Source organism: Schistocerca cancellata, chromosome 6 (genome assembly GCF_023864275.1).
Source record: "Schistocerca cancellata isolate TAMUIC-IGC-003103 chromosome 6, iqSchCanc2.1, whole genome shotgun sequence".
Classification (NCBI taxonomy): domain Eukaryota; kingdom Metazoa; phylum Arthropoda; class Insecta; order Orthoptera; family Acrididae; genus Schistocerca; species Schistocerca cancellata.
This window is the reverse complement of record NC_064631.1, coordinates 596,035,091-596,323,448: the sequence shown is the minus strand read 5'-3', so window position 1 is coordinate 596,323,448 and position 288,358 is coordinate 596,035,091. Positions and strand designations below refer to the sequence as shown.

The following is a 288,358-nucleotide window of genomic DNA, read 5'->3' as shown; positions in this document are numbered from 1 at the left end:
TAATTTGAAAACTGAACAAGAACAAGACCCATTGTGGAGAGAGGGGAGGAGGGGTCAGGAAGCAAATACTAGATGGACAGGAATCCAGTGACTATTTCTGAAGAATGCTCTTCTGTGTAACCACAGCGGTATGTCTAGGGAAGCTAGAATTTGTCTCCCATCAACCTTAGTTATTCTGGTCTTTCGGTACTTCCATGGCTCTCCAGTAGGAGGGCATTTAGGTCTTTATGAAACCTTAGAGAAGGCCAAGGAGCAGCTGATATGGCCAACACTTTATAAAGACATTAGAGGTTTATTCAAAGAATGCCGAGATTGTAGAAAGGGAAAACCAAGTAGCTCCCTGGCGAGGGGATTGTTGCAGTCAGAATGAGAAGAGATTCTTTGGACAAACTATTTTTTGATTTTGTGGGCCTGCTCCCCTGGGTGAAAAAGGGCAATTCATATATTCTTGTAGTGGTGGATGCCTTCTCTAGGTTCGTTTGATTGATACCTAGCCGGGGTGTGACCGCTCTTACGACCATCTCTCATCTTACTAATATATTTAGAAGGTTCGGGCCACTGTGGGCATTGGTTACAGATAACGCTCCTGGCTTTCTAGCAAGGTCATTTAGACAATTCTGTCTTGGGAATGGGATAAAGCGTGTTACCACCACACATTGTTATTCTCAGGCTTCCTTTGCCGAAAGGATTAACAGCACCTTGAAGTAAGCATTGATTATTTATCACCATAAATCGCCAAAGAAGTGGGACATCACCTTGCCCTGGTTAAACTTAGCGTTTAACCCTGCACAGCATGAAGTATCCCAGTCCACCCCAGCTAGCCTAATGCTCACATATCCCATGAATTCCCTGCTCTCTAATTTATGGGAGATAAATGATCTTTTACCTCCATCTATCACTCCGGACGTTCTTAGGTAGGAGTGGGAGCAAGCTCAGGCAAATATAAGAAAGGCTCACGATCATCAGGCTTGTCGCTATAATAGAAACAAGTGCCCCTTTCAAGGGAAGATAGGGGGGATCTTGTCTACATCAGGGACATTCCAGGGAGGACTTCCCGGGATAAACACTTACGGAAGCTTGCCCCGCGTTTCCTAGCTCCATATTCCATCATCAAAATTTTGAGCACAGTCAATCTTTTGGTCAGGAACATGGGAAAGGGGAAGCGCATAAGGGTCCATCTCAGTCAGATTGAACATTCTAGCAGAGTGAGGGGTTCTTAGCCCCAGGGGAGGCTTGTTCAGGTTTGATAGGGGTAGGTTGAGCCATGGCACCATTGAGTTAGTTGACTGTTTTGTCTGGTGCCACAGGCTCAGGTGTAGTATTGACTATCCCTCTTGCAGCTCCATTGCCAATATCTATGAGGAAGAGTTGGTATCTGTGGGTTGTACGCTTGGAAGGTCTTTGCTTGCCGAGATATATATGGGTTCGCTGGCCCAGGAGGAGCCACGAAGTTTGGGGATTGGCAGTAGTGTCGCAAAAGAGTTGGTCATGAGGTCCAAGGAGCTGAAGCCATGAACTGTGCAAGGAGGCCCTGCAAAGAGCGAAGGTACTGGAGTACTTCACCAGGGGGTCAGCGTTGACTACAAGTAGCAGGCCGACATCCTACTGGTTGGTTGGCAACATTCATATTGGATGACCGCTCGTGCCCTGGCTGCCCTCTTCTACCTGGCTTTCATTGGCACCACTCAGTAACAACTGTGGTACACAGTGGATCCAAGGAACTGCTTGTTGATAAAGGGGAGTAACATTCTGTAATCCTCATAGTGATTTGCCCTCCTTATTATTTTTGGAGTTTTATCTGACTTTCAGAGTTTCACTTGATTGGTTCTTTGGTTGTAAATGTAGGTCATAGTATTGTTACTAAGACACTAGTCGTCATTTAAAAATTGGTCCCGCAATTATATTGTCTTTACTTATTATTTTATGGTTTGTACCCGACCCTCAGTTTTTTACTTGGTCAGCTCTTTGGTCATAAATATAGGCCGTAGTATTGTACTAAGACACTAGTTGTCATTTGAAAATTTGTCACTTGATCATATTGCCTTTCCTTTCTGGTTTATACCCAATCATTAATGTTTTAATGAATCAGCTCCTGGTCATAAATACAGCCGGAAGAGCTGTACTAAGGCACAGGTTGCTGTTAAACAAATAGGGGCTTGTGGTTAGATTTAGATGTTAACCAGTTCAAATCTTTGATTGTAATTGCATTAGTTATAATCTAAACAACCTGTTGTACTAAGCTGTGCATTTCTGTCTCTTTTAATAAGTGTTCGTAACTGACAATCAGTTTAACTTTGAAAATATTAACAGCCAACAATCATCAGGGCTTTAATCTAAATAAGACTGTCAAAAGGGATGGGTTGGGATCCAGTCGCACCTTGGTTGTCAATTGAAATTAAGAGGTTGGTTGCTTTGTATTAAGCCTTATCTTTGTCATGTTGTTTCCTAGTCTGTTTAATCTTTAAGCACAGGTGCGCATATTATCCCTGAACCTCTTGACATACAGCTTTCAAATTAAAAATTGCATCATCTGTTTTGAGTAATTGAATCACTCTTGTCATCAATGGTGGATACATAGTTTTCATGTGTTGCAGATGGGCATTTAATAAGAGAGACTGTGTCCGGTGCGCTAATAAACACCGCTGTTTCACTCGATAACGGCCAGGCTGCAGGTCCAGCTGTCTTGTAATTATTGTCATATTGTTTGCTGTTTTGATGCTCTTGCAAAAGCTTAATCAGTTTTCAAATTTGCTCATTTTGTAAAAAAAACAGAATTTTTCGTTATATGTTGTTAAAAAATCAGGTCATGTGAAATGAAAGTTATATACGTGGGTCCTCCCTTCCACATTTTCCTTAATTCCAGAAAGTCCCATATCTCAACACTCACTAAAAGAAACAATTCATCCCACATACTGTAAATTAATGTAAAATACGATAATGCGTCCCATGCAGGAAAAGTGCGAAAGGTTTTATGTTATTCATGCTATACATACAGTATTGTGTGCTTTATTACTCATGAGATTCTTGTTTACTTGGAAGCTACCTATAGTCATTTGTTTCTGCCAATGGTTCAACACTTGCTGAAAATGTTACATGGCATTATCATCAAATAAATTTGTAGTGCATGTAACCACTGTTTAATTGCATGATGACTTGTGATGTATGATGCAACTGATTCCTATGCTTTCAGCACACCAGAAGACTGCTGCTGTGCTGTTACTGTCTCCTCCTCTTCCTCCTCCTCCTCCTCTGAAGAACTACTCTACACAGCTTCCTGCTATGAAACAAATTGCAACTTCATATGCTCTTTGGTGGTCATTTCTTGGCTGCAATCTTGCACAAGCTCATTGATATCATTGTTACCCACTTCTAGTTCCATGCTTTTGGCCAAAGACACAATCTTGTTGAGTGCAGGCTCCACAGGTACTGACTCAAATGCCTCAGAGTCACATTCTACAACATACTCCAGCCAAAGCTTCATCCAAGCAAAAGTGAGAGTTCTCTTGGTAACCCCTCTCCACGCCTTTTTGGTCATCTTGATGCAGGCAATGATGTTGAAGTGATATTTCCAAAACTCTCTGAGAGTGAAATTGCCAACTCAAAGCAATACTAGAAGAGTGCTTTAGTGCAGAGGTTCTTAAAGTTAGAAATAATTTGCTGGTTCATAGGCTGGAGTAATGGAGTGGTGTTGGGAGGCAGCAATTGGATCTTGATGAACTGAAATTCTTCAAGGAGGTGGTCTTGTAGGCCTGGAGAAGGGGTAGGAGCATTGTCCATAACAAAGAAAAGAAGACATGAAGTGGCAGATTCATCTCACACAAATATTTTTTCACCAAGGGACCAAATACTTCAATGATCCAGTCACAAAAAAGATCACTTGTCACCCAAATCTTGTTGTTGGATCTCCACATCACATTTAACCTCCTCTTCTAGACTTCACACTTCTTGAAGGCTCATGGAGTTTCTGAATGACAGAAAAGCAGCAGTTTAATTTTCAAATCACCTCTTGCATTGGCTCAGAATAGCAGTATGAGATGGTTTTCCATTGGCTTGTGACCAGGCAATGCATTCTCATTTGCTGTTATAAAGATACGCTTTGGCATCTTTTTCCAGAATAGGCAAGTCTCATCACAATTAAAAACCTGTTGCGGCAGATAACCCTCAGAATCTACGAGCATCTTGAAGCTGCTGATGAAGTTCTCTGCTGCCTTTGTGTTGGAGTTGCTGCTTCGCCGTGTCTCACAACACTGTGGATGCTGGTTCTTCTGTTTAACTTCTCTAACCTCCATTGGCTTTCCTTATATACTTCTTCACCTGCTGATGATCCTGGTGTCTTCTTAATGAGGTGGCGAAAATCATTCTCACTTTCTCACAATTGAATTCTCATTGCCTTGAATTGCTTCTCATTTATCCACATAAGAAGCAACCTGTCAACATAGTCCAGAATACAAAACCACTGTTTAGATACTCTTGCCATGCCCTTTGTAACATCTGTCTTCTTTATCTTGTCCTTTTGGTTGAGGATAGTGCAAATTGTTGATGAGACCAACTGTATGCTGCTGCCAACAATGAAAGGTGTTCATATTGTTGAACATTTCCCCTTCCATGCACGAACAACTGGTGACATCACACTATATCATCGTCACTCATTATGCGAAACATCACTTGTTAAGTGAGTCATGTTTTCACAATTTGTGTTGCTCATTATGTGAATTGTGTGTTACGGAAAGTGCTTGTTAAGCAAGGTTCCACTGTATTTCTAATAGTGTGGTCAGAAAGTGCAGTATTGCATGTCTTGTGTTTCATCTAGGTTCAGCAACTTTCTGTTTGCAGAGAACAAGTAATTCATTATCAAAAAATTATTATTTGCATTTACAGATATTTAAGTTTCATCATTAGGCTTAACAAAGATATTTACTTAATTAGCGAAGAGAACTGATTCTGCTTTTTTCATGTATATTGACATCATTTACACACATAAAAAGAACAAGATGAAACCAGTATTGATTCCTGTGGTACATCTGTAATGATTATTCCGTATGCTGAAGCAGCTGTTTGATAGTATACAATCCCTGGGTTTCTTAATGTGACGCTCTGTATACTTTTAGCTAGATAGAATGAAAATCAGTTACCAGCAAGAACTCTGGTACCATACTACATGACCTTCTACTGGAGAAAACTGTCAGGCCTGGGTTCCTCTTCCAACTATTAATTATCCTGGACCCTTTAAAGAGGGATTTAATGACACCTTGTATAGTATGTACTCCCTACTTTCATTAATGAAACAGTCTTTTGGCCCTGTCCTACTCTGACACCTCCTCCCTCATAGTGAGTGAGATGGTGCAGTGGTTAGCACATAGGACTCACATTCAGGAGGATGAAAATTCAAATTCTGTCTGGCAATCCAGATTTAGGTTTTCCATGATTTCCCTAAACTTCATAAGGCAAATGCTGGGATGGTTCCTTTGTAAAGGGCATAGCCAGTTTCCTTCCCCATCCTTCACCAACCTGTTCTTCTGATTCATATATAATGACCTCATTGCTGACAGGACATTAAATTCTACTCTTCTTTATTCCTTCTCCTATCCCATCTTTGTTTTCTTGTCATCATTTGAGCCTTGTCATCCTGGGCTCTAAGTGAGCTGTTTCTCCTTTTTAGCCTATTCCTCTTCCATGTCTGGGGAAGAAACTAATAGTTCCAAGAGCTAGGAGCCAAGAGCTAGGAACAGTGTTTTCATTTGTAAATGTGTTGCCTCTTGTAAGTCCTGGGCAGCCATTCTGTAAACACAATGAGACACATTCCTAAGTGAAAACCATGTGTAAGTCAGTTTCTTAGTATATAACAATCAGTTCCCATTTCTGGTACCTACAAACCATTTTTAATTGTTTGACATTGCAGATTACAAGACTTCATGTTGGCTTGGTGACTGCACATTCAAGTGGCAGACTATAAATCCAGAGGTCAAAAGTTAAATTTGTAGTTGATTCTACTTTTTTTGTTTTTGCTGTGAATGTGACTTCCATTTTACCAACCATTGGCACTATGATGGAAAATGGAAGTCAATGATTCTGGGAAAACAGGTTGACATTAAATAACAATATAACTGAACACAAAATCTTTTCCCTTAGAAATACTAATAATAGACAAAGTGAACTAAAGCACTCTGTAAAGTGTTAGGCATTTGGCTCAGCAGTAAATTGCTCTGGAATACCCACACAACTCAACCCAACAATGAAAACCAGTTACCAGCAAGAACTCTGATGCCATAGTACATGACCTTCTCTTGCAGAAAACTATTGGACATTGGGTCCTCTTCCAACTATTAATCACCTTTGCTCTGCAGCAAGTTGGGAAGATTTTTATATCTCCTAAGGAAACTGAGGTACTGTGTGAGTAAACAGTTCATGCTTATGGCATACTAAGTGTTTTTAAAGAAGTCTCTGGGAATAGAAGCCGCTAAACATACCTTTGGTTTAAGTAATGTAACTTCTTGCAGATGAACTTTATTCAGCACAAAATATGTGCAGTCCTCAGTCTATACATACTCAGAATACTTATGCAGACCAAAAATAATGTCCACATGTATGAAATTATATCAGATGTGTACTTGCAACCAAAAACAGTAACTTACAGGACTGTCCTTCGACTTTTAAAGAAAATCACATTTTGGCAAAAAATATTGTTCAGCAGTACACTATATGAAATGTCGGTATTGCAAGAAATAAATTTTAAATGGTAGTGGAGTTATGGTTGAAAGCAAATTACTTTATAGATAATGAAAAAGGATGATATTTTATTATAAATGTGACTATGAACACACCAAATCACAATTTATGACATTATAGTGGTGCCACCCGAAGTCGCCAGGGAAACTAAGTAGCTGTCATAGTATTACTGACAACTGCCATGGCACCACTACTCAGATGGCACTTGTCACCTGAAGCACTCTTTGATGAGGACATGCCTTCCATAATTCTGAACCAAGTGAGTGATAGATCTTTAGAAGTGCAGACTTCTTAGAATGAAGCCCCGCAAATGTACATAGATGCACTGGTAGACAAACTCTCACTTGTCAGTGAAGTTACTCCTCAATGCTAGTGCGTCTGTGTCCTTGCTAAACCAAACCACTTACTTAAGTTTAGGGCTGCTCCCTTACAGGGAGCTGAGACAAATCTTTGGGCATATTGATGTGGTCATGTGTCCTTGCTAGGAAAACTTTCAGTTTTACTCACTTACAACAAAGTCACTCCTCCAGTAAATTTTCTTGTGGTAGCTGACCCCAAAGTGGACAATGGTTTTTGGGTAGACTCACTTCATGCCTTTCAGTTTATGGTTTATGGAAAAGTAAACACCATCCCATCCAAAGGACCTTGTGACACCCTAAGGATTCTCTGTGATAGATATGCTAAAATATTCTCACCTGGGTTAGGTAAGGCAATTGATTTTGACACTCACGTCAGTCTTAAGGTGACAGCTACCCCACATTTCTTTATAACTTCCCCAGTGTCCCTGGCTCTACAGGACCCTTTCAAAATGGAACTGCACAGATTCACCCATGAAGATATGTTAACACCTATTCCTCATAGTCAATAAGCCACTCAACTGTACATAAGTCCAACAGCACTATGAGGCTTCATGGTGACTTTAAAGTGATGATAAACACACCAGCAGAAATGGAAGCTTACCTCCTACTGACCCTGGATGAACACTTTACAAAATTAGGTCATGGTGCCTCACTCAGTAAAATTGACTTTGCAGATGTATATTTTTAAATTTCCTTTGACATAGCATCACAAGATTATTCAGTGCTTAATTAGGGATAAACCCTCTAACTGTATAATTGGCTACCTTTCAGATTCTCCTCAGCCCTGCTATATTCCAGTGTTTTATGGGTCAGTTACCATAAAGTATTCCAAACTGTGCCACATACCTTGATGAAGGCTGTACTTGTCTAATTTTCAGTATTCTGTCTGCCATCAGGCAACAACAGTTCAGACTAATGCAGATGCACTGTCCCCATGGGGCTCGAACAAGCTTCTGACCAACATAAATTGGTGTGCTTCCAGATTAATTCAGATCTGGATTCAACCATTTCAGTTTTCCTCTTAACATCACATGATGTAATGACTGCCACCTGCAAAAGACCAGTGTTACGCTGCCTCACTCACTTTGTTCAAGAGTCGCCAGACACATCTCCCAACTTGATTTTTGCCCCTACTGGCCATGGTGAAATCAACTGCACTTAAACCAAGAAGCTCAGGGCCACTGACTGACTAGGACCACTGGTGAATCCCACTCCCTCCCTCCTTTCGGCCATGAATGCTGTGTCTCCTGCATAATGCCCATTGGACTAAGTCAAAGATAAAAAGTTGGATGTGATAACGTGTGTTCTGGTCCAATATCGATTCCAACATCACAGACCTTGTCTACGCATGTTTCACCTCTCAGGCTCATCAAGCTACACCCTCCCAGAAGTTCTCTCCCTGGCCTGATGCTCCAGAGCTGTGAGAGCATAACCACATAGATTTCACTGTGCTGCTTTTCGGCTCCATTTGCCTTGCTGTGATTGACTCTTTTTCTCACTTCCCTCTTGTGTTTCACAGGTTTCAGGTCACTTCTGCCCCTACTATTGCAGCTTTGGAAAAACTCTTTGCCTGAGAAGGCTGGTGATGCACTTTTGGGTTCAAATAAAGGGACAGTATTCATATTCCATTACATGAAACAGTTTTGTGTCCATAATAGGATTCAACATCTTTATATCTTTCGTCTGGCCTACAAAAATCATGTAGAACACTTTGCCCTTACTTTCAAGAGCCAGTTGCACAAGGATATGCCCTAAAATGCACATAACACAATCTGTAGTTTTCTGGCAACTTGCAGGTCCAGCCTGATTCATAGCCACAGTTGAGCAGAGTAACTTCATGACTGTCCTTACCACATCCTCTTGAACACTTCTGGCACATTACATAACAGAGACCTCTTACTTCCAGGTGGGCACCCTGGTGTGAGCTAGCAAGTTTGGACACCACTCAAATGGATTTGTGTGACAATCTCCACCGGACGTAGATCCGTAATGTATACTGTGATCTCCATCCACAGGCTTCTGCAGTGCCATCTAAATCAACTTCCTCTCCACCATCCTGCTCAGTAGATGCTTTCTTCTTGACCACCAGTGGACCTGATGTTCCCTTGGCTCATGCATCTGCCATTTAGCCTTGTTCCACATCAGCCTTCCACTATGATGACCATGGACACCAGCCTGCCACCCTTCTTGAAGGTGGCTCTGCTGGACCATGCACCAATTGCATATTTCCCCCCTGGCAGTCACTGCTTCAAGGGAGGAACAGCTGGTGAAACTTTGCTGTCGACCACCGTCGTGCCACTACCCATATGATGGTTCCCTTTTGATGAGGCCATATCTACCAGAATATTACATATAAGCTGGTCAGCCTGAAGCAGTAGTAAAACTGTCACAGTTTTACAGTATTGAGCAGCGGAAGTGCACGCTAGTCAGACTTTTGGTTTAGATCTTGCTATGTATTTGGTTTATGGGCATTTGCTCTTTGGACTCTGGTTGTAATCAACTGGACTGTGACATCATATGAACTGGACTTTAACTGAACTGCTTTCACTTAAAGATAGCCTGCACTGCCCTACAGACCAGTCTGCAACATCTCTCAATTTGCTAAATAAACAAGGGCAAGTCTCTGTTAGTTTTGAATGTGGACTGCCTTTACAAAAGACACACAACTCAATCTGTAGTCAGTGTAATTTATGTAATAAAGTTAACTAAATAATGAGTATGAGATAATTTTTCACTGTATAGTAATGTATGTAATCTACATGTATAATTATGTATGTGCTGACAATGGCTTATACAACATCACAGTTGATTATAGGCAAATAAATCATTTTGAATCTGAAACTCCAGAAAGTTGAGTGAATCAAAGCAAACATTAACACAAAGAGTTATCTGTCAAAATCAGCCACTGTATGCTGCATCAACTATTAACGATCACTAAGCCATGATACTACTTTCTGGCTAACACTGACATTACATGAATGTAATAAAATCATCAGGAAAGCTGCTACCTTAAATATCTCAAATATCAAGTTGGACTCTGAACCATGGTTCAGATTCCAGTATAAACTGTACATCGACATCATAATTAGCTGGGTGACCAGCATCACAGATTGTAAGGGTATAGCACCTGCGTAGGACCATCCCTGTCACAATCATGTGTTGTTCAAAACAGCCATTGGATCACTGTCAGTTTCACTAAGACTGAGAACTATGCACTTTAACATGAAGCATATATATATATATATATATATATATATATATATATATATATGATTGGTTATAATAGAAGGAAACATTCCACGAAGGAAAAATATATCTAAAAACAAAGATGATGTGACTTACCAAATGAAAGTGCTGGCAGGTCGACAGACACACAAACGAACACAAACATACACACAAAATTCAAGCTTTCGCAACAGACTGTTGCCTCATCAGGAAAGAGGGAAGGAGAGGGAAAGACGAAAGGATGTGGGTTTTAAGGGAGAGGGTAAGGAGTCATTCCAGTCCCGGGAGCGGAAAGACTTACCTTCGGGGGGAAAAAGGACGGGTACTCACTCGCACACACACACATATCCATCCACACATAGGTGTCTTTATATGTGTGGATGGATATGTGTGTGTGTGCGAGTGAGTACCCGTCCTTTTTCCCCCCGAAGGTAAGTCTTTCCGCTCCCGGGACTGGAATGACTCCTTACCCTCTCCCTTAAAACCCACATCCTTTCGTCTTTCCCTCTCCTTCCCTCTTTCCTGATGAGGCAACAGTCTGTTGCGAAAGCTTGAATTTTGTGTGTATGTTTGTGTTCGTTTGTGTGTCTGTCGACCTGCCAGCACTTTCATTTGGTAAGTCACATCATCTTTGTTTTTATATATATATATATATATATATATATATATATATATATATATATATATATATATATTTTAAAAAAAAGACACAGCTTGAGTCTCTTCTTATGTATAGGCAGTGGAAGGACTTGACATCTACACCATAATAATATTTTACTTTCCTTAGAATAATTTTCTGGTTTACATAATAAAAAATTCACAGAAAATGTCACCACTATGTAAATGAATGGTTAATAGAGAATGTTTTAGAGGAAAAGAAACTGAGAGAATTTACTAAAGTCTTCCTATAAACATTTTTCAACATTATCTGAACAATATTATTTTAAACAAATAGAAAATATAGAAAAGTACGTAAAATAGGTAAGTAGTTCAGTTTTTATTTGCTTATCTTTATTTTCATAAATGAGTGTTATTTGTGCTTGTATCAGTTTTCAAGATATATTACTTGTCTCACTGACTGTTTTCTAGGATAACTGAAAGGAAGTCTTTTCAAGGCAGCTCAAGCCTTTAATGCTCTACTAACAGTACCCTTGGAGGCAGAATATTACTACACTTAAGTGATTTTTGTAATTTTTTAGTGAGCAAACATTTCAGACTGACAATTATATTGGCATGGGTAAATTTAATGTACATACATTCAATAACTTTTTGTCCCTATGATGGCATTAAGTGCCATGAAATGATGACTGAATATAGTGGCAATGATTTTTAATTCTGTAAAGGGAGATAATAGTGTTCCATAAAAATGAAATCACAATTACAGACTGTACAATGTGAAATTTCAGGATGTAACTGGATTCAAACAGCACTGAGGTTTTGGCTACTGATCTGCAATTTCTGGAGTCACTTTCAGCCTTAGATTGGACCAGGAGAGATACTGCAGCAGAAGTACAACAAACACTATCACAAAAGAAAACCATGGGAAAACAAACTGGAAAATTCAACTGACATTTCCAGCAATAATGTGCAGAATATAAATAAACAGAGCACACCGTTATCAATGTAGTGGAAAAACATACATCATGCCACATCAGTCTTGAAGCCCCAACCAAAAGTAACACAGTGAAAGTATACATAAATTTCATCTTCAGACACAAATATAACATCATTTTAAATTGTGTACCATGACACTTTGTGCCCTTTGTATCCTCAAAATATAATAACTTGTGACGTCTGTGAAGCAATGCTGGGTACAACTTGAAAGGTGTTTACACTACACAGCCGCAGAAAATTAACCATGATGCAATGTACTTTGCAAAATGGATACAGAATTACATTTGTAGACACCTCTATCATCACATGGATTAGTTTCTGGCTTAAGGTGATAAAAGAGGTAACTGGTTTTAAATGTTCTAGACATTTCTTGCAGAATGTAAATACTTTTGGATTAAAGGAGACTAGTCACCAAAAAGCACAGAAGCATTAGTTGTCAATACACACACACACACACACACACACACACACACACACACACACATAAAGAAAGAAAAAGGATAAAAAAAGAAAGAAAAAGGATAAAAACTGCACGCCTGTGCCCTTACATGCCAGTTGGATGAACAGTGCTTGTGCTGTGTTATGGCAAATGGACTAGGTTGTGGTAGGGGTACTGTCGAGGGTGGCTAAGAGGGAGAAAGAGCCATGAGATGGAAAGAGAGATTGGAGGTGCATGGCCAGTAGCTCAGAGGGAGGCAGCCAGACTGACAGCTGGGAATGTGGTCAGGTACATAGGCAAGGCATGTGGTGTACAGTTGTTGGAGCCGGTGGGCAGCAGCACATGCTGAAAGTGACATGGGGATGTGAACTGGGAGTGGCTGACAGAACAGAGGGAGGGTAAACTGTTGGGTGAAGGTGTGGGGACAATGGGTCACCAGAGATTGGAGCCAGGATAACTGCAGGAGCAGAAGATGTATTGCAAGGATAACTCCCATCTGTATAGTTCAAAGAAGCTGGTCATGGTGTTTAGCTGTATGTTGCTCCACCAGATAGCCAATTTCGTTCTTGGATACAGTTTGGTCAGGTCCATCCATTGCGGTTGATAACTCATACCAATATAAAAATGTGTGCAATATTTGCAGTAGAATTTGTGTCCAATACCACTATACTGTTGGCAAGAAGAAAGCTGACCACTCGGTGGCACAACATACAGCTAAGCACATCATCCTCAATTTCAATGGCTGCTTCATGACCCAGGCCACTTGGATCCTTCCCTCCACCACCAGCTTCTCTGAACTATGGAGATGGGAATTATTCTTATCCACTCCTGTAATCATCCTGACCTCAGTCTCCAATAAATCACTGTCCCCAAACTGTCCACCCCACAGCTTACCTTTTCTTCGTCCTTTCACCCCCTCCCAATTCACATCCCCATGCCACCTTCAGCATGCGCTGCTCCCCAGTGGCTCCAACAACTGTGCTTCACATGCCTTGCCTATGTACCTGACAAATGTGCAGCAAAAGCCTAATTCATGTACCTCCACCTCCCTCTCCTGTGTTCTTATTTATCAAACTGGCTGCCTCCCTCTGAACTGCTAGCCACCCACCCCCTATTGCTCTCCATGCCTCCCACCTCTCTCTCCGCCTACCCATTTCACCTGACACTACCCTTACCACAGCCTAGTCCACCCACTGAAATGAAGTACTGGCAATGTTCGTCCAGCCAGCATCATGTAGGGGCAGAGATGTGTGTGTGTGTGTGTGTGTGTGTGTGTGTGTGTGTGTGTGAGAGAGTGAGAGAGAGAGAGAGAGAGAGAGAGAGAGAGAGAGAGAGAGAGTTTTTTTTCTCTATAGCCAGTTTTTTTGTTCTGCTTTTGGTGACTGGTGCCCTTTAATAGGAAAGCAGAACTAGAATTAAGATATTGGATGCACACTCGATAAAAACTGAAGCTACCAACTCAGTATAGTTTGAGAAATATCTTTAATCAAGTTGGACTGAGTTGCAGGATGAATATGCCTATTTGGCAACTTAGCATTTTGAATGTCACAGCTGGTAGTCTTGCTATGTAAGATTTTAAGGCAGTTGGTAAGATTTAAAAGTGGACTATCAATGTTCAGCTGAAAGCTCATGCAAATTTGACCAGCTGATATTGATGTGGCTGGAAACTCAAGAGTGTTTTATTCATTCATTTTACTGTGAGACCAAGTGTTAATATGGAGAATGTTTTATTAATTTGAACAGTTAATCTGAGAAAATAAATTTCATTCACTTTAAACTTGGTGCACCAAGTAAACAAACTGCTCTGAATAAAGATTTTCTTGTCAAGTTCTTGAGTGCGTAAAAATAAATGATCAATAAATTGAGTCTGATAAATGTTCTGTCAAAGTGTTGTTTATTCATTATCTGATTTCTTGTTTGCTTGTTGATACATTGTTTTTATTTCTGCAATAAAAGTGATTATCATTACATGCAAAATTAGCATGGATATTTACATGTGGGTATTATTTTCACCTACATAATTGATGATCTTAGTATAAGAGTAGTTTCATGGTAGTCAAGTGTTTTGCGCATCCTGAAAAATATGATTTTAATATGGGGGAAGTACATAAATTGTTACACACTGTCAGTAGTGAGATCCAGTACTGCCAGCAAAAGACTAAAGTTTTGGAGCTCTTTGCACATGTACAGCTATCAATGAAGACAACGTGATCAGTAAATCTGACCTCAAACCAAATGTAATAGTCTCTGTCAGTACCTTCCCTATGCTGGGAAGCGATATAAAACAAAACATAAAAAGGTTGCTGGTTCTGGTGTTCTCATCCATGTCAATCTGCACATGAGTTAAAAGACTTCCTGTCTAACTGCTTTAGTGGCTCTCCAATGCCACTATTATGCATCAACATCATGGGCCCTCTATGAACTTCAGATGGTTACAAGTACTGATTCACAGCAGTTGACAGATGTATGAGTTTGTTGCAAGCTATACCAGTCACATACATATCAACTGAGATGACTGCAAAAACATTCATTGCAAATTGGTTAGTGTACTCTGGTTGTCGTCTCCATATTACAACTGACCAAAGGTGGAAATTCAAGTCCTTTCCTTTTAATGAATTGTCTAAGCTGTGTGGTTTCCTATGCCGCCACACTACAAGTCATCATCTTACCAGCAATGAAATCATTGAAAGGTGGTGTAGAACTTTAAAGCCGCAGGGAAATTGATGAAAGAACTTTCTCAGGTACTTTTAGGACTGGGGCTGGCTTATAAATCTGTTGAAAGATTCTGGCAGACTACCTCTCACCTGCACAACTGCAATGCCAGGCAGAACAGCCACTATTGGTACTGCAAATTCGGGAAAATTGAGGTTACCTATATCAGTATTAGCCACAATGATGTACTCCAGTGGCTGTGTATGGCCTTTCTTGGTATAATGTGAATAATTATATACTTGGCTAAAGATAAGCACTGTATTCATCCTTAGGAGGTGTTATAAAATGGTTAATTTCCTCCAACAAGCTTCTTTCATATATATAAGTGACCACGTTAATCAGTGGGACTATAACCCTTATGAATATTTCTTTGTTTTCTTACCAATAGAAAATGAGTTCCCATTTAGTATGCCTAACCGAGAAGGGACAGCTTCTGAAACTTCATGTAAATCACTGCCATAGTGCAAGAATTTGTTTACCTGTTCAACCAAAACAAAGACATGTCACACCACAGAATTCGATCAGCAGCAGATACTATTTGGATGTGCTGCTGCACAATATTTAAGTACAGGATGTACATATAGTTCAGGAACACATTCAATTATTTATTTCACAAGAACCAAACAGTGTACAGATATCATACATATGTCATTTTGAAGACAAACACTGAAAGTTTTTTTTTCCTCCATGTATATCATGTACCACAAGGAGTTAATTCTTAAAATGTAATAATCTCTATGATGTTAATAAAGGAGAAGAATGCTCCTGGATTGTTCTTCTCTTCCTCTTCTTCACTTGTTTCCGGTGTTAACAAGCAGACACCTTGCTGCACGAAAGTAATGTAACCTTTTATGCTGTTATCCTTGTTAATATAGTACGTTAAAGTACGTTCAAGTTATTTCAGTGTACAGTCATGTTCCTTGCAAGACGTTTACAGCTCCACAATAATAGCGGCTGCTGCTTCAACAGAAGCTATTATGTGTCACTCTAAAAAGTGAAATCATAGTGGAAGTGCAGAGATCACCCGCTTTAACATTTAACAAACATTTTTTCACAGCAATGAGCCACAGCAGAGAGCAACATTAATTTTAATATTTTACTTTTCTGCTTACGCCGAGAGCCAGGATTCGACTACCACAGCCTGAATATGATGGTAACAGGAGTATTCTTCGATTGTTGTGAGGGTCAACAATAAATTTTTGAGTCCATGCTCTTTAAATAACAAATATGCCAAGGCTAATCATTATATTTTCATTCTCATGTAATATTCTAGGAAGTAAAAATTAGTTAACAATTTTTTTATCTGGATCACACAATTAAATTTACATGTGTTTTTAAAGTCACCAAATAAATAAAATAAATACACTACTCCCCTTGAATAGCCACTTCACCCGCCACAGTGTTGTTTGTTAATTTGTCGATAAGTCAGTGCTAGTCGCAGACATGGCGATTTCAGGTACAGAGCAAGATTTCTGTGTGTTGGAGTTTGGCAAAAACAAGTGTGCTACATCTGTTAAATGGATGTTTAGAACCAAGTATGGTAATAAGCCACCAACAAGGAAGGCCATTTACCACTGGCACAACAAATTTGTTATGAAGGGTTGCTTGTGCCTGGCAAAGAGAAGTGGATGTTCCAGTGTGAGTGAAGATCTGATGTACGTACTGCCTCTACCACATGACATAGCAGAGCTCCGGGAGAGAATACAGGAAGTGACTGCCACAGTCGACGATGCCATGCTGGGATGGGTATGGCAAGAATTCGATAACTGTATTGATGTCTACCAGGTCACTCATGGCTCGCATATCAAATGTTTGTAAAAAAAAAAAAAAAAAAAAAAAAAATTCAGAGTTTCTCTTCAAAATGCAATATGTATGACATTTGTACAATGTTTAGTTCTTGTGCAATAAATAATTGAAAGTGTTCCCGGACTTTATGTACACCCTTATATCACTTCAGACTGTTTTTCTACCAAAATTTGATTTAAATCTTTCAGTTAGAATGGAGGATCTCCTAGTCTTCAAAGTTATTTTGTTTACTTATATACTGAAACCATATTGAATCCTAAACTGTTATTGAGAAATCAGATTCTAAGATCTGAGGCAAAGTTCGTGGAACCATAGTGTTCTGATATTACACCCTTGGTTTACCACCAAAGTCAAATTTCAACTGAATGAGTTAACTGAAGTTATTTACAAGAAATGAAGTTGTTTGTAACTCTGACAGGTCACATGTATGTGAGCATCCTGTCTGATCATCTGCATCCATTCATATCCATTGTGTATTCCAGTGGACTTGGACAATTCAAGCAGGACAATGCAACACCCCACAGGTCCAGAACTGCTACAGAGTGGCTCTAAGAACGCTCTTCTGAGTTTAAACACTTATGCTGGCCGCCATTCTCCCCAGACAAGAACATTATTGAGCATATCTGGTATGCCTTGCAATGTGCTGTTCAGAAGAGATCTCCCCCCCCCCCCCCCCCCCTGTACCCTAATGGATTTATGGACAGATGGACAGCCGTGCAGGATTCATGGTCTCAATTCCCTCCAGCACTACTTCAGACATTAGTCAAGTCCATGCCACATCGTGTTGCAGCACTTCTGCGTGCTCCTGAGGGCCCCACACGATATTAGGCACGTGTACCAGTTTCTTTCATTCTTCAGTGTATCACTTACAGGACTTTTCAATGTTATTCATGATCACTGCACTACTCAACAAACATAGTCAAAACAGATTTAAATTAACATGCTTTTTGCTTATAACATGTTGTTGTAACATATAGTGCTCATACAATGTTGAAGACCCCTTGAGTTAACTAACTGTGCATAAGTCCAATTCAAACATCTATTTCATACAAATGCACAAAGAACATTTGACAGTGATGGCACAATGTTGTCACAGTCATGAATTATTGGTGCTATTTTTCTCTAGTGACCCTCTAATGGTTGTTATGTTGATAGAAACTGTTGGATCACTTTGCCAGCATCTTCCCCATGTGACATGAAACCAACAGAAAAAACAACATTTTAGTATACACATAACAATCAAAATAAGTAATTAATTTTTTTCCTGCCTGATGTTGCTCAAGTGCAAACTAAGTACTGTGCAGCTCACTAATATAAATAAAGTTTCATGGAACTCAGCCAATTGCCTTGTCACGGTGGTAACACAGGTTCCCATCAGATCACCAAAGTTAAACGCTGTCAGGCTTGCCTAGCACTTGGGTGGGTGACTGTCCTAGTCTGCTGAGTGCTGCTGGCAACCGGTGTGCACCCAGCCCTGTGAGGCCACTGCTTGCCTCCGCATGCATTTTTCATGACCTGGTTGTTTCAAGTTTCTTTGAAATATTTGGGCCCTGTTCCTCTTGAAAACAGATGTACAACTTGTTTGCTAGTCTGCCTGTCACTGATAAAGCCATATTAATTGTGTAGCTATGGGTAGAGCTCCGTAAGACTGCAACACACTAGCTGTAGTTTTCTCTGCTCTGTGAGACAGTGTTGAAAATGAAGATGTTTCATACTGGAATGACTCTGGTCACTGCTCCGAACATATCCTTTCTCCCCACCATGCTCTGTCATAAACATGTTCACTTCCCCCACAAACTGTTGTGCCCTCTGGCGTATACTATTATAGTCCTTTATGTCCTTAAGTGTGACAAATGTAGTAATATGCCTGGCTGAAATGCCATGTTCAGCCCTAAAATTTTCGATAAAAGAAGTTGAATCTTTGAAATGTCCAAGTCTAGTGCCCACATTTGCAGATACCAATAGTGAACTATAGATCCAAATGACATTGCTCTATCAAATTGTGATGTTAAATGCTCTTTTGTAGTTTGTAATTGCGACAGTCTGTTTCCTTTGAAATGAGCTCCTGCTTACCTTCTGATGGATGCATAATTTAGAATAAAGCTGCAATTTGATTTACTTTTAATGAACTTAAACACCAAAAACTTTTTGCTCTGCTAGGTGACACACTGGCACAAATCCTGACATGTGTTTCCTCTCCACTGATGAAAGCACACTCCCCTTGAGTTGTACAAGGAAAGTCCTAAAGGGCTTCCCAAGATGTCAACACTGCCCAACAATAGTCAAAACAGGGCTGGAGATACCCATAATAAATTCCATTAACAAGCCAAGATGGAATTTCAAGCAAGCTAACTTGGATCATTATATATGGGAAGTTGTCAGCAACCTACGCTGGATAGCCTCAAAGGCAGAAAACTACAAAAGATTCGTGGGAGTCATAACTGGTGCAGCCAAATATAATAAGCTTCAAGCGCTCAGGAAACAATACATCCCTTGCTGGGACAACACAATAGAAAACTTCTATGCAGAATACCAACAAACTGAAAACCCTGATACTGGTAAAATAATACTAGAACAGCTAAATGAAGCAAGAAAGCAGTAATGGATGGACCTGACATCTAGTTTAAATTTCGCTCATTCAAGCAGAAAGGCATGGGGATTATTAAGAAAACTTGGCCCTGCAAACAATGTCTGCAATCAGCAGCCGAAGATAACACCATCGGAACTGGCACTACACATAAAATCAAGAGCTGAGAAGGTCCCTGCTGACACAACCATGAAAGAAAAAGTAAAGAATGAATGGAATGAAGTCAATAGACACCTCCATGGTAACACCACACTATCAGATCACTTTTCTGAAAGAGATATAAATGAGACCATCAAAACATTGAAAATGAGAAAAGCCGCAGGACTGGATGGCGTACTCCCTGAATTTATCAAACACATAGGGGAACATGGAAGAACTTGGCTGAAGAGGTTTTACAATGATATACTCAAGACCAGAAGGGTGCCTCAACAGTTAAAGATCACACACACATTAGCAATCCTCAAATCTGGAAAGCCAGTACATGACCCCTCAAGTTACTGGCCAATTGCACTGCTGAGTGTGTGCTTCAAACTACTGGAACAACTCATCCATAACAGAATACAAGGAATAATAAACAATATAACCCAAACATATCAGACTGAGTTCAGAAGCAAGTGGAGCTGCTGTGAGCCTTGACATCCAACATTGAGGCTGGATTCCAAAAGAAACTAAAGACATCAGTGGTCTTTGTTGATCTGTGAGCGGCATTTGACACTGTGTGGCTAGATGGGCTCCTGCTGAAGCTAAAAAAGCATGTCCAAAGTAAGAAACTGACAACACTTCCATTTACCTCTACTTTTCAATCTGTACACCAGTGACATGCCAAACACTGCTACCCTGACGACCTTGCCATAGCCGTACAAACCAGCACACTTGAAGAAGGAGCAGCTATGTTATCTAGAGACTTAGAAACTCTCAACACATACTACAAAGCATGGAGACTCCACCCAAATACAGCAAAGACAGGAGTCTGCACATTCCATCTAAACAACAGAATTGCAAACCAGCAGTTGAATGGGAGCTTCTGCCAACAAAAGGTTAGACTTAATTTCCAGCCTAAACACCTTGGTGTCACACTATATTGGTCCCTGATGTATAAAAAACACTTGGAAAATACAAGCCAAAAAATAAAGACCTGAAACAACATCATAAAGAAACTAGCTGGCATAACATGGGGTGATGACACTTCGACTCTTATGTACTACAGTACTTATGCTGCTGTATCCAGTTGCTGAATACTGTGCTCCAGTGTGGCAACATAATGCCCACACAAGGAAGATGGACTTACACCTGAATGAGTCAATGAGGATTATTACAGGCACATTAAAATCCACCCCAATCTCCTGGCTGCACACCGTCAGCAACATCCCCCCACCTGAATTACGACGCCAACAAGCAATCAATTGAAAATGAAGGAAACTACACCACCCCGACTACCCACAAGACCTTGTGATGGTACGCCTTCTTTATTTCTTCATTTGTTGTTCTCGGTGTCGACGTACTGCGTTGTGATAGTGGCTGAAAAATGGGGTGTGGAAGTACAACACTGTCTACTTTAAATAATGTATCCGACAAGTGCATTTCACAGTAGTTTACTTTAATTGTTCATAACCCCCTCCCCCTCCAAACAACATACAGTTATACATGGCCAGTGCACTATTGTTTTAACTTTCCATAAGCCTCATTAATAGACTGCAGGCTAACCTCCACATACGGCTACAATAGTTTACTATTGAACATCTACAAGCACTAAAAACCTAACCAAAAAGTTCACAGTTCTTGAAGAACAGAAAGGTACATATGGAGCAGACACTGTCATTGTTTTAACACACAGCCTAATTGTGTAACACTTATTTTACAGTTAAATTGAAGCATTGTTGTTGTTCTAACCAACACAGGTTTCTCGTCTGAAACTTGGCCATGGACTGACTGCTCATGACCAAAAATTGGGCCCTTATATATCATCACAGTAATAGGTACTGAAACTACACATTGTTCGACGTTAAATTTACAGAAATTACAATTAAAACTTAACTCATTAAATTAACTGAATACATCGAAAAAAATGGTTCTTTTTTTAACAGTTTCTTCTGCTACGAGGGTTAAGCCAAATTATTTGTTTAAATCATGAAATTAACACATATCGTTATGCAAACAATACTTTTGACAAAACTGTTAATTACTTTGGAATTAATTGTTTTCGAATAGAGCCAAATAGATACTTTAAGATTACTAGTATTTCATCTTCCAAATGTTTACAATTACTACATAATTTATATTTGTTTATAACTCAACAATATAATTTAGGTTACAAAACAATTATTGATTTTGCCCTATAATGAAAGTATTAACTAGGAATAATCAAAATAAGACAGGAAATCAATTACATACATAGAACAAAGCATAAAATTAGATTTGGTGTTATATCCTTTAAAACTGAGGGCCAGCCTTTCTCTTTTATGAAAATGCAGATTATGTTCATGTACATTAATGGTAATTAGTTAAAACTGAAAAAACAAATTTAAGAGGCAGATTGTTAAACAAGAGGGGAAGTAAAATTATTCCAGCTTGCTTCGTCATAACCTCCCAATTCACACAGTCTTAAACAACACTCCCCCAGACCGCCTAAAATCTCGCAATCCACTGTGGCATAATGGAAGGAATGATAAGAAGTTCGACATTAAAGAGAAGTGGCGAAAGAGGTGGAAAGCTGCAACAATAGCACATCAAGGTGTCCAAGACCGAACTGCCAGCCTATCAGGATTTCATCTGCAGAGAAGCGAGTGGACGAGGCTGAACAGAATAAGAACTGGCCACGCCAGGTGCAATGCTATGATGCACAAGTGGGGACTCTGAGATTCTCCAGCCTGTGATTGTGGGGCCCAAGAACAAACTGTTCAACATATTGGTAGAGACTGTCCTAAGAGGAAGTATCCTGGACCATATAGTGACTTTATCAATGCTACTCCCTCTGCTGTTAGTTGGCTTCAATCATTAGATATTGCACTACAATTAAATGTATCTGTCTTTTCTTAAATTTGCAATTATATCAGTTAAAGTAGTCATAATATTAAGTTAGCAATTTTCACAATTAAAAAATGTGTATAAAATTTGTGCCAAAAAGTAAAACTAAACTATACGTAAATACTTAACTAGATATACACGTAAACAGTTCATTAGTTTGCCATAGGAATTGAAGTCACAATTGTAACAGTCTTCCGTCTTCATAAATGTTCTCTAGTACACTGTAAGCAATATCTTCTGATACACTGGCCTCAACTGTTTGGGTGGAGATAGTTCCTACTTACTTTGTCTGGACTGTTCCTGTTACTTTGGAGATGAATGTCATGTACTGCCTAAACAGCCCCTTTCAGGTTTAGGTTCTTCCTGTCCTTAAAGATAAGTATATCTATCCAGCATAATGTCATGTATTTCTGTCTCATCCTGATTATATTTTTGACTTACTATTTTATATATCAGCATTATTTTATATATCCTCAACACCAATTTCAGATCTATATTCATCACACCACGACTTTGTCCCTAATATTTGAACCACATTCTTAGGATTAATTCCCTCCATGATAGCACTGTACACAGTTTGTAAACTGTAAACAGTAAACCACATGCAAACACTCCAAGAAACACATTCGTACTGCAGTGATGCCATTCATGCAACTCGAACACTTGTTAGTAGAACTACAGCATGTCATCATCTGATGGTGTTTGCAGAGAAGTGTGGAGTTTTTCATGGAAATGACAGAGACCACTATTGTTTTTTTATAATTGAGTGTTAGTCTAAGCATGGTTTCATGTGGTTACAAGTTTTCGAGATCAAAGCTGTCCCTTGTGAGTGTGTTTAACATTAGTTATCCTTCCAGATCCACTGGATAACCACCAGTCACTGTACTTTAGGAATACTTGTGACTTTACGTAACTGAAATTATTATAATGCTACATAAATAATGTCTATGGCATAAGTTTAAGAATAATCACTTTTCCAAACTTCAGCACTGTTGTACTATTGTTTAGTTATTTTTACATTTCCCTAGTTATCATGGATACTAGTTTTTCCCCTTTACTACCTGGAAGGACATTAGCACCAAAGATATATACTTTGTCTTACAATTACAACGCTATCACAAGTTATCTTATGGTATAGGTTTTGGTTTTTTCTTTCATAATTCAACAACAAAACCAAAGCACCCAGTATAAGTCTTTGGGGTCATTATTAGTAATCTAATTTCTAAAAACTTACTCACCTGTTTACTGTTCTATATATTAAGTAAGTATATCTTATTGTTAGTATCAACTAGAACTTTACCTCGCTATTCAGATTCGTAGTATATTAGTTATACTTATGTTCTATGATTGGCTCTTTCCCTTTATTATAGTTTTAACAGTAAGGTTAGTAATTATGACCTATTGTCCTCAGTGTAGTCTTTTGATGCTGCTAGCATTAGCTGGCCTACTTTCCTATAGGATACTGATTGTATTTTTACCATATGAGTGGGCTACTACCATTTCTTACATTATTAAAACATTGCTGTTGCCTTTACTGGAGTTATCATCTCACTCTTTTTGCCATAAAGTTTGCATTTATTTTTTCCTTTTAATATACGCTATGCATTACAAGAAATTCCTAGTCTTGGGATGAAGTTTTCTTAACTTACTTACTTTAACAATATGTCCTGGAGGGATGGGTGACTGTTTACAATGTATGTCTGCCTTCTACCTCATCACTAAATACAATATCAGTAGCTGATATATGTTTCAATATTTATTTTCCCCATTTAAATCAAGGATTTAAAGATGCATCCTATAACTGGAAACATTCTGGCTTCATTGGGATCACTTATACCTAATATTTTAGTGAAAGTGTTGGTATGTTGATAGAGACAATAACAAACACAAACACAAATTTCATGCTTTCGCAACCCATGGTTGCTTCATCAGGAAAGAGGGAAGGAGAGGGAAAGACAAAAGGATGTGGGTTTTAAGGGAGAGGGTAAGGAGTCATTCCAATCCTGGGAGTGTAAAGACTCACCTTAGGGGGAAAAAGGGACAGGTATACACTTGCACACACACACACACACACACACACACACACACACACACACACACACACACACACAAGCAGACACATGTAAAGGCAAAGAGTTTGGGCAGAGATGTCAGTCGAGGCAGAAGTACAGAGGCAAAGATGTTGTTGAATGAAAGGTGAGGTATGAGCGGCGGCAACTTGAAATTAGCAGAGGTTGAGGCCTGGTGGGTAACAGGAAGAGAGGATATATTGAAGGGGAAGTTCCCATCTCTGGACTTCTGATAGGTTGGTGTCAGTGGGAAGTATCCAGATAACCCGGACGGTGTAACATTGTGCCAAGATGTGATCCTCATTACCAACAAACACTGTCTGCCTGTGTCCGTTCATGCGAATGGACAGTTTGTCGCTGGTCATTCCCACATAGAAAGCTTCACAGTGTAGGCAGGTCAGTTGGTAAATCACGTGGGTGCCTTCACACGTGGCTCTGCCTTTGATCGTGTACACCTTCCGGGTTACAGGACTGGAGTAGGTGGTGGTGGGAGGGTGCATGGGACAGGTTTTACACCGGGGGGCGGTTACAAGGGTAGGAGCCAGAGGTTAGGGAAGGTGGTTTGGGGATTTCATAGGGATGAACTAAGAGGTTACGAAGGTTAGGTGGACGGCGGAAAGACACTCTTGGTGGAGTGGGGAGGATTTCATGAAGGATGGATCTCATTTCAGGGCAGGATTTGAGGAAGTCGTATCCCAGCTGGAGAGCCACATTCAGAGTCTGATCCAGTCCCGGAAAGTATCCTGTCACAAGTGGGGCACTTTTGGGGTTCTTCTGTGGGAGGTTCTGGGTTTGAGGGGATGAGGAAGTGGCTCTGGTTATTTGCTTCTGTACCAGGTCGGGAGTGTAGTTGCGGGATGTGAAAGCTGTTTTCAGGTTGTTGGTGTAATGGTTCAGGGATTCAGGACTGGAGCAGATTCATTTGCCACGAAGACCTAGGCTGTAGGGAAGGGACCATTTGATATGGAATGGGTGGCAGCTGTCATAATGGAGGTACTGTTGCTTGTTGGTGGGTTTGATGTGTATGGATGTGTGAAGCTGGCCATTGGACAGATGGAGGTCAATGTTGAGGAAAGTGGCATGGGATTTGGAGTAGGACCAGGTGCATCTGATGGAACCAAAGGAGTTGAGGTTGGAGAGGATATTCTGCAGTTCTTCTACACTGTGAGTCCAGATCATGAAGATGTCATCAATAAATCTGTATCAAACTCTGGGTTGGCAGGCCTGGGTAACCAAGAAGGCTTCCTCTACGCGAGCCATAAATAGGTTGGCGTACGAGGGGGACATCCTGGTACCCATGACTGTTCCCTTTAATTGTTGGTATGTCTGGCCTTCGAAAGTGAAGAAGTTGTGAGTTAGGATCAAGCTGGCTACGGTAATGAGGAAAGAGGTTTTAGGTAGGGTGGCAGGTGATCGGCGTGAAACGAAGTGCTCCATCACAGCGAGGCCCTGGACATGCGGGATATTTGTGTATAAGGTGCGAAACACCATGTTTCATTATCCGTCCAAGACTCACTTCCCATGTGCTCCGTCAAGCAGTCCCCCGTGACACATCGGTCTGGGCTCATCTCATCCGTACATGCTCGTCTCTGTCGACGACATTACCAGAAACCACGCACAAGTGCCTTGTCGAGCTCGAACACGTTACTCGTCTACGCAAGGAAAACTTCGAGCTCTCCCTTCGGCTCCACGAAACACAGCTCCAGCTTTCCGATGCAGCAAAGGAATTACAGACACTACAGCAAGGGCAAAGCAAGGTCAGTAAGTGCGCCGAATCTGCTTGCAATCCCAGCAATCGAGCTTCCGTGTGTTTACCTCCCACTACCCCTCGCAACTGTGCTATCAAGACTGCCATAACATGTACTGACAGTTCTGCAGGGCCACGCCCTCCTAACACGGCAGCGTTTGACACTCGGCCGGACACAAGTGCGCATGTGCAATGAGCATCACGTGTTCCCGAACTGATGGCTCCTACGCCACCCCTCGTGGACAGCACCTCAAACTATGCAACTTTGGCTCCTGTGCGCTGCTGTGTCACCGCCACTGACAACACAAACAGCGCACTTGCGCCAAGCGTTTCGCCCACGAACATGCTGCCACAGGCCACGCCCTCGGACAATGGATTTACTAATGGCTCCCGAGCTCTACCAGGCTCACCCGACCATGGTACCATTGCTTCGGGTCGGCGGCCACCTTGTCACGTTGACTCCTGGGACACTTCACCACCTCGGCTCCCGTCGGATCCGCCGAGTGGCTCCGAACACAGGACCATGCCTCACCTGCCCCGCCTGCCACACATTGTAAACAAACTGCCTCCCATGCCACCGGCAACATTTCTGTCAGCACCAACGGCACGGTTCACAAGCTTCACCTCACACCAGGTCCCCCGATCTCCAGTAAACCACGTTGACTTTGTCCCGAGTGCCTCTCCGACCTTAAAAATCAGATTTCTGAACTACTAAGCTCCACGCCCATACACATGACACCCAAGAAAGACGGGTCCTGGCGCATGTGCGGAGACTACCATTGTCTAAACGCACGAACAATTATGGATACCCACCCCATACCTAACATTGCAGGCTTTACCAGTTCCCTCGCAGGTGCGACCACGTTCTCTGGCATTGATTGCGAACGGGTCTACCACCAGATCCTCATGGTACCTGAAGACATCGAGAAGATAGCAATCACCACCCCGAACAGGTTATTTCAGTTTCGATTCATGCCCTTTGGTCTGAAAAATGCAACCTAGACCTGGCAACGCTTCATCAAGGAAGTGCTATTCGAATTAAAATTCTGCTTTGTATATCTTGATGACATTCTTGTGTTCAGCTCCTCCGTCGAGGACAACATTCGGTATGTACAAACTGTTATGAACACTCTTGCAGCAGCAGGCATCGAGACCAACCCAGACAGATACATCAACCCACTGTCATTTTTCTTGGTTTTCGGGTCTCTACTGATGGCATTTCACCGCCACCTGAGAAAGTACAAACAATACTAAACCTACCCAAACCCTCATCATTCAAAGAGCTCTGGCACTTTCTGGGGATGGTTAATTATTATCGCTGACATCTACTTCGGGCTGTAGAGATCCAGGCTCCACGGATGGACGCCTTGGCAGGCACCAAAACTTCTCGATCTCGGCCCGTTCCATGGACCCCTGCTATGACTGACTCTTTCACTGCCCTCAAAAATCTTCTTGCCGAGGCCTGCACCATCGCGCATCCTCATCCCAATGCGCGGCTTTTCATCACCACAGACACGAGTGATACTGCCATCGGCGCTGTCCTTAGCCAGACAATCGATGGCCAAACTTCGCCTCAGCAGTTCTTCTCGCACAAGCTCACCAATGCACAACTGAAATATTCCGCGTCTGACAGGGAGTTGCTCACTACGAAGCAATCAAGCATTTTAAGACTGACGTTGAGGGACACCCTTTCTATGTTTTAATGGACCACAAACCCCTGGCTGTGGCCATTACAAACCCACCAGCTGACCCGCCTCCTCACCGCTTCAGATACATGGACTTCATATCTCAGTTCACCACCAATGTCAGACACATAAAGGGTGCTGACAATATAGTTGCTGATTTCCTTTCATGAGCTGATGCCGTCCATTCGCTGTTAGACCTCTCTGAACTGCCTAACCTCCAACTCGCCGATGAGGAGACACAAAACCTGATTTCAGACTCTACCTCTTCACTACACTTCGTCTGCACCAACTTCCCTGGCATTTCTGGTGAAATCTGGTGCGACGACAGTACAGGCACGTTACGCCCCCTCATCCCAACCATGATGCTCCGTCGAGCTGTCTTCAACGTATTGCATAATTTAGCCCACCCCGGTGTTCATGCGTCCACCCGCCTCGTAGCAGAGTACTTTGTGTGGAGAAATGTCAACAAGGACTGCCAGAAATGGGCACGGTCCTGCATCGCGTGCCAACACTGCAAAGTACACAAGCACACTTCACCCCCCCCCCCCGCCCCCCTTGGCGCCTTTTCGATCCCTCTTGGGCGTTTCCAGCATATTCATACTGACATTGTCGCCCCCCCCCCCCCCCTCTAATGGCTTTCGTTACGTTCTCTCGTCTATCAACCGAACAACTCGCTGGGTCGAGGCTGTCCCCCTCCCCAAAATTATGGCAGAAACTGTTGCTCGAGCTTTTGTCGAGTCATGGGTATCGCGTTTCGGATGTCCAGCTATCATCACGACTGACCAGGGCAGACAATTTGAGTCGGCCCTGTTGAACGAGATTTGTAACATTTGCAGCATCCAGTGCATCCATACCACAGCATATCACCCGCAAAGTAATGCACTAGTTGAGCGCTGGCACCACACTTTCAAGGCGGCTCTTCGATACCACGACTCTCTATGGATGGAGGCACTTCCCCTTGTGCTACTCGGCATTCTTGCGATCTATAAGGAAGACCTCAAAGGCGCAATAGCTGAGTTTGTATATGGCCAGAACATTGTTCTCCCTGGCGAACTCATGAGCCCTTCTGCTTCTCTCCCTCAGTCTGACTTACCTTCCTTCATGGACCGCGTCAGACGCCACTTCATCAACCTCCACATCCCTCCGCCCGCCAGCCATTCCCGCCCTAAGGTTCATGTCCCGAAATCTCTGGACAATTGTGAGTACGACATGCTCTGAGATGATACTGTCCGTGCTCCCCTCCAACCTCCATATACCGGCCCGTACCGAGTTCTCCGGCACTCAACCAACACCTATGACATCCAGTTGAAAGATTCAGCTGTCACAGTCTTTCTCAACAGACTTAAGCCTTTTCATGTTGAGCCTTCTTCTACCCCCCTTCAGGACATGACCATGCCACTCACTGTCGTGGCTCACGACAGTCCGACCACTCCCTCCACACTGGACTTACACACTCAATTGAGTGACTTCCAGCTCCAATCGTCGAGCTCTCCACTGACCTCGCCCCCTACTCCGGTCTCACGCACTCCATTGAGTGATCACATGCTCCCCACGTTGAACTTACCTACGATCATGCTCTCGCCGCATGGCCCTTCACCAGTCCCTTCGACCTCTGCCCCGTCGGCTGCCTCGCCCTGTTGAGGTTTCTCACACCCCCTCATCTTGAACGTGCCCTCGCTCAAGGTGTTTATGCCTGTCCCCCCAGACATAATCCATGACATCTCAATAATACTACATGATTATACACTGTTTGTCGTGTGTTTCCCTTCATCCAGTGCTCATGACACAACCTCCGCCATTCCCTGCCACCTTGTGAAATGTGTTCCCCTCTCGCCGACGTCGACCTGGAAAGGCTTCCATGACATCTCAATAATACTATGTGATTATACACTGTTTGTCGTGTGTTTCCCTTCATCCAGTGCTCATGACACAACCTCCGCCATTCCCTGCCACCTTGTGAAATGTGTTCCCCTCTCGCCGACGTCGACCTGGAAAGGCTTCGTGTGTTCGCCATGCCCACTGGAGACATCATCGTCGTCGCTCCATTCCACCCACAAAAACATCTACCCGTTGTAAAAATCTATTCATTAGCTTTAATATTCTGATTATTTTGGCCCATTTGTCAGTGTTTAATAGTTCAATTCCTCATAAACTTAAATTTTTGACTGACAAAACTTTTACATGGCATCTTAATAATCAGTTTCTTATCAAGTCATACTCCTCCGACTCAGAATTACCAGGAACAGAAATTTAAACAATAACCTTTTGTTGATTGTAAGAGAAAGATAAACAATATATACACAAATTACTATTTGTGCACTGTGGAATATTGTGCACCATTGTAAACGCTTTTAGAGTGTAGCTATCACTACATATGTAAATCAGTTTCACTCACTCCATTATGTAAAATTACTAGTTACACCCACAAAGAACTGCTACATATATAAACTACATGAAAAATTGCACCATCTGTATGTCCGGATGCGTGGTGGGCTTAGATTAAAGGGAAGTAAACCAAAAATAATAAACCTATTGAAACATAAAAATAACTTAACTGTGAAATAAAAACAAGTCAATGATCAAAATAAAGGCAGTATGTTCAAAAGCACCGTCTTTCTTTGCACATCTGTGACAGTAAAATCTGCTGTGGCTATCATTTAGTATCACGTTGCTCGTCTCTGTAATTTGTAATCTGCTTGGATTCTCTTTGGCATGCAGTCCACAATGCTCTACAGACACTGCCGCTCAAGCATGTCCAACTCTTCAACGGTCATCCTCCTGAGCTCGTCAGGTGCATGAGGAAGTCTCACACACAATAGTATTGCAATTTTCAACTGGTTCCAAGTATGCTCAAGCTGATTCATGTCAGCAGAAGCCTTATGGTTAATTCCTGCTTCCTGGAAAGAAGTGTTCTTGAAGTAGGGTGGAATGCTCGTAAATTATCATGTTGAAAGATGAACTCATCACCAAAATATCAACAGTGGAGCTGGAAAAAAATGTTGGAGAATCCTGTCTAAATAGTGTACAGTCCACAAATTAGTCTTGATAATTACGAAAGGTGTCTGGTCCCAGAAATGATAGACCAAATTTCCTACTGAATGCAATCCCTGAGACATGCATTGGTATCAGGCTTTGTCCACAAGCTTCTATGATGCTTATCAGATGTCAGACGAATCCTGTACTTGCTTGCTAAGAATACCCTATGCTACTGATGGAGACACTATTCCAGGTGTTCTCTTGCACATCTTCTTCACACACCATGATACTTGTTTTTTAACTGTTGTCTGCAATGGACAATTAGAGGCCAAACTGATTGCGTGAAGAAGGCCTCATACCACCTGGTATGGCACAGCAGTTCTCATTGCCTCCAAAAAGATGATGCACAGTTTTGTTACTTTCTCCTTGGTGAATCTACAAACCATAATTTGCAAGTAGTGATTATTATAGTGTAGTTTTGCATACTGTAAACTGTAGTAAAGACATCAATTAATTTTATTTTCTAATTATGAGTGCCCTAATGAAAACTAAGTAAAATAAGGGAAAGACAACCACTTACATCTACATCTACATCTACATCTATACTCCGCGAGCCACCTTACGGTGTGTGGCGGAGGGTACTTATTGTACCACTATCTGATCCCCCCTTCCCTGTTCCATTCACGAATTGTGCATGGGAAGAACGACTGCTTGTAAGTCTCCGTATTTGCTCTAATTTCTCGGATCTTTTCGTTGTGATCATTATGCGAGATATATGTGGGCGGTAGTAATATGTTGCCCATCTCTTCCCGGAATGTGCTCTCTCGTAATTTCGATAATAAACCTCTCCGTATTGCGTAACGCCTTTCTTGAAGTGTCCACCACTGGAGCTCGTTCAGCATCTCCGTAACGCTCTCGCGCTGACTAAATGTCCCCATGACGAATCGCGCTGCTTTTCGCTGGATCATGTCTATCTCTTCTATTAATCCAACCTGGTAAGGGTCCCATACTGATGAGCAATACTCAAGAATCGGAAGAACAAGCGTTTTGTAAGCTACTTCTTTCATTGATGAGTCACATTTTCTTAGAATTCTTCCTATGAATCTCAACCTGGCGCCTGCTTTTCCCACTATTTGTTTTATGTGATCATTCCACTTCAGATCGCTCCGGATAGTAACTCCTAAGTATTTTACGGTCGTTACCGCTTCCAATGATTTACCACCTATGGCATAATCGTACTGGAATGGATTTCTGCCCCTATGTATGCGCATTATATTACATTTATCTACGTTTAGGGAAAGCTGCCAGCTGTCGCACCATGCATTAATCCTCTGCAGGTCTTCCTGGAGTACGTACGAGTCTTCTGATGTTGCTACTTTCTTGTAGACAACCGTGTCATCTGCAAATAGCCTCACGGAGCTACCGATGTTGTCAACTAAGTCATTTATGTATATTGTAAACAATAAAGGTCCTATCACGCTTCCTTGCAGTACTCCCGAAATTACCTCTACATCTGCAGATTTTGAACCGTTAAGAATGACATGTTGTGTTCTTTCTTCTAGGAAATCCTGAATCCAATCACAAACCTGGTCCGATATTCCGTAAGCTCGTATTTTTTTCACTAAACGTAAGTGCGGAACCGTATCAAATGCCTTCCTGAAGTCCAGGAATACGGCATCAATCTGCTCGCCAGTGTCTACGGCACTGTGAATTTCTTGGGCAAATAGGGCGAGCTGAGTTTCACATGATCTCTGTTTGCGGAATCCATGTTGGTTATGATGAAGGAGATTTGTATTATCTAAGAACGTCATAATACGAGAACACAAAACATGTTCCATTATTCTACAACAGATTGACGTAAGCGAAATAGGCCTATAATTATTCGCATCTGATTTATGACCCTTCTTGAAAATGGGAACGACCTGCGCTTTCTTCCAGTCGCTAGGTACTTTACGTTCTTCCAGCGATCTACGATAAATTGCTGATAGAAAGGGGGCAAGTTCTTTAGCATAATCACTGTAGAATCTTAAGGGTATCTCGTCTGGTCCGGATGCTTTTCCGCTACTAAGTGATAGCAGTTGTTTTTCAATTCCGATATCGTTTATTTCAATATTTTCCATTTTGGCGTCCGTGCGACGGCTGAAGTCAGGGACCGTGTTACGATTTTCCGCAGTGAAACAGTTTCGGAACACTGAATTCAGTATTTCTGCCTTTCTTCGGTCGTCCTCTGTTTCGGTGCCATCGTGGTCAACGAGTGACTGAATAGGGGATTTAGATCCGCTTACCGATTTTACATATGACCAAAACTTTTTAGGGTTCTTGTTTAGATTGTTTGCCAATGTTTTATGTTCGAATTCGTTGAATGCTTCTCTCATTGCTCTCTTTACGCTCTTTTTCGCTTCGTTCAGCTTTTCCTTATCAGCTATGATTCGACTACTCTTAAACCTATGATGAAGCTTTCTTTGTTTCCGTAGTACCTTTCGTACATGATTGTTATACCACGGTGGATCTTTCCCCTCGCTTTGGACCTTAGTCGGTACGAACTTATCTAAGGCGTACTGGACGATGTTTCTGAATTTTTTCCATTTTTGTTCCACATCCTCTTCCTCAGAAATGAACGTTTGATGGTGGTCACTCAGATATTCTGCGATTTGTGCCCTATCACTCTTGTTAAGCAAATATATTTTCCTTCCTTTCTTGGCATTTCTTATTACACTTGTAGTCATTGATGCAACCACTGACTTATGATCACTGATACCCTCTTCTACATTCACGGAGTCGAAAAGTTCCGGTCTATTTGTTGCTATGAGGTCTAAAACGTTAGCTTCACGAGTTGGTTCTCTAACTATCTGCTCGAAGTAATTCTCGGACAAGGCAGTCAGGATAATGTTACAAGAGTCTCTGTCCCTGGCTCCAGTTCTGATTGTGTGACTATCCCATTCTATACCTGGTAGATTGAAGTCTCCCCCTATTACAATAGTATGATCACGAAACTTCTTCATGACGTTCTGCAGGTTCTCTCTGAGGCGCTCAACTACTACGGTTGCTGATGCAGGTGGTCTATAGAAGCATCCGACTATCATATCTGACCCACCTTTGATACTTAGCTTAACCCAGATTATTTCACATTCGCATTCGCTAATAACTTCACTGGATATTATTGAATTCTTTACTGCTATAAATACTCCTCCACCATTGGCGTTTATCCTATCCTTGCGGTATATATTCCATTCTGTGTCTAGGATTTCGTTACTGTTCACTTCCGGTTTTAACCAACTTTCCGTTCCTAATACTATATGCGCACTATTTCCTTCAATAAGAGATACTAATTCAGGAACCTTGCCCTGGATACTCGTGCAGTTTACCAATATTACGTTAACTTTTCCTGTTTTTGGTCACTGAGGACGGACGTTCTTTATCAACGATGATAATGTCCTCTCTGGTAAGCCGTCAGGTATTTTATCGTTTCGCCCAAGGGGGGGTCCCTCTAACCTAAAAAACCCCCGTGTGCACGCCACACGTACTCTGCTACCCTAGTAGCTGCTTCCGGTGTGTAGTGCACGCCTGACCTGTCTAGGGGGGCCCTACAGTTCTCCACCCAATAACGGAGGTAGATGAATTTGCAACCATTATAGTCGCAGAGTCGTCTGAGCCTCTGGTTTAGACCCTCCACACGGCTCCAAACCAGAGGACCGCGATCGACTCTGGGCACTATGCTGCAGATATTAAGCTCAGCTTGCACTCCGCGTGCGATGCTGGTTGTCTTCACCAAATCAGCCAGCCGCCGGAAGGAACCAAGGATGGCCTCAGAACCCAAGCGGCAGGCGTCATTCGTTCCGACATGTGCTACTATCTGCAGCCAGTCACACCCAGTGCGTTCAATAGCTGCCGGAAGGGCCTCCTCCACATTACGGACGAGACACCCCGGCAAGCACACCGAGTGCACACTGGCATTCTTCCCCGACCTACCCGCTATTTTCCTGAGGGGCTCCATAACCCGCCTAACGTTGGAGCTCCCTATAACTAATAGGCCCGCCCTCTGTGACTGTCGGGACCTTGCCGGAGAATCGGCCACTGGCCCAACAGGCGAGGCATCCTGTGGTGGCTCGGAAACGATGTCATCACCACTAGGAAGCACCCCGTACCTGTTGGAAAGGGGTAAGGCAGCTGCCACGCGGCCAGATCCCACCTTCGCCTTTCGGCCAGGCACGCGCGAGCCCACCACTGTCCGCCATTCACCCTGGAGTGATGGCTGACCGGTAAGATGCTCACTGCCGGAAGACCAGCGACATCAGGGGTTCCATGTGACTCCAAGGCCACCGAAGTAGGCATAGGTCTCACCACAGTTGCCCCAACGCCACTACGAGCCGACGCCTGCGCCTCGAGCTCGATGAGCCTAACAGACAAAGCCTCCACCTGCCCCCGAAGAGTGGCCAATTCTCCTTGCGTCCGCTCACAACAACCACAGTCCCTACACATGACTATGTTTACCCTACTCTATACGATGACAAATTCCCAAGATAATCTTCTGATGAGCTACTCTGATAATCAAGAAACACTCACTGAAATACGAGACGCGAAAACTACGCTAGGTTTTCCCAGAAAAACTATTTAAAAGCTAAGCGCAGCAAATAAGTACAAAAACGCTTTATACAAACAGTACTCGCTGCTGCTGGTGCTCTCGCTCTGGCTGTCACAAGACAACTGCTGATTCAAGTGACTAGTGGCTAACGGCCGCGAAACAAACAAAAGACGGTTTTAGGGCGCTTTCCGTTCCAAACGATCAAGAAAACACCAAGAAATCCAACACGAAAACCATGCAAAGCCCCATCAAGAACTGCCAGTCACCATGCAGAGCAGACAAACACAAACAGAATCCCCTCCCCAGTGGAAGGTCGCAAACAAAATGCAAAACAAACGCTTCACACAAACAGCACTCGCTGCCGCCGGCGCCCTCGCTCTGGCTGTCACAAGACAACTGCTGATTCAAGTGACTAGTGGCTAACGGCCGCGAAACAAACCTACAGAGGACTGGTGTGTGGTGCATAGAAACATATAACAGGTAACAGTTAATATCAGCATTCAAGCTCTTGAACTTTTTCTAGTAAGAGAAAACTCTGTACCCTTACAGGAAAAAGGGAAAGATCTTAAAGCTAGTGTTACCTATTACCTGTGATATGCTTCTGTGTGCCACGCAGCAATCCTCTATAAATAAATGGTTGCCTTTCCCTTGTTTTGTCTATTTTCCATCCAGGAATTTTTATTCTTTTTATACTAATGAAAACTAATTACATTACTGTTAACAGAACAACTAAAATAAATAAGCTGAACAATAAATTCAAGACAAATTAAGTCTAAATATAAATGTCTTAAAAATAGGACAAAAATCAGCAAAAAAAGTTATTTTTGGGGGTAGAAAAAGCATAGCAGATGGAAAGGATCCACAATGATATGCCACAGTCGTCACTTGGTGTTGTCGACTGCAGACAACCATTACAAGGCAAATTTTCAACATTTTGTGTTTCATGTTAGTAGCTCAATGTTCCAGTGACATTGTTCCGGTGTATGCCAATTGAACTTGCCTTTTCCTTTTCTGGTAATCCACCATGCCAAAGTATGAAAATGTGCATGTGGTCCAAGAGTGAAATAACCCAGTCTACATCCACATCTAAATCTATGTCTACATCTACATCTGTAATCCGCAAGCCACCTTACCTGTTACCATTGCAAATGGTTCACAGGAAGAACAGTTGCCAGTAAGCTTCTGTGTTGGCTCGAATCTCTCTAATTTTACCTGTTCAGGCATAACAAGAAATTGAACAGTGCAAATTAGACACATAGCCCTGGTCACAACTGGAAGTAAAGCACCAAGAATGAAGATTTGCTTTTATCTCCATTACATAGGTCCTGTGGTCAAAAGAGTAGTGAGACAGAGCTTTCCATTCAAAACACACAAAGCATTTAAGTCATGAGAGTGGCGCAATCTTTTTATGAAGTTCATATTTCCAGACTTTGCCTTTTTGTTCAAATAATTGAGCAGAGTAGAAATTACGCAATGGATTTTTCTCCTAATTTTCATAGCCAGACAGAATGGGAAATGGACAGGTGGGGTATCAAATTGACCAGCATGAGGTCAGTTTTAGGGAAAAGATTTAACTGGTTGAACATAATCAGGGTAATTAAGAGAAACTTGACAAATGATCTGAATGAAAGTTGAAATATTTTGCAAAGAACTGTGGCTAGCTATGTAAATGAAGTGTCAAAAAATATCAAATCACAACACAAATGGAAACTTATTTGTTTTCTCTTGATCTGTATACTGTTGATAACAACAGAATACTGACCAATAGGTAAATATATTGTATTTCAGTATTTCTGGACAATACTTGGAGGGAAAAAAGGACCAAATGTTTTGTCTGATAGAGTAAGAAATAAAATAGATAACAGAAACATTTGACATGCCTTTGAATGATGCTCAAAATCATGTACGGCAAGTGATGTGCTAATTGAAAAATTGAAGTTTAACATTTAATAGAATCTTAGAAATTTAAAGAGTGCTAGAGAATATTTGTATGATATAATTTCAGTCAGTGAAGTCCTAATCTACATCTATACTCTGCAAACCACCGAGAAGTCCATAACAGAGGGTACGTCCCATTGGACCAGTTATTAGGGTTTCTTCCTGTTCCATTGATGTATGTAGTGCAGGAAGGGTGATTGTTTGAATACATCTGTGCGTGCACTAATTTTTCTAATCTTATCTTCATGAACCCTTTGTGAGCAATACATAGGGGATTGTAGTAATTCCTAGGGCAATCATTTAAAGCTGGTTCTCGAACCTTTGTTAATAGACTTTTTCAGGGTAGTTTATGTCTATCTCCAAGAGTCGTCCAGTTCAGTTCCTTCAGTATCTTCGTGACACTCTCACTAAAGATTAAACAAACCTGCGACCATTTGTGCCTCCCTTCTCTGTATATGTACAATATCCTCTATTCGTCCTATCTGGTATGGGTTCCACAAACTTGAGCAATATTCTAGAACCAGTTGCACAAGTGAATTGTAAGCAATCTCCTTTGCAGACTGACTACACTTCTCCAGTATTCTACCAATAACCTAAGTCTAGCACCTGTTTTACCCATGACTGAACTCATGAGGTCATTCCCTTTCATGTCCCTACAAAGTGTTTCACTCGGATATTTGTACGAGTCGGCCAATTCCAAAACTGACTTGTTGATATTGTAGTCATACGATACTATGTTTTTTGGTTTAGTAAAGTGCAAAATTTCACATTTCTGAACATTTAAAGCAAGTCGCCAATCTTTGCACCACTTTGAAATCTTATCAAGATCTCTCTGAATATTAATGCAGCTTCTTTCAGGCAGTACTTCACTGTAGATAACAGCATCATCTGCAAAATGTCTGAAGTTACCATTAATATTGTCTGCAAGGTCATTAATATACAGGTACAACATGAACAGCTAGGATCCCAACACACTTCATTGGGACACACTCGGTTTTACTTCTACATCTGACTATGACTATCCACCTATGACAATGTGTTGTGTCCTCCCTACCAAAAAGTCCTCAATCCATTTACAAATTTCAGTTGATGCCCCACATGATCATACTTTTGACAGTCAGCACAGGTGTGGTGCTGAGTCAAATGCTTTTCGTAAATCAAGAAATGCTGCATCTATCTGATTGCCTTGATCCAAAGCTTTCAGTATCTCATGTGAGAAAAGTGCAGGTTGAGTTTCACATAACCGATGTTTTTGAAATCCATGCTGGTTGGCATTGAGGTCATTCTGTTCATGATATCTCAATATGTTTGAGCTCAGAATATGTTCTAAGATTCTACAACAAATTGATGTCAAGGATATTGGACTGTAGTTTTGTGGATGAATTCTACTACCCTTCTTGTAGACAGGTAGTGCCCTGAGCCTTTTTTCTGGGCAAGGTTTTTTGTTTGGGGGTTTCTACAGTAGATTACATAGTTAGAAGGGGGGATAACTCAGACGTGAATTTAGTATACAGTCTTGACAGGGATTCCAATGGACCCTGGAGAATTTTAACGATTTCAACTGTTTGTCAACAACGACGACACTAATACTCATTTCATTCACCTTATTCATTGGTACGAGGATTAAACTGGGGCAATTCTCCTGGGTTTTCCTTTGTAAAGAACATTTGAAAACAGAGCTAAGCATTTCAGCTTTTGCTTTGCTACCCCCAATTTCAACTCCTGCCTCATTCGCAAGGGACTGGAAACTAGCTTTGGTGCCACTAACAGCCTTTATACACAACTAGAATTTCACTGCATTCTGTGAAAGACCACTTGGCAATATTCTGCTATGGTAATCATTGAAGGCCTCACTCACGCTTTGCTCTCTTGACAGCAAAACGTGTTTCATTCAGCATTTCTCTACCTATTGCACTACACTTTGTTTTACGCCCATTATGCAGTAATCTCTGTTTCTTTAGAAGTTTCTTTACAATGACTGTACATCACGACATTCCCTCCCATTTTGAACACTTCTAATGAATATGTATCTATTCAGTGCATGATCAACTATTCTTTTAAATTTGAGCCAGAGTTCTTCTACATGCTCCTGCTCTGTGCTGAAAGTTTCAGGTTTTCAGTGAGATATGGCACTACTGATTTATTATTTAGTTTACTGAACATATATACCTTCCTGCTAATTTTAGTTAACCTTTGCACTTTGGTAATCATTGTCGCCACAACTGCATCATGGTCACTGATACCAGTTTCGACGTGGACATCCTCAAAGAGGTCAGGCCTATTTGTTGCCATTAGATCTAATACATTTCCGTCATGAGTGGGGTTCCTAATTATCTGGTCTAGTTACTGAGTCTTGCCCTAACAATCTCACATGCAGCTTCAGTTTCTACCTCTGTGGATTTGAGTTTCTTGTCTACTGTGACAAATATATCACCTACATTTTCCACTTGTCTATCCTTTCGATATAAACTTAAAAATTTCCCCAAAAATCTCACTGCTTTCAATTTCAGGTTTCAACCAGCTTTCTGAACCTAGTATTATGGGAGCTTCACTGCTTTTCATGAGCGCTTCAAACTCTGCCACTTTGTTGTGAATGTTCCAGCAGTTTATCATTAGGATTTTAATACTCTCACCTGTGAGAGGCATTTCTTTGGATTTTATTCTGATGCTTGTATAGTTCTGAGTTACCAACAGCTATCATCATCTGGACTGGATGGAGAGTTGCCTAATCTAAAAAGCCCTCGCGTGCACCCATGTACAGTCAGCTACCTGAGTAGCAGCCTCTTCTGTATAGTGCCCACCTTCCTTTTTAGGTAGACCCTACAGTTCTGAACCCTATGGCACAAGTCCAGGAAGTCACAGTCTAGCTCGTCACAGAACTGTCGAAGTCTCTGGTTCAGTACTTTCACGTAACTCAGAACCAATGGGCCATGATCAGTTCTGGGGACACTGTTGCAAATTGTGAGCTTTGTTGAAACTCCATGCGCAAGGCTGGTCTTCTCAACCTTCTCTGCCAGTCGCTGGAATGACCTCAGGGTCCACATGTCAGGCATCATCATTTGTTCCAACCTGCATTACAATCTACAATTGGTTACACCCAGTTCACTCAATGGCTGCTGGAATAGCCTCTTCACCATGTTGAATGAGCCCCCCAGGCATACACACCGAGTGCACCTGGTATCCTTTCCCGCCCTTTGCTGTCCATTTCCCTTAGGCGTACCATCATGTGCTGTACGTTTGAACTGCTGACGACTAATAGATCCCTACCCTCTGGCATTTGCCTCCTCCTGACTGGAAAAACAGATTTCCGCAGAACAGGTGAAGTGAGTCCCACTGGTTCAGTTTCAGTGAAAGACATCAATTCAAACTTGTTGGTTATCAAGATCGGTACAACAACCGGAGCTCTCCCTGGTCCCCATCCACCCTGTACCAAATGCCTACAATTACCATTGGCATGCCACTTGGAGTCAAGTGAATGAGTAATGACAGATCCTGTACTTCCTGCAGTGGAGACAGGATCCATGGGAGAGGATAGTAGTCAAGGTACCCCTGCTACAGGTATCACAGGTACAAGACTCTCGGGATCTCTTCCAACACCCGATTTGCAGTCCCTGTCAACTGGTTGACAGTAGTCATGACAATTTCCAGCTGCTGACAAACATCAACTAACTCAGTTGAGCTGCATTCTGGCCTGGTGCAATGTATTATAAGGCAGTGAACAAATAACTTTAAATTTATCTCACTGATTATTTTTTAATCGCTTGAGCTAAAAAGTTGCTAATTCCCTATAAGAATTGAAGCAAGTAAGCAAAATAAGATATAACTAACATAAGAGCATCTCAACTGCAGTACATAATTTTGAGTATCTTTGAATGGTACAAATGTTCCTCTAATTTATTTTATTTCTTAGTTTTGTATAAATCATTTAATAAACTATTTGACTATCTTTCTTCAAAAGTTTTTTAATACAAATTATTGTAAGCGATGTCAAAGATTGTGTAGTTAAAGTGATGAACTTGCTGTGTTATTTTATTATTTAGACCTATGTTTGGTCTTTGGAGCTTCTTCCAAATAAAAGTCTTGGTTTTTGTCATTTTCTCAGATTTTTAACAATTCAGTCATTTCATTTTTTAGAACACAGGTTCCATATTGTAAATCATTTTCAGATAAATAGATGTAAAAAAGTTTTCAGATCCTATAAAAACTTGTTGCTGAAATGTTACATACTGGTCTTTCTTATTTGTTACAATGCACAGTGTCAAGCCACAGTTTATACCTTCAGAGAAATTATTGCAGTCTGAAGTCTTTGTACATAAAATTCAATATCAATGAATTAATTCCAAAAAACACAAAAGAAGAAAACAGTAGAAGAGGAGTGCTAACTTGAGTACATAATGTATGTGAAGACAGTCATTTGTATTGGTTTCAAACTCAGTACCTTACACTTTTCTACAAGCCCAACATATCTCCCAGATAAAATTATTTGGATACAAGAGAAAAGTAGCAAACACATGAAGAGATCTAGACCAATGAGGCTTACTTAACAAAACAGAGAGAAAGGCTGCAGTCATTGTGCTAGTGAACATTCCCTTTACTGCATGTGGAATAGTTACAGGCTCGTATGTGTTTCTAACCTTGTTAATAAAGTTACATATTTTGCTAGAACCAGTACATGATTTGTGACTGTACATTCTGGTATACTGTGGCAGTATCTCTTATGAAAAAAAAACCATTAATTTTTGGAAGCAGTACTATAGAACTTTATTTTTTTAGATACAAATGTTGTATTCACACTTTTAAAATGCTTAGAAAAGTGTTGAAATAATGTTTTACCAAGTCTAAATTTCAAAAACACTGCATGCCAATGTCACAGTACTGGAACATCTTTTTTTACAGATCAAGCACAGGTTAAAATTATGTACTTATCCCCTTTTAGCAAAAAATGCAACAGTTGGTCACAGAGTCCGAAAGTTTAAAATAAATTTCATCAAACATAGAAGCGTAAATCTTTTGCAGTAAACTTTTAATGTGAAGTCCCATCACAAAACCTGGGGTAAATGTATTTAAGCACACAATATGAGATGTTAAACGTAACCTGCAACTGAAGGACATACACCAAGTATTACAAATAATTGCTTTATCAGCAACATATCCATAGACATGCACAGGTATATGAGATGGTACCCAAAAACCCTGATTTTTTTAAAGCTATATAATTTCAAATTGTTTACAAAACAACCTTATCCCCTTCAAAATATTCTCCATTTCAACTTATACATTTTTCCACCAATACTTCAAAAATTTTTTTGTAGTCATCTTTAGAAATAGCCGACAGCTCCTCCCTCTTTTTTGTTCCCTGACTTCTTCAGTGTAGTCAAACTGGTGTCCTCTCATGCCACTTTTCATGCATAGAAATAATGAAAAGTTGCAAAAAGCCAGGTCAGGTGAGTAAGGTGTGTGGGGCAGTGGAACCATGCGCCATTTTAGCCAAAAACTGTCTTACAGAGATGGCTGTATGTGCAGGTGCATTGTCATGTAAGATTGGGTCTTTTTAGACGAACACTGTTGTGCAACCTTCTTAAGACTTCCAAATAAAAGGTTTGATTGACAGGGTGACCTGGGTGAACAAACTCTGGATGTGATGTTTGAAACTTTCCCGGTGTACTGATTGTTCCATATGGAACAAACTCTGAATGAACTACAGCCCCGGCATCCAAAAATCAAATCAGCATTCTTTTGGGTGGGGATGACATTGACATCTTTGTTTCCGGGTTGTAACCATAGCACCATGACTCATCTCTAGTAATGACCTTTGACAGAAAATCTGGATCAGTTTCAAGCTGTTGTTTCAAAGCATCATTTCTTTTGATTGTGTCAGAACCCGAGGAACAAACATGGCAGCAACACTTTTCATTCCCAAATCTTCCATTAAAATTCACTGAACCGGGCTCCAAGATAACCCACTAATCACTGACAGTTGATCAATTGTCTGTCAATGGTCAGTCAGCACAAGCTCTCAAGTGAGCACAAGCTCAATTTTTTTCAATATTTTCTTTGATTCGGGCAGTTGATGGAGGTGTGTCATCAATGTGGTACATGTGGATAATCAGAGGTCCTGTACGCTGCCCACTTTTCTCTCATACACAATTAGACAAAAGTGTATGTGGACGAACTAATGGGTACATAAAGAAGCTGCAAATACATATGAAACTGGGCAAAGGAGATTTTTTAATTCATAGTAATGCATGTTTTCACTGATTCATTCACTACGTTGTATAGATCCCATCAAGAAATATAACCTTCAGGCATATGGAAGGACAAGGTATACATTAACAAACATCAAGCAAATCATAGAGATTTAATCTGTACTAACAATAAACTATCATTACACTGCTGAATTCTATTTGTTTTCATGCTGGCTAAACTTAATAAAATAAATTAGAAAGTGAGCTGCTCTTTGAAAAAGTCTGATGCTTCATCAATTATACTGATTGCCTGGTTATCATTTCCTACTGGTGGCTTAAAATTTACTTGATTACATTGGTATTTTCAAAGAAAATAGTTACCTACATCTGTGGGCACAGAGCTCTGTTTACAATATGTTAGTAATTGACATGCAGGTTTACAATGAACACTGCTACTTGCTATGAGGACAATGGAATTTTTATGTCTTAAATCTACAGAATCAGATAAAACATAGAAATAGCAGCTAACAAAGTATGTTTTTAATTTTCTTTTGCAGTGGTATGGATTACCAATTTCTTATTTTGTGTTGGATGTAAGTTTGTTGAATGCCTTTGCACCAGAGTATGTAACTCCACTTTGAATCTAAGACAAATAGGCAAAGTCTACTTCAAGAATATTTCTGTGTCTTCTGTTGTGATTGTGAAGAGCATAATCAGCTGAAACTAATTTTTGCTATCAGAAAAAAAGGAAAAAATGTACTGGAAAATGAATTAAGATACCAAGATCCTTAAAGTGGCCACTGTGAGATGGTGTGGTCAGCTACTTTACGCAATCTTATTACTGCTAACATCTGTCAAATCAATACTTTATTTACTCCAGGTGCACTGGCTCAGCAGAAAACTCCATAGACAACATGGACTAAAAACATGCTAACTAAGTCCCGAAGATCAACACAATGGCAGACACCTTCCAGGACAAAATAGGCAGAACCAAGCTTCCTGATCAGTTCACTTTATAATGAGACTTTAACCAGGGAACCATGGAGTATTTTATTTGGCAATACACCCACAAATCAATCTTACATTATGATATATCATCTACTCCTGATATATTTTGTAACTTTGGCAAGGAACACTTTTTTGATAAATATTCATATCTGGGAACCTACATTTTTGTGTTATGTTATTTACGTTCTTTTATTTTAAAATCTTCCACAAACTAACTGATTATTCAAACTTAAGGAAATGTAATTATATCTCAATATATTCATTGAAGTGAGTCATACTTTCTGAAGTGTTGATATAACTGTATCTTGGTTTATGTTTATTTTGCTGCGAGCAGTAGTGGAAAGACAATGCTGTGCTGTGGAAGAGGGTACTTGAAATGTAAGCTGTCTTCGTTATACCCAAGTGGGATATATTGTTACTACATCAAGGAATGTGGGAAAGTTAACCTCTTGGCGAAATAATATCCCTGATTAAATTACAGAACAAAGAGCTACAACAAAAAACAACAGCAGCAGTAGCATCATCATCATCAGAAACTGCAGTTTTAAACAAAACCATGAATATTGCTATAATTATGCACATTCTGTAATGAAAGTGTTAACAAAAATTAATCAAGGTTCCTTATCCTGCAGCTGACCTAAACAACTCTGTCAGGTAAATTTTCTCTGACAGAACTGTATATGAACTTTATTTCATATTAGTTAACAATATTTGATTATGGGCAGGATGGGGTCTCATTATAACGTCAATTTGTCATCCAGCTGGATCCCAAGGAACCCCTCACACACTGCTTCACCCACTGCAGACCACCAATGTTCACCTCTGCTACCAGCAAGTCACCTTTACCTCCCTGAAATGTCGTGATGTAAGTTACTGTGAGACTAATGACCATGAACGAATTCTATGCCTGTTCAGTCATCATTTGAACTGCTCATAGCAAGGCTGAGTCTGCACCTCTGATCAGCATGATTGTGCAGGGTGAATATGCCCCAGGACAACCAGGAATTCCGGGAAATTTTTCATTCGGGGGAAAACCGTGAAAAACCTGGGAACTTTTAGAATTCCGGGAATTTTCCATTGTTTTAGTTTTCAGTTCAATTTTTGTAGTTTTGAGTGGTAAGAACTGATACTCTAACAAAGAAGTTTGCTTTAGTCCGCTACTGCAGAATAATACTGCAGCAATAAAACAAACGAGGGGGGGAAAAAAATTAAAGCTTAAACTGCAAAGGAAATGTGCCATTTACAACAACAAAACACAGTGCACACAGAAGCGTCTACAGACAGCAAAATGTGACAAAGGCTTTAGGACGAGGACTACGCTGTACTTCACAATAACCCTGGGTTCGATGTGGGGCGGCGGTGGGGTGGGTGGACTGTTGTGGGGTTGTGAACCACTGAGGGCTAACGCGGCACGAAGCCCCTCTGTCGTTTCTAGGTCCCCAGATTAAATACACAATACACAATGAGGTATTTCATAACAACAAACTGTTTCTGATGAGTGTGACATCACAAAGGTTTACATTATGTTCATTTGAGCAGGTACCAGTGGGCAGAGGTCTGCGAAGTTGAGTCGTGTATGGGCAGTACCTTCTCCCACTTCTGGCTATTTGAAGTGCGGCTGTTAGCTGTATCAGCAGTGGCAACAAGCACCCAGATGCCACCTGGAAAAATTTTTCTGGTGTGCCCAAGCTGCAACTCAGTGGGGAGGGAGTAGTCTCCATGTGACCCGTGTTTAGATTTAGTGGTTTTGCTGTTTCCTCTTCGTTTACAGCTGTCACATCAAATGAAAACAAAACGGATTTCTATTGCAGGGAGCTATCAAGTGAAATTAAAATACATTCACATAATTATGGACAGCTAAAATGTGTTATTAGTTTGTTTTCTGATTTCATTTTATTTCCAGGTTTTTGGCAGTCACATATTAATTGCCTCGCACAACAATGAAGCCATTTTTGTCAGTTTGATAAAGAAATTTGGCTTTTATTAATCTTTTCCACAGAGGCAGTCAATTTATTTAAAACACTATTGGCTAGTGTCAACGGTTTTCTGAATTTCAAGTACACATTTTCATCTTCTGGTACGCATGACATGATGCCACAATAAAGAACCAAACATGAGATAATACAGTACTGGTACTCCAAGCAAATTTGCATCCCGAGAACCACACTGAAAAGCTTAATATCAGGTTGGGCCCTTCTTCTTTGTGAATCTGGACGTAAAGAATGTGCACATTATGCTGAGTTATGCATTTTGGTATTATTTACGAAATTTTGATGCTCTTAGAGTATCCTCTGATGCCATGTTTCATTTATGATGTAATGTAAGATTTTTTTAATACTATATAAGTACAAACATACAGGATTCCTACCTCATCGTAACTGCGCACTCACACGAACGCTGTTTTGTGGCCCTCTGTGACAACTGCTGAAATGAATTCTAGCAGATGGTGGGAAATTATTGCCAATAATGGCTTGAAAAGCGTTACTTTCACAATACATTTCATCTTACGCAATGTGAATTATGTTACGTGCGTGAATGTGCTTTGAATTTGTTAAAACACAGAGCATTTGATTCCTATTTGAAGCAACACTCTGACGGCCAGCCACTTTGAAGAATTTCGAACCCAGAAGACCAGACATTTATGCCATTACTTAAAATCTTACTGGCACATTTGTCTGATGTATCTTAAAGTGAAACACACCCACAAAAAGACCAATATTGTGTGTCAAAGCTTAGCTTTTCTTGCAGCTATGCTATGTATATTAATTTAAACCACTAACTTTTCTGATTTGTGTGTTTGTGCTACTGATGTGACCTATGATTGGCTTACAAAAGTGCATCACAATCTCAATTCCAATGCTTCGGAAACTAAAATGCTGTGTTTGGTCGAATTCAAACATATGATTGTGTATCATGAAACTATACACTGTATCATAACACAAAAATATGTAGCATACACGTTGTTGTACATCAAAAATCTTTCCAAAACGCATTTTTTTCTGGGGTTCATTTTCTATAGTCCCAGGAAGTTCTAGACCAGAGTATAAAATGTTAACCATTCAAAGGACTGATATGTTTTATGGTTTCGAGGTAAATATACTGTCACTTAATGTGGACAAAGTGTATTTTCACCTAGGAAAAAGTGTATTTTTAACAAAGGTTTTTCTTCTTTTTTTTTCTGCTTGTCCACGTATACATCCTTCTGTGTTATCAACATACAATCCTTTAAAATCATTGGAAGATCATTTATGTAGTTTAAGAACAGTGTAGGACCTCATATGTTACATTCCCCCTTTCTGAGGCTAATTTAATACCTGTGATGCAGTCTACCAGTGTGATCCTCTGTTTTCTATTAAAAGGTTAAAGTTATATCCATGAAAGACGGCTGCTGTTATTGCCATAACACTTAAGTTTACCATGCACAATTGTGTCATCCACACAAAGGATTTGACCAGGTCCCAAAATCTACCAATAGGCTAGTTCATCAAACAGTCTGGGTATACTGCCACTTCACAGTGTTCAATAGGCACAATATTTCGATGCTGAAACATGTCTGTCACCACTGTCAAGTGCACTGCCCAGCTGACCTCCTGGGTGAACATGGCCGACTTATATCCCCCCCCCCCCTCCTTGAGTAATTCTGTAGGTGGTCTACACCTGAGGTCATACATTAGTGACCAAGGACGCGACTGCACCAGTGTGTGGCCGATAACATCTGGCAGGGTATCCCATCTGCAGTAGCACGAGTGTAGTTACTCTGTGTGCCCTGGTTGCCAGAACATTGTGTTTGCAGAGTATCTTCTTAAATAGACATAGAGCTGGTTTCCAAGCCTTGCTGAGATATGGCCACAGCCCCAGTTGACGAGATTGTGCCTGGTACTTATTTCAATGGCCCCTCTAACAGTGTTGCCCCAGTATGTCGAGGTTTGTGTTAAAATCCTGGTACATTCATGTTCCATTGCTTAAGTCTTGACAACAGCACCCTGCGACCACTAAATTGTTAGGAGATACCCTTCAAGTGTACCGCCGGTGTCCTCGGCAGTAATATAGTACTGTTTGTCCAATGTAAGTCCTGTCACATTTGCGTAGAATCTGGTATAAACTGGCCATATGTGATTGCTGAAATATTGTGCGCATTGGACATTATGAACAAGCAGCACATATGTGGACTGCTTGATCAACAAATAAGGTAGAAAAAATTGTAGAAGCACATCATACCTTTATGGGGGGGGGGGGGGGGGTATTTTTTCGCAGCAAGAAGAAATTCAAAAAGCTGCACCATTGAAGGTGCCATTTGCTGAATGCTCTTACATTTTGAAGAGGTATGAAGCTAAGCAAATTGTGCCAAACTTCATTCAGGTGATGCAACACATTGATTCAGCAGCAGCCAGGAAAATTGTGAAATAACCTTGCCTTGGTATGTGAGAAGATACACTTCACCTGTCATACCATTGGAGAACAACTCTCAGGAACTACTTTTAAAACTGGACAATCATTTTAATTCCTGGACATGGGACTGGATTGATGATGTTACCTGGGAGCCAATTCTGCACAAGGGAACGATATAAGACATCAAATATCAAAATTTTCACGACAGCTATCACTAGAAGCCGCTGGCAATGCTGTCATCAACGTAACTGACATGCAGCTGAGAGGTGAAATGATTTCAGTTCTGGTGAGGGGACTTAATTTTTCTCTCATCCCAATTTCACACCATCGTGGATGCAGTTGACTGGGTCACAGCATGACTACTGCCTGAAGCAGCTCAAGAAGTGCATCGTGAAACTTCTTGTGTTCTAATAAGAACTATACCTACCAAGTCAACCATTAGCAACACAGAGAGTGTAGACATTTAGGATCTGACAGATTGCCCTGAGATTGTTGTATTACCTACTAACAAAGGCAATGCCACTATTGTTCTCTCCTTCAAGAAGTACACTGAAAATACGCAAAGATGATGTACAGGATGATCAATGCTGACCACACCAAGAAGATAGAGAAGAAGACCAGGGCACTTATCAAGGCCTCAGATTTAGCTGAGGGGGTTTCTGTCATCACAATTCAGCAACTTCAAAGTCTGCCAGACTGCATGGACCTGGATGACAACCACTAGGTGGAGCTCCTAATATTTGTGAGCTCTGCTGTTGCCACCTCAGTGCTAGGCACGCGCCACACCCCCATGCCAGCCTATTGGCATGCACAGCTAGCAGTGCAGGGGCCCAGACCTCAGTCGTGCTCCGAGTGCACTCTTCCTAGCACGCAGCGTTGCTTGGTTCCAGATACTGCTATGTCTAGGCTCTCAATTTTGGTTTTCACCCCAGACTTGTCAATCTGTAGTGTTTTCTTGTTGTTTATGAATTGCTGTTATTGCCTTTTGTGGTTTTTGGCAACTCACCGTCGATGTCCTTGGCTAGTTTCTACAGGTTGTTGGATTCTGGTTACTATAGGGTTCATCAAAAAATTGTTACTACAAGAACCTGTACCACCAAGACTTAACAGACTCCCTATGGTACACAAAGATAGTGTCCCATTATGTACCAATGTCAGCAACATCAGGTGTCATACATGTTTATTGGCAAAATACCTGAAAGGCATCCTAAGCTCTTATGGGGGTAGAGGCCTGCAACACACCCACAATTCTGTGGATTTTGTGAAACCCGTCAACAACTTATGGCTGAAGGACTCAGATATCCTGGCGAGCGTTGAGGTCATTTCAGTTTTCATCACGGTGCCTTTACAAGAGTCACCTGAACTCACTGATCAGAAATTTGATGGGATGACCACCAACCTTCCCCAACCTTCCGTGGCATGTCCTGACCTCAACGTATTTTCTATTTAATGGAAAAAACTAGGAAAACAAATGGAGATCCAATGTACAGTCCACTCATGTGGTTGTGGTCAAGAATATGTGTATGGAGCAATTTGAGGAAGAAGCAGTGAAGTCATCCGAACAGAAACACACTTACTTTTTGCATTATATAGATGACACATTCATGATTCTTGCTCCATGGAAGGGACAAACTCCATAATTTCCTCACACATCTGAACTCCATTAATCCCAAACATCAAATTCACTACAGAGACCGAGGCAGAAGAAAACTACCATTCCTTGATGTCAGGGTCAAGGACTACAGTGCTTATAGGAAGAAAACACACACTGGCCTGTACTAGCACACAGATCGCTGCCATCATCCTGCCCAGAGTAATGGGGTACTAAAAACACAGTACACACACCTCACATGCAGAGAATCTTCCCCGGGTAATGGAATCCCTCAGAACTGTGTTCTGAAAGAAATGGTTGGTCAGAATGGCAGATTAGGTGTGCTCTGTGTCTTTCCAATAAAGTACAATATTTGGAGGCAGACAAAGTCATGGACAGAGAGACAGCTTATGCCTTTTTACAATACACTGGCGTGCTCTCGGGAAAAATCAGGCACACATGTGCTTGTGAAAAAGCATCACATCTTTTGCCCACCCAATAAAATATGGGCATTATTGGGAAACATGAAATATGATCACAATTTACACAAGGCTGCTATATGCCAGATTCCATCCAATGTTGCAAGACCTCTATTGGACAATGTGCATCATCAATAATCACTGCCAAGACCACCAGACACACATCTGACTGATGTACCAAGGCAGCAGTTGTAGATCACTGTTTGTCCGAGGTTCACACAATGGAATACGAACGTACCAGAACTTTACCACAGACTTCCAGATACTGGGGTAGTATTATTAGAGACCTTCCCCATGAACCATGGACCTTGCCGTTGGTGGGGAGGCTTGCGTGCCTCAGCGATACAGATGGCCATACCGTAGGTGCAACCACAACTGAGGGGTATCTGTTGAGAGGCCAGACAAACGTGTGATTCCTGAAGAGGGGCAGCAACCTTTTCAGTAGTTTCAAGGGCAACAGTCTGGATGATTGACTGACCTGGCCTTGCAACATTAACCAAAACGGCCTTGCTGTGCTGGTACTGCGAACGGCTGAAAGCAAGGGGAAACTACGGCCGTAATTTTTCCCGAGGGCATGCAGCTTTACTGTATGGATAAATACAGTATGGATAAATGATGATGGCTTCCTCTTGGGTAAAATATTCCGGAGGTAAAATCGTCCCCCATTCGGGTCTCCGGGCGGGGCCTACTCAAGAAGACGTCGTTATCAGGAAAAAGAAAACTGGCATTCTACGGATCGGAGTGTGGAATGTCAGATCCCTTAACCGGGCAGGTAGATTAGAAAATTTAAAAAGGGAAATGGATAGGTTAAAGTTAGATATAGTGGGAATTAGCGAAGTTCGGTGGCAGGAGGAACAAGACTTTTGGTCAGGTGAATACAGGGTTATAAATACAAAATCAAATAGAGGTAATACAGGAGTAGGTTTAATAATGAACAAAAAAATAGGAATGTGGGTAAGCTACTACACACAGCATAGTGAACGCATTATTGTGGCCAAGATAGACACGAAGGCCACGCCTACTACAGTAGTACAAGTTTATATGCCAACTAGCTCTGCAGATGATGAAGAAATTGAAGAAATGTATGATGAGATAAAAGAAATTATTCAGGTTGTGAAGGGAGACGAAAATTTAATAGTCACGGGTGACTGGAATTCGAGACTAGGAAAAGGGAGAGAAGGAAATATAGTAGGTGAATATGAATTGGGGCTAAGAAATAAAAGAGGAAGTCGCCTGGTAGAGTTTTGCACAGAGCATAACTTAATCATAGCTAACACTTGGTTCAAGAATCATGAAAGAAGGTTATATACATGGAAGAATCCTGGAGATACTAGAAGGTATCAGATAGATTATATAATGGTAAGACAGAGATTTAGGAACCAGGTTTTAAATTGTAAGACATTTCCAGGGGCAGATGTGGACTCTGACCACAATCTATTGGTTATGAACTGTAGATTAAAATTGAAGAAACTGCAAAAAGGTGGGAATTTAAGGAGGTGGGACCTGGATAAACTGACTAAACCAGAGGTTGTACAGAGTTTCAGGGAGAGCATAAGGGAACAATTGACAGGAATGGGGGAAAGAAATACTGTAGAAGAAGAATGGGTAGCTCTGAGGGATGAAGTAGTGAAGGCAGCAGAGGATCAAGTAGGTAAAAAGACGAGGGCTAGTAGAAATCCTTGGGTAACAGAAGAAATATTGAATTTAATTGATGAAAGGAGAGAATACAAAAATGCAGTAAATGAAGCAGGCAAAAAGGAATACAGACGTCTCAAAAATGAGATAGACAGGAAGTGCAAAATGGCTAAGCAGGGATGGCTAGAGGACAAATGTAAGGATGTAGAGGCTTATCTCACTAGGGGTAAGATAGATACTGCCTACAGGAAAATTAAAGAGACCTTTGGAGAAAGGAAAACCACTTGTATGAATATCAAGAGCTCAGATGGAAACACAGTTCTAAGCAAAGAAGGGAAAGCAGAAAGGTGGAAGGAGTATATAGAGGGTCTATACAAGGGCGATGTCATTTAGAACAGTATTATGGAAATGGAAGAGGACTAGATGAAGATGAAATGGGAGATACAATACTGCGTGAAGAGTTTGACAGAGCACTGAAAGACCTGAGTCGAAACAAGGCCCCGGGAGTAGACAACATTCCATTAGAACTACTGAAGGCCTTGGGAGAACCAGTCCTGACAAAACTCTACCATCTGGTGAGCAAGATGTATGACACAGGTGAAATACCCTCAGACTTCAAGAAGAATATAATAATTCCAATCCCAAATAAAGCAAGTGTTGGCAGAAGTGAAAATTACCAAACTATCAGTTTAATAAGTCACAGCTGCAAAATACTAACGCGAATTCTTTACAGACGAATGGAAAAACTGGTTGAAGCCGACCTCGGGGAAGATCAGTTTGGATTCTGTAGAAATGTTGGAACACGTGAGGCAATACTGACCTTACGACTTATCTTAGAAGAAAGATTAAGGAAAGGCAAACCTATGTTTCTAGCATTTGTAGACTTAGAGAAAGCTTTTGACAATGTTGACTGGAATACTCTCTTTCAAATTCTAAAAGTGGCAGGGGTAAAATACAGGGAGCGAAAGGCTATTTACAATTTGTACAAAAAACCAGATGGCAGTTATAAGAGTCGAGGGAGATGAAAGGGAGGCAGTGGTTGGGAAGGGAGTGAGACAGGGTTGTAGCCTCTCCCCGATGTTATTCAATCTGTATATTGAGCAAGCATTAAAGGAAACAAAAGAAAAATTCGCGCTAGGTATTAAAATCCATGGAGAAGAAATAAAAACTTTGAGGTTCGCCGATGACATTGTAATTCTATCAGAGACAGCAAAGGACTTGGAAGAGCAGTTGGACGGAATGGACAGAGTCTTGAAAGGTGGATATAAGATGAACGTCAACAAAAGCAAAACGAGGATAATGGAATGTGGTCTAATTAAGTCGGGTGATGCTGAGGGAATTAGATTAGGAAATGAGACACTTAAAGTAGTAAAGGAGTTTTGCTATTTGGGGAGCAAAATAACTGATGATGGTCGAAGTAGAGAGGATATAAAATGTAGACTGGCAATGGCAAGGAAAGCATTTCTGAAGAAGAGAAATTTATTAACATTGAGTATACATTTGTGTGTCAGGAAGTCGTTTCTGAAAGTATTTGTATGGAGTGTAGCCATGTATGGAAGTGAAACATGGACGATAAATAGTTTGGACAAGAAGAGAATAGAAGCTTTCGAAACATGGTGCTACGAAGAATGCTGAAGATTAGATGGGTAGATCACATAACTAATGATGAAGTATTGAATAGAATTGGGGAGAAGAGGAGTATGTGGCACAACTTGACAAAAAGAAGGGACCAGTTAGTAGGACATTTTCTGAGGCATCAAGGGATCACAAATTTAGCATTGGAGGGCAGTGTGGAGGGTAAAAATCGTAGAGGGAGACCAAGAGATGAATACACTAAGCAGATTCAGAAGGATGTGGGTTGCAGTAAGTACTGGGAGATGAAGAAGCTTGCACAGGGTAGGGTAGCATGGAGAGCTGCATCAAACCAGTCTCAGGACTGAAGACCACAACAACAACACCATTATTAGAGAGGCCATCAAAATAAGAAAGCAGGGAAAACCTCCCATTGACAGCACAGTTATTAAAGATGGAGCACAAGCTTGAATTATGAAAGGATATCCTGGCATTTCCCTGGAGTGATTTATGGAAATCAATGAAAACCAAAATTTGAATGTTGGATGGGGATTTGAACTGTTGTCCTCTCAAATGTGAGTTCAGTGTGTTAACTATTGCACCACCACTCTATTGGGGCCAACAAAGTATGCACCAGGGACAATTTCATCAACTGGGACTGTGGCTTTGGAACCAGCACTGGGGTCTAATTAAGTAGACACTGAGCAAATGCAACATTCTGACAACAAGGGCAGATGGAGTAAACTACACCCATGCAACCGCAAACCAGGATGCCCTGGCGGACATCGCTGGCTACAGATACTGGCATAATTGCCTCCTCATTCACCAATGTGCATTCTCACATGAGGACTGGATACAGAATGGCTCATGGGGGCAGGGGATGTAAGTTGGCCATGCACATCCCAAAGGACAATTCGTTAGTAAAACTTATACTACCGACATGTCTAGACACTGAAATACTGTGTCTGTTGGACACTGTGAACCAGCTGTATACCGATGGGACATTTGAACAACAAATGATGAAGTAATTGTTCCTTGTTTAACTCTCCCAGGGCTTCATTCATCCAGTCTTGGATTTTCATCTGTGTGGATGATACTTTTTAGATGCTAAACTGAGAAGCAGTTAAGAAGTTCTGCTCAGTTCAATTAGTCAGTGTTCTATCATATGACACTTTCTCAACAATGTCTGAAAAGACTGTATGAGTCTCTAATTAGATGTAGTTTGCTTATCTTCAGTTTTACAGAATCTGCATGGAAATATTCCCTAAGTTATTTATTGATCACAAAGGTGGGTTAGGGGTGATTCCATCAAGAGAGATCAAGATTTTAATATTAAACCAGAACCACCATTATAGCCAGCAGAATCACTTGTCACTAATTTGACAGATTTTGCAATGTTCTGTTGTATTTTTTAAAGCAATGCCCCTTGGTGGTGCACGCTGTCACACAAGTAAATCTAATGCATCTCTATTTGGTTGTTTATTACTGGATGCAATGTTTGCTGACACAGTGAGGTAGTAATCACTGACTCTGGTGACCAATAATTTGAATGTGTCACCATTTCTATCACTCTTTTTCTGGAGGCTTCAATTTCATTTTGAATGCTATTTTTTTGTTTCTCATTTAATAATTTTCTAATTTGTTTTTGCCTTATCCTGTTACTATTTTATGTATAGTGCATGTATTTTGCATTTTTACTAACCATTTGGTGAATTTTGGAATACTGGTGGCAAAGGAATTTCAACTCGTGCTTACAGTCTGCCCTCTGAATTAGGCTAGCACTCTCTTCCCAGCATGATACTTTAATCCCAAGAGTTATCCACCCATTATCCTTGTTTGTGTTTCGTTTTACTCCTGTTTGTTTTATCAGAAAACAAAACTTTAAGTTCTGTAGGAACGTTTTAAAGAGAGTCTACTCAGTCTGCTTTATAAAATTCTTAACAAAATGTGTACCTAAATACCATGATCAGGTGGTTAACAAGCTCATAGCTGTAGTAGAAACTAATTTAAAAAACTGATTAAAAATGAGCACCTTCTGCTCTGTTCGTGTGCAAGGGGGTACATAAAAGTGGACTGTGCCAAGGTGGCTTAGTGGCTAATGCACCTGTCTACAAAGCAGGAGACCCGGGTTCCATTCCCAGCCTTGGTACAAATTTTCACTCACTGCTTCAATCTGTATGAGACAAGTACGGTCTCTGACTGTGTGTCATTTCATCTGCATAAAAACTTATACGGCACTTTCCAGTAATTACAGCAGAAGCAGCTAAGTTCGAGGACTACTGATCACATTATGAATCGAAGTCTAAATTTTGACTATCAGCTGGCATGGGCAGTCCACCCGCCAATGTTACAGATATGTGGCCCCTACTGACGGCATTTCAACTTTGGGTTATGCTTCTTACTGGTCTTATGAGTGTTTATGTAGCACTGGTGAGTCTCAAAGCCTTATTCAGGGGGTTACAATGTCTTCCTCACATACCTCCTGGTATGCAGTCCATAAAACCTCTTTTTTTGCACGTTTAAGTGTTCAAAAGACCACCTATCTGTCTTCATGCAGATCCATGTGTGGCATGCCCTAAGCCTGGGCTGCTATAAGTTTTATAATGGGGGATTTGGTATGTCACACCATTAATTCATTATATATTCTGTTCCATTTAACAGTAGTTTGTGCTCTTCTATTTGGGGACCTTTATCCTTTTACGTAGAACTTCCTATGTGATAGGCTTTCTGGCAGACCTTGGACTGAAGAGGATATTCTCTGCACGGCATGTACTGAGGATCCACTATTTTAACATATTTTATCCTTAGTTGTGCATCCTTTGTGGATTCTCATTTTAATGTACACTTGGGTTTTTTTTCCCCTAAGAATTTCTGTTGGTTCTGTTAAGCTTTGGTTACCTTAACCATGTGAATAAGTATTACTATTAATTTAAAATTTTGCAAATGTACCTGAAGGTGGGACACATGTCCTGAAACCAGGTAGTGCTTTCCTTTTTTGAAACAAATAATTTTTACAACTGCAGCACATTTTATAATTGACAATGAATAAAAGGTGTGGATGCCCCGTTAAGAGAAACATATGTAAATTGCTTTAGTGGTTCTTTCATAATCACTTATTAAAAAAAAAAAAAACTTCACTTGTTTTATCCCCTTAGTGATTGAATTTTTAGTGATGAAACACATTTTTTTAAAATTTGTAACTGAGAAACCAAACACCACTTTTTGTAGTTCTAGCTTCAAAATTACCTTAATAGTGACATCTTTTCAAAAACCCTTTAATCCCCTATTTCACTTCCTTAGGAGTATAATTTTGATCAATCCTTATTTTAAAAACAATACTCACAGTATAAGATACAAAACATCTCCAAATTTCAAGTTTCTATCCATCACGGTTTGGGCTGGGCGATAATGAGTCAGCGAATCATCCCTTAGGGGTTGAAATTTCGACAGCAGTGAAATACATGTTTTAATTTCGAACTGAGAAGCGAAATACCAATTTTCAAAGATTTAACTTTAACAATGCTTTTACAATGAAATATTCATCCCCTAAGGTGCTTTCCAAAAACACAAAGACAAATTTTTATTTCTAACTGAGAAGTAAAATACTAGTTCTCATAGATCTAGCTTTAAAAATACTTTAGTATTTCTTTAATAATAAATTTTTTTAAAAGAATTCACCTACTATTTCACCACACCCCAAAGGGGTAACATTTCCAAAAATGCTGAAACACACATTTCTTTATTTCTGGCTGATAAATCAAACAGGAATTTTCAAAGGTCTTTCTTCAAAATTGCCTTAATAGTGACATACTTAAAAAAAATCAATCCTTCATTCCCTATTTCACCTCCTTAGGGGAGGCATTTCAAAAAAATCCCTTCTTAAGCAATGCCTACAATATAAGAACAACACCCTCTCCAAATTTCAAGTTTCTATCCTTAGAAGTTTGGGATGGGCAAAGATGAGTCAGTCAGTCAGTCAGTCAGTCAGACAAGACATTGCCTTTTATATATACAGAATTACAGTACTGATGGTGGTCACTAAGTGTCAGATTTCAAATCTAAAGGTCCAGGGTTCAATACCTGATCACTCCAACATTTTTTCCTATGAATTCTCACTCCTTTCATCTCTAGCAAATAATTTGGTCATATGGCAAATATCAAGCAAGTTAGGACTCAATGTTGAACTGTAGTTTCCTCTTTTCTGGGTAAGAACAATTAATAAATCTTGTCAATAAATTCCAAGATAATGTTGTACGCTTTGTAATCTTTAATACTATCAGGAAATAAATGAGTATTCTTTGCAAGCTATTTGAGAACAACAAGTAATACCACCAAGTAAAACATTCAGGACCACTTTTCCTCACATGAAAACACTGCAAACAGAAATTTGTTATTACAGTTTATTATAAAATATGTACATAATCACATTTTTATGTGAGGCCCCTATTAACATAGGTTCCAAAGTTCTAGTTTTCAAGAAATGAAACATATTCTGTTAATTTGTACAGCTGATCTTCACTAGAACTAATATAGTTGAGCTCTTCCTTTGGTCGACAAGGATTGACCAAACGAGCAGATTCGTCCACCTGCCAGCCCTGTTCCAATGCTGCCTGTGCAGCCTGTTCAGCTGTCATCCCAACAAAGGCTGCCAGGTCGTCCAAACTGATAGAGGAGTATGCATGAGACACCAAGTGCACAGCCCTTTTACGAACATTATCTGTGAAAAAATGTTTAATGACAAATTTTGGTCACTTTTCAAATGAAAGAACATGTGAGTCGAAAAGAATAGATGTGAAAAACCACTGCCAACAACTGGCAATTAGAATGAAGACACACAAAACTCACCATGTAAAGCACGCATTATCTGAGATACATTCTCTGACCATTCTGAATTCAGAGCAGCATATACTCCTGGGAAATCTCGTTGCCACATTTTCTGCCCAACTTTCCATATCAGTGCCAGTTCTGCATTACTACCTTTTATGGGCTGTGGAATCCTCTTCCACAAATATTTTGCATTGCATCTGTAACATGAAATCAGCAGTGAAATATTGTAATGTCATTATAATTTTGTGTGTGTGTGTGTGTGTGTGTGTGTGTGTGTGTGTGTGTGTGTAGGGGTGGGGTGTGTCGACGAGGAGTTAAGAACAGTTTAACAACACACAAGCCCAGCACAGAAGCAGAAAATATAGATCTGTTACTCTAATTGTAGTACATACATTTTCAAACTTAGAACTGTTAACATCGAGAGACAGTTGTTCATTAATTGAGAACAAACACTACATACAAAAAAATCTCTATTCTGACCTTGATTTGTGCACAGTTTTGATGAAGCATGCAGTCTCTTTTTAATCATAAGAGGGATTACAAATCTACTCACATGTGCTACAGACTGTATTCAGTAATGTACTTAAATTTCTTCCTAACAGTTCATAATGTTGCAAGAAGAAGGTACTATAATAAGAACTGGTTGGGACAAGTGAAGATGAGCAACAGCTTTTACAGGATAATTAAACTGGATGGATAAAAAATCTAATCACCAAGTGGTAGCAGAAGAGACAGATAAAAGAAGTTTGTAATTAAGCAAGCTTTTGGAGTCAGTGGATCCTTCTTCAGGCAAAAGGGTTAAATGGGAGGAAGAGGGGTGAAGGAAAAGGACTGAAGAGATCTAGGAAAAGGAGAAGGTTTTGGGAAATCACCCAAAACTGTGGGTCAGGGAATACTTACCGCACAGGATGAGAAGGAAAGACTGATTATTGGGGACTGCATCGGAAAAGATTTGAAAAACCTGAGAGCTTAAAGGTGGAAGACAGGGTAATATGCAGGCCAGAGATTACTGCTTAAACATCATGCATGAGTTAACAAGAGTGAAAAGCTAAGTGAATTGTATGTAACAGAATTGGGAGGGGGACAGAGAAAAAAAAGGGGTAAGACAATGAAACGCATAGAAAACTAAAACAGAGTGAAGAAAAGACTAATTATTGTGAAGAAATGATGAGAGAGAAGAATGTTGTTGTCGTCGTTGTTGTTGTTGTGGTCTTCAGTCCTGAGAATGGTTTGATGCAGCTCTCCATACTACTCTACCCTGTGCAAGCTGCTTCATCTCCCAGTACTTACTGCAACCTACATCCTTCTGAATCTGCTTAGTGTATTCATCTCTTGGTCTCCCTCTATGATTTTTACCCTCCACGCTGCCCTCCAATGCTAAATTTGTGATCCCTTGATGCCTTAGAACATGTCCTACCAACCGGTCCCTTCGTTTTGACAAGTTGTGCCACATACTCCTCTTCTCCCCAATTCTATTCAACACTTCATCATTAGTTATGTGATCTACCCATCTAATCTTCAGCATTCTTCTGTAGCACCACATTTCGAAAGCTTCTATTCTCTTCTCGTCCAAACTATTTATTGTCCACGTTTCACTTCCATACATGGCTACACTCCATACAAATACTTTCAGAAATCGCTGATAACCACGCAGTTGAGCGCCCCACAAACCAAAACTTTCAGAAACGACTTCCTGACACTTAAATCTATAATCGATGTTAACAAATTTCTCTTCTTCAGAAATGCATTCCTTGCCATTGCCAGTCTACATTTTATATCCTCTCTACTTCGACCATCAGCAGTTATTTTGCTCCCCAAATAGCAAAACTCCTTTACTATTTTAAGTGTCTCATTTCCTAATCTAATTCACTCAGCATCACCCAATTTAATTCGACTAAATTCCATTATCCTCATTTTGCTTTTGTTGATGTTCATCTTATATCCACCTTTCAAGACACTGTCCATTCCGTTCAGGTGCTCTTCCAGGTCCTTTGCTGTCTCCGACAGAATTACAATGTCATCGGCGAACCTCAAAGCTTTTATTTCTTCTCCATGGATTTTAATACCTACCGCGAATTTTTCTTTTGTTTCCTTTACTGCTTGCTCAATATACAGATTGAATAACATTGGGAAGAGGCTACAACCCTGTCTCACTCCCTTCCCCACCGCTGCTTCCCTTTCATGCCCCTCGATTCTTACAACTGCCATCTGGTTCCTGTACAAATTGTAAATAGCCTTTCGCTCCCTGTATTTTACCCCTGCCACCTTTAGAATTTGAAAGAGAGTATTCCAGTAAACATTGTCAAAAGCTCTCTCTAAGTCTACAAATGCTAGAAACATAGGTTTGCCTTTCCTTAATCCATTTTCTAAGATAAGTCGTAGGGTCAGTATTGCCTCACGTGTTCCAACATTTCTACAGAATCCAAACTTATCTTCCCCGAGGTCGGCTTCTACCAGTTTTTCCATTCGTCTGTAAAGAATTCGCTTTAGCATTTTGCAGCTGTGATTTATTAAACTGATAGTTCGGTAATTATAACATCTGTCAACACCTGCTTTCTTTGGGATTGGAATTATTATATTCTTCTTGAAGTCTGAGGGTATTTCGCCTGTCTCATAGATCTTGCTCACCAGATGGTAGAGTTTTGTCAGGACTGGCTCTCCCAAGGCCGTCAGTAGTTCTAATGGAATGTTGTCTTCTCCCGGGGCCTTGTTTCACCTTAGGTCTTTCAGTGCTCTGTCAAACTCTTCACGCAGTATTGTATCTCCCATTTCATCTTCATCTAGTCCTCTTCCATTTCCATAATACTGTTCTTAATGACATCGCCCTTGTATAGGCCCTCCATATACTCCTTCCATCTTTCTGCTTTCCCTTCTTTGCTTAGAACTGTGTTTCCATCTGAGCTCTTGATATTCATACAAATGGTTCTCTTTTCTCCAAAGGTCTCTAATTTTCCTGTAGGCAGTATCTATCTTACCCCTAGTGAGATAAGTCTCTACATCCTTACATTTGTCCTCTAGCCATCCCTGTTTAGCCATTTTGCACTTCCTGTTGATCTCATTTTTGAGGCATTTGTATTCCTTTTTGCCTGCTTCATTTACTGCATTTTTATATTCTCTCTTTTCATCAATTAAATTCAATATTTCTTCTGTTACCCAAGGATTTCTACCAGCCCTCGTCTTTTTACCTACTTGATCCTCTGCTGCCTTCACTACTTCATCCCTCAGAGCTACCCATTCTTCTTCTACTGTATTTCTTTCCCCCATTCCTGTCAATTGTTCCCTTATGCTCTCCCTGAAACTCTGTACAACCTCTGGTTTAGTCAGTTTATCCAGGTCCCATCTCCTTAAATTCCCACCTTTTTGCAGTTTCTTCAGTTTTAATCTACAGTTCATAACCAATAGATTGTGGTCAGAGTCCACATCTGCCCCTGGAAATGTCTTACAATTTAAAACCTGGTTCCTAAATCTCTGTCTTACCATTATATAATCTATCTGATACCTTCTAGTATCTCCAGGGTTCTTCCATGTATACAACCTTCTTTCATGATTCTTGAACCAAGTGTTAGCTATGATTAAGTTGTGCTCTGTGCAAAATTCTACCAGGCGGCCTACTCTTTCATTTCTTAGCCCCAATTCATATTCACCTACTATATTTCCTTCTCTCCCTTTTCCTAGTCTCGAGTTCCAGTCACCCATGACTATTAAATTTTCGTATCCCTTCACAACCTGAATAATTTCTTTTATCTCATCATACATTTCATCAATTTCTTCATCATCTGCAGAGCTAGTTGGCATATAAACTTGTACTACTGTAGTAGGCATGGGCTTCGTGTATCTTGGCCACAATAATGCATTCACTATGCTGTTCGTAGTAGCTTACCCGCATTCTTATTTTTTTGTTCATTATTAAACCTACTCCTGCATTATCCCTATTTGATTTTGTATTTATAACCCTGTACTCATCTGACCAAAAGTCTTGTTCCTCCTGCCACCGAACTTCACTAATTCCCACTATATCTAACTTTACCCTATCCATTTCCCTTTTTAAATTTTCTAATCTACCTGCCCGATTAAGGGATCTGACATTCCACGCACCAATCCGTAGAATGCCAGTTTTCTTTTTCCTGATAATGACGTCCTCTTGAGTAGTCCCCGCCTGGAGATCCGAATGGAGGACTATTTTACCTCCGGAATATTTTACCCAAGAGGACGCCATCATCGTTTAACCATACAGTAAAGCTGCATGCCCTCGGGAAAAATTACGGCTGTTGTTTCCCCTTGCTTTCAGCCGTTCGCAGTACCAGCACAGCAAGGCCGTTTTGGTTAGTGTTACAAGGCCAGGTCAGTCAATCATCCGGACTGTTGTCCCTGCAACTACTGAAAAGGCTGCTGCCCCTCTTCAGGAACCACACGTTTGTCTGGCCTATCAACAGATACCCCTCCGTTGTGGTTGCACCTACGGTAAGGCCATCTGTATTGCTGAGGCATGCAAGCCCCATGAATCATGGACCTTGCCGTTGAGACAGAAGAAATTAATGTAAATTAGGGTCAGGTGGGTGGTGAGAACCAATAACATGTTGTAGTGCTATTTCCCACCTGTGGAGTTCTGAGAAACTAGTGTCTGGGGGAAGAATCCAGATGGCGCATGTGGCGAACAGGCACCAAGGTCACAATTGTCATGTTGTAGAGCATGCTCTGCAACAGAATATTGCGTGTTGCCAGTATACACCCTCTGCTTATGCCCGTTTTCATAATTACCACCAAATTATCAATTAGGACGAATGGACATAGGCAGAGGGTGTATACTGGCAACACCAATACTCTGTTGCAGAGCATGCTCTACAACATGACACTCGTGACCTGTTTCACCATGACAATCGTGACCTGTTATACCGCAAGCACCATCTGGATTCTTCCCCCAGAGACCAGTTTCTCAGAACTCTGCATGTAGAACTAGCACTACAACATGTCCTTGGTTCATATTTCCCAACTGGCCTTAATTTATGTTAATTTCTACTGTCTCAGCATTTCTTCACAGTAACTAATCTTTTCTTCACTCCATTTTAGTATTCTACATCTTTCATTGTCTTACCTATCTATTTTTCACCACCTCCTCCCACTTCTGTTACGTACAATGCACTTCTCACTCTCATGAACTTGTGCACAATGTTTTAGTAGTAATCTCACATAGTTTTTGTTCTAAACGATGATACCTATCTACTGTGGTGTTACATACCACTCTGAAAGAGTGATGTGCACCCCTACATATACCATGCTGACAAATGATACAAGTAAGGAAAAGGGGGGAGAATTAAGATAAAGCAAATTATTTTATAGGAAAGCCCAACTTCTGTGCAGATTTATTATTTATTTTCATACGAAAATTTTCAACCCAAGGGATTACACTTCTCCAAGATGGGACAGTGATCGAATTGAGGAAGTATTGAGCAGCGTATACACTTTGTGGAACACTATCTCACACTGGAGTAGTGTAATGTTCCAGGAACAAAAGAAACAAACAAAACAATGACTGTATTCTTTGCAGAATCAAATGAATTAATTTGTTATTCTGATCAGTCATTCTGAACTGTCAAGTCTCACTTTATTTCTGATTTTGTTGAACTTGTTCTCAACTTTGAGATGAAGATTAAAGTACAGGACTATTAAAAAGATTAATATATTTTTAAAGGAACACCGGTTACCTCTGTAAACAGAAAAATACTGGTCTACCAAGGGTACCACATGCAACCATGGAGGGGGTAAGGCAAAGTATTGTATGCAGGCCAAAAATATCAAATCTCAAGGAATACCAAAAACATCAAATATCCAAGAATTTAATCTTCCTACAAGATGGGGCACCTCTTCATAGAAGCACTGATGTTTGTCACTACCTAAATGACAAACTACCACATCACTATCGCTGGACTGGGCAGAGCAGTGAACATGATGTGGCTCTGTTCTCTTGCCCCCCCTCCCCCCTCCCCCAACTGCCTGACCTAATACCTCGTGACTTTTTCCTTTGAGGGCATATTAAGGACTATATTTATGTACCCCACTGCCCTGAACATTAGAACAGCTCAGTGAACACATCAGTGCTTCTGTAATGACCACTGACAAGATGTTACTACAAAAGCTGTGGAATGAACTTGACTACTCTTTGCACGTTGTTGTACGACCAGAGGAGCTTTGTGATTGTATGGTTCCCTGGTGCAACAGTCATATTTGTACCTGTTATACTCTGCAAAATACAGAACTGTGAAAACAAACGAATCATTTACAGTAACCATTTATTTGTTATAGGAAAATTACTGTATTTGTTCTGAACAATACACTACACGTATTTATGAAAAGTGTCAACACATTTATTCAAGAAAAGCACTACTTGTTCTATGACATTGTCTTCCACCATATACTGCATAATCAAGTGAAGAAGACAAACTGTTCCATCCACTGTCTACAAAGCAACTGAAGACAAGCACAATAATACTTAGTGTTCATTGCTCAAGAGAAATTGAAACTTCGAAATACAACAAGAACAATATATTCTAATGATCATGTCAGGATGCAAATCAAAATATCATCGGAAGAAGTCAGAAATTGAGACAGTGCTAAGAATAAGCAGGAACTGAAATTGTTTAAGAAGAATAATACGTTCTGAGCAAGGACTTACTGGAAAATAGTGCATTCAGAATAGGTATGACGCTATCTTTTTAGGCAAATACTTTATATCAACAAAAAGTTGTGATTTAAGAATACGTTAAGGATGAAGTTTTCTCAAAGAGACTTCTCTGTCTCTTTTTTAAAAAAGAGAAGTCATCCTATACTCTGGTGCTCTTGACAATTAAATAGCTGAGAAGAATACATGATAAGTAGTTTTAAACACACACACACACACACACACACACACACACACACACAAACACACACAGAGAGAGAGAGAGAGAGAGAGAGAGAGAGAGAGGGGGGGGGGGAGGAGACAATGGGTTTCCAGAATTCCTTTTTACTATGTTCAGTTAAGATAGTGCATCTGCTTAAAAATCTTGGTCCACCATGGCACCAGCCGGTAACAGAGTGGGCTTGTGAAAATGTGGATACCAGTTCCATGACAGAGTGACCAAAGATGACAGCAGAGGAATACAACTGCCAGCTGGCTCTTTAAAGAGTTGTCATAGTTGGCGACAAGGAAGTGATAGGTTCACTGGAAAGTAGTCACCGACACAACGATCATCATGCAATGACCATTGTAGCAAAGCTACAAAATTAAGGGAAGAGACTGTAAGGTTGACAGCTGAAAAGGTGCTGTAGGCAGCTCTAACATGCTGTTAGGGGGACACAGTGAGAGGGGACAGGTCAAGACTGGAAGGAAGTGGGTCAATCTGTAGGCCCTTACCAGACGAAGCAGCACTTCCCCAATGGGAGTAGTGTGCATCGAAATCCCCAAGTAGTACAAAAAGGTGAGAGGGGGCAACTGTTGGATTAAGGTAGTCATCTCAAGACAATGAATAGTCCTGCTTAGATATGACTCAATGTTACAAATGGCAATCACTGGGGTCATCTGCATTCACCCTGCTGTTGTTACCAATGTGATATGGGAGGAATCCACTCGCTGATGATATCTTTGCAAACCAGCTTACAGACCTCTCCAGATGCTCTTTCAGGGCCAATATGGTTCTCACTCAAAGAGCTGGAGAATGGTCATCACTGAACTGTGTTTCTTGGAGAGCAACATATATTGCAGAACGAGAGGAAATTAGTAGTTGTTCTTGCAGATGACTGCAGTCCTCTGCCGAGAGTAGTAGTTTTTCTCTTTCACAAGTTTTGGTGGTCCAGAATCTTGTGAGGGCTTGCTTGTTGTGGGTGTAGGAACAAATGAAGAGACAGCAGTCATGGTCCTAAGGGCCATGGCTCCTTTAGCCATTGACTGGTTTTGGGTTGCTGATCTGTGGAGGTCTGGGGAGACCATTCACAACAGGGAGCCCTGTCACCTGTAGATGCCTGAATAGAGTGTTGCTTCTCCAACTGCGTTGGAGTAGAGCTCCTGAAGATGGTGTCGCAGGAACCATAAGAAGAGACGGCTTATTACACTTATGATACAAGTTTGTTTGCCCAACTACCAGAGGTCAACATTATGGGAGTAAATACTCCAGGCACTGTAGTGGCATTAGTTGATATCACAGACACTGGATACAAACCATCATATTTTTTCCAAGCTTCAAAATGTAAGAAGTGATTATGGCCTTCAGTTTTGGATTTTGCTTTCCTTGATTAGGGCAGCCTTTGGGGTCGGAGAGGGTAGCCGCCCACACAACTGACACAGGCAAGTGATAGTGCACATGGTGGATTTTTGTGACATGGCTGGCAACAGTCTCCACAGACTGTGTTGTGCATACATCAGGAAGACATACAGCTGGAGTGCTGGCATTTAAAGTGTCATCAAGAGTGGGAAATACAGCTCCACATCACAGCAGTAAAAAATTATTTTTTACCTTCTCTAGAAGCAAATCCCTCTCAAAAGTGAGGAAGAATGCACTGGTGTAACGTACACATGCACTGGTGTACACATACGAAGTGGATCCCTTGCCTCTCCAACTATTACTGTAGTTCTGCATTCACCTGCTGTGTTAGGTCCCAGTGAAAAATTAATCCCTTTATCATGTTTAGGTTCTTATGGGGTCCTATGGTAACAGTTACATCACCAATGTGTTAAAAAGACAGTAGCTCTTGGGACATGGAAGATTTTGCCATATTAATTATGATGGAACCACTGCATAATTTACTAAGGGAAGAGAGAGCGCCCAATATGTTTTCAGTGTTCTCCTCAAAGAACACTGGCTTAGTAGAGAGAAAGGACTCTCCATCTTTTCGCACACAAACCAGGAATTGAGGCAAGTAAGTTCCTGCTAGTTGCCAGGATTTATTTTCCTCTGATGATGTGGCCAAGTAGAGAAAGTTCCTAGAACAATATGCACTGAATTGTAGTTTGTCTGAAGAGACTGCTGGAGCCTCACAGGCATTGGCTGATAATTTTGACACTAAATATCTCCTATGACAATGCATACTTTGTATGAAGGTTCTCCTCACTGGTGCCAGCCAACCAGAGCAAAGGCCACGTGGCATGATGGCCAGTGTTCCAAGTCCTGGTGCCTGGTGCCCCAAAATAGATGGGCATCTACTCCTCAGCCTGTGCAGAGAGGTGACAGCTCGGGTATCAATAGTGCGATTGTTATTTGGTCAGGGGACTACCACCATACAGGTATCACATGACACCGCATATGGACTGGCTACCACACTGGGTATTGAGTGACTTCTCCACATGTCCCACAGATCCCTTAAAGGCATTTTGAAAAGATGGAGGTCAAAGCCAGATGTGGGAACCAGACATAAATTACATGAAATATATGGCATAAAATAAAGCGAACAAAGTGGGAAACATCACACTCAACATCTTAAGAGCGAGCTACTTCATCAGCAGGTAATCTGTCCTAGATAATAAGTCTGACAAAAGGTATAGTCAGACGGCAAAATTGCAGCACAGAAAAGGAAGAAGTGCTGCAATGGCTTGGGGTTCAATGCCCACCATGCACGAACTCATAAGTGTGTCCCAGGATGAGAGGGATCCCACCTATAGTAAGGTCAAGAGCAGAAAAAAAGACATCTCATTCTGCAGTCCAAGTGACACACCTATCCTGCCCTGTGATATGAGGAAGGATCCGAGTTCCAAAAGTTAATTATGCAATAATATGTATTTGTCTATTAACTAAGGTGGAAAAACTGCAGATATTTAGCAAATCAACAATTAAAAAAGGGACAGAAAATTGTATTAAAAACTTAAAATAGTCCTGTAGATCTTTTTCTCTTCTAGCAAAACTGTTTTTAGTTTCACAAATAGATGCAATAAACCATAACCATTATTTAGTGGAAAATTGACTGGGGTTTTGACTATTTAAGATCTTTCAAGGCAATTATCCATATTTTCTTAAAATGCAACATAGACCAGTTCTACATCTCAAATACAACTATTCAGAAAAAAATAAAATTTTTAAAAAATTTTGCCTGGTGGTCTCAACTGCAGAGTACTTTCTGTAATTGAACAGCAGTAAAACTAAAGGTAATAAGGCCACAGTAAAACAAGATTTATTGTTACATATTTTATGCTGTGGTTGCTGTTTTGTTTATTCCCAGATAATCAAAGTAGCACAAAATATTTAAGATTTTTGTGGCCACTTGATGATGTATTGCCTGTTAGCTTTTGTCTTAGCATCATTGGTTGACATTTGTTTAAAGATTTTTCTGAGGCTTCTTCAGCATGAGTGGTTGGCATTGTCCAAGAATCACCCTCCGGTACACTACCAGCAATGGAAGGCTAATCTTCGAAATGGCAGTCATTCCAGCTGGCAAAATATCAGAAAAATCATTAAACGAGCATTGGCCAAATATCCCAAGACAAAAGCCAACAGGCAATGTGTCAATTAAGATAATGTCAATAGCCGAGGGTACAACTACTGAAAGTATAACCGAGAATTATGTAAAATTTACAAATTCCTTAGGAACTGGTGCTACAAAAATGCATGATCAGTAAAACTGTCAGTGAAAAGAGACGAGTCTGAATATTAATCCAATTATCCAGCTAGTTAAGAAATTGTTATTCTGTAAGTTCTGTCTGGCATAAATGTATGAATGTGGTTTGGAAATTTCTTGTAATAAAAGTCCAGCACCATAACAGGCTGAAATGGACTAACAGTCTACCAGGCTCTTCTGGTGCACGCTGCAGTTGACAACTTGTTTCTGTCAGTTGTAGCGAATCAGGTGACAATATACAATAGCCAATGATGATAGTTGAATCCAACAATTTCTTTCAGTGGAATATACAAATTTATTTGTGTTTGACGAGAAGACTGGGAAGGAAACTATATGTGCTTACGGACTGACCAGTAAAGTAGCCCAAGGCCTAGGTTGGGTTAGGCTGGAATGTGACAATTTGGTTGAAATCTGGCGAAGCCAACTAATCTCAACACGAAAATACAACTGATGTCAGTCCATGTCCATGTCCATGTCCTCCATCAGTCCTACCTGTTAAGGACCCCATACTGTGCAGCAATACTCCAGAAGAGGACGGACAAGCATAGTACAGGCAGTGTCTTTAATACATATATTGCATCTTTTTTTAAGTGTTTTGCCAAGAAAACACAGTCTTTGGTTCACCTTCCTCACAGTATTTTCTACATCTATACTTTGCAAGCCAACTTGTGGTGCATGACAGAGGGTAGTTTGACTGTGTATCATTGTCACTTCCATCTGTGAATGGTTCATAGAATGAACTTTAGCCAGTAAGCTTCTGTGTGGGCTCTGATCTCTCTAATTTATCTTCAAGATATTTCTGTGAGATATACATATGAGGGAGGTATGTATTTGTTGACTCTTCCAGGAAAGTACATTCTCAGAATTTTAACAATAAATTATGTCATGATGTACAAACCTATTTTGCAACGTCTGTAGCTGGAGTCAGTTGATTGTCTTCAGAACACTCTTGTGCTTCCTAAATGGACTTGTCATAAAACATGCTGCTTTTCTTTGGATATTTGCTATTTTTTCTATCAGTACAATCCAGTACAGATCCCATACTAATGAGCAATATTCAAGCATTTGTCAAACCAGGGTCTTGTGAGCTACATCCACTGTTGACACGGACTACAGTTCCTGAGGATTCTTCTGATGAAGCTCAGCTTGGCATTTGCTTTTCCGTGACCTGTTTTATGTGGTTGTTCCACTTTTAAATTACTGTGTATGCACACTCCTAGATATTTTATCGAAATAACTGCTGCTAATGATTGTTCTCTAATAGAGTGATCATACAATAATGGGTCTTTCTGTCTATACATTTTGTAAACAACCATACAACACACAAAAATCCAACGCCATACGCGAGATCACACATCAAAACAAAATTGTATCATTCTAGATTTCCACTGGAGACGCCTTAAAGTAAAAGGTGAAACACACCTGTAACAAATAAAATACATAGCAGCAAGAAAAAAAAAAAATAGCTTTCATTCGCAAAACTAATATTTCTGTGCTTGCTCCAGATGATGGCCATGCAAACAGACTTACTTTCTGTCAATACATAACATTTATTTCTGTTAAGAGTCAATTGCCACTCCCTGCATAAGGGCTGATCCTCTGCAGGTCTTCCTGAATTTTGCTACAATTTTCTAGCACTGCAACTTCTCTGTATACAACATCACCATCTGCAAAAAGTCTCATAGAAAGTTCAATGTTGTCTGCTATGTCCTTTACATACATTTTGAAAAAAAGGACCCGTAACACTCCTACGGGGGTATGCCCAAAGTTATTTTTATGTCTGAAGACTTTTCTCCATTGAAAATAACATACTAGAAACTCTATAATCCAATCACACAACTCGTCTGATATTTCATATGTCCACATTTTGTTCATTAGATGGTAGCATAGAATTGTATCAAATGCCTTACAGAAGTAGAGGAACACTGCTACTACCTGGGTGCCGCTATCTGCTGCCTTCTAGGTCTTGTGGATAAACGGAGTGAGCTGGTTTTCACACGACCATTATTTTCTGATCCCATGTTGTTTCCTACAGATGATATTTCAGGTCTCCAGAAACGTCTTAATATACAAGCCTAACAAGTGTTCCAATGCAGTAAATGAAGTAGGCAAAAAAGGAATACAAACGTCTCAAAAATGAGATCAACAGGAAGTGCAAAATGGCTAAGCAGGGTTGGCTAGAGGACAAACGTAAGGATGTAGACGCTTATCTCACTAGGGGTAAGATAGATACTGCCTACAGGAAAATTAAAGAGACCTTTGGAGAAAAAAGAACGACTTGCATGAATATCAAGAGCTTAGATCAAAACACAATTCTAAGCAAAGAAAGGAAAGCAGAAAGGTGGAAGGAGTATATAGAGGGTCTATACAAGGGTGATGTTCTTGAGGACAATATTACGGAAATGGAAGAGGAGGTAGAAGAAGATGAAATGGGAGATATGACACTGCGTGAAGAGTTTGACAGAGCACTGAAAGACCTGAGTCGAAACAAGGCCGCGGGAGTAGACAACATTCCATTAGAACTACTGATAGCCTTGGGAGAGCTAGCCCTGACAAAACTCTACCATCTGGTGAGCAAGATGTATAAGACAGGCGAAATACCCTCAGGCTTCAAGATGAATATAATAATTCCAATCCCAAAGAAAGCAGGTGTTGACAGATGTGAAAATTACTGAACTATCAGTTTAATAAGCCACAGCTGCAAAATACTAACACGAATTCATTATAGACAAATGGAAAAACTGGTAGAAGCCGACCTCGGGGAAGATCAGTTTGGATTCCGTAGAAATGTTGGAACACGTGAGGCAGCACTGACCCTACGACTTATCTTACAGAATAGATTAAGGAAAGGCAAACCTACATTTCTAGCATTTGTAGACTTAGAGAAAGCTTTTGACAATGTTGAGTGGAATACTCTCTTTCAAATTCTAAAGGTGGCAGGGGTAAAATACAGAGAGCGAAAGGCTATTTACAATTTGTACAGAAACCAGATGGCAGTTATAAGAGTCGAGGGGCATGAAAGGGGAGCAGTGGTCGGGAAGGTAGTGAGACAGGGTTGTAGCTTATCCCCGATGTTATTAAATCTGTATATTGAGCAAGCAGTAAAATCCATGGAGAAGAAATAAAAACTTTGAGGTTCGCCGATGACATTGTAATTCTATCAGAGACAGCAAAGGACTTGGAAGAGCAGTTGAACGGAATGGACAGTGTCTTGAAAGGAGGATATAAGATGAACATCAACAAAAACAAAATGAGGATAATGGAATGTAGTCAAATTAAATTGGGTGATGCTGCGGGAATTAGATTAGGAAATGAGACGCTTAATGTAGTAAACGAGTTTTGCTATTTGGGGAGCAAAATAACTGATGATGGTCGAAGTACTACATTTATACTCCGCAAGCCACCCAACGGTGTGTGGCGGAGGGCACTTTACAGCCACTGTCATCATCTCCCTTTCCTGTTCCAGTCGCATATGGTTCGTGGGAAGAACGACTGTCTGAAAGCCTCTGTGCGCGCTCTAATCTCTCTAATTTTACATTCGTGATCTCCTCGGGAGGTATAAGTAGGGGGAAGCAATATATTCGATACCTCATCCAGAAACGCACCCTCTCGAAACCTGGCGAGCAAGCTACACCGCGATGCAGAGCGCCTCTCTTGCAGAGTCTGCCACTTGAGTTTGTCAAACATATAAAATGTAGGCTGACAATGGCAAGGAAAGCGTTTCTGAAGAAGAGAAATTTGTTAACATTGATTACAGATTTAAGTGTCAGGAAGTTGTTTCTGAAAGTATTTGTATGGAGTGTAGCCATGTATGGAAGTGAAACGTGGACGATCAATAGGTTAGACAAGAAGAGAATAGAAGCTTTCGAAATCTGGTGCTACAGAAGAATGCTGAAGATTAGATGGGTAGATCACATAATTAATGAGGAGGTATTGAATAGAATTGGGGAGAAGAGAAATTTGTGGCACAACTTGACTAGAAGAAGGCATCAAGGGATCACCAATTTAGTATTGGAGGGCAGCGTGGAGGGTAAAAATCATAGAGGGAGACCAAGAGATGAATATACTAAACAGATTCAGAAGGATGTAGGTTGCAGTAGGTGCTGGGAGATGAAGAAGCTTGCACAGGATAGAGTAGCATGGAGAGCTGCATCAAGCCAGTCTCTGGACAACAACAACAACAACAACAACAACAACAAGTGTTCCAATACTCCACAAAAGACCAATGTCAGAGATCTAGGGCTATAGTTTTGTGCCTCTGTTCAAAGACCATTCTTGAAAACTGAAATGCCCTGTGCTTCTTCCAGCCATCCTCCAACCACTCCTCCATAGACCTCCAGTACACTGCTGCTAGAAGAGGGCAAATTCTTTCTCACCTTCTCTATAGAATCATACTAATCAAAAAAGGGGTCCAATATTCAGGAACACACATTTTCAACAAATTGCCAGCAACCATTAAAAACTTGATTTCAGATAAAGCACAGTTTAAACCGAGTTTGAAATACTTTTGATGGGCAACTCCCTATATTCCATATATGACTATCTTAACAGAAACTGTTAAACCAGCTTAAGTAAAAATATCTGTTAGATTTCAGTTTTGACAGCACTTAGTCACAACAGTCAAGATTAGGTATTTTGTGTATGATAAATTTATTAATAGTGCATAACAGTGTGTCATTTTGGCAGTGTGTTGATTCTGTAAATATCAGCTGTTCCAGTTTACCGCATTGTATTAACCTATTTCGACAATCTCCTGACAAATGATCGGGGTAGTAAGTATTGTATTCAAATGTTTTTATGTTATACTTTCTGACTTATTCCACACCCACAAGAATCATCTCATTTTTTGGGTCTATGGAATGAAAACTAATCTTATCTAATCTTCACATCCAGTGGTCTTCCCTCTGTCTAGTGATTTCATTTGCTTTTCTACCCTTTGGTCACTTAATTTCGGTATCAGCAATAGTGTCATTCTACAGTATTATAGTGCAATCTTCCTCTATGAAACAGTTTTGGAAAAAGATTTTAGTATTTTGGCATTTTCTATGTTATCCTCTACTTCAGTACCATTATGGTCATAGAGTCGCTGTGCAGATGGTTTCGAACCATTTATGATTTAACATGAGGCCAAAACTTTTTAGGATTTTCTTTCAAGTTGGTAGACAGAGTTCTACTTTTGAATTCATTCAGCATTTTATGTATGGCCCTCCTTAAGTTAGTTTCAGCTTCATCTAATTTTTATTTGTCTGCGAGGCTGTTGTTATGTTTAAATTTGTAATCAAGCTCTATTTGGTTTTGTAGTGGCTTTCCAACACAGCTGTCAAACCATGGAGGATCTTTCCTGTCCCATACAGCTTTGCTCGCAAATAGCTGTCTAAAGCATACTGTTTAATGCTCTTGAACTTTGCTCACTGATATACAATATTATTAGTACTGGTGCTGAAACACTTATGCTGATCTTTCAAGTAATTTGAAATATGTTTGTTGTTGCCCTTATTAAGCAGAAAGCTCCTCCTACCTTTCTTTGTACTCCTATTCACAGCCATATTCAGCAATGCTCTAACAGCCTACGATCAATGATTCCCTGTCTTACACTAAGTGGAAAATATTGGACCTGTATGTCACCAGCAGATTTAAGACAGAAGGTATGTCCCACTGTACCAGTTATTACGGTTTCTTCCTGGTCCATTCACATATATTGCATGGGGAGAATTACTGTTCAAATGCTTCTCTTTGTGCTGCAATTATTCTAATCTTATCCTCACTATACCTGTGCAAGCGATACATAGTGGTTTCTGGTATATTCCTATAGTCTTCACTTAAAAACAGTTCTTCGAACTTTATTAGCAGACTTTCTCAGGATAATTTACACCTATATTCAAGAGTCTGCCAATTCAGTCTCTTGAGTATCTCTCGGACACTCTCCCACAGATCAAACAAACCTGTGACCATTCATGCTGCCCTTCCCAGTATATGTCCAATATCCCCTGTTAGTGCTATTTGCTTCAGGTGTCACACACTCGTGCAATGTTCTAGGACTGGTCGCACGGGGGATTCGTGTGCAACCTCCTTTGTAGACTGATAGCTCTTCCCCAGTATTCTACCAATAATCCAAAGTCTACCACTTGCTTTACCCATGCCTAAACCTATGAGATCATCCCATTTCACATCCCTACAGAGAGATACAGTCAGGTATTTGTATGAGTTGGCTGATTCCATCAGTGACTCATTGGTATTATTGTCATTTGTCCACCCGGGGTGGACCAAAACTAGCAACTGCTGCCTTGTAGTATGATATTGGCTTATCAAAGGCTAAAGGAAGAAAACCTTGAGTAAAAATTACCTCGTCCTCCTGGTTGGGGGTTGTGCAGTGGGCCAGCTCCTCACTCACATAAAAACATAAAAATGCTAAAATATGCCTCGGAAAAATTGGAACTTTGGACGACGAACTGGCAATGAGAAACGGAAAATTATGTTTGGATGCTGGAATGTGCAAGGTATTTCCACTAAAATAAATTTACTCCCTGCAGAACTTGACGTGTTCAACATGGATGTTGTCGTACTCTCTGAAACAAAGAAGAACGGCCAAGGAGAAGAAGAACTGGATAATTATGTACATATCAGGAGTGGGGTATCAAAAGCAGTAAGAGCCAAAGCAGGAGTCTCCATTATGATAAAGAAATCATGGAAAGAAAGAATCACAAATTGGACATTCATCAATCAACGTATTATAACTGTTGAAATGATATTATTTGCTAGGGAAGTTGTTATTATTGACGACACAAAAGATAAGGAGAAAGATACATTTTGGGACACCCTCAGGGAGACTATTGAAAAAATCCCAAGAAGAAAGGAACTGATTATCATGGGAGATCTGAATGGAAGGGTAGGAATTAGAGAATCTTGTAGAATAGTAGGAAAACATGGAGAGGACGAATATAATGACAATGGGGAACGATTGATTGCAATTTGTGAACAATTTGATCTAAAAATTACCAACACATTTTTCAAACATAAGGACATTCATAAATATACTTGGCAACAGCACACAAAATAACTTCGTTCTATAATAGATTATATTATCAGTAGGCAAACAAGTAGTTTCAAAGCAGTAGACGTCAGATCTTATAGAGGAACGCAGTGTGGATCAGACCACTATCTAGTTAAAATGAAGTCTTTCTGGCCTTGGAAGAATGCAAGGAGTGATACAAGTAACATAAATAAAACGAACCAGACTGAGAAAGATGAAAATTTACCTTTTAATATTGACAGCCTACAAGACGAAAGTATCAGAACACTCTTTGCGGCCAGGATGGAAAGGAAACTGGTTGAATCATTTGAAGGAAGTACAGAGGAAATATATGACTATATAAAAGCTCATGTGAAAATCATAGCAACAGAGGTGTTGGGTAAAAAAGATAGCAACCACAACCGTGCAGCAGAGTGGTGGTCAGAGGAACTGGAGGTCCTCGTTAGAGAAAAACGAAATGCGTTCCTTCAGTGGTTGAATGATAAATCAGAAAAAACAAGGTCAATATACAAGGAAAAGAAGAATGAAGTGATGAAAAAAATAAGGATGGCAAAAATGAAGCATGGGAAAGAACATGTGCCAAAGTGAATAGCAAATTAGGATTTGGGAGAGCAAAAGAAGCATGGTCAGTATTGAAAGGGCTTCGACAGGACACAAAAAGCAAAACTAATCTCCAACTGATAACACAAAAGGAATGGGAAGAGTATTTCCAAAAATTATTAAATGAGGACAGAGAAGAATATCTAGAAGAAGGAACAGGGGAAGATAAAGGACATGAAGATGATGAGATCCAGATTTTAGAAAGTGAAGTACTTCAGGCGGTGAGAACACAAAAGAATGGTAAATCACCGGGACCAGGCAATATCAATCTGGAGTGTCTGAAATATGGTGGTGACAAAATTGTGAAACTGATAACACACCTCTTCAACAAAATGATACATGGAGATTCAATACCCAACGAGATGAAGCTAGGTTACATTAATACAATATTTAAGAAAGGGGATCGCAAAATTTGTTCAAACTATCGAGGAATTTGTGTTACAAATACATTAATGAGAATTTTTGCGAAAGTAATTAAAAACAAACTGGAAAAAAATTTTAGAACCCACGAAGAACAATGTGGATTCACGGCTGGGAGATCATGTGTAGGCCATATTTTCACATTACGACAGATTTTGTGAGAAACATAGGGAAAAATCAAAAAGTATAGGATTAATTTTCATAGATCTAGAAAAAGTGTATGATACTGTTCCAAGAAAATTACTTTGGAGAGCACTACATATAGCAAACATAAACCTTTCCTTGATTAAAATAATACAACAGATGTATAAATATAACATTTGCCAAATGAAAGTTGGTAATAAACTTTCACAGAAATTTAGAACAAGCAAAGACCTTTTACAGGGCTGTCCCACGTCACCATCATTATTTAAAATCTATATAGATATTAGCCTTAGAACATGGTCTCGTAAATGTAATAGTATGGGATTAGAAATAAGAGATGGAGTTTACCTACATCATTTATTACTTGCTGATGATCAAGTAGTCATAGCACAAGATGGGGAGGATGCTAACTACATGTGCAATCAACTAGCAGTAGCATACAAAACTTGGAGTTTGAAGATTAATTACCAAAAAACAGAATACTTGACTAATGATTCAGATGAGCTATTCATTGAAGGAAAGAAAATCAAAAAGATAAACACATTCTGTTATTTCGGATCCATTTTAGAAATCCAGGGAAAATCAGAGTCAGAAATCAATAAAAGAATTATTAGCGGACGGAATGTCACTGGGTTGCTTAACTCAGTCTTATGGAGCAGGAATGTAATGAGCAGAACTAAAAAATTAATATACAAATCCATATTAGAGAGTGTTGTTCTGTATGTAATGGAGAACTGGTCAATTAACCTGAAGCACATTAAAAAATTACAAGTTCTAGAGATGGACTTCTGGGGAAGATTCGCAAGAATCTCCAGGAAAGAAAAGATAAGGAACACTGACATAATAAGGAGAATGGAAATAAAAGAAAGAATATATGACATAATGGATAGGAAGAAATTACAGTGGGTCGGGCATGTACGACGAATGGAGGAAGCCACAATACCAAAATTGATACCGGAGTGGGAACCGGAGGGGAGAAGAAGAAGATGACGACCTGTGACCACCTGGCTCCAAAATGTACAGCACACAATGAGGAGAATGGGCGCAGAGGAAGAGGACACGCAAGATCGAAACACCTGGAGAAATATTTTGAGAGTATAGTTTAAGAACGTTTATTGTTTGTATTGTAATTTCCAAGTAAATTATTATGTTGGAGATAAGCCTCTGTAATGAGGAAAAGCTCACAATAATAATAATAAATTTAAGTTGGTTCACTACATCAAAGACATAAACTTCTAATTTACTTATGTTAACAGCTATTCTCAAGTCAAATTCTGAAATATTTACTTCCATCTTCTCTGGTGAAGGAATTTCGGAAAACTACGTTCAGTTAACTCCTCTTCAGGGGCACTGTCATTCATAACATTACCGCAGCTATCACGCAACTATACATACTACTAAAATCGATGGATTTTCTGCCCGATTTCATAACAGTTTCACTGTGGAAACAAGTGAACACATATCTCACACAGTTCTGCACTAAATTTCAAGTTTCTGTAAGATATTGCCAATCTCAAATGAGATTTTGCATTCCTTTACACCTGGCATGCTTTTTTATTGCTTTTTCAAAAGTGGTCTGTCTTGTTTTGCGTACCAAGGGGGACCTGCTCTGTCTCTTATTAATTCATTTGATATAAATCTCTGAATTGTCATCAATACTGAATTTGAGTCACATCTGGTCTATGCGTCTGTAATTAGTTTGGAAGGAATGTTCACTGAATCTCAGGAAAGTGTCAATTTTTATCTGCTTTTTATATAGATATGTTTTTCATTTATGTCTGGTGGGAGAGGACGATGGAACATGTATCTAACAACCTTTTGCACTTCCCTCCCTCAAAGTATCAATGCAGTCAGATTTTACTAAAACAAACTGAGAACTCGCCTTCCGCACCTACTTCTCATTCCACAAACATGGCACATTTCCACACTCACATGTATCTTTGGGAAAGGAACTTAACATTCTTCCATCCAGATTTCTGAAGGTCACCTGCAGCCCAGGAGTCTGTATTATGCAATGATGTTAAAAGAGTTCCTCTTTGTTTTTTATTATTTCATTAGTACCTCAATTTTTTATTATTTCACTTAACGAGAGCAAAAGTTTGTACAAGATGAGCTTGTTTCTTTCTTTCAAGAAATATTACCGCAGATGTCTCAAAGTTGCTGAAAACTCATAGATGCACTGTTGATAGCTGCTCTATGGATTGAAACAAATGACTATATCTCTGTAAGTATTAATTTGGAGAAAGTAAAACTTTACCAATGTTCACTGGGAAAATTTGAAAATGCTCACACAAAACTTTAGCAAAAATCATGAAGATCATACGGGAACATTTCCTAAATTAGATCACTTGGCATGGAATGCCCTATATCAGTAAAAACAATTACGTTAACAACAGATTAAAGTTCTACGTCACCACATGAGAATCAACTGCAGTATTTAAAATACAATTTTTTTATACAATATAACTAATTGCCCCAGAGGAGCTTAACCACTTCAGTTTGCTATCTGTTATGTGTCTCATGTCATACACTACAGCATTTATTATGGGCAATGTTCATCGATTTTAAATTTAATGACAGCCTCACTTCTTTGGTAACATGTCAATTACCAGGAGAACCCGAATGCCTGTGTTCTCTTTCAAAACTGGCAGAATTGAGAGCGCAAATATATGAGTTTTCAAAAGTAGCCAAAATGGTTCTGTGGTGGTCTCACACTGTTGGTAGCATCACATGGGACACTTATGAAAGTCACAGATTAACCCATCAGTACACGCAGGTTGTCTGTCACACCAAGGAGAATATTTTCACATTAATGCAATGTCTGAAAGTTGTTTCCAAGAAGCTATCTTCTCAGTACCTTTAAGTGAGTGTAATATGAGTCGTTTGGTATGGTGTATCTGGCATTTCAACAATAGTACTTCCAGTTAGCTCACAACAAAAAGGTCTAAGGTCTCACAGGCCAGCCGCATGCACTGGTGTCAGTTTATTGTTAGCTCCGCTAAGGTTATTCACAAGGGGGCATAGTTGCGGTATCTGCTTAGTTTAGTGGTAGAACAGATTTTTTTGTGCTTTGTACCTTATTTTAGTGTGTTGTAAGTTTTGTAACTGCATCGTGGCTTATTCTTACAAGGCACAAGAGGAGAGAATTAGGAACTCGTTTGAAGAAGTAATGGCTGAAAGTGATGCTGGTGATTCTGAAGATGGAGAAATCAACTTTGAAGAAATCCAGGACCCAGAGCAGAAAAGTGATTCCGACAGCAAACAAAGAACGTCGAGTGATGAATCAGAAAACAGTGATTGTGGTGCTGACAGTGATGTGTTTGTCGGTAAAGACGGAACAGTATGGAACTTACGTGCTCCGCCAAAGAACTCCCGCACAAGTTGTCATAGCATCATAACTCATTTACCAGTTGTGAAAGGTGCTGCGAAAAGTGCTACAAATCCTCTACAGTGCTGGGAACTGTTTTTGCTGGAAACATTATACACATACTTGTTAACTGCACTAATAGGTACATTCAAAGTATCCAGAGAAACTTTTCAAGGGAAAGAGATGCACAACAAACTAAGAAAGCTGAAATAAAGGCCTTATTGGGATTATTGTACTATGTTGGTGTAATGCGTGCCCATCGACTAAGTCTACAAGATTTGTGGCGAACAGATGGCACAGGAGTTGAAATATTTCATCTCACAATGGGCATAAACAGATTTTGTTTTCTCCTTCGATGCCTCCGATTCGGTGATAAACAAACGAGAACGGATAGGGAGAAAACAGATAACATGGTGGCGATAAGACAGGTGTTCAGTCTAACTGCTGAAAACTTTCAGAAGGCTTATACCGTTTCTGAATACGTGACAGTTGATGAAAAACTAGAAGCATTCCGTGGAAGATGCAGATTCCGACAGCACACGCCAAATACGCCAAACAAGTGTGGAGTACAGATTTTTGCAGCAATGGATGCCAGAATGTTTTATACATTCAACATGGAGACTTTGCCAACCTACCCTGAATACAGGCCACAACATAACTTGCACCAATTATTTTACAAGTTATGAGCTTGCAAACACATTGATTATGAAGAAGACGATCATCGTTGGTACCCTGAGGAAGAACAAGAGACAAGTTCCAAGGGGATTTATTAACACTAAAAACCGACAAGAAAAGTCATCTGTGTTTGGGTTTCAGAGAAATTGCACCTCAGTCTCTTAAGTGTTGAAACGAAATAGAGTGGTATTACTACTGTCAATGATGCACCACAATGGACATATTGATGAAAATACAGGGAATGATAAAAAAAAAAACAAAAAAAAGAAAACAGAAATTATCACTTTCTATAACCTTAGCTACTAAAGGTGGAGTTGACATTGTAGACAGAATGAGTGCAACATATAATGCAGCTAGAAACACAAGAAGATGGCCAATGGTTGTTTTTTATAGCATCATGAACACAGCTGTGATAAATACTGCTATTATTTTCAATTCAAATCAGAAAGAACAACTGAGAAGAAGAGAGTTTTTGAGGCAGCTTTCTTTTGCGCTTCTGCATGATCATCTTCAGCAAAGAGTAATGTCAAAAATATTGCCAAGGAAGATAACAGAGAGAATTGGAGAGCTTTGCTGTGTGAAAACTTCTGAAGTGGAATCAACTGTGATTTCATGGGGACGGTGTGCGGACTGCAGAAGCAAAAACAGAAAAACAAGATATATTTGTAAGAAATGCAAGAAATACACTTGCCTTGAACATTCTGTTAATGTGTGCCAAGACTGTATCAACAAAAATCTGATTGAATACATGCTTTATTTTGATAACAGCTAAATTTTATGTATCTCCATTTGTGTAAATATTTTGAGCAAAATATTAATTTTTCCCTTAAATATATATACTAAACTGATTTTTAATGACATTACTTCATTTAATAACGCTTCCTTCCATAATATACATCTAAATGCAAATTCAGAAAGATAGAAACTGCAAGGGTCTGTGAGACCAGCTGCATGTACTGCTGTCCTGTTTCCAGGTGTATGCACCGGTGGGATAAGGGTAAAATTATTTATCTCCATGGATGACAGTGTGAATGTCCACAATAAAGTGATATTTTATTCATGTATCAACAACCAATGACAGACATATGGAATATACTGTTGCTTCAAATTTAAAATCTACTTAGAATGTTGTCAGCTTAATGTATGCAGATAATAAGTCATGTCTTCAGATTAGTCTGAAGTTCAGGGCACCACTGTTTGAAGGTCTGGATGGATTGTTAACAACATACAACACAAGGAATACAGTTTACTTTAAGTGCGGCATATATTTGTTGTTGGAGGAGGGGAGTCGGGTCTATAAGGCATATGGTGTCACCAAGTCGCTTATGATTTCTACAATGATTGAAGAATATTGAAATGGCTCAACATATTCAAAATCGTAAACATGTTTGATCTAGACATAAAAAAAATGAAACTGTCGCGTTCTTTCAGAACAATCATCCCAGAATTTGCCTCACGGGTCCGAGATAAAAGCAAGCTAGATCTGCATAAAAATATGAGTTAATCGTACATTAATACATATTATGATTTGATGTAGTTATAACTATTATAGTCAGAAAACGGAACAGCACAGGAATTACTTACAAATCATACTGGTATAGATAAATTGCCAGAAGCTGGGAGTAAACCTGAGCTGCTGGAACGCCGCCCGGGGCCTAAAAAATTACACAAATATCGTCAAATACGATACCAACAAAAGTCTCACAAATGTTTTTGAAACGATGGCATTTGTTCCAAACAAAAACGAAATCATTTATAAGATATTCAGCGAAATGGGCAGTGTAACAATGTCTTCCACTTTCTGCAGCGTTTGCAACGATGTTTAGTTCCTAGGACTTAATAGCGACAAACTGTCAAAACTGTGTTTTATCACAATATAACGCTTTAGTAATACTCAAAAATGAGGTATAGATATTCCACTAACATCAAGTTCTTGTTTCTCTAGGTTTTCTGCAAGTTTCTTGATATTCTCCTCGTCGGTCACCATAATTACGACTTTCAGAATACAATACAACACCAATACCACTTTGCAACCTCGACAACAAAGCCTTTAGCCTAGCCTACAAGCCGACAGAATCCAAAGTGTCTTGTTGATCAGCACGAGCCAAAGAAGTTATTACAAACGTTGAAACGGTGATCGTTATAAAATCTTTGGAAATACACAGCAATTGCTTTCGAAACAGAACCACACATAAGCTTTGGACAATTGGCTTTGTTGACACACTGAAAGGCGGTAGATGAAAATTGTTTATTGGTGTGAGAAGCATGATGTGTTTTTGTGATTGAAGGTAGGAATATGTGGTGTATTCTGTGTTAGATAGCATTTTTTTGATAAAATAGTGGCAAATGCTCAGTTTGCAGGTCATTTAACTTTGTTTCATGATTTCTCTCTGGAACTGTGCCCGTTTTCTTGCGCATTTCATATAATATGTGACGTGCTGAATGTTGGAGTTGGTACAATATTCACTTCATCTTTCAACGTGCATAATGCCATCGTCATTAATATGCAGTTTATTTTATGCAAATTTACTGTTTTTAGGCTTTTTTATTTATATATTTGATAGTAAGAACTTGAATCCGAAGTGTTTTTGTTGTCTATCTGTTGTTGATAATATTTCAGTTTTAATAAATGTAATTCAGTGTATTTGCCCTCTTCCACTATGTAGTTTTAATCTTATTGCAGCTAAATGCAGTTGCTGTCAGCTATGTAACTACAAGTTTCATTATAACTATTTTGTAGCAGCATAAGGCAGTGTACATGTGAAGTTTGCTTTAAATGTGAACGGTGCCATTTGTCCTTAGCATGTAGGGAGACCAGGGTGAACTGAATTTACTCCCTTTATTTGCATTTGTGAAACACAGCTTGACTCAGAGGTGGAAGGAACATAGAGTGTGTCTTTGCCATACCACAGGCACTGACTTCCCAAAGAAAACCGTGTATGTAGATTGCAAATTATAGAAATAATTGTTTAGTTCAATTTATAGGGATTGGCTGATTGGTGAAGTGAACCGTTCGCTCTAATTGGCTTACAAAACCTTGAAAGATCTACTGAGAAGCATGAAAACTTCTTTCTTTGAGACAATAGAATGTAATGTGGCTCTTTTACCTGTGAGTTAATGATGTTTCTCATTTGTAACATGAGTATCGTAAGTTAAAAGTTATTGCTAATCATTTGTAATGGCCGGAAACTTTTCATAACTATCTTTGTAATGGATTCAGAATTTCTTCTTTCTACAGTTGACATGGCCCTCCCGGCCCCAAATATTCTGTTTCTCCCAAAATCCTCTGACCACCTCCTAGTCATTTTCTCCTACCTCTTGCCTGCATATGTACTTCTACTGCTAGAGATATGTCTGACCTAGTCCAGTCTTCCTTGCTGTCACAAACATTATGCAGATAGACTGTTTCAAGACTGAAGTATGTTATGAATTGCAGTTCAGGGACAAAGGTAACATTGAAAAAGTTCGCATTAGCCTACTATCCCATGTTGCTTTGTGATGAAGAATTCTAACATGTATGGGATCTTTATGGAGTGCATTGGACACTGTGAATCAAAGCTATTTTGTTAACCCCAAGTAGCTGCAGAAATCTTTTTGCCAAGTGAAAGTATAAATACCTTGTGTGTGTCCATCTGGCTTGTAGACTGTGTGGAGGATTTCTCAGTATCTGGAAATGTTCCTCAGTCAGTGTTTATTGTTCTGTACAGAACTCTTGTATGAGCTACCAATAATGTTGACATGCAACCAGTCACTTACAGTTCATTGGAAACTGTCCTGATCATTCAGAATAATCATTTAAGTTATAAAGCAAGTTTTGTAAAATTGCAAAAATTATTTATTTTAATGTTAGCATGTGAGGTCATGCAGTATTTAGGCACTGCCATCTGAATTTTGGTTTCCAGTGCTTTCATTAAATAGATTGTGGCGAATGCTGTGATCATTCATGTATAAAGGACATCATCCTTCCCTGTCCTCAACTTGGATGGACTTGTGCTCCATCACGTTTGGAATGTAGGTTTCGGCGCCAGACTGATCCTTAGTGTGTCACATAGCCTCAGTAAAGTCGGAAGTTGACAGTTTGTTTGTGGGTTGGCAGAATCTTCACTATGAGGACGTACTAATCTGTAACATAGCCCCAGATCTAGGTTAGGGTAGAAGATGGCAGATGGTTTCTGAATTGGTGAACCTAATGAATTTCATGTTATGGAAACAGCTGTAATTCATATTATGGTATGTATGTTACTCATCTTGTATTTCAGTGAGTAGTTTATGTCCACCAGTTTGATTATGATGTTCAAAGACAGTGGATGATATAAAAAAACTTCAATTAACACAAAAAATAGATGTTATAAATTTTACAAATTATAGCGACAAAAATATTTGAAGTGCTATGTGAAAAAGTGGTCATCTGCCTTAGCGGTCTGTGTGAGCAACCATCTTTTTGCAAAGCAGTTACTTGACAGGCTAAAACGTAGACACACAATTGACAGGAATACAGGAGTGTCCGATTCCACCCGTCTGCTTTGACCCATGAATACACCAGTATGGCGGAAACGACCATTCTCAACGTTTCCAGTATGGCGCCTACGACGTCATTACATAAATGACAACAAACACGAAAATACATATAAAACCAACACACACATATCTCTCCAAAAATATAATCAAACTAACAGAACCAACACGGGAAATTGGGGCTTTTTGGGTGGGGACAAACTAAATATAAATACATATTGCGATCACAAACCAAACAAAACGGCAACATAAAAACACCACAAAATTCCCATGTTCTGCTACACTTAAAATATTGACAGGAATCAATCACTTCCCTTCACCTACATAGCTCAACCCCAATTGTCGATGCCACAAAATAAATACCAACTACTCCAAAAATTATAATCACACCGCAACTATTGATGCCACAAAACCAACATCTAAAATAACAAAAATTGGAATCGGACACTTCCCTTGACCTACATAGGTCAACAGCAACTCACGATACAAAAACACACACAGCTACAACACACTGGAATCAGACACTTCCCTTGACCTATATAGTCAACAACAGCTCATGATACCAAAACACACATAACTACGATGACGAATTGCAGTCGGTCACTTCCCAAGACCTATGCAGCTCGAATACAACTGATGATGATAAAAAAATTGAAATAGAGTACTTCCCCCTAAGATACATAAATCAACCACAAGTGCCAATACCAAAACATCAACCACCGACATGCAGTAAACAACACATAAAAACCCCACCGAACATCATTACACACAAACAGTAGCCCCAAAAATACTACTACTAACCATAAAAAAGTTCTGGCACTACACACTAACCCCCATCCCACATATTCTGCTTGAATACGCCGCATTTAACTATCTCCGTCACAAGCCCAAAAAGTTGCAGAAACTTAATGGTGGACAACATCTCGTTCCCCATTTCAGCCCACAGACGCGGACTATTAAACTTAGAAGTCATATGCATACCTAACAAAAGAAGCCCCAAATTGAATTAAACGACTTACCACACAACAAACAGCAAACCAGTAACATCAAACGACACCCCAATAACATAAACACAACGGAAACATAATTCTTCATCATCATCATCATCATCATCATCATTTAAGACTGATTATGCCTTTCAGCATTCAGTCTGGAGCATAGCCCCCCCTTATACAGTTCCTCCATGATCCCCTATTCAGCGCTAACATTGGTGCCTCTTCTGATGTTAAACCTATTACTTCAAAATCATTCTTAACCGAATCCAGGTACCTTCTCCTCGGTCTACCCCTACTCCTCCTATCCTCTACTGCTGAATCCATGAGTCTCTTGAGTAACCTTGCTTCTCCCATGCGAGTAACATGACCCCACCATCTAAGCCTGTTCGCCCTGACTGCTACATCTATAGAGTTCATTCCCAGTTTTTCTTTGATTTCCTCATTGTGGACACCCTCCTGCCATTGTTCCCATCTACTAGTACCTGCAATCATCCTAGCTACTTTTCATATCCGTAACCTCAACCTTGTTGATAAGGTAACCTGAATCCACCCAGCTTTCGCTCCCATACAACAAAGTTGGCCGAAAGATTGAACGGAGTACAGATAACTTAGTCTTGGTACTGACTTCCTTCTTGCAGAAGAGAGTAGATCGTAGCTGAGCGCTCACTGCATTAGCTTTGCTACACCTTGCTTCCAGTTCTTTCACTATGTTGCCATCCTGTGAGAATATGCATCCTAAGTACTTGAAACCGTCCACCTGTTCTAACTTTGTTCCTCCTATTTGGCACTCAATCCGTTTATATTTCTTTCCCACTGACATTACTTTCGTTTTGGAGATGCTAATCTTCATACCATAGTCCTTACATTTCTGATCTAGCTCTGAAATATTACTTTGTAAACTTTCAATCGAATCTCCCATCACAACTAAGTCATCCGCATATGCAAGACTGCTTATTTTGTGTTCACATATCTTAATCTCACTCAGCCAGTCTATTGTTTTCAACATATGATCCATAAATAATATGAACAACAGTGGAGACAGGTTGCAGCCTTGCCTTACCCCTGAAACTACTCTGAACCATGAACTCAATTTACCGTCAACTCTAACTGCTGCCTGACTATCCATGTAAAGACCTTTAATTGCTTGCAAAAGTTTGCCTCCTATTCCATAATCTTGTAGAACAGACAATAACTTCCTCCTAGGAACCCGGTCATATGCCTTTTCTAGATCTATAAAGCATAGATACAATTCCCTGTTCCACTCATAACACTTCTCCATTATTTGCCGTAAGCTAAGGATCTGGTCCTCTAAGAGGCCTAAACCCACACTGATTTTCATCCAATTGGTCCTCAACTAATACTCGCACTTTCCTTTCAACAATACCTGAGAAGATTTTACCCACAACGCTGATTAAAGAGATACCTCTGTAGTTGTTACAATCTTTTCTGTTTCCATGTTTAAAGACTGGTGTGATTACTGCTTTTGTCCAGTCTGATGGAACCTGTCCCGACTCCCAGGCCATTTCAATTATCCTGTGTAGCCATTTAAGACCTGACATTCCACTGTATTTGATGAGTTCCGACTTAATTTCATCCACCCCAGCCGCTTTATTGCACTGCAATCTATTGACCATTTTTTCCACTTCCTCAAATGTGATCCTATTTCCATCATCATTCCTATCCCATTCTACCTCGAAATCTGAAACATTATTGATCGCATTTTCACCTACATTGAGCAACTCTTCAAAATATTCCCTCCATCTGCCCAAGGCATCCACAGGATTCACCAGCAGTTTTCCTGACCTGTCCAAAATACTTGTCATTTCCTTCTTGCCTCCCTTTCGAAGACTGCTAATTACACCCCAGAATGGTTTTCCAGCAGCTTGACCCATAGTCTCCAACCTGTTTCCAAAGTCTTCCCACGATTTCTTCTTGGATGCTGCAATTATCTGTTTGGCTTTGTTTCTTTCTTCAACATAACTTTCTCTGTCTACCTGGGTTCTGGTATGTAGCCATTTTTGATACGCCTTCTTTTTCCTTTTACAGGCTGCCTTGACTGTATCATTCCACCAAGCTGTTTGCTTCATCCTACTTTTACACACTACTGTTCCAAGACATTCTTTAGCCACTTTAGCCCTGTACCATGTCCATTCCTTTTCCAATGACTGTAATTGACTACATTCAACTAACTGGTACCTTTCTGAGATGGCTGTTATGTACTTGTGCCTGATTTCCTTATCCTGAAGTTTCTCCACTCTTATCCTCCTACATATGGGCCTGACCTCCTGCACTTTCGGCCTCACAATCCCAATTTCACTGCAGATTAAATAATGATCAGTGTCATCAAAGAATCCCCTGAATACACGTGTGTCCGTCACAGCCTTCCTGAATTCCTGATCTGTTATTATATAGTCAATGACAGATCTGGTTCCCCTGCCTTCCCAAGTATACCGGTGAATGTTCTTATGTTTAAAAAAGGAGTTTGTGATTACTAAGCCCATACTGGCACAGAAATCCAAGAGTTGTTTCCCGTTGCTGTTGGCCTCCATATCCTCTCCAAATTTACCCATAATCTTTTCATACCCTTCTGTTCGATTTCCAATCCTGGCGTTAAAATCACCCATGAGCAGAACACTGTCCTTGTCCTTTACTCTAACAACTACATCACTGAGTGCCTCATAAAAACTATCCATCTTATCTTGATCTGTCCCTTCACAATGCGAATATACTGACACAATCCTAATTTTCTTGCTAGACACTGTCAAATCTATCCACATCAGTCGTTCGTTTAGATACCTTATTGCAACTACGCTGGGTTCCATTTCTTTCCTGATGTAAAGCCCTACATCCCATTGTGCTATTCCTGCTTTGACTCCTGACAGGTAGACCTTGTATTCTCCCACTTCCTCTTCTTTCTCACCGCTTACCCGAAAGTCACTAACAGCTAAAAGTCCAGCCCCATCTTACTTGCAGCCTCTGCCAGCTCTACCTTCTTTCCAGAGTAGCCCCCATTGATATTAATAGCTCCCCATCTCATTACCATTTGTTTGCCAAGTCGTATCTTAGGAGTCCCTGGTTTGTCAGTTAGAGGTGGGACTCCGTCACCTCCAAAGGTCCGAGGCATTTTGTTCTGATTGTTGCCAGCATCATATTTAAAGTACCAGGGAAGCAGGTTGCTAGCCTTACTTGCCCCGAGTCCCATTGGGTTTTACCCCTAACGGCTGAGGGACTAACCGGTGGATTTGGTAGTCTTTGCCGTATGAGCACAAAGGTGACCACGACTCAGAAAAGTCCAAGATGCCCAGCCTTATTCCAAAGTAACTGGTATCCCGACTGTCGGGACCACTTACTTGGCCACTCATACGTTGCCCGTGGTTCATGAACTAGGACATGACTACAGGAACCCACACCATGAACCACAAACATAATTCTCAACTCACTGAAAACTAATTTCCGTTCTTCAGTCACGACCTAGAAATGCACAGTTCAAGCACCGACACCCAGATGAACCCAATACACCACTGGAGGACACCACCAACTGCAACAAGATGACATCTACAAAGACAACACACTCATAAACTAAACTCCGCGCCGCCGTGATCTCACAAAACACAACACCCTTACGTCACGTGTCAAAGCCGATGGGCAGGATCGGATGCCTCCGTTGACCCCAATCGACTGCAGTTTTGAAAGCTTTTTTTTCCCCCTTTTTTGTTCCGTTATTTAATGACTTTGCTTTGGTACAGTGTCTTGATATTTATTAGATACTTATGAAGATTCAACATGAACTGGCACTTCAGAGCAGCAAAATTAGTTTTTCATCAGCTGCTTTTCCCAAAGTGTCTTTCAAACATGGTACTGAACAGATATACTCAGCAGAGTGCACACTAGAGAACAATGTACTCACATTCTCTTGCAGATGCATGGCTTTATGGTTTCTGTAATCAGTTCAAGGTAATAGGAGAATACAAGGAAATGATTAAGTGGTACAACAGCAGAGTGAATAGTTAGTGACCTATAGGGATCTTGAATTGTATTTCTGTAGTGCTGATGAGAATGGCAGCAACGTAGGCTGACGAGTGGAAGTGCCTAGGGCTTGTGGAGGCTTATACATGTTTTAGTAGAGTACACTGTTTATTAAAAACTCTTACATTAAATCCAAATTTCAAAAACAGTTACAAACAAAAATAGTTTATTAAAATGAGTGCAGTCTTCATAAAACCATTAATTTAGACTCTTATTAATGATTAAAAACACAATAATATTTATTTAATAGTCCATCGTGGACCAGCTTTCATTTTTCTAAGTCATCATCAACTTAATACTAACAGACAGTTCACACATCAGTGAGAGTTCATAGCTGCACAAAGATTATTTTTCAAAGATATATGACAGTTTATGACAGTATGTCAATACAAAAAACACAGCCATAACTAATTTCACAAAGAATCTCAGAACAAATAAAACTTATGCTATTGTATACTTGAAGATTGAAAGCATTGAAGTGTACACTGAAGAGCCAAAGAAAATGGTACACCTGTCTAATATCGTGTAGGGCCCCCTTGAGCATGCAGAAGTGCCGCAACACCACGTGGCATGGACTTGGGTATGTCTGAAATAGTGCTGGACGGAATTGACACCATGATTCCTGCATTGCTGTCCACAAATCCATAAGAGTATGAGGGGGTGGAGATTTCTTCCGAACAGCACGTTACAAGGCATCCCAGATATACTCAATAATGTTCATGTCTGGGGAGTTTGGTTGCCAGCAGAAGTGTTTAAACTCAGAAGAGAGTTCCTGGAGCAACTCTGAAGCAATTCTGGATGTGTGGGGTGTCATTGTCCTGCTGAATTGCCCAGGTCCGTCAGAATACACAATGGACATGAATGGATGCAGATGATCAAACAGGATGCTTACGTATGTGTCAGCAATCTGACTCATATCTAGACTTGTCAGGGGTTCCATATGACTCCAACTGCACACGCCCCACATCATTACAGAACCTCCACCAACTTGAATAGTCCCCTGCTGACATGCAGTGTCCATGGATTCGTGAGGTTGCCTCCATACCCTCACACTTCAATCCGTTAGATAGAATTTGAAATGAGACTGGTCCAACCAGGCAACATGTGTCCAGTCATCAACAGTCCAATGTTAGTGTTGACAGGCCCAGCGGAGGTGTAAAGCTTTGTGTCGTGCAGTCATCAAGGTACATGAGTGGGCCTTCAGCTCCAAAAGTCCATATCGATGATTTTTCATTGAATGGTTCGCATGCTGAAACTTGTTGATGGCCCAGCATTGAATTCTGCACCAATTTGCAGAAGGATTCTCTTCAGTCGTCGTTGGTCCCATTCTTGCAGGATGTTTTTCTGGCCACAGTGATGTTGGAGGTTTGATGTTTTACCGGATTCCTGATATTCACGATACACTTTTGAAATGATCATATGGAAAAATCCCCACTTCATCACTACTTCGGAGATGTTGTGTTCCATTGCTCATGTGCTGACAGTAACACCACATTCAAACTCACTTAAATCTTGACGCCTGCGATTGTAGCAGCAGTAACCGATGTAACAACTGCACCAGGCACTTTTTGTCTTATATAGGGGTTGCCGGCTGCAGTGCTGTATTCCACCTGTTTACATATATCTGTATTTGAATACACATGCTATACCAGTTTCTTCAGCGCTTCAGTGTATATAACCAAAAATGTACATGTGAGTAATGGCAGAGTCTACTATTTTATGTTTAGAAAAATATTATCTCGCTGCTGCTACTTTAGTGAGGGTGAAAAATGAAATGGTGGTTTGGTCATTAAGGACTGGGTCAGGATTCTTTGATTGGTGTTTGTTAATAGCCAGAATCCTGACCTGGTCCTTAGCGACCAAACACAGTTTAATTATTCACCCCTTAATAAGTAGCAGCAGCAAGATAATTTTTCTGTCTCCCAACCCCCTTCCACTCACGTGATTTTTGTCCTGATACAAGCCTAGAAAGGCGCACCCCTTAGGCTACTTGTATGTAAGAGGTTAAAACTGTAACTATCTGATGAGGGTAACTGATCGTTGTGTGTGCATAGTGTTGTGTCTTTTTAATGTTGCTGTGATGATGACGAGAGGCTAAAACCCAATGTCGGCATGCACTGTGGAGAGATTTGGAATTTAATGCAGGACAGTGTCAAGTCTCTTGTGCGTAACGGGAGGGATGTGACGTTAATGTCGTCAGTTGTGCAGTGCATGCTATAATGCAAGGGTTTTATGCAATTGTATCTGAACTGCTCAAATTCAGCAGAAGTTGTGGCCCAGCTGTATTGAGTGAAAGAAAGGTTAAACAATGGTGATGAGACATTAAAAGTGGCCATACAAATGTGTGTAATGAAGAATGCAGTGGCGGCAAGCTGACAAAAACTACAACCCAAAAAAACTAGTCTGATCGATGAATGGCAATTGGTGTCCTGACTGATGAACTGTCTGTTGTTGGATATATGTCTATTTACATTATTTTCTTGGAATACCTTGAATATCATAAATAGTGTTCAAGTTGGGTACTGAAAACACAAACTCACCATTTCCATTGGAAACTTTTTAACCACGTTTGCTGAAGTCCTGACTTTGTACACACACACACACACACACACACACACACACACACACAAAACCATTAAGAGTTCTTTCCTTGGGGAGGAGAGAGGGATAGATTAGGGAAGGCTAAAAGGGAAGGGCAGGTCACTCAGAGACTCTAGGATGAGAGGGGCTCATCAGTTGGTTGTCTCCCCTTGTCTTCACAAGACTGTCTCCAAATGGCCCAATACTTTAAAAATATTTCTTGTGTAATGAAGACTGAGTCGGGACACATGTGATCTTTGACAGTGTTCTGGCATTTTAAATGAAAAGCTTGACCACTCTGTGTTTATTAATCACAGGGAACCTGGTTCAACCCACAATGTCAATGAAGATGTCACATTTCTGTCATGCAAGGGGTGGATATCCTCTAGTAGAAGTTGTATATTTTATTATGTAGATGATACTCTCAATGTTCTGTGTGTATTGATCATTTATAATCTGGCATAACCTGTGTTACTTGTGTAGTGGTCACCTTTCCCTACTGAAGGGATTCGGTATCCTCTAGGCAAATTTACATGATTCCATATCAGTTTCGTTATAACATGGAGTATGGATTATTATCCATTGTGGTTCTGTTCACTATGTTTGATTTAATTTCTAGGTCTGTCACTGAACCTTACTGTGAAACAGGTTTTTAATTGGTTTTATGAACAAGCTGGAGTACAACTTTTGAATTGTCATGCAAAACCCAACTTAATTGCTGTACAAAAAAACCAACAACCAAGTGAAGTAGCTTATGTGATGTGTCTGACCATATGGTATCATATAGATGGCAGATAGCCACTGGGATCACATACTCCTGGTTTGGACGACATTAGCACCAAGTAGGAAATATTTCACGAAGTTCGTGACATCCGTGCTGGTGGCTTACTTTTATGACCTAGCATACATGAGTGGTATGTGGATCAAATATTATAGTCGAATCACACTCTGTTTAAAATCTTATAATACAAACTAAAGCAAGATAAAAAAATATGCTCACCAAGCGACAGCACGGGAACACACACACGCAAAAGGATTTAACTTTCACAAGCTTTTGGAGACCATGGCTCCTTCTTCTGGCAGAAGAGTTGAAGGAGAAGGAAGAGTGGTGAAGCAAAAGGACTGGAGAGGTTTATGGAGAGGGGTACAGTTTAGGAAAGACTGATTATTGGGGAGTGCTCCGGAGCTCTCAAGTTTTTAGATCTCATCCAGTGCAATTCCCAACAATCAGTCTTTCCTTCTCATCCCATCCTTTAAGTCTCCTCTGACCCAGGGTTCCGGGCGACTTTTCTAAAGTGTACCCCTTTCCTAAACCTCTCGAGTCCTTTTCCTTCACCCCTCTTCCCTCCCCTTCAACTCTTCCACCAGAAGATGGTGTCACTGGCTCCAAAAGCACGCTCACGTGTGTGTGTGTGTGTGTGTGTGTGTGTGTGTGTGTGTGTGTGTGTTTTTCCCCTGCTGCCGCTTGGTAAGTAATAATACTTAGAAAGTGTATTTTTCATGCAAATGTACACTTTTTAAATCAAACAATGCCTATTTACATTAACAAACGAGGGAAAATTAGAATGTCAGTGGTGTTTGATGCAGGAGTCTAGTGCGAGTCATTTATGAGATATCGTATTTTGAAAAGTTCCCACACTGACTTGTACAACACCTGTGGCAGCACACACTAAAGAACAGCACAAATGCATACACTAGCTATGTGGTTTCTGACCAGTAATGAGACAATTGACCGTCAAAGGTTGTGTTCAAAATGACCACCTACAGCGGCAATTCACGCTTCTAGTCTGTTGCAGAACGACTGCTGCACATGTGCTAGCATTTTGGCAGAGATGTCCAAGCAGGCTGCAACAATATGTTGTCATATATCATTGTGTTTAAGTGGTGTGGCCTTGTAGACAGCTTTCCTCACAGAAAAAAAGTTTACAGGCATCATATCCGGGAAATGTGTCAGCCAAGGTACATGTCCTCTGTGTCCAATCCAACGACTTGGAAACAGTTGAGTAGATTGTAGGCTGAACAGCCATTGTAATGGTACCACAGGTTCCTCCTAGTCTGCAGAGCAATGTCTTGCAGTATCTGTGGAAGATGATCTGCTAGGAGGCTGTGACACTTGTGTGTGTTCAGTCTTTCTTCTATAAAAACGGGCCTATGAGCTGATGGTCGGCTATCCCACACAATATGTTTACACTGTGTGAATGCTGACATTCCATCTGACGAATCCAACAGGGGTTGTCAACAGATCAGTAGTGCATGTTTCAGCAGTTTACCTGGCCACAGTTGGTAAACGTGGCTTCATCACTAAACATGATACATGTGGAGTATCCTGTCTTAATGTCTGTGTACTGAAGAATTCTTATAATTGTTTCCATGCAGCTCTTGATGGAGAGAGATGTGGATGGGATGGAACCTTTGTCGATGGTGAATATATAGGACACTTGCCTGATGCATGGCACTGCCTCGTGCAATTATGTGGGAGGTAACATGCAGCTCAACTGCAACAACAGCTAGAACATTGATTTCCCCTTCTTCTGCTGTCAATTGTTTCCTTCTGTTATGCTGCCTAGGTGACACATTACAACTTTCACATGACTGGTTATTGAGACTGATAAATAATTGCAGAGACAGCTGGCGTCTATCGGGGTATCTTGCTCCACACACTGTACAAGAGTAGACGCCATTCGCTCCATACACCATTAGCGTGCTGGCTTTTTCAGCATTGGTAAACCATATTGTCCGCTCGCAACCTACGCCTTGGACTGTACACACTAACTGACTAGCAAGTCTTAGTGCACTCAAGCAACACACAAGCATGCCGTAAGCAAACGTAACAACAGCATACCTAGCAGCTATGCTGGTTGAATGGCATAAATGACTGTAGGTGTGGAAACTTTGCAAAATATTATATCCCTGAAACGACTCGCACTTGAATCCTGCAACAATCACCACTGATATTCTAATTTATCATTCTTTTAATTTGTTAATGTCAATAGGCATTGTTCAGTCTAAAACATATTCCACAATATTTGTGGTGCAAGTTTCAGGTGATTCACCCTTTGTATTGATGAGAGGAATTGATTTGTCATTTATCACTAACTTTGTGACTAAGTACTTCTCTTTGTTTTTGTAATTGCCAACATAAGCTGTGTATAAAAATGCCTGATAGATTAAAACTTTATCATTCAGATGTGGCAGACTAAAACCTGGACCCTTGCATGTAGCATGTTGTAATTTCACTGACTGAAAGTCCAAGTGGTACTCACAACATGACGCTTAAGTTGGCCAGTGTGTGTGTGTGTGTGTGTGTGTGTGTGTAAGTAAGAACATTGTCTGCGAAAGGAGAAAGGCTTAGACTGAGTTCCATTTGGTGCACAGTTCAATAATGTTAGGACATTTCATAACTGTGTGTCTGTGTGCACTGCTCTACTGAGGGAGATAATCAGTAAACAAACTGTGTCTGTTGAGAAGACAAAATATAATCTAATTTTGTTTTATATATTGAGAATAGTTCCAGTGAAAATGAATGGAGAGGAGTCTTACAGGTTGTAATGAGTTGACTGGATTGAGTTTGGAAGTAACACCCCACAAACAATGCTAACAAATTTCACAATATCTTGGGATAGCAACTGATTCCTATGCACATATCCTAAAGTATTTTACAGTTCTGCGACATACCATATTCCAAACAGAAGAAGACAAAGCTGTTGCAAAACTCAAAAATACAATTTAAATGGAGCTCAATTAGAAACAGATATATATAAATTGTGCAGAGCCTACAACATCATGTACGGGAGAATTGGAGCTTATTAGAAGTCTCACTTTGTTGTTGTAGTAGTAGTTGTTGTTATGGTATTCAGGCTGAAGACTGTTTGATGCAATTGTCATGCTAGTCTATGCTGTGTGCAAGCCTCTTCATCTCCGAATAGATAGTGCAACTTCCATCCTTCTGAATTGCTTACTGTATCCATCTCTTGGTCTCCCTCTACGAATTTTACCCCCCACACTTCCCTCCAGTACTAAATTGGCGATTCTTTGATGTCTCGGAATGTGTTCTATCAACTGATCCCTTCTTTTTAGTCAAGTTGTGCCGCAATTTTCTTTTCTCCCTACCTCTATTAACTACCTCCTCGTTAGTTACAAGAGCTACCCATCTAATCTTCAGCATTATTCTGTAGCACCACATTTCAAAATCTTATCTTCTCACCTAACCTGTTTGTTGTCCATGTTTCACTTCCTCATGTGGCTGTGCTCCATACCAAAACTGCCAGAAGACACTTTGTAACACTTATATCTGTATTCAGCATTAGCAAATTTCTCTTCTTCAGAAATGCTTTTCTTGCCATTGCCAGTCTATGTTTTATATCCCCTCTACTTTGGCCATCATCAGTTATTTTGCTGCCCAAACAGCAAAACTCATCTACTACTTTAGGTGCCTCCTTCTCCGATTCCCTTAGCATCACCTGATTTGACTGCATTCCGTTATCCTTGTTTTGATTTTGTTGATGGTCATCTTATATCCTACTTTCAAGGCACTGTCCATTCCGTTAAACTGCTCTTCCAAGTCCTTTTGCTGTATCTGACAGAATTACAATGTCATTGGTAAACCTCAAACTTTATTTCTTCTCCCCTCAACTCTTATAACTGTCGTCTGGTTTCTATACAATTTGTAAATGGCCTTTTGCTCCCTCTATTTTACTCCTGCTGCCTTCAGAATTTCAAAGAGAGTGTTCTAGTCAGCACTGTCAAAAGTTTTCTAAGTCTGCAAATGCTATAGGTGTGTCTTTCCCTAAACTATCTGTCAGAGAATTCGTAGGGTCTGTATTGCCTTGCTTGTTCCTACATTTCTCTGGAATCCAAACTGATCTTCCATGAGGTTGGCTTCTAGCAGATTTTTCATTCTTCTGTAAAGAATTTGTGTTAGTATTTTAACCATGACTCATTATACTAATAGGTTGGTAATATTCACACCTGTCAGCACCTGCTTTGTTTGGAACTGCAGTTATTATATTCTTCTTGAAGCCTGAGGTTATTTACCTGTCTCGTATATCTTGCACATTAGATGGAAGAGTTTTGGCATGTCAAGCTCTCCCAAGGCTTTCAGTAGTTCTGACAGACTGTCGTCTACTCCTAGGGCCTTGTTTCGAATTTGGTCTTTCACTGCTCTGTCAACTTCTTCTTGCAGTATTGTATCTCCTATCTCAACTTCATCAGCATCATCTTCCAGTTTTAATATATTGCCTTCATATTCTCCCTTGTATAGACAATCTACATACTCCTCTCACTTCTCAGATTTCCCGCAGGTGGCTCACATCTGTTTCGTGATTATGTGGTTGGCCACCATGGGACACCAGCCCTTGAAGTGCTTACTTTCCTTTCTGTGCTGCAGAGATATCTTTCTCCTATTCTTTTTTTGCTCTCTACCTTTTCATTGGACGGTCTTTGTGGTGCAGACTGCGCTTGGAAATGGTTTGTGTTTTGGACACCCATTTTCTTACCGTTTGGCCTTCTTCAACTTTTCATTATTAGGTATACTGTTGAGTTTAACTTGCTACTTCTTTTCTAAATTTCACAGAAGTGTGGATCGTGCAGTGAAGATCAACCAGTGTGTTATGTTTTCCACCTTTTATGCCTTTCTCTCTTTGTACCCTTTCCTCTTGCAGTGGTACTGTGCTCAAAACCGAACATGGTAGCCATTCTGTTGTGTGAGGGGGTGTCAAATACCTGCATGATGGTAGGCCCCTGACCACCCAGGGATCACACTGTTGGTGACTGAGCTGAAAACTCCCCACACAGTCCAAGAAGTATATGTCTATCATGACTGACACATGAATACTCGAGGCAATGGTTTATTAGCCAGGTAACCATTCCTGTGGTTGAGTGGCACATATGGGAAATGCCTGCTTTCCGAGTGGGTGGTATCGTGGCAAAAGATTCGTGCAAGAAGTGAATTAAACTTTCTTCTGCTGGTAGCAGCGCTGCCCCAGCACTCTCTTCCAAAGCTAAAACATATTACATTGCAGAAAGGTATGACCCCAAAATGTTCCCTTACCTGGCTATGCAATGGGAGGAACATAGAGCTCAGAGGCAAAGTGAGAAATTCTGCCCACAATACTTGGTATGTTACAGAATGGGCAGGGATTACTTTTTGACTACAAAACCATTGTTCATCATTGAACACCTCAAAGACAGGTTTGGGGAAGTGGCAGCGATCACAAAAGAGGAAAGTGGCTCCGTTCTGCTTAAAACGGCCTCCCCTGCTCAGAGACAGGCTCTGCTTGCCTGTGACAAGCTGGGTGGTGTTCTTGTCAGTATAACCCCCCATAAAAGTCTGAATATGGTGCAAGGCTTCATTTTCCACTGAAACCCCCTTTTACAGACTGATTATGAGGTTTTTGCTAAGTTGGAGCGATGAGGCATGTGTTTTGACAGGTGTGTCTAGTGGGGACCAAAAGACAATAGAGTGGATACCGGAGTCTTCATCTTGCCCTTTGGAGATGACTCGTTACCTGAGAAGGGCAAGGTGATGGTGTATCACTGATATGTCAAGCCATATATTCCTCCTCCCATGCAGTGCTATAAATGCACAGAATTTGGACACAGATCTTCACGTTACAATGCCATCACAGTCCTTTTGGCCATCAGTTGAACGTGAATGACCCGATTTTCAAAAGAAAAAAAGAAATTCAAAGAATAGAAGACCCTTGACTGCCTCAAATATCAAGAGGCCAAGAAGAAATACGATTGCCTACATACTGCATGTATGACAATGACATATGCTGCTGCTACGACGACGTCATTCTTTTTAGTGACTGTGCTATCACCCTCTGCGTTTTCTACATCTGGCCCATGGGGTTGCTTGACTACACCCACTTGCCTGGTGTTTGGGGTGTCCTCCTCCTACTGTTTGTCCCACACCGCCTTTGGGAGATATCAGCTTCCTTTCCACTGGGACATTGGTCCCCAACCCTTTGCTGGAGAAGCAACGTCCTCCTATGGCATCCCTTATCAGGAAGGGGACCTTTGGGACACTCCCTTCCCAGGACTACACTACACTGCACTGTAACCAGATACCTGCAACCAGGTGCCAGCCAGTGGCTGAAGGAGCCATAGATTGCAGATTGTAGGACTGCACATTCCTCCTCTGTCCCAGAATCTGGGTTCCGCAAGCCCTCACAGGAGTCTAACAAAGGACATTAAGAAGTCCTCCAAAAAGAGGAGATTCTGGTGGCTCCCATGCTGCCAGACCTTGCATTTTCCAACTCTCTATCTGAAGCAGCATTCCTGGTGGCCTTTGCAGTCCCGGACCCACCCCGCCCCTCCCCACACGCTGGTTCGGAACAAATGTGTATTGATGGTATATCTTCACAATCAGTGGTATCAGGTGGCCCTGAGGCATGACCTGCCTCCATGCTCCATTCATGTACCCACAGGGTATTAATAGCATGAACCTCCTGTGGAACTGTAGCATTTTTTTTGTCACTTGGGTGAGTTATGACATTTTCCTTGCGTTTCCCGTATTTTTTGCAGCAGGTTCTAGACAACTTATTTCCCAGAAATTCAGACCCTTACCCTCTGCAACTGCCAGGGTTATTTTAATAATTACACTGACTGTGAAAGAGTGTCAGATGGTGTTTGCGTGTACATTGTGGACTCTTATCTGCAGCAAGCAAATGCCATTCAGTATGACTTTTGAGGCAGTGGTTGTTCTTGTGAAGACACCTCTGAAATTTACCATTTGTAATGTGTATCTCTCTCCTGACAACAAAGTGTCCCAGAACATGTTGTCTGCACTGTTTTCGCAGCTGACCCATGTCTTTCTAACATTGGGTGACTTTAATGCCCACAACACTGTGTGGGGTGGAACTATGACCACTGGCTGTAGTAAAGCTGTCAAAAACTTGCTTGCAGAGCTCGATTTCTGCCTCTTGAATACAAGTTTTCCCTCATACTTCGGTGTCGTGTATATGTCTTAGTCAGCCATTGACCTTTCCGTTTGCAGCCCAGGTCTTCTCTTGCCCACCCATTGGAGAGTCCATAGTGACTTGTACAATAGTGATCATTTTCCAATCGTGTTGACCCTCCCTCAGCTTCATTCATCTGGGCATCCACCCAGATGAGCTCTCTCCAGAGCTAACTAAGATGCTTTAACCAATGCTCTCACCTTTTGCACCCCGCCACATGGTACGGTTGTCTAGAGCGCAATTGCAGCAACTGTATTGGCAGCTGACTCAGTGATCCCCTCTTCCTTGGGATCTCCCTATTGGAAGACAGATCCTTGGTGGACCCTCAAAATCACGAAGGCCATTAGAGATCACAGGCAGGTTCCGCAATGCCATGAACAACATATGTTTATGCAGCACCTCATTGCCTTCAAATGACTGTGCCCAGGTCTGCCACCTCATAAAATGACAGAAACGAGAATGCTGGAAGCGATATATTGCCACCATCGAATGACGTACTCCTCCTTCGCAGGCTTGGGTGAAGATTTGATGCCTCTATAGACACAAATAGCTGCAGCTGTCCCTGATATCTCTGAATGGTGATGTCTACACTGATCCAGATGCTGTTGCTGAACATCTGCTCGAGGCCCTGCATCTGAGAATTATCGGCTTGCGTTGCGTGTCCTCAAACAGTGGGTAGAATGAGTTGCTATACCATTTACTACACATCACCTGGAACCTTATAATGCTACATTCAGTGAGTGGGAATTCCTCAGTGCTCTAGCCTTTTGCTTTGACACAGCTCCAGGGCAGGCCACACCCACAGCCAAATGGTCAAATGCTTATCAGTAGATTGTCAGCATCACATCCTTGCCATTTTCAGCCATATCTGGAGCGAGGGTGAGTTCCCATCTCAATGGCAAGAAAGTGTGATCTTTCCAGTACTGAAACTGAAACTGGTTAAACACCTCTTGAGATGTACAGCTATTGCCAAATTAGTCTCACTAATGTTCTCTGCAAGTTGCTCAAATGTATGGTGTGCTGATGGCTGTGTTGGTACTTTTTGGCTCCGTTCCAGTGTGGTTTTCAGCTAGACCGTTCTACTGCTGACAGTTTGGTCTGCCTGGAGTCCACTGTCTGGTCAGTTTTCGCCTGGTGTTGACATCTTATTACTGTTTTATTTGACTTGCTTATGACACCACATGGCATCGCCACATCCTTATTATCCTTTTGTGAATGGGGTCTCCGAGGCTGGTTCCCAATTTCCTACCAGGATGTCTTGTCTTACCATACATTCTGGGTTCAAGTTGGTGCTTCCCACAGTACTTGCCATTTACAAGAGAGTGAGGTCCCACAGGGCTCGGAATTGCGTGGTCACCTTTTTCCAGTTGCTATCAGTGGTCTAGCTGCAACTGTGGTGTCTACAGTGTCCTTCTCCCTGTGTGCTGATGACTTTTGCATCTATTATTGCTCCCTAACTGTCGATGTTGCTGGATGCTGAATGCAGAGTGTCATGCAAAAGGGCATTCCTGGGCTCTTACCCATGGCTTCCGGTTTTTCATTACCAAGATATGTGTTGTGCACTTCTGTCTCTGTTGTGCTGTCCGTTCCCAAGCAGAACTCTACCTTGATGACCAGATGCTCAATTTGGTGGAGTCTTATCGTTTTTTGGGATTCATCTTTAATGCCCAGTTGATGCGGCTTCCCAATTTTTGTTAACTTAAGCGAATGTGCTGGTCACACCTTAATACTCTTCACTGCCTCAGTAACACCAGCTGGGGTGCAGACCACTCTAGATTTTTGAGGTTCCACAAGACTCTGATCCTGTTGCGTCTCGATAATGGGAAACTGGCGCATGGCTCTACATTGCCTACAGCATTGCAGGTGCTGGACCCAATAGACCATAGTGAGTTCCGATTTGCAACAGGTTCCTTTTCGACCAGCCTTGTGAACCGCCTACTTGCAGAGGCCAGCATCCCTCCCCTGCAGAAGATGCCAACAACTTCTGCTCAACTATGAAATACACATTTGCTGCTCCTCTGAGCATCTGAACTACTGTGTCCTTTTTCCTATTAGGGAGATCTACCACCCACAACAGAGGCCAAGGTTTGGAGTCACAATCGCAGTTCGCATACAGAGTCTCTGCTCTGAAATCCATCTTTCCCCACCATCACCTTTTGTCAGGGAGAAGTCGCATGTGCCTGCATGGTGTGTACCTCATTCTCGGATATGCCTTAATCTCTTCTTTTCCATGATGTCCCCAATTCATTTCTGGGCTCAGACATGGTGCACAATGATGGTTCTATGGTTGACAGATGAATCAGTTTTGCCTAGACACGCGCAAGATGCAGTGAACTGTGTGTCCTTTCTGAATGGGTGCAATGTATTCTCTGCAGAATTGGTGGCCATTGCTCAAGCCCTCAGCCACCTTCGTCATTGCATTGGCGAGTCATCCTTATTTAGCAATGTCTCCTTGAATAGTTTTCAGGCTGTCAACCAGTACTACCCTGAACACTATCCATGATCTTTTGTATGGCCTCCAATGTGCTGGTGGTCAGTCGTCTTTGTGTGTATTCCTCATGATGTTGGGATCCCATGGAACATGCTGACTGGTTGGCCAAGTTGGCTTCCAGGATGCTGATGTTAGAAATGGAGGTACCGGATCCGGGCATTCGGTCAGCTCATATGCCCACAATTGTTGGACGCACAGAATGCAGATTGGTGTGCCCTGGTTTCTTTGAATAAACTGCAAAGTATAAAGAAGAACATCACCATGTGGCAGTCTTCCGTTTTTGCTTCTTACAGGGAATCTGCTGTCCTCTGTAAGCTTTGCATTGGCCACACTTTGCTGACCCATGGTCATTTTTGTGTCATCTCATTATACTGTAGGCTTGTACCATGGGAAGCAAGGAGAGGATGTTGTTCCGTGGCCAGTATCCTCTGCGCGCATGTATTAATAGAGTTCTGTATTAACAGAACAAGAAGCTACTTAGCTTAAGATAGTCCAGGTGTTGTGGTACAAGTTCTTCCATAATAGTCCATGTTAGCTTCACTGCTGGTGAGGTTCAAGTCCCACTATGTACACTACTCTGGTCACTAGGTACTGACGGACTCTGTGCTAAGGGCTGAGCTAACTGTGTCTGCAACTCCCACTGGGCTGCGACTGATGACTTGACTAGTTGACTCACTGGGTGACTTATTGGGCCCTTTGGTCTGCGCGATGACATAAATACTGGCGGCCGAGAGGGCATTGGAGGTGCATTTCTTGGCCTCTATCAATCTTGTCGCAACCTCTTTGCTGTCTGGTGTGCTAGCATCAGCTGACGCCAGAACAGTCACACCCTGTGATGTGATGATCCACCCCACTGTCCAAATTTTGCAACCTTACAGAGCAACTTTAACCTTTCTGACATGCCACCTCTGGTGGTAGCGGATGATGCCAACGCAGCTGATTTGATTGTACATTTTAACCAGGAAAGTGGTTTTGACTGCCCTCTGTGACATAGGTCACATTAGCCTCGTTGGCCATTCGAGGGATTGGAGAGGTGCCCCATCTCCTACTCATACATAAGGGGCCCAAGGCTGCCCATAGCTAGGCCTGGCTCCTGCCCATCCCACCTTTTTAAAATCTTCTTTTTCTTTTACCTCTGTCATTGGTTGACAGACTTGTCATTGTTCTGTTTCCTAAGAGAGTACCTTGTCCATATAGCTAGTTTTCTTGTGGTAATTGAGGGTGTGGAAGCTCCGGTCAGGTACAGAGGGTGTGTCTCCAGTTGCATAACGTGTCCCATTGCCTACAGCCGCTTTCTGAAAAGGGCAGCTCTTCCACCATAATCCTCTTACCACTCTCTCACTTGTACTTGCTTCTGTCTTTTGGTTTTCTTAATTCTCAGATACAGTCAAGCCTATTGGAATTTGTCTTTTGTGTCCTTTGTGTCTGGGGACTATTCCCAGCTTGATAAATGAAGGATTAGGCCACCAGTGATGTAGTTTGGTCCCTTTAACCCAATCAGTCCATTCATCCATCCATCCTGTCAGCTTTCCCTTCTTCTCTTAGGACTGGTTTTCCATCTGAGCTCTTGATTTTCATACAGCTGCTTCTCTTTTCTCCAGAACCCTTTACTTTTGCTGTAGGTGGTAACGAAATTTTCTCCTAGCATTATAAATTCTTACATTAGTCCTGTAGCCACTGCTGCATACCTATTTTACCATTCCTATCAGTCTCATTTCTTAGACATTTGTATTCTCAGTTAAATTAAATATCTCGTGTGTTGAAACTTGCTGGCAGATTAACACTGTGTGCTCGACCGAGACTCGAACTCGGGACCTTTGCCTTTCGCAGGCAAGTGCTCTACCATGTGAGCTACTGAAGCACGACTCACGCCCGGTCCTCACAGCTTTACTTCTGCCAGTATCTCGTCTCCTACCTTCCAAACTTTACAGAAGCTCTCCTGCGAACCATGCAGAACTAGCACTCCTGAAAGAAAGCCATGTATCCGCAGTATCCTTTCTTTCAGGAGTGCTAGTTCTGCATGGTTCGCAGGAGAGCTTCTGTAAAGTTTGGAAGGTAGGAGACGAGATACTGGCAGATGTAAAACTGTGAGGACCAGCCGTGAGTCGTGCTTCGGTAGCTCAGGTGGTAGAGCACTTGCCCGCGAAAGGCAAAGGTCCCGAGTTCGAGTCTCGGTCTGGCACACAGTTTTAATCTGCAAGGAAGTTTCATATCAGCGCACACTCCGCTGCAGAGTGAAAATCTCATTCTGGCTCTCGTGTGTTATCCAAGGATTTTTACTAGGCCTTGCCTCTTTACCTATTTGATCCTCTGCTTCCTTCACAATTTCATCTCTCATAGCTACCCATTCATCTTCTAGTGTATTCCTTTCCCCTGCTCTGGTCAGTTGTTGCCTAATGCTCCCTCTGAAACTCTAGATAACTTGTGGTTCTTTCCACCTATCCAGGTCCCATCTCCTTAATTTCCTATCTTTTTGGAATTTCTTTAGCTTTAACCTACAGTTCTTAACCAATAAATTGTTGCCAGAGTCCACATCTGCCCCTGTAAATGTCTTGCAATTTAAAATCTGCTTCTGAAAGCTCTCTCTTACTATTGTATAATCAGTCAGAAACCTTCCAGTGTCTCCAGGTCTCTTCCACATATAAACCTTTCTTTAAACCAAATTTTAGCAATGATTAAATTATGCTATGTGCAAAATTCTACCAGGCGAATTCCTCTTTCATTCCTTTCCCTCACTTCATATTCACCTACTGCTTTTTCCTTCCCTGCGTTTTTCTACAATTGAATTCCAGTCCCCAATCACATTTAAATTTTTATCTCCCTTAACTATCTGGATAATTTATTTTATGTCACCATACATTTCTTCAATCTTTTCATCATCTGTGGAGTTAGCTGGTAAATGAACTTGCACAACTGTGGTTGGTGTGGGCATCGTGTCTATCATGGCTACGATAATGTGTTCACCATCCAGTAGCTTACCCATGTTTGTAATTTATTATTCATTATTAAACCTACTCCTGCATTACTCTTATTTGATTTGGTATTTATAACCCTGTATTCACCTCCGCAGAAGTCCTTTTCCTCCTACCCACTATTTATAAATGCATCCCATCCATTTCTCTGCTTAAATTTCTAACCTACCTGCCCAATTAAGGGAGCTAACATCCCTCACTTCAATCTGTAGAATGCCAGTTTTGTTTCTCTCTTCAGGAAACAGATGTTTGTCTGGCCTCTCTCAACAGCTGCGGTCTAAGTAAATATGTCTGTTAGGCAAGACTTAAACAATTGACTGATTTATTAAACGGATGTAACATACCCATACTAGCATTTCAGGAACCCAGATAAATAGATGAGAACACATTTGAATCAGAGGACTACAGGATTTAAAGAAGCAAACCAGCCATATAGAATAAACAGAAAGTCACTATGCTTGGAACAACTGTTATGGTCAAATGGAATTTAACAGATTTTGGGTCCCCATTGGAGTGTCTGAGCAAGATAGCGCAGTTGTTATCGCACTGGACTCACATTTGTGAGAACTACGGTTCTGCTTTCCTGTAACCCTCCTGGCCTCAACCTTTGTTAGTCATTGTCCTCACCCATCCAGCCCCTTCCCTGTTCCCACTCCAGTCCTCATTCCACCAGTCTTTTTCTTCTCTCCTTTTCCTCAAGCCCCCATCCCCACCTCTCCTGTGCCCCTCTGTCTAATCTCCTGACTGCATGTAGCAGGACTACCCTCTCTCCACGTTGTCCCTGCGCGCTCCCCAGCAGCAATTCACTGTCCACCACCCTTCCCTACCATCCATCCCCCTTCCTGCCCCAGCCCTTCTCCTTACCCCCACTCATTCGCCATTCACATCATGCACTGGTGCTGCTGCTCGCAATGTGGCGTCAGTTGCCTGATACTTCAGTCGTGTGTGTGAGTTGCGTTTTTGTGTGTGTGTGTGTGTGTGTGTGTGTGTATGTGTGTGTGTGTGTGTGTGTGTGTGTGTGTCATTTTTGACAAAGGCCTTACTGGCTGAAAGTTTTATTTGTGACAATATTTTTGTTGTGCCTATCAACGACTCAGCAACTCCACTATATGGTGAGTAGCAAATTTTTCTTTTCAAAATATTGTTACAGTCCATCCTGGATTTTCCATTGTGTGATTTAGGTTTTCTGTGATTTTCCTAAAATCGCATCAGGCAAATGCTGGGATGGTTCCTTTGAAAGGGCACGGCTGACTTACTGCCTCAGCCTTCCCTAATTTGATGGGACAGACGGCTTTGCTGTTTGGTCCCCTACCCCCAAATCAGCCAACCAACCAACCATTGGAGCAAATATCACTTCTCTCATTAAGGTCAGCAACAAGGGCTACATCATCATAAATGCACAAGCATCTACCATGAGTTACAACAGAAAAAATGCAGAAAATTTGAACAATTTTGGGAAACAATAGAAAATGAGATCAAAAATACCAAAGTGCCACATATAACTATTTGTAGGAGACTTCTATGCATGGATCAGCAGAGAAGAGAAATACAAGGCAATAGTAAGAAATTTTCCAACATACAAACATACCAATAAGAATGGAGAAAGGCACGTAAACTTCTGCAGGCAACAACCAAACAAAACCATAGAAAAATCATGAATGTATGAGTCAGAAAAGGACTAAGCATAGATTCGGACCGCTTTTTAATGGAAAGCAAAACCACATTTCAGTCTAAAAAACCGAACCCCAAAATTAAAACAGTACATAGAATTTACACAAAATTTCTTTCAGATAACAAGAATGAATCTGTTAAAAAGCTTCACACAAGATTGGAAATTGGTATGAGATAAAAGAAGCAGTGATAGAAACAGTGAACAAACTAGAACAACATTGTTAAGGCTTTCGTGGCCACTTGTTGACAGACTGCCTATTGGCTTCTGTCCCGGGTTCTTCGGCCGATGTTCATCTAATGATTTTACTGACATTGCACCAGCACGAGTGGCTGGCATTGTCAGAGCTTCACCCTCCATTTCCGGTGGTGAACTGGAGCTGAGCTCGCGGCCGCAGACTATATGTACCTGGCGCGCCAACGTCCGAGGGCTTCTCCGCGGTCATTTCCGGTGCGGTTCTCCTCTTACTACCTGCGATGGTCATTCGCTGCAGTACGGGAAGCCAGGATCCATTTACCTTAAGGCTTTCCTTGAAGTTGTTTGCGTGTTTTTGTATTTCTACAGCTTCTCTGAACAAGCGCGTGTGATAATGGGAATCAGAAAAAGAAATGTCGGGTACGGCCTTTCTGCCATACATTCCCAGAGTGACAGACAGAATCGGCCGTATATTGCACAAAACTGGCGTAAAGACGATTTTCAAACTGACAAGGAAGATCAAAGAGTGTCTTAGATCAGCAAAGGAGGAAAGGGACCCACTTGCAATGTCGGGAATATACCATATACCACGCACATGCGGAAAAGTTTATGTCAGAATGACTGGACGGTCAATCAACAACAGGATCAAAGAACATAAGCGACATTGCATGTTGGGGCAGGTGGAGAAATCGGCCGTGACAGAGCACGCACTGAGTGAGACTGACCACATAATACAATTCGCCGACACAGAAGTTGTGGCTGTTGAGAAGCACTATCACATACGCTTGTTCATAGAAGCTGTAGAAATACAAAAACACGCAAACAGCTTCAACAAGAAAGAGGAAAGCCTTAAGGTAAACTACCGAGCGAGGTGGCGCAGTGGTTAGCACACTGGACTCGCATTCGGGAGGACGACGGTTCAATCCCGTCTCCGGCCATCCTGATTTAGGTTTTCCGTGATTTCCCTAAATCGCTTCAGGCAACTGCCGGGATGGTTCCTTTGAAAGGGCACGGCCGATTTCCTTCCCCATCCTTCCCTCACCCGAGCTTGCGCTCCGTCTCTAATGACCTCGTTGTCGACGGGACGTTAAACACCAATCTCCTCCTCCTCCTTAAGGTAAACTGATCCTGGCTTTCCGTACTGCAGTGAATGACCGTCGCAGGTAGCAAGATGGGAACCGCACCAGAAATGACCACGGAGAAGCCCTTGGATGTCAGTAAAATCATTAGATTAATGTTGGCCGAAGCACCCGAGACAGAAGCCAATAGGCAGTTTGTGAAACTAGAACAACCACAAAGAAGAGGGAAACATAGGTTGTGGAATAAGATATGTGACAAAGTGACAGAACTTACACTATCAGCTTGGGAAATGAAATGAAACTCCTGCAAAATGTAAAGAGACTGAAGAACATGCACTGAGATCAGACGTCAAAAATTATTTGAACAGGGAAACGAAAATGTGACAAGAATGATTAGAGGAAATAAGATACAAATTTCAGACATTACAACACTAGGAACTTCTGCAAAGTTTCCAAAGAAGAAATCACAGGGTGCAAGCTGGTTAGTCCACATTTCAAAGTTTCAACAGGCAAACTGATTAATAACTACAAAGGCAATTGAGAGTTACTAGCAAAATACTTCAAAAATCTTCTAAACTGTAAGGAACCAATATGACTAATTTTCAGACAGCCTCAGAAGGAAAACCCACCTTCAGAGCCACCGTCACTGGATCAAATTGGACAATACATTGCCCAGCTGAAAAACAACAGAGTGCCAGTTGAAGACAGGATATTAATTGAGATGTGGAGACTGAAAGGGAAGTGGGCAGTAGAAACCGTTTATAAGGTTATTAAAGATTGCTGGGGAAAGGGAAGAATACTGCATGACTGGGAACAAACGTTAGTCCATCCACTACATAAGAAGGGTGATGAGATAGACACCAAGAATTACTGAGGCATCTCTCTACTTCCTGTCACTTACAAAATTATATCCAAAATTCTGCTGAATAAGATAGAAGACCAAGAAGAACACACAATTTATGTGTATCAAGCAGGGTTCAGAAAAAATAGCATGGGCCCAGAGCAAATTTTTAACTTGAGAACAATCCTCAAAATCAGAACTATGCAGAATCTTAACTCAGTTGTTACATTGATAGGAAGAAGAAAAAAATGGCCACAGCACTGTAGATAGAAAGAAAGTATTTCTAATGCTGGAAGAAGCAGATCTTCACTAAACCACCGTACAGTTAGTTGAACAGACACTCCAAAAGTTAAATTCCTAGAAGTTTCCAAACCCTTCAGAATTAAAACAGCTGTTCGGGAGGGTGATGGGCTCTCACCGATACTCTTCAGTCTATTCTTAGACAAGATCATGAGAGAGTGGGCTAAAAATTACAAGAGAAAAACACCAAAGGAATCCATCTAAGACAAGATTTGAGGTGAAATGTCTCACTTTTGCTGAAGATAACTTCTAGGCCAGTACAGATGGAAAGGTTATGAGTGGAACACTTCACAAAATTGCCACTAATACCAGATTACAAATATGAGAAAATGGAATACATTGAGCATAAAAATAACAGAGAAAAATATATACATACACAGCACACAAACATCAGAAGAGTTGAGAAGTTTAAGTATTTGGGAGAATGGTTACAATCAAATGGATTAGATAACACCATAAATAAAAAAAAAGATTGAAGAAAATGATATTTGCTTATAAACTCACCCAAGACCGATATAATAAAAGATCTGTATGATACCACGCAAAAACTAAGCACTTTATGGATCTGAATGCCTAGCACTGAATAAAATAGGTGAGCAAGAAGAAATGGAAAAGAAACAAACAATATACCCAAAAAAATTGTGGGATTACAAAAAAACGAAGATAACTGCATGAAGAAGAGAAATGAAGATCTATATAGAAACATAGAAAAAATCACAGGCACAATAAGAAAGAGGAAATTAAAATTTTGTGGTCATATTTACAGAATGAATGACAATAGGCTAACAAAGAAAATTTTTAATTTCATTTCCGAATTAAAATATACCACGGGATAGCTGGAAGAGACAAGAAGGGATTTGAAAAAACTTAACATCACAGGAGACACCATACAGGACAGGGAAATTTTCAGGCTACTAAATTGTATCAAAAGAGCAGTATCTAACATTTAGCTGCTGAACGAAGACCAGGCGTAAGACAGACATAAATACAAATGTAAAAACAATAGTTTTTTATAATTAAAAAAATTCTTCATGAGAAGAAAGACAAGAAGCAGCATCAGTATTATGTGCTGGTTTAGAGGTGAGGCAAGGTGCAAGGAACAATTAGGGAAGCAGTAAATGACAGTATCAACAACTTTTAGCTGCAGCTCACTTTTTTCCTAGTTCAGACTTTGTACCTATTTCTCCTTCCCTTCACTCTTGTATACATTACTTTTTCCTTTCTTTGTAATTGTTTCTCTGTAGAAAAAAAATTATAAAAGATTTTCAACAGTACTTCCACATACTTGTGGATGCCATCTCTGCTCACCATAAATTTGAGCTGAAAGTACAGAAGTGAAAATGAAGACTTAAAGAATATGCAATGCATACTGTTGTATAAGAATCCACTAGAGCTGTTTTCTTGTATTTTATTTACTGCTATTGGTTTCGAGGAGCGGCTCATTCTCAAGTGATACATTATACAATTATAAACATTTCAAATATAATTGTATTTGAAAAATAATATTTAAGATTGTATAACATAGTACTTGAGAAGAAATGAAATGAAATTATCGTATAGCATCGTTGGCCGGGAGGCCCCATTCGTGTTCGGCCGCCAAGTGCAAGTCTTATTTCAGTTGGCGCCACATTGGGCAACTTGTTGCCGATGATGAGGATGAAATGATGATGAGAACAAAACAACACCCAGTCTACGAGTGGAGAAAATCTCCCACCCGGCTGAGAATTGAACCTGGGCCCAGTGCATGGGAGGCAAGCACGTTACCATGCAGCTAAGCAGGCGGACAGTATTTGAGAATGGGCCATTGTTTGAAACCGGTAGCAGCGAATGAAATATAAAAAAAAACTAGCTCTGTGGATCATTATCAGAACTGTATGCATTTCATACAATTTCTTGATGCTACAGAGCAGTATACATAAGAAATATTCAAAACTTAATTAATAGTTACTCGGTAGTTATTGGCCAGCAAGACAGGTAGTGTGAGTTAAAGTAGCAGAAACAGCTGATGATAATATTGAATCCCACAGGTGTAAAGCTGATGGTTTCTCAAAGTTCTAGATTCACAGCATAAAATTTAGTAGGCCTAGCTACAATTGTTGTTGATCAAATGCTTTACTTAATAATGCTTTACTTAATAATGGTAAGCTAGTTTTTGTAGTGTAGTTTAGTTGTGTTTTCCAGGTTATCTATATCTTGTGTTGATGGCTCATACTTTTTAGCATGTGACATTACAATCTGTTGAACTTATTACAATAATTGTGGTGGTTTAGAGACAGATGAAATTTTAATATTACTTTAAAGAAGATTGTGGTTGGAGTTGTAGCCTGTCTTCTTCTTTATTTCGTGTGAAAATTTCAGTTTTCAATCATCTAGGTTAGCTTTTGTTTTCCAACTACTTCAATTGTTTTTACAAAGGTTTGAGGGATGCTACATTTTGACGAGCAAGAAGAAACTGATGGAGTTGAAGAAGAAATAGAAGATGAAGAGTTGGTGGATGAGGTGCAAAGCTCAGAAATGCTGTGTTGCATGGCTTCTAAAATGTTACACACTCATTTGTGTATGCACTTTTTGATGTGATACATGGAAAATCTTTAAACTGTATTTGTTTACCATTCACTTTTAGTAAATACGTAGATTGGATACAGATCCTCTTTTGTCTTACAACATTTTTCTTAAATGTTGTAGCCACATGGTCGTATTATGTGTTTCATGTTATTTACTATGATTTTAAATCTTCATGATTGATGTTCTAGTGTCTGTCACACATGATAAGTATTTTAGGTTGTACCAATATTTTAGTTTGTACTAATAAAGGATTTTGTTTTCAACTTGCTTTGGTGTATAGTTGGGAAAAATATTGAATGTGTACTTCTCTGCATGTTATTTTCAGAATTTATCTTGGTTTGATATTTTTTGAAAAGACAAGAACAGTACATTAATTGAAAGGGCCTAGTGCAAATTTAAGAACCTTAGAAACATATATTTCGACAAACAACATTTATATGATAAATTGGCATCATTCATGAAGTTGTATTAGATTATAACCTAAGCACTATTCAGATTAGAAATTAATTGGCATTAAAGAAAATGATGTGTCTGTTTTTTATTGCTTATCACATGCTACAGACAAGTACAGGGTGGTTGTAATTAAAGTTCGAGTTTCAAGTTTCAAAATGCTTGCTTGGGGAGGGGGGGGGGGGGGGTGACGACACTGCTCAGAATTATGTCAAAATTGAATGGAAGAAGTTGGAAAATTATGGGAAATATTGAACAAAAGTTTTCACACTAGATGACGCTGTAAGCATCATAACATAAATTGGGTTGGCTACAAATGACAGATGAATTGTAATACTATGGCAATGGCACAAGTTGCACATTAAATGAACCGTGCTATGCAGTGTGCATGACTACACAAGTTTGACATTCAACATTTGTGGCACTGTTAGTTAGGTAAGCCCATTCATCATGAAAAAGTTGCTCCACATTGGTAGGGAAAAATGATTTTTAATATCCTGAGGCCAAAAAATGCATAAAAACCAACAATGACACTGGTTTTTAATAGTAATTAAACTGGTACAAGACACGTTCAGTACGCTGTTGTCCGTATTTTGCTACAAGTTGAATGTGTTGCGCAATGTTTGCCTGAAAGTCAGTTATGTTTGTCATCAGAGCACTGAGCACAGATCTTTGAGATAACCCCACAGGCAGAAGTCCGCTGATTAAGATCAGGTGATCTGGACGGGCAGGCTGTAGGGAAATGATAGCTGATAATTGTAGCGTTTCCAAAATGCCTCTGCAACATCTGCTTCACTGGCTGTGCCATGTGCTGAGTGGTGTCATCTTGCATTAAAATGATCCTACCCACACATCTCCACTGAAGAAGGGTTGGAGTGATGATTGTGCGCAAAAGACTGCTGTAGAATTTACCACTGGCGGTAGAGGTAATAGGACCCATCTTCTCAGAAAACCTGCATCACACAACTATCTTTGCAGGATGAAGCAGTACTGGTTGATTTGAGAGCGGATTTACCATTGCCCACATCATGCATTTCTGTGTATTTTCATGTTCTTGAAGATGGAAATGGGCTTCATCTGTCCACAGAATGTTCCATGGCCAATGATTGTTCACTTCAGTGTTAGTAAGAAGTTACAGAGTAATGTTTGTCATACTGGGAGGTTGGCACGAAGCAACTCCTGAATGTGGGTAATTTTGTACAGATAGCAATGTAAGAAGTTTCATAGAATTTTATGGACCCTGCTCACAGGCATGTCCAAAGTTCAGTCAGTTCCCCGTGCACTGCATATTTACACAATACCACTTGAAGCTGCTGCAGCTGCATCTTCTACTAACATTGGATCAATTATTTTCGTCCTTCAGCCACATTGCATTTCAAAAGAACGTGTCTGTTTGAATTTTGTTATCATTTTCTCCAGACCGTGTGCAGACATTGGACCATTCACACCCTTGATTGTCCAGAACCTCTACAGAGCTTCTGGTGCATGGTAAAAGAGCTTTGCCAGCAGAGTGTGATCCTACATTGAGCAGTCATGCTGAGCACCTCAGATGCAAACTGTGTAACAGCCCTGTACCCCAAGTCTTTTATTTAGCATATTCTGTTGCTTACAGTATCATCTATGGTTAAATGTTTGTTCAATTTTTTGTTTTGGTAATATTCCATCCACATTTGACATCAGTTTGACCAGTGGTGGGGTTTTTTTTAACAGCATTTCGGAACTGGAACTTTAATTATAGTCACTCTGTGTATTTGCAAATCTAATAATTTTATTTACTTAAGTTTCCGTACTTTCATTAATTTTTATCTCTCCTTAAACTTGGAAAAATGTTAAATATTAAAATTTGTTGCAGTTTTAGTGAGCTGTTAGATGAACTTTCCTCCACATTAGATTCGTACGGCGTTTCACTGATACAGTTGTTGCTTTTTACTCGAGATTTCAGCCTAAATGCACAATAATATCCGCACAGTTACAGTAACAGAAAGAAACACAGTTTCTGCGATATGTGCTAATTGGAGTATGCCGTGCTTATTTTATTGCCTCATTATATTTGCTATTTGAATAGCATTTTACTTTTGCAATGACAATATTATAAAAAGGATAGTTGCTACTCACCATATAGTGGAGATTCTGAGTCACAGATGGCACAACAAAAAGGAGGTCAAACAAAGCTCTTGGCCAAAAAGGCCATCATCAGAATTAGACATCATACACACATTCATGCAAACACAACTGACATATGCATGACCCCAATCTGTGGCTGCCAAGGCCAATCTCCTCAGAGTCTGGCCTTGGTGGCCAGAGATTGTGGTCACACGTGTGTGTGTGTGTGTGTGTGTGTGTGTGTGTGTGTGTGTGTGTGTGTGCGTGCGTGCGTGCATGTGTACCTGTGTGTGTTTGTGTTTTGTCTAATTCTGAAGAAAGCCTTTTTGGCCGAAAGCTTTGTTTCACTGTCTTTTTGTTGTGCGTATCTGTGACTCAGCATCTCCGCTATATGGTGAGTAGCAAGTATTCTTTTCATATTATTGTCAGTATTGCATCCTGGATTTTCCATTGTTTGATTTTACTTTTTATAACTTTGTTTCCTTAACCCTCGAGCGGGTGCTCTGTTTATCATAACAGGAGCAGGCATGCGACACTTCTTGTATACATGTACATGATAGTTGTCTTTATGTTAGCGAGGTGAACATGTATGAACAAAATTACAGTTTTACCTTAGTTTAAGTAAACAATGATAAACTAGAACAGTCCTTGGGTGTACTGCCGGTTCATAGTGTCCAACGGGCACAATATTTCGGCGATCAGACATGTCGCCATCGTCAGGTCCACTGACGAACTGAGCTCCTGAGGGCGCGCGGCCGATTTAAATCCCCTCCCCCTGCGAGCCGCTCTCTTTGCCATCTGCGCCCGCATGCCGGCGGTCACGAACACGTGGGCGTCGGAATCTGTCGTTGCGTCGATGTGCTTGCTACGTCCGTCCTGGTCACCAGTTCGTACTTCTTGCTGAGAGTCTTCTTTATTACATTCAGTGCCGGGTCCCAAGCCTTGCTGATATCATAGCCGCAATCTCGGTCGATAAGATCTTCCCTGGTGCGAATTTCGATAGCCTCCCTTGTAACGCTGTCCCAATATTTAGTGGTCTGAGCCAGGATCTTGGTACGCTCATAATTCATTTTGTGTTCCTCGGACAAACAGTTAAGAAGACTCTCAGCGAGAAGTACGATCTGCCGACCAGGGTGGACGTAGCAAGCACATCGATGCTACGACAGATTCCGATGCCCACGTCTTCGCGGCCGCCAGTGCGTGGGCGCGGACGGCGAAGAGAGCGGCCTGGGGGGGTGGGGAGGGGATTTAAATCAGCTGCCCGCCCTCAGGAGCTAAGTTCGTCAGCGCATCTGACAATGGCGACATGTCTGATAACCGAAATATTGTGCCCGTTGGACACTATAAACCGGCAGTATACCCATGGGCTGTTCGAGCAACAAATACGCCAGGTGAAACTGAAGAATCACAACAATGATAAACCAACCTAACACTATGTGAGCTAAATAACTGTTTAATTAAACAATACTGAAATAAACCTTTCATTGTATCACTCTGTAGCCACACACAAGTGTTGCCCATCAGTAATGACTCACTCGAAGCATTAAACAGCGCAGTTGCATCTGATCCCTCTCTACCATTTATTTTATTACTGATTATCTTGTGGTAACTGCTTCATTGTGGTATTGTGTTGCTGGCTCAGAATCTCAGCTATTTTCTTGCACCAGTCATAAATTTTTTACTCACCTAGCTTGCTATTTATTTTATATTACTGCTAGTCACTTGGACTTACGTCAACACAACTTATTACTTTGTGAACTGAAGCAATAATGAAGGAATAGGGTCTGGATCACAATTGTAATACAACGGTTGAATGAGACAAAAAAATGTTATTTGTGAGTGCACACTTCATATACAGGTGTGCCCACTTGAGTGTTAAAAATGTGTAGGTAAATGAAGCACTGTCGAAACTGGTGTGCTGTTAACTAGAGGGATAAGAAAACTAATATTCTCACCCACCTATTATTGTGTAGTGCCATCTTTGCCAACCAAATGTGTGTAATTTCTTGTAGAGATGTTATAATAAACACTCATGCACAGTTGAATTACAGAGACATGCATAGTTCTGTGTAGAACCTCTTTTTGTTGTGATGAAAGCAACAAATTGTCTTTCTATGATCTCCCTTGAGATGCCAAAAGTTTTTTGAAGCCATCCACAACTCAAGAAAATTGCTTAGAACTTTCTCATGTTGCACTGTGGAATAGAGTTCAGGTGACTGAGGGCACACAATTGCTCACATGATTGCTTTCTGTAGACATTTAACCACATGAGCCATTCCTGTTTAGCCCAAGTCACCTTTCTCTGTGATTCAGGTGGCCAATGGCAGTGTTCTTATACTCACACTAATCTGTTTCCTCTTTGACAAGCATGTGTATACTTATGAGTTCTTTCCTCCATAGAAGCAAGATGGGTCTGGTTTGTATGGCTGCTCATTTGTTGAATTGATGAGTGATTTATGGCACTGTGGCCTTTGTTTCCCTTGTTTCAATCTGTGATAGTTGATGTCCACCCTTTTCATCAACACATTGCCAAGAGCAGTTGACTGGCAAGGGATGCTTTTCATCAAATTTAATTACCCCTCACTCCCCTGTCCAATGCTAGAGCTTTGACTTGTTACAACATATGGCTCAAATACAATGAGATGTCCATTAGATGTAGATAAACACCACCATATGAAACCATAGAAAATTGGCTTGCCCCTTATAAACTGTTTCAAAAAGTGCTGGTCGTAATACAGCTCCATGGTCTCACCCAAGGAAAGTTTGATCATATAGGCTCTGTGAAGTCTTGATTTTGTATTTAGATGTGATATTAATAGCCAAACCTTATGAACTTAATCTTCTTTTGCAATCCTTTCATTATTGTTGACATGGAAGAATCTATGAATTTTCCCAAAGGCATTTCTGGATATAGAATTCGAAACATGGGCGTCGTTTGTGTACTGTCATGTGGTCTGCCAGCAAGTATGTTTATGCATGACCTAACAATATCCTGATAACAGCAAAATAGCAATATATTGTAGATGTCATCGTGACTTATTTGTATGTTATGTCCCTTTTGAACAGCATATTTTACTGTCTCCTGTCAGAATCTCAACCAAATCATCATCAAAAACTGTATGAAAAAGATCAGTTGTAGTCAAATTTGATGTGCAGAGATGTTCTGTTATATCAGGTGTAGGACCATGAGATAACTCAGATTTTTGCATGAGGTACCCAGTGTCTTTGTTTTCCTAACTCAGAGATACAGTTCAAAAAAGTCTCTTTGTCACATGGTTCTGGGTGGCTTTTATGAACTGTACCCCCTTCTCTAAACCTCTCCAGTCCTTTTCCTTCACCCCTCTTCGTTCCCCTTCTCCTGCCAGAAGAAGGAGCCACTGGTTCTGAAAGCTTGTAAATGTGAAATCCTTTTGTGTGTGTGTTCTCCTGCCGTTGCTTGGGGAGTAGATTTTTTATCTATCCCTTTACGTTATATTATCAGTAATTGATTATTTTCATTGTTATACACATAGGTATTTGTATGAGTTCGGCAATTTCAACAGTCATTAGCCATAGGGTGCTATGTTTTTTCAAGTCATTAGTCATAGGGTGCTATGTTTTTTCATTTTGTGAAGTGCACAATTTTAGATTTTTGAACATTTAAAGCAAGTTGCCAATCTTTGCACCATTTTGCAATCGTCTCCACCATTTTGCAATCGTCTCAAGATCTGACTGGATATTTATGCAACTTCTTTCAGACAGCACTTCATTATAGATGACTGCATCAGCTGCAAGAAGCCTGATATTACTTTTAATATTGTCGGCAAGGTTGTTAATATACAACATGAACAGCGAGGGTCCTAACACATTTCCCAGGGATACACCCGAAGTTGCTTCTACATCTGACAATGACTCCCCATCCAAGATAACTTTCTGTGTCCTCTCTGACAAAAAGTCCTATGTTCAGTCACAAATTTCACTTAATATCCCATATGAACTAACTTTTGACAATAAGCATATACGTGGTACTCAGTCAAATACTTTTCAGAAATCAAGAAATACTGTGTCTGCCTGATTGCCTTGAAACAAAGCTTTCACTATGTCATGTGAGAAAAGTGCAAGTTGGGTTTCACATGGTCAATTTTTCGAAATCCGTGCTGGTTAGCATTAAGGAGGTCATTCTGTTCAACATATCTCATTACATTTGAGCTCAAAATATCTTCTAAGAGTCTGCAACATATTGAAGTCAAGGATATTGGACAGTACTTTTGTGGATCGCTTCTACTACCCTTCTTGTAGACGGGTGTGACTGTGCTTTTTCCCAGAACTGGGAAATGATTTTTGTTCAAGGGGTCTACGATAGATTATAGTTAAAAGAGGGGCTAACTCAGCTGCAAATTCAATGTAGAATCTGACAGGGCTTCCATCGGGCCCTTGAACATTGTTCAGTTTTAACAATTTCAGCTGTTTCCCAACACCACTGACACTAATACTTATTTCATTCACCTTATTCATTGGTACGAGGATTAAATTGATGCAGTGCTTCTGGGTTTTCCTTTGTAAAGAACATTTGAAAATGGAGTTAAGCATTTCAGCTTTTGCTTTCCTACCCCCAGTTTCAGTTCCTGTCTCATTTGGTAGAGACTGGACACTAACTTTGGTGCCACTAACAGCTTTTACATATAAGCAGAAATTTTTTGGATTCTGTGAAGGATCATTTGACAATGTTTTGCTACTGTAGTCATTGAAGGCCACATACATTGCTCTCTTAACACCCAAATGTGTCCCATTAAGCATCTCTCTATCTGTAACCCCATGCTTTATACCTGTTATGTAAAATCTCTGGTGTTTTAGAAGTTTCTTTGCTGTAACTGTATGCCATGGAGGTTCACTCCCATTGCCAGCCGCTGTGGCCGAGCGGCTTTAGGCGCTTCAGTCCGGAACCGCACTGCTGCTACGGTCGCAGGTTTCAAATCCTGCCTCGGACATGGATGTGTGTGGTGTCCTTAGGTTAGTTAGGTTTAAGTAGTTCTAAGTCTAGGGGACTGATGACCTCAGATGTTAAGTCCCATAGTGCTTAGAGCCATTTGAACCATCACAACCATTATGTACTGTTCTACTGGGTACATATCTGTCCAGTGCGTGGTCAACTATTCTTTTACATTTGAGCCATAAATGCTCTACATGCTCCTGCCCCATGAAAGTTCCAAGTTTCTCATTGAGATATGATGCTACTGATTTTTTATCTTGTTTACTAAACATATATATCTTTCAGCTTGGTTTAATCATACTTTTTACTTTGATAATCACTGTTGCCACAACTGCGTCATGGACACTGAGATCAGTTTCAATGTGGATATCCTCAAAGAGGTCAGGTCTTATTTGTTGCTGTTAGATCCAGTGTGTTTCCATCGTGAGAGATGTTCCTAATTATCTGTTCTAGGTGGTTTTCACAGGATGTCTTATTATGCCCACCACTAACAAAACTGTAATTTTTCCAAGTAATTGTTGGATGATTAAAGTCTCCACCAATGATTACAGTATGATTGGGAAACCTATGTACAAGTAAACTGATGTTTTCTCTAAAGTTTTCGGTTATATTAGGAGATGAGTCTGGTGTGTGATAGGAAGACCCAGTTACCATTTTATTCCCACCATTGATACTGAGTCTTGCTCAATCAATCTCACATCCAGCTTCAATTTCTATTTGCTTTGAGTTTCTTGTCTATTGCAAGAAATACACCACCTGTATTTCCCTGTTGTTGTTGTTGTGGTCTTCAGTCCTGAGACTGGTTTGATGCTGCTCTCCATGCTACTCTATCCTGTGCAAGCTTCTTCATCTCCCAGTATCTACTGCAACCTACATCCTTCTGAATCTGCTTAGCGTATTCATCTCTTGGTCTCCCTCTACGATTTTTACCCTCCACACTGCCCTCCAATGCTAAATTTGTGATCCCTTGATGCCTCAAAACATGTCCTACCAACCGATCCCTTCTTCTAGTCAAGTTGTATTTCCCTATCCTTTCAATATACACTTAAATTTTCCACAAATATTTCACTGCTATCAATTTCAGGTTTCAGCCAGCTTTCTGTACCTAGTATTATGTGATCATCACTGCTTTTCATGATCACTTCAAACTCTGATACTTGGTTGTGAATGGTTTGACAGTTTACCTTTAGGATTTTAATACTCTCACCTATGTCCATTTCTTTCGATCTTACACTGATACTTCTGGGTTTTCTACAGCTGTTGTTATCTGGATTGGATGGTGAGTCACCTGATCTTACAAACCCTTGTGTCCACCCCACACACAGTCATCTACCTGAGTAGCAGTCTCTGATGTGAAGTGCACACGTAACCAGTCTAGGAGGACCCTACAGTTCTCAACCCTGTGGCACAAGTCCTGGAAGTCACAGCCTAGTTTTTCATAGAACCTCCGAAGTCTCTGGTTCAGTTGTTCCACATTCCTCAGAACCAAAGGACCATGATCAGTTCTGGAGACAATGCTGCAAATTGTGAGCTTCATTGACACTCCATGCTCAAGGCTGCTCTTCTCAACCATCTCTGCCAGTTGCTGGAATGACCCAAATATGACCTTGGAGCCCAGATGACAGGCCCCACTTATTCCAATGTGTGCCACAATCTGCAGTTGGTTGTGCCCTATTCCCTCAGTGGCTACTGGGATAACCTCTTCAACATGTTGAACGAGGCCCCCAGGCGCGCACACACTGAGCACACGTAGTGTGCTTTCCTGTCCCTTGCTGCCATTTGCCTAAGGTGTACCATCATTCGACATACATTTGAATTGCTGATGATTGTTAGATGCCTACCCTTTTGAATTTGCCTCCACTTGACACCAGACAAAAGAGGTTTCTCCAAAACAGGTGAAGTGAGCCCCACTGGCCCAGTTTCAATGAGAGAGAGCTCCTCAAACTTGTTGGTCAGTGCGATCGATACAACACCTGAGTCCTCCTTTGTCCCCATCCACGATGTGCAGGATACCTACATCTACACTGACATGCCACTCACAGTCAAGTGGATGAGTAATGACACATGCTGAATGTTCTGCAGAAGAGACAGGATCCACAGGATAGGATAGTACTTTGAGGTATCCCTGGTACCGCTATCACAGGTACATGACTCTCCGGAGTTCTTCCGACACACCGCTTCACAGCAGCTGCCAATCTTTTGACAGTTGTCAGGCGATTTCCAGCTGCTTACGAATGTCAACCAGATCCTGTGTTTTGAGAACAGCATTCAGAGCGGGGCTAACTTTTTGGCTGTGCAGTGTATTACATGCTAGTGAGAAAAAAGCACACGATGATTATCTGTTAATCTGTTGAGCTAAAAAGTTACTAATTCCCTATAAGAATTGAAGCAAATACACAAAATAAGATTTCTATTAAGACAACACGAAAACTTGTGGTAAAAATTACTAGTTTCCTAAAACATTTTGAAGTTACTACATGTCGCTCATGGATTATGCAGATTGTTGTTCTCCTTTCAAACTTGTGTTTTTCATTAGAAAATATTTGTATGCACATTCTTTCTTTTTATTGTAGCTTCCTTTCCACAGTAAAGAGCTTCGAACCCATTGTGCAGCTCATGGTGAATTTCAGGAACTGTACAGCAATGAAAGACCTGAGTTGTTCATTCCCTTTTTTTTTACATGGCATTTTGTCTACAAACTCAGTCGTTGTCTTCAGGTCTGTGAGCTGTATTACTGTGTGAACCCACTGCTTGGACTCCAACCACATTGTGAATTAGTGTTGGTGTCATTCTGCTATTTATAGCCAAGTTCGATTCCTGGAAGCCATTATGCCCTTTGAAGCTATTTGTTTTTCAGAGCGAGCACTGTTATTCTGTGAAAACATACAATCTCTAAACATTTATCTGCTTTGGTGGATGAGATGACTGATGAGATATTAATAAATAGAGTGCCAGAACCCAGGGCTGGTTTAAATCGAAGCTGTCATTCCAATTTATTAATTTTTTGACATTTATTGTGATAGGTTCTTTAATTACACATTCCTTTTGTACCACAGTACTGGTGTCGACATATTTCGTTACATGATTACATTTAAGGGAGTGCTTGGCAGCAGCTTGATTTGTATGGTTGTTTGAGTATGTTATGTCATTGATCTTCCTTATACCTCTTCGTGATTGTTTTAATAGTATGCTCGGCATATGTTATGTCAAAACTCCTTCTTCATTGTTCTAATAATATGCTCTGCATATGTTATGTCACAACTCAGCCAGACACCTTGAAGCATGCCATTAACCATTCATCCTGAGAAAATGTGAGAGAGCACGGTGAAAAACCCTATTACATTCATGAATTTGTTAATTAATGCTTGAGCCTACTTGCCTAATGAGGGTCCTATGTATTTAGCGTGTAGTCCATAAAGAATTGACTTGGAATTTGTAAAGACTTCCAAAAATCTGATACATGGGTCATTGTCAATGCAGTTTTTCATGACACCAAAAGAAATCGGTGTTAAGCTTCTTTTTTCATTCCCTGAGTATGGCACTATTGTGACTTTTGATCATTTTCTAACAGAGTTAGGGGCTAGTGTCCTTCATCCTTTTCTAACTGAATTAGTGTTTTGTTATTAATGATCTAAGTATCAACAAAACTAAACTCTTACCCACTTCGAATAACTGCTGTTAATGCTGTGCCTTGGTGACCCTGACTGAGAGATGTTGTTGATATCTATGACATTCAATGCCTGTGTTGTTCAGAAATATGATGTAGTGTTGCTTCAAACATTCATACGTGTCTAAAGGAACAGGCACTACTGCGACTAGAGCCATTATGAAATACATGACATTTATTTGTAGTTGTGAATATCAATAACCATCAGCTATGTAATGAAATGACAACATTGAAAATTTGTGCCGTACCAGGACTCAAACACTGATTTCGTGCTTATTGCGAGTGGTAACCGTGCCACTATGCTCTCTGAGCATGCTTCATAGCCAGATCCAAACTTCCATATATCCGAAGCATGTGTCTACAACCTCCATTTGAACATCCTTTTATATATTCCTGCGCAGAGGACACATTTTAATTGAAAGTCAGTTTCCCACTATCAACAGATATATATGATATTTTAGTGTCTATGTTGTTCAGAAATAGAGTGTAGCATTCCTTCAGACATGCATGTATGTCCAAAGGTACATTGTATTGTATTTCTGAACAACACAGGCACTACAGTGTCATATTTATGCACTAACACTGGGCAGGCAACTTTCAGTTAAAATGTCTACCCTGCAGAGGAATGAACGTAAAGGACACGTGGTTCACAACATATGGAATTTGGGTCTGGCTGTGAAGCGTGCTTGAAGAGCCTGGTAGTGGTAAGGCAACTGCTTCCAATAAGTGGGAAATCTAAGTTCTAGTGCCGATACAACACAAATTTTCCTTGTTTTCATTCCATTATAAAGCCATATCTATGTTCGTAACTGTGAATACATTTCATGTATTTTTAATAGCACTGTGCTGTCACAGATATCGAACACCCAGGGTCTCTGTTGACCACCAAACAACAAAATCAGTTTTTTGTATTCCAGAAAACTACTTGATTTGGTAAACTGTCCACTGCTCAATCTCTACAAGTTCTGATGACTTTGATGTGTTTAATGATCACCTCTTCTGTCATGCACTTCTTGGTAGTTTGCAGAGTACGGCTGAAGATAGCTGTAAAAATTAGCAATCATTTTGTTGTAAATGTTGATTGCAATTGTCTGCAAATGGTTATCAAACTAGGTACCCTCATATGTTTGGAATGGGACATTACTACTAATGGCCAAACATTAAATGCACTCTCGTTGGTGTAAGCCATATCTGCCCCCCCCCCCCCCCCCCCCCTCTCTCTCTCTCTCTCTCTCTCTCTCTCTCTCTCTCTCTCTCTCTCTCCTGTTTCAATTGACACACCTCTGTTATTGTAAGGGCCATTAATAACAGTTAGGTTTGTCAGTGTCATGTTCAGATTGTACAAGTTTAAGTGCACAAATTGTGTTACCAATAACGGAAAACTGCACTGAACCACACACGGATGTGAAATTCTACCCCCAACCTGTGCTCGAATTGAAATGCTTCTGTGCACTGTGGAGACAAACAATAATTGAATGTGTCATCTCACAATTTTCTTTGTCCTCTGTATTATACAGAATTACTAGCAAAAGATGATATGTTTTTGGAGTGTGAAATGATTCGTTGGCATGCTAATACTTATCTTGATGAATCGGAGGTGTCAGTGGTTGTTGATCAAATTAGCACATTGTTCTTCTCTACTGATGAAATTCTTAGGTTCTTTCTTTTTGGATTGTACTGTTGCCTTATATAAGTCTCATATTCTTACTTTTTGAAATAAATGTTCAGTACGCAATCTTATAAGTTTGCCCATTTATCAAAATTTTAAACATGACCTCTTCAACCTCTCCCTCATTTATTCATAAAAACTATGTCAGATACCATCTGTACTGACACTGGCAAGAGTGAGCCAAAACTGAGACTAAACTGACCCACAACTGAGACAACACAACTTCATTTCTAAGTGCTGTGCAGTAATCTTCACTGGCTGTCGCACCAGATAAAATGTTTTCATGGTTCAAGTACTATATCGGATTAAGCATCTGTGGTGTCAGACAGACACTGACCATAAATCCATGTTCATGTAAGTATGTAAAAAAATAATGAACAGTAGTTGTTGTGATGCAGGATACCCGCCATTGTAGCCAAGAGCGCTGAAGTGCTGCTTCCTGTACTCGGGTAGGTGCGCCGGCCCCGGATCGAATCCGCCCTGTGGACTAATGACAAGGGCCAGTGTGCCGGCCAGCCTGTAAGTGGCTTTTAGGTGGTTTTCCACATCCTGATAGGTGAATACTGGGCTGGTCCCCACATTCCACCTCAGTTACACGGCTCACAGACATCTGAACACATTTGCACTATTCCATGGATTACGCAAGATGCAGACAGTTGGAGTACACTACTTCCTTCCCGGGGGGTATGGGGTGGCAACAGGAAGAGCATCCGGCCACCCCTTACAATTAACATGCCACATCCGATTAACCAGCAGACCCCGCAAGTCGGGATTAATGCTTGGAAAGGGAGAGACAGTTGTGCTGTAGGATAATTCCTCAGTCAGATATGTAAGTGTATTCCTCCAGTCACCACCCCTCCTCACTGTTGGTTTAAATTGTATACTCTTGTGTACTCTAAGTAAAGCAATAGTGCTTTTGGGATAGATTTTTTGACCCTTTATCGGCATTCTTGTAGAAAGCTGTGGATTGTTGTTTCAGAATGTTTTGTACTATCTTTTTAACAAATCATGTGACTCCTTATGGACACGAGCAAAAACTGTGCTACTATATCTACACATTCTATGCTATCTTCTGGGTTTTGAGAACCTTTGCTATAGAAAATTAAGAATAGAGTTCTACTCATACATTTCTGACCAGATTGAAATGTGTAGTTATACCAGTTTTGGTTTAAAAATAGATCAAGTGTAATTTAAAACAATTTTTATGCATTTTATCATTGTGAAGTAGAGAAGATTTGAAATGTAGGGAGTTGATACATATTTGAGGGATAGCATTAAAAATTACTCAATTTATACGTGTTTAATAACAAACATGTCAACTGCTGACAAGCAGTTTACTGTGTTGTAGAATGTAATGAAACAAGATATAAAATTTAGGAGCAAAGGTGACCCCACACCAAATAACAGTAGTGATGAGTCATTTACAGGCAAATTCAAAAGAGAATGAAAACTTGGCTAGTTTTTGGAAGAAATGCTCTGACGAGCTGCAGTTCTCTCTCACACACACAATTCTCCTGCTTTGTGCTGGCTGGAAGCACAAAGCCAGGATTGCAGTTTGATAGGTGGCCTGGGGCAGGTTGTGTGGAGTGTGGTGGGTAGAGGGAGATAGACACAGGAAACTGGTGAAGAGAGTTGGAACAGATAACTAATGGCTGGGAGGGAGGCAGCAGGTGTGCAGGCTAGAAATGCAGGAGGGACGGGTGGCAAGTGCACGGGGGTGATGGGAAGATTAGGGGTGTGTGCTGACATGGCATGGGAAATTGTTTTTGAAGTATGTGTAGGGGATAGTGCCTGTTGTCGGAGGTCCTCGCGAGACCTTCAGCATAGTGGGCAAGGGAATTTTCATCGTTGCAGAGATGCTGTTCATGGGTGGCCAGGTTGTATGGAAGCAATTACTTTGTGTGGAAGGGGTAACAGCTTTCAGCATACAGATATTTTTGATGTTTAGTGGGCTTAATATGGACAGAGTTGTAGATGGAGTCATCAGAGAAGTGAAAGTCAGTGTCAAGAATGTGACACGTTGGATTGAGGATCAGTTGAAGTGGACGAGAGAGAAGACGTTGAGGCTGTGGAGAAATGAGGGTAGGGTATCTTGATCCTGAGGCTAGATGATGAAGATATCATGAGTGAACCTGAATCAGACAAGGGGTGTGGGGATGTAGTAGAAGGCTATGAAGGTTTCCTCTAGATGACTTATAAACAGGTTGACCTAGGAGGTTACCGTAAAGGTGCCCATGACTTTGGCATGGATCACAATAACAAGGTACAGTGGGACATCCAAGTTGTTAGGTTTGTAAATTTTGAGAAGCACGTAGAAGATGGTTGTGCAGGGTGTGGTTGACCTGAGGAGGCAGGTGGACTCAGGAGAGCGTGTTTGGTATGGACCTAAGGATTTCACAAGGGATCGGAGATTACATTGGATTTCTGAGACTGGGTCAGTGTAGCAGAGCTTGTAGTTGGAGTAGTGAGGTAGTCACAGTGGATTCAACAGTGGCAAAGCCATTGTCTGCCGGGGAGGGAGTAGTGAGGTAGTCACAGTGGATTCAACAGTGGCAAAGCCATTGTCTGCTGGGGAGGGGGGAATATGATTTAACCAGGATCTGTTTTGAGGTTGTGAATGCCTGTCCTGTCTTCTGTTGTGATGTTGAATGGTGAGGCCAAGTTGGATGTAATGAAACCATGGAAGGTGACCAGGGGTTCGTTAGGTGGGGCACAGTTGGTTGGCGATAAGAACTGGGAGAGACAAGATTCATCATTGGGATTAGGCTGGCTTTGATTGGATGGATAGGTAGCAAAGATGTGTTTTCACTGTCGGGATCATGAGAAGGGGAGTAGGTCTATGAAAAGTCCAACATGGTCAAACTTGGGTTTGGGGTTGAAGGTAAGGCATTCAGATAGGACTGAATGAGATTGAAGTTTTTGGTGGAAAGGTTAACAGCAGTGTTTTGTGTTTGTTTGGGTACTGGATTTCGTGAGTGTTGGGAGGGATTTTTGGAGGATGAGACAAATTGGAAAGGTCAGCAAGACAGTCTGGGTGCTATGAAAGTTTGCTGAAGAGACACACTTTGAGCAGGGTAGGTATTGATGGGTAGTGATGCTTCAAGGAGGGAGTCATGAATTGCAGTGAATACCTGATAGAAGGCTTCCACCGACTGCCTAGCTTGTCCACCTACAAGCTCAGCCTTAGTGATCCCATGCCAGAAGTCTAGTGTAACTTGCAATACCAACTGAAATCCTTAGGCCCATTCCAGAATCTTTTGTAGCTACTTATTGTGCTCACACAGAAAGAATTTCTGCTCTCGTTGACAAACACTGCCAACCTATTGCCTGAATCCTTCCCTTTCACACCAAAGGTGATGACCATTTTCTTCAGTGACCATCCCTATCCCATACCCACATGTGCCCCTAATTGTCACTGTTGATGCCTCCTCCCTGTACACTAACACCCCTCACACTCATAGTTTTTTCCACTATCGAACACTTTGAAACCCACTATCTCATTTCTCACACACCTTCTCAACTACCTCCTCACATACACTTCCTTCTCCTTTGAAGGGAAGGATGGCTCCATCTGTGGCTCTGTCCATGTGAAACCCTCTAACCATTAACAGTACCTGCATTTTGACAGCTGTCACCCCTTTCACATTAAAAAATTGCAACCATACAGCCTGGCTACTCGTGAACACTGTATCTGCAATGATGAGTATTCCCTTGTCCAGTATTCTGTAGGTCTTATAAAGACCTTCACAGGCAGGCACTACCTCCCAAACCTTGACTGTAACAAATCTCTCATGCCATACCCTCACAAATCCATAATCCTCTCACCACCCAATGCATCAGCTACAAAGAAGCACCCCCCTCATCATTCAGTATCACCATAGACTGGAACAATTGAACCATGTCCTTTGCCAGAGATTTGATTATCTATCATCATAAGGGAACAATTGACAGGAATGGGGGAAAGAAATACAGTAGAAGAAGAATGGGTAGCTTTGAGAGACGAAGTAGTGAAGGCAGCAGAGGATCAAGTAGGTAAAAAGACGAGGGCTAGTAGAAATCCTTGCGTAACAGAAGAAATATTGAATTTAATTGATGAAAGGAGAAAATATAAAAATGCAGGAAATGAAGCAGGCAAAAAGGAATACAAACTTCTCAAAAATGAGATCAACAGGAAGTGCAAAATTGCTAAGCAGGGATGGCTAGAGGACAAATGTAAGGATGTAGAGGCTTATCTCACTAGGGGTAAGATAGATACTGCCTACAGGAAAATTAAAGAGACCTTTGGAGATAAGAGAACCACTTGTATGAACATCAAGAGCTCAGATGGAAACCCAGTTCTAAGCAAAGAAGGGAAAGCAGAAAGCTGGAAGGAGTATATAGAGGGTCTATACAAGGGCGATGAACTTGAGGACAATATTATGGAAATGGAAGAGGATGTAGATGAAGATGAAATGGGAGATACGATTCTGCGTGAAGAGTTTGACAGAGCACTGAAAGACCTGAGTCGAAACAAGGCCCCCGGAGTAGACAACATTCCATTGGAACTACTGACGGCCTTGGGAGAGCCAGTTCTGACAAAACTCCACCATCTGGTGAGCAAGATGTATGAAACAGGCGAAATACCCTCAGACTTCAAGAAGAATATAATAATTCCAATCCCAAAGAAAGCAGGTGTTGACAGATGTGAAAATTACCGAACTATCAGTTTAATAAGTCACAGCTGCAAAATACTAACACGAATTCTTTACAGACGAATGGAAAAACTAGTAGAAGCCGACCTCGGGGAAGATCAGTTTGGATTCCGTAGAAATACTGGAACACGTGAGGCAATACTGACCTTACGACTTATCTTAGAAGAAAGATTAAGGAAAGGCAAACCTACATTTCTAGCATTTGTAGACTTAGAGAAAGCTTTTGACAATGTTGACTGGAATACTCTCTTTCAAATTCTAAAGGTGGCAGGGGTAAAATACAGGGAGCGAAAGGCTATTTACAATTTGTACAGAAACCAGATGGCAGTTATAAGAGTCGAGGGACATGAAAGGGAAGCAGTGGTTGGGAAGGGAGTAAGACAGGGTTGTAGCCTCTCCCCGATGTTATTCAATCTGTATATCGAGCAAGCAGTAAAGGAAACAAAAGAAAAATTCGGAGTAGGTATTAAAATCCATGGAGAAGAAATAAAAACCTTGAGGTTTGCCGATGACATTGTAATTCTGTCAGAGACAGCAAAGGACCTGGAAGTGCAGTTGAACGGAATGGACAGTGTCTTGAAAGGAGGATATAAGATGAACATCAACAAAAGCAAAACGAGGATAATGGAATGTAGTCGAATTAAGTCGGGTGATGCTGAGGGAATTAGATTAGGAAATGAGACACTTAAAATAGTAAAGGAGTTTTGCTATTTGGGGAGAAAAATAACTGATGATGGTCGAAGTAGAGAGGATATAAAATGTAGACTGGCAATGGCAAGGAAAGCGTTTCTGAAGAAGAGAAATTTCTTAACATCGAGTATAGATTTAAGTGTCAGGAAGTCATTTCTGAAAGTACTTGTATGGAGTGTAGCCATGTATGGAAGTGAAACATGGACGGTAAATAGTTTGGACAAGCAGAGAATAGAAGCTTTCTAAATGTGGTGCTACAGAAGAATGCTGAAGATTAGATGGGTAGATCACATAACTAATGAGGAAGTATTGAATAGGATTGGGGAGAAGAGAAGTTTGTGGCACAACTTGACCAGAAGAAGGGATCGGTTAGTAGGACATGTTCTGAGGCATCAAGGGATCACCAATTTAGTATTGGAGGGCAGCGTGGAGTGTAAAAATCGTAGGGGGAGACCAAGAGATGAATACACTAAGCAGATTCAGAAGGATGTGGGTTGCAGTAGGTACTGGGAGATGAAGAAGCTTGCACAGGATAGAGTAGCATGGAGAGCTGCATCAAACCAGTCTCAGGACTGAAGACCACAACAACAACAACAACAACATCATCATGCCCGGAAATATGGAGCATCCTATCCAAGGTTGTTTTATCTACCATTACACGTGGAAATGATGGACATATCCTACCCATATTGTTCCTACTCTTCCTGAAATGTTGTTCTGTCATCCACTCAACCTACACAACATCCTGGTCCATCCATACTCCACACCACTCCCAACCTATTACCTCAGGGGCCATACTCGTGTTCAACACCTGCCAGTCTTGTCATAGGCTTGTCCTATCCCATCCCAGGCAGTCATCTGTGAAAGTACCCATGTCATATACCAGCTGTGCTGGAGCCACTGCACAGCATGTTATAGGCATGATCACCAATCAAATATCCACCAGAATTAATGGCTGCCACCAGATTGTGGCCAAGAAGAAAGTTAACACTCAGTGGCACAACATGCTACTGAGTACAACTTGTTAGAATTCAGTGGCTGCTTCACAACCTGTGCCATCTGGATCCTTATCTCCAGCGCCAGCTTTTGTGAACTGTGTAGATGAGAGTAATTCTTGCAACACACACTTCTCATCCATAATCCTCCTGGCCTCAGCCTTTGCTAAGCTACTGTCCCCACATCCTCTATCCAACAGTTCCCCATTTCTCTGTCCTGTCACCTCCTCTGGATCCACACCTCCATCATCTTCATTGTGCTGACACATCACTGGCTCTGGTACCACTATGTCGCGTGCCTAGTCCATTCACTTGCCACACCTCCCTCCCACATTCCTAGCCTGCAAACACGCTGTCTCCCACCCAAGCACTAGCTACCCATCCCCCCCCCCCCCCCCCCCCCCCTCTTCTGCTTGCCGCTAATAATTCCCTCCATGTGCTGCACCCAACACAATGTAGGTGCAGAGGTGTGTGTGTGTGTGTGTGTGTGTGTGTGTGTGTGTGTGTGTGTGTGTTTGTGTGTGTGCGCGCGTGTGCGTGTGCTAGAGAGAGATAGAGAGAGAGAGAGAGAGAGAGAGAGACTTTTTTACTACAGTTGATCAAAGAATTTCTTCCAAAAGCCAGTGAAGTTTTCATTTTCTTTTTTGTATATCTGTTGTTGACTCAACACTTCTGCTGTTCAGTGATTGGTCTCCTTGACTCCTAAATTGTCTACATTATTCCAGAACATCCCTAACTGTATTTATGGAGCAAGATATATTTTATGTAGGTAATGTTGTTGTACTCTCTAATGACGCCTGTTTTTTCTTCGTACAGCTTTATTGTAACTTATTTTTCATACTGAATAATATATTTCTGTTTGCATGTTTGTTTGTCCATTCCAAAGCTCCATGTAGAAGGATGGGTAGAGTCATTTGTTGCAAACATCTGTCAGTTATTTTACTATTTGACAACCGTTTTTATCTTTTCCCTTTACTAGTGGGACAGTAGAAGCACTTTAATAAAACTGATAGCTAATATAATAATTGTCTAAACTCCAGCACTTCACAGAAATTGATAATTTTGTATGTTTATGAGTATGCTTATGTATTTAGTTTTTTTCTGAGTTGCTTTCATTTTCTTGTCTCTTTAGTTTATACAATTCTGTGTCTCATATGTCCAATGCATTTAGTAGAAATTTTAAACTAGTGGTTGTTAAATTACTGAAATGAGTAGTATTATCGTGTTTGTCTTGTAGTATTTGGGAGGGGGGTTGATGATTTAGATATGTGTTTAAGTGGTGTGAATATCTAATCTCTTGTTGCATAGATTTTGCACTAAGAAGTTGCTGAGCAAATTTTATAATATAAAATAAAGTCATTCATTGCATGCTGCCATAAATTGTCAATTTTCAAAAAATACTTGATTTTTTAAAAAACTAGTACTGTAACTAAGAGTGGTGAAACAATTTAGATATATGATTCTCAACATTGAGTTACTTGTATAATACAGTTCTTATTTGTTAAAAAGTCCTGTATAATTTGTTAGATATTAGAAAATAATGTAAAATACTTTGTACATGAGCATAAGCTTTTCTGTACAAGTTAACTAATGCCACAGATGTTTACAATAACATTTCATCTTTCAATCTGCATGTTGTTCACTGTGCTTATTACATACCTGGGTGAGTACAGTACATGCAATTGTATCCCTCTCATAGAAGAGGTAAAACTTTCTGATTTTTTTGGGATATTTCAGAGTTGTATTTAAAGAGCATTAACACAATGGTTCTTACTTTTGTCAGGAATCTGATGAAAGACATGGACGATTTTGTAGTAGTTCAAGTGGAAGAAATATTACACTCCAGATGTTGTTATCGTCTGGTCTGCTTCAACCTGGTGAGGGCACTATGGCCATTGAATACTTGGTGAGTTGACAATCAATGTTTCTTCTCTTTTATAGGCGTTACTCTTATTCAGTTAAATCTGTTATTAATATTACTTGTGTTCTCAAATTTTAGGGACAGCGTTTCGTAGGAGATCTCCTGCCTGATGGTAAAATTAAATCCCAAGAAACTGATATAATATTTGCTTCTCCAAGTGCTTGGGCAATCCATTGTAAACGAATTATCAATCCAGATAAAAAATCTGGTTGTGGTTGGGCATCGGTAAGTGTTGGTGTAACATAATTTTAGTCAATACTTTTTTTTAGAGTTTAATGGCAATACTGTAAACTGGCTCCCTTAATCAAATTCTTTGTTACACTCTGCGTACCGTGCTTAGTTTTTTGAAAATAGGCGAAGACAGTCAAACTAAATTTTAGAAAATAAAATAATATAAATCATCTTATTAAAACAGTAGGAAGAAATAGAGCTGATAGATGATAGATACTAAGAGAGAACGACGGCCGAGGAGATCAGTTTTGAGCCCTCAGTTTGCAGTTTTGTCAGTATAGCCTCTGCAGGATAGACGGGTCAGAGGGAGTAGTAACTGTATTCACATAGACTTTCCTGATTTTTCCTGAAACTATTTGAATATGATACAATGTCTTTCCTACAGACTGTCTTCTTACTTCTCTTCTAGAAGGCATCTTATTGGAGTTTACTTATCAATTTTGGTGATATCTCAAACCAGCTAAAAAAAGTGTCACAGTTTGTATAAAGGTCTTTTTAAATTCCCCAATTTACATCTCAGTCCAAAACTGTATTGGTCAAAGAAACTGAGCAGTGCTCTATAATGTGTTGTGTGGTACTATTTGTAAACTATATTATTCGCAGAGGAACTGCACATTCCTGAGTAATCTCAGCGGACGTATTTTCCTTTTGTACTATGCGATTCACATGATCATTTCATTTTATACCAGGTCTTGCACAGTTACTTATTATTATGCAAACCCATTTACACCCCTAACTTATCAAATGAGTGAAATCAAGATTAGCTAAAATTAAATAGGTAGGCCAGTCTCAAGCTAATAGTGCTACCTGATCTCACCGGGCAGACTACAATACCACCAACTTCAGTTCTCTGTTGTGCTAAGCAGTGATTGTACATTATTTCTGGGTATATTCCTCATACTGATTGATTATAAGCAGTAATACTTCTTGATTCAGAAGCCTCTGAAAACATCTAATGTTTTTTAGTTAGCCTTACTAAAAGTTCAGTGTTTTAGTAGTGATAAAAATAGAATGAGTCGACTCAAATTAGCAGAATGTTGCACAACCACCTTTATTGTTCCTCTTATTTGTGTATAATTACCATTTAAAATAATTATCAGGTAACCATGATTGTCATTTTCACCATAGTAATCTTTCACATCACATTAAGGGATAATTAATAATGTTGATTTTACATTACACAGTATTAGTGCACGATTTTTAATCAGTGGATACTAAAAGACGTGTAGTCCAGAACTGGTTTCTTCTACATCTGCGTACATACTCTGCAAGTCAATGTATGACGTTTGGTAGAAGGTACCCTGTACTGCTACTAGTCATTTGCTTTCCTGTTCCACACACAAAATGAGCAAGAGAAAAACAGCTATCCATATACCTCCTTATGAGTCCTAATTTCTCTTATCTTGTCTTCATAGCCCTTGCGCAAAATCTACATTGACAGCAGTAGAATCATTCCACAGTCAGTTGCAAATTCCGGTTCTCTAAAGTTTCTCAGAGCATTTTGTGGAAAGCACCTTGTCTTCCCTCCAGGGATTGCCATTTGAGTTCATGAAACATTTCTGTAGCACTCAAGAATGTGTTGCTCACATGTTCTGTACGAAGTCTCCTTTGTAGATGAGCTACACTTTCCATAAATTCTTCCAATAAACCAAAGTTGACCACTCACCTTCCTTACAACCGTGCTTGTGTGCTCATTCCTTTTCGTATCTCTTTGTAGATATTTAATCAACATGACTCTGTCCACATCACTAAAAATGTACGTAACAATAATAACAACGTACATAACAATAATGAACATAACAATATCATTTTTCCTACTCAGCTGCAGTTACTTAGATTTTACTACATTTAGAGCAAGGTGCCATTCATCACCCAACATCAAATACAAATTCTGTCTTAAGTCATCCGTATCATACAGTAACTCAGTGACAGTGCTTTTCTTATAGTACAGCATCATCAGCAAACACAGGGTTGCCACAAGTTCTGGAAATCAGGGAATTTCAAACTTGTCAGGGAAATCAGGGACGTTTGAAAAATTCTGGAAAAATCTTGTTTTTGTCTCAGTAGATGAAATGATTTGTTTACTGAGATGTCATGCATCATCGCTGGCTGGGTGCAGCTGAGAACGTGAGCCACTTCCCTACTCTCTCATTCTTGCTGCTTCTTTCCTTTCTACAACTCCCCTCAGCTTGCAGTCAGTGCTGCCACCACTTTTTGCTGCTAACCTAGCAGCTGCCGACGAGTGGGAGGGAGGCGTGAGGAGTGGTTTGTTTGGATCGTATTCTCAGAGACTGTTGACGCAGTGGTCAGAGACAGCTGTCATGTGTGCATGAGTTGTGTCTGAATGACTGTGTGCTCTCATTTTCTGACAAAGGCTATGGCCAAAAATTTAGCTGTGAGAGTGTGTGTGTCTTTTCCATGTGTGTCCGCAGCTCAGTGATCATCTTTACTGTGAGTTACTGTCTATCCTCATTAGTACTGATTTTCAGAGTATTCACGCAAGTTATCTATTGCATGGATTGATCACTGTGGTCCCATTTTGTCAATGTGGTGTCTGTGACATGTAAATAGCTGGCCACACCAGTGGGCTTCCATGATGGGCCAAAACTGCAGGCCATTTCTGTGGGTATCTCTAACAGATCGGGAATGCCAATCTGAAACCCATCATTTACCACTAATGTGCAGGCCTTGCCTGTTAGATCTAGTCTCACTGATGTGCCTGCAGGCCAGGTCAGTTTGTATGTGGTATAATGTGGCAGATTTTCGTGGTTTATCCATGGACTCAGAATGTGGTGCTCCTTGTCAGGCCAGAGGCCACTGGCAATAAGGATTTCAAGAATTGTGACTGTCTCACAGCAAGAACATTGTACTGCGTGGCATTTTATAGACATTTTATTTATTCTAGTACATTTTGGCACTTTGAAAGTAGTTTATATATTAGAAAGTATGAATGATAAGAGGAAGAAAATTTTGCCAGTCACTGGCAGATTTTACACTATGTACTCACGTATTTCATGAAAGAAAAACCACACAATACCTGTAAAATAATAGACGTAACACAGTGGGCAATAACTGACAATAACAAACGTAGTAGTGCCAACGTTTTATTGGCAGTTACCTATAGTGTTGGTTTACACAACTCTCCCCAGCCTTATACACTTCTTTCAAGAGGCCTACTTTTTTCTGGGGTTATTTCTGAAATCAGTGAACATACTTTAAATCTGTATTGCGACTGAAATATGTATTTTTGTCACCAAATGTATTTCATTTTATTGAAATAATATAACATAAGTGCTCTTAATGAAACACATACACCATTTGGCTTGCTTTCTCCAACTAAAAGCAGTTCATTATAAAAGATGATGATGTTAGTACTTTTTTCTCAGACATTTAGAAATACAGAAGTCCCTACTTTTTTTTATGTTAACTTACGTTTTTACACACCCGAGATCTCAAAATTTGTCAGAGAAAAATGGTAAAACTTGTCTGGAAATCAGGGAAACATCAGGATATTTCACTTGGGGAAACTTATGGCAGCCCTGTGTTTGCAGCTAAGGTGGTACACCATATGGCTACTTTCACATGTGGCCCTGCCTTTGACATGACGTACATCTGTGTCCATGAAATGCATAAGAACCATGGGCCAAGGGTTAAGAGCACAGGTGGAATAAGGACAAGAGTATTGTATAGCATGGACGGGAAACAGAATACCAGTGTGGAAGGTGCGGGGAGGATATTTCTCATTTCGCGGTGCAATGTGGTTTGTCATTAAATCTCTGAGAGTGTGCGTTTCTATGGGTCAACAAATATGTTGCTTCCTTGTACATATATCTCACAAGAAGACCATGAATATAAAATTAGAGAAATTCAAGCCTACATGGAGTCTTACCGGCAATTGTTCTTCCTGCGAACTGTTTGTGACTGGACCGGAAAAGGGGAAAGTGACAGTGCTACATTAAATACCCTGCACCACACACCACAAGGTGGCTTGTGGAGTATGGGTGCAGATGTAGGCATAGATGACGAGACATAGTTGAAAGCCTGGTGTAAAACGTAATTGGGTTACTCCAGTCCTAGTTGATACTGAGTCACAGGGAGGGCAGTCCTTTGTGGCAGATCAGTGGGTATGTGGTAAGTGACTGGGCAGACAAGGCTTGAGAGGCCTGTTTCTGGATTACTCATCATTGAAGATTGGTGACTAGGCTGTATGGAAGGGAGGCATTGATGTAGAATGAGCAGCAGCTGTCAAAGTGGAGGTATTGTTGGTGGTTGGTATATTGGATGTGGACAGAGATACTGATGTAGCCATCCCATTAGGTGGAGCTCATTGTTAAGGAAGGTGACTTGCTGTGCCAAGGAGTGCCAGGTGAGCAAATGAGGGAGAAGTTGTTGAGGTTCTGGAGGAAAATCCATAGAGTAACCTCACTCTTTGTTGAGATTATGAAGATATAATGAGTGTATTTGAACCAGGTGAGGCTCTGGGATTTTCGGAGACTAAGGAGAATTCCTCTAGATAACCTATGAATGGGTTGGCATGGGGTGGTGCAATGCAGGTGCCCAAAGGATGGTGTCATCCAAGTGCCCATTGCTGTACCGTGGATTTGCCTTTTTAGGTGATGTCTTTAAAGAAGAAGTAAATGCTGGTGGATATAGAGATGGTCATGGTGACCAGGAAGGAGGTTACATGTTTGGAATCAGTTGGGTGTTGGGAAAAGTAGTGTTCAGTGGTAGTAAGATCATGTGCGTTGGGAATGTTAGTGTAGAGGGAGGTGGTATTGACAGTGACAAGCAGGGTGTTGTGTCATAAAGGAACAGGAACTGTGTAGAGTTGATAGAGGAAATGATTGTTGTATATAGTAAGGTCGGTTATGGCTAATAGGCTGAAGGTGTTGTTCCATAAGGGTAGAGATCCTGTCTGTGGGGGCACTATATACCACCATAATATATGAATGATATTTGTGTTTTGTCTATATTTGATGAAGGACTTAGTTCAGTAGCTGATCGTATCTAGCAGTCTTCTTTCAATGTGCTTGTCTGCCATTCAATATCTTCTCTGTGTGGTGAGTAGTAATCTATCCATTTCAGTCGTTGTTTTTCATCTGATATTTTCCAGTGTTTTATTGTGATAAATTGTTGGAGTGGTTAATGAGCTATTCGTTTACTTTGTGTTGGAATGTCTGAGAATTTTCATTTTGCTGCCTCATGTATGCCGGCAAGCTGTTAAGGACATTTGCTTCAGAATATTAGATAGGGAGAAGCTTCTGCAAGATATTTGGTTATCAACTGCCTCTGTAGAATAAATACAGGGTGTATCAAAAAGAATCTTCCAATTTGGCATGTCTATATTTCTGAAACTAATAAACATATACAATGAATTTTGTTTTTTGATGAATGGGAAAAGCAAAAAAGTTTTTTTCAAGCCTTTTCATAGGTGTTCAATACGCCCCCCTTGAGATGTACAATATTTGTCAATGCAGTTTTCAGATTGTTCCCACACTTGAGTGAGCATGCCTTGAGTTATGGCTTCCACAGTTGCTGTTATGTAGCGTCTCAGTTCTTTCATTGTTTGTTGGTAACAGAGGCATTAAACAGAGTCATTTATAAACCTCCACTAGAAATAATCACATACAGTCAGGTCTGGTGATCTTGGAGGCCAGTGATGTAAGGCTGAATCATTTGGTCCAGTGCAACTGATCCATCATTCAGTAATCCTTTGATTTAAAAATTCCTGCACTCTCAGATGCCAGTGTGGCAGTGCCCTATCCTGTTGGTAAATGAAGTTATTCAAATCAGTTGAGCTGTCGAGGTGCATGGCGAACGGATTTCTGCATACTCCATATGAAACTATGGTGGATGCATCCGACGTCTGTGTCAGATACTTGGGGATGCCTGGTGATTTGCCTTCACACAAACAACCTGTTTCTTGGAATTTTTCATGCCATCATCTAATGCATTATGCCCTATGCTGTAGGAGGATCCATACCATACTTAGTATGAAAGTCACACTGAACAGTTATTACTGATCCACATTGTGCAAAGTGTAGAACACAAAACACTGTCTTTTGTCCCAACACCATTTTTACTAGAACTGAAGTGGGGCCCACACTTCTGCTACCTAGCTGGAACCATGTAAAACTCGAGAGTTTGCTCTTACCAACTGTATATTGTTCACGCACCCTGAGTTCTCGATAACCACTGTCAGGGTTTCCTCCACTTCTTGGATGAGGTCCACAGGTCAGACATACTGAGTGCACATGGGACTTCTTTCCAGCCATGTATGCTATTTCCCTAAGGAGCACCACTGTGCACTTTGTCCTGCATTCTCATTAAGAGCCTCCTATTTAGCTTTCCTGTTTAGACATTTGATCTGGATGAAAGTCCGTGCCCTCGAGTGTGAGAAAATGGCTTATTTACTATGATTTTGTTGAATTAGGATGTGTGAGGGGTTTCAGTGTTTCCCTCACCTTTTTACAATTTGAAATCCTGTCTCTATGGAAAGCCTTGACAATATGTGGGGAGTCTGTCAGTGAAGTTAGCCATTGAGGTGTCGCAAGTGAGAGACCTCCTTTAGAAATTACAGGAATACAATCTCTTTTTATCACTTTTGGGGAACCGTACAAATTTCTTTTTCCTCCATTGACATATAGTAATTTGAGGACCATGTCCCATCTTCCAAAATTGTACGTGGTGGTGGTGGTGGTGGTGGTGGTGGTGGTCTTCAGTCAAGAAACCGATTTGATGCTACTCTCCATGTTACTCTATCCTGTGCGAGCCTCGTCATCTCCGAATAGCTACTGCAACCTACATCCTTCTGAATCTGCTTAATGTATTCATCTCTCGGTCTCCCTCTATGATTTTTACCCTCCACGCTGCCGTCCAGTACTAAATTGGCGATCCCGTGATGCCTCAGAACATGTCCTGCCAACCGATCCCTTCTTCTAGACAAGTTGTGCCACAAATTCCTCTTCTCCCTAATTCTGTTCAGTACTTCCTCATCAGTTACACAATCTACCCAACTAATCTTCAGCATTCTTCTGTAACACCACATTTATTATGCAGTCTTAACACTGGTAATGTGTCTGATTGTTGTAGGAGCTTCTACACTGAAACATGAGTAGCTTTGGAAAAGTGTGTCTTGGACTGTAGTTTTGAGAATGCTTCATACCAACAGCTGTCTGGTAGAGGAGTACCCAAGAGAGTGAGGTTAATTTCCGTGCCCCCTCTTTTGGTTGTATGATCAAACTTACAGTGCAATCCATGCCATCATGGACTTCTGTTGCAACAGAATTTCACAGTACCTCACACAGCATTCAGCCTTAAGCAGCATTGCAGGGTGATACATTGGCTGATTGTGATATGATAGTGGAAAAATAAAACCACTTGGTCATTTCTTGGTTTATACCTGCTGCTCTACTCTTCAGATCCATGGTGTGTCGAGGAGGGGTACACATTGTATGGGCATCAATTACCACACTTCTTGGAAATGACACATGTCTATGTAGGTCTGAATTTCTCATTTTTACTATAATTATAACTGTGGAAGATGTAAGTTGGCAACAATAATATGCTTGTTTACCTGATATAGATCCAATTGTTAAAACTGAATAAAAATTTTGGCCATTGGAGAGTTATTTGTTTTGTTAATTTAGTGCTTTATAGGTCTGACAAAGACTCGTCTTGCATTGGAATGAATGTTTTGTGTCTTGCTTGTCATACTTTAGTTTCGTTAATACCTTGTAATTTGAAACTTTTCTAGGTTAAATACAAAGGAAGAAAGTTGGATGTCTATAAAAACGCTTGGTTCAGGAAGAAAAAGGAAGAAGAACAGGATAAAGAAAACAGAGATACAGATGGTGAATATATTTACACTTCTATTATCTTATATAAAGGTATTTCATGTTGTTACAGAATTATGTTGGGAATATTGGTTCAGTAGCAAATCTTTTTTGTTTAGATTTTATAATTAGCTACTGCACATTTCTTATGGTTGTATGCTTTCCAATGAACACTTACTACAAATATTGTTTCATGTTATTTGTAGTTTTCATTTCACTAATTGCCTGTTTTTATATACTTACAAATATATCACACAGAAACATCACACTATTGTCTCAACTGGCAACATTCCTGTGGGCATAGAAGTAGTTACTTTTTATGTAATTTATGTGTATTTTTTATTTTAAAGTTTTGTGTTTATTTGAAATACTAATAAATGCCTCATCACTGTATTTAGAAAGACAGTACATGAGAAAAATCTGGTGGTGTGTTCTTCAGTCCAGAGAGTGGCTTGCTGCAGCTCTCTGCACTAGTCCATCCTACACAAGCCTCTTCATCTCTGCATAACTGCTGCAACCTGCATCCACTTGAATTTGCTTACTGTACTCAAGTCATGGTCTCACTCTTCAATTTTTACGCCTCATACTTGTTTCCATTACCAAATTAATATTCTTGATGGGTCAGGATGTGTCCCAACAACTGATCCTTTCCTTTAGCCAACTTGTGCCACGAATTTCTTTTTTCCACCAATTTGATTCAGTGCCTCCTCTTTGGTTATTTGATCTACCCATATAATTTTCAACATTCTTCTGTAGCATCACATTTCAAAAGCTTGCACTATCTTCTTGGCTGAACTGTTTTCTCACTCACGCTTCACTTCTCTACAAGACTGCATTAGAGACAAGTATCCTCAGATAAGACTTCCTAGCACTTAAATTTATATTTGATGTTTAAAAAAATCCTCTACTTTTCTTGTTAATGCCAGTCTGTGATTGATATCCTCTGTACTGTGCTCATTTTCAGTTACTTTGCTTCCTTTTTCTAGGAACGTGAAAAATTTGCCTAATGTGAATATAAATGTGAATTTTGCCTCAAAATGTGAAACTACACAATAAATGCTATTTCATAAAGAATTGTATCCAAATAACTATTTTACCAGAGATAGTTTCAGATAACTTTATTTTCTGCATATAGATATTGAATATGTTACCAATTTTCAGCTCAACTGTCTCTATAAGATATGCACTGTGTATGGCAATAGAAGACTTGGTTGTGGGATGTATCATAGAACCAAGGAATGCATATGTTCATCTGATAGCTAAGGGTGATTATGTGGACACTTCAGTGCGACAGTTTTAGGTGTGGTGTGTTTTTAATTACGGTAATGATAGAAGTGAACTTGTACTACCTTGTTTAGAAGGCCCATGCATAGGTTCTGTATACCTTGTTCATGACTGTGCCAGTCTCAGCAAGCAGTTACACAGTAGCCATCACCATGATTCGTGCACTCTGCTTTTCTCTGGTCTGTGTACTGCTCATTATTTTCGTTTCTGATTTTGAAACAAAAGAAGCGACTGAGAAGCACTCTATCTTCTGGTGGGAAAATACTACTGCTCCTCAACAGAAATAGCCATTCGTTGAAGCATTAAATAGAGTGAAAAGAAGAAAATAAACAAAGACAGTTTTCAAACAAGGTGCTTTCGCGAAATCAAACATTCTAGTCAAAAAGCTCTTATTTTAGAGAATAAAAACTTTTTTCTCTTTTATTATTATATTATCTCCACTCACCTTTTTGTTTTTCTCACACCACACCCATGTAATTCCAGAGCCCTAAGGCTTTTTCTTTAGGCAGATAGTGTCGCAGCCTTTTCTAATTGTACATCAAATCATTTACCAAGAAAAGCTAATTTTGTAAAAAATTGATTCTAATTTTGCCAAAGGTAGATGCTACATTTTCAGGTCCGTATTTGTTTCATAAGCTTATGCTCTCAACACCACCTGATTTAATTCAACTACAATCCAGTACACTTTTTTAATATTCACCTTGTATCATCTCCGCTACAGTATGCAATATGTTCAGTTGATCTTCCAAGTCCTTTTCCAGCTCTGTCAGAATTTCCATGTCATTGGCAAATCTCAGTTTTTATTTCTTCTCCCTCAACTTTATTCCACTTTTCAAATTTCTCCTTGGCATCCTTTACTGCTTGATCAATGTAAAGACTGAATAACTATTATCCTGTCTCACTCCTTTCTCAACTACTGCCTCCCTTTCATGTCTTTCAAGTTTTATAGATTCAGTATGATTTTTGTTCAAGTTGTAGATAACCTTTTGCCCCTGTGTTTTATCTCTACCTTCAGAATTTCAAAGAGTGTACTCTAAGTAAGCTTTCTTTAAATCTACAAATGCTATAAATATGGGTTTGCCTTTCCTCAGTCTTCTAAGGTAATAACAGTTTGCTGAAAGGACATCCATAGTCCGACTTTTGTGTATTGAATAAAAACCACTGCAGCTGTTTAAATCCTTTATTGAAGAGACACGATCAGTTTCTAAATTTAAATTGCATCATCAGGTACAAATCTGAATAAAAAGAAGAAAGAGGCCATATACAGTATTACGCAAAGTCCATATCACAGTGATAAAAGTGTCCACAAGACTGAATACTTACATTATAGTGGTCAAGCCAGTTATACCGTGTGATCCCAACGTGTTCTTTAAAATTCGGGAAGTTTCTCAGAAAGCGAGAATCACGGATTAAAATGTGGCAATGAAACTGGAAACATATGAACAAATGGGATGAGAGAAAAGATTATAAAAAGCACTGGAAAAGGGGAGGAGGGGAGAGAATGGCAAAGTATTGAGTAAACAATACTTCAGCTGAAGCTGCACCGTGACCGTACACTGCGACTGCCTTACACAAACTGACAGGACATCAACACATAGGTCCTGAGGGATGCGATGCATGTGTGGAAGCATAAATAACATCCAGTAAACATTAACGATACAGCCGGGAACTGGCCATATAGAAATAAACGTGTAAGAAAAGCTAGAAAAAAAAAAAATAATTTAAAAATTGTAAAAAATTTTAAGATTTTTCAATTCTGCATGTGTTATGTTTCTAAAAGGCCCGCAACAGGTTGTAGGCTTTTATCCCTATGTCTATGAGTTATTTGCGTGACATTTGCTATCTTAATTAATATTTTTATTTTTATAATAGAAGGAAACATTCCACGAAGGAAAAATATATTTAAAAACAAAGATGATGTGACTTACCAAATGAAAGTGCTGGCAGGTCGACAGACACACAAACAAACACAAACATACACACAAAATTCAAGCTTTCGCAACCAGCGGTTGCCTCGTCAGGAAAGAGGGAAGGAGAAGGAAAGACAAAAGGATATGGGTTTTAAGGGAGAGGGTAAGGAGTCATTCCAATCCCGGGAGCGGAAAGACTTACCTTAGGGGGAAAAAAGGACAGGTATACACTCGCACACACACACATATCCATCCACACATACACAGATGGATGGATATGTGTGTGTGTGTGCGAGTGTATACCTGTCCTTTTTTCACCCTAAGGTAAGTCTTTCCGCTCCCGGGATTGGAATGACTCCTTACCCTCTCCCTTAAAACCCATATCCTTTTGTCTTTCCTTCTCCTTCCCTCTTTCCTGACGAGGCAACCGTTGGTTGCGAAAGCTTGAATTTTGTGTGTATGTTTGTGTTTGTTTGTGTGTCTGTCGACCTGCCAGCACTTTCATTTAATATTTTTATTTTTATACACCTGGTTTCCAACCATTTCCTTAAAGTTTATCAGATGTTATTTATGCTTCAACACATACACCGCTTCCCTCGAGGTCTGTGTTTTGATATCCTGTCAGTCCGTGTTGTAGTGCAGCTGCAGCTGAGATACTGTTTACTCTATATTTTCTCTTTCCCGCCATTCCCCGCCACCCCCTATCCCCGTCTTTTATATTCTTTTCTCTTAAATTTCCCAATTTGTAAAGAACTGATTGGGATCATACTTTAAAAGTTCTTTGACCACTATACTGTAAGTATTGAGTCTTGTGGACACTTTTTATCCCTGTGATATGGTCTTTGTGTAATATTGTTTATCGTCTCTTTCTTCTTTTTATTCAGCTTTACCACGATGATGTAATTTATTCAACATGATTATACATATTGCCTTGCATGTTCTTATATTTCTCCAGAAACCAAACTGATTTTCCCTGATTTAAACTTCTACAAATCCTCTGTAAATAATTTGTGTTAGCATTTTGCAACCATGATGTACTAAATTGATGCTTCAGTAATATTCACACTGGGCAGCACCTTCCTTCTTTTGAACATGGTTTATTGCATTATTCTTGAAGTTTGAGACTATTTCATTCATGTAATGTTTCATAATGGAGTAATATTGTCATGGTTTGTTCCACCAGAGATTATAATAATTGAGAGGAAAAGCCATCAGTTGTAGATGCCACATTTTGGCTTAGATCTTTCAGTACTTTATAAATTCTTTTTGCATTTATCATACCCCCCCCCCTCCCCCCATGAACCATGGACCTTGCCATTGGTGGGGAGGCTTGCGTGCCTCAGCGATACAGATGGCCGTACCGTAGGTGCAACCACAACGGAGGGGTATCTGTTGAGAGGCCAGGCAAACGTGTGGTTCCTGAAGAGAGGCAGCAACCTTTTCTGTAGTTGCGGGGGCAACATTCTGGACGATTGACTGATCTGGCCTTGTAACAATAACCAAAACGGCCTTGCTGTGCTGGTACTGCGAACGGCTGAAAGCAAGGGGAAACTACAGCCGTAATTTTTCCCGAGGGCATGCAGCTTTACTGTATGGTTAAATGATGATGGTGTCCTCTTGGGTAAAATATTCCGGAGGTAAAATAGCCCCCCATTCGGATCTCCGGGCGGGGACTACTCAAGAGGACGTTGTTATCAGGAGAAAGAAAACGCGTTCTACGGATCGGAGCGTGGAATGTCAGATCCCTTAATCGAGCAGGTAGTTTAGAAAATTTAAAAAGTTAAATGGATAGGTTAAAGTTAGATCTAGTGGGAATTAGTGATGTTCGGTGGCAGGAGGAACAAGACTTTTGGTCAGGTATATACAGGGTTATAAATACAAAATCAAATAGCGGTAATGCAGGAGTAGGTTTAATAATGAATAAAAAAATAGGCGTGCAGGTAAGCTACTACAAACAGCATAGTGAACGCATTATTGTGGCCAAGATAGACACAAAGCCCACGCCTACTACAGTAGTACAAGTTTATATGCCAACTAGCTTTGCAGATGATGAAGAAATTGATGAAATGTATGATGAGATAAAAGAAATTATTGAGATAGTGAAGGGAGACGAAAATTTAATAGTCATGGGTGACTGGAATTCGAGTGTAGGAAAAGGGAGAGAAGGAAACACAGTAGGTCAATATGGATTGGGGCTAAGAAATGAAAGAGGAAGCCGTCTGGTAGAATTTTGCACCGAGCATAACTTAATCATAACTAACACTTGGTTCAAGAATCATAAAAGAAGGTTGTATACATGGAAGAATCCCGGAGATACTAAAAGGTATCAGATAGATTATATAATGGTAAGACAGAGATTTAGGAACCAGGTTTTAAATTGTAAGACATTTCCAGGGGCAGATGTGGACTCTGACCACAATCTATTGGTTATGAACTGCAGATTAAAATTGAAGAAACTGCAAAAAGGTGGGAATTTAAGGAGATGGGACCTGGCTAAACTGAGTAAACCGGAGGTTGTACAGTGTTTCAGGGAGAGCATAAGGAAACAATTGACAGGAATGGGAGAAAGAAGAATGCGTAGCTCTGAGGGATGAAGTAGTGAAGGCAGCAGAGGATCAAGTAGGTAAAAAGACGAGGGCTAGTAGAAATGCTTGGGTAACAGAAGAAATATTGAATTTAATTGATGAAAGGAGAAAATATAAAAATGCAGTAAAGGAAGCAGGCAAAAAGGAATACAAACGTCTCAAAAATGAGATCGACAGGGAGTGCAAAATGGCTAAGCAGGGATGGCTAGAGGACAGATGTAAGGACGTAGAGGCTTATCTCACTAGGGGTAAGATAGATACTGCCTACAGGAAAATTAAAGAGACCTTTGGAGTAAAGAGAACCACTTGAATGAATATCAATAGCTCAGATGGAAACCCAGTTCCAACCAAAGAAGGGAAAGCAGAAAGATGGAAGGAGTATATAGAGGGCCTATACAAAGGCGATGTACTTGAGGACAATATTCTGGAAATGGAAGAGAATGTAGATGAAGATGAAATGAGAGATATGATACTGCGTGAAGAGTTTTGACAGACCACTGAAAGACCTTAGCCGAAACAAGGCCCCGGGAGTAGACAACATTCCATTAGAACTACTGACGGCCTTGGGAGAGCCAGTCCTGACAAAACTCTACCATCTGGTGAGGAAGATGTATGAGACAGGCGAAATACCCTCAGACTTCAAGAAGAATATAATAATTCCAATCCCAAAGAAAGCAGGTGTTGACAGATGTGAAAATTACCGAACTATCAGTTTAATAAGTCAGAGCTGCAAAATACTAACACGAATTCTTTACAGACAAATGGAAAAACTGATAGAAGCCGACATCGGGGAAGACCAGTTTGGATTCCGTAGAAATATTGGAACACGTGAGGCAATACTGACGTTACGACTTATCTTATAAGAAAGATTAAGGGAAGGCAAACCTTAGAGAAAGCTTTTGACAATGTTGACTGGAATACTCTCTTCCAAATTCTAAAGGTGGCAGGGGTAAAATACAGGAAGCGAAAGGCTATTTACAATTTGTACAGAAACCAGATGGCAGTTATAAGAGTCGAGGGACATGAAAGGGAAGCAGTGGTTGTGAAGGGAGTGAAACAGGGTTGTAGCCTCTCCCCAATGTTATTCAATATGTATATTGAGCAAGCAGTAAAGGAAACAAAAGAAAAATTTGGAGTAGGTATTAAAATCCATGGAGAAGAAATAAAAACTTTGAGGTTCGCCGATGACATTGTAATTCTGTCAGAGACAGCAAAGGACTTGGAAGAGCAGTTGAACGAAATAGACATTGTCTTGAAAGGAGGATATAAGATGAACATCAACAAAAGCAAAACGAGGATAATGGAATGTAGTCGAATGAAGTCAGGTGATGCTGAGGGAATTAGATTAGGAAATGAAACACTTAAAGGAGTAAAGGAGTTTTGCTATTTGGGGAGCTAAATAACTGATGATGGTCGAAGTAGAGAAGATTTAAAATGTAGACTGGCAATGGCAAGGAAATCGTTTCTGAAGAAGAGAAATTTATTAACATCGAGTATAGATTTAAGTGTCAGAAGTCGTTTCTGAAAGTATTTGTATGGAGTGTAGGCATGTATGTAAGTGAAACATGGACGATAAATAGTTTAGACAGGAAGAGAATAGAAGCTTTCGAAATGTGGTGCAACAGAAGAATGCTGAAGATTAGATAGGTAGATCACATAACTAATGAGGAGGTATTGAATAGAATTGGGGAGAAGAGGAGTTTGTGGCACAACTTGACTAGAAGAAGAGACCAGTTGGTAGGACATGTTCTGAGGCATCAAGGGATCACAAATTTAGCATTGGAGGGCTGCGTGGAGGGTAAAAATTGTAGAGGGAGACCAAGAGATGAATACACTAAGCAGATTCAGAAGGATGTAGGTTGCAGTAGGTACTGGGAGATGAAGAAACTTGCACAGGATAGGGTAGCATGGAGAGCTGCATCAAACCAGTCTCAGGACTGAAGACCACAATAACAACAACATATCACCTATCTTCATCCACTTTCTCTTCTTTTTCCTCGAACTTTGTCTTCAAGTTCTTTTCCTTTGTACAACTGTTCTGTGTATTCCTTCCACTTTCGAGACTTCCCTTCTTTGCTTAGTATGGGCTTTCCATTTGAGTTCTTGTTATTCACAAAGCTGCTTCTCTTTAAAAAAAAAAAAAAAAATTCCCTGTAGTTGACATATATCTTTCCCATAGTCATGCATGTTTTTACAACTTTTCATTATTCTTCAGCAAGTTGTACTTTGTCATTATGTACTTCTTGTTTTTCATTTTGTACTTCTTGTTTTTCCTGATAACAACCTTCACCTAAATAATCCCTGACAGGAGATCTGAATGAGATACTATTATACCTCCAGAATATTTTACTAATTAAACGATACAGCAGAGTTGCATGCCTCTAGGAAACACAAAGGCTGTAGTTTCCCCTTGATTTCAGCCATTCACAGTACCAACATAGCAGTCATGTTGGTTTATGTTAAAAGGCCAGATCAGTCACTTATGCAGAATCTAGCTCTTGCAACTACTGAATGTCTGCTACCCCTCTTAAGGAACCATGTGTTAGTCTGGCTTACAGTAAGGCTAACCCTATTGTTGAGGCATGCTAGCCACCCCACCTCGGCAAGGTCAGTGGTTCGGTGGTGGGGGAGATGGTGTAGAGCAATGGTGACATTCAAAACTGAAAGATATTGATGATTACATACAGAAAGATGGTGTAAAAACTATTCCCAAAATGAGAGACTGCTGGTGGTACATGATGTAAGACGTGAGGCTAGTTAATTTGGTAATCCAAGGAGCAGCAGAAGCCAGTGGTGTTAAGGAAATTAACTCTTCTTTTTAACATGTTATCATATTTTGCAAGTCAGCTAATGGTATGTGTTAGGTACCATTATCCCTCAAACCAAGCCAGGTGGCACACTCGTAACACTCTGGATCTGTAACCGATGGCAACAGTTCGAATGACATCATTGTTGGTGGAGGAGGGCTGTTAAACTGTAATCTTCTTTCTTTTCCCTAATGCTGCACTAGAAGAAGTACTTGTTGTGAATGTGTTCGGTATCATGCTTCATGATACTTTATACATTGTTTGTGATAAATGTGCACATTATTTTTTACAACACCTCAACATAATTTGTATATACGTGGGGCTGGAAATTGTTGCTACCATTGTTGTGCTTAGTTTGTAGTGTGTAAAGAGTCTGTTTGAAATAAAGCTACTCCCTTTTATTCTACCCCTCAACATTTCTATTTTTCATCTAGTCTTCTTTACTGTTTCTTTTGTACTGCATTTTCCGTAGTCTTTAATTTGGTTGGGGGAGGACGACGGTTCAATCCCGTCTCCAGCCATCCTGATTTAGGTTGCCATGATTTCCCTAAATCGCTTCAGGCAAATGCCGGGATGGTTCCTTTGAAAGGGCACCTCACCCGAGCTTGCGCTCCGTCTGTAATGACCTCATTGTCGACGGGACGTTAAACACTAATCTCCTCCTTTAATTTGGTTGATTGCATTAACTTTCTATCTCCTGCAGTTTTTTCTTCCTCCTAATTTTTCCACTCATACTCCATATCTAACAATGAAAAATCCAGGATGGAATGTAACAATACTATGAAAAGTAAAGTTGTAGATCTGTGACTCAGCATCTCCGCTATATGGTGAGTAGCAACTTTCCTTCTCATAATATTGTTACTCCATATCTGTACCATTTAAATTCAGCAATTCTAATCATTCAATTTTTGTGGTATTTTTCTGATTTCTCAGAATCTCCAATTGTCTTATTCCAGCCTGTTTCCCAAAAATTTAATTCCAGTTTTTATGTTACACATTGTCATAGTTGACATTTACAGAATCTGAATGGAAGGGATAGGTTCACAGCAGGTTCAATGTTTTATTATGCAGCTTCTCTGCAGACATTTTATTTATTTATTTTTGTTAAACTATTGTAAAATAAGTATCATTGATTTGTACATCAGAAATCAGGCTCACACTCACAGTTTTCAGATTATTTCCATAACATTTTATGCTTCTAGATTTTCTCCCCTCCTGTGGTACAGTAACTTAACCATTGACAAAGATAATTGTTTCCAGTGATTTTTGTCCACTTTTTAATAATTTAAAGCAGTAGCCTGTACAGAACCCAGTAATGGAAAGTCCTTAATCATTTAAATAATAACTGAGAAGACAGATCACCGCTCATATTTTGAGACAGAGCCAATTTTTACATAAAAAGTGTGCTGTTTGCTTGCTAAGCTTTCAGCTATTTACTTTCTCCATAGCAAGAAGTTTAAATACACAAGCACAAAGACTTAATGTATCATGATGTAAGTGGAGAGAGTGGAAATGGTGGTGGTGGTGGTGGTGGTGGTACAAGGAACACTATATAAGTGTGTGTGTGGGGGGGGGGGGGGAGGGGGGGGAGATTACCTGAAGTGAATGAATGTAGGGGCAATTTAGCACACTTGAAGGATTTGGTATGTGGGAAAGGGAGATAAAATAGAGGAACTGAATTTTTGAGACACTGTGTCCTCTGAAGTAAATAAATAATAATGAATGGGCAGGTCAGAAGTTGGCAAGTGTTTGACATAGAACAGGAGTACACAAGAGAAAAGAGGTTGGTTGAGAAGGAATAGGAAAGTGAAAATGCAGCAGAGGCTCAAGGTGGGCAGGGAGTAACAGAGATTTGGACTAAGGTGGGTGGGGAGTGTAGAACCATAGGATGGTCTCAGGGAACTGTTCCATCAGCATAGTTTAGAGAAGCCAGCATAAGGAGCAAGGTCGGCATAGCATAAGGTGTAAAGCAGCTGTTGGAATTGTGTTACGCTGAGCAGCGTGTCTTGTAACTAGTCAGCCTCGTTGACTTACGTGCTAACACAAAATAACTTCTTCTTTGAAGCTAGTGTATAAAAACAACTCTGGAGTACAGCTATGGTTATGGCAACTTCCTTATGCATATCCTTTTGTGGGCAACCTTAAATAAACCCTTTATGCAATTCATGTTCATTGATTACATTCTCATTTTTTGACTGCTGACAAACGTTCTCTCCTCAGTTCTTCAGTAAACATTCTCACAAATTCATTTCTCATGTTCTCAAGACCCCCTTAGGGTGTGCAATGGTGCTCCTCCTACTTACCTGTTCCTATGTGGTTATTCCACAAGATTTTATTGCTACTTCAGAGCAACTAACCTTTAACAGTACCTTAACCATTTTTGCTGCCATTCTTCCCCCCTGCGGGTTCGGGGGTTAGAATAGGCCCGCGGTATTCCTGCCTGTCGTAAGAGGCGACTAAAAGGAGTCTCATATGTTTCGGCCTTATGTGATGGTCCCCTCTCGGGTTTGACCTCCATCTTTCTAAATTATTCCGAAGAGCGAGCCAATTGGGGAAGGGCGCCTTACATGGTGCACTGTATCCGTCGTGCAATTAGACCTTTAGCCGTCTTTCTCGTCGTTGCAATGGTGTCCCGCTCGTTTTCGATCTCTTGGGCGCTTACCACACTGCACTCTGCAGCGTTTCTTTTAACTGCGACGACGACCTTGGCCATTTTTTGCACCTAAGATCCAGCACGGTAGCCAGTCCGTTGTGGTGGGGCCGCCATGTACCCTCTTGGTTGTAGCCCCCTGACAACACAGGGATCGCTCTACTGATGCCTGCGCCGTTAACTCCCCACGTATGCCAAGGAGTAGATGCCCATCGCCCCGGGGCATCGGGACTCCCGGCAATGGCCATCCTGCCAGGTGGCCTTTGCTGTGGCTGGGTGGCGCCCGTGGGGAGGGCCCTTGGTCGGAGTAGGTGGCATCAGGGCGGATGACCCGCAATGAAGCGTGGTACATCATCTCTCGCTGGTGGGCCACCACCAGCAGTCTCTAAGCGATCGAGGTCTAACCTCAACGGCAGGAAATACGATCCACGATCATTTCCCTCCCTGACCACTCCATGGGAGGAACGTATGGCAAAAGAAGGCAGTGGAGACTATTCCCCCCGGTTCCTTGTGTGTACGCGAGTTGATGGGGAATCGTTTATGTCAACCAAGCCCCAGTTTTTTGTGGAGCATTTAGAGGACAAGTTCGGGGAGGTGGAGGGCTTGTCCAAGATGCGCTCTGGTTCTGTGCTCATCAAAACGGCATCCTCTGCCCAGTCACGGAGGTTGCTCAATTGTGACAAGTTGGGGGATGTTTCAGTTAACATCACGCCGCATAAGAGTCTGAACATGGTCCAGGGTATTATATTCCACAGGGATCTTCTTCTGCAGTCCGACGATGAATTACGCACCAACCTCGAACGACGAGGTGTTCACTTCGTCCGGCGCGTCCATCGGGGTCCGAGGGATAATCAGGTAGCCACCGGTGCCTTCATCTTGGCCTTTGAGGGTGATGTCTTACCCGAAAAGGTTAAGGTGATGGTTTACCGTTGTGATGTGAAGCCATATATCCCTCCTCCGATGCGGTGTTTTAAATGCTGGAAGTTCGGGCACATGTCATCTCGCTGTACTTCCAGCATCACGTGTCGGGATTGTGGACGTCCTTCGCATCCTGATACTCCATGTGCCCCGCCTCCTATCTGTGTTAACTGCGGAGAACACCATTCCCCCTGCTCGCCGGACTGTAGGATCTTCCAGAAAGAAAGGAAGATAATGGAATATAAGACGCTGGACCGCCTGTCCTACACCGAGGCAAGGCGGAAATTTGAGCGGCTACATCCTGTGCCAATGCCAACTAGTTATGCCGCTGCTGCAACACCAGTTCGATCTCAGCTCGGTCAGCATTCACCGGCCCCCTTGGTTGTGGGGGGCACTTCACTCCCTGTTGCTCCTGCTCCATCTACTTCAGGAGCAACACCACCCCAACCACCGGGGACATCTGTTCCCCCTTCACAGCCGGAGAAGCGTGAGCCTTCTTCGGCTCCTCTCGCTCGGAAGGGGTCCCTTGGGGCCCTCCCATCCCAGGCTTTGCCCAGTGCCAAAGCGGACGCCCGCAAGGTTGTCAAACAGCCACCGGTCGCTGGTCGTAGGGCGTCACGGTCGTCTTCAGTCCCAGAGACTGACCCAGTGAAGCCCTCCCAGCCAGAACCACCAAAGGCTCAGCGCGCAAAGCTGTCGAAGAAAAAGGCTCCCAAGCATCCTGAAATTGCGGTGGCACCTGTCCCACCGCAACCTTCTCCCTCTGCGTCCGAAGATGAGGTGGAGATCCTGGCGTCCGCTGAGGACATGGATCTCGCCAGTCCCTCGGATGCAATAGATAGCTGTTGTCCAGGTGGTGACTCAGTAGCAGCAGGGGCCCCGGAGGCGTAATCTGCCTCCCCAGTCCCTTCACGCCTTTCCCATCCATGGCTAATACCATCCTCCAGTGGAACTGCAGCGGTTTCTTCCACCATCTCGCTGAGCTCCGCCAACTTCTCAGCCGTCATCCTTTCCTATGCATTGCTCTGCAGGAAACTTGGTTTCCAGCAATGCGAACCCCCGCCCTCCGTGGCTATCGGGGTTATTTTAAGAACCGAGCAGCTTATGAAAGGGTGTCTGGTGGCGTCTGCATCTATGTCCTTAACTCTCTTCACAGCGAGTTTGTACCTCTACAAACAGCTCTAGAGGCTGTCGCTGTTCGGGTGTGGACGCCACAGGCTATCACCGTCTGCAGTATTTACCTTCCACCTGATGGTGTTGTCGCACAGCATGTCCTGGCTGCTCTGATAGCCGAACTGCCGCCACCTTTTTTGCTGCTGGGTGATTTCAATGCCCACAACCCTCTATGGGGTGGAACTGTCTCCGATGTTCGCGGTCGGGCCGTGGAGCATGTGTTGGCTCAGCTCGACCTTAGCCTCCTGAACACCGGTGCTCCCACGCATTTCAGTGTGGCCCATGGCTCGTTCTCGGCCATCGATCTCTCTATTTGCAGCCCTGGCCTTGTCCCATCCCTCCACTGGAGAGTGCACCCTGACCTGTGTGGTAGTGACCATTTTCCCATCTATTTGTCACTGCCCCAGTGTCATTCTTCTGGGCGCTTGCCCCGCTGGGCTCTCCACAGGGCTGACTGGCCAGCTTTTACTTCCGCTGCAACCATTGAGTCTCCCCCACAGGGTGACATTGACGAGGTGGTTCGTGTTTTAACCACGTCCATCCTTTCAGCGGCCGAGGCTTCCATCCCCCGTTCTTCTGGCCTCCCTCGGAGGAAGGCTGTCCCCTGGTGGTCGCCGGAGATTGCTGAGGCTATTCGTGACCGTAGGCGGGCTCTCCAGCGTCATAGGCGGCATCCGTCTCTGGAGACCCTCATCGCCTTTAAGAGGCTCCGTGCCTTCGCCCGCCGTCTTATTGCACGGTGCAAGCAGGAGTGCTGGGAGCGGTATGTTTCCTCCTTGGGCTCCCGTGTTTCCCCCTCGCTCGTGTGGTCCCGGATCCGGCGGATTTATGGCTCCCAGACCCCTATGGGTGTCCCTGGGCTCTTCTTGGACGGCGCTGTCTGCACGGACGCTGCCGCCATTGCTGAACGGCTAGCCGCGCACTTTGCTCAGAGCTCTGCGACTGCTTCCTATCCCCCCGCCTTTCGCTCTCTAAAGGAGCGAGCCGAGCGGACGCCGTTCTCATTCCACACGCGTCATTATGAAACATACAATGCTCCTTTCAGCGAGAGGGAATTCCTCGCTGCCCTCGCCGATTGCCCTGATACAGCACCAGGACCGGACTGCATCCACGCACAGATGCTGAAGCATCTCTCCAGGGACTGCCAGAGACACATTCTCGCGATATTTAATCGCATTTGGAGCGAAGGCGTGTTCCCGTCGCAATGGCGAGAGGGTGTTATTGTCCCCATCTTGAAGCCCGGTGCGGACCCACTGGCGGTGGACAGCTATCGTCCCATTACCCTCACCAACGTTTTGTGCAAATTGCTCGAACGTATGGTGGGGCGGCGTTTGTGTTGGGTCCTTGAGTCGCGCGGTCTCCTCGCTCCATCCCAGGGTGGCTTCCGTCGGGGCCGGTCTGCAGTGGACAATTTGGTGCGGCTGGAATCTGCTGTCCGTATGGCCTTTGCCCGACGTCAGCATCTCGTAGCTGTGTTTTTCGATCTGCGGAAGGCGTATGACACCACATGGAGGCATCACATCCTCGCCACATTGCATGAGTGGGGTCTTCGTGGTCGGCTCCCGGCTTTTCTTCAAAGCTTTTTATTGCGCCGCTCTTTCCGGGTGCAAGTCGGTGCCACCTCTAGTCCCTCTTACATACAGGAAAATGGGGTCCCACAGGGCTCGGTGTTGAGTGTATCCTTATTTTTAGTGGCCATTAATGGTCTGGCTGCAGCAGTGGGGTCGTCGGTGTCTCCTTCTTTGTATGCCGACGACTTCTGCATCTCATTTAGCTCCACGACTACGGGAGTCGCCGAACGCAGGCTGCAAGTCGCCGTTCGCAAGGCAGCATCATGGGCTCTGACTCACGGTTTTCAGTTCTCTGCACCCAAGACTCGAGTTATGCACTTCTGCAGGCGTCGGACGGTCCACCCTCATCCTGAACTTTACCTCGACGGCCACCTGCTTGAAGTGGTGGACACTTGCCGCTTCTTGGGACTCGTGTTTGATGCCCGACTCACATGGGTTCCTCATGTTACCCAGCTGAAGCAAAAATGCTGGCGGCACCTCAACGCCCTCCGCTGCCTTAGCCACACGTCTTGGGGTGCAGATCGCTGCACGCTGCTGCGGTTGTACAGGGCCCTTGTGCAGTCCCGGCTTGATTATGGGAGCCTGGCCTATGGGTCTGCGTCCCCCTCAGTGTTGAAGTTGTTAGACCCCATACACCACTGTGGGGTTAGGCTTGCCACTGGCGCTTTTCGCACCAGCCCCGTGGATAGTCTACTGGTGGAGGCCGGGGTTCCCCCGCTGCGAATTCGCCGCCATCGTCTGCTCGTCGACTATGCTGTCCACGTTCATTGCTCGCCAGATCATCCCAATCGTCGCCTGCTTTTCCCTGCTCTGGTCCTCCATCTGCCCGAACGGCGACCTAGGTCTGGGCTTTCCGTCGCTGTCCGCGTTCAGTCCCTGCTGTCGGAATTGGGTTCATTCCCTCTTCCGCCTCCCTTCCGGGTCCGTGCACCTACGCCTCCCTGGTGTTTGTCCCGGCCATCCGTCCGTCTGGATTTGGCTCAGGGACCTAAGGACTCGGTTCCGCCTATGGCCCTCCGTCGCCGTTTTCTTGCTCTCCTCGCCTCATTTTCGGACTGTGAGACTGTCTACACTGATGGTTCCCTGGTTGATGGTCGCACTGCCTACTCTTTTGCTCATGCTGCTCATGTTGAGCAGCGCTCCTTGCCGGCTGGCTGCAGTGTTTTTACTGCAGAGCTGGTGGCCATATTGCGCGCTCTTGAGCATATGCGTTTCTGCTCAGGTAGGTCTGTCGTCATCTGCAGTGACTCCCTGAGCAGCCTTCAGGCCATCGACCGCTGCTATCCCTCCTCTCCTCTGGTGTCCTCCATTCAGGAGACTGTTTCCGCCATTGCCCGTTCTGGTCGTTCGGTGGTCCTGGTTTGGACGCCCGGTCATGTTGGCATCCCAGGGAACGAACGTGTAGACAGGCTGGCCAAAGGGGCGATCGACGCCCCGGCTTTGGAGGTCGGCCTTACGGCTCGCGACCAGCAGATGGTGTTGCGCCGTAAGCTGATTGGGGTGTGGGCTGCTGAGTGGCATGGCATGACAGCCCCGAATAAACTGCGGGCTGTCAAGGGGACGACCGATGTGTGGCGTTCCTCCCTGCGGGCTTCTCGCAGGGACTCGGTAGTCCTGTGTCGGCTGCGCATCGGCCATACATACCTGACGCACGGCCATCTGTTGCGTCAGGAGGATCCCCCCTTGTGTCGGTGTGGGTCCCGGCTGACGGTCGGCCACATTTTGCTGGAGTGTCCTCGACTGCGCACACTCCGGCAATCTTTTAATCTCTCGGGCACTTTGGCTTTGATTTTATCTGACGATGCCTCCATGGCTGATGCCGTTTTAAATTTTATCCGTGGTAGTCCGTTTTATGGTTCGATTTAGGGAGGTCTTGCACCTTTCCTTTTCTGTGTCTTTTGTCCTTGTGTCTGTTGCTGTTCTGGTGTGCCGTGAGATGGTTGGCTCTTTCCCTTTTTTGTTCTCGTGGTCAGTCAACCAGTCTCCGGCCGTCTTCCTTTCTTCTGTTTCTTTCTGTCTGGTGTTCCTCTGTCCTGTTCTTATCTGTAATGTTTGTTGCTCCATTTGTGTTCTTTTAGCGCCTGGGGGGACGTCTCCTCCCCCTTTGGTTTTTACCTGCTCCGTGGATTTTCGGCTCGCCTGATTTTGGAATGGGGGACTGATGACCTTCGCTGTTTAGTCCCCCTTAAACATCCCAACAACCACCACCGCTGCCATTCTTAACACACTAAAAAGTGGAAATTTATTCAGTCTTCAGCCACGAAAAAATCTTCTGCACTATATTCTCTATTCATTGCACCCCTTCTAACAAATTAAAAAAGATGATTTCTCTGATCACTCAGTTCCATAAAATACTCAACGATATATTGTGGACTGGTTGAAAAATACCCATTTCAAGATTCAGCCAGACTATCAAAAGTAGTGTTCTGATTCGCAAATAAACTCTCTAATGCCTTGGTTTATTCTTCTTACATTGCTGTGGCCAAACGCCTGGATCATCTCTCTGTGAATATCACCAATATCATCATCATCATCATCATGCAATTTATTTACCCATTGTCTGCATTTCATAATGCTGTCAGAACCTAAGTAATCTGAGAGAACCCACATTATCATCATATGTGCAAACACAGTGTGGTATTCCATGTGAGTGTGACAACTTACCACGTTCATGAGCTGCCAAATTGTGTTAAAGAATTCACTTCCAGAACATATTTCTAAGTAGAACGCTGGTTTGTGTTGCATGCTATGTTGATACTGTTTCCTGTCCAACTGGCTACACAAAACTGCACTGTTGGAATCTGTGTTTGTGCAGCACATCTTATGCTAGCGCGATTCTTGTGACCTGTACATCTCCTAGTCCCAGCCTCACTGTTGCATCAGACCCTTTTCCATTTCCTTGCTCTGCTTCTGTGTTGTACTCGTCCTTAATGCTCCTTTTGCATCACGTTTTCTTGTTGAATAAATATTTCTTCAGTCTTTCTTGCCAATTCATTTATTTGTGTGTGTATTTTTGTTATTTATTCTGTGCTTCTTAGGTCCAGTCTTCATAATTGTGTCTCGCTTGGTTCTTCATTCACTGCTTGTACGTGGAATTCCTCTTCCCAATTACTCCTTGCCCTGCCTGCTACTCAGAATGTCGTCACCTCCGCCTCCCCCCTCCATTCCTCTTCCTCAACCTCGATCACTACTCATGCCATGGCTGCAGAAGAGTTTGTGTGTATGTGAGTTTCAACTTCTTGCTTTAGACGAGAACAAGAGCTGAAAGCTTAGCAGCAGTCTTCACTGCTCCTTATATGCCTCTACACCACTCAGCACTTTGGCTTAGAGGTAAGTGTTACGTCTTGTCAGTCATCCTTGGTAATAGTGTAACTGAACGATGGAAACTCCAGGTAGGAGTATCAACTATGTAGGAAAAGACAGATTGTTACTTACCATAACTAGAACCATTAAGTTGCAGACAGTCGCAGTTAAAAGACACATACATAAAGCTTTCAGCTACAGCCTTTATCAGCAAAATGAAACACATGCCATTCAGACACACAAGCAAGCACTCCTTATGCAATTGTGACTCCAACTCTAGCATCTTGGACCAGATTCCAGCACAATATCTTTTAATTATTATACTTAGAAGGAGAGACAGCATTGGTCGTATTTTTTTGTTTTATTAACCGCAAAATCGATTTTCGGTCACTTAGTGACCATTCTCAGTGCTGTAATATACAATTTAAATTGGTAGGCACTGGTGTGCTCCAATTTAAATTGTATATTACAGCACTGAGGATGGTCACTAAGTGACCGAAAATTGATTTTGCGGTTAATAAAACAAAAAAATACGACCAATGCTGTCTCTCCTTCTAAGTATATCCATTATCTGGTCGTGGTGCACAGGACACTCCATGCAGTCGCCAATCAATAATCCTTTAATTGTGCCTGTCTCCAACGTAACGTGTCTTCTTTATGGTAAGTAGTCATCTGTCTTCTCCTGCATTGTTAAAAGTATAATTAGATAAATAAAAACAATCTACTCAAAAAAAGCAGCAGCAGGAGAACTGGCACATATAAAGGTAAAAGAAATTTGCAAGCTTTTTGAGCCAGTGGCTCCTTCTTCTGGCAGAAGGGTTTAAGAGGGAGCAAGAGGAATGAAGGAAAAGGACTGGTGAGGTTTAGGAAATGGGGAGAGTCTGAAAAAGTCGCTCAAAACCCAGTTCAGGGGAGACTTACTGGACAGGATGAGAAGAGTCTTTCCTTCCCATTCTGTCTGGTAAGTCCCCCCCCCCCTTCCCCCTTCCCCTTATCCAGGTGCTGGGTGACTTTTTCAAACTCTTTCCATGTCCTAAACCTTGCTAGTCCTTTTTCTTCATCCTTCCCTCCGCTGCTTGGTGAGTAGATTTTTTTTTTTTTTTTTTTTTTTTTATCTACGCAGTTGCATTATATTTTCAAAAATTAATTATTTTCAATGATTCTTAATAATAAGTTAGAGCTTTGGATGTAATTTTTTCTTTTTCTTTTTTTTTTTTAATTTGTTGGATATTAGTACATCCTTTCTTACCTCTTCAGCCAGCCCTTCGCATCATTTCCGTACATCCATTTCCTGACCATTTTATTTTGGAATGCATCCTATAGCTTTTCCAACTCCTATTATAGTTCATCTTACTATTTTATTAGCGATTCATTATCACATACTTTCTACAGTATAATGTTCTTTGCTAGAGTTTAAACTTGAATAATTAATGTTTTGTATTATAGTTTTTCTATTTAGGTTATTATTCCTATTGCATTAGCTGTTAATTCCTCAATGTGTCATCCCATTTTGTCAATCCACTGATTGGAATATCTTGTGTCATCATCACACTAAACATTTGACTGTTATCTACTGCTGGATAAAAGGCTTTCTCTAAGACTTATACATTGGTTATGGTGTTCAGCTTTACATGCCCATGTTGCTTCTGCATGTTTTATTACAAAATGTACTCACATTTTATAAAGTCTTCATTATTGTCTTTGCTAATCTCTTTGAATCCAGCAATGAACTTCATGGTTCAATTTCCATGTATCTCCTAATAATTCCTACCATGCATCTCACCATTTCTTATTGAGCAACTCTCTCTCTCTCTCTCTCTTTCTTTTTTTTTTTTTTCATCCCATGTCTCATTGCCATACATTAGAACTTTTAATAGACGTTTATTGTAACATTTACATTTGAAACATATTGAAAGCCTAGTTTTAGAGGGGGGGGGGAGAAAAAAGCAGAAAAAAACATGTAGCTTGCCAAGAGCACTCCTGGATATTTTCAATGTTCTGCTCATTTCTGTTGTTGTCCAAACATCATTGTCCTTAGCTGCAGTAAATAGAAGAATTCAGCTGGTCATGAGAGGGGTTAGGGCTGGCAACACCATAATAATTCTTGATCCAGGTTTCTTCACAAAATACTGATTGATAATTGTTCTTCTTTTTTTAATTTTTCAATGTGATATTCAACTTCATATAACTATTAACATTTATTGTATGCTTGCATATAGAGTTGTATGTTCAGTGGATGCCTAGCTCACTTTAATTCAGGTTTACAAGATTTTCTTTATACTTATGATATACATCTGATCTTCAGTGTTCCTTGGTGACTCTTGTGGTTTATTACTCGGAGGCCCTCTTAGGCAGTCCATGCGATGATGATAGCTCCACGCAGCACTTACTGTGACGTAGGGATCTGCTGACAAACTCTAACTGCCGCATGGTGCCAAGGAGTTCCTAAGACAAATAAAATACAGAAGAATCTGATTTGGCAAAAATACTGTTCCCTACTTTTGTGTGCATTAAATGTTAATTTCCAGTAGTTTATTTTCACTGCGTTCTTTGCAAATTATTTTAATGTTTCCAGAACAAAATTTTTACTCTGCTGTGGAGTGTGCACTGATACGAAACTTCCTGGCATATAAAAACTGTGTGCCAGACCGAGACTCGAACTTGGGACCTTTGCCTTCGTGGGCAACTGAGTTACCCAAGCGCGACTCATGCCCTGTCCTCACAGCTTTAATTCCGCCAGTACTTCGTCTCCTACCTTCCAAACTTCATAGAACCTCTCCTGCATACCTTGCAGAACTAGCACTCCTAGAAAAGAGGATATTGTGGAGACATGGCTTAGCCACAGCCTAGGGGATCTTTCCATTCTGGAACCATCCCCTAGGCTGTGGTTAAGCCATGTCACAGCTATATTTTAATGTTGTTATACTTGATTTTCAAATTCCTTATGTATTGTAACAATTTTTCAGTAAGATAGTAAGTGTGAATATCTTGTATGTTGTTTGTATAATTCTTTTTACAGACGATGAAATGGAGAAGGAAAAGCTCATGTCAGTGCAGCGGATTGTGAAACATAATGTGTTAGGAATTCGTTCCATCAATCAGTAAGTAGAAGAAAATATAAAATTCTACAATCAGTTCTAAATTGAACAAATTTGAAATTTATAGATTATGACCTTTCATGTCACTTTGTTGTGATATGTCGGATGTATGTACGAGGCCTGCTCAAAAAATTCTGGAACATTTGTATTTAACTGTTTTCTGGAAACCTTATATGATTAGTTATGTCATTTTATGCTCTTAGAATGCTTTTTTGCTCTTGAATTTCATTTTATAAAAATGGAAATGAAATGCAAATAATTTTAATGTCTGCTAAAATCCTCAATTCGAGTAATGTGATGCCTGTGACGTCACTGGCTAGCTCTTTGCTCGTACTGTCATAATGCTAATTCACAGTGATGTCTTGTTATGGAATTTATGTTTTGGAAAATGGGGTACAAATTGTGTGTAGTACCATACTGTACAAATAAATCTACAAAAACTCCTGAAAAGTTGTTTTTGAGTGTTCCAGAGAATGACAAGATGGGTAAAATGTGATTGCACTGTACCAGCAAGTTGCCACCACATCGACGTACAAGTTCACTAACTTAACTAAAAATGTGTTGACATTAATTTATCAACGAGGTATGCTCTCCCACTGTTACAATGAAGGATAGCACCATTCAACGAAATTAAACTCGTAGTGAAAATTGTTGTTTTACCTAACTACACCTCAGTTATTCAGCAGCTCAGTTGTTAGAGCAGTAAACCATTGAATTTTATAAGACGATGTCCATATATTTCTGATTCAAATATAATCCGAAAGAACTTTTTAACTCACTTGTAAAACCAGTCGACAGTCCTCTCGTATGAAAACCACATTACAATTACAAATTTAACCACACCGATCAGAAACGGAATATTATTGTGTCTTCCTTGCTGTTCACATACACTGACATTTGTAATCACTGATTGCACTCATCACGTTCAAAAATGTATGTTCTAGTTAATGTGACCACACACTTTTTACTTTATTAGAAATAATGTTTTTATCTTTGCATTGTCTAGCTAGCATCCTTAATGTTTAAACTTTTGCAATTTCATCATCTTACATAAAGATGAAGTAAGTCTGCTTCAGATGCTAACGTTAGTTTACACTCACAAACATCACAGCCCTTACATCTGTGTCACCTGCATGCTGTACAAGCTTTACGACTCTCTGTATAACCTCATCATTCTACACCTCATTGTACTGAGGGCATATGGTGATATCTTCACTCCTAGCAAAGCTTACCAAAAAAGTGAAGTGTTTGTTCGCAAAGTAGATGCATTTATCCTCTGTTGTCCATTTCTCACACTAAGAGTGCTGTGAAGCTATATACTTGGTGTACAAAAAGGTATGGCCAAACTTTCAGGAAACATTCCTCACACACAAATAAAGAAAAGATATTATGTGGACATGTGTCCGGAAACGCTTAATTTCCATGTTAGAGCTCATTTATTTTTGTCAGTATGTACAGTTCTTCCTCGATTCACCGCCAGTTGGCCCAATTGAAGGAAGGTAGTGTTGACTTCGGTGCTTGTGTTGACATTCGACTCATTGCTCTACAGTACTAGCATCAAGCACATCAGTACGTAGCATCAACAGGTTAGTGTTCATCACGAACGTGGTTTGGCAGTCAGTGCAATGTTTACAAATGCATAGTTGGTAGATGCCCATTTGATGTATGGATTAGCACAGGGCAATAGACATGGCGCGGTATGTTTGTATCGAGACAGATTTCCAGAACGAAGGTGTCCCGACAGGAAGACATTCGAAGCAATTGATCAGCGTCTTAGGGAGTACGGAACATTCCAGCCTATGACTCGCGACTGGGGAAGACCTAGAACGACAAGGACACCTGCAATGGATGAGGCAATTCTTCGTGCAGTTGACGATAACCTTAATGTCAGCTTCAGAGAAGTTGCTGCTGTACAAGGTAATGTTGACCACGTCACCGTATGGAGAGTGCTACGGGAGAACCAGTTATTTCCGTACCGTGTACAGCGTGTGCAGGCACTATCAGCAGCTGATTGGCCTCCACGGGTACACTTCTGCAAATGGTTCATCCAACAATGTGTCAATCCTCATTTCAGTGCAAATGTTCTCTTTACGGATGAGGCTTCATTCCAACATGATCAAATTGTAAATTTTCACAATCAACATGTGTGGGCTGACGAGAATCCGCACGCAATTGTGCAATCACGTCATCAACACAGATTTTCTGTGAACGTTTGGGCAGGCATTGTTGGTGATGTCTTGATTGGGCCCCATATTCTTCCACCTTCGCTCAGTGGAGCACGGTATCATGATTTCATACGGGATACTCTACCTGTGCTGCTAAAACATGTGCCTTTACAAGTATGACATAACATGTGGTTCATGCACGATTGAGCTCCTGCACATTTCAGTCGAAGTGTTCGTACGCTTCTCAACAACAGATTCGGTGACCGATGGATTGGTAGAGGTGGACCAATTCCATGGCCTCCACACTCTCCTGACCTCAACCCTCTTGACTTTCATTTATGGGGACATTTGAAAGCTCTTGTCAACGCAACCCCGGTACCAAATGTAGAGACTCTTCGTGCTCGTATTGTGGACGGCTGTGATACAATACGCCATTCTCCAGGGCTGCATCAGTGCATCAGGGATTCCATGCGATGGAGGGTAGATATATGTATCCTCGCTAACGGAGGACATTTCAAACATTTCCTGTAACAAAGCGTTTGAAGTCACGCTGGTACGTTCTGTTGCTGTGTGTTTCCATTCCATGATTAATGTGATTTGAAGAGAAGTAATAAAATGAGCTCTAACATGGAAAGTAAGCGTTTCCGGACACATGTCCACATAACATATTTTCTTTGTTTGTGTGTGAGGAATGTTTCCTGAAAGTTTGGCTGTACCTTTTTGTAACACCCTGTATAGTACATCCCACAATCGAAACAACTGCTACAATCAGTTCTTGCTAATGCTATTTTCTTATTTCATATAAAACTTTTAAAAATGTGTGACCCTTCAAGGATTCGAACATGTAACTTCCTTATCTGCAATCGAATGCACTGTCCACTGCACCATGGAATGCTTGCTGGAGGTAGTCTCTCTGTGGGTCCATTTGCAAAAGTTCTACAGTTCCTTAGTTTTGAGCGAGTTTAATGATGTTGCAAGGAGTAGAGAATGGTGTGTCCATCATTGCACATATCGCTGCTCTAAAAGGGTGTAGCACAAATGCATCAACTTGTGCAAGGCTTCCACTGTCGGCGTTCACAAAATTCCTTTCTTTTGTTACTTAAAAGTTGTAATTGCTTTTTCCATCGCTAAATAGCTAAACTGTTTGCAATAAAAGTACGTAAAAGTGTTGTAACTTCGGCTAACGCTCCTATAACACAAGTATAACTTAGTCTTGCTCCTAGTCTGTGACGTCACCAGAGCATCAGCCAATAGCAGAGCGTTTTCGATCACAGGATGAGATCTTGGCATTTAATGATTTTTAAGCTTTAATTACATGAAAATAACAAATACTTTGTGAGAATATTGACCAAAAATGCTATTTACATGTTATGATCATTCAGAATAACAACCATCTGAACCATATTTTTAACATAGCTAAATAGCCTGTTTCGCGTCAATGGTGTGTTGGAGTGAAATTTGGTTGGCATCCCTGAACATGCCTGTGTTTTATGTGTAACAGCCGGCAGTTTCATTGTTGTATGTCTGTTAGTTATTGTCCAGTGCTGTATTGAGTAGAACATTCTGTTGCACAGTTTGCAAATTTCAAGATGGCAGAGTTAGAGGAGCAACGCGTCTGCATTAAATTTTGCATGAAACTTGAGAAGAACTTTAGAGAGATACTCCAAATGATGCAGGAAGCCTACGGTGACGAGCGCTTAAGGCATACTCAGTGTTACGAATGGTTCACTTAGTTTAAAAATGGCCAGACAAAAGTTAAAGATGACGCTCGTTCAGGACGCCCTTTGACATCTACCAGCAATGCACTTGTCAGAAACATCAACGAAATTTTGCGTGCCAATCTAAGACTGACTTACCGAGAGATTGCAGAAGAATGTAACATTTCCAGACGTGCCAACTCTCCCTATTTAAGCAGAAGACTCCTGATTTTTCCTTCTTCCTCCCGATCTCCCGACCGTAAAGAATGATCTCCCGATTTTCAGAGCAGTTTCAATACTTTCCTTACTATTTGAAAAACCTGCGCCTTCAATATATTGGTGGATGACAAGGTATGGCTGCTACTTGACTATGTTAACTAATATTATGACTAGCGAAAGTAGACATTTAGGTACAGAAGTTGATATTCTCCACTCTCATTTCTGTAACTTTCAGCTGGAAGAAACCAACTTGGCAGCAGAGTGAATTGATGTTCAGTGGGCGTTGGTAGGTCATATGAAATCGGCTGATGGGGTTCTTCAATATGATAAACTTGTAAAGGTGATGCTGGCTATTTTGTGAATTCCACATAGTAATGCGGAATGAGAGAGAATTTTTAACACAGTTACAGAGAGCAAAACTCAGTTCAGGTCCATGCTTCCATAAACGTCTTTGGAGAAACTTTTAATTTTAAAATCAGTTCAAAAAGGCAAGTGATTTGAGTAGAAATTTAGTTCAGGGTTTTTGAAGAAGGATAAGTCAGCTACGGGTGTGCTGAATAAGTAATTACCCTAATCAAACAAATTCAGACTGATAAACTATTCAGATTATTTGCTAAGCCTAACAGGTACAAATATGGGTTGCTTTATGAAATGAAAACTTGTGATCATTTAACAGTGATTTATTCATGCAAAACTGTGCTAATGTCAAAACAGAAATCTAATAGACGTTAATTTATTTTCTCGGATCATAATTTCGAACTGTAGTTCTCTCGAGAGTGCTTCACTTGAATGTGTGTGAATCCAAAGAAGCCTGCAGAGCTCATCATTCATGTTGTTGATCATGTTGAATGATAAATTATACAGTCTGAAGGCTCAGGTATGTCCATTATTTAGTACTTACATGTAAATAATAAAGCAAATGTAATTGAGTTGTTACAGGTATTGAATTATTGCAACTTTAATCGTCAGGGATGTGTTGTAATTCACAACAGTACACCACTAAAATTCTCCTGATTTTTCACTTTTGGAAGTTGGCATATCTGAATTTCAGTTGTGTCATGTCATGAAATCCTGACACAGCATCTTGGAATGCATCATGTTGCCACCAAGTTTGTCCCACAGCTCATCAGTCAAGAGCAGAAAGAGCTTCGCCTCGCAGTCTGTGAAGAGCCTTTGCATTGCACAAGTGAGAACAAGATGTTCCTTAAGAGAATCATAACTGGTGATGAGACATGGGTCTACGGTTATGATGTTGAGACCAAGGTTCAGTCTTCACAATGGATTGGGAAAGGTTCTCCAAGACAAAAAAAAAGCTCATCAGATCAGGTCAGGTCAGGTGTCAAAGCCATGCTGATAGTGCTCTTTGACTTTGAAGAATTAGTTCATCATAAAGTCATTCCACAGGGACAAACTGTTAATCGATGGTACTCTCAGGATATGTTGCGACGCCTGCAAGAAAAGGTGAGAAGGAAACTGCCTGAAATGTAGCGAGACTATTTATGACTCTTGCATCATGATGATGCACTCGCACATTCATCCCTGGTGGTACGTGACTATTGTGCAGAAAACTGAATCACAGTGCTGCCTCACACTGCGTACTCTCCGACCTGGTCCCTGTGCACTTTTTTTTAATTTCCAAAGTTGAAAACCCCATTGAAAGAAGGAAGATTTGCAACAACATATGAGATAAAAGAATATTCCTAGATGATGCTTTGTGCGATCTAGCAAGAAGTGTACCAAGGAGTCTTTGTCTTGTTGTTTGAGCCTCTTTCCCACGAATTCTTTGACTTCCTTGTTGTTGCTGACTTTTTTTCAATACACCGTAAAAGCCTCTTTGTGTGAACGAAACAAACGAAAATCCAATGGAGCCAAATCTGGATTGTAGGGAGAGAATGTGGAAGTATCTGTCAATGCATTTTTTCAGTAGTTTCTTGGGTCATCTGGGTGGTGTGAGGGCAAACATTGTTGTGTAGTAAAGTCATGCATTTACCTTAATATCCACATTTTTTTTCTCATTGCTGGCTTTCTTCATAAACATGTCTGAGTAATAGGCAATTTTTTTGTAGGCTTCTCATCCGAATAATCATAAAAGGCCACACATTGGTCATCCAAAAGACGGTCAGCACAATTTTTCCCACTGATCTCGTGTTCTGAATTTCTTTTGGATAGGTGAGCTGGTGTGCTTATAGTTCATGCTTTGTCTTTTGAACTGCTTCAAAATGTTGACATCAAGTTTCATCATACATCAAAATTTTGTTTACAAAAGGATCAACTTCCATTTCATAGCATTCTTTCAAGCTTGTACACACTTTCAGTCTTGTAACTTTTTTTCCTATATTTTCAACCTCAACATGTCAATCTTCATGAATAATGTCATAAATGCAGGTTTCAAACGAAGGAATTGGTACATTGTCTGGCCGGCCAGGACGTTGCCTGTCAGTCTCTGAGGTTTGACCATTTTTGAACTGTTTTACCCACTTATAAAAAATTTCTGCATATGCTATATTGAGGTTATAACGAAAACAAATTTAATCTGTCAGCTGTTTTCAGCTTATCCCACTGGTTCCAACTTAATGTCATGGAAGTACAAAACTACTTGTACAAACTGTTGCATTTCTACATCAATTTTCATCTTTAATTACTGAATGTCCCTTGTGCAACTACATTAGTGGAGCCCTGATGTGTTCTACATGCACTTGTGCAGGCACATGAGAGCACATGACCGCCAACTACCTGTGGTTGCAGTTGCTGTTGCCAAAATTGGCTAGGATCAGTTGTTGTTGTTGATGATGATGATGCCTTAATTTTGTACATTGCCTTCTGCAATAATAATAGTAATAATAATAATACAATAACAGTAATAATAATAATTATTATTATTATTGTTTATACACTTCACAGAATCACAATTATTATTGTTATTTGCTTGAATAATATATCATGTGGTAAATGTACACTAAATAGCGAAGCCAGTGAATAAGGAGTTTAGCCTTACAATCTTGTGTACAGAGGGTCACAAGTGAAAGTGTAGATACCCTTTCCCAATGCTATTGACATTAATGTACTGTCACATCATGTAAAATAGCAACAAATAAAATAAAATACAAAAATGAATTCTTTATTAACCTATACATCAATAGCTCCAGAGCAAATGACGGTGAAAGGCAGTGTGAACTGTAAAGTGTAAAGTCACTTGGAATGACATTAGGGCTGCAGAGAAAATGCACACACCAAAGACCAGTAGTAACTAAATAATTTGTACCAAATGTGAAACTGTGTGCAGGAGACCTTGTGTGATGGGATAACATTGTGTCATCTGAGTTCTTTAAAGCACTAAAAATATGGAAAAACCTGGATAAACATTTCTATGTTCATATTTTGATTTTCTGTTGGAATGTATTTTGCAACTTCTGCAGAGATAAAGAAGACTTACCATGTCTTACAGTCTTCAAAGACCAGGCGGTTGGCGGAGTTGGTGAAGGCGGAAAGCCTCGCTCGCGGGGTGGAATCTGAGCTAACTATTTGTAGTATCGTTCCCAGAACCGATCGCGGTCCTCTGGTTTGGAGCCGAGTGGAAGGCTTAAACCAAAGGCTCAGAGAATTCTGCAGAGATCTGGGGTACAAATTTCTCGACCTCTGCTATCGAGTGGAGAAATATAGGGTCCCCCCGGAATAGGTCAGGCATGCACTACATGCAGGAAGCAGCTACAAGGGTAGTGGAGTATGTGTGGAGTGCAACATGTGGGTTTTTTAGGTTAGAGAATTCCCTCCCTAGGCCCGACAAGACGCCTCCTGAGACGCGGCAAGGTAGGAGTAGGCAAAATGCAACAGGGAATAACAATATTAATCTGCTAATAGTAAATTGCAGGAGCATTTATAGAAAGATCCCAGAACTGCTCTCATTAATAAACGGCCACAATGCCCACATAGTACTAGGGACAAAAAGTTGGCTAAAACCAGATGTAAACAGTAATGAAATTCTTAACTCAGATTGGAATGTATACCGCAGAGACAGGCTGGAAAGTGAAGGGGGAAGCGTGTTTATAGCGATAAGAAGTGTAATAGTATCGAAGGAAATTGGCGGAGATCCGAAATGTGAAATAATTTGGGTGAAGGTCATGGTTAAAGCAGGCTCAGACATGGTAATTGGATGTGTCTGTAGGCCCCCTGGCTCAACAGCTGTTGTGGTGATAACATGTTATACCTTCTGGTGACAAACAGACCCGAACTATTTGAAACAGTTAACACAGAACAGGGAATCAACAATCATAAAGCGCTTACTGCATCAATGATTTCAGCCATAAATAGAAATATTAAAAAAGGTAAGAAGATTTTTCTGTTTAGCAAAAGTGACAATAAGCGGATTTCAGAGTACCTGATGGCTCAACACAAAAGTTTTGTTTCAAGTACAGATAGTGTTGAGGATCAGTGGACAAAGTTCAAAACCATTATACAATATGTGTTAGATGAGTATGTGCCAAGCAAGGTCGTAAGAGATGGAAAAGAACCACCGTGGTACAATAACTGAGTTAGAAAACTGCTGCGGAAGCAAAGGGAACTTCACAGCAAACATAAAAATAGCCAAAGCCTTGCAGACAAACAAAAATTACGCGAAGCGAAATGTAGTGTGAGGAGGGCTATGTGAGAGGCGTTCAGTGAATTCGAAAGTAAAGTTCTGTGTACTGACTTGGCAGAAAATCCTAAGAAATTTTGGTCTTATGTCAAAGCGGTAGGTGGATCAAAACAAAATGTCCAGACACTCTGTGACCAAAATGGTACTGAAACAGAGGATGACAGACTAAAGGCCGAAATACTAAATGTCTTTTTCCAAAGCTGTTTCACAGAGGAAGACTGCACTGTAGTTCCTTCTCTAGATTGTCGCACAGATGACAAAATGGTAGATATCGAAATACACGACAGAGGGATAGAAAAACAATTAAAATCGCTCAAAATAGGAAAGGCTGCTGGATGGGATACCAGTTCGATTTTACACGAGTACGCGAAGGAACTAGCCCCCCTTCTTGCAGCGGTGTACCGTAGGTCTCTAGAAGAGCGTAGCATTCCAAGGGATTGGAAAAGCGCACAGGTCATGCCCGTTTTCAAGAAGGGACGTCGAACAGATGTGCAGAACTATAGACCTATATCTCTAACGTTGATCAGTTGTAGAATTTTGGAACACGCATTATGTTCGAGTATAATGACTTTTCTGGAGACTAGAAATCTACTCTGTGGGAATCAGCATGGGTTTCGAAAAAGACGATCGTGTGAAACCCAGCTCGTGCTATTCGTCCACGAGACTCAGAGGGCCATAGACACGGGTTCCCAGGTAGATGCCGTGTTTCTTGACTTCTGCAAGGCGTTCGATACAGTTCCCCACAGTCGTTTGATGAACAAAGTAAAAGCCTATGGACTATCAGACCAATTGTGTGATTGGATTGAAGAGTTCCTAGATAACAGAACGCAGCATGTCATCCTGAGTGGAGAGAAGTCTTCCGAAGTAAGAGTGATATCAGGTGTGCCGCAGGGAAGTGTCGTAGGACCATTGCTATTCACAGTATACATAAATGACTTTGTGGATGACATCGTTGTAGTATATCGAGAGGTTGTAACTATGGAAAATTGTACTGAAATGCAGGAGGATCTGCAATGAATTGACGCATGGTGCAGGGAATGGCAATTGAATCTCAATGTAGACAAGTGTAATGTGCTGCAAATACAGAGAAAGAAAGATGCCTTATCATTTAGCTACAACATAGCAGGTCAGCAACTGGAAGCAGTTAATTCCATAAATTATCTGGGAGGACGCATTAGGAGTGATTTAAAATGGAATGATCATATAAAGTTGATCGTCGGTAAAGCAGTTACCAGACTGAGATTCATTGGAAGAATCCTAAGGAAATGCAATCCGAAAACAAAGGAAGTAGGTTACAGTACGCTTGTTCGCCCATTGCTTGAATACTGCTCAGCAGTGTGTGGGATCCGTGCCAGATAGGGTTGATAGAAGAGATAGAGAAGATCCAACGGAGAGCAGCGTGCTTCATTACAGGATCATTTAGTAATCGCAAAAGCGTTACGGAGATGATAGAGAAACTCCAGTGGAAGACTCTGCAGGAGAGACGCTCAGTAGCTCGGTACGGGCTTTTGTTTAAGTTTCGAGAACATACCTTGACTGAGGAGTCAAGCAGTATATTGCTCCCTCCTACGTATATCTCGCGAAGAGACCATGAGGATAAAATCAGAGATATTAGAGCCCACACAGAGGCATATCGACAATCCTTCTTTCCACGAACAATACGAGACTGGAATAGAAGGGAGAACCGATAGAGGTACTCAAGGTACCCTCCGCCACACACCGTCAGGTGGCTTGTGGAGTGTGGATGTAGATGTAGATTTAATATTTTCTATGCCTATGCTTCCAGTATGGAGACTTTATTCTTGAATTTGGTTAGGCATGCCATGTTAAACTAAGCTTTTGTTATTTGTTAATCAACCCTTTCAATTAGCAACCTGTACCACCCACAAACAGTTGACCATCTCAGCAACAATACATCTCATGTCACTTGCTGACCAGTAAAAATACTGGCTGCCCAGAGAACTGCTTTTCTAGCAACATGAGTTTTGCGGAATTGAAGTAATTGTCAGCATAATAATATATTGTCACCTAGAAGACGGTCTAATTAGATGAATGACGAACACTAACTTCACATAATGAAGGTTTATTCAGCACTTGCACATACAAGAGCATGGAACGAACTGCCTCCAGCCAGAACACATACGGTATATATACAGTTACAGAACATTCCAGTACAATGATTCTTGATATTTGTGGATACTTCTACAATGTCCTCGAACCGAATATAGAAATTAAAATTTTACAGTTCAGGTGAGTTTTGAACTCACGACTCTCCATGCAACAGTCTAGTATCGTAACTGCTGCACCAAAGTGAGGGTGCTACTCAGCATCTTCTGCGACATTGCTCCCTACTTAAGAGAACAACACCTCAGTGTTACATCCTCCTAGTCTGGGAACGAGTCATTGGTCCTGCATATTCCAACTCCTGATGACTGATGTTCACTCTGGCAGTGATCTTCTTAGAACTTCCTTTTCCAGTACACTCTTCATCACCTTTCCTCTTGTTGCCTGTTGCTGGAACTTCGAATTTACCCTGGGTGCAGGATCCTTATATGGCTTCATTCGAAGGACGTGGACCGTATCTCATATCATTCTACATCTTGTGTTGGGGTCGAAATCATCAACTCCATAAGTAACATCAGACAACTGTCTTACAACCTTATAAGGTCCAAAGTAGTGCCTGAGGAGCTTCTCAGAGAGTCCAACCTTCCGAACAAGAGTGAAGATTCAGACGAGGTCACCAGGCTGGCAGACAACAGGGCATGGCTCGCATCATACCTTCGGCTATAATCTTCTTGACCCTGCAGTGTGCAGAGCCGAGCTAACTGCTGAGCTTCGTCAGCTCTGGTTAACACCTGGCCGATGTAGTCGTCGTCCAAGTCATCAGGATGTAACAGCAACACAGTGACCATCGTCGTAGTTGCTTCACACCCGTGCACCAGGAAAAATTGCATAAATCCTGTGGTGTCTTGTTTGGCGATGTTGTAGGCAAACGTCACGAAAGGTAACACCTCATCCCAGTTGCCCTGCTCAACATTGACGAACATTGGTAGCATGTCAGCCAAGGTCTTATTAAGGCGTTCAGTAAGCCGATTAGTTTGCGGGTCATAGACAGCCGACATGTGACGAGTAATGTTGCACCGACGGCTTATCTCTGTCACAAGATTCAATTGAAAAACTTTCCCTCGATCCGTAATTAATGACCTTGGGCCACCGTGTTTTAATACAATGTCTTCTATTATGAATTTGGCTACTTTGAATGCTTCAGCTGTTTTCATGGCTTTTGTAATGACATAGTGTGTCAGATAATCAGTGCAAACAATAATCCATCTATTTCCACTAGCAGACGTTGGAAATCGTCCAAGGATGTCAATCTCAACACGCTGGAAAGGTGTTTCGGCTGGTGGAATTGGTATGAGTCGGTCAGGTGGTTTCTGAGGAACTGCCTTTCTCCTCTGGGGCTCTCGACAGTGCCACACGTAGTGGCGAACACTCCTAAATAAACCTGGCCAGGAAAATCTCTTGTGGATCCTATCGTATGCCTTAATAAATCTTAAATGTCCAGCTTCAGGTGTGTCATGGAATTTCTTTAGAACATCTAAGCACATGTGTTTAGGATTCACTGGACCTCTTTACAAACGGATCAGTTTTTTTCTTGTAAAGTAATCCATTAACTACCTTAAATTGTCCTTTCACATCCTCTGACCGATTTAAGGCAAGCATAATTTGAGATATCTTGGCGTCCTCCTTCTGCTCAGCAGAGAGATCCTGGAGTGCATCAGGTGAGTCACTATCATCATCAAAGTCTTGATGGTCTTGCACAGGGTTTCTTGAGAGACAGTCGTCATCTTGGTGTTTTCTTCCACTTTTGTACACTATAGTAATGTCATACTCTTGAAGACGCAGTGCCCACCTGGCGAGTTGTCCTGTTTTGCACATGGCCCACACAGCAAGATATTCTCTTTCTGTAGTTGAGTAGTTTCTCTTGGCTTTTGTAAGTGTCCTAGAAGCATAGGCTATAAACTTCTCTTTTCCATCCGAAATTTGCACCAGAACAGCACCGATCCCATACCCACTAGCATCTGTGTGTAGTTTTGTAGGTGCTCTCTCATCAGTCATCAGAGATTTTCGCAGCACATCAAAAGAATCTTGTTGAGCACCATCCCAGATAAATTCACCTTTGGCTTTTAACAACTCTTGGAGAGGTCTGGCTTTGATACAAAAGTATTTGATGAAATGACGGTAATAAGAACACAATCCAAGGAAGCTTCTCACATCTCTAATACTTTTAGGGATAGGAAATTCCATTATAAATCTCACCTTTTCTGGGTCTGGCTGCACACTTTCATTTGACACAAGGTGTCCAAATATTTTTATTTCTTTTGCTCCAAAGAGATACTTTCTTGGATTATGTTTCAGTCCGCCTTGTTGGAGACACTTAAGAATGGCCCTCAGTCTTTTTATGTGTTCATCAAATGTCTCTGACAACACTGTAATGTCATCTAAATAACAAAGACACATCATCCACTTCAGGCAACTTAGAAGATTATCCATCATCCATTCAAAAGTTGCTGGTGTATTACGCAAACCAAACAGAATTACCTTAATCTCATACAGGCCCTCAGGGGTGAAGAATGCAGTTTTCTCACGATCAGCCTCATCTACTTCAATTTGCCAGTATCTTGAATACATGTCCATGGTTGAGAAAAACTTAGCCCCCTTCAGACAATCTAGTGTGTCGTCAATTCGTGGAAGAGGGTAAACATCCTTTTTGGTTACCTTATGAAGCTTCCTGTAATCAACACAAAAGCGCCAACTGCTATCCTTCTTCCTGACGAGAACCACTGGTGATGACCATGGATTCTGCGAGGGCTGAATGATGTCATTTATCATTATTTTCTCTACCTTGTCGCGAATTATTCGATGTTCCGTTGCTGACACACGGTATGGTCCCTGGCTTATTGGTTGATGGTCTTCAGTGCTAATTCGGTGCTTCACTATCGATTTCTCTAATTTGCTCTTCACCTGTGGATTGAAGCATTCAGAGAACTCTTGAAGAATGGCAAATAGCTTCTTCTGTTCTTCCTTAGTGAGATCTGGTGATAGTCAAGGTAGAAGATCTTGCCTCGTAGTGGTAGCGCCAATTTCACCCACAGACTCGTCATGGGAGGTTTCTATGACGCTCAGCTGTTCTGCAATTAACGGCTCAGCATTTGCTACGCGCATGTGTCTTGGAAGGATCTGCGGTTCTCGGCGACAGTTAACTATCCACAGTTCACTGAATCCGTTCTTAAATGAGCCGACAGAGGCTGGGATGACCAAGTTATTCTTCAATGGTATGCTTCTCTTACATTCCACTACAAGATCCATGGGTTGATGCATGGCATGACACATGACAGTTACCTTTCTAGTGCTGACTGCAGGAATGATCACTTCATCCAGCACACATAGTTTCCACACACTCGGATGTGCATCTTCCTTTTCACAGTATCTCATCTCGTCTAGCATAATCTTCGAGTGACCACAATCTATAATTGCCTGAGAAGCTTTCAAAAAGTCCCATCCGAGAATGACGTCATGACTACACTCTTGCAAGGCAATGAATTCTAAGGGCTGTGTATGGCCACTTATACCCACACAAATGACACATCTTCCTGTAGGTTTTACGTGTTTCCCATTAGCCACCTTCAACAGTGATGTTTTGTTGTCGACGAATAAGGTTTTCTGCAACTGGTGGCGGTACTTCTCCGAAATGACTGAATATGATGCTCCAGAGTCCTCAAGAGCTTGGGCTGGTTGGTTATCCATGAGGATATCAATGTAGTTTCCTATCATTTTTGTAGTGATCGATGCGGAGGATTTTTATCTTTGGCGGCCTCACCTCCAAGGAAGGTCGCATCCTTTAGGTTTCCAGGTTGCGGTGGCTAGGTGATCGGCTGGAGCTTCTAAACAGCGATGGAGACCTTGATTGGCGTGTTGGGGAGCGTCCTTTCCAGCGGCTAGCTTGTAGCAATGGTGACCTACGCCGTCCTGCACCCACATATTCTTGTTCGTCATCGTTGTCCCGGAGTTAGTGTCGGCTAACATCGGTCTGCTGTCTTCTGGCATGGGCGTCATCAAATATCTGCAGCCTTTCTCAACAATAGCGCACCACATGTCCCGGTTGTCTGCAGTGGAAACATACTGGTTGGTTATCCTGGGTCTTCCAGGCATCAGTCTTTCTTGGTGCCCAAACAGGTTCCTCATGCAGCATTGTAGGAACATAACTTTGCCTGTGTCTCGACTTTTTCACTGTTTTAAAGGGAAGTGAAGGACGAGAGATGGGGGTTCAATGTCTGTTCCACTTCCTCCCATATGACCTCTTGAAGTGTCTTGGTTTTTTGCTCGCTGTGCAGTCCAAGTGCCTTCTGAACTTCCTCTCTCACACACTTGTGAAATCAGTTTCTTCCTCCATCACAGACATCGATACGCTGTTTGGAAGACATTCAAACTCTTTTTTTTTTTTATGCATTGTCTCGATATACTGGCACCATTTTATCAAGTCATCTGCTGTCGAAACCTCCTTCAGGAGTAGGGCCTGATACGTGTCCTCAGCAACACCCTTCATGAGATGTGCAGCCTTATCTTCCTCCTTCATTCTTGGAACCACTGTTTTACACAGGTCTGAGATGTGTTGAATGTCAGATGCTGTAGTTTCTCCTGGATGCTGTGCCCTGCACTTTAATTTATCTTCAGCCTTGCACTTCTGTCGTTGTGTGTCGCCGAAATAACTTGTCCAGTTCTGCCTGGAATACTTCCCAGCTTGTGAACTACTCCTCGTTGTTCTCATACCATTGCTTGGCAGTGCCCTCCAAGTAGAAAAATACGTTAGCTAAATACACGGCGTCATCCCATTTGTTAAATTTGGCTATACGCTCTTATACTTTCAGCCACTGGTTTGGATCTTGGCCATTGTCACCGGAGAACCTGGAAGGATGTCTCATGTGGTGGCACACAGTTGCTGTCATCGTAACGTCCTCTTCTTTTTCTGTCTCCGATAGATTGCAATCTGTTGAATATGGCTAGAAGTCGGGTTTCTCGCCACGTAAGCGATGGCTGTGTCGTGGCCTGATGGGAGCCATTGGGTCGTCGATGATGTGCCCTGTCACAAGTTCCAATACCCAGTGTCTTTGCCAGAATAATGTCACGTAGAAGAAGGCGTAATAAGATGAATGACGAACACTAACTTCACTTAACGAAGGTTTATTCAGCACTTGCACATACAAGAGCGTGGAGAGAACTGCCTCTGGCCAGAATGCATATGGTATATATACAGTTACAGAACATTCCAGTACAATGATTCATGATATTTTTGGATACTTCTAGAATGTCCTCAAACCGAATATAGAAATTAAAATCTTACAGTTCAGGTGAGTTTTGAACTCACAACCCTCCATGCAACAGTCTAGTATCATAACTGTTACACCACAATGACAGTGCTACTCAACTTCTGGGACATTATAGACATCCTTGTATTGGGTGACAGGTTGCAGCTTCCAGCTTCATGCCTCTTGCTGTTCGTGGCAGGTTCGATATCATGAGTTTGGAGCATCTTTTAAGACTGAAGTATGTATGTTCTCGGGTAACCATAATTTATACTACTGCTTGGTAAATGATAAAAGACCGTATGTGACTACTTTTCAAATTTTTGTACATAAAAAGATATTTGCATTACTCCATAACATGTAAATTTTTGAATGGAATATTATTAAAACAAAATTTGAAGCAAATAAAAGTGACCTCCTTGTGCTGCAAATAGACATCGTATGCTTTGTGTAAAATTCCTTAGTTTGTTGATGGATGCAAGGCTAAATTGGAGTGCAGACAAAGATAAGTTGAGCATATTTAGCACTAAAATATATATCTTATTGTGCTGACATGAAATTAAGTTTTCTAGATAACTTTATTTACTGTACTCCATGTTATCTTATGGGACGTGTGATTGAACTAACAAGGGAAACTCCCCATCACAGATTTAGTGGTAAGAGGGCCCAGTGGACAGCCCGTCAAACACTGAATGCAGATCAAGCATGAAAATGGGAAGAAGGTGTACTAAACTGTGAACAAAAAAAAGCAAAATAGAAACAGTGACTGGTCCAAGGTTAACAAGTGCAACATTGAATGAAGAAGAGAAGCAGCGGCATCATGGTTAGGGGGTTACGGTGTTGGACTGCAATGCGGGTAAGCCGTGTTCAAAGCTCCCTCGTGCCTTTTCTTTTCAATTTCTTTTGCTGTTCGCTGTATTCAAATTTGTGTCTGTGTTGTGGTGTAACATCCATTTACAACAGCGAGGTGTAAAGAAGAAACCTTAATGAAAGTTGATTCTGCACAATTACTCTCTTAGCAGCCACATGGAAATAGCTGTCAATTGGGAACCGCAAACCTTCAATGATGAAGGTGACAAGTCAGTTGAATCTGAAGTTGGACATCTGAAGTGTCATGCATGGCAGTAGTGACAGTACACAGCTTCTCTATGCTCTGTCTAAACATATATTTTTAACGTTTTTAAAGTTGCATTCCATTTTGGAAGTTTTGACTCTCGAGTTTCTTTGTTGTAACATAGTTCACATCCCTTTATCTGTTGTTTTCATTTCTGTGAGACGTCTATGTAGTACCTCGGCTACTCTCACTATTCATCACATTTACTTGCGGTGGTAATATATTCTTACCACATGATTAATATTCTATAACCAATGTATAGTATGAAAACTGTCAAAAGACTACAGAAAGAAAACAAACATTACAATGACCAGGTGTACAGTTCATAAAGTTGTGAAAAAATAAATAAATAAATAAATGACGTGAGGGGGTTTAGATCCCGTCTCGCCTGCTTCATACTCCAACACTGTGACCACTTAACCATGACACCATGGCCCTTACACTCTGCTCGATGTTGCACTTGTTCAGTTTGGACTGTTCACTGCTTATTTTATTTTATTTTTTTATTTATTTTTTTCTCTGTAGTTTAGTACATGTTCTTCCTCTTTTCATGCTTGATCTGTTTTCAGTTTTTGACGTGTTATCCACTGGAACATCTTACTAGTAAATCCGAGGAGGATGTGATGGAAAGGTTCCATTATAAGTTTCAGATTAACTGCGACTGCACAAACACAATGTAAGGCATAAAAGTAATTTCCATATTGACCATGGTGTCTTATCTACAGTTCAAAGTGACAGTTCTCTCTCTCTCTCTCTCTTTCTCTCTCTCTCTCTCTCTCTCTCTCTCTCTCTCTCTCTCTCTCTCTCTCTCCCCCCTCTCCCTTCCTTCCCCCCCCCCTCTATCCCCTTCTCCCTCCCCCACAATGTAAGGCATAAAAGTAATTTCCATATTGACCATGGTGTCTTATCTACAGTTCAAAGTGACAGCTCTCTCTCTCTCTCTCTCTCTCTCTCTCTCTCTCTCTCTCTCTCTCTCTCTCTCTCTCCCCCTCTCTCCCTCTCTCCCCTCTCCCCTCTCCCTTCCTTCCTCCCCCCCTCTATCCCCCTCTCCCTCCCCCCCCTCTCTCTCTCTCTTGTTTTTTCTCCAAACTCCTGGTAACAGCATGACAAATAAATTATTTCTGCGAACAGGCCTCTGTTCTTATGTGTAGATAAGGACGAGGTGAAACATTCTTGGGGGCACAGATATTGTCCTTTTTTCCTCCCTTTTATGACAGTGCATGCTGTGGAATAACACAAGTCCAGTTTTGGTTTGATCTGCAAAATATTTTTGTTCATACAACTTTTCAAACATTACTTGTGTGTTTTTCAAATGGAGAAACTGGAGTGATGTGCCATTATAAACTTTTTCATTTTTAATCAGCTTATTGGCAACAAAAATTTATGCAGAGTTGGTTGAGGTTGATAAGGAGTCTGCTTCTTCATCCTGTCCCTTCCTCTTGTCAGTGTTTTCCATAGCCTCCTTTCTCTGCCGATTCTGTGGAGAACCTCCTCATCCCTCACATATCAAATGCTTCTGTTCTCTTGTTACGACTGAAGTTATGTCTGTACTTCTCTTGATAAAAGTTCATATAAGGACATCTCAAAATAACAACCTTATATGAAAATGCCAAGAAACTGCACAAAGTGGCAATAGACAATCTACGATTACAGATATTTGAACTTACTGTCATTGTAGATGTATCAACAGATAAATTATGGTACATTGTACATAGAAAATTAAGTATGAAGTTTTGTGAAAGATAGGTGCCACATTGTTGAATGCTGGCCAGAATAAAATGCATGAACAAATTTTCCTTTACTGCCTGTACTGAGCTGTTTAAGTATGATTTTTACATACCCATTTGTTACTGTTTATGTTTATGATACACATAAGAACAAATTCACATTAGGAATAATACAAGAACTGAAGTACTGAATGGAAGCCTGTAGCTTCTCACAAAAAAAGGGACTTCATCTGTTAGGAAGCTTATGGCCAGTTGTTCCTGGAATACTAAACTGATTTATATTGATAATCTTGCAATGGGTATAAGAATAATTGCCAAATACTTGCAATTCTTCTTAGGCTGATAACTTTTCAACTTGTCCTCTCAGTTGTTTTTCCTTTACAATCATCAGTGTAATACTCTAAATATTAAGCAAGCAGCATCCTTCTCCCCTACTTTCTTTTTATTAATTAGTGGTTTTTGTGATATGTATTCATTCAAGCCTATGTAATCTAAACTGGGTTGTAACAGTTTTGTGTAGTTAATTGTTAGTACAATGTACAAAATTAATTTCACAGCTGTTTTTGTATGTAAATGAGTACCTTAAATTGTCCCACATCCTTGAAAGTTACCTTTTATTATAGAATCTAGCAGATCATCATGAAGAGCTGAACGAGCTATCCTGCCATAACCTGTGAGCTCATTTGGTCACCCCTCTGTAACCTTTCACTCCATTATCCATTGCCATCAGTTGCAAAGTTTACTTTTTCCAGCTAAATTGTATTATTTCATGTAGCATTCCATTATGATTTTGGTTATATGCTGAAAACTTATGTGGAACTTTTGTTTTGTAATAGGTGGTCAAAAATTTTGTTTGGCACATGCATTTAATTGCAAAAGCTGTTAATACCAGCACTCTATTTCAGTGATCCAAACACATTGGTTGAGAGCACAGCATTTTCAAGCCTGGGGAAAATTCAACCATTTTTGGTTTCCATGTCTACTAATGCTGTTCTTGTTATGGACTTCCATTGTCATTTAACTACCTCAGAAGTTGTGGGATATTTAGGAGGTCATTGGGATGTGAACGCACATAGTAAGTAATAATATTTTTTTGCAAAATCATTGGCTATATTAAGTATAGTGCCTGTTTTAATTTTGAACAGTAGTCATAATGTATTTAATAAAGAAACTCAGTTGTATGATTAGTTTGTATTGTGTTTGAAACTCTTGAGAAAACTAGATTTTAGTTATCAATCAGTGAACTGTAACTACAGCTCTTGAAATGTTTTATGTTTCTTATTTTCAATCATATTGATTTTTTTCATAAGGAAAGTACCCACAATGATGAAACTATAATGGAATATTCAGGATGCAATTACAACAATATGGAAAGGATAGATTGCTACTTACACTGTAGAGGTGGTGTTGTGACACAATGCCTCTTGTTTATGGTGAGTAGCAGTCTATCCTTTCCATATTGTTATAATGGAACATTGATATGAAAAGATTGTGCGTATTTTGTGGGCCAGTGAAAGACATGAAAAGGTTCCAAAATGCTTAGTGGGAACCAGAGGTTCTTTGATCTGACAAAAGAGAGGAAATAGAACCAAATAGCAATTAATTAGGACTGTACTCAGGCCAAAGGTTTATCTCCTTTGATATGGGGTCCAGTACAACTTTTCTAGTTAATCCCTCGTACATTTTATTTCCTCCAAGCCTTTCCTCTCTTTTCGCCAAAGGAACCTCTCATACTGAAAAATTAATATTTCTTGTGTTTTTTTTTTTTGTGTTCTGTATATACTGTGTACTATATATATGTAGATCCTTAATTTGTGTTTACACTAGTATGTAGATTGTTTCCTTCGTTGCTCTGTTGCTGCATACCGTAGTGTACTGTGGTGTGATAGTTGAGCTTGAAGTTAGTGAACTGCTTCACATCTGCTGTGCAGTAAGCTACGTAAATTTAAGTATTAACTGTGTTTTATTTACATGTCACTTCTTTTCCTGTGTGTTTTTGCTTTTAGGAAGCTTTAATTTTTGAGTACTAGTAATAGTGTTCCATAGATTTCGTGTTTGTTTTGAATACACTCCAGAGACAGTTAGTGCTTATTTTCATTGTTTCCAACAAGAAGTGTCTAGTAACCACAGTTTGGTCAGCTATCTGTCGCTCTTAGTGAATTAGCAGTCTAGTTAAAAGTTGATTACTTAACTCTCTACAGGAAATTGTTGATACCTTCGGATGGATAGGATGTGTGACTGCTGTGTACGGACACAGGAGGAGCTGACCACTGTTCGTGAACAGCTGAACGTGCTGATGGCCGCGGTCAGCCGTCTTCAGGCTGCTGCCTCGGAGTGTAGCGGCAGTGGGGAGTCTGGTGCATTGCATGGTACACCCCAGGTGTTATATGCTTCACCCACGGTCCCTGCTGTTGAGACATCTTCGCGGGTACCGGGAGCAGTTGGGCCACCCTCTCCCCAAGGGGAATGGCAGGTTCAATGGTGTTCGTGTCACACGAGTGATTGGAAGCTCCAGTGTTAGACGGGTTATGGAGCCCCTTAGGGAAATAGCAGAAAGGTCGGGGAAGAAGCCCAGTGTTCACTCTGTCTGCTTACTGGGGTGTCTCATCCGAGATGTGGAGGAGGCCCTGCCGGCGGTGATAGAGAGCACTGGGTGCACCCGACTGCAAATTGTTGCTCATGTCGGCACCAGTGACTCCTGCCGTCTGGGTTCAGAGGTCATCCTCAGCTCATACAGGCGGTTGGCAGAGTTGGTGAATGCAGAAAGCCTCGCTCGCGGGAGGGAATCTGAGTTAACTATTTGTGGTGTTGTACCCAGAACCAATCACGGTCCTCTGATTTGGAGCCGAGTGGAAGGCTTAAGCCAGAAGCTCAGACGATTCTCCGGAGATCTGAGGTGCAAATTTCTCGACCTCTGCTATCGGGTGGAGAAATTTAGGGTCCCCCTGAATAGGTCAGGCATGCACTACACGCACGTAGCAGCTACAAGGGTAGCGGAGTATGTGTGGAGTGCACATGTGGGTTTTTTAGGTTAGAGAATTCCCTCCCTAGGCCCGACAAGACGCCTCCTGAGATGCGACAAGGTAGCAGTAGGCAAAACGCAGCAGGGAATGACAATATTAATGCGGTAATAGTAAACTGCAGGAGGGTCTATAGAAAGGTCCCAGAACTGCTCTTTTTAATAAACGGTCACAATGCCCGTATAGTACTAGGGATGGAAAGTTGGCTGAAACCAGATGTAAACAGTAATGAAATTCTAAAATCAGGTTGGAATGTATATTGCAGAGACAGGCTAGACAGTGAAGAGGTAGGCGTTTTTATAGCGACACACAGTGCAATAGTATTGAAGGAAATTGATGGAGATCCGAAATGTGAAATAATTTGGGTGAAGGTCACGGTTAAAGCAGGCTCAAACATGGTATTTGGAGGTTTCTGTAGCCCCCCTGGCTCAACAGCTGTTTTGGCAGAACACCTGAAGGAAAATCTGGAAAATATTGCGAGTAAATTTCCCGACCATGATGTAGTTCTGGGTGGAGATTTTAATTTACCAGATATAGACTGGGAGACTCAAACGTTTATAATGGGTGGCAGGGACAAAGAGTCCAGTGAAAATTTTTTAAATGCCTTATCTGAAAACTACCTTCAGAGAACTGACTCAAGGCAATAACATATTAGACCTTCTGGTGACAAACAGACCCGAACTATTTGAAACAGTTCACACAGAACAGGGAATCAGCAATCTTAAAACTGTTACAGCATCGATTATTTCAACCATAAATAGAAATATTAAAAAAGGTAGGAAGATTTTTCTGTTTAGCAAAAGTGACAAAAAGCAGATTTCAAAGTACTTGACAGCTCAACACAAAAGTTTTATCTCAAGTACAGATAGTTTTGAGGGTCAGTGGACAAAGTTCAAAACCATTGTACAGTATGCATTAGATGAGTATGTGCCAAGCAAGATAGTAAGAGATGGAAAAGAGCCACCTTGGTACAACAACTGAGTTAGAAAACTGCTACAGAAGCAAAGGGAACTTCACAGCAAAAATAAACATTGCCAAAGCCTTGCAGACAAACAAAAATTACACGAAGCAAAATGTAGTGTGAGGAGGGCTATGCGAGAGGCGTTCAATGAATTCGAAAGTAAAGTTCTATATACTGACTTGGCAGAAAATCCTAAGAAATTTTCGTCTTATGTCAAAGCGGTAGGTGGATCAAAACAAAATGTCCAGACCTCTGTGACCAAAATGGTACTGAAACAGAGGATGAAAGACAAAAGGCTGAAATACTAAATGTCTTTTTCCAAAGCTGTTTCACAGAGGAAGACTGCACTGTAGTTCCTTCTCTAGATTGTCGCACAGATGACAAAATGGTAGATATCGAAATAGATGACAGTTGTTGTTGTTGTTGTCTTCAGTCCCGAGACTGGTTAGATGCAGCTCTCCATGCTACTCTATCCTGTGCAAGCTTCTTCATCTCCCAGTACCTACTGCAACCTACATCCTTCTGAATCTGCTTAGTGTATTCATCTCTTGGTCTCCCCCTACGATTTTTACTCTCCACGCTGCCTTCCAACACTAAATTGGTGACCCCTTGATGCCTCAGAACATGTCCTACCAACCGATCCCTTCTTCTGGTCAAGTTGTGCCACAAACTTCTCTTCTCCCCAATCCTATTCAATACTTCCTCATTAGTTATGTGATCTACCCATCTAATCTTCAGCATTCTTCTGTAGCACCACATTTCAAAAGCTTCTATTCTCTTCTTGTCCAAACTATTTACCGTCCATGTTTCACTTCCATACATGGCTACACTCCATACAAATACTTTCAGAAATGACTTCCTGACACTTAAATCTATACTCGATGTTAACAAATTTCTCTTCTTCAGAAACGCTTTCCTTGCCATTGCCAGTCTACATTTTATATCCTCTCTACTTCGACCATCATCAGTTATTTTGCTCCCCAAATAGCAAAACTCCTTTACTACTTTAAGTGTCTCATTTCCTAATCTAATACCCTCAGCATCACCCGACTTAATTCGACTACATTCCATTATCCTCGTTTTGCTTTTGTTGATGTTCATCTTATATCCTCCCTTCAAGACACCATCCATTCCGTTCAACTGCTCTTCCAAGTCCTTTGCTGTCTCTGACAGAATTACAATGTCATCGGCGAACCTCAAAGTTTTTATTTCTTCTCCATGGATTTTAATACCTACTCCAAATTTTTCTTTTGTTTCCTTTACTGCTTGCTCAATATACAGATTGAATAACATTGGGGAGAGGCTACAACCCTGTCTCACTCCCTTCCCAACTGCTGCTTCCCTCTCATGCCCCTCGACTCTTATAACTGCCATCTGGTTTCTGTACAAATTGTAAATAGCCTTTCGCTCCCTGTATTTTACCCCTGCCACCTTTAGAATTTGAAAGAGAGTATTCCACTCAACATTGTCAAAAGCTTTCTCTAAGTCTACAAATGCTAGAAACATAGGTTTGCCTTTCCTTAATCTTTCTTCTAAGATGATTCGTAAGGTCAGTATTGCCTCACGTGTTCCAGTATTTCTACGGAATCCAAACTGATCTTTCCCGAGGTCACCTTCTACTAGTTTTTCCATTCGTCTGTAAAGAATTCGTGTTAGTATTTTGCAGCTGTGGCTTATTAAACTGATTGTTCGGTAATTTTCACATCTGTCAACACCTGCTTTCTTTGGGATTGGAATGATTATATTCTTCTTGAAGTCTGAGGGTATTTCGCCTGTTTCATACATCTTGCTCACCAGATGGTAGAGTTTTGTCAGGACTGGCTCTCCCAAGGCCGTCATTAGTTCTACTGGAATGTTGTCTACTCCGGGGGCCTTGTTTCGACTCAGGTCTTTCAGTGCTCTGTCAAACTCTTCACGCAGTATCGTATCTCCCATTTCATCTTCATCTACATCCTCTTCCATTTCCATAATATTGTCCTCAAGTACATCGCACTTGTATAGACCCTCTATATACTCCTTCCACCTTTCTGCTTTCCCTTCTTTGCTTAGAACTGGATTTCCATCTGAGCTCTTGATGTTCATACAAGTGGTTCTCTTATCTCCAAAGGTCTCTTTAATTTTCCTGTACGCAGTATCTATCTTACCCCTAGTGAGATAAGCCTCTACATCCTTACATTTGTCCTGTAGCCATCCCTGCTTAGCCATTTTGCACTTCCTGTCGATCTCATTTTTGAGACGTTTGTATTCCTTTTTGCCTGCTTCATTTACTGCATTTTTATATTTTCTCCTTTCATCAATTAAATTCAATATTTCTTCTGTTACCAAAGGATTTCTACTAGCCCTCGTCTTTTTACCTATTTGATCCTCTGCTGCCTTCACTACTTCATCCCTCAAAGCTACCCATTCTTCTTCTACTGTATTTCTTTCCCCCATTCCTGTCAATTGTTCCCTTATGCTCTCCCTGAAACTCTGTACAACCTCTGGTTCTTTCAGTTTATCCAGGTCCCATCTCCTTAAATTCCCACCTTTTTGCAGTTTCTTCAGTTTTAATCTACAGGTCATAACCAATAGATTGTGGTCAGAGTCCACATCTGCCCCTGGAAATGTCTTACAATTTAAAGCCTGGTTCCTAAATCTCTGTCCTACCATTGTTATAGATGACAGAGGGATAGAAAAACAATTAAAATCGCTCAAAAGAGGAAAGGCTGCTGGACCTGATTGGATACCAGTTCGATTTTACACAGAGTACATGAAGGAACCCCCCCCCCCCCCCCTCCCCTCACCTCCTTGCAGCGGTGTACTGTAGGTCTCTAGAAGAGCGTAGCCTTCCAGAAGATTGTAAAAAGGGCACAGTTCATCCCCGTTTTCAAGAAGGGATGTCGAACAGATGTGCAGAACTATAGACCTATATCTCTAATGTTGATCAGTTGTAGAATTTTTGGAACACGCATTATGTTCGAGTATAATGACTTTTCTGGAGTTTAGAAATCTACTCTGTAGGAATCAGCATGGGTTTTGAAAAAGACGATTGTGTGAAACCCAGCTTGCGCTATTCACCCACGAGACTCAGAGGGCCATTGATGCGGGTTCCCAGGTAGATGCCGTGTTTCTTGACTTCCGCAAGGCCTTTGATACAGTTCCCCACAGTCGTTTAATGAACAGAGTAAGAGCATATGGACTATCAGACCAATTGTGTGATTGGATTGAAGAGTTCCTAGATAACAGAACACAGCATGTCATTCTCAATGGAGAGAAGTCTTCCGAAGTAAGAGTGATTTCAGGTGTGCTGCAGGGGAGTGTCGTAGGACCATTGCTATTCACAATATATATATAAATGACCTTGTGCATAACATCAGAAATTCACTGAGGCTTTTTGCGGATGATGCTGTAGTATATTGAGAGGTTGTAACAATGGAAAATTGTACTGAAATGCAGGAGGATCTGCAATGAATTGACACATGGTGCAGGGAATGGCAATTGAATCTCAATGTAGACAAGTGTAATGTGCTGCGAATATGTAGAAAGAAAGATGCCTTATCATTTAGCTACAATATAGCAGCTCAGCAACTGCAAGCAGTTAATTCCATAAATTATCTGGGAGTTGGCAATAGAAGTAATCTGAAATGGAATGACCATATAGAATTAGTTGTTGGTAAAGCAGATGCCAGACTGTGATTCATTGGAAGAATCCTAAGGAAATGCAGTATGAAAACAAAGGATGTAGGTTACAGTACACTCGTTCACGCACTGCTTGAATACTGCTCACCGTTGTGGGATCCGTACCAGATAGGGTTGATAGAAGAGATAGAGAAGATCCAGTGGAGAGCAGCACACTTCGTTACAGATCATTTATTAATTGCGAACGTTACAGATCATTTATTAATTGCGAAAGCATTACGGAGATGATAGATAGACTCCAATGGAAGACTCTGCAAGAGAGACGCTCAGTAGCTCGGTACAGGCTTTTGTTGAAGTTTTGAGAACATACCTTGACTGAGGAGTCAAGTAGTATATTGCTCCCTCCTACGTATATCTCGCGAAGAGACCATGAGGATAAAATCAGAGATATTAGAGCTCACACAGAGGCATACTGACAATCTTTCTTTCCACGAACAATATGAAACTGGAATAAATGGGAGAACCGATAGTGGTACTCAAGGTACCCTCCGCCACACACCGTTAGGTGGCTTGCGGAGTGTAGATGTAGATGTAGCAGGAGCAGAAATGTTTTCAATTTCTGTTACTTCATTGGCTATTTTTGCTTAGCATATTCCTACAGTTTATAGGGGAGACACAGCTTGTCTATTCATAGAGGTTAAGTGCAATTTCTCGTCTTTGGAGTTTGGAAACTGTTCGTTGGTGTAAAGACTGTAAAGAGGCTGTTTAAAGTTTTCATGTTATGTGATGTTGACTTACTCAAGGTGGATTGTCTTTTAAACAATTAAATACGGTTGCCTTGTAGTCTTTATGCATCACTTTTCATTTTTCTTTATTTTTCATGTTTTGGTAACTTGCTCATGGTGGTTCCTTTTCTTACGTTTTCCATTATTTTGATAGATGTCTCACTTTCGTTCATCAGATGGACTATTAATTTTATAAGATTGTTTGTCCTCATCTTGTTGACCAGATCAGAAATTGGTACTCCTGATTAACAAAAATTTTATCAATAATAAAATGTTCCAGGCTATTATGCCAAGGTCGAATGGATTTCACCTAAAAACCAAACATTTTGTCCCCCTCTGCAGAGGACATTTTCAAGCAGGATCGTAGATTCTTTGAATGTTCAATTCACACCCTGGCTCGCTATTTATTACAGTAAAATTCCACTTGCACACAGTGGCATGATGTCACATGTTTTTAATGCATGAGAGCAATTGACCATTGTTGACTGCTGGTATCCACTGTTGCTTTCATGCCATCCTTCTTCCTATTGAAGTTCCTGGGGTGTTTTACAATCTCTGTGGCCTCTCTTTATAACCTTTCGTGGTATCTGCTTGTGGCTGCTAGTACTTCAGTCCTATCAATATGAATGTGATGGTCTCCTGTCTGCAAAGCATGCTCCTTAACAGCTGACCTATCAATCTCCCCTCTTCTGCAATTGCCCTTGTGCTCTTCTAGTCATTTTTGACTGTTCTTTTTGTAGTACCATTGTACATCTCTCCACAGCTACACGGAATCCTATAAATTCCTGCTTTTTTCCAGTGGTTGGTGAGCATCCTTAGCCGATTTTAGATGATCTTGTATCTTGTGAGTGGATTTGTAGATTATCACGATGTTCCGCTTTTTCAAGATTTTTCCTATGCCATCATTAATGTCCTTAATGCAAGGCAGGAAAACTTTCTATTTCACTAACGCTTGAGCAGTGCAATGATTTCTACACAGTGGTGTTAACACTCTTTTCATCTCATCAAACGAATAACCATTCTTGAGCAATGCATTGGTGAGATGTTTTAATTCTGTGTTAAGCAGCTCTGGTTCATAGATTTTCCTTGTTCTATCCACAAAGCTTTTATAATGCCTCACTTTTTCTGTGGTTTGTGGTTCTAATCCCAGTATTGGTAATGGTATGTGTATGTGGCTTTTCAGTAAATCATGTGGCCCAAGCTACCATCTTCTTTCCTGAAAACTAACACATCAGGCAAATTCAATCTTCCATCTACCTCCTCCTCCATGGTAAAATGAATCTTCAGATTGATCCTGTTGAGATATTTGTGAAACCGACGCAGTTCCTTCTTGCTATGCCGCTACGAAACAAACATATCATCCACGTACCAGAGCCACATATTCAGTTTCTTGTTTGCAGTTTCCAATGCTTGCTCTTCGAATTTTTCTATAAAGTAGTTCACTATGACTGGGCTTAAGGGTCTTCCCACAGCGACCCTATCTGTCAGTTCATAGAAGTCATTGTTCCATTTGAAATACCTTCATGTCAGGCAATGTTCTGCAACAATGGGAGGAAAAATTCAGTTCAGTTGTTGCCACACTTTATTGATCAGAACCATAGTGAATAGCAATACCACATCAAAACTAAGTAATATATCCTCTGGTTCTATCACTATGCTTTTTAATTTACTTATAAAATGTGCCAAATTCTTGATATACGAATCCGATTGGCCCGTATAAAGTCATTTCAGTAGAAAGAAGGATGGCGTGAAATTGAATGACATCAGGATTCCAATGCTGAAGAATGTGTGCACCAGTCTTCCACCATGGAGTGATAGCAACAGCGGTTGAAGGCAGTCGACAAATGTCAATAGCGCTCATACATTTGAAACGTGATGTTATGCCACTGTGCATAAGCAGAATTTTGCTGTAGTCAGTAGCAAGCCAGGGTGTGAATCAGACATTCAAAGAATCTACAAGCCCCTTGAAAATGCCCTCCACATATGAGGACAAAACATTGGATCTTAAGGTGAAATCCATTTGACCATGGTGTGATAGCCTGGAAAATTTTATTAACTGTGATGTTTCCTGCCGTGAAAGTTTACATTTTATAACAAAAATATTGTAACATGTTGTAAAGCAAAATTACTGCTAGTTGTTTTTGGTTCATTGAACTATAGTTTTGACAATCATTGTTTTTCATGTATTTGAAATTTTGCTGAAAAATTACATTGAACTGTAGTTTTGACAATCGTTTTTTAAATACTTGAAATTTTGCTGAAAAATTAAAGATTGAAACTAAGAGGAGACACTATTTTCTTTCACGTTAAGCCTTGCTGATTTTCTGCTTCTAATCATGCCTTTACTGTCATCTTTTGCTTGGAGTTTCCTTATTGATTATATATAGATTGAAATAGTTAAGTGATCAGTTTTTTACAGGACAGTTACCTCAGCAGTATCCAGAAAATGAGCTTGTTCATTCCTTCTGTTGTATATACATTTTTCACATTGCTCTGCTACCTCATATGCCAGTTGCCACAGGCAGTTGCAGGTGATGCTTGGGGCTGGTAGTGTTAACACTTGTGATTCATCTACATTGTTTTTTTTTGTGCAGCATATTTATTTTATGCAACAGAATATCTTAAATTAGTTCTGAAGAAGTGGTTCATGGTGTGGGTTCCTGTAGTCATGTCCTAGTTCATGAACCACGGGCAACGTATGAGTGGCCAAGTAAGTGGTCCCGACAGTCGGGATACCAGTTACTTTGGAATAAGGCTGGACATCTCGGACATATTCTGAGTCGTGGTCACCTTTGTGCTCATACGGCAAAGACTACCAAATCCACCGGTTAGTCCCTCAGCCGTTAGGGGTAAAACCCAATGGGACTCGGGGCAAGTAAGGCTAGCAACCTGCTTCCCTGGTACTTTAAATATGATGCTGGCAACAATCAGAGCAAAATGCCTCGGACCTTTGGAGGTGACGGAGTCCCACCTCTAACTGACAAACCAGGGACTCCTAAGATACGACTTGGCAAACAAATGGTAATGAGATGGGGAGCTATTAATATCAATGGGGGCTACTCTGGGAAGAAGGTAGAGCTGGCAGAGGCTGCAAGTAAGATGGGGCTGGACGTTTTAGCTGTTAGCGACATTCGGGTAAGGGGTGAGAAAGAAGAGGTAGTGGGAGAATACAAGGTCTACCTGTCAGGAGTCAAAGCAGGAATAGCACAATGGGGTGTAGGGCTTTACATCAGGAAAGAAATGGAACCCAGCGTAGTTGCAATAAGGTATGTAAATGAACGACTGATGTGGATAGATTTGACAGTGTCTAGCAAGAAAATAGAAAATTAGGATTGTGACAGTATATTCGCATTGTGAAGGGACAGATCAAGATAAGATGGATAGTTTTTATGAGGCACTCAGTGATGTAGTTGTTAGAGTAAAGGACAAGGACAGTGTTCTGCTCATGGGTGATTTTAACGCCAGGATTGGAAATCGAACAGAAGGGTATGAAAAGGTTATGGGTAAATTTGGAGAGGATATGGAGGCCAACAGGAACGGGAAACAACTCTTGGATTTCTGTGCCAGTATGGGCTTAGTAATCACAAACTCCTTTTTTAAACATAAGAACATTCACCGGTATACTTGGGAAGGCAGGGGATCCAGATCTGTCATTGACTATATAATAACAGATCAGGAATTCAGGAAGGCTGTGAGGGACACACGTGTATTCAGGGGATTCTTTGATGACACTGATCATTATTTAATCTGCAGTGAAATTGGGATTGTGAGGCCGAAAGTGCAGGAGGTCAGGTCCATATGTAGGAGGATAAGAGTGGTGAAACTTCAGGATAAGGAAATCAGGCACAAGTACATAACAGCGATCTCAGAAAGGTACCAGTTAGTTGAATGTAGTCAATTACAGTCATTGGAAAAGTAATGGACAAGGTACAGGGACACAGTACTAGAAGTGGCTAAAGAATGTCTTGGAACGGTAGTGTGTAAAAGTGGGTTGAAGCAAACAGCTTGGTGGAATGATACAGTCAAGGCAGCCTGTAAAAGGAAAAAGAAGGCGTATCAAAAATGGCTACATACCAGAACCCAGGTAGACAGAGAAAGTTATGTTGAAGAAAGAAACAAAGCCAAACAGATAATTGCAGCATCCAAGAAGAAATCGTGGAAAGACTTTGGAAACAGGTTGGAGACTATGGGTCAAGCTGCTGGAAAACCATTCTGGAGTGTAATTAGCAGTCTTTGAAAGGGAGGTAAGAAGGAAATGACAAGTATTTTGGACAGGTCAGGAAAACTGCTGGTGAATCCTGTGGATGCCTTGGGCAGATGGAGGGAATATTTTGAAGAGTTGCTCAATGTAGGTGAAAATGCGAAAATGCGAAAGAAACAAAGTTGAGGACCAGATCTTTAGCTTACGGCAAATAATGGAGAAGTGTTATGAGTGGAACAGGGAATTGTATCTATGCTTTATAGATCTAGAAAAGGCATATGACCGGGTTCCTAGGAGGAAGTTATTGTCTGTTCTACAACATTATGGAATAGGAGGCAAACTTTTGCAAGCAATTAAAGGTCTTTACATGGATAGTCAGGCAGCAGTTAGAGTTGACGGTAAGTTGAGTTCATGGTTCAGAGTAGTTTCAGGGGTAAGACAAGGCTGCAACCTGTCTCCACTGTTGTTCATATTATTTATGGATCATATGTTGAAAACAATAGGCTGGCTGGGTGAGATTAAGATATGTGAGCACAAAATAAGCAGTCTTGCATATGCGAATGACTTAGTTGTGATGGCAGATTCGATTGAAAGTTTGCAAAGTAATATTTCAGAGCTAGATCAGAAAGATTAGCATCTCCAAAACGAAAGTAATGTCAGTGGGAGAGAAATATAAACGGATTGAGTGCCAAATAGGAGGAACAAAGTTAGAACAGGTGGACAGTTTCAAGTACTTAGGATGTATATTCTCACAGGATGGCAACATAGTGAAAGAACTGGAAGCGAGGTGTAGCAAAGCTAATGCAGTGAGCGCTCAGCTACGATCTACTCTCTTCTGCAAGAAGGAAGTCAGTACCAAGACTAAGTTATCTGTGCACCGTTCAATCTTTCGACCAACTTTGTTGTATGGGAGCGAAAGCTGGGTGGATTCAGGTTACCTTATCAACAAGGTTGAGGTTACAGATATGAAAAGTAGCTAGGATGATTGCAGGTACTAGTAGATGGGAACAATGGCAGGAGGGTGTCCACAATGAGGAAATCAAAGAAAAACTGGGAATGAACTCTATAGATGTAGCAGTCAGGGCGAACGGGCTTAGATGGTGGGGTCATGTTACATGCATGGGAGAAGCAAGGTTACCCAAGAGACTCATGGATTCAGCAGTAGAGGGTAGGAGGAGTCGGGGCAGACCGAGGAGAAGGTACCTGGATTCGGTTAAGAATGATTTTGAAGTAGTAGGTTTAACATCAGAAGAGGCACCAATGTTAGCACTGAATAGGGGATCATGGAGGAACTGTATAAGGGGGGCTATGCTCCAGACTGAACGCTGAAAGGCATAATCAGTCTTAAATGATGATGATGATGATGAGTTCTGAAGAAGAAACAAAAAAATAGTAAGATCATCCCTACTCTACTAAGCAATCACAGTGCTGCACTTTAACGGGCACTATGAATGAACATTGAACAGAAGTGCCCCGCTGTTGCTGCCACAGCCATATTATGTGTGCAGACAAACGTCAGCTGACATCATCACCTGCTTTTGTGCTCCACTCTCAGTCACATTGATATTTAAGATAGAGGTATAGTAAATTAAGATCCTCTTCTCTGTGGTGCAGTATAAACTCATCTAACATGTAATTGTCTGGTTTTCCAGTAAACTTCTTCCTGTCATAATACAGTGTCAGTATCAGGTACTACTTTAAATTAAACAAGAAAAAATGGGACATGACTCAAGTGTCTAATTCTTGGCCAGTCCTGACAGAGAGGGTCAAGTTGGACTTAGGGTCTACCAATTTGGAGACCAACAACTTCCCATTTTCCATGTGGATGCTGGATTTGGCATTTTTTGGTGCCCGTGATACAGTGCCTGGTAACGACCAAATCTGGTACAGCATACTGCAGCACTTGCAAAGAGCGTCTAAGGAAATCCTCTTATAATGTTTTAATTCAATAAGGCTGACTGACCAATTCCGCAACTTGTAGTGAGAGGTTATTATGATCCTTCTGTGTAAACCAGAAAAGGACTGAACATGTCCCAGTAGTTATCGGAGCATTGCCTTAATGAACTGTGTTGGAAAAAAAGACCCTAGATTGCATGGTCAGCTGTCACCTGGTTTGGATGTTAGAGATCAGGCAGCTGCTTAGATGCTGATAGTGTGGATTCGGTAGATGTTGGTCAACTGTTGACAACTTGACCCTGCTAGAACACCAGTAGGCCTTTGTATGTAACAAGCATTTTGCAGACACTTTTTTTCACTTCAATAAGGCATACAACACTATTTGGACGCACAATATTCTCAGTCAGCTTCATCAGTGGGGCTTTCATGGCCACTTCCCCATCTTCATTTGGCCCTTCCTCTCAAGCGTGCTTTTTAGGTACAGAATTGGTGATGTATTATCAGATAATTTTGCGAAGAAAAATATTGCTCCCCAGGGCAGTGTTTTAAGTGTTACTCTCTTTGCCATAGTTATTAACAGAATCACGTCCACAGTATGGAGTCCTGTCCAAAGCTTCTTATTTGTGGACAATTCTGCGATCTTCTGCTCTTCATCCAAAACTCTCAACAGTGAGTTGTCAGCTACAACTTACAGTGAAGAGGTTGGAGGAGTAGACTGTAAAGACTGGTCTCAACGTTTTCTGCAGAAAAGAGTTTGTGTGTGCGGGTTTTCATTGTAATTATTCTCATATACTTTTGATTCACCTGAGTTGAGTGTGTGGGACTCTGTTCTATGTTTTAAAGAATTTGTGAGGCTTTTGGGCTTCCTGGAGAGCAGACTGGGCATGTCTGATCCAGTTTTATAGGGCTTCATGCAGTCGCAGCTGGGTGCACAGTGTATGGGTCAGAGAGGCCTTCTTACCTGAAGATCATTGATGCTATACACCTGAGGGGGTCAAGCTAGCCTTGGGCACTTACAGGACCAGCCCCACACCCAGTCTCTATGCTGAGGCTGGTGGACTGTCACTTACCATCCAGTGGCAGCTCGTCATGGTGCCTCAGGCATGCCAGTTCCTCTGTACTGCCGCCTCCTCACCACACCACATCATTGCTCACCCCACTATGGAACACCTCTTTATCCATTGCCCACGGGCAACAAGGCTGTTTGGGATCTGTGCAAAATGTGTGCTGGAGCCCGTTGATGGGTGTCATGCACAGGCTCAAATTCTGGGTTTTAACTGTCCGCGGCCCTAGTTACTGCAGAGGCCCATAGTGATTTTAGATTTAGTGCGAAACAGGTGAGGCTGCATTCCTGCATTGTTTCTAACAGATAACTTTATGACATTTGAGCACCACAACTATGTAGCCATATTTACGGATGACTCTAAACAGGGAGACTCCATTGGTTGTTCTGTTGATTTTCCTGATCATCTGCTCAAGGTCCAACTGCTTCAAGACCTTACTGTTTTCGACGTGAAATGATACATGATCTTGCGGGCACTGAAGCAGATGCGACACATTTTGAGTGCTAAATTCCTTGTCTGTTCAAATTTCCTGAGTGCCCTTCACCCTCTACAATGCTTGTACCCAGCAGATAAATTAGTCAGAATATCCAAGATGCCCCCTTCAATCTACAAAGGCTGGGAAAAGAAATGTCTTTCTGCTGGGTATGAGGGCACAAGGTTATTGCAGGGAACAAAAGGGCGGATGCAGCAGCCAAGGAGGCATGTTGTGATGCTCAAATTATTCAGTGCACCATCCCCATATACACTGTACCATCCCCATACATGCTATCACCTTAATGGGGAGAAGAATGGATGACAGTGGGATACAGTAAGCTGCATCTGGTAAAGTCGACAGTGCGGCCTTGGCATACCTCCTTCCAGCCACATAGATGGCGTGAAGTCCTCCTTACTCATTCTCGCATAGGCCACAGCCCTGTGATGCATGGCTTCTTGCTCTGGTGAGAGGACCCTCCAGTGTTGTGCTTGCAACATACATATCACTGTGCACCACATTTTGTTAGTGAGAATATTAAAGTTCTGTGGTATAACCAACTTCTTTCCTAAATTTTTAGGGAGATGTTCGTAATGTGTCTACAAGGTGAGTGGCTCACTCATGTTTTTGTAATTGGTCAGCCAGTCACATTTGCCTGTGCTGTTATTTTAGGCCTCTTTCGTTTCCAGGTATAGTACTTTTCACCCTTTCTCCATTGCCTTAAAGTGTGGAAGATAGAGTGATTCTGTGGGTCATCACAATTGAGCGGGGAGTGAGAGTGTTATTTTTTGGCTTCCTCCTCACTGTGTGGCTACAATTTTACCCATTTTATACACATTAGTTTCTTTTAAAATGGACACACACACACACACATTATTTTGTTTTACCTGTATCTGGCCACATATTGCTGTAACTCAGTCTGCTTAAGTGGAAAAGAAAGAGAAAGTACACATATATAATATGCATGTGAATTGCGTATAGTCCTAATCTCCTTCTCTGTCTGTCAATCTCCTCTCCCCCCCCCCTCCCTCCCCCTCTCTCACTTTCCCTCTTTCAATCCATTTCCTCATCACACCTTTCTCTGTCCACTTTCACCTCCCTCCTCTCCCCATCTCCCCCCCTCTCCCCATCTCCTCCCCCTCTCCCCATCGCCCCCCCCCCCCTCCGTTAATCTACTTCTTCATGTTTTCTGTGTATCTTTTCTCTGTCTCTTTTCTCCCACGCCTCTGTCCATCTCCTCTTCCCCCTCTATCTGCCCTTGAGTCTTGTTTATTGTTATTGCAAATTCAGATTCTGTAGTAGTATTCTAATCATGAACCAGTAAGCCACATATACAACTTTCCTGTTTGTTAACAAGGTTTCGCTATATAAAAAAGTACATAGTCTATATGTGTCTGAATATTTATTATGCTAACGTGTAAAATTCTGATGCAAATTGGAAATGTACATTTTGAGATTTTGTGTAATAATTTTTTTTCACTATACCCATGGTGTTCATTTTAACTGTATCTTGAAAACTACACATTGGATCAAAAATAGTTATAATTCCAATTAGTCTTGGAGGAGGCCATCCAACAACATCACACTCGACCTGCCACCCCACATTTGCACGGGTGGTGGGAGGGGGGGGGGGGGGGGGGGGGGACTGAAATCTTCAGTGGGAACCCCAGTTTTTTTCAGCAGATTGCGATTCTATGACAAAGTCTACATACATTTTTTTCTGAAGCATTTTCTTTGTTTTGCCATAGATGGTGCTGTAATCGGAGGACTAGGAATGGGTAAACAGTTGTAATTTACTACATGCTACTTAATGGCCCTTGAATATCCAGTGGCATGTGGGAGCCCACGTCCATGCTGTGAGGGTAGGACAGGCCAGTATTTCATAGCTTCTAGTTAGAAACCCTATTTGCATTGCTGTATTCCTCTGACATTTCAAACAGGGGACTACTCAGTACACCACTGTGGCCATGGCTCAAGGTGAATGCTACTCTACTTTCCCAATTAAAGTGTTCAAACGTAGTATCACCAACTTCAATACATTTAGTGATCCGCTTTTCATATGACCATACATAGGGCAGAAGCATATCTGTGGGAACGTCGGCACAGGTGTGTATGATGTAGTCGATCATGGCTTTGTGGCCTGTTGGCACTTTCTGGTGTACATTATCTTTTAAATATCCCTACAGAAAGAAATCCAGCAACATCAAGTCCCGCAACCAATTGGGCCAGTTAATGGGGCCACCTCTGCCGATCCACCAACCTGTGTAAACATGGTCTAATACCTCCCGTGCTTCAGTTATTTAATGCACTGGGCAACCATCATGCTGAAACCTCATACACTGTCGAACATCCAGGGCTACATCCTGCAGTAGTACCATCTCTCAGTGCAATGTTCACCTTCCTGCAGTTGTTAACAAGGGCACCTCAATCTGAAGCGCAACATATGTGAGAAGCCCTTAGTAGCTCGCCTTTCACAAATTTTACTTTAAATTGTGACTAAAGCAGTTTTGCTTTGTATTTCTTTTATACGTGATGTGTAAGTACTCCTTCCTTTTGTACTGTTAATCAGTTTTTAGTTTTGAAACTGTGTTTCTGTGCTTTTGCATAAGCAAAATGTTACCACGTCTGCTGTTGTCACATAAAACTTTGCCTGTGAGTTCAAGTACTAAATACTGTTCATTTTAACATTCAGCTGCCTATATTTTGAAGGTTAAGTAACACACTTATATTTACAGCTACCAGATGGCACTCTTGGTGTCATGTTCACCTGCCCGCACTTTTTAACGTGGGTGCCTCAGTCTGTTGCTACCTGTGGCTTTACAGATATGAGTAGCCCATAGTGGCTTGCCTTCATGCTTTCATTTTAAAAAAATTTGTGACTAAAGCCCTTCTGGCCTGTTATTTATTTTATACGTGACATGTAAGTACTGTCTCTGTCTTGTATTTTATATAATTTTTTTCCCCATAAATTTGTAATTATGTTACAGGCCGCTTTAAACATTTAAATTCTGATAAAAGCACTATTAGAAGTGCTGAAACCTGGTTAATAAGACTAAAAATTGTGACCGAGGGCTCATTTGTTTCAACATTATAACACATTTGCTTCATTTCTTTTTGCTGGTCTGTACGGTGCCATCAGGCTTAAAGGTGTTCACAGCCTTGTAAAAGAACGCACAAGAGCAAGCTTTCTCTGGAAAAATCTTGGCGTACAGGGCAACAACAGCCTTAACATGGGGTTCCCATTGAAGATTTCATAGTTGCCACCTACTACCTATACATGGGTAAGGTGGTGGGTCGAATGTGGTATCATTGGATGTTCCCCTACAAGACAAACAAATTTGAATTAAAACATTTTTTATCTGATGTATAGTTTTTGAGATATTTCAATGTCATCAGTTAAAATGAACTTCCTGTGTATTACATGTATATGTTTCTATATTATAAGTATGAACAGTATACATAAATTAAAGAATTATGTGCCTAAAAACACAGCCGTAATAGAATTCAACATTGTGTCAAAATTTCAAAGCGATCGGTCAAGAACTTTTGGAGTTTAACTATTCTGAACAAACCAACATTTTCATTTTTATAACACTTCCCCTTTTATGACATATATACCAGACAGTGTTCCAGTAAGTATATAAAAACACATGAGTATTCAAATGGAACATTGTGTCAAAATTTCAAAGCAATCCATGAAGAACTTGTGGCAATTTGAGATTTTTGTTGAGCATTTTTTAATATGAAGGTGAAAACTTATTGAAACAATGTTTTATTATTTAATCAGTATGTACATAACAACTACACACCCCAGAACACATAATAACCACAGAGTAATTATAACACAACAGAGTAAACAAAAAAGTTGTCGATATCAATATACATAACTTAACATGTCCCCTTAAATTGACATTGACACACAGTATGAAGTCTAAAAGTACAGTCACTCCTTCACTTATTTCACAAGGCCCACAAATTCTTACACATTTTTCATGTCTGGTATTGCTAAGTGGCTTTGTGAAAGCATCGGCTGACATTTCTTCAAAAGGCAGATGTTCAACATTAACAACACCTGACTCAACATGCCTTCTTGTAAAATGATACTTTATATCCATATGGTTTGATCTAGAGTTTGTCACTAGATTATTGGCAAATTGAATGACTCCTTTATTATCATAATATGCTGTAAATGGCTTTATGACACTGCTTGGCTCTACCTCAAACGTAAATTGTCTTAACCACAGAAAATCTTGAACAGTTGATGCCAAGGCCTTATAATCAGCTTCACAAGTAGAAAGTGCAATTGGTTTTTGTTTTCTACTAGACCACAAAATTAAAGAGTTTTGCAATTTTATGCATGAACCAGTTACAGAGTGTCTGTCATTGATTTATTTCCCCAATCTGCATCACTGAAGACTGTTATTTCTCTGTTACCATCTCTAGAAAATTCTAGCTTAAATATCTAAACAATCTTTTTACTGTCAACCAATGAATCTTTTTAAAGCAATGATTATATATGCTAAGGAGACTTACAGCAAAACACGTATGTAGAACACTTCCTATTGCTTCTTGAAATTGTACTTTGATGTCATGTGATTCAACTGCTTCAAAGTCCAAACCAAGTTCAAGTGGTGTTGCACCGGCTTGGCTTGATTAATTTCAAATTTCACCAGAACTTTTTTTGCTTAGGATTTCTGGGAGGTCCAAATTTTTGCTTTATCACAATCCCATGTAATTTCCTTGCCTAGGTATTGGCGTATCTGTCCTAAATCTTTTATCTAAAAATGTCTCTTCAAAGAACTTTTGAATTGGTCCAAAACACTTCTGTCGTTTGGGAATAACAGCACATCATTGACATATAAAGCTATGATCACTAGTTTGGTGCCATCTCTGTGGAAATAGATACATGGATCAGAGCGCGATCTGTTCAGTTTTTTGATTCCCATCCCTATCAGCCTGTTCGAGTCCAAAACAGCTTTCTTCAGACTCCAGGAGTTGCAAAATTTTCTGGTGAAATGACAAATTTCTTTATTTAAGTCTCTGTAGAGATAAGCAGTAGTGATGTCAACACGGTTGATCTCCAGGTTCTCTCGAGCTGCCATAGACAAGATATACCTAATGGATGCATGCTTGACCGCTGGTGCAAAGGTTTCCTGATAATCAACACCTTGAACTTTAGCACATCATTTTATCACTAGGCGTGCCTTAAACGTTCCTGGTGTACTGTTAGTCTCAGGCTTTATTTGTAATACCCACTTAGTCTTGAGTGGTTTATGTCCCCTGGGTAGCTCTACTTCTTCAAGTGTGTTATTACGAACTAGAGATAAGAATTCTTTCTTCATTGCTTTTTCCATTCTTCATTATTCGCCCCTTTCAAAGCTTCCTTGACGTCGATGTCTTCACTTGGAAGTCCTTCTTTCAAATAGTAAGTAACATGATCTGGCCTTGTCTTGGGTTTTGGTTCGCTGCTTGACCTTTGAGGTGTAACCTCGTGAACTATGTTTTGATTCTCATGACCCACATCTTGAGCCTCAGTTTCTATTGAAAGGTTCATCATCACTGTCTTCTGATTTAACTTTTTCTTCAGTTTGTGAAGTATTGATGTCATGAAGAACTGCTTCTTGTTCCAATCCTAAGGCATTTTCGGTCTTCGCATTTTCTGTCTTCGAACTTGGAAAAACTCTCCTCTTCCAGGAATTCTACATTCCTACTAACAGTCATCTGGCCAGTCTCCCTATTGATGAATCGATAGCCTTTGGTTGCCTGACAGTAGGCCAGAAGTGTCAACTTCTGTGACTTTGTATCCCACTTCTTGCAGTGGGGTTTTGAAATGTGAACCATTGCACTGCAGCCAGAAATTCTCAGACATGGTAAACAAGTCGTAGTCCTATGCCAAAGTTGATACGGCGTCTTATCTCCGAGTGTGGTGGACGGTGAACGATTTGATAGGTACGCAGCTGTAGACACAGTTTCAGCCCAATACTCCTTCGGTAGGTTAGCATCGAACATCATAGGACTACCCCTTTCAACCAATATTGTATTAGCTCTCTCAGGAACACCATTCTACTGTGGACTGTAACATACTGTAAGCTGGTGGATGAGACTCTTAGAAGCCAGAAATCCCTTTAGTTCATCATTGACATACTCCTTTCCATTTTCAGACCACAACTTCTTAATATTTCTACCTGTCTGCTTTTTCACCATGGCTTTGAAGTTTTGAAATATCTGTATTACCTCAGATTTTTTCTTCAAGAAATAAACAAACCTGAGTCTTGAAAAATCATCAGTAAATATGAGAAAATAATGATTTCCACCAATAGACTCTGTCTCCATTTGCCCACACAAATCAGAATGTACTAAGTCTAAGATATGTTTAGAATACCTTTTGCTAGATTTGAATGGAAGACGTAACTGTTTTCCCACGATGCACAACTTATGGGAATCCTTGACCACAATATCTTCATTTACTCCTCTTGAAGCCTTTGACGCCTTCTGCATACTTCTGCGATTCATGTGTCCTAGCCTGTGATGCCATAAGAATCCATTATCCTTTGTATAGTAGCACTGTTCCATTTCACTTCTATTCAGACAATAGATGCCATTCTTAGGCAATGCTTTGGCAATTAGTTCACTTCCTGCATTGTACCTGAATCCACCTTTTTTATTAAAAGTCACTTTATGTCCTTTGCTTGCAATTTTACTAACTGAGAACAAATTTACAGTTGAGTTGGGGATGTGAATCACATCAGATGCTTCTGCTTCTACTGTTTTATCACCAGTATAGACGGTCAGATCAGCACTTCCAGTAGTCTCTACTACTAGGCCATCACCTCCCATCCTGGTTACTGAACTATTAGGTGGCTTGACATTATGAAGCTTCTTTCCCTCATTAGTAATGTGAGTTGGGGCACGGGAATCTAAATACCACATATTCTCTCTATAAGACTGCTTACCATCAACAGCAAGAAAAGCTTTCTTTTGCTGTGTCTGTTTCCTAAGTACATATTCGTCATCATTATTTTTGATGAGCCTCCTCCTTTTTCGTCTTTACTAGAACAATATTTAGCAATATGAGTTGGTTTATTGCACTTGTAGCATTTAATAGTACGTTTTGTAGGCCTCTTCTTATTTGTATATTGAGCAGATTCCTCATTTCCATTTGCATCTTCGGGTTTATCTTGTAGCAGTTTCACTTTAATAGAATCTCCCATATACGTGTGCCACTATTGTCAAGTGCCATGATCATAGGCTGATAATAAGCGGGTAATCCAGCCAGAATCAAAGTTCCTATCCACTCTTCACTCAGCCCAAACTTCATTTTGTTTAACTTAAACACGGTCATTATTATACAATTTCAGTAGTCATCTACTGAATTACATTTATCTAATTTGGTGGTGATTAATGAAGCTCACTCTACACGTGAGTCTTGTGTTTTCAAACGCCTACTTGGGAATAATTCTTCTTGTCGACGAAAAGTATAATTGGGAATGTGCCCTTTTGTCTCTCTCCTTCCAAGAATTGTCCCATTTCGTTGGATCCGAAGGAGCATTGTCGACAACATCCCACAATTTGTCATGGCCCAAATATGCCTTCATGACAAATTTCCATGTTGAGCAGTTTTCATGCCTGATCAACTTTTCAATCACTAGAAGTCCAGTTGAGACTGTACCACTCGTTTTTAGCTTTGAGTAGGAGAAAAAATATCGGCAGTCTGCATTCGAGAGTGATCGGTCGGCAAAATATGAATGATCGGCACATGCGTAACGTACGAACTGGCTCTGGATTTCCGCACACAGCTTCGATTTTAACATTTATAAAACCTTACTTTCACACTTGTGTCTGGACCCATAACCTTTTGTTTAGCATTTTTTAATATAAATGTGAAAGCTTTCTGAAACAACATGTTATTAATTAATATCAGTACATGCATAACAACTACTACACACCCCAGAACACATAATAACCACTGAGTAATTATAAGACAACGGATTAAACAAAAACACTGTTGATATCAATTTACATATCTTAACAATTCTGAAGAAATGAAATCTATGTCTGTATTTATAGAGAAAATATAGATGTTCCTAATTGTAAATCCCCTAAAGTTTTTGACCGAGTGCTTTGAAATTTTGGCATGATGTTCCATTGCTACACATGTGCGTTTTTATTTACCTACTTTTCAAATATAAATGATACATAAATTTAGCAATGGGGAAATGGTACAAAAATCTCTAAAAGTTACATATACCTGTATTATACATGATATGTTAAAGAATTAGCACCTAAAATCATGCCCTTATTAGAATTCAACCTTATTTCGAAATTTTAAAACAATTTGTCAAGATTTTAGGAAATATGCAATTTTGAACAAATAACATTTACATTTTTACTTATATAGATGTGGTGCTGAATTGTGTTCGTTACTTACTACACATTTTCTTACTGCAGTAGAAAAAATTGAATATTTATGCAATGTTTATTCACTTCAGTATTGGCGTGGAAACAGTCTCTGAGAGCTTCCTATTGTCTTAATATGGTTCAGTGAACTGTTCTTTGAACCCAGACCATTACCTTTTGTGAACAGTGTTCTGACTGATTGAGCTATACAGGCACAACTGCCTCCATAACAGCTTCAATTCTGACGTTATGTCATTTGTTTCAAAAATATCCTGGGGAGGAATGTACCATCTAGTACTTTCCCCAAGGGCCCGCCCTCTCTTTTCCGAGAGTGAATGAAAGACAATTAAAAAAATTGAAACAGTGAATGGAGAGGGGTAGGCCTGCCATCAGATCCATTGCGGGCCACAGAATGTGCATTTCTGCTTTAAATAATCTAACTCCCATATATAAAACAGCTTCAGATGTTTGGTTACTTTACAAATGAGTTAATGTGTTAAATATTTGACATTAAGCTTGTAAGCAGGGGCATTTTTATTTATATAGATGTGGTGCTAGAGGACGTAATGCTACATTCTCCTGAATTGTGTTTGTTACTTACTACACATTTTCTTACTGCAGTAGAAAAAATTGAATATTTATGCAATGTTTATTCACTTCAGTATTGGCGTGGAAACAGTCTCTGAGAGCTTCCTATTGTCTTAAAATGGTTCAGTGAACTGTTCTTTGAACCCAGACCATTACCTTTTGTGAACAGTGTTCTGACTGATTGAGCTATACAGGCACAACTGCCTCCATAACAGCTTCAATTCTGACAGTACCCTTCATACTTTTCACATAGCATTGCCTATGAAAGGCAAGGGTCTAGGTTCAGTTTCTGGTCTGGCATTCAATTTCAGTCTGTCCGGAAGTGTCATGAGAGTAAACTCTGTTTTGCAGTTGGAATGATTCATTCTGGAAACTTCCTGCCAGACTAAGAATGAAAAATGAGCCTCTGCTTTTTTGTGTGTGCTCTTACATAATGCTAAGAGCATGACAGGATTATTGAAAACTGACATCTTAATAGCAGCAGGCAGAGAATATTGTGCTCTTAAGTGGGATAATAAAGCTAAGAAAATAAAAAAGAAAGAAATGGGAGAAAGTTTGTGATTAAACGGAACATTTGAGAGAAGTTAAAATACTTTCAAGCATTATAGCATGATGAAGATGGTAATAAGCAGAAGCAGAGCCTGGAAGATGACAATGTTGTTGTTGTAGTCTTCAGTCCGGAAACTGGTTTGATGCAGCTCTCCATGCTACCCTATCCTGTGCAAGGTTCTTCATCTCTGAGTAACTACCGCAACCTACATTCTTCTGAATCTGCTTAGTGTATTCCCTTGGTTTCCTTCTGCGATTTTTACCCTACACGCTTCCCTCCAATACTAAATTGGTGACCCCTCGATGCCTCAGAATGTTTCCTATCAACTGATCCCTTCTTCTAGTCAAGTTGTGGCACAAATTCCTCTTCTCCCCAATTCTATTCGGTACCTCTTCATTAGTTACATGATCTACCAATCTAATCTTCAGCATTCTTCTGTAGCACCACATTCCAAACGCTTCTATTCTCTTCTTGTCTAAACTGTTTTTCGTCCATGTTTCACTTTCGTACATGGCTACACTCCATACAGATACTTTCAGAAAGGACTTCCTGACATTACATCACAAAAATGAATTACATTCAGTACTTTTAATTGTACACTCTTTGTGGCACATCTGTGCAGCCAACAAAGTCAGTAATGCAATTTAATGCTTGGTACTTGAATCAGAAGTACCTGGCTCTATCCTAAATTTAAAAAATCCTTTCTCGTAATGCAGTGACAAATTGAGGAGAGGTGGTGGTGTAATATTCCTATGTACCAGACCTGACACCAGTTTCCTGTGTCAGACCCCAAACTGCTACTTGGTGTCTCACTGAGAGTGAGTATATGACATTTTTGGTAACAAGTAAACCTCCAGTTCCTTAAAGCAAAAGTGTCCAGACTTGCTAGTACTGCAGACAGCAAACCACCTACTGGTGACTACATAACGGCTGCAAAAGAAAGAGTCGTTATGTCGTTTGTTTCAAAAATATCCTGGGGAGGAATGTACCATCTAGTACTTTCCCCAAGGGCCCGCCCTCTCTTTTCCGAGAGTGAATGAAAGACAATTAAAAAAATTGAAACAGTGAATGGAGAGGGGTAGGCCTGCCATCAGATCCATTGCGGGCCACAGAATGTGCATTTCTGCTTTAAATAATCTAACTCCCATATATAAAACAGCTTCAGATGTTTGGTTACTTTACAAATGAGTTAATGTGTTAAATATTTGACATTAAGCTTGTAAGCAGGGGCAGTTTAAGGCCCAAGTGACCTTGGGTGACAAGCTGAGAAGGGTGCCGGAGCTGCTAGAACGACATATCTATACAGAACATATCACAATTAGTAGCAGCCACTTGGGGTGCTATACTGAGAGGGGCACTTGAGTATAAGATTTTTATGCATTGCATATTACATATAGTAGCAAAAACTGACACGGGTGACAGTGTACAAAAGAAAAGGGGGTTGGGGGTGGAGGCGCCAGATGATAAGTCACTCATGTGGAAAAATGTTCTCAAACCATCCCTGCATGTAAGCAAGAAAAAGTTGAGAAAAGTTTGTTGTAATTTACTATGTGCTTTGTCTATGGAACATTGGATGAATGTAGTCTGAGTAATTTGTGCTCGTTTGTAACCAAAAGCTAGTCTTTCACACATCTCACTGTTTATGACACTGTATCTCCTGAACTGTTTGTCATACATTGATATAATTTTGCAGGTAGATTCAGTGATATATCTAGATACTCTCTGCAAAGTGTTTTACAAATAGAGTTACAGCAGAGTCTCTACAATCCGACACTTCACCAATCCGACGCAATGAGCCAAGATCGAGTGTCGTGGATGGGTGGGCCACTTCAAGTGAACAGTTTAGTAAACAATACATAGTCAGCCACTAATTGTTGATTACTGCATGCATTGTGCAGTCGAATTAGTACCCTCTTTAACTTGACTGTGATAGTGTTAGGTGAATGTTTTGTACTTTTCTTACAATATGTCTCAAGCAGATAGTGAAAAATGTAAACACAAAACATTGACTGTGGTTGAAAAATCTGAAATTATTAAAAAATTAAGCAAAGGAGAAAAAAGCAGTGATTTAGCTTCATTTTATGGCATTGGGTGTGCTACCATTTCTGGAAACAACAAAAATCGTAATGAAAGTGAGGGGATTGTGTACAATTTGAACAGCAGAAGAACTGACAGGAAAGTGATAAAAACCGGTGAATACGCATTAATTGAGGATGCTTCAAACACATAGTTCCTTCAGGAATGTAGTAAACACACTACAGTTTCAGGAGGTTTTATCAAAGTAAAAGCGATACTTTTCTATAAAGAAATTATGAAAAAAGATTATTTCTACACAACTACCAGATAGCTTGATAAGTTTAAAAAACTGTTTGGTATCCACTTGCTAACTACAACAAGAGAAAAAACTCTCTTGTGACTTTGAAGCTGCAGAGCTGTACAGACAAAAATTCAAGAAAACTTTAGAAGAGTTAAATCTTTGTCATGATCAAGTTTATAACTGTTATATCCTAGCCAGTAATGCCAACCGAGCCCGCTACCAAAAGGTTGGCAGCATCAAAGCTCGGACGCCGTCCGCATAAGCAGCGCCAGCGATACAGGAAATTGCCGCAAGTCTGCGCGCGCCACCGCTGGCTTCTGGCTTCTTAAGCGCTGGAGTCGCGAGCGCTAGGACAGTTCTGTATTCGCCGCTCAGTTGTATACTCGCCACCGATTTGGGTACTTGCTAGTCAGTTGTGTGTTCATCGCAGCAGAGTTGTTGTTTGTCGTCAGCCGACGCTGACCTAGCCGCTCCGACTCGAACTAGACAGATTTCTGTAGACACGGAGTTCACTACTGTGTTTCTGTATCTTCGCTAATAAAGATAAGTACCGACTTTTATTTAATCAGAGTGTTTGGGTTTTCATCTTTCTGTTCACTGTTCCAGCGGACCGGTTGGCCCGCTATTAAAAGTGTGGCGGTGATTTCGTAAGCCGTTTCTACAGCGAAGTGTTTGTCGCTACGAACGCTGCCACAAAAATAACGCAAACGAAAGTGGATTGTTGTGGAAAATTTCGCCCAACAAAACATTCGTCCGCAAAGCATAGTGCTCCTGGCAGAAAAATGTGTAAAAATAGGTTGTCATTTATGTCATGCTCTGCTGCTAATGGATCACACAAACTTGAGCTGCTTGTTATAGGAAAATCAAAAGATGCTAGGACTTTAAAAAATGCAAAACATCTACTAGTCAAATATAACACCAAAATAAATCTTGGATTACATGGTGATTGTTCAGTGAGTGGTTTCATGAGGAGTTCGTGCCTTTGGTCTAAAAATTTCAAGAAGCAAAATTTGTCTCAGATAGCTTTGTTGGTGTTGGATAACTGCCACAGATATCTAGTTGAAGATGAACTTGAATCCAAAGGTGGTTTGAAAAAAGTGAGGTTTCTTCCCCCAAATGTAACCCCTTTGCTACAACCTATGGACCAGATTATTATCCAGACTATTAAGGTTCATTATAAAAAAAAGCCTAGTTTGTAGTGTAATTAGCAAAAAGAAAAGTGTTATTCAATCATTAAAAGAAACAAATGTGAAAGACATTGTTTACAACCTTGCTTAGGCTTTGGAAAGTGTTGGTATCTGCATATGGCAAACTGCGTCCAGCTCTTCCTTACTAAACAAGTCCAAGAAATGTTTTAAAGAAGATAAAGGGAATGAGAAAGATGTTGACTCTATTAACGACGAGATCAAGCTGCTCCAAGAGACAGTTGATATCTGTTCAAATGATTCTGAAACATTGTGTATTAACCACATAAATGACTGGTTATTTGGAAACAAAAATGAAAATTGTCAGCTGATGAGTGATAACAATATTATTCTTGATTATGGCAATGTAGAACAATGGGAAACTTTGCCAGCACAGACCGAACGACATAGCGATGATGTGAGTGCTTTTAACATATGTATCACTTGGCCTGAGGGAAACGACGCAGAAGCAGCTGATGTTTTAGTTTGGAGGAGGCAGCAAGAGAGAGCTCTAAAATCTTCTTTGAACTCGAAAAAACCAACAAAGATTGACGACGTACTATCACAAAAGAAGGCGACTGATGAAGATGAATGTAAAAACAATTTATATATTAAAAATTATATTGTTTTTTTTTTGCGTTAATATGTTTGTTGCTATAAATATGACGTAAAGTATTATTAACATATGATTTGAGTTCTACATATCATTATTGTTTTGTGAGTCGATTAAATTTTTTAACATAAAAAAACCAGCAATTTTCATTGAAATTCCAGTAATTTGACATTTTCTATAATCCAACATATCCCGGTCCCATATGCATTGGACTACAGAGACTCTACAAAATGTTGTGTCTAATTTTGAAGTTTTACTGCTCACTAGTTTTTCACAGATCTAAATGTTTATGACGTCAAATCTCCTGAACTGTGTGTTTTGCAATGATATAATTGTGCTGGTACATTCAGTGGTATTTGTGGATGGTGTCAGCAAACTTAGTTGTGAATAGAGTCAGAGGTAAAGAATTAATAAGTTAAAACATCATGCCTAATGCTGGAGTTTGACTGCATGAACGACAAAAATTGAGTAAGCGATAAAACTTGTTTCATTTCACCATTATGTGGGTGGGGGATCATAAGAGGTTTGAAATTACCAGTCAAGTTTGTTATAAGTCACTAAGTGCTGTCATTCTCAAATACTGGATGCATATAGTCTGGGTATTGACACACCATCAGTTACAGTGTCACAATACAAACACACAGTTCCTAACTGCAACAATTGTCTTAGTATGTTAAACTTTTGACATAAGATTATACCTCTTAATGAAGAGATTAAGACAACATTTTAAATTCTGTCATTAATTACACAAAATACTGAAAAATAAATTTTTTTTTGCCCACTTGAAGCCCTTAGGTAGGCAATCCGCAACTTGCACTGGTTTCCGGGATAGCAGTTTAGTAATACAGATAATTGGTCTGTTGGATGGCGACATTAGTTCTGTTGCCTCTTGGCACTATTAGAGAGGTGCAGGCTATGGGTTGTTATTGGCGTACACTCTCTCTTTCATTGCAGGCTTATACCTAACAATACAGAAACTGCACAAGCACTTGTCACAGTCATTTACACACACACACACACACACACACACACACACACACTGAGAGAGAAAGAGAGAGAGAGAGAGAGGACACACACTTCAGAACAGGTTAGAAAAAGGATCAACTAAGCACCTTCATAAGAACCTTGCTTTGGCAACAGTGTGATGTTTCTGCATTGTCATCAGTGATCACTGCCTGGGTATAAGACTAACTTTATTCTTCTTCAAACAGACTTCAATATGTGTGCTTTTTTAACTTCCAAGTTGGGTCCTTATTTTAACCTTTTTAAGAAGTTGAAATGTACTTCTTACTAAGTGGTTTCCTCAGGTCAGATGATTTCTTATTTGACTGCTTAATTCATAACTACAATCTGTTGTTGTGGGTCAATTAAGTGATATTTATAGCAAATCAGATTTACATGAATATGCAGCTTTAGTTAAAAAGTGAATTTTGGAAATGCATTCTGATTTGGAATATGTTGTTTTTTGTCTCTAGTTATATTTGTCTATCATCATGTGCTCTTAATAGACACTTAGATAAGCAGCATTATTCCAGGTATGACCTTCATGACGTTATAGTCCACACATGGCTAAAATTGGACGAAATGTTGCATAAGAGAGAATTAAGTGCAAGATAAGAAAGAGAGAGAATGGAAATAAATGAGATAACTTATTGCTATTTGGTCTTGTTTATACAGTTTTCTTCTTACCTTTCTGTACACCATTTCAGATCTCGCAATCACACACGCGTTCCCCTGCAAATGTCGTTTGGGAGACAGGGAAATGGCACCACTTGTTGAAGCAGATATTTACCGTGCAATGGAACAACGTCACCTTACGCTTGTGGGATGGTATCATTCCCATCCCTTCACAGCAGCCACACCAACACTACGGGATATAGATGCTCAGTTGGAGTATGAAATAAAGATGAAAGGAAACAGTGATGCTAGTTACACACCATGTGTTGGTGTCATCTGCTGTAAGTTTCCAGTCAGATCTTATTATTGTCTAAGTATAGTCTTTTGAAGTAGTTATTGGTGTTTGTCTTGACTGTATTCTTCAACTAGCATCATTCATCTTTTTTAACTGTCCTAGGTATTTCAACATAAGCAAAAGCTATAATCAGTTGAGTTATTCTGCAAAGTATTAGTAAACTCTTGCAGAGCAGAACTGTGAGATATACCAATAGCATCACATAAACAGAGTGGCAAAGAAGGAATTCATAATTTTGAAAGCAAATATAAGGTTAAAAGAGTTTTTCCACATGAATCCAATAAATATTGGGGTGGCTACTTCCTCTTTGCTCTCTATTTGTTTTTAGAAAGAATTACTGCTTCAGCTGCAATGACATTGTAGTAGTAGTAGTAGTAGTAGTTGTTGTTGTTGTTGTTGTTGTTGTTGGTGTTGTAATAGTAGCAGCAACAAATGACCAGGTATTGTGTCATTTTCAGAAAATTAAAGTACTTTAATTTAAGTTACACCTTGTTTTTACGAACGACTAATTGAAAATTAATAATTCCAGTCTCTCTTTGACTCATCTCTGTCCTATTTATTTACAAGTAATACTTGTGATTTTCTGAAATTGTCATATTCATTGAACTCTTAAGCATACATTAAAAATATTACATTCCTGAACCCAAAATTTGATTGTTGTTATTGTGCTGGTACTGTGACCACACCACAAGTTGTCTGATGTCTAGAGGGGGTGGGGGTGCAGAGAGAAAACTGTCGTGTGTGCATGGACAACATTTGCAGTGAAATGTTTGTGGCAAGCGTCAGCTATCTCATTGTTAGTGTGGTAAGTGGGCAATATTGGTAGTTCACTGCAACTTGTAAGTGTTCATATTGATATTGAGCACATGAAGGGACAGAAGATCAAAGATATATTGTAAACACACACACACACACACACACACACACACACACACACACACACACACACACACAGAGAGAGAGAGAGAGAGAGAGAGAGAGAGAGAGAGAGAGAGAGAGAGAGAGAGAGAGCGAGCGTTATAATCTGAAAAGCATACTACTAAAATACCTAATTTGGTAATGATTCGATTTTTTGTTGGTGAAATTGCAGAATTATGGGTACTATATTTGGGGTGATACGGGATATAATGATGCCACACTTCCTGACATGCTCTATTAATAAACTGTTATTCAGAAATGCACTTTTTTGAAATTATGTTCAGAATATCAAACCCAGAAACACTCAGAATTGTGTGTTACTGTACAAGAAAAAAAATGTGTTAAATACAGCAACACTGGCTAAATCCAATATATTTGATGTGTACAGTTTCACCATCAACTGGAACGCAGCAAAGTCACTGACATGAAGTGCAACCTCTGGCAACCAAAATATGTACCTGGCATGTAATGTGAAAACAATAAAAATACATTAAAACTGCATTTTTTACTACAATTCTCAAAACAAATGAATGTCGTTCATTTAGCATCTCACCATTAGTGAATCACTTCTTATTAGCCTAAATACACTATAACACAATAGCATATAAAGTGTGTAGTCATGTCTTCACAAAGGTTTGTAAAACATATCCATTGGTCACTGATATGTCTGACCGATGGGAGAGTGACACAGAGATACTGAAGAAACTGAACTGGCATATTCTTGAAGATAGACATAAACTGTACTAAGAAAGTCTACTAACATAGTTTCAAGAACGGCTTTAAATGATTACTCTAGGAATGTACTGCAACCCTCTATGTATCGCTCACATAGGAACTGCGAGGACAAGATTAGAATAATTACAACACACACACAGGCATTCATGCAGTAATTCCTCCCACACTCCATATGTGAATGGAACTGGAAGAAGCCCTAATAACTGGTACAATGGGAAGTACCGTCTGTTGTGCACTCCACGATGGTTTGCATGATATTTTCCATCTTAGTTAACATGTTCATCATTCTTCATCAATGTCAAAACTCAAAACATGATGCTTCACTGTGTCCATACTTCAATAGCTTTTGACCTTGTTGAAGCTGGTGAGGGTTCTGATTCATCCTTGTCTTCACTGAGCGCAGTGGTTAGGTGGTTAGTGCACTGGCCTCACCTTTGGGAGGACGACAGTTCAAATCCGCATCCAGCCACCCAGATTCAAGTTTTCCATAATTTCCCTAAATCGCTCCAGGCAAATGCTGTGATGGTTTCTTTGAAAGGGCATGAAACATTCTGAGTGTGTGTTCAGTCCGTAATGACCTCAGCATTGATGGAACGTCAAACCTTAATGTCCCTCTCACCTCACCCTTGTCTTCACTTTTCTTTTGTTTCTCTGGCATTTGTTCCTGAAACACTTCGTCAGTTGTCACAGACTGACAGATGGCAATATCTCTGTCACAATCAACATACTCATCGAGGCTGAGGAAGTCAGCATTTTCTTCTTGCTCCATTATTTGCTGCCATTGTTCAGCTGCAGTTACTTCTTTTTCTGGTGTGTTGTTTTATGTAGGCACCCAATGAAAAACAACCTTCTGGAAACAGTCTGACATTGTACTTTTTTGCATAGAATCCCAGGCACTTCTTACAATATGCGTAGTATCCAAGATTATAACTTTTCTCATTGTGCAATGAAGACAAGATAGCCTACTCTGTACAAGAATCTTCCTGTACTTTTGTTTCAGGCACTTTATTATGCCTTGGTCAAGGGGCTCAAGATGGCATGTACAGTTGGGAAGAACAAAACACTCCATTTATATCATGTAGATTCTATGTGTCTTGGGGATGCACTGCACACTGGTCAATAAACAGCGTGATTTTCCTATTTCTAACACCCATCCTTGCATTCCAGGCACACAAGAATTGTTAGAATATACACTACTGGCAATTAAAATTGCTACACCACGAAGATGATGTGCTACAGACACAAAATTTAACCGACAGGAAGAAGATGCTGTGATATGCAAATGATTAGCTTTTCAGAGCATTTACACAAGTTTGGCACTGGTGGCGACACCTACAACGTGCTGACATGAGAAAAGTTTACAACCGGCCTCTCATGCACAAACAGCAGTTGACTGGCGTTGCCTGGCGAAACGTTGTTGTGATGACTCTTGTAAGGAGGAGAAATGCCTACCATCATGTTTCCGATGTTGATAAAGGTTGGATTGTAGCCTATCGTGATTGCGGTTTATCGTATTGCGACATTGCTGCTCGCGTTGGTCGAGATCCAATGACTATTAGCAGAATATGGAATCGGTGGGTTCAGGAGGGTAATATGGAATGCTGTGCTGGATCCCAACGGCCTCGTATCACTAGCAGTCGAGATGACAGGCAACTTATCTGCATGGCTGTAATGGATCGTGCAGCCACGGCCCAATCCCTGAGCCAGCAGATGGGGACATTTGCAAGACAACAACCATCTGCACTAACAGCTCGACGACATTTGCAGCAGCATGGACTAATCAGCTCGGAGACCATGGGTGCAGTTACCCTTGACGCTGCATCATAGACAGGAGCACCTGCTATTAACTCAATGATGAACTTGGGTGCACGAATGGCAAAACGTCATTTTTTCGTATGAATCCAGGTTCTGTTTACAGCATCATGATGGTCGCATCCGTGTTTGGTGACATTGCGGTGAACGCGCATTGGAAGCGTGTATTCTTCATCGCCATACTGGCGTATCACCCAGCGTGATGGTATGGGGTACCGTTGGCGGTCACCTCTTGTTCGCATTGACGGCACTTTGAACAGTGGACGTTACATTTCAGATGTGTTACGACTCGTGGCTCTACCCTTCATTCGATTCCTGCGAAACCCTACATTTCAGCAGGATAATGCACAGCCGCATGTTGCAGGTCCTGTACGGGCCTTTCTGGATACAGAAAATGTTCGACTGCTGCCCAGGCCAGCACATTCTCCAGATCTCTCACCAATTGAAAACGTCTGGTCAATGGTGACCGAGCAACTTTCTCGTCACAATACGCCAGTCCCTACTCTTGATGAACTGTGGTATCGTGTTGAAGCTGCATTGGCAGTTGTACCTGTACACTCCATCCAAGCTCTGTTTGACTCAATGCCCAGGCGTATCAAGGCCATTATTACGCCAGAGGTGGATGTTCTGGGTACTGATTTCTCAGGATCTATGCACCCAAATTGTGTGAAAATGTAATCACATATCAGTTCTAGTATAATATATTTGTCCAATGAATACCCGCTTATCATCTGCATTTCTTCTTGGTGTAGCAATTTTAATGGGCAGTAGTGTAGTTGTTTTTACCCATGCATTCAGATTAGATGTATATTGACATTGAAATGTCTGCACATTTTTGAAGCATTGCTGACTCTTTGTCTTTCCAGTTGTTAGTGGCACCAAATTTTCTGTTCCATTTTTATTATGACCGATAAGAACAGTTAGCCTTTAATAAATTTTCCCCTGTGGCATTTTTCTCCTCTGAACTCGCAAGTTCTGTCGGGCAAAATATGAAAAAATAAGCCCGTTTCATCTGCATTAAAAATTCATTGCGACTGTACTTTTCGATTGATAGAAGAGTATTTGTTCCATGACTGAATGGTGTTAACGTTCACCTTCTAGTCTCACCTCAAACACATGTATACACTAAATTATATCTGTTCTTGAACCTTTCAATCCAACCATTGGATGCTGTAAATCTGCACGACCCACCTTTTGTGCCAGATATGTTGCTTTAGCACAAACCATTGTACCAACTTTGTACTCATTTGGCCCAGTGTGTTGTATTTGTCTTAGAAGAACATTATAGATTGTGCTATAAGACCACTTTTTATTACAATAGACCTGCTTCAGCTTGATTGCCATCTTCATGTTACCTGTGGAAAGTACATAGTTTGATATAATATTTCAGATTTTTAAGTAAGTAATTTAAGTATCATAGAACTACGCTTTGTTTCGTACATCAGATGGTCTTGATATCCATATGACATTGATGTCTCAGTTGCTATCACTGCTGTATAAGTTTGCTTCTTTGTGATGTCAATTTCATAATTCAGCAGCTTCAGAAATAACTGCTCCAGCTAAAATTTAACACCTACTAGAGCTCTGCCTAAAAGAGCTCTACCAACATTAAAGGAGCAAACTTACACAGTAGTGACTGCAGCTGAGACATTTGTGTCATAATGTACACTGTGTGATAAAAAGTATCCGAACACCCCAAAAACCATATGTTTTTCATGTTAGGTGTATTGTGCTGCCACCTATTGCCAGGTACTCCACATCAGCAACCTCAGTAGTCATTAGACATCATGAGAGAGCAGGAGCAGAATGGGATACTCCGCGGAACTCACGGACTTCGAACGTGGTCAGGTGATTGGGTGTCACTTGTGTCATATGTCTGTATGTGAGATTTCCACACTCCTAAACATCCCTAGGTCCACTGTTTCCAATGTGATTGTGAAGTGGAAACATGAAGGCACACATACAACACAAAAGCTTAGAGGCCAACCTCGTCTTTTGACTGACAGACCACCGACAGTTGAAGAGGGTCATAATTTGTAACAGGTAGACATCTGTCCAGACCATCACATAGGAATTCCAAACTGCATGAAGATCCACTGCAAGTACTATGACACTTAGACGAGAGGTGATAAAACTTGGATTTCATGGTCGAGCGTCTTCTCATAAGCCACACATCACCCCAGTAAATGCAAAATGATGCCTCACTTGCTGTAAGGAGTGTAAACATTGGACGATTGAAAAGTGGAAAAACGTTGTGTGGAGTGATGAATCACGGTACACAATGTGGCGATCCAATGGCAAGGAGTGGGTATGGCGAATGACCAGTGAACGTCATCTGCCCACGTGTGTAGTGCCAACAGTAAAATTCGGAGGCATTGGTGTTATGGTGTGTTTGAGATTTTCATGGAGGGGGCTTGCACCCCTTGTTGTTTTGTGTGGCACTAACACAGCACAGGCCTACATTGATGTTTTAAGCATCATCTTGCTTCCCATTGTTGAAGAGCAGTTCAGGGATGGCGATTGCATCTTTCAGCACGATCAGGCACCTGTTTGTAATGCAGAGTGGTTACACGACAATAACATCTCTGTAATGGACTGGCCTGCGCAGAATCCTTTGGAATGTTTTGGAACGCCAGGCTTCTCTGACAACGATACCTCTCCTCAGTGCAGCACTCCATGAAGAATGGGTTCCATTCCCCAAGGAACCTTACAGCATCTGATTGAACGTATGTCTGCGAGAGTGGAAGCTGTCATCAAGGCTAAGGGTGGGCCAACACCACATTGACTTCCAGCATTACCGATGGAAGGTGCCAGGAATTTGTAAGTCATTTCCAGCCAAGTGTCCGGATACTTTTGATCACATAGTTTATATCAAGGCCATTTGATCTACTTAGCAAAGTGTAATGCTTTAATACGTTAAATTATGTACTTCAAAATCTGAAATATTGTATCAAACTGTGTACTTTCCACAGATAACCTGAAGGTGGAAATCACGCCGAAATAGGCCAAGTGTATAAAAAATATAACCAAACACAGCAATGTCTTGGTCTCATAGCATAATAAATACTGTGGCATCAGTTGGATTGCTAGAAGAACAAGTTAATTTTATCCATTTTAGTAGCATGTTTTCCAATTCTGGAAACTGACTGTCACACACTCGTTTGCATTTGCTTTTTGCTGCTTCCAAACATGCTGCTTCAATTATGTCATTTGCTCACTATTGTATTTAAAGTTGACGGAGAAATGTTCAGTTTTTGTGCAATATCAACATGCTTCATGTGCGAATTTTTGTCCACTACCTGAATAATATTCCACTTGTTTGTCAACTGTCTCACTGTCTTTTTATTCATGGCAAACCAGTATATCATAAAAAACAAGGGGACTGAGAGTCAGTCAAACACTAAATGAGAACTGTGTAGACCAGTTACTGAATTACACACTATTCAGTTTGTTTGGCCACTACACAAGTCAGAATTCATCGGAGCTAGTACCAATCTCTATGAACTACTTCTGCATATCAGTTCTACCATACCAAGTGATCTGTATGACTTGCAAAGTTGCTGGCATTTAATAGCGCTATCTCCCTTCACATTCCCTTCCTCATGACGTTGCCGTGAACGTCCTACATCGATCATTCTCACAACTGCTGGTGGTAAAAGTTTCAATGGCCAGACAGTACTGATATTGTTTTAATGACTTAATGTAATGCAACCAAGTTAGTACTTTTCTATCTCATTTATAGTGGAAACTGTTAGTAGTTTCTACACTTAATGGTCTCTAATTCATATCTATGTTGTTGTAGATTAATCTGAAGAAGCAATTCATCATCGCGAAACCGGTTGTACATTGATCCCACGTTGTTGTTGTTGTGGTCTTCAGTCCTGAGACTGGTTTGATGCAGCTCTCCATGCTACACTATCCTGTGCAAGTTTCTTCATCTCCCAGTACCTACTGCAACCTACATCCTTCCGAATCTGCTTAGTGTATTCATCTCTTGGTCTCCCTCTACGATTTTTACCCTCCACACTGCCCTCCAATGCTAAATTTGTGATCCCTTGATGCCTCAAAACATGTCCTACCAACCGGTCCCTTCTTCTCGTCAAGTTGTGTCACAAGCTCCTCTTTTCCCCAATTCTATTCAATACCTCCTCATTAGTTATGTGATCTACCCATCTAATCTTCAGCATTCTTCTGTAGCACCACATTTCGAAAGCTTCTATTCTCCTCCTGTCCAAACTATTTATCGTCCATGTTTCACTTCCATTCATGGCTACACTCCATACAAATACTTTCAGAAACGACTTCCTGATACTTAAATTTATACTCGATGTTAACAAATTTCTCTTCTTCGGAAACGCTTTCCTTGCCGTCGCCAGTCTACATTTTATATCTTCTCTACTTAGACCATCATCAGTTATTTTGCTCCCCAAATAGCAAAACTCCTTTACTACTTTAAGTGTCTCATTTCCTAATCTAATTCCCTCAGCATCACCCGACTTAATGCGACTACATTCCATTATCCTCGTTTTGCTTTTGTTGATGTTCGTCATATATCCTCCTTTCAAGACACTGTCCATTCCGCTCAACTGCTCTTCCAAGTCCTTTGCTGTCTCTGACAGAATGACAATGTCATCGGCGAACCTCAAAGTTTTTATTTCTTTTCCATGGATTTTAATACCTACTCCAAATTGTTCTTTTGTTTCCTTTATTGCTTGCTCAATATACAGATTGAATAACATCGGGGATAGGCTACAACCCTGTCTCACTCCCTTCCCAACCACTGCTTCCCTTTCATACCCCTCGACTCTTATAACTGCCATCCGCTTTCTGTACAAATTGTAAATAGCCTTTCGCTCCCTGTATTTTACCCCTGCCACCTTTAGAATTTGGAAGAGAGTATTCCAGTCAACATTGTCAAAAGTTTTCTCTAAGTCTACAAATGCTAGAAACGTAGGTTTGCCTTTCTTTAATCTTTCTTCTAAGATAAGTCGTAGGGTCAGTATTGCTTCACGTGTTCCAATATTTCTACGGAATCCAAACTGATCTTCCCTAATGTCGGCTTTTACCAGTTTCTCCATTCGTCTGTAAAGAATTCGCGTTAGTATTTTGCAGCTGTGACTTATTAAACTGATAGTTCGGTAATTTTCACCTCTGTCAACACCTGCTTTCTTTGGGATTGGGATTATTATATTCTTCTTGAAGTCTGAGGGTACTTCACCTGTCTCATACATCTTCCTCACCAGATGGTAGAGTTTTGTCAGGACCGGCTCTCCCAAGGCCGTCAGTAGTTCTAATGGAATGTTGTCTACTCCGGGGGCCTTGTTTCGGCTCAGGTTATTCAGTGCTCTGTCAAACTCTTCACGCAGTATCGTAACTCCCATTTCATCTTCATCTACATTCTCTTCCATTTCTATAATATTGTCCTCAAGTACATCGCTCTTGTATAGACCCTCTATATACTCCTTCCACCTTTCTGCTTTCCCTTCTTTGGTTAAAACTGGGTTTCCATCTGAGCTCTTGATATTCATACAAGTGGTTCTCTTTTCTCCAAAGGTCTCTTTAATTTTCGTGTAGGCAGTATCTATCTTACCCCTAGTGAGATAAGCCTCTACATCCTTACATTTGTCCTCTAGCCATCCCTGCTTAGCCATTTTGCACTTCCTGTCGATCTCATTTTTGAGACGTTTGTATTCCTTTTTGCCTGCTTCATTTACTGCATTTTTATATTTTCTCCTTTCATCAATTAAATTCAATATTTCTTCTGTTACCCAAGGATCCCACAATGAATAGGAATTAGCAGCTACAAGCAGACTATATAATTTTTTAGAAGATTTTACCACAACATTTTTTAAATACTCGTTTAACTAGGTACTGATACCACCAAATCTGAATGCACTAAGCTGGGAAGGGGAATGCACAATCAAGTCAGTTTAACATGTGCTTAGTGTAATTGAGACTTGGACTTTTAAAAATGGGTGCCCTGTATGGGAAAATGTGATAATGATGGATGTAACAATGAGATTCCACGGTACTTATTGTATATTTACAAGCTGGTTATTGTATTCCACAGATTGTTTTTATCATTCACAGTCACATTATATTATTTTAATGCTCTGGACTAAATCCAATACTATCCACAAATCATATAATTTTCCATATTAAAACATACTAATAACATTGAGTTACTTGGCACATTCAAGGGTCTCTTCCACATGCCAAACAACACTTAATCATGGAAGCTATCATTGCATTTCTTTTTCTAATATTGGGTTAATGCTTAGAGTGAAACTTTGTGGTTTGTTACTGCTTGACAGATGATATGACAGATTGTCATAGTTTTCATTTCCCTTTGTCCAGTATAAGGCCAGGTTGGGATATTTATGGTACTTCTTCAGTTTGCCCTGTCTTTCCCCCATTCGCCTTCTATAACTGTTTTGTACTTGTCCAGGTTCCTCCTTATAATGATCTTGATCAAGTCGGTCCATCTCGTTCTGGGTCTCTCTCTTGTCTTCAGACTTCACCTCCAACATTCATTTTATTATTCTTCCATCTTCCATTACCTTTACACGTCCAGACCATTATTATCTCATCATCTCATTTCTATCATATAACTTTTTCTATTCCATTCTCCTTGCTAACATCTTTATTTTTCACTCTGTCCATCCTCATCCTCCATAACATAGATCTTAGGAAATGTCATTGCATTAACTTGGATTCTGCTCTACTCTCTTCTTGTTACTGTCCAGGTCTCCAATACATATGTTGGTGTCTCCAATGCATATGTTGGTGTGGGTTTTAAAGTACATCTTGTACAGCATTTACTTACACTTCATTGGCACCTCCTTTCCCCAGACTAATCCCCTCACATACTGGTTGCCCCCTTTTGCGCATTTCTATCTGCATCATTGTGTTCTGCATTGTCTCACTTCCTACATATTTGAAGATCATCAGTGTCAGTTTCCTGTCCCTTAATATTAATTTGTCCTTTCTTTATTTCCCCTAGGTTCCACCAAAGTCTTACTTTTCTCAATACTTCATTTCATGCCATATTTCTCATTTTTTCAGTAATATGTCCAGTTGTTCTTGTACATCCTTACTGTTAGTTTCAAAGCACTCAGTGCCATTAGCAAATATTAATAACTTCGCCTCCCTCCCTCTGTAGGCTTCTTTTGTCTCTTTGGCAGTTTCAGCCATCATTAGTGTAAATATTAATGTTGACACCATGTAGTCAAGTAATGTCATCAGTAAATCTTTCCCATAATCTAAATCCTTTCCATCCACTGTTTCATATTAAAGTTGAGTCCACTATTGATCTGCCATGTCAAAAGCCATACTGCTCCTCTTCTGAGTGACCTTACACATTTTCCTTCAATTTTCTTTCCAGTATCTTCTCCATTATTTTTGCTACTTGTGGCATGATTGTGATACGTCAATAATTATCACATAGTTTTCTGCCTTGTTCTTGAAGATGGGAGTTATTCCCTTTGCTCATTCTTCAGGCACATATTTTGTGTCCATATGCACCTTAGCAATCTATATAACCATTGTAACCCAGTAGGTCCAGCTGCCTGTATCATCTCCACTTTTATTTCTTTTATTCCAGCTACCTTTCCTGTTTTCATTCTTCTGATGTTGATTCCACATCTGACATTGTAAGATCTTTCTCTTCTTCCGGGTCCAGCTCCATCCCCCATGTGTATACTGTCTTTTCATCACTATTTTTCATGTTCAGTAGTTTATCTTCTCTGGTTGCATTATTTGCTCTCCACTCTCCCATTTCACCAGTTTTGTGGAAGTACTTTTATTGCTCTTACTTTTTGTAATCCCAAACAGTATTCTTTTTACCTCCATTAACCCAGATAGTCCTGAATTATTTGTTTTTCAAAGTTGATTTATATTCACAAGGTTGTAAGGAAGAAAGTAAAAACAATTTTGAGTATTTATTTTTATTTAGTATTTCCAAAAATGGGTGTCCTTCCAGAAGGACATCAGGACAATAAGGGAACATGTTTTTAAAGTATGACATTGCACAATTAACTTGTTTTGGTTTTTATACTTTCAAATAAACATAAATAAATTTGAATTATGGGCTTAAACAGCTAATAAATACGAAAAACAAAGTAAATAAACTACACTCATATTTTATGCACTAGTATGATAAGACAAAAAGCAACAAACATGAAGTGGTTCGCCACATTTTATGCACATAGTAGTAGTTTTTCTGTGGCAACTTTGACATTTCAGCTGCTTCTTCTTTTTTGTTATCTCGTCCGTTGGTAATTCAGCAACATAATGTTCTCTTCCATCAAATCTAGAATCTAGTTTTGCCCTCTTACTAGGGCATCCTCTACTGGTAGTGACTCTTTTTGTTACTTTCAAGAATTGCAGTGACAATTCGACGACGAAATGTCAGATGATCTATGGGTTCTTCGTTGTGCTTGTAAAGATCCCAGGCATTTTGCTCTACAATGTCTATAAAATGTGCAATGATTGGGAAATACCACTTTTTCCCTCTTATAGAGCATCTATATAGGGATACATTTTGGTCAGCTCGATCTATGCCTCCCATATGAGTATTGTAGGAGTGTAATAAGTTAGGTTGAGGCACACTAATCCTTTTCTTTTGTTCCCTGGAAAATCTTGCTACAGAGTGTAGTGGTTGCACTCTGTCAAAGTTGGTGGCTACAGTAACAACATTGTTGTCATTCCCATGTACAATGGAAATCCCGGATGCTGAGTCAGAACAAACTTCGTATGATCCTCTATTTTCTTTTATCATTTTATCTACAGATGATAGAGTACAAATCTTAACTCTGTTTCCTCTTATTGTTCCTGTTGCTTCCATGGCCCTCTCTTTTAGGTCATGTAGCAGTTCAACGCTGGTAAAGAGGTGATCAAAGTATATTCGATATGGAACGTGTGGAAGTAACTGATCAACATAAGTCATTACCACACCATACCCCATACCTTTCGTTTCATAGTCCTTACTACACGTGTCAGCTCCTTGGTAGGGTTCGAGCCAAATAATATATCCACCACTTGTGCCTCCACACCAAAATTTGAATCCACATCGGATTGGTTTCCCTTTTATGAATTGTTTGCACCCGTGACTTCTGAAGTATGGACCCATCGATTCATCAACAGAATGATGCCGCACATGAGGCGCAAATTGTTTGAATCTATCAGTCAGCATACACAGTAATGGGTGGATTTTCCCAAAACGGTCTGATTTATCTAAATTGTCATTGTTGCATACATGCAAAATGGAAAAGATAAAGTCAAATTGATCTCTGTACATGGCATTTGTTACAAGGTTGTTGTGATTGTCTTTATCTGATTGCCAGTACATCTTTCTGCGTGGCACTGTTACATATCCACTTAGCAGAAGTATTGCAATAAACACCAACATGTCATCTTCTGAACAATCACCTAGTCTATTTCTCTTGGCTGCGTACTGATTTGTGTAAGTGACCATCATTTGAAGCACTTGATTATCAGAAAACTGTTGGAAATATTCAAGCGGTGTTCGCCCTTTCTTCATTACAACTGTGAACATTAGAGGCCATACAGGTGTTGGATTAACTATTTCACCACTTTTCCAGTTATATTTCCTGAGGTTTAGAACTTTATTCTTAGATAGCCTTGCTGGTTTGTTTGTGGTTGTTGTTGTTATTATTGTTGCTGTTTTTGTACTGCTGGAGGGTCCTGGAACAACATCAGAGGTAAAGGATTGTTTCCTTGTTGCATTCACAGCATTACCATTGGTAGAAATGGCCAAATCACAAAGCGCAGTAGCATTGAGCTGACTTGCTGGTAATTTATCTACACTTGGATTTTCTTCAGCACATGAATCTTCGTCTGTTACATCATCAGTTGAATTTAGAGGAGGGTGTAATGTTACATTCACTCCAGTATTAGGTATTTCCTCATCTTTTGATTCTAACATGTCCAAAAGTTCCATCAGTGTACATCGTTTTCTGTGAATACAAAATGACAACATATTACCCTGACGTCCTTCTGGAAGGAATTACAACTGACGAAAACTTTCAATCGTAATATGAACCCATAAATAATATAGGTTAATTCTTTAAGATATTATATGACAAGTTTCAGAATTATTGACACAATATGAAAGAAAATATACATACCCATCGATGACGAGGTCAGTCAGTTCTTCCATGGTAAAATCGGCCCTATTTTCAAGACACAGTTTCTCACTCATTGTGAATGACAGTGTCAAACTGATTGTCTCAGCGCGCAACTGACTCTGCCTACTTCATATAACAATGCGTCACAGTCTGTTGCAACAATGCGTTGTTCGCAAAAATAAATAATTTCAACAGTGAGTGATGTCGTCCTTCCAGAAGGACATCAGGGTTATCTGGGTTAATATTCATTCCCAGCTCTCCTGTAAATTCCTACAGCTTTACAACTTCAGCTACTACTTTCTTACATTTCTTTCTTCATTCCTGGAATTTTATTTTACTTTCTTCCTTTTTTGTCTCTGTTCCATTCTTTCCTTGCTGTCTTCCTTTCTTTTACAGCCCCCTTCACCTGCTCATTCCGCCAAGGTGTCTCCTTATTCTTTGCCCTTCCAGACATTCTGTCACAAAAGGCTTAAAAAAGCCTCTTTGAACTTCCCCTCCCCATTCCTCTTCCACACTTCCATATTCAGTGCTTGGGATTTTAAAGATTTTAAACTTAACACTTTAGCATGCAGCTGACAAAATATTACAGCAATTTCAGAGAATGAGAATGTGCAATGAACACAGAATTATGTCGTGCCAGTTAAAATGATTTTCCATGTCGTTCAATATATATTTATAACTCCTACAAATGTCTGGAGGTATCTAGAGACTTTGTGGTTTCCATTGATCAGTAGATGGCAGTAGCAGTGAAAAATTCACTGAAACATTTTTCATTGTCACTCAATTCATAGGCATTAGCTGACATTCCTGTCTGTTTCGTGTTGATTTTGTGTTCAAAATGTACAGTGAAGAGGAGAAACATTTGAATCAAATTATTTACAAAGTCCTTGATAAGTCTTCAATCGTTATATATGAACACTAGCATACTTTTTCAGTTTTTCTGTAACAAATCCTACTGAATTGAAGATTGCATCGGTTAACATTCTAATTACTTGCTATGCAGTCCCATAAATTTAACTGCTGTATTTTCTTAATGTTATTGTATAATAATTCCATTTCAAAGTATGTCTTCTGAAGTGTGACAGAGAATTTATAAAATTAGAACATAAAAATTACATTAAAGTTGTTTTATATATTATTAAATGAACTTACTGGAGGGCCATTCCATCAAAAATGAATTGACACAGTCACATCATCAAAAGTTTACTGTATATTGTTCGTATTCTGATCTATCTGTTTTTTATTTTCATGTTAATACTTCAGTGACAATTGTGCAAATGTTATGTTTGTTACCATCGAATGACGCTGGAAAGAAAAGTTGAGGGCAATGCCATTTAAAAATGTGAAAAATGTACTTAAAACACAGCAAATAGATGAAAGAGAAACCACTAAAAACAAGAGGGTAAAATATACAAGGTAAAATCAATTAAGAACAGTATCAGTCGCACAAGCAGTCTGCCAAAAATAGGCTACCTATACTTTAGAAAAGTATATGCTTAATGGATAATATGAGTTTTAGACCAGAGTGAACTAGATTAGTGTGGTTGGGAATGATAAAAAGCATCTGTAAATTGTAGTAACAAGTCAGTTAACATGAGAGATATGCTCTTAAGCCCTACTAGTTTTAATTTTAAACAATAGAAACTCCTGTTAGGAACATCAACAATGCAGCAAAAGATATTGCAACTTACCACAAAGATAACAGTCCAATTTGCAGACAGGCACAATTAAAAGGCACTTACACATAAGAATTCGGCCTCAGCCTCCACTAGAAAAAGAAAAACACACTCCATTCATTCACCCAAGCAAGCACACCTCATGCACACATGGACGCCAACTCCAGCAGCTCGGGCCAGAGCTGCCATAGTTTGTGGTAATGTGTGCATGAGGTGTGTTTGCTTGTGTGAATGAATGGAGTGTGTTTTTCTTTTTCTAGTGGAGGCTGAGGCCGAAATCTTATGTGTAAGTGTCTTTTAGTTGTGCCTGTCTGCAACTTAGACTGTTATCTTTATGGTAAGTAGCAATCTATCTTTTTCCCCAGTGTTGTATCCAGGTTTAATTTTAGTTATTTAAACTGTATACTCAGCAGAAGATGTTGCAGTAGCTTGCTGATATATTGGCTGCTGCCAATAGTGCTGCCTGAACCACAAACATTAGCCCACTTGCTACACTGACAGTGAGATAATTGATGTTGCTGTTAAAGAGTCTGCTACCAATATTGGGCTTGCATACAAGGCACATCGTGTCCCTCATCCTTCTGTCCTGATAATATTTGTGGTACTGTGTAATATACATATGGCTCTATTCTTTTTTAATTCTGATCTATGCATTTACAGAAAGCCTTGAGTGTGATGCACATAATTGTTTGTAGTTTTGAACACACTGGAAGAAATTAGCGTACATGTAACTACTTTACTGATAGTGTGGTGCATAGGATCCTTAACTACTTACACAGTGGTTCAAAACACAGTTGCAGGTAACCGCCTCTGAGTTTCCTGCAGTGAAAAGATGTGGAATTGGAACCATTTCATCTCATGAGCCTCAAAGAGGATCTGCTTGAAAAAATAAGTGAATATATTTCCCATGAAAGTTGCTTCAAGCAGTGTAAGGCCAAAAGGCCTGGAGCAACATGTGGGAGACATAACATTTTGAAAGCAAATTTTTAAATTAATATTATGAAAAAAAACTTCTTGCATGGCTCTACAAAAAAAATCTTTCATTTTTACTTAAGATAAAAGTTGTGAAGAAATTGGGCTGTCTGTGCAGCAAAATAACTGATGTGGCCAACATGGAGAGGATGTAAAATGCAGATTGGCTAGATCAACAAAAATATGTCTGGAAAAGAGGAATTTATTAAAATTCTATCATAAATTTTAGTGTGAAGAAGTCTTTTCTGAAGGTGTGTCTCTCATGTGTAGTCTTGTATGGGAGTGAAACATGGATGATCAGCACTTTAGGCAAGAAGAGAATACAAGTTTCTAAAATGCGGTTCAACAGCAGAATGCCGCTGTAGGTTAGATGGGCAGAACAAACTACTAATGAGGACATACTGAATTGAATAGGGGAGAAAAGAAATTTATGGCACAGATTAACTAAAAGAGAGGTAGGTTGAAGTGGTGGGCTGTGATAGAGGGGATATTAGTGGGAGACAAAGCAGATGAACACAATAAGGAGGTTCAAATGGGTGTTGGTTGCAGTAGTTATGCAGAGATAAAGAGACTGTCACGGGATAGACTAGCGTGTTAGTCCATCTTGGACTTTCCGTTGTTGGGATGTAAGAATTTTCTAAAATAAAAGAAAAATGGAGAAGTGACCGTTGAAAGTATACTCAGTTACCTATATCTGATAAACAGTTAGAAACACAAATAATAATTTTGTTATTCAAATGTTATTACAGTTTGATTGTCACTTCTTACAATTAAATATTGTCTGACTTCACAAGTGACACAGTGTTAGGACTTAAACAATTTGGTTTGGAATTAAAAGATGATGTGATGGGTTTTTAGGATGACTATCCTCCCACATTTCTCATAAAACACAGACCTCTTGATAAAGGTTTGGGGAACCACTACTACCTTGACTAGAACCTAGTTTCAATTCATGTGTGACACCATTATCAGAATGTGGATGACCATAACAATACAGAAAAAAGTAATACATAAGAAATTATGTGTTAAAATAGGAAGAAATGGTATTATGTGTAGTGTTCAGACAACTCGTCAAAGCATCATCATAGGCACTCTGAGCATGCAAACACCTTCCAAATTTTATGCAGTTTTATGTGTTTGCCTTATTTGCTGAAAAATAGAATTGTGAAAAATTTTTATTCTAGGGATATCCATTTTTGCAAGCACATGTACTTCTTGCATCCACAATTCAAGTAACAGAATGCTGGTAAGATTTCATATTCCATGAGCTACTGAGTTACTTGAACTTTCCTGGCAGATTAAAACTGTGTGCCGGACCGAGACTCGAACTCGGGACCTTTGGAGAGGTTCACAGGAGAGCTCCTGTGAAGTTTGGATGGCAAGAGATGGGGTACTGGCGGAATTAGAGCTGTGAGGATGGGTCGTGAGTCATGCTTGGGTAGCTCAGTTGGTAGAGCACCTGCCCGTGAAAGGCAAAGGTCTCGAGTTCGAATCTCTTTCCGACACACAGCTTTAATCTGCTTGGAAGTTTCATAACAGCGCACACTCCGCTGCAGAGTGAAAATTTCATACTCAGTTATTTGTTATCGAGAAACAATTGTTTTTAGCTTTGTAGGCTTTTCATATAAACATAGGAATTTTAATTTGTGAGTGACAATTTTATGAATTCCCAGTGTATGTTGTTTTTTTTCTTTTCAGCTCCATACAATAAAGACAACCAGTCTCTAGAGTCTGCTATTGTGAGCTATTGGGTGATGCCGCCTCCAGAGAGCAAACCTCATGATTATGGGAAGCCAATGCTTATGAGTTACAGTGTTGTGCAGGACCAGTTCCTCTCCCAAGATGCACTTAATGAAATGGTAATAGTAGATAACAGTAAAAACTGGCCTCTTTGATGTATATACAATGTGTTTTAAAAGAAACACAACTTTTGCTATAACACAATTTTTGCTTGTTGTACATTTTAAGCATTGACCCCCTCAAAATTGTCCCCTCTACTGGTAATACATCATCCCCATCATTTTTTCTACTTTTCAAAAGCCTCCTGGAACACATTTTCTGGGTAGTGCACAGGTCTCTTGTTGGATTGTCCGGAATCTCCTCTATGGTTTGAAAACAACGTTTTTCAAATGTGGTTTTAAGTTGGGGAAACAGTAGAAAGTCTGCAGGGGCTAGGTCAGGAGAATATGGTGGATGGAGCACAACAGGTGCGTGTTTTACTAGATAACTGTGGACAAGCAGTGACGCATGAGCTTGCATATTGTCATGAGTCAACATCCAAATCTGGTTTTTCCACAATTCATGCACCTTCTTGTGCACAGAATCACTCATATGTACCAACAATCTCTGGTACAAGTCTTTGTTTACGATCAGACCAGATGGTACTAACTCCTTATGGACAGTGGCTTTGCAACTAAAAAAGAGGGTGTCAGCCAACTAGCATCACCTTTTGCCAAGTTTGTAGCAAAATTTCACACAAACATTTTATTCTTTAAGCTCTTCCATTGTCACTGTGTGTTGACAATTTTTACTTTTGGGCCTTCTAATTTCAACTGAATCAAACTCAGTTTTTGTGCCATACGTGATTCGCTTTTATTCTTTGCAAGGCCTCTTCAGTTTACATTTAGTGTGTTGTATATATAGGTTATAAACACTTCTTGGATCTTGCTTTACTGTGATGTAGTAATAATTTAAATCTCTTGATGTCTCAGAACATGTCCTACCAACCAATCCCTTCTTCTAGTCAAGTTGTGCCACAAGCTCCTCTTTTCCCCAATTCTATTCAGTACCTCCTCATTAGTTATGTGATCAACCCATCTAATCTTCAGCATTCTTTTGTAGCACCACATTTCGAAAGCTTCTATTCTCTTCTTGTCTAAGCTATTTATCGTCCATGTTTCACTTCCATACATGGCTACACTCCATACAAATACTTTCTGAAACGACTTCCTGACATTTAAATCTATACTCGATGTTATCAAATTTCTCTTCTTCAGAAACGCTTTCCTTGCCATTGCCAGTCTACATTTCATATCCACTCTACTTCGACCATCATCAGTTATTTTGCTCCCCAAATAACAAAACTCCATTACTACTTTAAGTGTCTCATTTCCTAATCTAATTCTCTCAGCATCACCCGACTTAATTCGACTACATTCCATTATCCTCGTATTGCTTTTGTTGAGTTCATCTTATACCCTCCTTTCAAGACACTGTCCATTCCGTTCAACTGCTCTTCCAAGTCCTTTGCTGTCTCTGACAGAATGACAATGTCATCGGCGAACCTCAAAGTTTTTATTTCTTCTCCATGGATTTTAATACCTACTTCGAACTTTTCTTTTGTTTGCTTTATTGCTTGCTCAATATACAGATTGAATAACATTGGGGATAGGCTACAACCCTGTCTCACTCCCTTCCCAACCACTGCTTCCCTTTCATACCCCTCGACTTTATAACTGCCATCTGGTTTCTGTACAAATTGTAAATAGCCTTTCGCTCTCTGTATTTTACCCCTGCCACCTTTAGAATTTGAAAGAGAGTATTCCAGTCAACATTGTCGAAAGCTTTCTCTAAGTCTACAAATGCTAGAAACATAGGTTTGCCTTTCCTAAATCTTTCTTCTAAGATAAGTCGTAGGGTCAGTATTGCCTCACGTGTTCCAACATTTCTACGGAATCCAAACTGATCTTCCCCGAGGTCGGCTTCTATCAGTTTTTCCATTCGTCTGTAAAGAATTCGCATTAGTATTTTGCAGCTGTGACTTATTAAACTGATAGTCCAGTAATTTTCATATCTGTCAACAACTGCTTTCTTTGGGATTGGGATTATTATATTCTTCTTGAAGTCTGAGGGTATTTCGCCTGTCTCATACATCTTGCTCACCAGATGGTAGAGTGTTGTCAGGACTGGCTCTCCCTAGGTTGTCAATAGTTCTAATGGAATGTTGTCTACTCTGGGGGCCTTGTTTCGACTCAGGTCTTTCAGTGCTCTGTCAAACTCTTCACGCAATATCATATCTCCCATTTCATCTTCATCTACATCCTCTTCCATTTCCATAATATTGTCCTCAAGTACATCGCCCTTGTATAGACCCTCTATATACTCTTTCCACCTTTCTGCTTTCCCTTCTTTGCTTAGATCTGGGTTTCCATCAAAGCTCTTGATATTCATGCAAGTGGTTCTCCTTTCTCCAAAGGTCTCTTTAATTTTCCTGTAGGCAGTATCTATCTTACCCCTAGTGAGATAAGCCTCTACATCCTTACATTTGTCCTCTAGCTATCCCTGCTTAGCCATTTTGCACTTCCTGTCGATATAATTTTTGAGACGTTTGTATTCCTTTTTGCCTGCTTCATTTACTGCATTTTTATATTTTCTCCTTTCATCAATTAAATTCAATATTTCTTCTGTTACCCAAGGGTTTCTACTAGCCCTCGTCTTTTTACCTATTTGATCCTCTGCTGCCTTCACTATTTCATCCCTCAAAGCTACCAATTCTTCTTCTACTGTATTTCTTTCCCCCATTCCTGTCAATTGTTCCCTTATGCTCTCGCTGAAACTCTGTACAATCTCTGGTTCTTTCAGTTTATCCAGGTCCCATCTCCTTATATTCCTACCTTTTTGCAGTTTCTTCAATTTTAATCTACAGTTCATAACCAATAGATTGTGGTCAGAGTCCACATCTGCCCCTGGAAATGTCTTACAATTTAAAACCTGGTTCCTAAATCTCTGTCTTACCATTATATAATCTATCTGATACCTTTTAGTATCTCCAGGGTTCTTCCATGTATACAACCTTCTTTTATGATTCTTGAACCAAGTATTAGCTATGATTAAGTTATGCTCTGTGCAAAATTCTACCAGCCGGCTTCCCCTTTCATTTCTTTGCCTCAATCCATATTCACCTACTATGTTTCCTTCTCTCCCTTTTCCTACTGATGAATTCCAGTCACCCAAGACTATTAAATTTTCATCTCCCTTCACTACCTGAATAATTTCTTTTATCTCATCGTACATTTCATCAATTTCTTCATCATCTGCAGAGCTAGTTGGCATATAAACTTGTACTACTGTAGTAGGCATGGGCTTCGTGTCTATCTTGGCCACAGTAATGCGTTCACTATGCTGTTTGTAGTAGCTTACCCGTACACGTATTTTTTTATTCATTAACCTACTCCTGCATTACCCCTATTTGATTTTGTATTTATAACCCTGTATTCACCTGATCAGAAGTCTTGTTCCTCCTGCCACCGAACTTCACTAATTCCCACTATATCTAACTTTAACCTATCCATTTCCCTTTTTAAATCTTCTAACCTACCTGCCCGATTAAGGGATCTGACATTCCACGCTCCGATCCGTAGAACGCCAGTTTTCTTTCTCCTGATAACAACGTTCTCTTGAGTAGTCCCCGCCCGGAGATCTGAATGGGGGACTATTTTACCTCCGGAATATTTTACCCAAGAGGACGCCATCATCATTTAATCATACAGTAAAGCTGCATGCCCTCGGGGAAAATTACAGCTGTAGTTTCTGCTTGCTTTCAGCCGTTCGCAGTACCAGAACAGCAAGGCCATTTTGGTTAATGTTACAAGGCCAGATCAGTCAGTCATCCAGACTGTTGCCCCTGCAACTACTGAAAAGGCTGCTGCCCCTCTTCAGGAACCACACGTTTGTCTGGCCTCTCAACAGATACCCCTCCATTGTGGTTGCACCTACAGTACGGCTATCTGTATCATTGAGGCACGCAAGCCTCCCCACCAATGGCAAGGTCCATAATTCATGGGGGGGGGGGGGGGGGGGTTCTTATAATTACAAATTGAAATTTTGTTTTGTGACTTCACTAGGAGCTGAAAGCCTGTTTTGATGTTATGTTTTGATTGCCATTGCCAACTGTTGAATGTTATTGCCATTGATTGAATGTTATTATTGCCAACTATTGAATTTGTTTTTGTGATATCTGTAATCTGTGTGTGTGTGCATGTGTGCGTTGTCATTTCTTTTTTTTAACTTTAGTTGTGAGTCTGTATTGATGTATATGTGCTCATTTATCACATGGTTATGCTCAGCAGTGGCTTCTTTGATGCGGTAAATTTCTAAGGTATTTGTCATGATTGTTTATTCTCATTATTTTCATATGTTGTTTCATGTTTATAGGCTGATGCTTGTAATGCTGTAAGATATGAAAATAATCAGAATAAACAACCATGACAAATACTTTATGGAAATACAGGAAAATTACCACATCCAGAAAGCCATTGCTGAGAACAAACTTAATAAAAAGAATGATGGGATAAAAGCCATTCCACTGGTATTTACAGCTACATTACAACAAATAAATATTCTTACACACACACACACACACACACACACACACACACACACACAAAATTAAAAAGGGGGGGAAAAAGGATATATATACCATCATGTGATCATAAAACACACACACACACACACACACACACCACAGAAACATATTCAGTAGTTGGCAATAAGATTCAATGATTGGCAATAACATTCAACAGTCGACAACACCAACTGAAACATAACATCGAAACAAGAGTTCAGCTCTTAGTGCTGTGAAGTCTGAAAACAAAATTTCAGATGGCAGTTATAAGAAGAAGAACAACAGTGCTAACAATAGAAAAAAATCATAACATGTAGAACAACATCCACAAAACCAGTAAGCAGAAGTTTAAATTATTACTACATTTATAAACACAAACTGCCAGGAATGTTTATAACCTATATCTACAACTTTCTAGTTGTAAAAAAAATATGTTCATATTCATGGCCACTAAAGATGCCTTGCAAAGAATAAAGGCAACACACATATGGCACAAACATTGCGTTTCATTAGTTGATCCAAAAGTAAAAATTATGAATGTACCATAATTTTATATGCAACTGAGGATGATAGGACCACAAAAGTTGAAGATGTTTCTTTTATATTCACTAATTCAGTGAACAGCTTGTAGATGTCTCACTTCAGTTCGACGATACAACAGATGAGTGCAATGTCATGCATTCACAATTCAGCAGTTTGCATCCAAAAATTAATTTCACTATGGAAAGAGAAAAAAAAAATAAGAGCATAACTTCCTGGATTTAAAAATTTCAAACGAAAAATCTGAACATGTATTCAATATTTTCCATAAACCAACAACAACCAACATAATTATCCACAGCCGGTCATGCCACCCGAGATCACACAAGCTCACATATTTTCATTCTGTGTTAAATAGACTAAACAACTTACCACTGAAAAAAAGAAAATATTGAGAAGGAACTAGATCTTCCAAATGTAGCTATAAGCAATGGTTATCCTATAGAGTTAGTAGTCACGTTATTCAAAAAGAAAACCTACCAAACACATGCCAGTACCATAGATGAAATAACTTTAACTAGAGACAAAAATGAACCACAGAAAAATGAAGTTCTTGTATGGCCATATCTAGGTATTATTTCCGACAAAATTACTCGATGTTTCAAGGATACAAAGTTATACACCAGTTACAGAAGCACTAACAATCTAAACCAATTGTTGAGACACGTACCATGAAAATCAGAGCCATTTTTGCAATCAGGAATCTAGAAAATTAACTGTGAAGAATACCCAAAATTTTATATTGGACAAACAGGAAGAAAATTTAGTACATGATTTAAAGAGCACATGACAATAAGTGACAATAACTCATCCACACCCATAAAAGACACCAACCATGAAATACCTAATATAAATGAGTCACTTCAAATATTACATAAGTTACAGAATGGAAAAGTCGTGGATGTAATGGAAGAAATTGAAATTTACATACATCTAAAAGATCAGTCAGGCAGAGTTTTAAATGAGCAAAAAGACCTGTGAAATGGGAATTTCCTAGATAACTTTCTACCAGTTGTAGGGCGAAGTGTTACCGAAGCATAGAATGTAAACTTATCACTACACTCATTAATAAATATGACTGTAATACGAAACATCACGCAACCATGAAGCAGTTTTTGCTAGACTCTTGTGGTTCTCAGTACTATTTCATTTTGGAATACTGTCATAAATGTGATATATAAGATCTTTGTGCCAACTATTCAAAAATGACATGCTCCTACAATAACAGAACACATATTTACAAGTTATTTTAAAGAAATTACGTACAGTCATATTTACACCAATGATGGTCGATAAATATAACTGAGAACAAAAGCATATGCAGGTTAAGTAGCAAAATTCTGTAAAATAAATCCAATCTACCTAGGTTATGTATGTTATATATAAGAGCCTTGCAACAAATGCTCGAAACTAATGTGCTCCTACAATAATGTGAACACTTGGAACTAATTTATGAGCATAACATAGTGTCGTAGGAGCAACAACGTATGTAACATAATATGTTACCAAAAAATCATCCATAAAGTAAGTTATAATGTGCCTAGTATATCTGCAGATATGACTTGTTCCTGCATCAAAATCACAAGAGTCACTGATGTATCCAATGTATGTAACTTCCGTTTTAGATACTTGAAAATGGCCTAAGGCTGAAATTGTACAATCATACAGGAAATAAAGAAAATGGCAGCCGAAGGTTTCAAGAAATCATTTAAAAAATTTATCACAGCTGTGGACCCTATTGCATTGAAAATTGGTATACGTCAGCTTGCAGTACACAGAGTGACAAGATGCCTGTTCGTCTCTCATTGTACTAAAATGTCTAAGAATTTCGACTGTCCTTCCTTCTCCATCTCGACAGTGAACCGGATGTTCAGATGTATGTTGTTTATGTGTTGCATGAATTGTTTGAGAGCTTCTGAGCCATGTGGCCAGATCATAAATTTATCGACACCATAACGATAATATAAGGATGGACAGAGGGGAGCCGAATTTAATGCACATTCCTCAAAATTCTCCATAAAAAATGATTTAGACAACGGAGAGACCCTCGCTATACCATCCATCATTTCATAAAATTTACTACCATACAGGAAGTAGATGGTTATCATCACATGCTGGAACAACTTTATAGTTTCAGGAGAAGAAAGATCCGCCAGCATTTTCAGAGTGTCCTCCACAGGAACTTTTGTGAACAGCGATACCACATCCAGGCTGACTAAAATGTCATTTGGACCAACTCTAATCTGTTTGATTTTCTTAATGAACTTCTGGGAGTTCTTGATGTACTGTTCATAACGGCCAACTATAGGAGTCATCAACTTTGTTAGTTATTTGGCCGGCTTGTAGGTAGGAGAACCAATTGCCCTGACAATAAGTCTCAAGGGAACATTATCCTGGTGGATCTTCCGTAGTTCATACAACCTTGGAGGTCTAGGAGCTCAGACTTTGAGAGTTTCTGTAATATCATCTGGTATACCAGAATTCTTCAGTAACTCCATAGTTTTTGTGCTGTACGTCAAAGTTGTATTCTGTTTAAGACATTTGTATGTACTTTTCTCCAATGGTGATGTAATTTTGCTATGATATTCGGTAGTATTAAGCACGATGGTGGCATTTCCTTTGTCAGCTGATAATATGACAAGATCTTATCTCCTCGAAGTAAATGGAGCCCTCTCTCTCCTCTCTACTGATATTTGATTTGGGAGGCATAGCTGAGGCTAAAAAGTGACTGATAATAAGTTTCACTTTGTTGGTGTCCTGTGCAAGATGTCGCACTGCTTATTCTATTCCACTGATATGATCCGCGATGGGCATAGTATGTGGTGTAGGAGCAAAATTCGAACCTGTATTAAGGTCCGAGATGGTTCCTTTGTTCAAGCTCTTGTCTGACAAGCACAGTGCGTGCTATTTCATGCGATGACTCTGGTCTTGAGCAAGATTTTCAAATTTCATTACTTGTTTAGCCGATGTATTGCTAAGATGAGCTCTTTGATGAGCAACCGTCATTATATCGACCCACTCCTAGTCAGAAGGCAAGAGAACTGTAGATAACAAAAGGTGGCAACTATATAAACTGTGTGCATTAAAATCCAGTTTGTACCTTATGTGTCGTAACGTTTCTTTGACAATCGGCCGGCTGGTCTTTTGTAATATATTCTTCATTCCAACCAACTTGATATGGTGTTTAAACACAGCAAACTTAGGAACAATATCCTTATCATGACATGTTGCAGAAATGCCAAATTCTCCACAACTGTGCATATTTGACACAAAGCTTCTCCAGTTGACAAACCTGGTATGCGATGTCCTCCCCGTAGAGGAAAGTAATGAGAATGATAGCTTTTGTGAGACCCTGATATGTAATACATTCTCGGTTTTCTTGCCACATCAATTCGGGATAAAATCTCGAGCTTTCGACAGTAGCCTCCATCGTCATCGTGAGGAGCAACTGACTGTTTTCACAGCTGCTGTGGTGGCCTTATATAGCCTGTGGACAGCTTCCGATTGGGTGGCTTGTGATTGGTTGGTGACTACATACTGCTGTCGCAGACGGTGTCCTTGTCTGCGAAGCACCACCACTTCCTTGGGAATGTAAACACTGCAAGGAATGTCTCTGCTGCTTCTCTGCATCAAGCACTCGTTTCCATGCACTTCTCAGATAATATCCATTGTCACGGTTAAAGTTCTTCTCACCCATTCTTATTTCAACAGCCCCCTTAATAACAGAACCCCAGTATGTGCAGGCATGAGACAAAATTTTTGTTTCGTCAAACAGAATTTGTTTGTTAGTGAGGCTGTGCTCTGCAATTGTTGATTTCTCTAGTTCTCTTTGTTTAATATGTTTTTGGTTTTCTGCACAGCAGTCGGGAAACTGTACAAATGGTTTGAGCTATATAATTGCTTCCACACTCACGGGAATTTATATCATCTGCTGTAAGTGTGGAAGCAGTTATATAGGTCAGACCATTCATACCATTTCTGACTGCTGTGTAGAACACTGACGGCATATTAAAAATGAGGAACTAGAGAAATTGGCAGTTGCGGAGCACAGCCTCGCTAATAAACATAAAATTCTGTTTGATGAAATAAAAATTTTGTCCCATGCCTCCACACGATTACAAATTTATATAAAAATTTCGTAATACTACTTTTCGATCTCATGCTTGAGAAGCTGGTGCATATGAATGAAATGTGAAACTATTTCCTAACATATAGCTTTTTGCTTGTAATAGGCCTAATAGGCATTTTATATTGGCACTTTGTGAATTATATTCTGTCGTGTTATAAAAATGGCCATTTGTGCCAAAACAATGTAGTTTATTTGGTGTGTATTACAAAATTGCTCCAATATTAGAAAGGTATCTTTTGTTTTATCTAGCAGACAGTGACAAAATAGACGTAATCAGATCAACAAACCACACCAGTCTTGAGTATTATTTGTGTTAACAGACCATGTAGCGAATCGTTTGATGAGGTAATAGATTCTTTCGCAGAAAGGAAAGCATGCCATGTAAAGCTGTAGCAAGATTAGAGAGAAAAAAATGCTAGGCGCTAAGGATTGAAGAAATGTGTACTTTCTTACTTGTCTCTTTTCTTTATTGGTTTTATGTATTCTATATTTAATTTTATGTCACACAAAACAGCAAGTTATTGGCTAATAGGCAATAAAGAGTGCAGATTTTCTGAAGAGTTCTTGTTCTCCCGATTACAAATAATCCCATCTGCTATTAATTGCGAGATTTTTTTTAAAGAGGGGCAGGCTGTCAAACTGGCCGACTGAGAGCAGGAGAGGCACCACAAGACATTGTAGTATACACGTTTCAGTTCCCCAGAGCGAAATACAGTGACGTGCGATAGAAGAATGCTTTATGAAGAGGCGTGGCACTGCACTTTGGCACACTTAAGACTAAATAACATATCTTACATTTCCTCAAACACATATGTTTTAGGTTTCAGACTTTTCAGAAAGATGTGCGCTACAATATGAATATATTTTTGAAAATTCGATTTTTTTAAGTATTGACCCGGTTCGCAGATATCGTAGATCCGAGGCTGATGTGCAGAGCAGTCTGAGTTATAGTGGATAGTGTCCATGTGACCTATGTTTACATTTAGCAATTTTGCTGTTTCCCCTTTGTTTACTCTCACATCAAATGAAAACAAAACAGGTATCTGTGGCCAGGAGCTATCAAGTGAATTAAAATACGTTCACATAATTACAGAAGGCTAAAATATGTCATTAGTTTCAGATTTTATTTTATTTCCACCTTTCTGACTGTCAAGCATTAATTGCCTTGCAGAACAGTTTAGTTATTTTTGTCTGTTTGCTAAAGAAATTCGACTTTTATTAACCTGCAGAGGCAGTCAATTTATTTGAAACGAAATGTTTAATTCCACAGTACTGGCTAGTTTCAACTGTCGCTGCATTTCAAGTGCACGTTTTCATCTTCTAGCACATATGGCATTATGCCATAATAAAGAACCAAACATGATATAATACAGTACTGGTGCTCCAAGAAAATTTACATCCCGAAAACCGCACCGAAAAGCTTAATATCAGGCCGAGGTCTACTTGATTGGGAATCTGTACATATGAATGTGCACTTTAAGTATGCACTTTAAATGTGCATATTTTATTATGGTTCACGAAATTCCGATGCTCTTGGAGTATCCTCTGATGTCATGTTTCTTTTATGACATAACGTATGATCTTTCAATGTTTTACATGTACGTACATACGATCTTCCTACGTTATGGTAGCTGCGCAAGTGTGGTGGCGCCTGTTATCTGCGCTCTGTGGCAACTGCTAAAACAAACCTGTTTCTAACAGGTAGCGAGAAAATATTGCGAATGGTGGTTTGAAAAGCGTTACTTTCAAAGTAAATATCCTTTTACGTAAGTTGAACTATGTGTGAGAATGTACCGTGAATTTCTTCAATCACAAAGCGTTTGACTCTCATTTAAAAAATCAGTTCTTTGGTGATGAGCCATTTAGAAGCATTTCGAACCATGAAGATCAGACATTTGTCATTATTAAAAATTTTACTGGCACATTTGTGTGATTCTTAAAGTGTAACATGCGCAAAAACTGTCAACATTATATGCGAAATCTCAGCTTCTCTTGCAGCTTATTAACCTTAGAAACCAATATTATATGTGAAAGCTTTGCTTTTCTTGTAGCAACACTATGTATATTAATTTAAACTATTAACTTTCCCTGTTTGTGTGTTCGTGCTACGTAACAGTGATGTTGCTGTTGGCTGACTACATCACATGTCCTATCCTCTGAATATCTGCTGTTATCGGCTGCCCAGATCACATGACATGAGCCATGACTGGCTTATAGAAACGCTTTGCAATCTCGATTTCAATGATTCGGGAAGTAACATGCAGTGTTTGGTGGAATTCCAATGTATACATTCGTAATATGAAAATACGCAATGTACATGTTGCTGCACATAAAAGATATTTCCAAAACGTGTCTTTTTCTCTGAGTTTCGTTTTCTAAAGTGCCGGGATATTCTACGCCCGTGTATAAAACCTTAACCATTCATAGGTTTGATAAGGGAAAATATACTGTCATTAACATGGAAAAAGTGGGTTTTCACCAGGGAGAAAGTGTATTTTTAACTGAGAAAAATCCGGGAATATTTCTTCCTTGTCCATGTATACACCCTGTCATAACTACTATAACCTTTTTTTTTTATTATTATTTTAAGAATTTTGTGGTGTTGTGAGGACCATACTCGTATTATCATAGGTAGTAGTGACTTTTGAATGTCAAATCTGTAAACAAATATGTGGTACTGATGTTGGATTCACATGGCACCATCATATGCCAACTTATTTATGGGCCATCTGGAGGATTCCCTCCTATCCAGTCAACAACTAAAACCTCTTGTCTGGTTCAGATTCATTGGTGAGATTTTCAAGGTCTGGACTCGCAGCAAGGACAACCTTTGCTCTTTCCTCCATAACCTCAACACCTACTCCCGAAGCCGCTCCACCTGGTCATTCTCAACTCATCAAGCCACCTTCCTAGATGTTGATCTCCACCTCTCAGCTGACTCTGCAAGTACATCTGCCATTTCAAGTGTACCAATCACCTGTACTTCCACTTTTACAGCTGTCTCCCACTGCATGTCATCCATGGAGCTGCATCTGCAGTGAAAAGCAGATTTATCGAAATACAGACACCAGTATACATGTTAACCAGCCGCCAACTAGTACTCCTCTGATCACCCAGTCCACCTTGGCCTTCAGAAGCTCCACCACGTCCTCCACCAGGGCTTTGACTACCTCTTGTCATGCCTTGAAATGAGGGGTCTCACCCCAAATAGTTTTCCAGCCACCCACAGACTACTGAATAGCCTTGTCCATTCTTGTTCCAAACCTACTCCCAATCCTGTACTCCACAAATCACTCCCCTGTGGTTGGACCAGGTTCAAATCTATCCCATACACCCACCTAACACACCCAGTCACAGTCTAATCACAGGCATTTCCTACCCAATGAAAGACAAGGCCACATGTGGAAGCAGCCATGTTATACCATGTATATCAGCTTTGCTGATATTACTGTACAGCATTCTATGTAGATATGACAAGTAACCAACTGTATGCTCGCACGAATGGCCACCAGTAAATGTGGCAAACTGCAAACTTGACCATCCAGGTCCCGAATGTGCTGCACAACACTACACGATTGACTTCAACAGCTGCTACACACTGCAGTCCATATCTTGCATTCTCACAGTCCCTCTGGCCTAAACCTGTGCTAAGTTGTTCCCACTGCCTCACCTTATCTTTTCCCTTCACTCTTCTGTGTTTTTTTTTTCCAACATATCTCCCCCCCCCTCCATGCAGGCTCACTCTCTTTTTACCCTCCTTTTCTGTCCCCTCCCTTTCTCCCTGTAACATCTCCACCTTCCTCTGTTCTTTTCCCCCTCCCTCTTTCTATATCTCTTTCTACCCTCTGTGCTGCTTCCATCTTGTTGTGAAATCACTGTCCAACTATCTCCCTCTTCACTGCTACCCCTCTGTGTGTTCTTCCCTGTCCCACTGCCCACCTCCATCAGCTCAGGCAACTGCTTTCTATTACTGATTATTTATAATCAGTCTTGCCATGGCCACAAGAGAGTGCTTTGGGTTGACGAGAGAGTGCTTTGGGTGTCTGTGTAGCTGGTGTGTGAATTTGTGTACTTCTTTTTTTAAAAAAGTGCAAGAGCTTGAAAGCTATAAGTGAGTAGTTACCCCCCCCCCCCCCCCCCTTATATATAATTTACACTTGTTTTAAATCTAAAAAAAACTGTTTTTAATCTTTTATTTGCCAAACATACAATTTGGAATTTTTGAGTATGTCAAAACATAATTACTTGTAAACGCAGATAATGCTTATAATGTTATAGATTGTACAGTCTCATGATATCATTAGGTGTGTACATTTTAAATCCACCTGATTTGTACTTTTATAATTTGAAATTCTCTCTCTGTAACATAATATAAGCTTTGTACTCTGTCTGTACTTATATGTATATAAACATTGTTTTTCATCTTCTGTTATGTACGTTGTGTATGTACATCTAACATACTTACAGCAGTTTTCAGAACCATTTGAAAATAGCGTAATATAAAGACCGAAACTGGCAGTGGACTGTATAAGGTCCTACCCAGCAACTGAAACGGGTTTTCAGTAATTAAACAAACACTTCAGAATCAGCACATTGAAAAACATAATAATTTTTCATTTAATTAAGGAGTTAAGTTAAAAAAAGTGTTTATTATACCCAATTTCTATTTGTACAGTCTGATTTGCTCTACTTGCCAAATAAGCTGTATTCCTATATTGCAGTACACTGTATTGCTATAGTATTGTTGTTAGGCTTATCCATGAAATATCCCCGAGTTGTTGGTATGTACTTGTACATACCTTGAAGAAAAGTGGATTCTTACTAGATAACAGAAAATTTTTTTACAACATTGGGATCTAGTCATCCAGGAGGAGCTCATTGTTGTCTGTAAAGCCACATTGCCTGCATTAAAATGCTTGCTAAATAACGTCATACTGTGCAATATGCTTTAAATGTCAGTTACAGATGTGAGAATTTCTTTTCTCAAAGATCGGTTTATTTTTTGTCTTCTATTCAAATTCATTCATTCCTCATAGATTTGGGGTGTATATTGAGAGGACCTCAAGCAGGGGAAATGGGACACGAGTCCTGAGTGTATGATGAGATAGTTGGAGAGGCACGTTTCCTGTTGCCACATGTATTGTCACGAATAAAATTGATAGGCAGTGATTTACAGTCTAAGCACAACAATTTATTTATGAGTCACAGAATTTATACAACACAAGAGTTCACAACAAGTCATCTTAGGAACCAGCATTACTAAATCAGAGATATAATGTCTTTGACTATATCTGTTTCCAACATCCTTCCCACCCTGTCCAAGCTCCAGGGAGATAATCAACTGAAGTGGACATGCTGTCCACTGTCCTTCTAACGTACGCAGTATTATCATCCTTATTTTATTCTCTCTCTCCTATACACATCTTACTATATTCCCATTCCTCAAGACACGTTCTGGGTGTCTGTTATCTGGAATCAAAACCAGGTCAGAAGTCAAAACATCTTGCAGATGTGCCTCTAACTTTGTGAACTTTACTAAACTACGTGTTATATTCCTTGAGCCATCTTTTCCAAATGTTGTCTGCTAGTTTCTGCCGTAGTTTAAATTCTTTGGTCACATTGTGTTTGGTGATAGGTTCTGGTCCAGTGGGCACATTTAATAGTCCTCCAGGCACCAGAAAGTGTGCCAGTGTCAGCAGTTCTGTTCCATCTCCTAGAGAGAGTTTACTGTATCGTCGGTACTAACAATGGCAGTGTAGAATTGTTCTGCAGTTAATCTTGATTGTCCCAACATTTTATGTAATCATTGCTTGACAGTGCCCACCACCTCTCCCACCAGCATTCCCACCAAGACACCCATGTTGCAGTGAACTTCCTGGTGATTCCCTTTTTGGCAAGGAAATGATGGATCTCTGAGGAGAATAAATTCCATAGTTCTTACAGTTTTATGTTGGCGGCGTGAAAGGCCTTCACATTGCTGGTGTAGAAGGTATACAGAAATCCATGTCTACTTGCAAACCTTTGTAAAGCCATCAAAAATGTGTCATTATTCATATTGGAACAGAATTTTAAATGTACTGCACATGTTGTTGCACAAGTCAGTAGTGTTATATAGGCCTTGTCCATGTTCATGCCTACCTTGATGTCAAGAGGACCTGATGTCGAGAGGATCTACAAGTGTCTGTGCCAGTGCCAGTAAAAGGCTTGGATGGTTTCATTCAATCTGTAGATGGAGGGGCTTCAGCTTGTTGTCCTCTTGGAGTCTTCATGATCTTGCAGGGTAGAAATGTATTTAAGACCTTCTTAATGGTTTGAAGGTCTTTAAATATCCAAAATTCTTTCCAAAGTTTGGGTAACACAATTGGGACACCAAGATGATGAAGAACAATATGTGTTTGAAAGGTGAGAAGCCTCATGAAGTGATGTCATTTCTCACTGGTGAGGCCTGAAAACTATAATCTACCTCCCAGATGAAGGAATCCATCTTCAGTGAAAGGATCAAAGGTCCAGTTTTAGCATCTTGCAGCATAGGGTTACCATTTTGGAGTGTGTGGTTTTCCGGTGTGAAATGTTGATGTTGAACCATTTTGATTGTATAAGTGTGTGCATTTGTGAATTCAGCTGCTGTCACCTCTCCATATAGTTATCTTTTTGGCAAATCTTATGTGTGAAGCAAAGGATCCGGCCTGTTGTATGAATTAGTCATCAATAAGAACTGAATTTGGAAATGTCTATGAGGCTTGGAGGTGCAGTTTGTATCATCACATGTTTTAAGTTTTTTTCCTCTTTTCTGGGAGGTCATGACACACATTTGGAGTGCCAGATGGCCAGCATTCTTCTCAGTGTACAAGCCATGGTGGTCCTTTCACGAAACATGCTTGGATTGGATTTGATTGCCGAAAAGTCCTTTTGTTTTAGGTGATCTGTTGGGTTATCATGTGCAGAGCACTGTCTCCACTGACCAGACAACGTATATGTATGAATATCTGTCGCGCTGTTACAGATGAAAGTCTTCCATCGACTAGCATCCAGCCTTAGGTGACAGTAGAGTCAGTCCACAACACTGCGTGAGTAATGCTGTATCCTGCTACTGCACAGATATATCTTAGTAATTATGGTCCCAAAAGTGCACCTAAAAGTTTGAGATGTAGCAGTATTATCATTTTGGCAGGTACAAGTCTGTTCTTGCTAGAGGCTAAGTGAATTGTTGTGTTGCCTTGTAAAACACTGTGAGTGTATAGAGTTGCACCATGTGCTCTTTCCAAAGCGACACGAAGTATGTGAATCTGAACATTGTGAATTTTTAGCAGTTGATGTCCGTCACCGGACACAAATGCATGGCAGTGAAGATAAAGTGGACACCCAAGTGTTCCATTGCATTGCCAGAGTGTTCATTCTTGTCAATTCTTGTCAATTTCCCTACACCACATTACTTGGCATAATACTTTTGCCATGTTTGACACAGGAGAGAATAGTTCTAGTGGGTCGTAAAATTTAGCTACAGTCTTTAATATTTTCCTTTTGGTAGTAGGTCCATCAGGTAATTTTTCTGACATCATCTGTGTTAATGTAGAGGCTGTCAGTTGCCATGTTTCAGTATATGACTATAAACTGAGTATCTGTAATAATGTCTCACCCTTCAGTTCTTCATATATTGTGTAACTGATTTGAAGTAGTGGCCTATTTTGCTAATTGAAAATCCAGTAACTTCATGAGGGCCGTTAGGTTATAGTACACAGCAATGGTTTCACTGTCGTGAACTGCACCAAATCAAAGTCATCTATGAAACCATTGGTGGCTAGTATCTGTGCGGCAAAAAGAAATGCAGTCTCATGTCTAGAAGCATGTTCTTTCAGTGTTTCCGAAAGCAAGAATGGACTTCATGTCAAGCCGAACGGAAGTCTAGTGAAACAGTAACTCATTACTTTGTTCATGGTACGGTAGTTTCTGTGGCTATAATAAAAAAACACTGTACCATAGAAATCGTTATATCCCTTTAATCTTTGTGCAAGACAAGTTACAGGAATGTTTGCGTGACATTGCTAATAATAGCCATGCGACGTGTTCGGAACTGTAACAGAACGACAAGTATTTCTGGCAGAAGCTTTGATCCCAACTCTAATATGTTGTTGATCTCATGAGAAGATGCATCGAAAATGACTCTCCACATTATTTTACCCAGTTTCTCCTTTTTTAACTGCTTGATGCAGGAGGTAAAACATAGTGTTACTTGCTCTTCAGGAGCGAGCGAGCTCTACATGCTTCTTGGTAATGTAGTCCAATATAAGACAGTAGTAAGTGCCCCTTAAGGAATTATTGCTAAGATGTCTTTTATATAAACTACGAAATCTGCTTTCTATGTTCAGTTGGTTAGTAGTTTGTAGAATAATATTTTGTTTCTTTGGTAGACGAACGACTCACCAGTGATCACGTACAAGATAAGGTGCCTGAAATTTTTGGAGGAGGAGAGACTCTTTATTGATCTTTACTGTATCGTGATGCATAGCTATGCCAGTTGTCTTTAGATCCCAGAACAGTCTCAAGTAGTCACCACGTGGGCCTGAAGTAGAAAGTTAACAACAGCTAAATTCTCACAGACAGCACAACTGCTCCCACTGAAAATCCAACTGAATATGCTGGGAAACAGAGCAATGGATTTAGAAATGTGGATCAAAAGACTATCAGTAACAATCTTCCAGTACTTACCACTACCAATTAAAAGCTCAGTGGGCATATCTTCTTGACAATCTGCCTACAAATCGGCAAACTGCAGTGTGTAGGCATGTGACATGTTCTTATTGTCTTGTGGGACTCTAGGCTGAGCCATGAAGCTCACTTTCGTACACTCTAATATAAGTTTACACTCTGATATAAGTTTATAGTGGAGATGCTGAGTCGCAGATAGGCACAACAAAAAGACTCTCACAATTAAAGCTTTCGGGCATTAAGACTTTCGTGAACAAGACACACACACACACACACACACACACACACACTACTGCAGTCTCAGGCAACTGAAACCACACTGTTAGTGAGCCTATTGTGATGAAGGCCTTAATGGCCAAAAGCTTGTGAGAGTATTTTTGTGGTGCCTGTTTGCAACTCAGCATCTCCGCTATATGTTGAGTAGCAACTTTCCTTCTCATAATATTGTTACATTCTGTCCTGGATTTTCCTTTGTTTGACTCTGATATAAGTCATAGAATTAGCTCACATACCTCTAATTTTGAAAATGTACGAGATTGGAACGCACAAACATTTAGGTGCCACTGATCAGAGACAGGCAGTCTCAGATCTTCTATTAATGACTTTGCTATGAAGGATGCTTGGCTTTGTTGTCTAGCACACATTGAGTAAGTTTATTTACTCCTGTCGGTCCTACGATAATCACTTAACTGTTTGCAAGAATGTGAAGATTGCATAGTTGCATTTATTTTACCAACTGAAGTGATATTGCTCTGTCCTGCTGGGGTCTTACAAGTCGTACCTTTGATGCTTATCTACTTGTAATACAGTATTTTGCAGTTAGCACAAAATACCCTACCCTTCTTCCCACAACTTGACACTTTGTCCTCAATCTATACATGGAAAACATCTGTTATTACTTTTAAATTTCTGTTTTCATTCAGTGATGTCAGTAATTTCATCACATTCTTGGACCCAGTGGACTTGTTCTTCACAAAAGTCAGAAAATGGACTGGTAATTTTTGTTTCCCTTGGGTAACGTGTGTTTCTGATCAGTGCGAACATGAAGGGCTGCAGCCTTGAGAGTGTAAGTCAACGTTTTATTGTCATAGTGGGGCTTCTGTGAAGTAAGTGCTGCGTCCATTTCCAGCCCTGTAAATTCCTTCAACTGAATTGTGTCGCCTTCTGAATGACACGAATAAGCCAGTGTCAGCAGATATTATTAGGAAATGATCAATGGAACATGTAACTAACTAACTAACTAACTAACTAAAAAAGTTCTGTGGATTTTTGGTGCTAGTACACAACCATAAGCATCGACACCTTTGCTGAGTGCTCACAAAGCTTGGATATGATCATTGAAATTGATAAATTTAGAATTAAGTGAGTCTGCATTGGGATAGTGTATGGATTTAATTGATTTCGAATAATCTAGGTGAGCGTGTATAATTCTGTTTTTATCGCCATAGTGTGCTGTAGGAGTGTCTTGGTTTCTTCACATGTGTCAGAGATCTCAGCGAAACCATCAACTATAAATACTGTGGCTCCACTTCTAAGCAGCAATGCAAAAATATGTTTATGAATGGTGGATATCGTGGGATCATGATTGATTAATTGCTGGAACTGTTCCCAACAAGGAGCTGAAGTCTCGACAGCTCCAGAAAATATCCCAAGTTCTTTAGTGGGCAGTCTGATATTAGGTGGGGGAATAACTGAAGTGATGGTTTTAGCAGGTTGTCTTATTATTGATGGTGGTGTGAGTTATGGAATTCATCAGTTTCCCTTCTATCCCCTGTGACGTGCATAATAGCACACTTGGCTGAATCTATATATTCATCACATTTTGACATATCAGCAGCATAACCAGCAGCATCAATATGATCATGTATTTTGTTATCAAGACCTGTTAGTGTGCACAGTAGTTCCTGTAATTGATCTTTAGAATATTCATAATCTTCAGTGGGGGCTGTGTCTTTAAAGTTGTTCATTTTGTTCAAAATGTGTGTAATATTAGCTCCTCGTTCTCGCCTGTGCTCTTTTCAGGTGCTTGTCACTGGTTGTTGGTATCAGTGTTCCCTGTGTCAGACATCATGAAGTGGCTACAGTTGTCCAAGTGGGTTGTCGTAGCTTGTAATTTCATAAACAACTAATGGATGGCAGGACCAGGCATAAAACAATTTACAAGTGAAATGTAAAATTTGACAGTCCATTAAAGTGCCAAACAATCAGCTGCAGTAGCAGTACAGAGCACAATAATGGAACCAATTTGATTTGCAAATGGCACTATAAAATTTGTAGCACAACAATTCAGTTGACCTTTGCATGCGGGTGGTTGTCGTTGGAAGTATTTGTTGGCTAGCACGACATATCACTGCAGTCAGCCCCTTGAGGTGTTTGGCACATGAAGTCACTTCAAAAAATTGTGGTGTAATGGCAGCAGTCATAGAAATCTTCCTTGGTTTCGGCATCAGTTTTTATGTCATGAATGACATTAGTAGGCAGTGATTTTCAGTCCAACATAACACTTTATTTACCAGTCACAGAACATACATCTTCAAAATGAGCATTTCCGATTTAGAAATATAAATGTCCATGAATATATGTATCCAACATGTGCTATTATAAGTAGATACATTGATAGTCCAAGTGTGTTTCTGCCATCAGTAGATCGAAGCAGCTGATTGGGTAAGTTACCAGCCTTTGCTACATGGGACACAGTAGCTTCTTCAGGTCTTCTCACAATGATGCAGCCTAGCAAGTTGCATGTTTCTGAAAGAATATTTTGTTTCTCCTCTCCTTCCTCCTCCATCCCCTTTCTCAATGATTTGGTAACTGATATTCAAGAAAGCCAAAATCATTGTAATTCCTGAGAATGATTCATATCATTACAGTTTTAATGATGTAACTGAAAAGTTACCCAAACTTCAAAATATTATAAATATGGATGAAATGGCAGTAATTCAAAACACTCTTGTATTAACAAATTTATGAAAAAGAGTGTATTAGTGAAAAAGTTCTTGATATTGAAGTTATCAGTGGACCCGAAAGGTGTTCAGTATGCAGCAACAAAAATTTTTGATCATTTGCCTAATAGCATAAAATGTCAGGCAAGTAACAAAGTAAATTTTTAAACTAAAATCATTTCTCCTAGACAACTCCTATTTCATTAATTAATTTTTATTTAAAAATTGGTAGCCCATAGAAAAACCTTGTTTGTAAGTGTAGCTGCATGAGTAGGACTAAAAATTATATGTTCATTAATGTTAATGCTAAGGCTGTATATGTCTCCTGTAAACTGACTCATTCCACATAATTTCAACAAAAAAATTGTTCAGATGACCTGTGGAATATTTATCTAACTAATAAGGTTGATGGCACAGTAATAAGGTAAACGGGGTGAGGTTAAGGCCTAAGAGTGCCATGTTCCATCCCACATCTTGCACTGAATTTTTCATAGGTTTGTAGCAGAAATTTTGTGTGTTTGTTTTGACAGAGCCCTTCCAACCCCAAAATTTCCCTCATTATTTTTATGCACCTTTTCTGCATTATTATTACTATTATTATTAACGCTAACAATAATAATATCTATTGAGATAGCAGCTCATTTCTCAATGTTTTTCAGAAACGCTGTGTTGACTTCTATAGAAATGAAAGTGACTTTATAAATTTCTCGGAAAGTTACAGAGGAAACATTAGCTACCTCGATAAGCTTAAGGTAAGTATATAAGTGTCTGTAAGTTCAGTACAAAGTAATTATCTTTTCATGAATAATGTATTAATTTTTGATTTCAGACAACATTATCATCAAAATTCCCACGTGATCAAAGTGATGGCATCCTTTGGAGTTTCATTTGTGACCTTGTGTGCCCTGGGGGAGGAGCTACAGAAAATGGTCTTAGTTTTCTGAATAAATTATTTGGCAGCCCAGAAATTCAAAATAGTAGTCCTGTCCCCTTGGATAAAGTGAACCTCCTAGTTCCCAGCATTCCAATGGCATCCTCGGCTAAATCATCACCTGTTAACTTGGCAGGTGGGAATATGATGATGAGTGCGGACATTGCTGCTGCATTATTTGGAAGCGGAAAGTTTCCATCGCCTACATCTCTCATGGGTTTATCTGCAGAAGCTAGTAGGTCTTTAATTGGATCAAGTGGTATTAGCAACATGTTTATGCCACCTTTGGGTTTTAAAATGGATAATATTAGTTTATTGAAACCTCTTACAAACACAGTTTCTAATCCAGTGGCAAGTACTTCAAAAGCTTCCAGTCCTGTAGCTTCCAGTCCTGTTTCAGACACTAGAAGTGCATCACCAGCAAAGACACCACAGACTGAACCTGTAAATCTGACAGCTGCAGAAAGTACTGAAAAAAATTCTACAATGATAAACATGGAAACAACATGAAACTCCATGTTTTAATTTTAATGTTGTAGTTATTATAGTATTTTAAAACTGTAATTTATATTTAACATTTTCTAAGCAGTTCACTTTCCCAAGTGACAATTTTCTATTTTGTTGACGTGTGATGAGGGATATAGACTATGGACCATTTTGGAATAGTGCAGGTAATGTCTGTACATTATGTACAGGCTGGATAATATGACTGGAAACACTTGTTTGATTTTTGTATTATCGGAATACACTTACTTTCATTGAAGCAACAATTTCCGTGCAGACATTTCTGGTGAAGGAGTTCTTCATGTCTCAGAATCTCCTTTAAGGGATTGTGTGGATAAATTGTGTGTTTATTTTAGAATTACTGGTAGGAGTCAGCCAGCAAAAGTGACCACCTGAGTATTACAGATATGTTTAAACAGGGCTGAGAATTGAGCACAGTCCCTTGTGCTTTACAAGCAGTACTCTTTCTTGTGGAATCAAAGCACTTGACACACATCAACTCAGTAAGTCAGTATGACACTGTGTCTCTCCTTTCTCACCATGTCCATATTGGTCTTCGTTTCCTTTTACTGCCATTGACAACGAGAAACATTTTACTGAAACAAATGTACAGTAATATTTTTATTATACAGTGCCTTTTAAGTTCATGTTGTGTAATACATATGTGATAAAACTGCATGGCTGATGTAAGTTTTGAAAGGCAATATGAGGGAAAAATATGAATTTACTTATGTAGGTTATGTAATAGTGACATTAATGTCATGGGGTTCTTAAAAATTTTGTCTCCATTGTTGTAAATAAAACATTCTTTGCTCTGAATAGGATATTGAAACTGGTTATGTAATATTTATAGTGGGTCAGTATTGGTAAGTGTCTTATTTTGATTTTCTGAGCTGTAAAATCATATGTATTCTCTGATGCATTTGATGATTTACCAGTAACAAAGTGATGGACAGTACAGGATGAATCTATCCCAGCTAGATGGAAAAGTTGCTGTTATGGATCTTCTGGCTCTGTAGACTAAATTATACATGGCTTAATTTTACCTGAGATTATTTTAGAAAATTTGAGTGTGTCCTGAGATGCTACAAGTGTTGTTGTGTAAAGTTAATGCTGATCCCTTTGAGTAGATATGATGATGCTGTAATTTTTGAAACATTGGACCTGGCTTTATACTTTTTGGTGTATGTTGTTTTTCAGGCGTTGGAAAATCCAGGATGGAATGTAACAATATTATTTTTTCATAATTTTCATAATATTGTTATTTCAGACATCGTTTCATCTCTGTACCTAGCAGCAGACTCATTCTGCTATATTCTAGAAACAGTGGAAATATCCGTTGTAACTGAAGTAATTTCCTACTTCTTAACAACATTGTACCATTTTAGACTTGTATTATTTAGTCTTGTACTATTCAACACAATTTTTCCTGCCTGTGATCAAGACCTTAAATTAGTTGCTTTGTGAATCTGAATAATGTAGTCTTCTGCTCTTTTCCTTTGCTTTATGCAACTTATACCTCACATAATTAGTTTTGAGAATAGTAAGAAAACTTAAAGTAATATATCCTCCAATATTAAGCACTTGGAAAGGTGTGGGATGAGTATAAGACATCTTGAAGTGTGGGAAGTTTAGCACATCACTGAAAATATGCCAACATTACTTGGAAAACTGTGAATGAATAAAAAGATGTGCATCCAAAATATTAAAAATCATACAGTTACTAAGACACATAGATAACAGCAATTGACAAGTCTGTTGTAAATAGACCTGGATACATTAGTGCAAGGTAGCAAAGAAAATTAAATGATAATTCAACATATTACAGAAATAAGTTGCATTTACATAACAGGCCCATTTGTGGGATACCATTGGTTAAGGTATAGGTTGCATTACTAAAATCACAAATTTAACAGTTTCTTTAAACAAAATTTTATCAGGAATATATTAACTATTACAGAAAAAATCCTTTTATATGTTAAGCGGGAGAGGAGAGGGGGCACCTATACAGAACACAATCATTCTTTATATCTCTCTTTAGCTTGAATAACAGCCTCCATACTGAAGAAATGTGGGGGCATCTCATAAGTCTTGCTAGGCACAACTCTAAGCATGTGAAGAATGGCAGGAAATTTTGTTCTGGCAACAGTTGGGATGTTCTCCGGCTCATGTGAAAGCCAGTGGTCATTTCTCCTGTTGATTTTTGTATCTACCATGAAATCTCGTTGGAAAAGAGTCTGATTTGCTCCACTTCATTAATTTCCAATGAACACAGAAGAAAACTGCAGCAGCCAACTTGTTTTGCCCCATCAGTCTTGAAAAGCACGTCTTTACTTTCTGTGTTTGGAGTTTACTTTGAATGTCGTCATTGACAATTCTACTTGTTGTTGGTCAACTTACACCATTAACGATTGCCAGTGATCACAATAAATGCCTGGGATTCTCTAAAATCTGCATTTGACCTCTTTCAAAAACTGCAACAGTTCTCACAGTGCAGACTTTCAAATGGCACTCCCTTGCCAGTACACGGAAATATTTGTTTAAGTGATGTCGAGGCAGATGTTTTGTAGCAATATCGTGAATGGTGTCTTTCCATTAATTAAAGAAGTGAGTTATACCTGTACTGAGAGACCAATTTGAAGGCCTTTGGCAGTCGAGCTTTTTTTTAAAAAATCAGATACAGTACTTTCTTTCAAGGACTCAGGCATTATGAGATTAGGACTGGTTACTCAAAACAGTTGGAGGTGACCTCTGGTGGAAGCAGGGTAGGATGTTTAAATTTGTCCAAATTTTGGTCATGCACCTTGCAGAAGTCAGAAATGTGAGTTCAAGGATTATGTGCTAGAAGTTAAAACATAAAACAATAACTGTGGTAACTTCATCTGAGGAATAAGCTGTAACACAAATAATAGCTTGAAAAAATGAAAGTTGGTGTACAACAGTATTAATGTGAAATAATGACAGTGTTGTCCTAAGTTAGCATTGCCTGTATGGTGCATCCTTTTTCAGCAGACACCACTCAGGTCTTTTTATGTTTGAGGAAAAATCACAATGGAGTATAAGTACAATTACATGATCAGTATTAGAAAGAAGGAAATTTTGGAGCTTGAAAAGGCTGTTACACATATTATTTTTGGCACTTTAGTTGAAGATTAACTTTTACATTTTCTGAAAAGCATTGTTTTGTTTGTAAATCCATAACATATGCTTATCTGAAACTATGTGAATGCATGAAACATTTGTTTGAAAAGATTTCTTTGTGAATGGCAGCGGAAAGGTTTTCCTTTCATGTGCCAAAAACAGCTGATTAGTGGTGACAGTGAGCATTTTGATTCCCCCCCCCCCCCCCTTCCACTTGCACATGTCAACTTACTGGATGTTTTAGGCAGCTTAACTATGATGCCCACACCTAGTTGTCACACTACAAATGTAAAACTCGCAAAAGTAGAGACTGAACAAGGCGATTTCAGCAGCCGACTCACTGGACTGAGGAGTGTGGTTTAAATCGCTGCATTCCATCATGACCTCAATGTTCAGATAATAAGTTGGTGAATTTAAACTGTCCTGTAGTATGTGAGAATTTGTCAATTCCCAGTTGAACACTAAAATTGTTTTCTAGGTATCGTTCTTGTATAGGTGTTTTCTCTTGTCAGTGTGAAGATCGTGTGAACTGTCTCATGTAAGTTGCTACAAGTAAACAACAGGCTGGGGACGGCTATACAGTATGATATATGAACTCGTTGCTTTCTTGATATGGCTTACAAAAATTCTCTTTTGTCCATCTTGCTTTCTCTGGCATCTGGTTCATTCCATTGCTGCAGAACAAAATTAATTCTTCCTTTTATTCTGTATGTCAGTGTCTGTCTGTTCATTGTATTAGGGAAGTTGTGAAGAAAACTGACTAAGGATAATCATATTTTAAAACTAAAGTGACCAAATATTTTTCCTGTAAGTGACATTTTATTGTGTTGAATGATATCCAGCAAATAAATGGGTTTCTTTTGCTTTGAGTTTTTCTCTTTTTTCTAGAGATTATCATTGATAGACATGCAAGTTACTCAGTAATTCATATGCAGTATCAAAAGTATTCATCATGCTCACCTTTCTTTGGGAGAATTAAGTAGGTTCACTGATATATTTTTTCTTGTGGCTGTGTGAGCTTTTATAAATTTGTTCAGTGTTCTATAAAATGATGGTTCTGGTGATTGTGAACAAAAGGGTTGTCAGCATATCATCTGTTCGAAACAATTATTGAGGTTTAAGAATTAATTTGAATGTAAAATTTGCCACAGAACTGTTTGTTTACCATTTATGCTGAAAAATGGCAGAAACTGTTAAAATAAATATGCATTTCTTAGGTTTGTGTGGACGATTTTACAGAACTTTAAAATTTTTACAGACTGTACTGCATCCATGCTGTGGTACTTCACACACTGAATGAAGATCAGTTAATTTAACTCTCATCACTCTCACCGTAGTCAGTTCTCTATTCTGATGATTGTACAAGCATTGTAGACCTTTAATGCCTTTTTTACCAGTTGTATTATTAATTGTTTCACACAGTAAGTTGTGTGCAGTTAAGGAACATTATTTAGATTTTTGAGCCTATTTAATAAACCCACATATTTTATCTCTGGATCTTCAGCCAATGTTTATTAACAATTTTTCTGACGTTATGTCAGCATGAGTGGGTGGAATTGTTTGAAGTTCACCCTCCGTTTGTGGTGGCTGACAGGAGTTGAGCCCTCTTTCGTAGATTTATGTGCCTGTCGTAAAAATGTGTGAGGGCTCTTCTCTGGTGATTACTGATGTTGTCAGAAAAATTGTTGAACTAACATTGGTCAGAATTTTGAGGCAGAAGACAAGAGGCATCAATAAGTGACCATGAAAGCCTCAACAGTTTTGTACAAATCAGCTGTTAAGATTTTTTTAAAAGTAGACCACACCTGATTAAATCTCATATGATCATGATCTCTTATTCACCTCTCTTATTTCTTCAGTATCTGACTGTAGAAGTTAGCATATAATCTTCCAACGGTCAACATGTTTTTGTCTGGTTACGTTTATGATACTGTTTGGTATTTGCTTATAAGGGGCTGATTGCGTATAGTTTTGAAAATGTAATTGTTTTAATACCCACATAAAATATTTTGCTATTTTTTCATCTTTCCTTCTCAAATTTTCTTAATGACACACTGTATTACCAATTGAAAAAAATCTGGGAAGCAAGTGTGTCTGTAATAGTATTTGTCATGATCAGTTCACTGAAAGTTTTTGCCACATAAAATATCAGGTGCTGTTAGCATGCTGTATCAAATATTTCATAGCTGCTGTTGTTTTGTCATTATACTTTACTGCTAGACTGTCCTGAAAGTTTGCTTTGTCTTCAACATAATTGGCAGGGCAAATGTGAAGTAATTATGAAACAAAATACTTGACATTGTATTGGTTTCAAGAGAAAATTCCTGTTGTGTGTGCCTGTCAATTCAATTAGAAATGCAAGATCTCATACCCACTGAGAATCCTTAAACTCTTTTACCACCTCCTCACTTTTTTTAATCCATGAATAGTGTTATGTCTTCACTCATGTTTCGAATACAGATTGACACAGAAGTCTGTTAACATTTGAAAATTCAGTTCTTCACAGTAAAAACTGACATACGTGCTTGAAATGACAAAGTGTTTTATTGAAACAAAAGAATGTGCACAAAATGACCAACAGGGTGCTTCATATGTTACAAAAGCAGTAATTAACATAACAGTTTGTTTTTAGCAAATATAGTGTTCATTATAACAAATGATCAACATGTTGGTTGTCTTCATCAGCAATACCTGTATTTGAGGGACAATGTTGTGAACAACACTGCACAGCCTATCTTTAGGTAGGTTAGAAATTTCTGTTAGATCTTGTCTTTTAGCATCCCTAATGAGGTCAGGTGATCACGATGGCCTTGCGACTTCCAGTTAACTCCACCACCACTAATCACACAGGTTGAAGTCTGGGAACCTGAGAGGCCAAGCATGGTGGAAGTGGTGGCTCATCATGCAATCTTCATCAAATTGTGTGCCCAAGAAATCTTTCAGGCATGTAGCAATGTGGGTTGGAGTGCCTTCCAGCAGGTATTTATCAGCCAGGCTAGGGATGGTGCAATTTCATAACGTATTGGTGTACCTTGCACCTGTCATGCTGACAGTTTGAAAAGTAGCACCCTGCATTTCCTTGAAGGAAAAGGGTCCAATCACAATTGATGTAAATCCACCCACACGACAACTTTCTCATCATCCTATGGGGTTTCCACAACAGTTCTAGGATTTTTGGTTGCCCAAATTATGCAGTTATGGGTGTTTTTGTCCTTTTGAAGAGGAAATATTTCGGAAAGAGGAATTTCCACCAGGCATAAAATTGTTGTGGCAGTTATAAAGCATTGTTTCACAGATGCAAGGATACATGACTTTCACTGTCTTGAGAGGTACATGATAACTCAGTTTTGTTGCAGCACTATTATGCACTACATGATTTTCATCCTTGTAGTGTGTCACCGGGAAGAGTTAGAAGTCGAGGAAAAAAACACATGATGTGTAATCAGTAATAGTAATAATTTTAAAAATTATTCTTACCTCTTTCTCTGTGTTCTGTCTTATCCAAGAAGTTTGGCTTTCCTTTTTGTACTATTCAAATTGATGACAATGTTCTCATGAAACAGCTGGAAATGTCATTTTGCATTAATTATACTTTTTCAACACCTATAATTTTATATCACAAAACTGAGTGCCAGTTTGTTTATCAATAAAAAAAGGTAATTTTCTTCCTAATGTGAGTTGAAGCATAAGGATTCATTAAGATTTTCAGTTTGAGCATCTTAACTGCAGCCATTTTCTTCTCACTAATTTTGTCTTGTTACTACAAATAAGACCTCAGCATAGACAATTATGTCACAAAAAATCAGTAAGTAATGTTGCCATGTGTGTGTGTTGGTTTGAAAAGATAGTTGCAAGAATGGATAGGAAGCTTGGGGGGGGGGGGGGGGGGAGGGGGGGGGCTTGTGGATGGCAAAATAGTGGAGGGAGGTACAGGCAAGAACTAAGAGCACTCGTGCCCACAGTCACTTTTGCACATCCCTGGTGCAGATGATGAAATACTTGTGTCTCGCTTGTGATCATGAAATTGTGATGCAGGTTGCAATCAAATACCTCACCTTTGTTTACTCTCTGTGTGATGTTTGTGTGCAGAAGCTGAATTTTATTGGAAGACCTTATTCTCTCATTCCATAAGGATTCTCTATAACATGAAAAAAAAGTACAGAAGAAAAGCAATAAACAATTATTGTTATTGTCACTGTCTGTGGAAAGAGAGAGAATGTATGTGTGTGTGCTGTTGGGTTATTCTGATAGAAGTGAAACAATTTTGTATAACACATAATTATATAACTGTATATGAGGACAGATTGCTACTCACCAGATAGAAGAGACTGCAGACAGGCACATAGGAAAGGACGACCCAGTTTTGCCATAACAACAGGAGCAAGTGAAATGAAGGTATTTGTAACAGAAAGAAAGATGCTATTTTACTTCACTTAAATTTCTGAATTGATAAGGAGAATTAGCTTTATTTGTGTCTTGAATATGACTCATTAAGTATCGGTGGTGGCCAGCAGATATTTCATAATTATTGGTTTTGTTACACTGCCTTTATTTTGTTTGTAGTAGCATGTTTCACCGAACTTTAACCAGATAGAAAATTTAAAAAAGAATGCTACTTGAATTAGTATTGTGTGGTGGTTTTTCACATCACCATTTGCTAAAGTAATGATAAAACATGTATTAAGATAGATCACTACTGGGAACAGAAAAAGAGGCAAACGTATCAGGGTGCATCACTGAGTCTGAGAGTGTCCACTAGCTGTTTGCTGGAGGCCTTTGTCTGAAAGCTACCTAGTTATTATCAATTTCTGTTCATCTGTATGCTGTTCAAAGTGGCTTCTAATCAGTGAGTTAGTGGTCTGTCGTATAGCATGGATTTTCCATTGAAAATAATGGTCCAAGTTGAGCTTAGGAAGTAGTCCAAGAATTCTTCCCAGAAATTTACTGAATTATAAAATGTAAACTATTTTCTGAATGAAACAAGCCATCTAATTTAATTATTCTCTTTGTGTAATAAAGTCTCGCATATTAAAGTTTATTGTATTTCATAATGTGTTGAATAATGGTATACATTATGTTGAAGGGTTCTTCCTTTCTTAATTTGAGGAACTTCTGATTTTGAAAACTGATTATGTTTAAATACCAAAATCATGAAACTTCATTTTCTGTCTTATATTTTTGCTTTGGAAATTTGTTCAGTTTTCTGTTAAATATTGCAAATGCCTCATTGTATAAATTGTGTTTGTCTGTGGAATGTTTGCAATTGCTTGTATCATTAAATTTTTTAAAAAATGGTGTGTGTAATGTAGAAGGAAAAATGGTGCCATGCTTGGAAAGAACAACAGCTGGATGAAATTACTATACTTTTTAAAAGATGTATTTCACAGTTGCGTACACATTTCATTTTGGTTGCTATACCTTCCATATTGTGGTATCAAGTCATTTCACTTTGTGTTGTATTCATTCAGCAATTTTTGGAGACCGAAACTGTCCACCAAATTGATGTTAAAACTCCAGTTTTGTTGCTGTCTCTTCAATGTGCCATGTCTAACACACCAATCGACAGCTGCATTCAGTATGCATAAACCATCAGAACTAAACTTATTTCTGTTTGTTGTTTTTTATTTTATCGGTCCTGTGAATATTACTGTTATATAAAGGATATCTTTCATGACAGTTTTAGTGGTTGTGACTATGAAAATATGCTGTGTCCATCATTATAATAATCATACATTTATGTTTTTGTCATTTTTCCTGTTGCAGTGTTACGTTTTATACAGTTTTGTATGTGCTGTAATAAAAGTAATGTGTTTTGTAAGATTCTTTAAAAAAGGTTCATGTTATCTGCCTTCTTCTTTTGACAACCCTAATGAACATTCAAGTAGTTGGATCAAACAGGTAATGCCATATTAATATATTTTCATGATTTATATTGTAATACTGAAGTATGTTAGCAACACTTCCATGTATCAGACTGAATGCATTCAAAACTGGTCATTAAAGACTGTGACACACTACTTTGGCTTCTGCAGTGCCCCAAATATATATTTTTTTCTTTCAAATAGTTATTGTATCCTGATCATATTTACATAAGTACACTATTAACCATATTATACCCAAACCCGGTAACTGGTGTAAGCTGATGTGATTAGTAATGTGTGTACACACCGTTTGCTGTCAATTATGATCATCAGTAATGTGGTGGATGCACGTATTAAAATGCCGTGATGTATGATAGTAAACGGTAACATTTCTGTAATTATGTATAACTTATGCTGAACCACAAGAAAACTGAAGTGTTTGTAAAGAAAATAATATATTGTTTAACTGCTTGCAACCAAGTCAAGCCACAGACAAGCATTGACTAAAAATCTAAGTTCTTTATGTAACCTGAACAAAAGTTCTGGCTTTCAAAGTTTACATCCTAAAAGATTTGTATCACTACAGATGAACAGTAATTACTTGCATGATAAATTTGTTCTCTTCCCTGTACTTGTCAAGTCAAGGAAAGTTTGGACTTCGTTGTTGACAGAAATTGAGGGTCAAACAATAGCAGTGAAGTTTGTTGGAGCCGAGTGTCAAAAGACAAAAGATATCAAAGCTGTGCTGGATACAACGTGCACAAAGATCAGTGCTGAATGAATATAGGTCTGTTACGTGTTTCTGTTTTATGTCAATGTTTTGCGCACATATCTAAACTCAGTCAGCAATGTAAGGAAAAGATAGATTGCTACTTACTGTTAAGATGACACGTTAAGTTGCAGACAGGCATAATTTAAAGACATACATTTGCTTTTGGGCACAGTCTTCATCAGAAAAAGAAGAGAAACTCACACATTCATTCAGACAAGCAAGCACACCACATGCACACGACTGTCTCATATCTGGCAGCTCGGTGTGGGAGTCTTTTAATTCTACCTGTCTGCAACTTAACATGTCATCTTAACGGTAAGTAGCAATCTATTTTTTCCTTGTATTGTTAAAGTTTCAGTTTGCGGATTATACATCTATATTAATCTTAAAACCAGAAAGCAGAAGAAATTCCTGGCTAAATCACGCAGCATAGAAAGTGGTTCAAAGTAAATGGATTACCTCTGAACTTATATCTTAAACCCCTGTGGTACAGCTCAGGATCAATATTCAAAACCCAGGAAATAACTTTAGTCACAAAAATGAAGACATAACAAAAGTTACGTCTATTACATTCCTAGGGTTAAATAGAGTTTAAACTGGAGTACACTTGTTAATTATCTTGTAAGTATATGATTAGATTAGATTTACTTTCATTCCAATTTATCTGTAGTGAGGAGGTCCTCCAGGATGTAGAACATGTCAGAAAAACAACAATACATGAAAAATATTTAAAACTAAAACAAATACACTAATGTACCATTCCACAGGTCCCAAGTGGAATGATTGTCATTTTTTAATGAACACTATATGAGAGTGTCATTTTATGAATACTAATGCACTGAATTTAAAATAAAAAAGTTTTTTTATTAATTTATAAGGTAATAAATGTGAAATACAACTACTATAATACTTATTTACAATGAACACATTACTGCACTGAAATGGTGCAGAAGTTATATTGTACTTATACACTCCTGGAAATGGAAAAAAGAACACATTGACACCGGTGTGTCAGACCCACCATACTTGCTCCGGACACTGCGAGAGGGCTGTACAAGCAATGATCACACGCACGGCACAGCGGACACACCAGGAACCGCGGTGTTGGCCGTCGAATGGCGCTAGCTGCGCAGCATTTGTGCACCGCCGCCGTCAGTGTCAGCCAGTTTGCCGTGGCATACGGAGCTCCATCGCAGTCTTTAACACTGGTAGCATGCCGCGACAGCGTGGACATGAACCGTATGTGCAGTTGACGGACTTTGAGCGAGGGCGTATAGTGGGCATGCGGGAGGCCGGGTGGACGTACCGCCGAATTGCTCAACACGTGGGGCGTGAGGTCTCCACAGTACATCGATATTGTGGCCAGTGGTCGGCGGAAGGTGCACGTGCCCGTCGACCTGGGACCGGACCACAGCGACGCACGGATGCACGCCAAGACCGTAGGATCCTACGCAGTGCCGTAGGGGACCGCACCGCCACTTCCCAGCAAATTAGGGACACTGTTGCTCCTGGGGTATCGGCGAGGACCATTCGCAACCGTCTCCATGAAGCTGGGCTACGGTCCCGCACACCGTTAGGCCGTCTTCCGCTCACGCCCCAACATCGTGCAGCCCGCCTCCAGTGGTGTCGCGACAGGCGTGAATGGAGGGACGAATGGAGACGTGTCGTCTTCAGCGATGAGAGTCGCTTCTGCCTTGGTGCCAATGATGGTCGTATGCGTGTTTGGCGCCGTGCAGGTGAGCGCCACAATCAGGACTGCATACGACCGAGGCACACAGGGCCAACACCCGGCATCATGGTGTGGGGAGCGATCTACACTGGCCATACACCACTGGTGATCGTCGAGGGGACACTGAATAGTGCACGGTACATCCAAACCGTCAGCGAACCCATCGTTCTACCATTCCTAGACCGGCAAGGGAACTTGCTGTTCCAACAGGACAATGCACGTCCACATGTATCCCGTGCCACCCAACGTGCTCTAGAAGGTGTAAGTCAACTACCCTGGCCAGCAAGATCTCCGGATCTGTCCCCCATTGAGCATGTTTGGGACTGGATGAAGCGTCGTCTCACGCGGTCTGCACGTCCAGCACGAACGCTGGTCCAACTGAGGCGCCAGGTGGAAATGGCATGGCAAGCCGTTCCAAAGGACTACATCCAGCATCTCTACGATCGTCTCCATGGGAGAATAGCAGCCTGCATTGCTGCGAAAGGTGGATATACACTGTATTAGTGCCGACATTGTGCATGCTCTGTTGCCTGTGTCTATGTGCCTGTGGTTCTGTCAGTGTGATCATGTGATGTATCTGACCCCAGGAATGTGTCAATAAAGTTTCCCCTTCCTGGGACAATGAATTCACGGTGTTCTTATTTCAATTTCCAGGAGTGTATATACACACACACAAATCAGTGGTTTTTACTGAGGAATTCATCAATGGAGTAGAAGATGTTGGCCACCAATAAATCCTTTAGGCTTCTCTTAGACTGAATTTCATTGGTTGTCAAGCTTTTTATGGCTGCTGGCAAGTTATTGATAATGTGTGTTCCTGAAAAATGCACACCTTTTTGTACAAGACTAAATGACTTTAAATCCTTGTGAAGATTATTCATATTTCTAGTACTGATTCCATGAATTGAGCTGTTGGTTTGAAAAAAAGTGATATATTTTAATGACAAATTTCATTAAGGAATAAATATATTGGGAAACAGTAGTTAGTATCCCAAGTTCCCTAAACAGGCTTCTGCTGGATGTTCTTGAGTTCACACCACATATAACTCTTACTGCACGTTTTTGTGTCCGGAAAACTTTAGCTTGGCTTGATGAATTACCCCAAAAAATAATCCCATATGACATTATAGAATAAAAGTAAGCATAGTGTGCCAGCTTTTACATTTTTATATCCCCTATGTCTGACACAATTCACATTGCAAATAGAGATTTGTTAAGACACTTCAGCAGTTCTGTAGTGTGCCCCTCCCAGTTGAATTTATTATCAAGCTGTCATCCCAAGAATTTAACACTGTCCACTTTTTCTATCTGCTTGTCATCGTATGTTAAGCATATACTCATGGGACACCCCTTAAAAGTTCTGAACTGCATGTAGTGTGTTTTTTCAGAGTTTAGTGACAAAGAATTGGCTAGGAACCAGTGATTAATGTCCACAAATATTTTATTAGCTGATCTTGCTACGACTACACTTGATTTGCTATTTATTGCAATGTTTGTATCATCGGCTTTGAATTTGCAATACAGATACAGTGCTATTGACATGGCCACACAGAATACAACGTACTATCGTTATTATGATTTAGTTACATACCGAAGCTAAGCTGCTGAAAAGAATAAACATGCGTACTACACATCAAAGATAATCATGTTTGCACTTTATTTTACAAAAACAGCATGTATATCAGTTATTGAAAAATCATGATTTGCACACAGCTGTATTGTCACTTTGCTAAACAAGCAATTTTAGTCATAAACAGACCATCCTCAGGTATAATACAAGGTGTGTGACAACACTGAGTTACCTGGCAATGTTGTGTCATTCTACTTGTGTAGACCAGTATGTTCATCCCTTCCAGATGCTCAGTCCCAAGTTTTAGCTGTTTACGGAATTTAGAGCAACATTATGCCATCAAGTTTTGTGTTAAACTTGGTAAACCAATGAGTGTGGCCTTTGAAAAGTTGAAACAAGTATATGGGGAACTTTCATTATCAAGAGCACAAGCTTGTCACTGGCAGAGTGAGGAGTGGGACTCTGATTCGTCTTGACTGAGAAAAGCTTGAATGAGCAAATTAAAGATCAAAACAATACTGATTTGCTTTTTTGACAGTAGCAGTATCATGCATAAAGATTTTTTTCCTTCAACACAAATTATCAACCACGAAGATGTCCTTGAAAGGCTTAGGAATTGAGTGAGACTGGACATTGCAGACAAGTGGATGCTGCTTCATGACAATGCCCCATGTTACACAGTCTCTTCCATCGTGGAGTTTTTTACTTCAAAAGGCATTCCTGATATTCCTCACTGTCCCTGTTCACCTTATCTGAATCATTATTACTTTTTTCTTTTCTTGAAACTGAAAAATGCCATAAAAGGATGTCATTTTGGGGTTCTGGAGAAAATTCAAAGGAATGCGAATGACGTGTTAAAGGCCCTACCAGCTGAAGCCTTTCAGCACTGCTGCCAAGACTGGAAACACTGACTGTGCCAGTCTACAGATTTGTTGTCTGAAAACAAAATAAAAACTTTGGTAAATAAAAATTAGTGTCATTGATTTTCTCACACACCTCATATCACAGACTACAGTTCTTAACTGGCATCATGTCATAAATCAACAAATTAATCCAACTATAAACTTGGAGCACTTATAGCATACAATAGATCTTTGGTGAAGCAATTGGCAAGATTACTAATCTTGAGTCTGTGATTGAAACTGGCTGTTTAATAAAGTGACAATACAGCTATGTTTAAACCATGATTTTTTTCCCAGAATTTATAGAAGCTATAAATCATTTCCTCCTCAGAATAATATACATCAATTATGACGGACTTCTTTCGCAATGTAATATTTTGCTGTGCTACCAAATGCAGCAAGTTCTTTTCCTCTTTTTGTTGAGAAGTAAATGAAAGCTTCTTTTTTCCATTTGTCAGCACATGTGTAATTAAAAAAAAAAAAACCTTGTTCCTGTTCAGCCTGGCACTTCATTTAGCAAATCATTTCATAGCAAACAATAGCTTTTCCAGGCAAAAATCAGGTAATGAATTCAGAAACTGATTGTAAGTGGATTCTCAACAGATAACTTAATTGTGAGAATTTGTTCTGACATCTCCTTAAATGCAAAGTATGTAAGGAGAAATTGTTCAACCTCAAAGAAGTAAGCAATAGATGGCATTCAAATGTACTAAAATGTTGTAGAGAATAAAAGAACGAGCATGTATATTCTGTGTTTCACTTGGTGTGGATATATCTTATCAATTTGATGTATATGTATAGTCCAACACGTACAACCAGAGCAGCACAAGTGCTGTATAGTAGTCTCCACGCAATACAGATAACTGATCAATGTGTGTACAGTCTCAGAATTTTAGAGTGGGAACAATGCAATTGTATAGTGAGGTACAGTAGAATTTAATTTATGAAACCAGTTGAAATTACAAATTACTGTAACCAATCACATTTATATTATACTTTCTGCTACGTGTTTCAGAGTATTATACTTCCATCATCAGGTGGAGTTATATCAAATAATAAGACATTGATGTGTTGTATGACTTTGGTTAATTTGTTTTTCAGCAAAATACGACTGGGAAAGGAGCCTGTGATCACTGAAAGACAGTACCACTACCCAATCAGTGTTACGTATAAATCATCTATGTCTTATTTTTTGACATAAATATAGTGTACAGCGTGCTCCATGGCCTTGTATCCCATGCAAATAGATGTGAAACAGTGTTGGTTCTTTCCAGTGACCACATGCAGTATTAGTGGGCAATAAAAAACATGTGACTGCTTCGTCTGTTCTGTATCGAGTCAGGTGGTGATGCCAATTTCAGGTGCCACTCTGTAGGATGAGTGGTGAAGTGATGGGCTAGTGTCGTCCAGTGACAAACTCGTGGTCAAGAGAAATATTTTATTAGACTTCAGTTACACATCACACCGTTGACAATGTGAGCCAGTCATGCCTCACTCCGTCATGGCAGGCAGGTGATGGCTAGCAGGCAGCTGGCCTCCACCCTCGCAAATAGGTACGTGCATCAGTGCCCTGCGTTTCTGACGCCTGGCCGAGCAGTGGTCAGTGGGCCGAGGCCCTGATGTCAGCAGTGCATTTCTTTTTCGTGCCGCATTCTGCTGTCGAGTGCCTGCACCGAGGCAGCTGAGGCCCAGCTCGCGTCTGCCGGTGAGAAGAGGGAAGACTTGTGCACGGTACGTGACCTGCTACCCTCTGGCAGGAGTGTGGCAGCAGCTGGTCAGTAGTGCAGGAGGCCAATGGCCCAACCCAGTCTCTAACCCTTGGCTTCAGCTGGTGGTGCCGTCATCTTGTTGTCTAGTGTGGCATTGATGTCATGGTGGTGCTGGTGGACTGTGAACAAATCTACCTCAAAAGTCACAGCTGTTTGTTGTGGCACCATGGCAAATTTGTTGCACTAATACCCAGCCCTTCATCACTTAGCTCATAAGATAGTTCTTGCCCTGTTGTGGTGACCGTTCTGCCCGCTCCGGCTATTACCACTGTGCAGTGTAGGTTTTGATGAGCACAGCTAGCCCGTCGTTTTGTGTAAATGTTGCTATACATTGTGTGTTACTGCACTGCACTTATGAGCCAGTGGTAACTAATGCACTGATTCATGGCAGCTTTCATTCAAAGTCATACTTGAAACTAGGTGTCGCCACTATAAGTCATACCAGTGAGAAATAGTATGCTACACAAGTACAGCATATCATTCTAAATATCACTGGAAATAAGTATTTCAGGTATTACAATATTGTGAATGAGCCACGCATGTGTCTGTAAATAGCTTATGTATCATATTAAACTACAGCCAGCTGCAATGAAGTTGGTGGTGCTACTCTGAAAAACAGTGCACATTTGTCTGTGATATATCCACAGTGGCGTTCACCACTGTTTACAATTATAATTGACTGTCATGAAGATGAATCATAACTTGTTACAGCAATGTGCAGACATACTTTGCATGTCTAGTGCAACAGGGTGTAGTGTGGGCGAAGGCGAATAAATGCACAGTGAAATGTCACTTTGAAACTTCCTGCTAGATTAAAACTGTGAGCTGGACTGGAACTTTGACCCAGAACCTTGCCTTCCAGACAATGCACATACTGACAGATATGCAGGCAATATTTCTTTGCAATATCCTTTTTTCCAGGAGTACTATGTAGTCCAGAAAGCTATACAGGAAAACTGTGAAAAGTAAGATAGAAAGGGTGGAAATGAAGCTGTGAGGATGCATCGTGGGTAGTGGCTGGATAGTTCAGTCAATAAGAACAGTGCGTCTGAAAGGCCAAGTTCTCTTAACAGAGTTCCAGTCCAGCTCACAGTTTTAATTTGCCAGGAAGTTTCGAAGCAGCACACGTCTCACTGGGAGGTTATTTGATTTGGAAGAAATGCTCCACCATTCCTACAAACGTACAAGAATCTGAGTCATTCAACCAACATGAGTTGGCAAAAATTCCTGACAGTTATTTGCACACTATAATTTGAGAATATGGTGTTGGGTTGTGTGAGAGAATATTTAACAACACGAACCCCCTTAACTTGTCCTTGAATTGAAATGCACAGTTCAAGGAATACAGTGTTTTGTTTTGCTTTGCTTTAGGGCGCAAAAACATCTAGGGTCATACACGCCCACGTCAGAACTGTAGAAGACGAAGACAAAGAGATGAGTTAAAAACTACATGTTAATACCAATGGACGGAAGAGTCGCCCCATCTGGATGGAGCAGACTGCAAAGCGTTCGTTGGAAAAAGTGCTGCCACATTTGCCGTCATGTTGTTTATGAGTCATTGTGGTTTCAACATCTCCGAGCAGCCCACTTAATTGTTAATATCTGTGAACACCTAAACAAGAGAGACCTTCATTGTTGGTATAGAATGGGAGGTATTGTACTTTGGCCAGAACAATTGCTGGATCTCAGTCATATTAAATTTTTCATATAGGATTACGTGAAGTTTTTGGTGTTGGAAACCCACCAAAAACTGAAGAGAAACTAGTGGGTAGGATCCTCGTGGCCACACAAATAGTCCAGCAGAGAGCATGGTATCTTAGAGTGCAGCAAGTATTTATGTACCCTTGAAAGGCACATATTGAGACTGATGGTCATAACTTGTGGTTAAATTGTTACTGTTTCAATTTGTTTATGGCAGTAAAAAACTGAAAATTAGTGTATTATCTCCAAGTTTACGATACTGTACCACATGTATAATTTTGCCTCCTAAATGTATGGGACAACCTAAATAAGATTTCAGCGTATTTTAAAAGTTTGTGATCGCATAATATACGAAATCTCGTTTAAACTAAGTATCGGATGGGTGGTGTGACCGTCAGAATCTGGCTATGATCGATTGATTATTTATGATTAACACAATTTCGCCAACTCGAAATTTCGTACTTGTTACATTTTTTTGTGTGGGTCAGACTCATAAACCACTGCGGCGGCAGTATTGGTTAAAAGGGGTGTTTTCATTCCTCAAGACCTCGTCAACCTTTTTTTAAAATAATAATAATCTTCAGCTAACCATAATAACTTGGACAACATTTTTCTACATTTACAACAATATCGCCATTCATATAATGAATATGTACTACAAGTAAAAAATAAACATTTGCCACCATTAGGTACTGTAGTATACAAAAGTAGAACAATCCATAATGGAGCTCAGAAATCTTGGGGTGAGTATAAACAAATTTCAATCAACAATTGTTTCCCCTGCCTTTAAAAAGATTTCCATGGAGTTGCTTCTTATTATTTGGTAACATGTTATAGAATTGTCTCCCAGCTTCAAATGGCCTGTGATCTGTAGCGCTTCTATTATTCATTAATAAATAAAAGTAACTGGCGGGCCATTCTACGCATCAATTACGGCAATACTCGAGAAACTGGTCGCTTACGCTCTAGCACGACACGCCGGTGAAGCGTACCTGCGCTTCACCTACTGTTGTATTCAGCGCCGCGCCTGAACAACATATGCTAGTGATGCAAAGACACAACCCCAAACCCCAACGAGAAACGTTCCGGCCGCGCACGCCGACGCAACCCACAGTGGTCCGCACTCCCGGCGGAGGGCTCTGTGGGAGTATCGATCTCAAGACAGTCTCCAGAGAACACCCGCCACGAGAAACGGAACTTCAGCGGTAAAACGTTTTCACTAAGACAGATGGCGCCATGGTTGGCCCGGTAGATGGCGCTGCCGTAGGTCAAACAGATATCAACTGCGTTTTTTAAAATAGGAACCCCCATTTTTATTACATATTCGTGTAGTACGTAAAGAAATGTGGATGTTTTAATTGGACCACTTTTTTCGCTTTGTGATAGATGGCGCTGTAATGGTCACAAACGTATAAGTACGTGGTATCACGCAACATTCCGCCACCCACGGTACGGGACTATAAGTCCCACCGCCACACCTTCACCTGCACATGTTAGGCAATAAATTCTGCCTGACTCATGTACTATCACCGTCAGAGGGTGGTACGGGACCACGAGTCCCACCGCCACACCTCCAAAGTGAATTGCAGTGACGCAGTCACAGCACAGTGGAAATTTACTGGCTCACCAACACAGTTAGACCGCAATAGACCGGTGATGCTGTATTGTAACCTATCACCCCGGACTAAAAAAAAAAAAAAAAAAAAAAAAAAAAATTATTCCGCTAGTGCGGACGGTATTTGCTTCGTGTTAAAATGGACCGTTTACCAATTGCGGAAGGGGTCGATATCGTGTTGATGTATGTCTATTGTGATCAAAATGCCCAATGGGCGTGTGCTGTGTATGCTCAGGGTGTATACGACCCGGGAATTTTTTAATCCGGGAGAAACCCGGGAATTTTTCGGAATTCCTGGAATTTTTCATTGTTTTAGCTTTCAGTTAAATTTTTGTAATTTTGACTGCAGAATTGATTCTCTAGCAACAAATGTTATTGTATCCTGCTACTGGAGAATGATGCTGCAGCAATAAAATATAAACGAGAGGGAAAAAATAAAACTTTTGTGGCAAAGGAAATGTGCAATTTACGACAACAAAACACCGTGCACGCACAAGCGTCTGCAGATGGCAAAAATATGTCAATGGCCGTAGGGCGCAGACTGTAATTCTTCGTAACAATAAACTGCTTTTTGCTATGAGAATGACGTCACAACTGTTCACATTAGGTTCGTTTGACCAGTTGCCAGCGGTCTGTTGCGCATGCGCATTTGACTAGCGTATAAGCAGTACCTTCTCCCGCTTCCCACTACTTGAAGTGTGGCTGTTGGCTGTATCGGCACTAGTAGAAAGCAGCCAGATGCAAACGAGAAAATTTTTTCTCGCGCGCCCTTAGCTGCCAGATTCGCGCTTGCACAGAGTTGTCTGAGTTGTTGTGGGGAGGGGGTTAGTCTCCACGTGACACTTGTTTACGTTAAGTAATTTCGCTGCTTCTCTTCGTGTACAGCTCCCACGTCAAATGAAAACAAAACGGATTTCTGTGGCCGGGAGCTATCTAGTGAATTAAAATACATTCACATAATTACGGAGGGCAAAAATATATTATTAATTTCAGTTTTCTGATTTTATTTTCTTTCCAAGTTATTAGCAGTCAAGCATTAATCGCCTTGCAGAAGAATAAAGTTATTTTTGCAAGCTTGCTAAAGAAATTCCGCTGAGGCAATCATTTTATTTGAAACGAAGTGTTTCATTCTACAGTATTGGCTAGTTCCAACTGTTCGCTGAATTTCAAGTGCACGTTATCATCTTGTGCCATGTATGGCATTATCCCATAATAAAGAACCAAACATGAGATCGCAGAGTACTGGTACTTCAAGAAAATGTACATCCCAAAAACCACACTGAAAAGCTTAATATCAGATGGGACCGACTTCATTGTGAATCTGGAAAAAGCCAATTTGCACTTCAAGCCGAATTATGCATTTTAGTATGGTTTACGAAATTTCGATGCTCTTTGGAGTCTCCTCTGATACCCTGTTTCTTTTATGGTGTAATATAAGCTCTCTTAGTGCTTTATACACACGAACATGCGGACTTCCTACACCACTGCAGCTGCGCACGCACAATAATGCATTTCCTGGCGCTCTCTGGCAACTGGTAAATCGAACCTATTTCTAACAGTATTGCGAACGGTGGTTAGAAAAGCGTTACTTTCAAAGTAAATTTCTTTTTACGCAAGATGAATTATGTTACGTGTGAAAAAGTGGGATGGATATCTAAATCACAGAGCGTTCGAAACTGAACAGTTTGAGGACCAGCCACTTACAAGAATTTCGAGTCGAGGCATTTATGTCATAATTTTAAATTTACTGGCACATTTGTGTGATGTATCTTAAAGCATAACACACGCAAAAAAGATCAATATTACATGTGAAAGATTAGCGTGTTAATCTTAGAGACCAATATTGTATGTGAAAGCTTAGCTTTTCTTGTAGGTATACGGTACTGTGTACATTAACGTAAACCGTTAACTTTTCCCCTTGTGTGTTCGCGCTATGTAACCACTAATCTTGCTATTGGCTGACTATAACACGTGTCCTATGCTCTGAATAGCTGCTGTCATCGGCTGGTGACATCTCGTGGCTTGAGATATGACTCGCTTACAAAAGGACATCGCAACCTCGGTTTCAACGCTCCGGAAACTAACGCGCTGTGTTTGGTGCAATTCGAATTTATAGTTTCTTAATACGAAAATATGCAGCGTATATGTTGCTGCAAATCAAAGGTCTTTCCAAAACTTCTCTCCTTTTTTTAAAATTAAGTCTCTCCAAAACTTCTCTGCTCCGTCCTTTTTTTTTTCTTCAGGTAGTTCTACGCGATTATATAAAAAGTTAACCATTCAAAGGACTGATAAGTTTTACAGTTCCGAGGGAAAATCTACGGAAAACCTACTGTCACTTAGCACAGAAAAAGTGTATTTTCGCCCGGGAAAAAGCATATATTTTAGATGGGATATCCGGGAATAATCCGGGAATTTTTTTTTTCTTGTCCCCGTATACACCCTGATGCTGCTCGGTATCTTGGACATCATCATCCAAGTGTCTGGACCGTTCTCCGGATAGTTACGTTGTTTGAGGAAACATGAAGTGTTCAGCCACATGTGAAACGTCAACCACGACCTGCAACAAATGACGATGCCCAAGTAGGTGTTTTAACTGCTGTCGCGGCTAATCTGCACATCAGTAGCAGACAAATTGCACGAGAATCGAGAATCTCAAAAACGACAGTGTTGAGGATGTTACATCAACATCGATTGCAACCGTACCATATTTCTATGCACCAGGAATTGCATGCCGACGATTTTGAATGTCGTGTACAGTTCTGCCACTGGCCACAAGAGAAATTATGAGACGATGACAGATTTTTTGCACACGTTCTATTTAGCGACGAAGTGCCATTCACCAACAGCGGTAATGTGAACCGGCATAATATGCACTACTGGGGCAACAGAAAATCCAAGATGGTTGCGACAAGTGGAACATCAGCGACCTTGGCGGGTTAGTGTATGGTGCGGCATTATGGGAGGAAGGATAATTAGCCCCCATTTTATCGATAGCAATTTACATGGTGCAATGTATGCTGATTTCCTACATAATGTTCTACCGATGTTACTACAAGATGTTTCACTGCATGACAGAATGGCGATGTACTGCCAACATGATGGATGTCCGGCACATAGCTCGCGTGCGGTTGAAGCGGCACTGAATAGCATATTTCATAACAGGTGGATTGGTCGTCGAAGCACCATACGATGGCCCGCAACTTCACCGGATCTGATGTCCCCGGGTTTCTTTCTGTGGGGAAAGTTGAAGGACATTTGCTGTCGTGATCCACCGACAACGCCTGACAACATGCGTCAGCGCATTGTCAATGCATGTGCCAAAATTACGGAAGGCGAACTACTCGCTGTTGAGAGGAATGTTGTTACACGTATTGCCAAATGCATTGAAGATGACGGACATCATTTTGAGGATCTATTGCATTAATGTGGTATTTACAGGTAATCACGCTGTAACAACATGCGTTCTCAGAAATGATAAGTTCACAAAGGTACATGTATCACATTGGAGCGACCGAAATAAAATGCTCAAACGTACCTACGTTCTGTATTTTAATTTAAAAATCCTACCTGTTACGAACTGTTCATCTAAAATGGTGAGCCATATGTTTGTGACTATTACAGCACCATCTATCACAAAGCGAAAAAAGTGATCCAACTAAAACATTCATATTTCTTTACGTACCACACGAATATGTAATAAAAATGGGGGTTCCTATTTTTAAAAAACGCAGTTGATATCCGTTTGACCAATGGCAGCGCCATCTAGCGAGCCAACCATAGCGCCATCTGGTTTCCCCCTTCAAGCTAGACGAGTTTCGTTCCTTTCTTTTGTAGTTTTGTCCTTTGACGCTTATTTCATGAGATATTTGGCCCGATCACAATCAATGGACCACACTGTGTGTTCATATTTTTATTTAAAATAAAAGTCAAATCATCAAATCGTTTTATTTGAATTTTAATAAAAGCATGTATTTAGAGAGAAACATGTAACATATGATAATATTGATGACAAATAGTAGAAATTAATTAAGAAATATTTTTTGTCTCGTCGCAAACTGGTAACCATACAATTTTGTACCTTTTTAGATGTCTTACCGTGAAAATAAAACAAAGTACCCAACTATGCTAAAAACACAGATAACTATTTTTCTTATTTCGGTTCGCCAAACTCTTATGACCTCTAAAAATTTATTTGTTTAGTAATTTCATGCTAAACTACCGAACTTTTAAAATGATTTTGTGTAGTAGTCAAATGTAAAAAAAAATAATAATAATAATTAATTTTAATCTAGAGAATTTATTTCACCACTTGCTACAGTTATTGATAATGTTAGCAATATTCTTAAGCAATAGTATGATTTGGAGCAAAATTTACTTTTGTAATTAAGCACAGTATATTGCTTACACTTTTCTTTTGTCCAAAAAAGTAGATACTTTTGAAATTCCCTTCGATTATTCTTCTACCCCACTGATGTAAACAGAATCACTATTAGTTAAAACACATTCTAAATTCTTACAGTGTTTTAGTGGCATTTCTTTGGACTTGCTATTTAAATTATATGTATGTATATATGAGAACTTAAAATAGTTACTTGATTACTAAGTTGTACAAATCTACCAGCTATTGCATTTGTGCTTCATCGAATGTAAAAAAAGAATGTATTTTATATTGTTCTTTAGGATGTTCAACAAGTTTACCTAATGATTCATATGAGAATTTCCATTTTAGTCTTACGATGTGGTGTCATGTTATTGTTGATTCAATAACTTTTTGTCAATAACAGTTTCTTTGAAGGGCGAATCTGATTGGAGATTTATGACCAATAACTAATGAACACAAAAATGTAAATTGTTGAAAACAGTTGAATAATCCTAAGGTCTTATCTCATATTAAATTATCCATTTATTGGTTTAGTGAATTATTAGAAAGGTGTCATAGACAATTTTGAGTTGGAATCTCAAAGGCTTTCAGGCCTCTATCCTGCTGTCCCATCTAGTGTTACACAAACGTTTCAATGTTAATCCTTGGACATGTATCCAAAGTATTGCTCATCCAAAAGTATATGCCATTATCAGCTTCCAAGGAAGCTTTTGCCATGTCACTGACAACAACTTTGAGAAACTGACTACTACATGGAATGTAGGATGCTAGCGAATGGTATTGTTTAATTTTAGATTGCACTTTTGCTTTATCACTCCTCATATGGACTGTTGTCATATCTTTCCCTCTGATATCCTGCCAGTTCAAACCCATGTCATTAAGTTCTCCAGCTATTATATCACACATTCTTTTTCTTGGGATCTTTCGAATGGGAAGATGCTTAGAAAGCTTTCATTACTTTTAATTTCAACATCATAGACATTTTTATTGATTGAAACATATCTGATTGCAACTCATCTGCTCTATATTACTAACATCAGGAGTATAGTCTAAAATTACGGAAAAATATTTGGATTTTTTAAAATTTCATCAGTAATATGAGAGTCTGCACTTTCATGCAACGGATCTGTTATCTCCTTTTTTATTTTTCCTGAGATTGAGAGTTTTATTCTCTTCTTTCTTTAGTCTCCCCCCCCCCCCCCCCCCATGAACCATGGACCTTGCTATTGGTGGGGAGGCATGTGCACCTCAGCGATACAGATAGCCGTACTGTAGGTGCAACCATAATGGAGGGGTATCTGTTGAGAGGACAGACAAACGTGTGATTCCTGAAAAGGAGCAGCAGCCTTTTTAGTTGTTGCAGGGGCAACAGTCTGGCTGATTGACTGATCTGGCCTTGTAACACAACCAAAACGGTCTTGCTGTGCTGGTACTGTGAACGACTGAAAGCAGGGGAAACTACAGCTGTAATTTTTCCCGAGACCATGCAGCATTACTGTATGGTTAAATGATGGTGGCGTCCTCTTGTGTAAAATATTCCGGAGGTAAAATAGTCCCCCATTCGGATCTCCAGGTGGGGCTAGTCAGGAGGACTTGTTTTCAGGAGAAAGGAAACTGGCGTTCTATGGGTCAGAGTGTGGATTGTCAGATACCTTAATTGGGGAAGTAGGTTAGAAAATTTAAAAAGGGAAATGGATAGGTTAAAGTTAGATATAGTGGGAATTAGTGAAGTTCGGTAGCAAGAGGAACAAGACTTCTGGTCAGGTGAATACAGGGTTATAAATACAAAATCAAATACGGGTAATACAGGAGTAGGTTTAATAATGAATAAAAAAAATAGGAGTGCGGGTAAGCTACTACAAACAGCACAGTGAACGCATTATTGTGGCCAAGATAGACACGAAGCCCACACCTACCACAATACTACAAGTTTATATGCCAAATAGCTCAGCAGATGACGAAGAGATTGATGAAATGTATGATTAGATAAAAGAAATTATTCAGATATTAAAGGTAGACGAAAATTTAATAAACATGGGTGACTGCCATTCGATAGTAGGAAAAGGAAGAGAAGGAAACGTAGTAGGTGAATATGTAACGGAGGTAAGGAATGAAAGAGGAAGCCGCCTGGTAGAATTTTGCACAGAACATACCTTTATCATAGCTAACACTTGGTTCAAGAATCATGAAAGAAGTTTGTATACATGGAAGAAGCCTGGAGATACTGGAAGGTTTCAGATAGATTATATAATGCTAAGACAGAAATTTAGGAACCAGGTTTTATATTGTAAGACATTTCCAGGGGCAGATGTGGACTCTGACCACAATCTATTGGTTATGAACTGTAGATTAAAACTGAAGAAGCTGCAAAAAGGTGGGAATTTAAGGAGATGGGACCTGGATAAACTGAAAGAACCAGAGATTGTACAGAGTTTCAGGGAGAGCATAAGAGAACAATTGACAGGAATGGGGGAAAGAAATACTGTAGAAGAAGAATGGGTAGCTTTGAGGGACGAAATAGTGAAGGCAGCAGAGGATCAAATAGGTAAAAAGACGAGGGCTAGTAGAAACCCTTGGGTAACAGAAGAAATATTGAATTTAGTTGATGAAAGGAGAAAATATAAAAATGCAGTAAATGAAGCAGGCAAAAAGGAATACAAACGTCTCAAAAATGATATCGACAGGAAGTGCAAAATGGCTAAGCAGGGATGGCTAGAGGACAAATGTAAGGATGTAGAGGCTTATCTCACTAGGGGTAAGATAGATACTGCCTACAGGAAAATGAAAGGGACCTTTGGAGAAAGGAGAACCACTTGCATTAATATCAAGAGCTTTGATGGAAACCCAGTTCTAAGCAAAGAAGGGAAAGAAGAAAGGTGGAAGGAGTATATAGAGGGCCTATACAAGAACGATGTACTTGAGGACAATATTATGGAAATGGAAGAGGATGTAGATGAAGATGAAATAGGAGATATGATACTGCGTGATGAGTTTGACAGAGCACTGAAAGACCTAAGTTGAAACAGGGCCCTGGGAGTAGACAACATTCCATTAGAACTAGTGATAGCCTTGGGAGAGCCAGCCCTGACAAAACTCTACCATCTGGTGAACAAGATTTATGAGACAGGTGAAGTACCCTCAGACTTCAAGAAGAATATAATAATTCCAATCCCAAAGAAAGTACGTGTTGACAGATGTGAAAATTACCTAACTATCAGTTTAATAAGCCACGGCTGCGAAATACTAACGCGAATTCTTTACAGACAAATGGAAAAAACTGGTAGCTGCCGACCTCGGGGAAGATCACTTTGGATTCTGTAGAAATGTTGGAACACGTGAGGCGACACTGACCCTTCGACTTATCTTAGAAAATAGATTAAGGAAAGGCAAACCTACGTTTCTAGCATTTGTAGACATAGAGAAAACTTTTGACAATGTTGACTGGAATACTCTCTTTCAAATTCTGAAGGTGGCAGGAGTAAAATACAGGGAGCGAAAGGATATTTACAATTTGTGCAGAAACCAGATGGCAGTTCTAATGGTCGAGGGGCATGAAAGGGAAGCAGCGGTTGAGAAGGGAGTGAGACAGGGTTGTAGCCTATCCCCAGTGTTATTCAATCTGTATATTGAGCAAGCAGCAAAGGAAACAAAAGAAAAATTCGGAGTAGGAATTAAAATCCATGGAGAAGAAGTAATTCTGTCAGAGACAGCAAAGGACCTGAAAGAGCAGCTGAACGAAATGGACAGTGTCTTGAAAGGAGGATATAAGATGAACATCAGCAAAAGCAAAACGAGGATAATGGAATGTAGTTGAATCAAATTGGGTGATTAGATTAGGAAATAAGACGCTTAAAGTAAATGAGTTTTGCTATTTGGGGAGTAAAATAACTGATGATGGTCGAAGTAGAGAGGATATAAAATGTAGACTGGCAATGGCAAGGAAAGCGTTTCAAAAATGGTTCAAATGGCTCTGAGCACTATGGGACTTCACTTATGAGGTCATCAGTCCCCTAAAACTTAGAACTACTTAAACCTAACTAACCTAAGGACATCACACACATCCATGCCCGAGGCAGGATTCCAACCTGCGACCGTAGCGGTCGCGCGATTCCAGACTGTATCGCCTAGAACCGCTCGGTCACAACAGCCGGCTGAAAGCGTTTCTTAAGAAGAGAAATTTGTTAACGTCGAGTATAGATTTAAGTGTCAGGAAGTCGTTTCTGAAAGTATTTGAATGGAGTGTAGACATGTATGGAAGTGAAACGTGGACGATAAATAGTTTAGACAAGAAGAGAATAGAAGCTTTCGAAATGTGGTGCTACAGAAGAATGCTGAAGATGAGATGGTTAGATCACATAACTAATGAGGAGATATTGAATAGAATTGGGGAGAAGAGAAATTTGTGGCACAACTTGACTAGAAGAAGGGATCGGTTGGTAGGACATTCTGAGGCATCAAGGGATCACCAATTTAGTATTGGAGGGCAGCGTGGAGTTTAAAAATCGTAGAGGGAGACCAAGAGAAGAGTACACTAGCCAGTTTCAGAAGGATGTAGGTTGCAGTAGATACTGGGAGATGAAGAAGCTTGCACAGAATAGAGTAGCATGGAGAGCTGCATCAAACCAGTCTCTGAACTGAACACTGCTACTGCAACTTTCTTTAGTACACTACAAACAAGGCCTTCCATAGTGGGATCAAATTCAGATAGCAACTCAAATATTTTTGAGAAATTACCATTATTGTACTCTAACTACTTGTTGCTTGTTCCTTGAAAAGTCAGATCACTTTTGTCAAGCATTTTAGCAATTGCTACAATTTTTAGAAGTACCTCATTCCAACTATTTGTTTCGGCAATTCTTAGAGAGGCCACATCTACAGTTCTATAGCACTTCAATGTTTGATTATTTCTAGCTATGATTTTAGGAAATTTCATGCACTTTTGAAGTTTTACCTGGATGTTCACATTCTAAATTTTTACAGTGTTTTAGTGGCATTTCTTTGGACTTGTTATTTAAATTATATACATGTATATATGAGAACTTAAAATAGTTACTGGATTACTAAGTTGTACAAATCTAGCAGCCAGTGCATTTGTGCTTGATCAACTGTAAAAAAAGAATGTATTTTATATTGTTCTTTAGGATCTTCAACAAGTTTATCTCATGATTCATATGAGAAGTTCCTTTTTAGTTTTACAATGTGGTGTCATGTTATTGTTCATTTAATTTCCACCATTTAAAAACCACCTCTGAAAGAGAACTATAAAACCAAAAATTTTGCAAAAGAAACAGTAAACACAGTTTTGTGAAAGAGCTTACACCTGCTACTCTTATAAAACTTTCTCTCCATTGCTTAACATTCATGGATAGTAGTTCGTGTTAAATTGTTGATCAGTGCCATTGGAAGGTGGACTTTGTCTTACTAAAAAAATTATTTCGACGTCACCTAAAATCCCTAAGCACAATGATTGATATGTACTCAGAGCTTGAAGAACTCTTTCTGAAGGTGTCATGTTTGTGTCAATTTTCTCAGTGCTTCCATCTGGTGATAATTGTGTCATCAGTTCCAATTGATTTAGAGACTTCATACATTTGTCATCATCATTCTTTGAAGACTCGGTATTTTCTTTTGTGGCTGTAATTGGTGTTGCCTTCTCAGAGTTGCCATTTATTTTGGTTTAACTTTGGATACAATTTTTTAAATGTACTATCTTTTTTTGCTTTCCAGCTTCCTTTTCCAGTCTTCTTTTTTGTACTGGTAACCAGACACTTTTCTTTGACCGCTAGATATTCTGGAAAAGGTACACACATAACTCAAATTAAACAATGTAAACTATAAAAAATAAATAGTTGTTCTCGTTTTGAATTGGCTAAAAACGTAATTAATATAAATTGAAAATTATATTCCCTCAATCGATGCGAAAATATTTAGGGCGTACAAAAATATTTTTCATACCCTGTGAATGTAAAGAAAGTCTTGTGTTATTGTATAAGTATTTTATAACAACAAATATTTCAGAAAATCATAAATAATTTTTAAAACGAATTTTATTATTACTGATTTTGATTTCATCCAGTTCAGTTATGTAAACATTCTATTATAAAACGCTTTTTATCGAAGTGATAAACTTAAGAAGTATTTTATACTTCAAAAAATTGTTTTCATAAAATAAAAATATGAATGATTATCCCTATAGAATACATCCAGATTTGATACAATATTTTATTGATTCAATAAACAGCCCTTTTGGATAAATTAAATATTTGTTTTATTTAAAAATGTTTTTACAGATTCGGTTTGATAAACTAATTTCAGTAAAACTAAACGTCAGCTTCCATGATATTTTCTCTGTTTACAAGGGGCGTCAGTTCGAATAAAGCACTCGATCTTTGGATTGCTGTGTACCATCGTCATTCAGAGTTAAAAATCACTGATTGCTGGGCTGGCACAGTGTTGTACTAATTTAGACCCATTTGCAGCGCCTGCAACCTTCCGAAGAGGGCGGGAGTAACGAATGTGCAGAATGCAAGTTGGGGAGCTCCTAGCAGCTCTGTCCCACTGCGAGGTCTAGTAACATCCGATGTTGCGAGGGCTGGCACCACATTTGAAATTACCACTCCCGCCTCCTTACAAGTGTCAAGCTGCAGTCTTTGCTTTCACTGAGTGTCCAAAGACTGCTCCATGTCCTACTAAGTGTGTATCCCTGGCCTCTGTTAAAACTGTGGCTATTTATTCTAATTTCGGTCGCATCTTTTATAACAGAATCCTAATATGGTGATGTTTGAGCCAAAGCTCTCGTCTTTTCATATTGTATTTAATGCACATTGTCTATGCAATGTTCAGCCACAGCCGACTTCTCAAGTTCCCTTTTGTTTAATATGTCGTGAGTTCCCTGCACAACACTCAGCAACAGATTGAATAATTTGATCTGTGTAAATGCTATCACATTCAATGCAGACACCATACACACCTCGAAGACGTATGTTGTCATTAATGGGGTGTAACATATCTCTTGGGCCAGAATACTGGTCTTACTCCACGTATTTTCAGCATGCGTCTCAACTTGCTTGTGGTTGCTCTAAGGTATGAAATGAATGCAGCTGGCTTAGCCTCTTCCACTGATCCACGAGGGGTCTTTCGTCGGTGGCACCTGAAAGCTTTTGCAATTTCTCTCTTGCTGTAGACGTTTTTTCTGAACATGTGCTTCAAATGTTGGAGTTTGGGCTCTAGATGGCTGTCGTCAGAAATTATCTTTGCCCTGTCTACTAACGTGTTTGGAAGAATATGCAAATCTGGCTGCATTAATTCCATACTGTGGAGCAACTACTAACAAGATAGGACCCATGCTCAAGAGACATGGAATGAGACCAGTGTTGTAGCCCGTTTCCAGGGTAAAAGATATGTTACGCTCCATTAAAGACTACATAGTGGTTTGGTTCCTGGCATGTGTTGTGTACTCTAGGAATGTGTTAGCATTTATATAGGTCAAACAATGCGCACTGTTGCTGAGCGTTGTGCAGAGCACACATGACATTTTAAACAAAGAGTCTTAGGAAGTTGGGCGTGGCTGAACATGGTGTAGAAAATGGGCATAAAATAGAATTTGAAAAGACGAGAGTCTTGGCTCAGATACCATCACATTGGGATACTATTATAAACGAAATGGCCGAGATTAGAATAAACAGCAACAGCTTAACAGAGATCAGAGGTATACACTTAGCAGCGCATGAGGAGCAGTCTTTCGACATTGAGTGAAAGCAAAGGCGGAGGCATGACACTTGAAGATACGCTGGTAGATAGTTTCAAACATGGCCTATCTGCTCACACCATGTGACGTCACGTGGTCCTGTGGCTGGACAGAGCTGCTTGGAGCTGACCAATTTGCCTTCCTGCCTGTGTCACTCAGGTCCGCTTTGGAATATTGGAGACACTGCCGTTGCATCTTCAATGAAGAGCCAAAGACACTGGTACACCTGCCTAACATCGTGTAGGCCCCCCACGAGTGCACAGAAGTGCAGCAACTTGACATGACATGGTCTCAAGTAATGTTGGAAGTAATGCTGGACGACACTGAGATCATGAATCCTGCAAAGCTTGGGAGAGGACAAGTTATTCTCTCGCCTATTTTTCGTATACAGAAAATTATTAAAGATTTTGTTATGACCTGATGCACCTTGAGTGACACTCTAGAAAGTTAATCGCCTGAGCAGACACTGATGGAGCCTGGTATTGCACTAAAAGCATGAGGTATTTTTATGGTTCTTAGCTCATAGAGACAGTATGTTGGGATTTGGAAGCAATTGGCAGCGAGCCCATCCCTCAGTAAATCTTGCTGGACAGGCCCACAGCTGTACAGGGCAGACAGAGCTACCCGCTGTTGAGACAGGTCTCCAGCAGAACAATGCCACTGTACCTGCATTGGCGCCAGCCGAAGGCTGGGCTGGGGGCGAGAGACTGAAGGGACATGTCAACACAGTGGAATCATAAACTGGGCATTATGTGCAGAGCCACATGTACTAAAATTGACAAGTTTTCGTGTTTGCCGATACTGCAAATAGGCCTATGACCCACTTCCATCGGTCGCCCCGGTTGTATAAGAACCTCTGGCATCTGAGAAACGTTTAGAGATAGAATCTTTATTACACCTCATAGCTAGGACTAACTAGCTCCAAGGCACAGACGATTTAGATACAGATCTTTAAGGTCGTATCTGTTTGCATGTTGCCCCGGGAAGCGACGCAACTTCAGAGAGAAACATCGTCCCCCTCTGTGAAAACTTAAAAAAAGCCAGTCATTGGCGGTTTCTTCTTTTTTCAGAGTCGCAGGTTTCTTAACCTCTTTTTCCTGATTTGACAGGAGTTTTTGCTGTCATGTGGGAGGGGAGATTTAGCACCTCTAGAGCCCAGTGATTGGCTCAAGATGGCGTGAAGATGGTGTCGTTCGTGCACTTTGCGGGAAAACGGATTTTTTTTTTTTTGAAGAGATGTGAAGCAAGAGTGCTGGACTTTGGTCTGGTAAGGAGCGTCTTCTGGTCGATGTTCTGACATGTGTGGTTGGTGCATGGGAATGTCCTGAGACTGACTTCACTTTCAAGTAGTTTAAACAGGGGAGTCTGTGGTGAAGTTCTTACTGTACTGACAGTGTGACTTCAAACGTCTCAGACTACTCGTTTTCTGAGAGCACTCCTATTAGTTTTTAGTTTACCAGTCTTGACGTTTGGAATCCTTGTGTGTTCTGTCGTATAAGTGAGTCAAATTGGTCCTTGTTATGACCAGCGAACAGGTGTGTCACACATTGAAATATACC

At 40.3% G+C, this 288,358-nt stretch overlaps 2 protein-coding genes across 3 annotated transcripts; one reads left to right on the top strand and one right to left on the bottom strand.

Annotated features, from left to right (window-relative positions):
- Window positions 1-58,734: 58,734 nt before the first annotated feature.
- LOC126088499 (COP9 signalosome complex subunit 8) lies at window positions 58,735-84,072 on the bottom strand. Its single transcript, XM_049906638.1, has 4 exons — window positions 83,914-84,072; window positions 83,574-83,644; window positions 59,194-59,372; window positions 58,735-59,065 (listed from the first exon to the last, which is right to left on the bottom strand). Exons 1-4 carry the CDS (start codon window positions 83,974-83,976, stop codon window positions 58,815-58,817), a joined length of 564 nt encoding a protein of 187 aa, XP_049762595.1. The 5' UTR covers window positions 83,977-84,072; the 3' UTR covers window positions 58,735-58,814.
- Window positions 84,073-84,175: 103 nt separating this feature from the next.
- Window positions 84,176-262,886, top strand: LOC126088497 (MPN domain-containing protein). Of its 2 annotated transcripts, XM_049906636.1 has the most exons (10): window positions 84,176-84,277; window positions 135,196-135,318; window positions 135,412-135,558; window positions 143,321-143,417; window positions 164,620-164,701; window positions 184,523-184,692; window positions 214,993-215,241; window positions 233,215-233,375; window positions 254,836-254,928; window positions 255,006-262,886. In XM_049906636.1, the coding sequence occupies exons 2-10, from the start codon at window positions 135,259-135,261 to the stop codon at window positions 255,615-255,617; spliced, it is 1,671 nt and encodes a 556-aa protein (XP_049762593.1). In that variant the 5' UTR covers window positions 84,176-84,277; window positions 135,196-135,258; the 3' UTR covers window positions 255,618-262,886. The 2 variants fall into 2 exon arrangements, with proteins under 2 accessions (XP_049762593.1, XP_049762594.1); XM_049906637.1 differs by lacking the exons at window positions 84,176-84,277; window positions 135,196-135,318 and adding an exon at window positions 161,546-161,627 and having other exon boundaries at window positions 135,423-135,558.
- The last annotated feature ends 25,472 nt before the right edge of the window (window positions 262,887-288,358 follow it).

Coding starts and splice junctions, on each gene's coding strand:
- LOC126088499 (XM_049906638.1), bottom strand. CDS start 83,976: ATGGTGACCGACGAGGAGAATATCAAGAAACTTGCAGAAAACCTAGAG. Junction 83,645..83,913: donor TAGAGAAACAAGAACTTGAT/GTTAGTGGAATA, acceptor GTAATTTTTTAG/GCCCCGGGCGGCGTTCCAGC. Junction 59,373..83,573: donor TATCTATACCAGTATGATTT/GTAAGTAATTCC, acceptor TTCATGTTACAG/ATGCAATGCAAAATATTTGT.
- LOC126088497 (XM_049906636.1), top strand. CDS start 135,259: ATGTTGTTATCGTCTGGTCTGCTTCAACCTGGTGAGGGCACTATGGCC. Junction 184,693..214,992: donor TTGGGATGTGAACGCACATA/GTAAGTAATAAT, acceptor ACACCATTTCAG/ATCTCGCAATCACACACGCG. Junction 233,376..254,835: donor AAGATGCACTTAATGAAATG/GTAATAGTAGAT, acceptor AATGTTTTTCAG/AAACGCTGTGTTGACTTCTA.